Here is a 262761-nt window from a genome sequence, read left to right as displayed (position 1 = left end):
GAAATAAACAAGTTATTATTATTATTATTATTATTATTATTATTATTATTATTATTATTATTATTATTATTATTATTATTATTATTATTATTATTTATGGCTTCCGTAAGGACCAAAACATCTCGAAAGCTGAGGACAAGGTTCTCCTTACCTTACAGATATTAATAGCTTGAAGGTTGGCGTAAGTGGTTCGTTCTACGACTGAAAAACAAGCCTGACTACCTTTGGCAAAGACACTCCATAAAATCGCTCAAGAATTAAGGGCATACTAATATTTCAAAAGCGTTTTTCTCTAAGAAGAACAAGCACCGAACAGGCCACCATTGCTCTCAGTGATACTTCTATGGCCACCTTTTCTCGATGAAGTTGTGAGAGTAGTTTTTCGACCTTTAAAAATAAATGGTGAAAACGCTAATATGTGTGTATTTCCTGTGCCCAAGCGCTTAGTTACATCTGTAAATGTAAGCTGTTATTGTAGCGTCGCTAACACATCTGGTATAGCAGCAAGCCCCGTAGGTGTCTTGGGGGCGTGTCTCCATATATTTTCCTCTCCCTTTGGCCCTCATCGTGACTGAACAGAACCCCGTCTTTTGTCCTCTCTGTTTCCCCCATGCAGAACAGCAGGTCAGTGAATTACAGGTCTGCTGCAATGAATTGCAGTGAATCAAACTTACGCCTCCGTCATTTTCTTAAATGAGCCTTTTACCAGGAAGTGTGTACTTGTTTACGTGTAGTCTCTATGGCCCATGTAACTACTGCGGATTTAAAAAAATTTGCATATAATTTTACAGATAACAACCATCATAGAATGTTATTTCAGCAAATTCTGCAACAACCAGCAACACAAAAGAATTCTTTCATCAACCTTAGGTTTTATTTCTGCTAGCAGTTCACATGGGAACACCGAGCAGCTCATAACAAAACTGCTTCTTTGCATAAAGCGTTGCGTTTGTTTGCCTATCCTACATAAATTCCTGCGTACCATTAGAGCAGTTTCTGTCTGCAGGCGATAATTATTTTTACACCGTACTACATCCTCACTTGATATGTAAGCAACCAAAAAACATGGGCCATTTGCTATAGACGCCGTGATTGCTGCACCCCCGTTTTGGTTTAAAACATGACCTGAGCACGTACAAATACATATGACAGACGGCACAAGACGAGGAAGTATTGAAGCCACCACACTGCACAGCGTCCGCGCTCTCCACGTAAAGTTGAATTTACAGCTTTTAACACAAAATTGCTCAAATTGTGCACCTAGTATAGTCCAAGACTGTCCTAAGATCGCGTGTGAATTGCTTTTCAGCAATTCTCAGGCGATCGTAGGGAACTCTTGGACGATACTGTGTGGACAGTTTAGCCAAATGTAAGGTGTATCTGATGTGGACACAAAAAGGTTCGTTATATACAAAGTCAACACGCTAAGTAAGTTCAGTATCGGTCCAGACACGAAAATTCATTGGATCAGACGTGGCACACTTGCGTTCGATATATTGTTAACCAACTAAAGTTCGTTATAACCGATGTGACACACTAAGGTTCGTTATATCAAAGGAAGTATACTAAACTCGTGCAGGTAGCATACTATGGGCGTTCGTTGCCCAAGGGCAGGTTACCACCTGCCCGCTGTGGCAGGTTACCACCTGCCCACTGTGGCAGGTCAGCAACCCGCCACTGGGTAGTGACAGACGGCGGTCGCCATATCTGCTTGCACTGATCTTTCTGATCGTCAGAAGCTCTGTGAGTGCTAGAATGCAGTCACACAGAGTTCTCGCAAGATTTATTAAAGAGACAGTCTTTGGATCTTCGTGAAGGTACCTAAAAGTTTTTTTTTATGTATCACAACCTCTTTCTTAAAGCGAAGAGGTGCACCCTTCGTTCATTGGAGTGCATGTAGTGAAGAGGATTTCTTGGACATTAAAAATGACACCGCAGATACAAGCTGATGGAGAACGATGGAGAAGCGTCGAAAAGAATCTGCCAGCTGTTTTTTTTTTTATGCAGCGGCTTCAACACGGCCGCTATGCCAGATCCTGTACTGGGACAGAAATGAAATGTTTTAGCTTATATAAAACCCTTTTTAAAACTATTAACCGTGGTAACTTCAGTTATTCTTGCCTCGCAGAGAGCTCATAGCGGCGGCAGGGTCGCCAGTAGCTCAGTCGGCTAGAATATCGGCAGTTGCTGCGCTGCGGCGTTCTCCTTTCGGGGCTGTGTGGAACGTCGCGCTCCACTTGCGAGCATCGATGCAGGCTTGCAGGTACAGCACAAACGCGGCTAGAAGGCTCAGCACACCGCAAAAGCGATAGAGCCCGTCGTACGAGCCTTTCTCGTCCCTGAACACACCTGTGCAAAGCAAACAACAAAACAGGCCACACGGAGTCATTTCGAGAAAAATATACAGACCTGTTTGCCTCTATTTAGGCGAATAAAGGCATTGAAGGCTTTATTTAGGAAAAACTAAGTTTTCTCCTAATACCGGAAAGAAATTTCGCCAATGCATCCTTTTTTGGTGGCAAAAGAATGTAATTTGGAAAGAGGCTGAAGAGCTTGATTGTGGATGACGGTAGTTGTGTACAAGCGGAAGCGACGCCATGTCCTTTTCTTCTATTCTATATTTATGACTGTATCTTAAAACATGTTTTTCAAGCCTCTCTTGCAAATAAGGCTTAGTAGAGGCGGCCTTCAGCTGGAGGCAGCATGTTCTGCTTTCAAAAAGTAACGCCTTAAAAATTCAAAAAGTGTTAATGCACGCAAACCACCCAGCCTTAGCGTTCTACCAGCTTCGATTTCTCTAAGAAAATCATGAAAATTTTCGTTGTTGGCAGGGATTTTTTCTAAAGTGAGCAAAAGTCTTTGTACTTTCCAACAAATTTATTCTCAACCAGATTCAATTTATCTACCAAATGATGAAAATTTTCATGGCTGGTAGCAATTTTTTTCAATTGAGCAAATTTAATAGTGTTTTCCGATATATGGACTTAAAATAATTCCTTACATTATTTCAAAATAAAAACGACAGAAAAATACTCAGGCATGGTTGCTTAATTTTTTAAAAACTTTTCCTTACCCACAGAAGCTATTAAATCTATTTTTCATGTTCCGCACAAGGCAGAGAAGCCGTAAAAATCTTTTTGAACTCAACAAATGCACAACAAATTCGAAAAAAAGTTCGTGAATTTTTCAAAAATGACTTTTTGCGGCGTAATTAACCAAAAGTTACATAATGTGCTGTGGTACTTATTTCGGAAAGTTTCATCGAAACACTTTTAGATTTACGCAACAAAACATTTTCTTTTATTTCAGAAGGCGCGCCCTATTTCGATGATCCAGTGCTGTCACTCTTCATTGCAGTACACGCGCAGCTGCCGTGGTTAAGGCAACAGAAAACTAACCCGCAGCTGACCGAATCAACTAAGTTTTTCTGCCCACAATCAAGAAATTCGAAGCACACGGTTTCTACGGCGAAAAAGACGGCCGTCGTGATGCCTGGAGGAGCAAACGAATTCCCCCTCTTATTACAACTGCCACACATCTTGCAAACAACAACACGAAAAAATTGGAGAGTTAAGGAGAGCCAGCTGACACGCATAATAGAGGCTTTAGCATACTGCCGAATCCTGTACCAGTATTAGTAGTCCGCCTCAACACCACCCACCTAAACAAGAGCTCCTAGCTCAATCCACTCAATAATCACACGATTCACACTTGGTGTCCTTGACTTCACTCCCGATGACGTTGCAGAAGCTACCTGACTCTCTACCGCAATACGCAGCACGATGGCTAGAAATACGCAGAAAAGCTGCCTTACTCTCTCACGACTAGATAGGAACCTCCGCCGCCAAATAAATGACGCTACTGCGCATTACCCCCCCCACCTCTCCCTCCCACGCCACCAAATTCACCCTCTCGATTGGAACACAACCCCGATGTCGCAGTGACGCCCATATCTGTAGGCCCGAACATCGACAGCCACAAAAAACGAAGAAAGGCGTACTGCTACAGCGAGCTGCCTCAATACCCAGACACACGGGCGTCCGGAAGTAGGTGGCAAGAAGGCGGTTGCCCTCCCCCCCCCCCCCCCCCCCTGGAATTATGCTCTAGCAGAAAACTACACAGCTTGATTAGCACGCTTAGGTGACATTAACTTATAGGATCTTGCTTATTGGGTTCAATTCTTTGTTCATTAATAAAATCCATTGTATGTTCTCCAAGCCTAGCACTAATTTGCTGTTTCTAATTTTTGTTTCATGTGGGTAGTTTAGACCACAGATAGTTCCTTTTTGGTGCTAATCTAACGTCTCTCCCATCCCCGGCCATCGTGTGCCGCCTCCCCCCCCCACCCCCCTGGGAAAAGTTCTGCAGACGTCCTTGCCCAGACACCTGCATTTATTGCACGGAAGCCGGCCGCAGAAGTGAATTAACACTCACGTCCGATGTATTGTGAAACTGATATAACACCAATCTATATCGGGGGATGTGCCCTGTACTGCAGATGATGAATTAATGGCCATCATGGACGCCATTAAACTCCCATTGCGCTTAAGTGACAGTGTCCTAAAACGGACGGACAGTCGCAACGCATGACGAGCCTTCCAGCTAACAGAGCATACAAATTCACATACACCACTATACTCCCTCCTTCCGAACAGTGAATGCAGCATCCCGAAATGTTCATTCATTCGTCTCTTTCTGTCCAAGGAGTACCGGGGAACGAGGACGCGCGCAGTCGCATCCCCGACTGCAATTATTAAGGCTCCCCCTGCCCATGGCAAGACTTACAATCACAAGCACTGCACAAAAGATCATGCTAAAGAAAGCACGCTTTACTGTAAGACCTTGAACACAACAGAATAGCTCTTCCTCCACAAGCACTTTATATTCTTGGCAAAGAAGCGTGTATATGAAGGAGAGCACATGCCCATTCTCTGAGAACCTACACAAAATCGGTTAGCCATCTCTTTTACTGAATAAAACATTCTGGAAGTAGAAATTCAGCTTACTAGGCGGTTTAAAAGGGTCGCACTTTGGAAGAAGCATGGCCGTTTCGTCACATCGAGCCTTTATCGCTTTCATCTATGCAAGCGGCACTTACGCCGTACACTGCAACTCCGGAGTTTCAAGTGTTTAAAATTAGGTGAGCGAGACCAGCGGCCTTTGAGCACCGAAATAACCGCAGCATTCACTTGGAGCACCCTGGAGATGCTTCTCTTTCTTAGCTTCTGTGGCTGGGTGCAATGTAGTGAATAGTGAGCATGGAATATCACCGGAGTAGAGCGCTGCTTCTGAACTTTTCTTGTATATAACAAAAACAGTTTGTATTAAGCTACGTAAAACACATGTCATATAATGGTTCTATGTAATGTGCTACCTTTCAAATTTTGGACCATCTCATTAGGCAACAGGCTGTTAATTGTGCCGCGGAAAGGAATTTAATAACCTTGCGCACATGGAGTACATTCTTCATTTGGTTCCGAAACATTTTTATCTTCTTCCTTGCCTTCTCCACAATTTGAGGAAATAGTCGTAATTCAAATTCTTTATTTCTGCCTTGTAAAGATACAGACAGCGGAGGCGCAGAAAAAGCTGTGAGAGACAGCTTGACTAAGCCGCAGCCCCCTTTCGCTTGGCAGCAGCTTGACAGCAAGGCTTTTATTACAAAAGGCAGTTGCAAAGCGTGATAACAAGTATACAATAATGAGCAGGTACAAGAGAAAGCGAAAGAACATTATACAATACTGACACAATATTCACATTGGGTAGACTCAGGTAATGGCAGCAAAGAAAAAAAAAGAGAAAGAAAAAAAAACACACAAAACAAAAATTCTACATGCTAGCATACAAAGCACGCAAAGACCTGTGTGACGAACTGAAAAGGTCAAAATTATTATATATATACGCGTTTAGCAGGGACGGAAGAGTGAACTGCAGGCGTTCTCTACCCGAGTTTAACCGAGTTTAATGAATATTTTGACAACGTAAAAATAATAAAAATCAGTACAGAGTCATTTTGTAGATTTTGTGGCGTTTGATATTTGCCAAAAGAAAACAATTTTTAAGAATGTCTATACAAAAGCAAAAGTAATTCAGTTCAACTAAAAAACATTTCTCACTAAACCATGAAAAATGTCAATTTACTTATTTTTCTTTCTTAGACGATGTTCCGCTATCGCTGCCAAATTAAATACCAACCATGACACGAAAAAAAGAAGCTTTTTTCCAAACAACAGGCGCGAGGATTTACCGCCCGAACACGATATACCAGAGTGGAAGCTTGGTCGAGTTGGTGGCGGTTCACTTGCCACGTAGCGCTAAACAGACACGGACACAGAGAGCGCCCGTCCTGTGTGTCTCCCTGTGTCCGTGCATGTCTAGCGCTATGTGGAAAGTGCTCCATATACCGTGATTTTTGAAACAAACCAAAGAGTGTAGTGCGCGAACGAGGGTTCATTTCGCTTCTAGGTAGGCAGTAGTAAATATGCTATCTGGTAGTAGCTAGGAAAAGAGTGCTTTGCCCTTGAACAGCCGTATCACAACACTGGAGCAGATGTTTCCCATTTTTCTTTTAAGAGGAAACGCGGCTTTCATCAAAATTTTTTTTCTTTCTCTGTGCATTTACAAGAAAATACCTAGAGCATATTGCCCGTAGTGGTGGCGACTGTCCACCAGTCAAAAAGACAGCGAAGACGGCTTCCAAAAGAACAACATTATGTACAGCGCGAAAAACTAAGACAGGGGAAGAAACACGCAAACAAACAAGCGCTGACTATCAACTGAAAATTTTATTAGGAAACTCGTGGTTATAAAGGCTTCAACCCTGCACGCGCAGGCGCACAAAGCCTGAAACAACAAAACAACAAAAACAGCAAAACCGAAACAGCAAACCAAACCACACGTGTGCATTAGCCTCATTGCACTGCCGCAGTACTATCAATATATTCCAGTTCTACCTGGTGTAACGCCACCGAAGGTTTTGCAACGCATGGAATGCGCGATGTGGCGATCAGATACGCCTCTACTATTTCCCGGCCACATCGCGCATTCCATGCGTTGCAAAACCTTCGGTGGCGTTACACCAGGTAGAACTGGAATATATTGATAGTACTGCGGCAGTGCAATGAGGCTAATGCACACGTGTGGTTTGGTTTGCTGTTTCGGTTTTGCTGTTTTTGTTGTTTTGTTGTTTCAGGCTTTGTGCGCCTGCGCGTGCAGGGTTGAAGCCTTTATAACCACGAGTTTCCTAATAAAATTTTCAGTTGATAGTCAGCGCTTGTTTTGTTTGCGTGTTTCTTCCCCTGTCTTAGTTTTTCGCGCTGTACATAATGTTGAACCTTCACCAACTCGCCCAGTTTTCTGTTCTACTTAAGTTCCAAAAGAAACTGTCTATCAGACGAACCTGCCCCCACGAAGAACTGAATGACAAGGCCGCGGCCTAGCAACAAGCGTGCTCAGAGGTCGTAGAATAGAATGGTCGCCATTCTCGGCCATGATCAATTTAAAGCCAACAATGAACTTTCGACGTACGGCATTCAAAGTAATGACAAATCTCTGGAAAAACGTAGGATTGGTTCCACTTGAATGCGATTAATCGAGATAAATCGGTTCGCGTCTCGCACCACAAACAACGCGATAAAACCGCGCGCCATAGCTTAGACGAATGAAGAAACCACAATTAAAAAGCTTTCCCTCAGCATTAGAAATTCCTCTCACAAAACGCTACTGTTGTGTCTTCAGAATATCGTTGTCTAATATACATATTTTTCTCTGAAACGTTGCGAAATTGCTTTAGAGTTAAGAAAATGTGACAGGAAGATGCTTCAACATTCATTGCTTTCTTAAAGGCGTGCTAGGGCTCAAGATATCATCGGAACGCGTAGAAATTCTGGACCAGTGCATTTTTAACGGGAAATTGTTAATGAACGAAATTGTTTTCGCATATCCAAAGAATTTACAATAACCCTCAATATATCCGCAGATGTGCCCTCGGCTAGCTTGGCTTTTTTTACTGTTAACGATTAGGATTTAGAAGATGATGATGACAGTGAATTTTTTATGGCGCAAATTTTTCTTTCCCAACCATTTCACCCTGATTAGGCCTAGCACCAGGCCAGGTTAAGTTTTTTACTCATCCTGTCACCGGTGAGTATCCAGCTGCACTGGAGATCGAATCCCTCATCTCCGGCATGCCAGGGAGATCCTCAACCCCTTTGCTACCGCTGCGGTCGATTATGATATTGTCAAAAGCCTTCCCAATTCGTTTTCTAAGGCAGTGTTAACAACTTAATACCAGCGATGAACAAACTTCAAAAGAAATATTTTTATACGCATCTAAGGTATGATTCATTTTTTGCAATATTTTCACAATAGTAATTTACTATTTTCCACTGTTACCACACAATTAAGCTTGACCTCCAAGATTCTTTGCCTCGTGTCCAGCACTTTATCCGGTCCTGATTGGCACGGGCTGGGAAATTTTATTTTTTAAACATTTTCCTGTCCCAACATAGCTTTTGTTCTGAGCTACATCCGCAGATAATTAGTAATAATCGTAAGCATTTTACGAATAGAACCTGCATGTCTTTTATTCGGCTGAGGCATCGAGTTGCGTGTAATACGGTGTTTTTTATCACAAGCGAGTGTACCAGAATTGACAGACTTAGACTTCAACGCACATGCAACGAGACCGACCTAAGCGACACCAGCAGATAAGTTGGCATCTACAGATCAGTGCCTCATAATGAGAATACAAATTAATCGAAAGACAAGATCACTTACCTACAATAAGAGGCTCGCAAAAGGTGAGGGGCAGCGACACCAGGCCCATGAGGCCCCAGGAAACGGCGATGGTATGAACACCCAAGTAGTCGGCAACCAGGACAGGCTTGAGAGTGGTCAAGTAGCCCAGCTGAACGCCACTTAACAAAGTTATCGCTGCAGTACAAGCAAAGCTACGCACGTGGGGCATTAGGCAGAAACAAATCGACAGCAAAGTGGAGCTAAGCGCTGCAATAAGACAACGCTTGCGTGAAAACTTGTCAGACGCGAGTGGAATGAGCACGTAACCACATAATGAACCCAAGGACAGGTATGTCAAAAGCTGCGAGGAGTCCTTTGGCGGCAGCTGTTTGTCCCTACCGTAGTCGACGACGGTCGTACCTAGTAGAGGAAGCGTGAAATCTGCAGCCACCATGGCAACAAGGATAACATAGAAGCTTGGTTTTGTGAGAACAAACGCAAGTTGAGCAATGATCGTGTTCATGTCTTCACCATGTGCAAAGAAGTCCGACTGCTGATCGCGCTGGTGTAATGATGCAGGCACTCCCGGCTCTTTGTACGGATCTTCTTTCTCTCTGATCGCAGTATCCCTCGTTGCTTTGTCGTCAGGACTTCTGGACATGCCATACTGTTCACCTTGAGCAGGTTCAATGACCTCATTTTGCTTGCTCTGAATGCCTTCCATTGCTGTTGCGCAAGATATAGTCACGCTTGCTTTATTTTTTGCCAGGCTACTCCTCCACTGACGGAAAAACTGAGGCCACCTGAGCGGCCGAGGGTTTCGAAGCATGATTGCCAAGGGAATTAGGTTTAACATTAGGGCCCCGGTCACTAGCAAGCAATTCTGCACGCCGTAAGTGGACGCTAGATGCGACAACAGCGAAGGCCCGATGACTCCGGTGAGGAAGACCCCAAGAAACCTGATTCCGGTCGCCGTGTTCTTGTAGGTTTCGAAGTATGCGATGATGTAAATTGATGTTCCGATCATTAGAAGTCCAAATGATATTCCTGCAAAGCAAATAATCCAGAGGATGATAAGCTGCTAACCCGTCCTGATATCTGATATCCAGAACACCTAGCGCGACACAACTGGAACAGCCTCTCGCATATAATCTGTACAGTAGCTTAGCTGTACTAATACGGCTATATATCCTCTATTAATTTTGCCTTCCAATTATTTCATTTTTTTCGTAGAAATAAGTGCCCAACGACGAGGGACAGTATTCTACAAGTACAGATTATCCATTTGCATTCCTCTGGTGTAATGATCGTGTGACGGCAGCATCCGACGAAAGACACAAGTAGCCAGTCACAAGAATCACAGATAGCGGGTCCCCAAGTTAACGATGGCCTTACCATTAGCTGCACGCACACGCTGATCATTCGCTGTGATATGCAACCAAAGGTAAGTTCCGGTCGCCAATGGATCAATGGTCCGGTCGCTTTCCAGGTACGCTTGAAAGCCGCGGGAATGACAGCTTTGACCGGCCTATGCTAGAGAACCAAATGCATTTGAAAAGAAAAGTGGATAATGGATTCTAGTGGAATACAGCCACTGGTGATATACTGAACGCTGTCTGTTTGCTATACGAATGCCTTCGTTTGCGAATCCTCGTCTGAGAGTTCTTGACGCGACACATCTTTTCACATAGTTCTGTCGGCTGTGTAGACTGGCACAGACATGTGACCTAGCAAGATGCTATGGCACTGCTGTCGCTTAGGGCGCGCGTGGTGGTGGTGGTGGTGGGGGGGGGGGGGGGGGGGGGGGAGTTAACAGTTGGGGTACGGCCCATAGGAATGCTTGTAAACAAAATTTTTTAAAGCACTTTTTAGATTCTGCAATACACCTGTCCGGTCAACACGTTGTCAACAAAATCCGAGTACACCGAGAACACAATGTGTATAAATGAAACGTCGGTCTAGAGGTGACGTATTTTTAAACAACATCATACACCTGTGCGGGAGCCACCACCTAGTTGGGGCACCGGGCGGTGCCGCTGCCCAAGGCAACATATAAACAAAACATACCGAAATAATTCTCTGGTTTAACAGAGCTCACCCATGGAAGACGGCGCTCGTTTACTGCTGGCTGGTACTTTTTAAAGTAGCATAAAGATTACGGATTAAGATTTAGGAGCTGACATCAGTTTAAAACTTCAAGATAAACATGTGGTGTTAGAACGGACGTATCTAACGCAACATCCGGGTGCTAAATCAGCTGGGTCTCTCTCCCCGAATTGCGCATGATTTTCATGCTATGTGTCAAGCTATCGTATCCGCTTCATTTGCTCGCAAGTGCAGTCCTTCGTATTAGACAGCCTCGGCAGCTCTACATGGAAGCCAGAATTAAAACGCAACGTTAAGCAAATCGTGTACTGTAGGAGACAACGGCGGAGAGTGAAATCCCATCCGCCTCCTGAGTGATATGTCCGGTGTTTGTAAACCCGGTGCTGGTCTATATGTAATACAGTGAAGTAGATAAAGTACATGAATAATTATCTTTTCTCATGGGCCGAATAATTACTACGTAAAAAATACACCATCAGGTGGGCAAGATTCTTTACCAGGAGTTGTCGAGAACCCTAATGGTTAAAATGCACGAATGCTCCAGGGGAGGTTTAGTAGGAAAAATTTTTAAGTGCACAGTTATGACCGACCTTTTGGTATATACGTAAAAAAAAAATAAATGCGCGCCGGATTCCATGCGGTCTCGTGAAAATTCTCAATAAGAAGGACTTTTGTGGAATTTCTTGGGGAAATATATAGAACAAGGGCTTTGTAATTCATCATCTATTACGAAGTTCGGAATTGCTTTTCATGTTTCGGCAGATTTGTGGACAGGATAAAAACACACTTTCTGCATTATGTATGCAAGCGATCACGCTGATGGTGCAGCGAGGTCGGCGCATGGCGACACTCACTTCCTTCTACCTATACCATTTTCTCATAGTGATGGCGAGATACTTCTTGCTACTCAATCTTGGCAGACGCAACGCTGTTTGTGGTGTGATCCGTAGCATCATTATAGACCCCTCTTCGTGTGGACTGCCCTCGTGACTTTCGCATGCCATAATTCCGCAGTTAAAATAGAAGTGATCGTAATTGTCTGCACCAAGTTCGCCAGGCCGTTGCCTTCACTAATTTCTAGGTTCATAAAATTGGGGCATCAATTAAGCCCTTTGTGCCTCACATGTGGTGTACGCGAGGATATTCAACACTTGATCTGCTGCTGCCAAATCTTTAATAGCCCTCGCAAGGCACTGTTAAGTGCTTTAGGACTCCGCCAGGACGGCCCCGTGCACCTGGAGCATGTCCTTAGACCTTGACGTGATGCAGCTTCCGCTGCACGATGGCCAAAAGCGTTATTAGGGACACGGGTTTGGCGGACACCCTTTCATAATTATGCGTGTTTGTGAGTGCGCGAGTGTTGTGTATGCTTGATGTCACCTTTCACCCTTTCTTTTTTCCTTTTTCTTTCTTTTTCACCCTCTTCTTCTTTTATCTTCTTCTCTTCTTTCACCCTCACCTGGAGTAGCAGGCTAGGCTAACAACCTGGCAGACTTGTCCTGTATACGGGAAAGCCTCTTTCTCTCTTGGACCTTGGGATTCTCACAGCATTACTGCGTTCGCTTCGATTTAACACTTCATGAAACCACTGTGGTAGGAAAACATCGTCGTCAACCTCCGAAATGCACTTACATGCTAGGACAAATGATAAACTTTCTAAAGAGACAACAATAGAAGAGGTCACTTAAGGTCAGCCTTAAGGGCATGATACGATAGCGTAAGGGTTAATTCTCATATAAGCGGGCCATTCTCTACTTTACTGTCATATATCCCTGGGAGCCTTCATACCCATCCTAGAGCAGTGGTGCAGCGGCTCAGCGATGCGCCACTGCCCTGAGGGGGACCTTGTGTGACCGAGGTTGCTCCTCCCGAGCTACCAATCGTTAGTTTAACTGTCGTGGTGGGCAGTTTGCTCACTATCCAGTGGGCAGGTTGTGATGACCCCACAAGGTCACGCGACCTAGGTGGCCCTTCCTGCCTCCAAGGTTGCTCTCTGGGGACCACCTGCCAGGTCCATGCCCATGATTTTTCGATCAGAACGCCGATGCTGAGAACGCCGACACCTAATGTTCCGGAGAACAAGGGCTTTAGCTCTATCGCGTGAAAACAATATCGCACATAAGCATAAAACTCAAGCTTCATGCGATCAGTGGCAGTTTCGCTGATACGCACAGGAACATCCCCCGCTTCATGGCACGCAAGGCTTCTTTTTTCTTGATGGTTATTTTTGCGAGGGTTAACTGCTGCTCGCTGATTAACGCTATTTAACTTCACGAAAAATTTTACTAGACAGGTCCGTCATCACAAATGTAGGATAGCTGTGTAATCCCCGGTTCAGGCTTTTGTAATCGTTTTCGTTGATTGCGTTTTTAAATGCTGAACACATGCCCGGCATACAGCTCTTGCATGCAAGATAGCGTCATCAAAACGTTGCTTGTATTCACAAGACAGGCTACAATAAATCTGATCTCCAAAATGTGAAGTACTATTAGTACTATTATAGTACTAAAGCTATTAAAGTACTAATAAAATATAGTACTATTAGTTGAGGGAGACGACGATGAGCAATGGGCAGCGCAAGAGAGGGTTGCAGTTTAACACGAAGCATGGTCGGCTGAGGCGATAGCATCGTGCTCTCGTGCAGCGGCGAGCACAGCTGAACTGTGCGCGCCGCGCCGATTTGGAATCCCAGAATTGGCAGTATTACTTTTATTTGCTTATTTATTTATTGTCTTGCCTTGGCCACCCTCAAGTTCAAGCTTCACATAAACTCGCACTAAAAAGGTTCGCTCCCGAGAATATTTTTTCATACTTGCCATATACGAAACCAAGGGTGACCGACATCCACGTCATACTCGGAGCAAAGGCTGAAGCGATGATGGCGACTGGACAGAGAACTGCACCTCCTGTGATTACACTGTACACTGATAATCGTTGTTGAGCAGCACCGATGGCAAATCCTGTACCAATGAAAAAAGAAAAAAAGATTTCGGCGGAGTGTGCGCTTGCGTATCTTGGTGTTAAGGGCGACAAAATAAAAACATACCCGAAAGACTACGCCAGTATTTCAGAAGCAAGCAAAGCTTATATGATACTATTGAAAATGTTCCCGATGACAACAATTACGGCGAGGACCTGAAAGCGGAAGCTGATCATTTCAATAACTCTTTAGAATTTGTATTCTCATTGTCCAACCCCAAAGTCAGTGGCATACAAACTGGCAAGCATTTTTCACAAATGAGCTATACTATATCCTCTTTACAGCAAGGATTAGAAACACTACTTGGGAAATTGAAGGTAAACTCCGCTGTTTCTTTCTTCCTTTCTTCCTTTCTTCCTTCCTTTCTTTCTTCCTTTCTTCCTTCCTTCCTTTCTTCCTTCCTTCCTTTCTTCCTTTCTTCCTTTCTTTCTTCCTTCCTTTCTTTCTTCCTTTCTTCCTTTCTTCCTTTCTTTCTTTCTTTCTTTCTTTCTTCCTTTCTTTCTTCCTTTCTTCCTTTCTTTCTTTCTTTCTTTCTTTCTTCCTTCCTTTCTTTCTTCCTTTCTTCCTTTCTTTCTTCCTTTCTTTCTTCCTTCCTTTCTTTCTTCCTTTCTTCCTTTCTTCCTTTCTTCCTTTCTTTCTTTCTTTCTTCCTTTCTTTCTTCCTTTCTTTCTTCCTTTATTTCTTTCTTTCTTCCTTTCTTTCTTTCTTCCTTTCTTCCTTCCTTTCTTCCTTTCTTTCTTTCTTCCTTCCTTTCTTTCTTTCTTTCTTTCTTTCTTCCTTTCTTCCTTTCTTCCTTTCCTTCTTCCTTCCTTTCTTTCTTCCTTTCTTCCTTTCCTTCTTTCTTCCATTCTTTCTTCCTTTCTTCCTTCCTTTCTTTCTTCTTTTCTTTCTTTCTTTCTTTCTTTCTTCCTTTCTTCCTTTCTTTCTTCCTTTCTTCCTTCCTTTCTTTCTGCCTTTCTTCCTTTCTTTCTTTCTTTCTTTCTTCCTTCCTTTCTTTCTTTCTTCCTTTCTTCCTTCCTTTCTTTCTTCCTTTCTTCCTTTCTTTCTTTCTTCCTTTCTTCCTTTCTTCCTTTCTTCCTTTCTTCCTTTCTTCCTTTCTTTCTTTCTTTCTTCCTTTCTTTCTTTCTTTCTTTCTTCCTTTCTTCCTTTCTTCCTTTCTTCCTTCCTTTCTTTCTTCCTTTCTTCCTTCCTTCCTTCCTTTCTTTCTTTCTTTCTTTCTTTCTTTTCTCCTTTCTTTCTTTCTTTCTTCCTTTCGTTATTTCTTTTCTTTCTTTCTTTCCTTCTTTCCGTCTTTCTTTCCTTCTTTCTTTCTTCCTTTCTTTCCTTCTTTCTTTCTTTCTTTCTTTCTTTCTTCCCCTTTCTTCTTTCTTTCCTTCTTTCTTTCTTTCTTTCTTTCTTCCTTTCCTTCTTTCTTCCATTTTTTCTTCCTTTCTTCCTTTCTTCCTTTCTTCCTTCCTTTCTTTCTTCCTTTCTTCCTTCCTTTCTTTCTTTCTTTCTTTCTTTCTTTGTGTGTTAGGTTTTTTGTTCTTTCGAGTGAAATTTCTTTTTAACGCTCACGAAGGTTGCCTACCTGCTCATCTCTAAGTCAGCTTAATCAGGCAGCCGGACATCGGTGAAACTAACGTTGCTTGAGAATTGATTCAGCCCTAGCAGCGTGTCGGATGCCGTGAGAGCCTGGCGCTCTTTAAGAATCTATTCTGCTTCAGTTACATTTTTATTCCCTGTGGGCTTCGCCATGAGCTGGGACGAATCTAACGAGTCCGCCAGCGACTTCTGCCACTTGGAGGGCGGGGCGACAAGACCTATATGGAATACAAGAGAAAGCATACCTAAGTTACGCCGCATTTAGACCAAGGACAGGTCCAACTGATTTTTCTCAGAGGACAGGTATCAACACTCGCGCTCACAAGGTTGGTGACCGGCGGCCGGTATCACTGGCTGGACAAGTGGGGCTGTGCAGATAGGCGCAGTATTTCACGTAAACATACCCAACAATTCTGGACAAAAGCATTTTTCAACAGGAAAGAGTTTATGAGCACCATTTTTCATTAATTTAAAGGTTTCACCATAAGAATCAATATTTGCTGATATTCCCTCTCTGCAGGCTTGCGTTTTCTTGCTCTCAACGTTTCTGTTATCGGCCAAAACGTTCCTTATTGGTTTTAAATGGCAAAGTTAACTATTCTATGCGAGTGACTGAAAAGCTTTAAAAGAAAGGTTCGTGGAACGCATCAGAGGAATGGGCAGTTCCCTCTAATATTTCTATGCGAGTACCTTAGAACATTTTAATATACTAAATTTATTATAACTGTGCACCAAAGACATTCAGTTGTTTCACTGCGAGCGGAAATATATTAAGATGCACAAACCCCTCGACTCTATAATGCTGACTTTAACTTAATAATCTTTACCCAAAAGAAGTTCGCCACAACTGTTTTAGCCAGAATTGTACGGAACATTGTTTGACACGGTTAGGATTTACCGACGGCTACATAGCGATACTGTGGTTGACTATCCCTCTGTTTTTAATTCGCACTTCATTTAGAGCCCTCTTGCTGCTAAGTATTTACATCTGGGGGTCTGGGCTGCAGCGCGTTTCGTTTTTCGTTCATTTGTACGTCCTGATTGTTAATTTTACAACACCCCGGCAACACACGATGCACCGTTAAAGGTTAGCGCACTACCCGAATCGCTTCTAATGAGATAAGCTGAACGATAGCGTTGGCGCGGGTTCATGTCACGTAGATTATCCTTGAAGCCTACAAGGGACTGCAGCCGCAGCATCGCCACTTCGACTTCAGCCCGCATTTTGTGCGCACATTGCAGGCTGATTAGTTGTCACAAAATTCGGCACCACCCTCTTTCTATTTCTGCAACCAGGGTTCTTGATATAGGAGGGACAAATAATTATAGCACATTTGGCTGGGCTACCGCACAAAGCACTTCTGTGTGGTACTTATACCGATCCCTTCTTCCGCATGTGGAACGATTAATCCCTTCGTTCTGAGCAGGACTGCAGTCCCGCTAAGCACAAAGCGATTAACCGTTCTATTCGAAATTTCCGTGGTTAATGAATACGTCACCAGATCATGCAAATCCGCGTTTCCTATAAAAACTGCTATGTTGATTTCTTGATTGAAGATCGGGCGAGCCTTCAGCTAGGAGCGCCTCATTCACGGCAACCTTTACATCATGAACTGGGAAACTTTCTCCATGATCAGTGCGTCGAAAAAGCAGAGCTTTACTTGATATTTGTCAAGAAATCTAGAAAAAACTCTGCCTCTCCCGTAAACGAGAGTAGAGTAAGCATGAAATGTTTACGGGCCTAATGTCATCTCGGCGGACACCCGAACCGCACCGTACAGGAAGGGAGGAACGCCACCACCCGTTCAGCGCGATGCCTTGCCATTTGAACGCAAGGTTTTTTGAGGAAAGGAAATGGCGCAGTAATTCTCTGCCATCTCGGTGGACACCCGAACCGCACCGTAAAGGAAGGGAGGAACGCCACCACCCGTTCGGCGCGATGCCTTGCCCTTTGAACGCAGCGCTTCTCCCCCGGGCCCCTGTGCGCCTGCGCGGCTTTGCTTCGATGCGCGAAGCCCCTAAGAGATCACGTATGAGAACGAAGTGTAACGTGGCACTTATGTGCTTTCTGCACGCGTTATTCTGAAATCGGAAATTATAATTCCGTGCATTATCAAACCCCCAGCTCCACTGATATCTTGATAAACATTGAGAAGGCACTGGCAGCAGTTATTTTTTGCCTCGTTTGGAGACCAACCGGCGCTTGCATGCCGGTCGCGTAGGAGGGCTTAGAGAGTCTCGTTAAATCTCGTTAAGTCTCGTACGGTGCCCGGATGTTCTCGTTTCAGAGCCCGGATGACTGGAATTCAGTGCCCGGATGAGTGGATTTCAGTGCCCGGATGACTGGATTTCAGTGCCCGGATGACTGGATTTCAGTGCCCGGATGACTGGAATTCAGTGCCCGGATGAGTGGATTTCAGTGCCCGGATGAGTGGATTTCAGTGCCCGGATGATGGCTCTCGGTCTCGGCGTGACGTCACCACACTGCCGACAACGGGGGCTAAAAGCATTCCATGCTTAAAAATAAACAGTCTAATGATGTGCTGGACGGTATTGTGTGCAGCTGAGTGCGTTACCCATAAAATTGCTTGCGGCCGATTCTATTGTCTTTGGCCAGCAGGCGGTCTCCCGGCTAACTCCAAAGTGGTCTACAAAGAGCACGAACAGGATGCCACCGTTGGTCTTTGGAAACGAAAACAGGAAGATGGCGCATGCGGTCAGAAACGGCACGGCCCAGCAGACATCGATGAGGTCAGGTGTGGGGCTCATGTCGCTTGTAGAACGATGAAAATTCTGCGGGTCTTTTCTACAGCCTCTGTGATGTAAAAAAAGTGTCCAAAGGCTCAATGTTACTGTTACTGCAATAAATTTTCTTTCCCTATTAAAAAATTTATTTAGATTGTCTATAGGCCGTCCAATAATTTTTGTGATTAGTTTATAGATTTTATATAAATTTCACAGGCTGCTCTGTAGACAATACAAATACTATACACAGCTTATGAGCACACTATAGATTTGTGGGACATACTTTTAGTAGATATACTATGAATACAGGTATAAAAATATCTACAAGAAAACAACACAGGTTGTCAGAATTCTAGAGACCACGTTATAAAATCTGATTTCCTGCAAAGCCCGTCTATCACTGAAGCTATTCGTTTTCAGTTACTGCTTTTCCCTCTGCTTCATCCCTCTGTTCTTTCCAGCTGGCCTGAATAGCAGAGAAAACCTACCTACATCGTCACGCATGCAGCGTAGAAAGGATGAGGCAGTGTATACACTGCACGTTTTTGAAGAAGTCAGTGGTGTTCAATGTTATTCCGTTTCCAGACTAAATCGGCTCCCCAAGTAAGCTCTACAGTGAGGATGAGAGGGCATCACTATGAAATTGAAAGTGTTTCCGCAAATTGCGCACGCTAAACTGGATGAAAAAGCGGCCAGAATTTTGGCGTTAATCGCGGCTATCTTTCCTTTCTTGTGCTACCGCTGCTGGAGTCTCGCTGCTTAGGAGCTTAACTTTCAAAACGCTCTCAAGCGGTGGCAGCGTTATGCTTCCGAAGACTGTTTGAACAAAAGCTGTGACAAGTTCCCGGACACTCGGTATTTGTGCCGTAACACTGTCAAGTGGCAGTAAAGGTTGCTCAGATATTCAGAAAAAAGAATAAGAAAAGAACCTATGCTTTTCTTTGTAGCTGTACGCCGGCGCTGAGGAAGATTATTATGTATTTATTCATTTTGTTATAGATACGGCTAGAGTTTACAGGCTCACACAGGAGTGGGCCACAAGGCAAACAGTGCACTGTAAAAGAACTACATCACATGTAACACATGCCAGTAATGATGTTCGAGTAAACATAACAAAAAGCGAGGACAACAAAAAGCGCAAAGGGCAACTGGGGAGAAAAAAATCCAATTGAATTGATAATGCGCAGCAACGAAGCAAAAGCAAGCAGAATAACATCTCGAAGACGGCAGTGCGAAGGAGATAATACGAACAGCTGATTCGACTGCGACGAAAAAACAGTCGAACGCGCAGATGCAAGGAAGACAAAAAAATCACACGTATACTTACTCATGACAAAGTGAACTAATTTTAGTTTCAAACAAATCCACGAAGTTGACATTCACAAATTCTTCTGGCAGGTGGTTACATGATTGAATAGAGAAAGGAAAGAAATGAATATTTAAATAATTCCCATCGTGAAGAAAAATGTGTGATGCACTTATCATGATTTGTTTGGTTAGAGTGCTGTAAATGTGGCATGATATACTACGCCTTATCCATGTTTATGTGACCGTGATAAAGCGGAAAAATTAACTCCATGGCTCCGACACGTCGTCTTGATATTAGGGTCGGAATATTAGCTTCTTTTCGCAGAGCTGTGACAGAGTCGTGCGGCGAGTATCTCGAATAAATAAAACGGAGCGCCGTGCGCTGTATTCTATCTACTTTGCCGATTTTATAACCCTGGTGCGAGGACAACACGATACTGGAATACTCAAGTATCTGCTGAACGAGGGTTTTATATGCTGTTACTTTTACATGACATGGGGAGTAGCCAGTTTCCGACGAAAGAAATAAAGGTTCCGGAATGTCTTTGCACATGTCTGATCAATAAGAGGATTCCATTTTAGCATGCACAAGAAGGTCACATCTAAATATTTTACTGTGTCGGAAGGTGTTACAGCTGTGAGCCTTAGATTGTATCTGAATATCTCTGGTATCTTCTTATCGTAAAGCTGATGCATGTGGTTTTGCTGATACTGAACGTCATTCCCATTTTTCCTACCAATTTGAAATGTTCGTTAGTGACAGTTTTAGTCTAATTTCATCATCGAGATATCAGAGGGCTTTTTGAGGTTAGAAGCACAGATGAAGCGTGTACAGTGCTAAATGGCAGAGACGCGTACTAGGTGTGGCACTGTGATTTAGGATGTAGATGGCAACAAAGAGGAATTCTTTAGTATTAACGAGAGAGTGGCAGTTATCGTAATTAGGCGTATTGAGAGGTTAAAACTGCAAGAGGTACAGGCCAACACGCATACATTCAGCCATGAAGACGAGGTCGTCGTAAGTTTTTATGAAGACATAGAATCGGCAATGAGGAAAGTAAAAAGAGTGTACTACACTATCGACGACCTCAATACCAAAGTACGCAATGTGCAGACTGAAGACCACGTGGGAGACGACTATGGCATAGGCTCTAGGAACAGCAGGGGGAGTGATCAGTAGGGTTCGCAGAGATAAATAAAATTAAGTACCATTAATTCTTTCTTCCGAAAGCGAAAGTGCAGAAAGTGGACTTGGAAGAGCCCCAACGGTGAGACTGAAAATGAAATAGACTGCGCACCATGCGCTCACCCTGGTATGGAGCTCGATGTGGAGGTCCTTGGAAAGGGGCGTTGTAGTGACCACAGAATCGTAAGGTATTGAATTAGCTGACATCTCAGCAGGGGAACATAAAAAATTAGTGAGCGGAAGCCCATTAACGAGTTAGCGTAAGAGGGAAAGGAGATAAATTCATGATATCGCTGGACAACAGATATTCGGCTCTAACTCAGGAAGACGATCTTAATGTTCAAAATGTTCAAACAATGAAGGTAAACCTTACACCTAGAATTATCGCGTGTGTAGTAGAAGTAGGCCGTATGATATTTTGCCAGGATACCGGCAAGCTATCTCAGGAGACGAAAAATCTGATCAGGAAACGCGAAAGTATGAAAGTGCCTAACCCTAAGGAGAAAAAAAAACTGCCACAGCTATCAAAGTTAATAAACAAGCTCAAGGTAGCCCACACAAGGAAGTTTAATACGGAGAAAATCGATCATGCTCTAAAGAACGGAGATAACCTACAAGCAGTGAAGAGGAAACTACGCGTAGGTAAAAACCAAATATTTCTAGCTTTCAAGATTTCCTTTATTTCATCGTTTTCAAGAAAGAGGGAGCTGAGGCAAAAGGTTGTAGTGCCTGACGAGGCCTCAGCTTCCATGTACAGTTTGCAGTACAGTGCAACGGCAGAAAAAATGAACACGTTACAAATCAAACAAACATTCAATGCATTACAGAGCAAAAAAGAGAAGCGGGCTCACACATTCCATAAAACGGGATCATAGCCGAGCAACAAAAATGACAAAGGATGACTTCGCTTGCGCACCGAAAATACAGATGAAACATACAAGAATTTTTAGCGTTTATATTAGTGCTCGGACACAAAAAGGGGCTGTACTTATCAGGTAAAAACACTGTGTCAGAAGGACAGCTGCTGAAGGATTTGACATATCTTTTTGCATTAAGTGGCGTTTGATTAATTTATTAAACTGTTTGAGAGAAACCTTAAAATCAAGATCACCCGAGAAATCATTTAGGGCGGTAGATGCTTGATAGTTTATTGTCTGTTTCCCGTAGTTGGTGCGTGTCCTAGGGACTAGTTTTCTATGTGCTCGGAGGCTATACTGTGGTGGGGAATTGTCTGGAATGGTATTATACAGCCGGGTTTTGTAGATATGTAGGAAGAAACGATAAAAATATACCTGATTTGCTTTAAGCAAACTGTGTTTGAGATAGAGAGGTGCTGTAGCCAAATATTGAGGATGACCGTGATACCCTTCGATTGCTCGTAATGCCTTCTTTTGCACAAGTATCAATTTGTTGTAATTGCATTTAAGCGTAGTGCCCCAGACGTGGCAGCAATAAGACAATTTATAATAAAAAGTGCATAGTACATAAATAACTTCAACCATTTAGGTATCAGATGGGCTATTCTATAAAGGCAACCAACTGTTTTAGACAGAGCGGATGTAAGATCAGTAACATGAATATTCCAAGAAAGAGTTTCGGAAAACCAGACACCGAGGAATTTGAGACTGCTGACTCTATCTATTATTATGTTCTCGTACTAAATATTGACTGCGTAGCGTTCGAAAATGTTGATGGGTCTAAAGTAGGTAGTTTTCTTCAAGTTTAGGGTGAGACTATTTGCCTGCAACCACATATGTAATCGAGTTAGGTAAATATTAGTCATACTTTCCAGGGCAGACAGTGAAGGGGCAGTGAAGAAAAGGTTCGTGTCATCTGCGTACATTACAAGATCAAGTGAGTCTAATATTCGTGATATATCTTTAATGTAAACTAAGAATAATAGAGGTCCTAGTATAGAACGTTGCAGAACTCCCTGGGTTATGGCAAGCCTGTCGGAAGAATTCTCATTTATTCGAACATATTGTAAGCGGTTTTTTAAATAACTAGTCAGAAGATCCAAGGTTATTCCGCGCACCCCGTAGTCATGTAACTTGGTGAGGTGCATTGTATGCTGCACGCAGTCAAATGCCTTGCGAAAATCAAGAAACAAATCCAAGGTGTACCTTTGTTCCTCTATATTGTAGATAATTTTGCCTTTGATCCTGAGCAGTGTTTGTTCGGTGGACCTGTTTTTTAAGAATCCGTACTGTGTAGAAGCTATAAGTCTATGTTTGTCAGAAAGGTTTTGCAATCTGCAGGTAATCGCACCCTCGAATACTTTAGATAACACAGGTAGTACTGAAATAGGCCTATAGTTGGTGATTTCATTCCTGTCACCACCTTTATAGATTGGACACACGCGAGCAATCTTTAAGTCGTCTGGGAACACTCCCGTTTCAAATATAAGATAGATAATGCGAGCCCACGCGCCAGATATAGATGAAGAAACATACTTTAACGGCAAAGCTGTTACTTGGTCATACCCAGGTGATAAGTTATTCCTAATGTTATTGATTAATGCATTCACTTCATTGGGAGTTGTTGGTGCAAACAATACGGAATTAGGTAATGGTGTAATGGGAATCAAGTAGTCACTGCTAAGTTCGGGTTAACCATTTGCTGGGGTGCCTACTGTCACGAAAAACTCGTTCATTGCGTTTGCCAAGCTAAAACCAGTGAGTGTACCTTCTGAAGTTATAATTTCATTCAACTCGTGAACTATGGTTTTATTGCATAGTTTATTTGTTTCTTTCTAGACTTTTCCCTGATCATTGTGGACTTTCGAAAACCGCTGGATGTAGTAGTTAGTCTTAGCGACTTTAAGGCCGGTATTTAGTGCATTTCTAAACTTCTTATATTCGTTTAATAGGGCTACGTCACGGCTCTTAATAAACGTATAGTACATTTTATTACGTGTCCGAATGCGTTGGTACAGTGATTTTGTCATTCAGGGCTTTATATACTTCGTTCGATTAAACGTTCTTACACGAAGAGGGAAGGCATCGTGATAACACGCCAGAAGGAGCTTGAGAAATGCGGCATAGGCCTCATTTACATCATAAATTGTGTTGATATGCCAAGTTGTACTATCAATTAGAGTTTTGAATCTAAGAAGGCTAGATTAATTTATGTCTCTGTAATTGTATGCAGCTTTCTTAAGTGTTCTTTTGTTTAGAATAACGGGAAGGAAACAGGATACAGGCAGATGGCCGCTAATGTCCGCAGTTAGCACGCCCGATAGGTGTTCGGGGGATATATGATTGGTTATGCATACATCTAGCAGAGTGGCTGTTTCCGTAGTCACCCTTGTAGGCAAAGCTATGTAGTTGAAGCAAGCATACGATGACAAAATGTTCTTAAATTCGCATGCATAGGGATCTGTGGCCATTATATTTATATTCACATCGCCCATAAGTATAAAAGAAAGTTTAATAGAAGCTAGATAGTCGAGCAGGCACTCCAGAAAATGACAAAAAGTCTGCGTATTACCCTTGGGTGGTCGGTACATTGCAACAATAATAAAGTGTGGCAAAGATATAGAAAGGAGCTCATAATCGGGAGTTATGATGGAAAACTCTTCAATTAGAGTAGGTGTGTAGCAGTCTTTTAAATAAATTGCAAGACCACCGCCTGTTCCATGAGGCCTTGTCAAACCATTGTGCTTATAACCATCAAGGTAAAGAGGTTCATCCTGTGCGGACAACCAGATTTCAGTGAACAGAACAGCATCAAACTTAGTGTGCAGTGACGAGAGTAGGAGGGTGATAGAGTCGCCTTTGTTTCGCATGCTCCGAACATTTACATGCATAGCCGAAAAAAGTTTCAGTTAATCTCATTCGAGAATTCAAATCGTCACAGCTGTAGTAATCGCACCCTGAGTGAGACTGCATGACAAGATTGGAGCAGATATAAGAGTGGGTACACAGCAAAGTTCACTTAGGTCATTTTGCTTAAATCGTCATGTGCGAGGAAGCTGATGATATCGGTGCCTTCAGACTGCCTTGCAAAAAGTTTTCCACCATTTGTCCACACAAATTTTCACTTCATTTGCTTTTTTCGCGCAACAGCCGCGCCAAGCAACTTCTTGTTTGCTGGAGTCAAGTGTTCATTCACATAGACTGCATCATCATCCGAAAAGTCGAGCGTTTTGTTTGTCAACTTGTGCTTCCTAGCTTTTGCCAGTAGCGCATGCCGCTTATCACGACGGACAAAACGAACTACAATGTTTTGCTCACCCGAGTTTTGCGTGTTAACAGTGTGGAATATGTCGATATCTGAGTCAGTGACCGGTTCACCAACTGTATCGCCGATTTTCTTAACGATGACAGCAGGATCATCAATGCGCTGCATGCAAATTCATGCACTATCCTGCAAAAGGGCAAAGAGAAAAATGTCATTAGCAATATGACTAACATAGTTAAATTGCACTAGAAATATGGGATGCGCACATGGAACAATCACAAGAAAGAAGACGGGACGGGCGCAAACTAGCAACTGAGGTTTATTCAAGGAATCGACATTTACACATATGCACGTAAGCACTGGCAACAAAGGGCATCAAAGGCAGATAGGGTGGATAAAAAATGAGATAAAAACACTAGGTGAATTCAGGGCATCATGCTTTCGAGGAAACCTGCCTCTCTATTATAAAGTTTGATTGACGTGTCAATGATGCAATCTTTTCCTATCTTTCTAATGCGATATGAACCAACTTGCCCAACAACGCATCCTGCCGAGATAGTTAAAATAGCCGAAGGGTTCCACACAGATCTACACAGTAGCCAATGTAATCAGAACGTTAATGAGAGAGGCTGTAGCACATAGCAATGGCGACATTACGCCAGTAACGAAAAAAGAAATAAAGAAAGCCTTATAAGGAATTCAAAGGAGGAAGGCAACTGGTGAGGACCAGGTAACGGCGGATCTCTTGGAGGACGGTGGGGAGATTGTACTAGAAAAACTAGCCACCTTGTGTACGGAATGCCTTATAACCTATAGCATAGCAGAAGCTTGGAAAAACGCTTACATTATCTTAACTCAAAAGACAGGAGACGTCAGGGGCTTGAAAAAATATATACCGATCAGGTTACTCTCTGTTGTCTCCAAGGTATTTACTAAGGTAATCGCAAATTGAATCAGGACAACCTTACACTTCAGTATGATCAGGTAGGCTTTCGTAAAAGATACTCGGGAATATACCTTATCCACACTATCAATCAGGTGATAGAGAAATGCGCATAATATAACCAACCCTTATACATAGCGTTCATTGATAACCTGAAAGCATTAGATTCAGTAGAAACCTCAACAGTCATGTAGCCTTTGCGGAACTATGGTCTGGAAGAGGCTTAACGGTGACGGAGTGCATATCAAGAGAAGGCAAGCGTAGCAGGGGGTGGCGGAAAGTTAGGTGGGTGGAAGATATTAAGAAGCTTGCGAGTATACGTTGGCCGCAGCTGGGAAAGGACAGGGTTAATTGGAGAGATATGGGTGAAGCCTTTGCCCTGCAATGGGCGTAGGAAGTAGGACTGTACAGCTACCATAGTCCTTGATAAAGTCACCAATAATATTCCAATAAGGAACGGTGTCCAGCAAGGAGACATGATCTCGCCAATGCTATTAACCGGCTCTTGACAGGCGATGTTCAGACGCCTGGCATGGGAACAGCTGGGAATGAGAGCTTGTTGAAATACCTAAGTAATTTGCGGTTTGCTGATGACATTGACTTCCTAAGTCACTCAGGACATGAACTGCAAAGCATGATCAATGACTTAGACAGGCAGAGCAGAATTTTAGTTCTTGTAATTAACGTGAAAAAACTAAACTAATCTCCAAAAGTTTCGCAAAGAAACAGCAGTTCACAATCGGGAGCGAAGTCCTGGAAGTGGAAAGGGATTACGTCTACTGAGGGCAGATAGTGGCTGCTGATCCGGGACATGAGAGGGCAATAACTAGAACAGTAAGAATTAGGTGAATCGCATATGACAGGCTATCTCAGATCATGAATGGCCGTTTACCAATATCCCAAGTGAAAAATATACAGCAGCTGTATCTCACCCTTACCAACTCACGGGGCAGAAACGTGGAGGCTAACGAAAAGGGTTGAGATTAACTTGAAGACAACGCAGTGAACTGTGGGAAAAAAAATTGTAGGTGTAACGTTCAGAGACTGAAAGCGGGCAGAGTGGGTGAGGGAACAAACGCAGGTTAATGACGTCCTAGTCGTTACAAATCGAGAGGGAGAAATCGGCTTGGGCAGAGCATGTAATGCGAAGACAAGATAACCACTGGTCCTTAAGGGTGACGGAGTGGATTCCAAGAGAAGGCAAGCGTAGCTGGGGGCGGCAGAAAATTAATCTTGCGGACGAGGTAAAGCAGTTTGTGGGGCTGTGGTGGGCACAGCTGGCACAGGACAGGGTTACTTGGAGAGACGTGGGAGGGGCCTTTGCCTTGCAGTGAGTGTAGTCAGGTTGATGATGATGAAACACACATTGATAAACTGGATGTGAAAACGCGGTTGCTCTTAGGTTGTCGCGACATGCACACGGAAGTAATTCGAGCGATTTCGGGCTTTTTATACCAATACCACCTCTGTGTTGTTTCCAATCGTGCCCTCTAGTTCGTGGAATCTTTATATGATCTATATGTTACATAGCATACTGAAAGCAAGCGCCTTATGCTTCCCGCGTTTTCTTTTTCCGTCACGAAATAGTTGATAGGCTCACTGGTCAGTGACAAAATTAGTGTTCTCATGGGCATTCACATTTATTTGCGTCGGACAGCGACTACCCCTAGCGAAGAAAGAGCGTCCCTTCTGTGTAAAAGCCGTTATTAGCGGTCATGAAAGAAAAGTGCCGATGAGACAAAAATTAGTTCGGCAATCATTATTTTGCAACAAAGAGGCTCCAAGCATACTTCGCCGTTGAGACTCCTCAAGCGCTTTGCGGGCGCAGTGAACTAAAATTCATTGGTCCTAGTGCAAGAAAACTGCTGTTCCTCAAAGAGCCGTTCACAGTTCTCGTCAGATAGGATCGGCTATGAATACACGGTTGCAAGTTTCTCACGTCTCGTCTTTCTCGCTTTTGAGCTTTGTGTTTTGAGCTTCGATTTTTAAGAAACTACTCATCCGTGTTTTGCACATGATAGGCATAATTGCTTTTGTGCATGTTTAGAAAATTCAGTTCGAAACAAGATGACGACGAAGTTGAGTTGAGTTGAGATGCGGTAAGCTACAGGTGGGGCAGCCTTGCGGTTTCTGTCGGCAATTGCTCCGCCGTAGCGACACCTTCAGTAACTAAATCACGTAATCCGGCACCGAAGTCAGAAACACCAATAATAGACACTCCTGCTGTCACCATGTGGAGACTAGGGTCGTGTCCAGTAAGTAATTTAAAAGAAGACGTGAAGCCTCCTTTCTACAGAATTGGTTCCCGTGCGGGAAAGCAATGTCCTGAAGGGAGCTGTCAGGGAGAAAAGCAAACAATACCCACACGAGCGCTGTCACACAACTGAAATTTTATTAGAAAGGAGACTTCAACTATCATAAGCCTATCATCATCTTTCTCAATTTACTTATCTCTCCTAAAAATCCTCTGTTCATAATCCTTACGTCAGCTGCCAGGCGTGAAGCACGGGGCAAAAAATGTGCGTTTCTTGTCTTATTGTTTTATTACGTTAGCCAGCTTGTGAAAAAGGTGGCAGAGAGTGTCACATCTTAGAGAAAGTAATTGGTAAAGATAGGACACTAGCATAGGGCGCAGCGGCCCACTTGATAGCAGCGCATCAAGGCGTACGAGGCGGTTCTTCGTGGATTGAGGGGGCTACTTCTGATTTAGGTTTTAAGCACGAGCAGTTTGAATGCGCGAGTTTTCGAGTGCTCTTTATCAGCGTGATGCACAATATTGCAAGAATACCATACAAACTGTACTGAGCGTTGAGAACATCGCCCTCAAATTTTCTAGCATTCCTCTTTTCCCCGACGTTATCATCAGCACCAAAAGGCCCCAGCACAAGTCCGACAACATGCTTTATTCGAAAAATATAGCCAGAACACGGGCTTCGAGCCTAACGCTCATAGAATGTCTTCTAGGCACACTGAGAACGAATATGTGAGTGTAATGCGTGCTTTCAGTAGTACACACGACGGAATTTTCGACGGACAAGCTCCTGGTTTTGGTTTTGAAAGAAGTTGTGTATTGTTGGTCGCCAGAAAAAACTTTATGTCCCCACAAGAGTCGACGTGAAACTAGCCGGGCCACCACTTCCGGCACGGTGTCCATCGATAACTGTGCATTTCATGACATCGGCCGGCCTTCTCTATGAAAACTGCTTGAAATGCAGCGTATTTGGCAAATAACCATTTATCACATTGTTGTTGCTAAACAACGCAGGACTGCACCGCCGAACAGCAGCAGGCCCGCAAAAACATTTAGAGACAAATTTTGTGGAAACTCAAAACGAAACGTGGGGAACGCCGAGCGTTTCATACGTGCAGGTGTCCATGGTCGCCGCGGTCTGTATTCGGTGAGGTGCGGGGGTGGTGCCATCTCTGGCTAGGAGGATTCCCTAGCTGCCTAGACCATGTGATGAATTTTCCGAGTCCGCACTTCACCAGGTGTCCCCTATTTACCAATTTCTTTCCTTATGGCTGTAGTGTTGTGCACACCATCTGCCACCTTCTACGGTTGGCAGGTAGAAAGTGGACAGAGGTAAATTTTTCTCTCTACTTGTAGGGGAGAAGAGGCAGAGGCCAGAAGGTGAGTGACACGAGAGCGAAACGAGTGACTACAATAGATAAAGGAGATTCTGACGCGGCAGGAGGAATGCGCAACGTGATGGTGGTTGCCAAGGGAACAATGCGGCGAGTGGGAACCATGGAAGGCTGAGGACCAATCACGCAACGCCAAACAGCTCCTGCTGATTAAATCACGGCGCCGAAAACCTTAGCGCTTCAAACAATAAGGCCTGATGGTAACGCGATGTGATCGCACAAAGATAATTGAGCGCCGTCGCAATTTTTGTCCTTCCTCTCTCTTATTTATTAAATTAACAGAGGTGGTGGGTACAAATGACTGAATGCATTGTGCAATCTTAGCCAAAGAGGTTCGGACGAGCCCATCGAGTTGCTTTTTTTCGTAGCATCATTGAAACGCGCGAAGCGCCAGCAGTGATCTTCATAATTTTTTTTTGTTCAGTATGTTGTCGCTAGTGCCCAAGTGAATCCAACGCTCTATACCACGCAGTCCGCTAAGGAGCACATCCGTGTACAACGCACGGTATCACTAATTTTGTTGGGCGGGCAAAGATTTAATTTCAGGCTTATTTCGGGTTTAACGAACCAAATTGTACGAGACTATAGACTGCAACGGAATAATTGCGGGGTAATAATTGGTTTGTAAAATTATCTCAGCGGGAGTTTTTTCTCGTGTTTCCACTCATCAGCAAGCAGGCCTTCGCAGCTCAGACTGCTCTCCTGTCGAGCGTGAAGCTTGAACAGGAGTGTGAATGCCACCAGTAACGTACGCGATGCGACCTCTTCTCAACCATGTCGGTTGGCTGAATCATGCTTAGGTAGCTGCCTAGGGAGCGCCGAAGCATGCCACGACTGCAGCTATCCAGGCGCTTGCTGTCTAACATCCGGACAAAAAAATCTCTGCCTCTCCCGTAACCGAGAGTAGAGTAAGCATGAGATGTTTACGGGCATAACACATTGGTTGTAGATTGTACTACTCAAAATTTTGAAATGGGTCTACTGTTAAACGCACCACACCACACTCTTCTTGTTGCGCCGAAGCGATCGCCTGCAATAGAGCGGGCTTAGGTACGCAGCGGCGAACCGTGGCGGCCTTGACGCTTTCGGGAGCGGCCGCATAATCATGGCGTTGTCGGCAGGGGCGAGCAGTCTTCCGCTGTGGCGTATCACTCGCAAAGCGATCGCTTTCCGCAAGACGTTTCCTACCTCTCCTTTCATCAGGCTCCATTGCTCTGCTTAAGCAAGGAGCTGTGACGGTGATGGTACTGGAATGCAGGACGATGCAGAAGCGTACGCGGACACGATGAGACGCAGGCCTGACAATTATGTATATGGAGCGCGTCTGAAAGCCAAGCGGCCTTTTACATGCGTGAGTGTGGGACCGCAGCGCCATCCTTGGGGATGGCGCGGAAGCAGTTTTTCAGTCAAAAGCCCTTCTCGCCCTGGAGCTCCCCTCTTGCTCTGGTCTTGTCTCGTTAAATCTCGTACGGTGCCCGGATGTTCTCGTTTCAGTGCCCGGATGAGTGGAATTCAGTTCCCGGATGTTGGCCCTCGGTCTCGGCGTGACGTCACCACACTGCCGACAACGGGAGCTAAAAGCATTTCATGCTTAACAAGAGCATCGGATCATGCCCCTGTGCGGCTGCCGAGCCCGGCTAGCCAGTCAAGGTCAGGCAAAGAAACGCTCGCCGCGCGTCCCCTCCACCCGCTTCAACCCATTCGGCAATCGCTGATTTCCAACTGTCCAACGCACTGGGGGGGGGGGGGGGGGGAAATCCGACTGTGCGGCCTGCCCGTGCCCCCCCCCCCCCCAACCCCGCCACCAAATACGGACCGGTGCAAGTTTCGGCTGCTTGGTTTTGTTTTGGTGCAACGCACAGCGGCGAGTGGAGCCGCCGGAACCCACTCTTGGGGTTGCGAATCCCCAGGAAAGGTTCAGCAGACTTTCTGCGACATTGTGAGCGTGTCGCGCCCGCGATGCCCGTTGCCCAAAGTGGGAGGGCAGGTCCGAGATGGGAGACGGACTGGGCACGTGGAATCCGGCTCAAAAGCAGAACTGGTGACCACAACGGCTTGTTTGCTTTTGGCGTGGTCGCCCCGGTAGACGCGGTCGGGACTTAGTCGTTTTGCCGTTGGTGTTCGCGCCTCGGTAGACAAGGTTCTGACTTAGTCGTTTTGCCGAGCGACGAGATCGCCCGGGGAGACGCGGTCGTTCCAAATTCGCAAAAACGAAAGTCACACGGTTCCCTCTCGGTACGAGGGTGTACCACCCAGCCGCGGACGCGTTGGTTTCCGATTCCGAAGAGCTCGGTGCCTCGCGGGGTCATGCGGCTGGGCGAACCAAGCCTAGGTTTTGGGGATGGCGCCTTTGGCCTGAAAACACGAAAAGTGATGGAGTAAGTAGCAGTAAGCTCTGAGGCCAGTAAGCTCCGAAACGCGGGAAAGCCGGGCGGTTATCTGAGTAACGGTTAGTAGACCTGGCGAAATCGCAGGGAAGCATCAAGCTCCTAAATACCTCGACGGGCTCAGTAAAGCCTGCTTCGCATTGGGTTGATGGGGCCCGTGCAGATATACCTCGTGGTAGCACGTGATGATAACTGCGGACATCAATTGAGACTTCAACCATGAAAGCGTGGGAGAATGGATTGGAGTTTCACATACTATGCCAGGGGCGATAGTTGGAGGGCACGAACGCGGCGAAAACCGTGAAAGGATAACTGTTCCGTGTGCGAGTACCGGTGGAGTAAGAGCCGAAGCACCGAACGAGTGATGTGAAATATCCGTCATCTTAGTACTGTGGTACGGTCGGGGTGGCGGAACCTGGCTTGGGGGAGGGGATCCTAGTCGAGCTCCTGTAGGTTTTTTCCCTGTCTCAGACGGTCGCAGATCACCGGCAAAACGTTCTCTATGGTGTGGGAGTACGCTCGACGCCGAGGGCCCACTATTGGTGGACTGAGTGCTCGCCCTCCAAGCAGGCCTGCAAAGGAACTCAGGATCAAATCAAATCTGGTCAAAATCCCTGCTGTCCCCAATCCCACCTAATTCCCATAACTCAAACCGATTTCCAATTTCCCACTCCCACAGCCCATCCCAGCCCTCTACTTCCCAGGGGAGACATGGTGAGTCTCCCCGGGCCCGCTCCCCCGGCTGTGGGTCGCTACAGTAGAGCTCCCCTATTGATTTCTTTCTACCCTACGGGTGGCAAATCAATTGCCCTCGGGCCAAATCTTTTATATTACTATTGGGCTTACACCCGCGATACATCAGTGGTGCGGGAGAGGCAAATTTTCTTATTCATTTTTTACGCCTCGAAATATATTCTGTCCAACGCACCCGTACTGTTGAGGCGACACTGTTGTGGCGCATAGCCGTGGATAATCACTGCCAAGCCAAGCAGGCAAGCTCTGAATCCGCGATGTCTTGCGTGAGTGCACGCCAACACTTCTGCTTGAAACGTCGGGCTCATTTAGTCCGGAACTAGCAGAAAATCTAGTTTTCTCAGTGAGGGACTCAGAATGACAAGCGCTGTGTAGCGAGGTGAAAAACAGTCGGATGGCGCGAGATCAATGAGTCGCTACAATCAATTTGTTTACACAGTCGCGAATAACAAAATAAATGTAAACAAGCAATTTACAGCGGACAGTCATGGTAGACAGTTTCGACTCCCTGAGGGAAGCTATCCAGTGCAGCTGCTCTTTTGTGGAGGCTGTGTGACGCACGAGCGTGTGACAGCCTGTAAATAGGCCTATCCTAGAATAAAGTGCCAAAGAACACGCTCTGATCTTTCTCGACATCGCCAAGATTATTGTCTTTGAGCCAAACTGGGGGAAATGAACGTGTTACGCAGACTGAGTCGTCTACGAGCGGCAGAAGAAGGTGCTGCTATCTATCTCTCCTGGGGAAATACGAACACAATATCGGTGCTGACGAAAAGGAACTCTTATTGAAAACTGAACTGGGTAAAATAAATTTTGTTGTGCTACAAGTGTCAAGGCGAGCAGCGCTCAAAAGAACGCTCAACGGTATTTTCTTGTTGAGCGTGAACATCTCTGGAAAACAAAAATAAAAATAGGTATCTTAACAGAGTGGAAGATTGGGCTTGTTGTTATAGCCTATACACATCAGATTATCTTGAATTAAACAACTGAATTGATTTTCGCCGAAGAGCGAGTGACGTATCGCTGATGCACGTGTCCTTACCAAAGTTGTAAGTCACTGGCGCCTCAGGAGTTTCTCTTGCCGACTTATCTTTAGAACGACCGAAGACCACGGCATGCCGCTACAGAGGATGCTTTAGCATGTGCCTGCCACTGGGACCCTTGAGGAAATTAGAATGTTCTCTTAATCGGTAGTTTAGGCATGGGCCAGTTTGCCCTATCTATACACGCCTGCTGCAGAGTGGGATTTTGTAAACATCGTTCACTGCAAAAAATTAAGAAAGAGTTGCAGGAAAGTTCGAGGCAGACGTGGCCTTCACTGCACCTCGCGAGCTGTCAGGTCTTTGCGCTCCGGCCAGTAGAAGTTTGGCTGAAATTCCGTTTGCAACATCAAGCACACCACCCAGTTCGTTGAGTGTACAGTGAACGTCGCTTACAAAATCCCACTAAGCTGCAGGCATGTATACATACAGCAAACCGGCCGATATCTAAACGACCGATTAAGACAATGCTCTAATTCCCTTCAGGGTTGCAGTGGCAAGCAGATGCAAAGCACTGCAGCGACTGTGATAGTCATCCTTTCTTGTAGCATGCTATGGTGGTCGGTTGTTCCAAAGATAAATTCGCAAGAGAAGTTTTTCGAGGAGTCATTGATTTACTAATTTGTAAAGACACGTGCATCAGTGATGCGTAATTCGCTGTTGGGCAAAAAATTCAGTGTTCTAAACCAGTACAAACTTGTCTGATTTGCCCTCTGCTGTTTGCAAGGCTTAATGTTCTACCTTAGGACGGCTGTTTGTTTGAATGGGTTCTACTACTGTATGGGGTATTGCTGTTTTGCTTTTTGTATTCACAAAATCTATGCTTACGTTCTTCGCAGTGTGGTGGGGCATGCGCTTCGCTGTTTTTTTTTTTCAGCGGTTTCTTGGAATAAACCTTCTGTTGTCAGTTAGCGCTCGTCCTGTGTGTTCCTTTTCTTTGTTCCGTTGTGATGCGCTATGCCTAATTCTAATCTAAAAAATAGTGGCTGTCAATGTGATTGATGCGGACGAAAAGCGATTGCATCTTTCTTTAAATCGGCACTCGATTCCAGTTCTGACCCTATTGCAATTCTGTATTCATTGCCTTTCACTCATAAGTATATTTCAATTCCGATTCTGCTTGAGCTTCGGCTACGCAACTGGGCAAAATCTGTCAGATTCATAGATCGTGGCGAGTGCCCACACAGGTGCTAGAGCAGTTGCGCAGCGGTTTATTTATTTATTTACTCTCAGGGCCGAAGCATTACAGAGAGGAGTGGGTAATACACTACAAAGGTAAGTCGTTAATATAAATTAGAAAGAGCAACGACCACAGCACTGATCCCTGTGGAACACCAGAGGCTACACTGCAAGGATCAGAGCTATGGCCGTTAGCAGTTACAAATTGTGTGCGGTTAGACAAGAAGCATTCAATCCATTTTAACACGTTCGGATAAATGTTAAGTCTGCTTAGTTTCAGAAGTAGTAAACTATGGCAAACAGTATCGAAAGCCTTGGCGAAATCAATGAAAATGCAGTCAGTAACTAAGTTAGAATCAAGAGCTGAAAACAAGTCGTGTGTAAAGGCTAAAAGTAGAGTTTCACATGAATAGTTCTTTCGAAAACCGTGTTGATGAATACTGAAAAAAAAGTTACTCTCAAGAAAAGTTATTATATGGCTATAAATTACATGTTCCAGTAACTTGCAGGGAATGCTTCTTAGTGAGATCGGTCTGTAATTCGTAGGGGAATGAACGTCACCTGACTTGTGCAAAGCAACCACCTTCCCTACTTTCCAGTCCTCCGGAAGTTCACCACATTGCAAGGACTGCGAAAAAAGTTTTGTTAACAATACTGCAGAATACGCTTCAGTGTTTTTCAGGAATTTCGGTCTAATATCATCGATGCCTGGTGAGGAAGAAAGCTTAATTCCAGATATTAATTTGCATATACCGGTCCAATCTAAAATGACAGGATCCATACATAGGTGATCGATCTGAAACACAATAGGAAGGCTACAGGGAACGTTTTTCAAAAAGGATGCTGAAAACACTTCATTCAAAACAGTACAACAGCTTTCTGGAGGAACGACAGATTTCCTTTCTTGACTAGTGATTCAATCTGCGTAGTGTCATCACCGCGGACAACATTCCAAAATTTGCGCGGATTTTAGGCAAGCATCGATGGCAATGTGCGTTCGAAAAATGTGCGTTTGGCGATTGAAAGTGCATTTGTGTACGCAGCTGCCACGCGATGATAAGCCTCCCATCTTTCTTCGCACGTGGATAACTTGGCCTTCCGGAAGATACGCTTTTTTTGTTCAGTAATCGCTTCAGTGACGCTGTAAACCAAGGTGCATTAGAGCTGTTTTTATTCTACGTAGGGGAATAAATCGGTTAGTAAGCTCCAGTATTTTCAATTTTAAAGCAAGCCAGTTTTCTTCTACTGATCTGTCAGAAAACCTAGAAAAGTAATCACTTGTAAATTCTGCAAGTCCTGCGTTAATAGACGCATAGTCCGCTCTTCCGTAGTCCCTAATAAATTTTGTGCTTACTTGCTTGCGAGGGGAACTATTCCGCATATTAAAATGTATGACGGAATGATCACTCAAGCCAGGCAGCTGAGAAAGTGACTGAACGAGGTCCGGATGTGTGGTAAGTACTAGATCAAGGATACTAGCGCTAGACTGAGTAATACGTGTTGGACTAGTAACTAGCTGACACAAGTTAAAGTAGCCGCCGCGGTGGCTCAGTGGCTATGGTGCTCGGCTGCTGGCCCGAAAGACGCGGGTTCGATTCCAGCCGCGGCGGCTGAATTTCTTTGGAGGAGAAATTCGAGGCCCATGTACTGTGCGATGTCAGTGCACGTTAAAGAACCCCAGGTGGTCGAAATTTCCGGAGCCCTCCACTACGGCGTCTCTCATAGCCTCAGTCGCTTTGGGACGTTAAACCCCATAAACCAACCAACCAACCAACCAACAAGTTAAAGTCGGAGCATACTTCAAGAAAGGAAATGCATTCAGCGGAGTTGTCATTTGCAAACGGCAAAGGTACAGCTGCAACGGAAAAAGATTAGCACAAGTTACTCATGACCGGAGCGGAAAAATTGCGAGACGCGGCGCTATTGTAGCCGTATGCGCAGATAGCGAGAGTGCCTGGCACATTCCACTTTCCAAAGTAGGGGTGGCCGACAGAAAGCAGCCCATCCGAAAGCAGGCATTGCCACACGTTAGTTTTTACAGTGCATCCCCAGCACATTTTTAAAGGAAAACGGTGATAAAGATAACGTTGTTCGCCACGCTAGCGCAAAAGAAAAAATAAAACGAGATTATGTGCTTAGTCGCCTTAGCACATGGTTTGGCAGATAAGATATCTACAGGCGTTCGTTTAAGATGTTGCATCTCTGATGGGCGAATGTCTAGGTGGGCTGCTTTCTGCCGGCCATCCCCGCTTTAGGAAATGGAATGTTCCTGGCACTCTCGCTATCGGCGTACTCGGCAACAATAGCGCCGCGTGTCGCGATTTTTTCGCTCCGGTCATGATTCACTTGTGCCATTCTTTTTCCGTTGCAGCTGTACGTTCCAAGTGATGTTAGGAAAGTTGATGTCGCCTAAAACGAAAGTGGGTGATGAGGGAAACCTGGTGTGAAATTTACTTAAAACATCATGCAAGTAAGATGAAAACCTACTACATGAATTGGGAGGACGATAACACGCGACAAAAATAATATCTTTGTAGTTGAGGCGGGTGTTCACACAAACCAATTCAAGCGAACAAAGAATAAGAACATTAAAGGAAACCAAGCCGTCCGCAACTGCTATCAAAACGCCACCTCCAGGTCGAGTTCAACGGTCACACCTGCAGAATTTGTATTTACGTGCGCAATTCAAAATTTCTTAATCATTGATTTTAGCAGAGAGCCAAGTTTCTGTCAGGATCGCCACGTCCGCTGTGCATGTCGATCAGACTGGAAAGGGCGTTGCGTTTATTGCTAACGCTCTTTATGTTGCAAAAAAGAAAAGAAAAGCTGCGTGCAACGGGTCGGCTTTCGATATTATCTAGTTATGGTGACAGCGGGGAGGCGCTTGCGCCGGGATTATCGAAGCTAGCCGTGACTGGGGGGAGTGCGCTATCAACATGTACCTCGCAAACGCTGTCCGTGACGGGGCAGTAGATGTAACTTTTCTTGTCGATGACCACTTTGTTGTATTTCATGGAGTAATACAGCCCAGTACTTTTCGCGAAATCAATCAGCTTTTTGGTACTAGCTCGCGTGCCCTAAAAAAGTATTCGCTCAGGCTGAATCCCGACCCATTCAGCTAAGATCTATGGGCGAATATTGCATCTTTCGTTTTGAATGCTGAAAAGCGGACTATAATTGGTCTACTTTTGTCCGAAGCGAACGAGCCTAGCCGATGCGCGCGAGAAATTCCATCTTCTGGTAACTGGAACTTGAATTATCTGATACAACTTGCCGTATTTTTTCTTCCGATTGCGCCCATGTTTCATCAGCACAATCAGAAATGCCATAAAAGACTAAATTATCTCTCCGCGAGCGATCCTCGTAACCGATGCAATAAGCGAGCAAATTACTCATTGGCACTCAACCAAGCGCACCCATACGGCTACAAAGGAAAGCTATACATCTTCCACAGAAATTTCGTAGTTTAAGAAAAATCCGCCCTGGTCTGGGGTTTAAACGCGGAACCACCGGTTCATCCGCGGAACCACTGGTGTACCAACTGAGCTAAACCGGCACAGCCAGCACATAGTAGGGCGAGGGTGAATTGACCAATAACTCGAAACGGAAACAGTGTTTGTCAAATTTTTATGGGCGGTTGGACGATGCACCACTGCACTGGCAAGGCGGCTCATTCAAATACAGCCACCGGTATGGCTTGTGAGACACAGGTTACGCATCCCGAGCTATGCTTGAAGGAGTAGCTCCCGCAAGATTTATTTCTGCACAGATAGTTCTTAACCATAGCCAATCACAAGACACAATAACCTGGAGACCTCGGTTCCAAAATTGGGCCACGTTGGCATTTATAGCGGGCACAAGTCTACAGGTCTACGGTTCCCGAAACTGCGGCAGACTATTGACCAAAGTATGTACACGGAGTTAAAACCACCGAAAGAATAAGGCTAACGAAGCCCGTACAATTTCACAGGAAGCACGATCAGGAGAATAACATTGATGCCGCTTTCGCCGCGGAAGTGTTTTCAGGAGCTTGGGAACTACTTAGGAGCGACGGGATTAGCAACTGTTTGAGGGCAAGTGGAGTCCGCGAGACGATAAGTACTCCAGATGTGGCGCCAGGCGGGAATGCAGTCTTGCCTGATGTATCGTTCAAAGTGAGGGGAATCTGATTACGAGGATTGATTGATTTTTATGTCGGATGGGCAACGGTGGCAAAAGAGCGCCATGGCAGAGGTTTCTTTTTTACCCTCAAAGTGTGATCGGAGACCCATTTCCCAAGCATTATGCCTTAAAGAAGCCGATCACCAGGAAGGAGAAAAATTGTATCCATTGTATCACCGCTGGGTACTCGTCAGCGCTGAAGATCAACCCCGCGCGTCCCGCATGCTAGGCGGATGCTGAAATCACTAGGACACCGCTGCGGTGGCCTAGCGATTTTTCTGAAACTGGAACTTTTGACGACAGTGCTGTGGACTACGAAAATCTCACCGACCAGGACATTGTGACAATAATCACAAGCTTTTCAGTGCTTGTATTAGATGAGGAGAGTACACAAATGAAAGTGACACTTGACAGGGCGATCCCGAAGTAAACTACGCTCGGACAACAAGACTGAGCACATCGAAGCTATGAAGAAATAGTTCCTACAGCAGCCCGACGACTCCTCTCCTCAAGTTTTACAGCCAGTATAAATGTACACAATATTTACTGCAGGTTCGTTTAAACGGCTGAAGCAACACTAAATCACTAAGTTGGTTTCAAAATAAAAAATTCGCTCTGGCTTAGCTTGGTTACGCCCGGTAATTGCGAAAGCAATATCCGTACCTACGCTATGGTTCAGCTGGTAGTGTAGCTGGTGGTGGTGCTTGTGGTTAGACTTGTGGCAATGCATCTGTTATACAATCCAATCCAATCCAATGTAATCTAATCTATTCTAATCCAATCCAATCCAGTCCAGTACAATCCAGTCCAGTCAGGCCGCCATTCATGTGCACCGCCGTCGCACACGAACGGCGCGAGATCGCGAAGCAATGTTAAGACGCTTGTGGTAGGCACAGCTACTGCTTTCTAGCGACGTGAGTCGAGCCTAATCTCTTCAGCCTAACGCCACAATCGCGCTCCTAGCGGAGAGCGCAGGAGTTAAGCGCCGTAAAGCCCCTCGATAATTTGAAAGTAGCGTCTTTCTGTGAACTATGCCACCGCGCCGCGCACCCTCGCCGATCCTCCTCTCTCACCTTTCCCATCGGCGCTTTTCTCAACGGTGATTGGCTCCGCGGGTGGTCTCCGGGATAAGCGCGCGGAACGATCGCTCTTTTTGTGTTTTCATTTTTCGTCGGCGCCATTTTTTTGCCAGCCGCCGCTGCTACGACCGAGCTCCCTGGCATTGCGCGCTTGCACTTCGCGTTATTCGCGCTCTTTTAGTGCAGCACTGTGCCGAGTTGCTGCGCATTTCAGTGCACAAGCCGGCGTGAAAAAGCCTTTGTTCTTTTCGCTATTCCGAGCGGCAAAAAAGACAGCATTAGAAGAAAAAAGCGGCTGCACAACATCGGCCTCAAGAACTTTACCCGGACGGAGACTGCCCACCTCTGCGAGCAACTGTGCATTTCTTCCAAGCGACTGTGTATACTGAAACTGCATGCATGCGCATCACAAAGCCAACAACCTCACTTAATTCACGGATCATTTTGCGTCGTTATGCGTGTTATTGTTATCACTTCATGGTTCCGCTCAACGTGCTATAATAGCGGCGGCTGATGCATACAATGTGTGTGCATGTGTTAGCAAGTGTGGAAGCAAAAGTGTTGGTATGCGTGCAGCGGTATCCGCGGTGCGGTAAATTTTTCGAACCTCTGGTAATGGTGCACATCGCAGTAATGCGGCGCATGTCCCGAGCGAGATTTAACCTAGATTTTTTTTTATTAATGCAACTTGTCTAACGATCTACGCTTATCTGTTGTTTTGCTGAATCGTAACGCTTCTACCAGGGGAGATTATCAATGCCACATTCTCGGAAAAGACCTCATATTGCATTCACATAAATAATTCGTTTTATAATCACTTCAGTGCTTTCCATTGTTGCCTGAATGTACTCCAGTGTTGTAAATATCCAATGCATGCCTTTTTGTATATTCATTGCTACAGTTTGTGATCATTTGCTTTAGTTGAGCATGGTCGCGTAGCCTTTTGTTGAATACATCATCCGCTCAAAGACTATAGGCCTACATCTGCGCTGTTTCATTTCCTTAAGTATGTTTTTGTTTTCTGTGTTTTGTTTTGAGGACTGCACCCAACGGGTGACAAATGTCCACAGCTGGCTTACTCGTGGTTTCTATGTATATTTTCGGTGTAAAACTACATGACTCATCTGTAATAAACATTGCATCTGAAAAACTGTGTGTCATATTGTGACTGTATATTGTGACTGTATATAGGATAGCCTTGACTGTGGCTGACCAAATTGCTAAGACCCTATAACTTTCTCTTGGGTTTTGTCACGGTCGTTGCTATCAGTTTTTTCTTTCCTAACGTAACATCTCTTTAAGCGGATTTAAAAAGGAATAGAACGTGGGCGGAAAATGCCCAATTGTGTCAAACTTTGGGGGTGGTCTACCTAAATTTGGAAGCCAACACTGAGTTTCCCATAGTCAAATTAGGTTGGACCCTAATGTTGGTCAAATATGGACGACGTCAAATTAATGGGTACCAGAGAGAGAAATTTTGGGGATAGCCCACCTAATTTTGGAGCTCACCATTGAATTGGTCATATTAAAATTAGGCTTGACACCAATTTTGATGAAATTCGGACAAAGTCAAATTTCGGTGGATGAGAGGGCCAAATTTTGGGGTGCGGACACTTTCCTTGGATGACGGAAAAACGGTGCGCGGATATTTGGCTCTCGGCTTCGGCTCGACATCACCTCAAGGTCGCCGACAGCGGGTGCTGAAGTCGTTTCATGCTTATTAGAAAAAAAGTTCATATTTGTTTTCAAGCCGCCGCGAAAATTCTCAACTACAAAAACGATTAAGCCCTTGCATGTGCACTGCGCGGTGCCGAATCTCAGACTGAAACTTAATGAAAAATTTTAGGACGGCCATAGAAGCAAATGCCCCAGCTTGTTCCCAGCAACCTTCGCACTTCTGAAACTCCACTCGTGAACAACTTCGCGATAATTTATTCGAAGTGAATCTACATTTAACTAAACATTGGTATGATGAAAATATTCAGGAATGTTCAAATCTATTGTAGATATTATGCTTTATGTACTATGCCGTGTTGAGACAGACGGTATTGAAAGGTCAAAAAGAATGTGAGAGGTATGCAGCAAGTGGTTTTATTCGTGCCGCAAGCGCTCGTAATTGGCACTTTCATTGCGCGAACGAGACGCTAATTTACGTGGCTCGTGGTAGTCACGCGTGTCGCATGTCTTTCTCGTGTTTTTATTCAATAACAGAGAGTGTAAAAAAGCGCGAACTTAAGAGCGCGCGCATGTGTCGGCCAAGTGCCCGGACGGCGAGCGAGCGATGGCCAAAAAAGCGTGCCGTGTGCAGCGCGCGCAGCCGGCGGGCGAGAATATTCGAGGAGGGAAACGCTGGACTTGAGGAGAGTGTCGCTACTTTCAAATTATCGAGGGGCTTTAAGGCACCGGTGGTGGCACCGCCGCGGCTTGCGACGGCGCGAGTCGGTCGCCCTTCTCTTCGGCGTGACGTCACAAAGCACCTGTTGCGCTCCTAGCGGAGAGCGCAGGAGTTAGGCGCCGGTGGTGGCACCGCCGCGGCTTGCGAGGGCTCGAGTCGGTAGCCCTTCTCTTCGGCGTGATGTCAGACATGACGCCACACAGAGGTAAACTAAAGGTCAATGGTGGCACCGCCGCGCCACGACAAAGGCTGAAAGTGCAAGTAGTAAAGCTTTCGCTTTAATAAAATTTCGTGAAGTTGCGCTGTAAGTGTTCGTTACTTTGTGTGCCCCACCTTTATTTCGCTTTGAGCGCGCACCAGGTACAATACTCGTTTTTCTCTGCATAATGCATGGTTGTAACGAGCTCTGGATGTATTTTAGAGCGCAGCTCTTTGGCGTCCGTTCCTGGGTTTCGCGTCGTCGTCGGCGTCGGCGTTGTCGTCGGCCTCGTAACCAGCTCCGCCCCCCTTTCATCCCCCCAGTGCTATCGGCGTCAGCGGCATCAGTCAGTCGCTGCTATCTCTTCCCTCCTCCCTTTATCGTGTTGTCCGCTTGCTGCGCGCGCTTCTGCCCCCATCGTTTGCCGCTGGGTGTACACGCCACCCCCCTCCCCCCTCTTCCTGCGAGTCTCCGGTTGTCAAAGCGCCGGCTCGAACTTAATTCCTTTCTTCGCTCCTCCTCCAATGCAACCCCTGTGCGGTGGCAATCAGAGAGCCAGATCGGTGGCGGCGGATCTGTATATGTGCACCGCCCGAGCCGAAATTCCGAATACGTGTGAAAAATAAAAAAATCTCTACCTCTCCCGTAAACGAGAGTAGAGTAAGCATGAAATGTTTACGGGCCTAATGTCATCTCGGTAGACACCCGAACCGCACCGTAAAGGAAGGGAGGAACGCCACCACCCGTTCGGCGCGATGCCTTGCCCTTTGAACGCAGCGCTTCTCCCCCGGATCACGTATGACAACGAAGTGTAACGTGGCATTTATGTGCTTTTTGCACGCGTTATTAGAAATCGGAAATTATAATTCCGTGCATTATCAAACCCACAGCTCCACTGATATCTTGATAAACATTGAGAAGGCACTGGCAGCAGTTAGTTTTTGTCTCGTTTGGAGACCAACCGGCGCTTGCATGCCGGTCGCGTAGGAGGGCTTAGAGAGTCTCGTTAAATCTCGTTAAGTCTCGTACGGTGCCCGGATGTTCTCGTTTCAGAGCCCGGATGACTGGAATTCAGTGGCCGGATGAGTGGATTTCAGTGCCCGGATGAGTGGATTTCAGTGCCCGGATGATGGCTCTCGGTCTCGGCGTGACGTCACCACACTGCCGACAACGGGAGCTAAAAGCATTTCATGCTTAAAAAAAATTCTGTGATAGCGCATACATGTGTTGCTCGATTTCTTTGCCTCAATCTATCGAAAAGGTCAAACAGCTTATTTGCTGCGCTCAAATTTCGCATTACGAAGTAAAGTAATCGTCGGTAATTTTTTATTCTGCGAATGGAAGCTTCGGTTTCAGCCCAGTACAATGTTCTGCGTCGGATCGGGTATCACGTGTCACGCTCACTTCGCTTTGGATCCCGTGCTAACTAGCTCGACTGTGCTAGCAAAGGCGTCTTCACAATCAGTTCCCAAGGTGTGTACCTTTATTTGTGCTCGTTGCTGTGAGTAAGAGGATAGAGTTTCATAGTTTACTCACCGCTTTCCGGGTCCTCGGCAATGCTGGCTTACATGACTAGCCAAAATGGCAAGAAAACTAATTGCACCTAAAGGAGGTTATTTACATGTAGCAAGGTAAAGGAGTTCAAAAGACTATCTAGAAGGTCGCGCTTGGAAGAAAACTGAACTTGTATGAGCTGCAGCGATGGCGCCATACAACATATGACAGCTAAACCCAGGCCAAACATTGCGAACATAGCTGGGACACAGCTGTACAGGTAATGAAGGAATTCCGAGAGATATGTTTCAAGGATATTCTTTCGTGCAATTTTTATTCGTCCTTTCATTTCATGTAAGCAAGGTCATGGCTGGCTGTCTCTAACGTCGCTCATGGCGCACACATTCCTTTTTTCTAGTACTGCAAGTAGTTTCGCGCAGGTTTCAGCACTACGACATGAAGCACCCTTCCTAGTTGTCTGAAAGCATATATTTATTCCGGGAAGCGAAGAGGGCAGAAATATGATATTTATAGCAGAGTATTTCTAACGTCTACTACACCTTGGCCTCATTCATATTTTGAACTGTTCTACAAGTGCCAGATCGCAAGGCGAAAATGAGAAGTTTGGGATATCTTAAATAAGGACAAAACCGAGTAGTTAATTTCAGCAGCTGACACTTGATAGGGCGCTGATTCAGCACATGTCAGACCATATACACACCGTAATGTTTCTTTACGACAAACTTATCAAAATAACGTGTGTCCACCCTTCCAGGTGCAGTGTGCAGCAATGTCCAGGGGGAGTCATTACTGTGTACATCTTGGGTAAAACAAGAATGCAAAAAAATCTCTGCCTCTCCCGTAACCGAGAGTAGAGTAAGCATGAAATGTTTACGGGCCTAATGTCATCTCGGTGGACACCCGAACCACACCGTAATGGAAGGGAGGAACGCCACCACCAGTTCGGCGCGATGCCTTGCCCTTTGAACGCAGCGCTTCTTCCCCGGGCCCCTGTGCGCCTGCGCGGCTTTGCTTCGATGCGCGAAGCCCCTAAGAGATCACGTATGACAACGAAGTGTATCGTGGCATTGATGTGCTTTTTGCACGCGTTATTAGAAATCAGAAATTATAATTCCGTGCATTATCAAAGGCACAGCGACTGATATCTTGATAAACATTGAGAAGGCACTGGCAGCAGTTTTTTGTGACTCCTTTGGAGACCAACCGGCGCGTGCATGCCGGTCGCGTAGGAGGGCTTACAGAGTCTCGTTAAATCTCGTTAAGTCTCGTACGGTGCCCGGATGTTCTCGTTTCAGAGCCCGGATGACTGGAATTCAGTGCCCGGATGAGTGGATTTCAGTGCCCGGATGATGGCTCTCGGTCTCGGCGTGACGTCACCACACTGCCGACAACGGGGGCTAAAAGCATTTCATGCTTAAAATATCTGCCTCTCCCGTAACCGAGAGTAGAGTAAGCATGAAATGTTTACGGGCCTAATGTCATCTCAGTGGACACCCGAACCGCACCGTACAAGAAGGGAGGAACGCCACCACCCGTTCAGCGCGATGCCTTGCCATTTGAACGCAAGGTTTTTTGAGGAAAGGAAATGGCGCAGTAATTCTCTGCCATCTCGGTGGACACCCGAACCACACCGTAATGGAAGGGAGGAACGCCACCACCCGTTCGGCGCGATGCCTTGCCCTTTGAACGCAGCGCTTCTTCCCTGGGCCCCTGTGCGCCTGCGCGGCTTTGCTTCGATGCGCGAAGCCCCTAAGAGATCACGTATGACAACGAAGTGTATCGTGGCATTGATGTGCTTTTTGCACGCGTTATTAGAAATCAGAAATTATAATTCCGTGCATTATCAAAGGCACAGCGACTGATATCTTGATAAACATTGAGAAGGCACTGGCAGCAGTTTTTTGTGACTCCTTTGGAGACCAACCGGCGCGTGCATGCCGGTCGCGTAGGAGGGCTTACAGAGTCTCGTTAAATCTCGTTAAGTCTCGTACGGTGCCCGGATGTTCTCGTTTCAGAGCCCGGATGACTGGAATTCAGTGCCCGGATGAGTGGATTTCAGTGCCCGGATGATGGCTCTCGGTCTCGGCGTGACGTCACCACACTGCCGACAACGGGGGCTAAAAGCATTTCATGCTTAAAATCTCTGCCTCTCCCGTAACCGAGAGTAGAGTAAGCATGAAATGTTTACGGGCCTAATGTCATCTCGGTCGACACCCGAACCGCACCGTACAAGAAGGGAGGAACGCCACCACCCGTTCAGCGCGATGCCTTGCCCTTTGAACGCAACGCTTCTTCCCCGGGCCCCTGTGCGCCTGCGCGGCTTTGCTTCGATGCGCGAAGCCCCTAAGAGATCACGTATGACAACGAAGTGTATCGTGGCATTGATGTGCTTTTTGCACGCGTTATTAGAAATCAGAAATTATAATTCCGTCCATTATCAAACGCACAGCGACTGATATCTTGATAAACATTGAGAAGGCACTGGCAGCAGTTTTTTGTGACTCCTTTGGAGACCAACCGGCGCGTGCATGCCGGTCGCGTAGGAGGGCTTACAGAGTCTCGTTAAATCTCGTTAAGTCTCGTACGGTGCCCGGATGTTCTTGTTTCAGAGCCCGGATGACTGGAATTCAGTGCCCGGATGACTGGATTTCAGTGCCCGGATGATGGCTCTCGGTCTCGGCGTGACGTCACCACACTGTCGACAACGGGGGCTAAAAGCATTTCATGCTTAAAATCTCTGCCTCTCCCGTAACCGAGAGTAGAGTAAGCTTGAAATGTTTACGGGCCTAATGTCATCTCGGTGGACACCCGAACCACACCGTAATGGAAGGGAGGAACGCCACCACCCGTTCGGCGCGATGCCTTGCCCTTTGAACGCAGCGCTTCTTCCCCGGGCCCCTGTGCGCCTGCGCGGCTTTGCTTCGATGCGCGAAGCCCCTAAGGGATCACGTATGACAGCGAAGTGTACCGTGGCATTTATGTGCTTTTTGCACGCGTTATTAGAAATCAGAAATTATAATTCCGTGCATTATCAAACGCACAGCGACTGATATCTTGATAAACATTGAGAAGGCACTGGCAGCAGTTATTTTTCTTGACTCCTTTGGAGACCAACCGGCGCTTGCATGCCGGTCGCGCAGGAGGGCTTAGGGAGTCTCGTTAAATCTCGTTAAGTCTCGTACGGTGCCCGGATGCCGTTACGCTGCCCGTCGAGCCAGCGGATCATCGAGCTTTTCCTGTCCAGGCGGGCGCCCGGATCCAGCGTCCCGGAGGTCCTGCCTGCCGTCCTGCTGCCCGGCGCCGCGCTCCTGCCATGGTGACCCGGGCCCCGTCGCGATGGAGAGACCCTGTCCTGCAGTGCGCCCCACAAAGGCGCAATGCTTTTTGTTTACTGTGCCGGAACCTGTTCCGGCCGATCGCCTCATCGACCTGCTCGAGGAGGTGCTCGGAGTCGGGGAGCTGACATATTTGCAGCACCTTGGTGGTTTACGTTTCCTGGCGGCCGTGGCTTCCATGGCGCAGGCAGCGAAAATGGTGGCGTTGGGCTCGCTGCTCATCGCCGGAAAGGAGGTGCCACTGGAGCAGATGGGGGTTCCAGTGGTGCACGTGACGGTTTTCCGTCTCCCCCCGTGCGTCAGCGACGAGGACCTCGCCGCGGCGTTCCAACCGTACGGGAAGGTGCGCGCCATCACCGAGGTCGCCTTCCAGTCCAGGAACCGCATCGGGAACGGGACGCGCCTGGTGAAGCTCGAGATGACCCGGGCTCCGCCGAACTTCCTGACGGTGGTCGGTGTTCGAGCCATGATTGAATACCGAGGCATGAAACGCGTCTGTTCCCGGTGCGGCGCCGAGGGCCACTTCAGCGCTACGTGTAAGGCGGTGCGCTGCGGCCGGTGCGGCGCGTACGGACACATCGGCGCCAACTGCAAGCCGGTATGCAAGAGGTGCGGAGGCGACAACCCGTCCTCCGACTGCGTCGTGCCGCGGTCCTACGCGGCGGCCGCGGCTGCTGCGGCAGCCAGACCTTCCCAGGAGCCTGGTGTGCAACCCGGGCCGAAGGCGACACCTGAGGGGGCTGGCGCCGGTTCGAGCGGCGCGGCACAGGAGGCGGCGGCGAGCCCTCTCGAGGGGGCTGACGTGCGGGACGACGCCGCGACCAAGCCCGATGACGACCAGGCGGGCACGGAGACGGCGGGCACCTCGTCCGGCCAATCCGCGACGGAGCTGTCCACGGGCAACTCCGAAGTCGCGGAATCGACCTCGTCCGAGTCTGACGACTCGCAGGGCGAGTCCTCTTTTGTGGAACCTCCGAGTTTGGAGGTTTCGCTGCTTGACGCGCCCACAGCGGCGCAGCACGAAGGCACGGGCACGGACACCACGTCGCCTGGCTCGCCCTCCCCCAGTGACGCCCTGCACACACCCGTGAAGGACGCCCCGAGCAGCGACGGCTCAAGCGAGTCGCGACCGAAGCCGCCGCACATCCCGGTCGCCCTGCCGCCGCAGGGCCCGTGCGCAGCCAAGTTGGTGCGGGGGCCGCGCAAGGCTCTCGAGCTCGACGACCCCAAGCGCCAGCTCTCCTCGTCGTCGGACGGCGGCGCGACCTGCTCTTCGGCCACCCAGGCGCCGAAGAAGAAACCGAGGACGGCAGACGACGACGGCGATGGCGTCCACATGGACGTCGAGGGAAACGAATAGTTTCCGCCATGGCGCCTCCTCGCCGGACTTCAGGCCCTGCTGGGCCTTTTCCTCCTCCCCTCCCTGCTCGGCGGCCGCCCGAGCGCCGTTCTTTCGACGCTCTACGGCGCCGTTATCTTTTCGGCGCGCTGGCTCCGTCGGCGCGTTTGGCGAACGATGGACGGTGTTTGCGCGGTGGAGTGTGTTGGTGCGTGTGTGACTGTGTGTTGCTGCCGCAGCCGCGCGCATCAGCCGGACCTTTCCACCGCGCAACCATTAGCATCGCTTGGCATCGTCGTCCCGCCGCCGCGGGGCCGCCAGCCAGGACGCCAGCAGGGACCCGGGACGCCTCCCAAGCGCCTCGACGCCCCACCAGCGCCGGTGTATCAACGCACTCGCAGACTCTATCCGCAGAACTGTACTGTGAGTCCGTCAGCGTTTTGTTTTGTTTACTTGTTTCGTTGTTAATTTTTGTTACATTGCTTCCTTTATTTTCATGATGGCTGTTTTTCGTTTCGCCTCCTTTAACGCGCAGGGTTTTCGCTCTCCCGATAAGCAACGGGAGGTGCTTCACCTTGCGCGTTCGTACCAAATTGATGTTTTGTTTTTGCAGGAGTGTAATTTTCGCACCCCTGCAGACGTTATTTCTTTCCGTTCACGCTTTCATGTCGATGCTTTCTTTTCCTTGACGGACTCGCGGTCTTGCGGTGTGGGCGTTGTTTTCCTCACGCCGGCTTTCCGCGCAGGTGCGCATTGTACCTTTGGTTACGATGGTCGAGTACTGGTGGTGGACATTTTCCTCGACGGGCGGAGGACTCGCTTTGTAAACCTGTACGCGCCCGTCACGCGATCTCTGACAGGCGAGTTTTTCCGCTCTCTTACATCCCACCTGCTTGAATCCGTGTCATATGTCCTGCTGGGGGATTTTAATTGCGTCCTAGACTCGTGGCGTGACATTCAGGGCCCCGGTCAAGGTGCGTCCAATTATTACGCCAAGGAGCTAGGCAAACTGGTTCGCCAGCTGCACCTTACGGACGCGTGGGTCGAACTGCACGGGAACCTTTTCGTGGCCACACGTGCTAGGGGCCGTAGCGCCAGTCGAATCGACCGGGTGTACCTACCTCCAGCCCTCGTGCCGCAAGTAGTATCCTGCGAGGTAGTGCCATTTCCACTAGGCGCCCGAGCACTCAGCGACCACTTACCTGTCGCGGTATCCTTGAGGTGCGCTTCGGGCCGAATTGCGACGTTCTCTACTTGGAGAATGGACATCTCACTCTTGGTGGACGACCAGAGCATTCGCGACATCCGTGCAGATTTGGTGGACTCTGTTGCCCTCTTTGAGTTCAGTCCCTTGATTTGGGACGCCCTGAAAACACGATGGCGAGAATTTCTCATTCGGGCTGGCAGAGCAAAGCACGCGCGGAAGACTGCGGCGCTCAACGACGTGCTACGCCGCATGCGTATCGTGAAGCAAGGGGGTGAGCTCACCTTTGCGATGCGAGAGTACCTGGACACTCTTCGCGTCCGGTACCACCGCATCCTGGAAGAGGGGTCCCAGGCCTCCTGTACCGCAGCGAATCTCCGCATGCCGTCGCAGGAACGCGCTGACCTCTTTCACGCGAACAGCTGCCGCCACAAGAGCGACCGACCGGCCCGTATTGGAAGCGTAACTATGCCAGATGGCACGATTTCCGAGCAGGTCCAAGACATCGAGCACGTCTTCCGTGATCACTTTGCCCATCTCTTTGCGTCGCAAGGCCTGTGCGAGTGGGATGGGTTTGACGCTGCTGTAGACGCCTTTTGCGCCGCCCTTCCCCACGCGGCCGACTACGCGGAATCGGCTCTTTGCGCTCGCGCCACGCGGGAGGAGGTCTACGCAGTCTTAAGCAACATGAATCGCGCCTCCGCACCCGGACCAGATGGTCTAGTCTCCGGGTTTTACTACACCTTCTTTGATGTGCTCGGGGACTTCCTCACGCATTTGGTGAACGCCTTCCTCGAGGAAGGAGCTAAGCCACCGTCTTTCGGTGCGGGCCGAATCGTGTTGATACCAAAGCAGGGAACAACGTCGTCATGCCCGGCGGCGTGGCGGCCGATAACCCTGCTCAATACTGACTACAAACTGGTCGCCTCGATTCTCGTCGCTCGCTTGCGTCTTCTTTTGCCAAACCTCGTTAGCCCCTTCCAGGCTTGCGCTGTTCCTGGCCGTTCGGTCTTTGCGTCGCTCACGCTCACGCGCGTCGCTCACGCACACGCGAAAGGGACTAGCGGGGTTTTTGTTTCCTTAGACCAAGCTAAGGCCTTTGATAGAGTAGAGCATCGCTACTTATACTCCGTTTTGCGGTGCTTTGGGCTGCCTGCCAGCTTCATTGAGCGCATCAAATCGTTGTACTCGGGCCTCACGGCCGAACTCTTGGTGAACGGGTCAGTCACCGCTCCTTTCCCCGTAACACGTGGCGTGCGCCAGGGATGCCCTCTTTCTCCAGCTCTGTTCGTCCTGTCTTTGGACCCCCTGCTGCGCAGCGTCGCCTCCAACGGACGCATCCGCGGCTTTCCATTGACAGGACAGGAAACAATCGTCGTCTCGGCCTATGCCGACGATATTTCAATCTTCGTCCGAGACACCCGGAGTTTTGAGGCCTTCCTGGCCGTATTTACTACTTACGCGGCGCTGTCTGGTGCCGAGCTCAACGCCAGCAAGAGCAGGGCGCTTCGTTTTGGGACCTTCAGCGATCCCCTCCCGGTGCCCATTCCTTTCGTGGACGGGGTCCGAGTGCTAGGAGTCCTTTTTGAGCAGAGCGGTGTGTCGTCCCGGACATGGGATGAAGTTGTTGCGCGCACGACGAGCGCGCTAAGGATGGCAGCACAGTTCGGCCTCTCCATGGAGGCCAGGGTGAGCGTCATCAAGGGCCGCGCGTGCGCCTTTGCCCACTATGTGGCCCGCGTAGCAGTGATGCCGCGTCGTACGGCGGGTCGGCTCGCGTCCCTTGTGGGCGCCTTTGTCTGGGACGGTGGCACGGCGCAGGTCGCTCGACGCCTTTGCCAGCTGCCGCCTTCTAGAGGAGGACTCGGGCTGCCCTGTGAAGCCACCATGGCGCGTGCGCTCAGCGCCAAGCTCGTAACCACGCTGGTGGAGAGCGACGCATACCTTGGGCGTTCGCTCATGTTTTATTGGATGAGCACAGTGCGGCGCTTCTTCACCACTGAGCGCCATATAGGTCCACAGGCCGAGGGGCCCCTGCGCTTCTATAGAGCGGCTGCTGGTTTTAAGCAGTCTGTTTGTACTGACTTGCAAGGAGTCGACCTGACTGAGACGCCCGCGTCTCGGCTGAGCGAGATGATCGCGTGCGTGCGCCTTGGCGCCGACGACCAGCGGCGCACCGCGGTACGCAAGTGGCGCACGTGGTGCACAAGTCGTCTCCCTCCGCAGGTCCGCGACTTTGAGTGGAGGAGGAGATGGAGAGTCCTCCCCACGCGCGAACGCCTCTTATCATGGGGCCTTGTGCCCAACGCCCAGTGCGCGCAATGTGGAGCGCGAGAGACAGCGCGACACACTTTCTTGGAGTGCCGTGTTGCCCGGATAATGTGGTGGCAGGTGTATCGGATGTTTTCAGTTCGTGCCGGGCCAGGCATCCGGCAACCACGGGATTATTTTGGCAAACTAGTGTTTATGTCCGCTATGTTTGTTTTGTGGCGTCGCCGCTGTCTGGCCGAAGCCCGGCGTCAACCGGCGACGGCTATGTACCCCGCGTTGCAGAGCCTGCGTCTCCTTATCTGGCAATACCTGTCTGAAAGGCTTGCAGCGGATGGGGAGGCGCGGTTTCTGCGACGGTGGCACACACGCTTCTTTGTCGTGCACGAAGGTCGGCTGGTTATGCCGGCGCTGCGGTATTAGCCGGGCCGAACCCCCCCCCCCTCTCTTTACCGACTATGCTGGTTTGTTCGAGGATGGTGGTGTATAATTTTGAAAGGGCCAATCACCCTGAGAAAGATCCTTCCCCCCCCCCCCCCCCCCCCCTGTGCTTCGTTGCTACGGGAGGCTGATTCTTCTTTGTCCAGTGTTCGTTCTATGCACTATAGGCTGTAATTTGTGATATGTACGGTGTGTTAAAATAAGGTCATGGTGTTTCTGGGTGGCCACCCACTTTGTATACATTTGGTTTGCCCTCAGTCATGAGTGTGTTTCCAATGTTTTGTTTGTTTGCACTGTTGAATAAACTTCCCTTTTATTCAGTGCCCGGATGAATGGATTTCGGTGCCCGGATGATGGCTCTCGGTCTCGGCGTGACATCACCACACTGCCGACAACGGGGGCTAAAAGCATTTCATGCTTAAAAGAATGCAGTCGCAGCGCTTGTTGTCCATGTGTCGTTACAGCCTCGGGTTCAACGACTAATGCGGCGGTAGACTAAACCACCTATCTTCTCTTGATGGGGAGCAACTAGCAAGGGGTTACATACCGTGCACAAAATAAAAAATGGCGTCAAGGCAAAGGTGTAGGCTTCGAGCATGAAGAGAGTCGCGGCTGGATGATGCTTGAAATTTTCTCTCTTCTACAGGTGTTTGAATTACTCCGCACAGGTTTTCATTTAAAAAGTCGTGAAATATACTTGGGTGCGTTGTCTGCAGTTTTAGTTTACGCAAAAGAAGAGATTATTTATGTGATACAGCACGATAGAAAGACAAGTAATCAACTAAATTAACTAAATTATCTGATCGTCTTTTTTAGCATTACTTTTAGGACGAAAGGTTATATTTTGATATTGAAGGCAGCCAAAATCGAAAGCAAACGCAGTTTTTAAATTTCAGAACCGGCATCATGCTTAGAGATAAGCAATATGAAAAAAACACTTTTGAGGTCCCTCCAAGTTGGCTTTCGCGCGTTGCATATTGATAAAATGGCCGTTCCTTGAATCAAATGAAGCCGTAGATTACATTTTTTATGATGTAGACGATGTTGACTTCATTCCCGTGATGGCACCAAGTGCAGCTACATCAGTTTACAAAGGAAAGCCAACTTAAAGAGCTGTCAAATGCGTATTTTATACGCTCCACAACATGGAGCGCGATGCAGAATCAGAAATCTTATAAACTGGGCTCCCTTGTGTGTCGAAGGCATTAAATTTCTCGATATAACCTTGTGTCCTGAAGCCGAAAATTGAAACGTTGATTAGTCTGCTTAGTTAATTACTTGTTTTTCGTTCCACTCTCTTACGTAAGTAATTATTTATTTATTATTTAGAAATAGCCGCCGCGGTGGCTCAGTGGCTATGGTGCTCGGCTGCTGTCCCGAAAGACGCGGGTTCGATCCCGGCCGCGGCGGCTGAATTTCTTTGGAGGAGAAATTCGAGGCCCGTGTACTGTGCGATGTCAGTGCATGTTAAAGAACCCCAGGTGGTCGAAATTTCCGGAGCCCTCCACTACGGCGTCTCTCATAGCCTCAGTCGCTTTGGGACGTTAAACCTCATAAAACCATAAACCATTATTTAGAAATACTATAAGCGTCTACAGGCTCATACAGGAGTGAGTCACCATACAAACGAACAAACAAAAAACATAACGGCCCAAAAAACAGTAGGAAGCATACCAAAATTTGATAAATCTGGAGCAAGAAAGAAAAAACAAGCAAAAAAACAAAATACAGCAGCAGCAGCAGCATTTCAAAGTCGGTAACGCAGTAAATGGCGAGCCACTGCGAACAGTGTACACGTGCTGGTTAACAGCTAAAGTGAAGTCACTAAAAGCGGCACTGCCACAAAGCACTGCGCATTCATAGGCAGATCTATTCACAGCAAAGTTCGCGCATTTTGTTTCCAAACAGTTCTATGCAGTCAACATGCACAACATCCTCTGGCAGACTGTTCCACTCTTGAATTGCAAAAGGAAAAAACGAGTACTTAAACGTATTGCAACGCGCAGGGAAATGCCTTATACACTTAGAATGATTTGTTCTTCCTGAATGGTGGAAGGGCCGCTTGATGTACTTTGTTTTATCTATGTTTATACGATCGTGATAAAGAAGGAAAAGAAACTTCATGGAAGCGACACGCCGTCCTGATATGAGAGTCGGGATGTTTGCTTGTTTGCGTAGAGCAGTGACGCTGTCGTACGGCGAGTATCTGGAATAGAGGAAGCGGAGTGCAATGCATTGTATTTTGTCTAGTTTGTCAATTAGATAAGACTGGAGTGGGGACCATACGATACTGGCATACTCAAGTATCGGCTGAACAAGAGTTTTATATGCTGCTAGCTTGACAGCAGATGGTGCTCTAGCCAGTTTCCGACGCAAAAAATTCAGGTGCCTTGACGCCTTTGCACACGTGTTTTCAGTGTGGGTCTCCCATTTGAGCGTGCTCGAGAATGTCACACCCAAGTATTTTACAGTATCTGATCTTGTTGTAGCTGTGCCTTTTATATTATAAATGAATATGTCCGGTATCTTTTTATGGGTGAAGCTGTTGGATGTTGGTTTGCTGACATTGAACTTCAGTCCCCATTTTCACACCAATTTGCAATGTTGTTTAATGAGATGTTTAATCTAATTTAATCGTCCACGGACCTAATGGTTGTGTAGACAACACAGTCGCCTGCGAAAAGTCGTACGGCTACATTAGGTTCAACGCATGATGGGATGTCATTGATGTACAGCCGGCCAAATCTTTAGCTGGCGTGCGTGACGGCCGCTTTTTCCGTGCTCCTGCTCTTTCGGACGAAGCAAACTTGCGGAAAGCTCAATATTAAGTACGGGTTTAGTGAGCCCGTGCTTAAAGTTGATATTTTCGCAAGTTTACTCCATCATAATCCGCAGGAGCACGGAAAACGCGGCCGTCACGCACGCCAGCTAAAGATTTGGCCGCCTGTACACGAGAAAGAGCAATGAACCCAACACAGACCCCTGTGGCACACCAGAAAACACATCAAGACTCTCCGAGTTAGCATTGCTTACCGTTACGTATTGGGTTTGGTTTAGGTTTATGGGGTTTAACGTCCCAAAGCGACTGAGGCTATGAGAGACGCCGTAGTGAAGGGCAACGGAAATTTGGACCACCTGGGGTTCTTTAGCGTGCACTGACATCGCACAGCACACGGGCCTCTAGAATTTCTCCTCCAAAGAAATTCTAGCCGCCGCGGCTGGGATCGAACCCGCGTCTTTTGGGTCAGCAGCCGAGCACCATAACCACTGAGCCACCGCGGCGGCTTTACGAATTGGGAGCGCAGTGAAAGGTAAGATGATATCCATGCCACAATTTGCGATTCGATGCCAATAAGTGTAAGGTTTTCAACCGATTGAGGATGAGGCACACGATCAAACGCTTTGGAAAAATCTACGAATATCGCGTCACCTTGAAGTCCGCAAGTGATTATTTCCGCGAAGCCATAGGGAATTTCTAAAAGCTGTGTCACCGTGGAAAGACCCTTCCTGAAGCCATGCTGTCTAGGGTAAATTAAGTTATTGCTTTCTAAGTAACTAATGGTGGTTTTGTTAAAGATGTGATCATGTCCGCCAAGCCGTATAATCAACTAGCACAGATCGCACAGAAGTATCCACAAGGGGAAGCTCTGGGCCAGTTGGTCTGACATGTCGCAGAGGAGGAATAACCGCGAACTTGGACGAGACTTAAGAATGAGAAGAGGACAGGACGAGCGCTAAGTAGCAACTGAAGTTTATTGGGAAAAAAAAGATGTCCAGGCTTAGCTTCGTTAAGCCAAGAATGCGTTGCATATTGCGCGGTCTTTTTTGCGCGAGGTATTGCTTGGCGGCACTCGATTTTCTCAGCAGCTTTTCCTCCGTGACGTATGGATGGATGGATGGATGGATAGGAGCGCCCCCTTTGAAACGGGGCGGTGGCAACCGCCACCATGCTCAGCCGTTTTTTTTTCTTTTTTTTCTGTGTCTTCTTGGTTTTTTCTTCTCTTTTTTGTTTTTTTTTTCTTTTTTGTTTACTATGATGCAATTCTCACCAAGAATCGCCATCATCTTTACCTACGGTTTTTCCTCCGGCTGTCGTGACGTCACGTCACGTGGTTTGGTGGCTGCCCGGCCGCGCCCAAGGGCGGAACTGAGTGATTGCAATATGCTACACATAAAAGTCATATTGCAGCAAAGGTTGCATCTGCGCATAGCGTACGTAACACCATTACTAAGACAAGGACACATGGAACACGCGAGATGGCTAAGGAAACAAATCGAAACAAACACAAAAAACGAAGGAGTTGCCTTTCACAGGTTTAACAGAAACCGGGTCTCTTTATCTAAGTAAGACATGGTGTTGGGCTAGTCGGTTCATGGTTAGAGAGAAACAACTGCGCGAAGACGACGGGACAAAAGAAAGGCACGAATACACACACACAAAGCGCAGTGTGTGTGTGTGTGTGTGTGTGTGTGTGTGTGTGTGTGTGTGTGTGTGTGTGTGTGTTCACACTGCGCTTTGTGTGTGTGTATTCGTGCCTTTCTTTTGTCCCGTCGTCTCCGCGCAGTTTTGTTTCGCTCTTTATCTAACAGCGCCACAGAAGGCTCACTAACACACATATCGAGCCCAAGTTTGCGCATGTGTGCCGCTTCTAAAAGCTCCCTTTCCAGCCTCGACCTGCCCCTTCCGATGATAGTGGATTTGTTCGACTGTTGAAAGCAGCCATCGCATTCCCTGCAGTGTCTCGGTAGATTGGCGCCGTTATCGGGTTTGAAGGACCGGTAGTGGTGTCGCAGCCTATCGTTAACACATTGACCCGTCTGGCCCACGTGTAGTCTGCCGCATCGCAGCGGGAACTGGTATACCGCATCAGTGGCACAGTTAACATATCGGTGTTCATGATTGGTCGTGCACGCGACATTGCGCCCACCTTCCGCCACGCGCCTGCAGAGTGGAGATAGCTTGCAAGGGGCTGAAAACACAATTTGAATACCTTGCCTACCCGCCACCCTATTAAGGTGATGGGCCACCTTGTGCACATAGGGCACAACTTCAAGCGGGCCTTTGTCCAGAGGGATCGCCTCCTCTTTGCCAAGCACTTTGTTCCGCAGATTCCACATCCGAGATTCCGCCACTGCTTGGAGAACGGGTGGTGGAAAGCCTGACTGCAGTAACTTATCCAACTACCAGCAGCAGCAAACTACCAGCAGCTTTACGCTGGCAAGTCTCGTCCAAATTCGCGGTTATTCCTCCTTTCCAGCACAGAAGTATCTTTCACAGCTTATAAATGAAAAACCCGCACTGAACTATTTGAAACACCCTGAATAGCAGCAAGTGTAGCGCTGACGCTACCGACTTTGGCAAGTTTTCTGTATGGGTTAGTCTTCGATATGTTGCGTTGAGCTTGTTAGAATATCGTTTTAAAATATTTGCTTTGAAAGCCTCACTGTTTCTGCCTATTAGACTAGACGACGCGAATTCTTATTCTCTTCTTGCATCCTTTAGGCGTTATGTAGACGTTACAATTAGCACTGCAAGCCTGTTGAAAAATTATTAAAGCCTAACGATCACCGTCTTGCCAAAGGCTATCGCAGAAGGGATTAAAAAAGCTGAGCAAGACTTCACTGTCCTGAAGCGAACAGATAGTGAACTGTAGTGTAGATGCATCTTGCGCAAGGTTCTCGGAAAACACAAAAATAAATACTTGACGACGCTTACGCTATACTGTGTAAGTCGCGAAAACAATCCTCTTTAACTGCTTTCATCACAAGAACTCCCCAGACGACCGCGTACTAATACGAAATGCTTTCGCGCCTTTCCAGAACACCACATACGACTCCTACGCAAATGAGCACAGCGTCAGAGGGGTGTTACGACTGCAAGTCTCGCACGATGAAGTGAAGAACGCAAAGTGTGGCCGCTGTTCGGCGACACCCTCGGGCTCAGCGCCTAGTGTCATCAGCTGCATCGCGTAGGGCACGCTATTCAGCGGCGGTCGATCACAATAACAACAACGAAATAAATTTCCGCAGAGCAACTGTTTCGAATATTTCGATCTTGAAACCATGCAGCATTGTTGCTAGGTATCGGAGTGTTATTAAAGATCGAAATTTTAAAGGGAAGCTGGCATTGAGTCACCCCAGGAGGTGCAAAGAGTTGCGTGATATTTAGAATTCATACGCGAACACAGAGAGTGTGATAGGGAGGGCTAGAATGCTTATCTTCATTAAAATAGCAGGTAAAAACAATAGCCTCGTGTCGCACTGAGCAGGCAGAAAAGAACGAGCGATAATGTTCCCAAGATAGTCCCCCACCAGTCTGCTGAGCTGCCGACCACTCTATCCAGCATTGCTGTCGGCGGTATAATGCGATGCAATGGCTACTCAGATGCATGCAGCGCATCTCTATGGTGCCGGAATCTGTGCGGTCGGAATCAAGGGTATTTGGCTTTAACGGGCATGAATGCTATTGGCTTCTCGGAAGTAAGCGTATAAAAAAAATAGCCATTTCTCCAGGTTGGAGATTTGGACTGCTGACAGAGGTCGCAAATTTTGCGCACAGATGTTGAGGAACGCTAAGAAAGTCAACGCAGAATGGAATTTTGGAGCACTGCATGACCGGGTAAGCTAAATTATGAGTCTAGACTTGAGCACCTTTGAGCAGCTACTAAAGGTGCTAAAATCGCAATAATGGTTGAAATATTTGGTTTGGTAAAATCAGAACTAACAAAAGATAAGGCCGGGTTACCCGCTCATAATTTTGAATAATGACCTCGTCTGTGAGTAGCTGCGAAGTTCGGCGACTCTGGAAGGGCAGCGAAAGCTGATTGACAGCGCCAATGTCGCCACAGGAGCCGCAGAGACACTGGAGTAAGTGCTCCACTCATGCGCGACCAAATTTTCCAAGCAACATAAAAGTTTAGAGCCAAGAGCTGTAACCCTCCCATGCGGAGCCTGAATGTCGTCAGAACACAGATTTGTCCTCTAACGGGATGCGCGCCGCATGTGCAAAATCGCGCTGGCAGGTGTCTCGTTCATCGTCATCTCCTCGCGTTTTTGGCAGTCACGTCCGCCGCTGCGCTAGCTGCCGCTCGGCCGCTCCTAGCCATTTGCGGCATGCGGTGTGTCACGTGACTGACTCTTGCGCTTGAGAGTAACGTTCGCCGCTGCGCCCACCGCCGCTCTGGACGATCGCTGTTGCACTTCTGACACATGATGCGTCACGTGATTTGCTCTCGCTGAAACAATTCGCTCTCGCTGAAGTCTTGGCACGGTAAAGATGAACCGCCGCTAAACCGTGTCTAAGCATGCTTAACAGAGCTTTTGCTCTTTATATCGTGGCTCAGCTGAGTTAAGCCACCGCCACTTTCTCTCTTTCTCTGTCTCTCGCGGGGTCAAATTAAAAGGGGTGTAACCTGTAGGCAACTACATTTATAAATGTTTATTAGTGATTTTGTAGTGCACCCGATGTCCAAAAATTAAAAGATCCTTTTTTCTTGGTTGTTTATTTTGTTTTGTTTTTTCTTTCAGTTTATTGAACGGGATTTTGAGCGTTGATTACACGGCCCCACTGGCCACGTTTCGATGGAGACGAAAATCAAAAGCTCCTCTTTATTACGTGCTAAGTGCCAAAGACAAGAAGTGGCCTGAACTCTTCTCCAATGGCGTCTATGGAAGGGGACAGATGTGTCTCTCGGAGACGAAGCTGCATGATCTGGAATGATCTTAGAAGAATCCACTGCCTCTCGAGGAAGCGAATGAACGTCCTTCTTCAGCGGTTTCTGTGAGGCTTCAACTGCCAATTATGCTGTAGTAACAGCAAACAGATCATATCCGGAGCGCCTTTTGGTAGAACAGATGGCGTGAGCTCGTTGATAGCTTAACCTAAGCCAGGCGTGTTCGGTACTTTATTAGGCGAAAGCTTTCGCGAGAGTGAGCCGTGTGTCAGATGTTACAAGGCTCCACTAACAACGCCGCAGTAGCTCAGTCCTTTGCTGGATTTTGCGGTTTACAACCTGCGAGAGCGTGCTGTCGCTGCCGCTCTCTAATCAGTTTAAATCGCCTTTTTAGAATCTCCGCTACTATTGTTGAACGTGGACGAGCGCGCGAAATTATTTGAACATTGCACTGTGAGTGACGTTGATGAAACTCGGTGTATAAATGCCGCCGTTCAGCTCTCTTTTATTCTGCGTGCTTAGTGCTAAAGACCCGAAGCGGCCTGAGCTCTTCATCAATGGCGTTTCTCGTAGTGCACACATGTGTCTTTGGGAGACGAAGCTGCGTGACCTGGATTAATCTTAGAAGAATCCACTGGGTCTCGAGGAATCGAATCAACTTCCTTCTTCAGCGGTTTCTGTGAGGCTTCAAGTGTCCATTAGGGAGCAGTAAAAGAAAATAGAGCATATCCGGCATTTTAAAGCCGAATTTCATTAATTTCTTAGACGTACCGGCCATTATGCCTAGCAAAAACCCGTATCGTTGGTAACTTTTTGTTCGTGTGAAAAATTCGGACACTAAATACACGTAAAAAAGCGCTGGTGAATCTTTTTTGTCGGCCTAAATTAGGGCACTGTTTCACCCCTCTCGCTTCTAGAACGGCCGAACTGCAGCCTGAAATAATGGAGGTGAAGCTAGACACAGATCCTTTATGTGCGGGCCCGAGCTCAGCCCTGGTTTCCGACTTCAAAACTATTCCGGCACAGGCCCGGCGAAAGAACGCATTTTCCGGCCTGGCCTGTCCTGCGGACTCATCCGGGCCCGGGCTTTCGGGTCGGCCAGAGCTCGTTCTGTTATCTAAGCAGAACATCCTGAGCGCATCGCTTCCCCCTGTAGTTGCGGCGATTTTCTCATCTGGTGTCTCGAAGTGACCCATATCGCTCACCAGAACATGGCCGCGCTTTCAGAGCTCTTTTCTTCCGGCGTGCTTAGGGCACCGGAAGATGCTCTCGAAAAGCGAACGCAGCGTAGGTAGCAGCCGATGCAGGTTACTCTGCTCTCCATAATATCTAATAAGATAAAAAAGCTTCTGTTACATAACACATTAAAACCTTGCTTCACCAGTTTAAGGATCTGAAATGTTTTTAGCCGCTTGGTAGCGCTTCGAGCCAATAAATGCAAAGCTCACTGCAGGTAAAAACCAGCTGAAATGAAGAACGCTGCTGCATTCTTAAATAGAGGGACCTTAGGAATTATCTAGTCAGTCGCCGGCCACAGCGAAACGGTGTCAGGTGAATTGCGAGTGCGTACGATCGGGGGTGCTTTTTGTAAAGGACACTAAAGTGGAATAATAAGTGCATTGGTAAACTAACGTAGCGTGATAGCAACTATGTGACCGCTATCGAAAACAGACCCCTGAGAGCCAGAAAATTTGGTAAAATCACTTCAAAGTGTAGTACATGTTGCGCCACCACCCACGTATTCTTTCAACTGTGCTTGGCCTCGATTGGATCATCGCTTTCTCGTGTCAGCGCTGTTTTGACGGCAGGGGCAAAATGCCACCGGTGAACCGTCTACGTCTTATTGGCAGTGAGCTTGGAGAAATGTTGGTTAAGGCTGGCATGGAAGTAAAACACTCCAGGTGCAGAATGTAGACGAGCGTTTTCTGTCCCACGGAAATAAGGTTCTGCCGAAGTAAATGACAGTACGATGAAGAGGTATCTTGTCTTCAAAAAGGACCCAATATCCGAAAGGAGAGGGCTCGGGGTGCGAATGAGGATAAAATATTACTATTGCTACACGAATTCAGAAACTGCTGCATTTCACTCCCATTTTGCGCTTACAGGCAGCACCCGTTAATATCAATAAGAACATTTTCATGATGGTCTAGTCGTGCAAAAAACTAGCATGTCCACAGAAAAAAACGAAACCATTGATAAAACTCAGTAAAACTGACGCGGATGCAAAGTAGTCAACACCAATGAATACATCGGTCGCAGTGCAAGCTGCGACGAAATTTATTTTAGTTTCCCAACTCTAAGAGGACGAAATATTCTTTAATATTCAGGAAACTTTGAGCGAACTTTCCGCCCGCGATGGACGAATGAGCATGGCTTACGTATCTTGTACCTCTCTGTATGATTACATATAATCTCAGCTGGCTTTAACAACGACAAGCAGACGACTGAATTCACTCGGACGGGTTATGTACATGGGGCCATTCCCAACTTCGGTATTTGTGGATATTGCTATAGCACATTACTAATGAAGGACGGGTGAGACACGGGCTGTCTCAAACGCAACGACGCCGACAGGCCGCAGTTGTTTTTCCTCGCAGCTTCATTTATTTCACGATAGTTACTTCCCTGGCTCTAGAATTTCTTTTATCGGCACTTCAGATGCAGGCTTCGCGTCGGGGCACATTCTCCATTCCTGTTTATGACTGCACCAATGACTGACGCTTTCGAACACTGAACTGCTTGGACTAAAATTCAAAACATGTATAACAAATCACCTCACTCGCTCGCTCGGCGATGTTCCTTACTTAGAACAGCAACCAGCGTGAATTCAAATACGTATGGTACACAAATACATCGTTTTAAAAGACCGCATTCTCGGTGAATTACGCTTCACGATGAAGAAAGAAACTTAAGCAACACTTAAGCTTCTCCTTTATGAGTATAACGTGATAGCGTTATCAGGTCTAGTTCGCATCGTCTACTTAGCTCTCCCACAAAGACGTAATTCCTATTTACAGTGCTCTTATTTATTCCTAAACGAATTAGCACAAGTCTCTATGACACTTCAGAAGTCGAAGTGCGCCGCTGCAGTGGCTCAGTGTTTATGATGCTCGGCTGCTGACCCGAAAGACGTGGGTTTGATCCCAGCGTTCGCATTTCGATAAAGCCGAAACGCTAGAGGCCCATGAATTGTCGCGCGATGTCAGCACATGTTAAAGAATCACAGGTGGTCATTATCCGGAGACCGGCACTACAGCGCCCTACGATTGAGTCGTTTTAGTATGTTTAAGCCCCTAAACTGAAACACTAAGTCAAACAGCACAGAGCATTTACTAGGTTAAACATTATTCAGCTTGAACCAAGGAATCCTTCGTGTCCTGTGCGGGAGAAGAACATGGAGTTCTGAACGGCCGCTTTTTCCATGTACTGCGACAAGGATCGATCGGCCTTGGGCCGAGGTACAGCTACGACGTCGGCCAGCAGTAGCACCAATTGAAAGTTTGGTTTGGTTTGGTTTACGGGGTTTTAACGTCCCAAAGCGACTAAGGCTATGAGAGACGCCGTAGTGGAGGGGTCCGGAAATTTCGACCACCTGGGGTTCTTTAACGTGCACTGACATCGCACAGTACACGGGCCTCTAGAATTTCTCCTCCAAAGAAATTCTAGCCGCCGCGGCCGGGATCGAACCCGCGTCTTTTGGGTCAGCAGCCGAGCACCATAACCGCTGAACCACCGCGGCGGCCCAATTGAAAGTCCTTTCCTCTCTGTTGCAGGTAAGCTCGTCTTGAGTTCTGTGTTTCTGCGAGAGGATCTTGCGGCACGTCCCTACCATGCACAAAAGCGCAGGGCACGATGCTTGAAAACAAAACAAAAAAGGTATCATCGATACCGATACCCGACACCCTCGAAAAGTGTATTCCGGATACCGATACAAGATACAAAATCAAAATTCATTTCCAATACAGATAAGCAATAGTGTTTCGTCGATACTTCAATAGATAACTTAAATGATCAGCATTAATAAAGCTGGTGATATGACTGGCTACGTTAAAAAATTTCTTCGCGGTTTTAAGAATGTTTAGTGGATTTGATACATCACACTATTTTTGAGAGTTTACACCAATCTGGCGCACGGATTTCTTTGAACTCCACTGTCGGCACAGCTGGTTTTCGGAAAGTTATACAATTGAATTAAAGCCATGGTTGCATTGATGTGATAGCTTCGCTAAGTAGCCTATAAAAATCTTTTTAAGCGACCGTTCTTCATTACCAGCATGTGTGCGAGCACTCGACTACATATGAGTTGATGTTAAACTTTTTCTGAAATTTGTCGTTTGTTACTTCAGCATTTGACGAACTGTCTCTGTCGTTGTCCTGAGCTAAAAGGTGCAAGCTTAGTACGCTTTGGAAAACCGAACAGTTATTTGCGCACCACAGTGTTTAACAAACGTTTGATGTTGAACACTGTGCGTGAAAACCTTCAAGGCAAACAGCAAAAATAAAAGGGCTTAATGTTTTTATCAGGCAGAGTATATTTTCTTAATCCCTGTTATTTAGATGTTATTTTTAGTTAAAGGGATTAAGTAACAGCACATCTGCGAATATGCCTTGGCCTCCCAAAGGGTTCCTCTGCATCAGGAACAGTAGCGGAGGCAGGATGTCTGCCACTAGAGGTGATCGCCGCCCAGGAAACTATGCGTACCCATCTCCGCCATGTCCTGCAAGGGAAGAATCACTTCCTGCACCGTGTCCACCTAACTAACAGCAACTCTAGTTTTGGCCAGGCAGTGCAGCTCCTGCCCCTCCCTACTATTAATCAGCCACAGAAACTACTACCTCTGGCCTTTCCTCCATGGACACTCTCTCCTCTAAAGGTGAAGAAGTTTATTCCAGATGTGAATGCAAAGAGCCGCATGCCACAGGCAGCGCATCTGCAAGCTACACTCGCCTACTTAACCGAGGAATATACGCAGCACACCCATATCTTCACCGATGGTTCAACTACTAAAGAAACCTCTTCATGTGGCCTTTATGTGCCCTCAACAGGCCATGCCCTTTCTTACTGGCTGCAGCGGAGGACATCCTCTACGACAGCTGAGCTTCACGGCATTTAGGAAGCTGTTTCTTACCTCCTGCGCCGAAACGGGTTATCTTCACCCCGGTTGGGTTATCTTTAAGATAACCCAACCTTATCTTAAGATAAGATAACAGGGTTGGCTTATCTTCACCGATTCAAAAGCATCTCTGCAGATCCTGGCCAACTTGCTGAAGAAAACGAATCAGCAGCCAATTTCCCTGGACATCGGGTATATACCAGGGTGTCGAACCGGAATTTTTTCGGGTTCGGTTCAGGTTCGGGTTCACACCTTTCGAGTTCAGTTCCGGGTTCGGCTCCAGAGCGACATTCCGTTCCGGTTCGAACCGGTTCGGACCATACTGAACCGGTTCAAACGGGTTCAAACGGGTTCGGGATAAAAAGAAATTAGAACGTAGATGAGTTTTAATCAACCTTTTTATGCTGTTTAGTTTTTTTTCTAGTGCATCGATATATAAAATAAAAAATGCAAAAATTTGTTATGCGATATGTTCTCATTTTACCCACTTTGTTTATTGTCCGTGGCAAAAAGACGTATTTACGGCAAGAGCCGCAAAATGCAATGAAATCGAAATTAACATATATCGGCTGTGTACGCTGTAATCCGTCTGATTAGGTATAAGGCGAAAAGCCGGTGATATTTGCATCTACAAAACCCACCAGCTTGAGCAGTTTCGGAGACCCCGTCGCGCGAGTAATTGGTCATTCTGAAGCAGGAGTCCGTCAGGAATTTCTCGTGCGCAGTGCACTTACGCGGGCGCCGACATGACCCCCGCACGCGGCCTCTACGTTCCCGCGCACTATTGAGAAACGAAGGTGTCATGTATCGGCACCTGTTATTAGGATCGGGTGAGCGTGGCCGATCCGGAGAAGGGACGAGGAAGGCGGGAGAAGGGGTTACGAAGATAAAACAAGGAAGGAGAACTTTATACAGGAATATTTACATTATTTACAACAAGGGTAACTGAGAATGACTCTCAGTGAAAGGGAACTTCTTCAGGAGTCAACAGGAGTGCACTGCAGTCCACAAAACAGCACCCGTTAAATATCGCACGGATTCCCCAGATCCCTGTCTTGGGAAATGGTTCGAAGAATGTCGTCCAATAGACGGACAGTTGTGGATACTGTTGATGCCACCCACGGCAAGGGCGGTGCTGGCTGTCCGGCTCCCTCGCAGCTCGGTCGATGGGAAAGGGTAGAATCTGGAAATTAACCTCCCGCAGTCTACCACAGGTGAACGACCTTCCTCGTGCACATGTTTGACGCTTCCCTGCCGGATGTCCAAAACACAAGCCGTCGAGGACACAGCCGTCTTTCAATTAGCACATCACCACTCTGTCCGTCGACCCGAGGGTCGACTCGGCCACCTCACACCGCCACCACGTCGCCGCTGTTTCTGCCGCTGCTGCCGTCTTTGCCAGCCCCCGCCGCATCTTCGGCCTTCGCCGGTCATGGTCCGCTGCCTTAATCCACTTAGGCAGGAGGGGAGCGCGAGCTGCTTTAATCCACCCTGGCAGGAGGGGGGGGGGGGGGGGCATACCAAACAAAACACTGTATACAGACACCTTTTCCGTAACCCCGAAACCGACTTGCCAGTCGCCCCCCACCCCTTCGTTCCCTACATGGTACGAGAATATGCGAGAACCCTTCAACCGCTCATCCCCCACCCAACGAGAGCTTTTTGGGACCACTGGCTCTCCCTATTCAGAGCTTACCAAGCATATTTTATTTAAATCATCTCTTCGATATCGCCTTTGTGACTCGTGTTATATATCTCCAGCCCCTATAGCTCAGTATCTTCAAAAACACACCTAATCTTGGCTTCTCACCAGTACAGAGACAAATTACAACTTTAGCTTATTATGATGATTTCGACGTCTTTTGATGTGATAAAAAGAGTGTGATAAAAAAAACACTCTTGGATGAGTTGAGAACGCTTCTTTTCTGCACGGATGCAAATTGGCAACATCTTCGTTGGGATGTTGCGTTGCATCATTCTTGTAAATGCAGCATTCTGCTTGGAAGAAGTTGTGCTTGCACTACATAAAATTTTTTTAACTTTTTCTGCGGCGCTATCAAAGAGAGCCTGTGCGTTTACAGATTTTTAGGCCTTTGATAGAGTCTGATGAATCAGCCATGCTCCATATGTCCACCAACTTGTTTCAGGGGATTTATTTTCAAAACTACAAAACAACCCCTTTCCTGCCTCTGTACTTAAAAGGCGTCTGAGTGCTCGTCTGTCTTTTCTGGACATGGTCGTGAGAGAACGTTGTGCTAATACATTCGGATTTCTCACTATTCACTTTTCCTTCGGATACCTGTACGACCTCTCCACAAGGCAAATGACTAAGGTTGTGATCGGTCATTGCTTCCATTAACCATATACCTGCAGCCTTACCTAGCCTTTTTCATACCTGTGTATCAAAACGAATGCAGCGGATGCAGTCGAGCCCACTTATAACGCCCGCAGATATACGCATGCTTATTACGAACGGGCACGGTGCTACCGTCTAAATATGCATAAGGGCAATGGAAATTCGTCGCAGATAGAACCAAACACTTTGGCCGCACCACTCGGTTATAGCGAACGAGGAGGCGCCGTGAGCTACGCCCGCAGCTGAAGACCTTGTGCTTCCAGTAAGCGCGGATATGAGAGAGCGCCTCTCAACCTTCCCGACATCGCCCAGGAAAGAATATGTCGACCCAAAAATGCAATAAAAGGGGGCACTATAGTGCGGAGCACTAACCGGAAAGTTCGGCGTCTGGAAACACTGTAAATGTAGCGTAAACACGGTAACGGTGTAGTATAACTCTATTGAAGCAGTAAGTAACCGCCGGCCAAGCCCGCGTCGATGGCCTACGAGGGCAATCATTTCCTGCGTATTTGCTTGCTGGCCAAAGCATCCCAGGTGGAAGAAGCGCGGTGCGCGTGGTAAAGGGACATCGCCGAAAGCGAAGCTACTGACCATGGTCATGGATCAACTAACAGCAGTGATTTGACAATTTTGAAAGCCTTACTAGCCATGCTGGTCGCGTGGTATGCATTGCCTGCCCAGTCGGCTCCATCTTTTGCGCTGCTACCAAGTGCAGGCAGCGTCATAGAGCGGGCGCTGCAACTGATGCACTCGGTGCCACGAGCGCTGCGCTACTTTCTTCGCTGCATGAGCCAAGAAACGAAACGAGAAGCTCGAAACACACGTGACCCGACGCATGTAGATTTGTGAAGACGCTTCGTTGACCCATAGCTGGCCAGATGTCTCCTCGGATAACTACGTTCCTGCGGACCACAAAACCGCAGAAGCGCGTGCTCTGATGAAGACGTTAAACACCAAGTACGAGCCCTCCCGTACTGCCAGGAATTTTATTTATGTGGCCGGCGTCCCTAAATTTTATAGTTGGCAGCAAGGGTCTCGACGAGGATTAAATGACTGCCCTAGACAGCTTGCAAAGAGCCGCTGCAGGCTGTGCTTTGAACAAGCAGGCGCGCATAACGCAGTTCTATAAGAAGTAAACGCCACTTTTAGCGGTCTTAGTATGTCTGCTTGTTATAAGGAGAGTCAACTTACTACGAGCATCGGATATAACGAACGGAATCCCCGTGACCGTCAGGTTCGTTATAAATGGGCCCGACTGTAGTTTCAAACGGCCGGTAAAACCTTTTTCACGCTTCAAACATGGACATTGCGCGCGTTAGGCTGTACCTTCGCGCCAAGGAGGCGTCTGTGCCGTGGTCAGTGAACTGCTACCTGCGCGAGCAACGAGAAATCATTGAGCCACAAAATGATTTTTTTTTTCGGGATGCTGTGTTTTTTTTTTCACATAATTCAGAAATCTGTTAAAAAATGCATTGCGATCATGCACTTCACTACAACATTTCTGTCTGCGATGAAAGACTGCGGAATTCCGTGCGAACTCTTCGTGTTTAAGGGCCACTTAGCGTGTGGAAAACCCGCATGATGGATGAACGCGCAATACTGCCGCGTTCAACGAAGTCACTGTTCAGAGTACAGTGCTCTTTATCGCAGGAGGAATATGCTGTGCAAGTTCAGCCTCTTGAGTGGTTATGGAATTTTTATGTGCCGGTGGAGTAAGGGAGTCTTGGCGGCGTAAGGACTTCTACCGAGATCTTTGAATTCGGCGAGATCAAGCAAGGCACAAGGAGGTTCAGAAAGGTTTCTAATATGCCATGCAACCAAGATAACAAGAAGCTAGGACATCGCCGAGTAGCCTAAGGCATCTCTAAACGGAACTTTTCTGTTGCGCCGCCACTAGTACGAATCCAACTCGGAGTATAAATACTGTTTTAGTTGTTTTTTTTCACTGCGTTAGCATTATAGCCTCCTTTGCCAAAAATAACCACACTGTGTTTTTTTGTTTTTTTTTTTGGGGGGGGGGGGCGTGCGTGCGCGTGTGCGTGTGCGTGCGTGCAGCCTCCACCCTTGATGCACACCCCACCCCGGTGGGCGCACATCCGGGCACTGAATGGTAAAAATGCACTTTCAACAACCTTCAACCCCCCCCCCCCCCCCCCCCCCCCCCCCATCGCCCGCCTGTGAGGCGGATTGTTGGGACTTACTTTCTGCCGCCCTAGTCGGTCGTCAGCTGTCGGAGACAACGAGCGCTTAAAAAGTAAATATTTCACTACCTACTGCGGTGGCTCAGACTTTAGGGCACTCGGCTACTTATTCGATGTATCCGGGTTCGAAACCGGCGGCGTTTCGAAGGAGGCGAAACGCAAAAGGCACCCGTGTGCTGTGGGGTGTCAGTGCACGTTAAAGGTCTCCAGTTGGTCCAAATTATTCCGGAGCTCTCCACTGCGGCCCCCTATTCTCTCTTTCTTCTTTGACTCCCACCTTCCTCCCTTCCTTTATGGCGCAGTTGAGGTGTCAATCGAGAAGTGAGACTATTACTGCGCCATTTCCTTTCCTCAAAATCCGTCACCACAACGTTGTTGGGTCTTTGAGCTAATGTTTCATAAATTTGTGGCAAAATGACGCAACGAACTGGAAGGTATTCTCAATAGGTGTTTAAAGTACCATGCACAACTAAGTTTATTGTATGTTTTATTCTTGCAAATGATGCATTAGATAATTGAATACCTGTATCACCGTGTGGTATTCGCCTACGGCCGTTGAATAATTCAGAAAAGAATTTATTTTCCCGTGCTGTTTCGATCTCGGTTTCATCAACCGAACGATGATATAACGTGTAGTTCAACTTTAGGTCACGTGAGGCGCAGAAAAACTGCGATATGAACGCTCATACGTTGTGTTGAGCGTGCTTCCATAGGCTAGTATTAAAACAAACTACATATTAGCAGTTATATTGCAGTTATTTTTCGTGCCTAATATAAACTGAATTCAACTACACGTCAGAGCCATCGCTGTGTTGATAAAATCAGAACAGCGTCAAGAAGAAATTCAAATATAATTTATTTGTTGGTCGTAGGCGAATACCACGGGGTGCTCTATGACCACCAATGTCGAAAGTATCGTTTAAAAGAATGAAACACGCAAGTGAAAAATTGGTGTCTATAGACATTTATTGAGTTAGATCAGTGCTAACAATTTGATTACATCCATACACCAACATGTAAAGGGGGAGAAGCAACAACTAAAGATTTCATATAAACCTGACGTACAATGTCTGTTTATGTATATATCTATATATGTTTATGTTTACGTCTGTTTCACAAAATCTACTTTTATAACCTTCACCTCAGAGACTGGCTACTTCTGCCTCCTTCACATATTTCTTCCCTCAGTGACCATCAGTTCACGGTTGAAGTGCCGAGCAGTCCCACCAACTTTCATTCTTTCTCATTCATTCCCAAGACAGATAAGGAATGTAACCACCCTCCCGCTTCCATCGCATGCGTTAGAAACTCCCGAGTTAGTTAAAATGTTTTTCGCGATTATATAATCTCATTCTGCTTTACCAGTACTGTTACTGTATATTTCTTATTACTACCCACTCCTCTCTGTCATGCTTCGGCCCTGCGAATAAATAAATAAATAAATAAATAAATAAATAAATAAATAAATAAATAAATAAATAAATAAATAAATAAATAAATAAATAAATAAATGCTTTAGAATTGGTACCAGTACATTACAGAAGCGCCAATTACGTTTCTTTCCAGACAACACACTTCATTCAATTCTGTAGTCGCATATACTGGGTGCCATTTTCGCACTTTCTAGCGTAGACAGCATCGGATGGGTACACCTACGTGCTAGACTATCTCTTTTTGTCTGAAAAAAAAAAGTGCGCCGGGTTGAAAAAAAGTGGGGCTGACCCCAGCCCGAACCGGTTCGGAGCGGTTCCTTTGAATCGTTCCGGTTCGGGTTCAGTTCCAAGATGGCGAAAAAAATATGGGTTCGGTTCGGATCCGGTTCCGGGTGAAAATTCGGGTTCGGTTCCGGTTTCGGGTTCAGGTTCGGTTCCGGTTCGACACCTTGGTATATACATCATTTAGCTATTGCCGCAGACCTGCTCACTGTGGCATTCTGGCTAATGAAAAAGCAGGTGAAGCGGCCCGTAAGGGCCATCAACATCGGAGATACATTCGAACTTTTTTCACAAAATCTGATGCGTCCCAAATGGCTAAAAGTTTTGCTTCCGAAGAAACGTATTGGCTTTAGAGTTCGCCAACACATCAGTACCAATTTTTTTCGCTCAGTCGACCCACATCTTAGATCAAGACTCTCTCCCAAAATTCCTCGACATCTGCAAACACTTTATCACCGACTTCGTCTGAATGCTGCATATAAAAACGGCTTGCGATACCGTTTTGGACAAATGAACACTCCGCATTGTAACAACTGTGCCTCGATAGAAACTGTGGAACATATCCTGCTTAAGTGCCCTGCGTATGCTAACGAGCGTGCGTACTATGAACATTGCATGCAGAAGCTCTGCCCAGTGCCCCTACCTATGGACAAAGTTTTAGGTCCCTTAGCCAGCCTTAGGCAACAGAGACTTGCAATGAACTTTCTATTTACATATTTAAAAGACATTGGACGTCTCGATAAACTTTAAACTCACCTGCACGTTACCTTCATGCATTCTTCATGCAGTGAACTTCGTCTGCCCATTTGTCGGACTATGCAATCCATCATTCCATAAGTTACGTCAATACGCCGTCGCATCCTTAGTACCCATTTCATGGCCACATTTTATCTTCATTTACCTCTTCCACACTGCTCTCCTTCTGTCTTTATCTCCCAAATTCCCCTCCCTACGCAGAGTAGCATGCCAGCGATTTTTAATCGCTGGCTAAATTCTCTGTATTTCATTAAATAGTCGCTCTCTCTCTCTCTCGAACATTGAATCGGGATAATGCGCTGACGGAAGCTGATTGTGTCACATTTAGTGATTCTCCCCGTATTTAGACTGTTTATTGATTTCAGTGCCACGCTTCAATTCCCCGAAGCCCTCTTTGCGTCTACAGGGCCACAAATTGGGTCATAGCCGTCGGCACTACCGTACTCCGCACTGATTATTGTCGGCCCTTTTGGCCACAATACTGGAGTGTGTCATTTCCTACGTGGACAAGCTTCGGGGAAGCATCCATTTTACGATTGAAGCACTACAGGAGCATTTCATTGGCGCTACTGATGTTTAGCGGTTGCGACTGGTGGCATAGCAGAAGCAGCACCTACCGGATTACGCGTTGCGTAATATTACCTCGAAAAAAGATGAAGACGGGGTCTCTGGAGCGGTAGTTGCCTCAGACGTGGTCTTAGGATCCCAGCCTTCTCTGGAAGGGCAACTGCCTCCTACACCAGCAGCGGAAATGCCTGTCACGTGCATCAGTGTTTAGAAAGCCGCCAAGTTTTCCAGTTGTGTAGCTGGGAATGCTTCGAAATCGCCGAGTCTGTGTCCTGAAGTGTAATCGGGTGGAGTGAACGGGTGTACCATGCAATAGGCTGAAAATCAGTGCGGTGTTCGACCGCCTGGCGAATTCTCGAAGCTAGGCCCATGCTATGAACATTTGGCTGCGAATCCGCGCGCGTCGTCAGCATCCTAATATTCTGAGAAGATTTACGACCTTCTTTTTCCAGGCATAAGCCCCGCCGATAATCTTCCAAGAAGAAGGCATCGCGTTGCTCGAGATCAAGGAGAGAGGGCGCTGCCTCAAGAGAGGTCTCGCCCTCTCACTCGTAGCCTTACCTCATAGATGCACGCTCTCAGCGACAGTAGTCTTTCCGGGCAACCATCCATCAAGGGAACTTCGCAACTCTGCATGTCTGTAGACTTTGTAATTGGCTTAAACAGGAACAACTGAGTGAAGTTCGCGGTGCTGTATTTTGTTCGACGGATCCGGTCGCGTTATTGGAATGCCCATTACGTTCTCTCTCGGGCCCTCTGCACAACCGCCGAGAAAGGGATGAGCTCCACGCAGCGGGATGCGGGGGGGAAGGGGGGCGCCGTTACGAGAAAGGTCAAACTCCCCTCATGGACGGAGTCGTTAGGTCGCATCCTATGTGCACGTGTTTACGGCGAGGCCGACCCGGCTTTTGTGTCAAGTCTGCAGCGGTGTGCTTTGACATATTGTCACGCTAGCTTCAGGAATGAGGAGCGATGATGAGAAACAGATGGGTTGAAGTGGCTTTCCTGGAACTTGGGTCAACCGGACGTTGAAGTAATGTGCATCATGGGAAAGTGAGAGTCTGCGCGAAGCTCGCAGCAGGAAAGCAAAATCGTGATGGTGGGAAGTGTACATACGATATGTGTACGGTGTCGCGATGAGCTACCTTCTTTCCCCAATCATTGATTGGTTGTGTTTTCCTTTCCCCAATAAGTTATTGGGTGGATGTTTGTACAGTGCCTGATTGGTTATTCCTCCCACCGAGGGCGGGGACATAGGGTTTAAAACCCGCTGTTTTGGCAGGACCGAGGGCTGGTTTAGTCACGTAGAAGTACGAGCCAGTCAAGTGTACATATGTTTTCTCCTTGCTTGTATCTTCCTTTGTGCTTTTAATTGTTATAAAAACGTTAACCTCTCCAGAAGTGTCCTCTTGCAATGTGATTGAGTAATTCTAATCTGCAAGACGTCAAGAATCCTGCAATTATCATCTTCAACAGCAATTCCCCTCTACGTAAGAGAGGATTTGAACTGGCGCAGCCGTAAGAGGGGACATTTTAACTAACTGCATTGTCGTTTTCCAGCAGCTGACTCGACTTTGTCGCTAAACAGGCGAGCAAAATAGAGAGTGATGATGGGATGGAAAGAGCCCTGCGGTCTTTTCTACCAGATTACAACGCTTGCGTTTAAAACTATGGGGTTCTTTCAGAGGGTTGGGTGCTGTTCTTGAATAAGAGCATACCCTTATCTGAGCTTGTGCGCCAAGTAGATACGTAGAAGTGGTTCATATATAAAGACCTTCTGATGTGTGGCGAGTTGTGGCGATTGATCAAATTTATGCTTTCAGTGATAGGACAACGAGATTAGCTCTCTTAGAAAACCTAGGTGTTCTTAAATCTCATCGTCATGTTATTTTGATGGGGGGCTTTCACTGCGTGGGTAACCCTAATGACCATTCTGGAGAGAGCAGAAGTAGCGATAGAAGTTCTATAGTACTATCTAGCATGACACAAAAAGTAGGCTTTAAAGATAGTTGCCTATCTGAGCCGTCGTTCTGTTGATACACGCGTCCAAGGAAATTCGCATACCCGTTTAGAACGGATCTACGTATCTTCGGCTCCCCCTTCCCGAAGCATCTCGCGAGCGTAATGTCTGTGAGTTTTGGTGATCACAGCATGATCAATGCGTCTTGCATCGCTTTACAGTTAAGCCACCCAGCTGAACGTGCAATTTATGACAACCTTCACTCCAAAAAGAGCGCTGACTGTTCGCTCTGGGAGTGCCGCTTCGCCTAGGTTGGGATCTCAGTAGCATTGCTAACTCTGCGATGTGCTTTCAACCAGGGCTCTTACTTAGGATGGAATCTCTCGTTAGGATATTGGTCAACATGTTTGGTGGCGATAAATAGAACATCTGGCTGTCATCTTGCCTAATCTTGTTTTCTAGTAAAATCAGTGAGAAATAAATCTGCGCTATTATTTTGTTTCGTTCGACTATTTTTCCACTTCCAGACCTTACGAAAAGCGCAGCGTTGTTGACAAAAATTCTGCTGCAGTCCGCAACCGATAGCGCCTCTATGACTAGGGCTATCATGGCGTCTGAACTGGTGCACGTTCGGCCAAAAATGCGGATGCCAGAAACAGCAAGATTCGAGCAAAATGCATGCGCTTTGCCTACATAAGAGCACGTAAGCCATATATGCGCATATTCTCTTCGTCTCGACTGCATTAAGACTGGATAGAATTCAGGAAAACGACAAAGAATTTCAGTTGGTTTTTTGTACCAGTACGCGCTGTGCACTTCCGTTTCAGAAATAAAAGTCGAACACGAGATCGAAAAAAACACCGGATGTAGGGATTGACCTAGAGAGTATTTCGTCCTATTTTTCATGAATAGACAGCAGATAGGTCATGCTCTCTTTATGACGGTAAGTAGAATTAGAATGAATAAAATGCCCGACGCTCTTGACGACCAGCGCACTGGCTTTTTAGGAATGTCGAGGAACTATGATAAAATACACAGGGAAGAATACGGATTGGAAATTTGAGAATGCGTTTCTTGGAGGAGGTGGTAGCAATGGGAATTCCGCTAGGTAAACTAAGGTTCCACATGGTTATGGTTTATTGGGGTTTAACGTTTCAAAGCGATTGAGGCTATTAGAGATGCCGTAGTGAAGGGCTCCGGAATTTTCCACCACTTGGGGTTTCCTTAACATGCACTACATCGCGCAGTACACGAGGCTCTAGAATTTCACCTCTACCGAAATTCGACCGCCGCGGCCAGCATCGGACCAACGTCTTTTGGGTCAACTGCCGGGTGTCATAACCACTGAGCCACCGCTGCGGCTGAAGTTCTACATCCGTCGACTTGCGTTAATGGATGTAGAACTTCAGCCACCGTTGTGATTCAGTAGTTATGAATCCGTCGACTTCCGTTTTCCATTTTATTGCAAGGTTACACTGTATAACTATGCTCTCGAACTTGGTTTGTACCGTATTTATTCGGAAGATATGGAGGTAACAACTCATTATATTGTAAACCACAGTAACCTAGGTTTCAAGGACTTGGAGGCGATTTTGAATGAGATGATCGTAACAAAGATATACATTTTTTTCGAATTGAAATTTAGAAGCAATATTCTCCCTGTGCAATCTGGATGGTTCTATATATAGTTCTGTTTCCTAAAATCCGCTTGTCTAAACCAAGCTATTCACGTTATTCAGTTCTCAATACGAGCGTACGCCCGAATCCGCTGCTAGTCGTGTTTAATAAACAACAGCGCAAGCAGAAGTGATAATTTGCAACAGAAGACGAATAAGCGAAGAAGTTTCCTGGGGAAGGTAACTAATACGCTTAAATAGTGGAGCATTGTATTGGTTTACCTCATAACCTGAACAATTTCAATCCTCATGTGCACAGCTATGAGGGGAAATGATATTTTGCATTGATGGAGTGGTTGACGTGAGGGAACAATCACTAATCTTCTGTGGGCTGGAGGTGATTCGGATTAATGTAGATCTCTGTTGCGAACAGATTTTTCGGCAGAACACTGGCGAGAAAAGATTTCTAGCTTTTTGCTGCTGCTTTTTGCGAAAAGTCTTTTCGTTTGCTTGATTGCGTCCCTATTGCAGGACCTCAAACCTTGGCACGCTTCCTATACACGCAAAAAATGCATTTGCCCCAAAGGAAAAGACCCTGGCAGAGATATTAGGAAGTGGACGTGGAAGATCTCCGAAGGTGAGACTTAAAATGAAATAGGCATGAATACTGTGCGCTCACCCTGGCATCGTAGAGGATGTGGAGGTCCTCTCAGAGGTCCGTTGTAGCGACCACAGAATGGTAAGGTCTCGTATTAGACTTGATTTGAAGCGTGAACAGAGGAAAGTAGTGAAGCTTAAGGATTATATCGAGTTAGCGGTAAGAGAGAAAGTAGAGGAATTCTGTATTTCGCTCTCTACTTCGAGCAGGTAGTGACCGCTAATCCGGATCATGAGAGGGAAATAAGTACAAGAATCACAATGGGATGGAGCGTATATGGCAGGTTTTCTGAGATCATGAATGACAGTTTACCAGTATCCCCCAAAAGAAAAGCAGAATACAGCTGGATCATACCGGTGCTGACCTGTGGGGCGGAAGCGAAGAGGCTAACGAGAAGGTTTCAGCATAAGTTAAGGTAAACGCATTGAGCTATGCTAAGAAAAATGATAGGCGTAACGTTAAGAGGTCGGAATCGGGCGGAGGGAATAAACGCGGGTTAATGACTTCCTAGTCAAAATCAACAGAAAGAAATGGGCTTGGGCAGGGCGTGTAATGCGAAGGAAGATAACCGCTGGTCCTTAAGTGCAACGTAGTGGATTCAAAGAGAAGGCAAGCATAGCAGGGAGTGCCAGAAAGTTAGGTGGGCGGATGAAATTCAGAAGTTTGCGGGGATACGGTGGCCGCAACTGGTGAGGGACAGGGTTAATTGGACAAACATGGGAGAGGCCTTTGCCCTGCAGTGGGCGCAGTCAGGCTGCTGCTGATGATGATGATACCACTGCTACCCGATCTGCTCCATGGTGTGAAAGGCCATGAATTGAACGCAGCAAGAACATAACCGCTGGACACAGTGATCCGAACGTTCCCTAGTGAGTCTGACAGAACATGCTTGGCTCAAGGAATTCCAAGGCTGTTGAAAATGCCAGGGGTGCATCCGAATTGAGCTGGTCAGTCAGCCCACTGGCCAAGCAGCGCTGCCGGGCTAAAAGCGCTGCCGAGGATAACATCACTTAGCGATAAAAAGGAAAACTAAATGTTTCGCCAGTCTAAACAACATCAGTCTTCAAGCTGCTTTGTACAGAGCTACGTTTTATGCAATCTCCCTCGTTAATACAAGTAGTCATCTGTCGAATCCAACCACCAGACTTTCTCATTTTTTCTCAGGTGTCGTGATGAGAAAAAACAACTTGATCACAGAGGTATATAACTTCAAAGCGCAGCAAAAAATATAACGCTATTGCTAAAACTGCCAGTGCCATTACAGCTAAATGTCTATTTTCTATGCCCTTCAGGCGCTTCTTTCATAGTTGTGTGTGCATCTTGAACGCTATCAAACCCTCGTATGGAGGCGCAATGTGAATAATTGCTGAGGGGTTCAAAGGACTAAAGTCGAAGAACATTTTATAGAAAACTATATAGTGGTCAATATAAAATGGAAGCAAATTTTTGCTTTTAACAAGAATGCGTTGTTTTCTTACGGTGACTCTGCCAAGATTTTCGTTTCCTTGTTTATTAAGCATGATCGTTTTGAATTGCTTACGCACCGTCTTCTTTCATAAATAATGGGTAAAAAATATTGGGACGGTGACCTTGATTTCAGTGTCAAGTAAGAGGTGAAAGGGGAAGGACAATAAAAAAAAAAACTGGTAACTGCATATTAAGTCATCTGTGAAGTTCGTAAATATTTTTGTGCAATCCTAGTAGGTTCTTCCCAAATATGTTTTAAAAGGATGCTATGCTTCTTCCTACTGGCTATTATTAAATGACTGAGGGGCTGATAACGAAAAATAGTTTTGTGTAGTGAAAGAATATCCTTTCTCGCGTTTTCTTAAGACTTCTGGTGTTGTCTGGCGTTTACTGTTCTTTGCACTGCAGTTTGTGTTTGAGAGGTTTGAGAGCAACATTGGAGCTCAATTTACAGCTGCAAGCATGCGGAACACAATCAATCACAATCACAACAATTTTATTTAACATCATCACGGTGTTGAGAGCGCCGACAAAAAGGCAATCGAAAGGCTTGACGAGGCCGACGGACCCCACAGAGGCATTGCAGTGGTACATAACATGTCACTTTTGGAAAACAAAAGAAACAAAAAACCAATCTGGTATTAGATGTTAATCCTTGCGGACTCCTTATTTAAATGTCATGGCAGAGTGTAGCCCAACATTTGGCAACCATAATTTGTTCGTATCCTTGGTACATACCATTTTAATGTCGCTCGCATAGGGTATTTTGGTTCTCTGCATTGCAAGACTGACAGCTTTATCATTGAACATATAGTTTTATCAACACAGGCTTTATACCGCCGTATTAGTAATGTTTCGTACAGCTGTGGGAAAGGGATAAGTCGACGTTCACTTAAAATCGGTTCGGAGTGTTCTAGTCGACAAGCATTCATTACACATTTCGAACAGCTTTCTTTTGAAGGAGATACAAGCGGTTAATATTCGTAAAAGACGTGGCACCCCATACGAAAAAGCAATAATTTACGACAGAAGAAAACAGTGCACTATACAACACTTTCTTAATAGTTTTCGGCATGAAATATTTCAATAGACACAAAATACCGACAACTTTGGAAAGCCTGTCCACCACCATGCCAACGTAATCGCTCTAGTTCAAGTTTTCATTAAAAATAACATCTAAGCTTTTTACCGCTCGCACCATTTGGGTAAGTGACTTACCGGTCCTTAAACAGAGTGGTGGCATATTTGTAAATTTATTACGAGCCCTGAAAACCACAGCCTTCTTTTTGGCAGTGTTTATGTATAAAAAATTATTTTAGTACCATTCTTGGAGCAACGGTTAACATTTTCTGGCTTGTTTTTCAAGATCTGGCAACTGTGCAGCTCTAAAGAATAAAGTGGTGCCGTCCGTGTAAAATGGCGAAAGTTGGGTGTTCACTAATACAGACAATATCATAAAGAAGAAACAGCAATGACCCCAAGATACTACATACCTGAAACGATGTGCCTAATATCAGATAAGTCATTGTTTATTTTTACTTGTAACGATCGAGAACTTAAGTAAGACTGAATACTGCACCCTTCGCCCTCTGCAAACCCTAGGCTCCGTTTCCAATCAAGCCCTCCTGCATTATGAAAGAAAAAGGCGCCGTTGCCAACGGTGATTCAGGATATGTTCACCCAGTCGCTCCTAAAAAGCGCACCCACAAATGGGCTCCCAGGTGTGATGGGACGAACATGGCTTCGCATAGTTTATACCCATTCAGTAAAGTTCTATTTGACAATCACTGCAGCGTGACGGCCAACACGCTCACTTTTTTTCCCGTCGTTCACAGGTACATTCTTTCTGCGCCTGTTGTCTCAGAATCTCTATTCATATGATAATATCGCTGTATTCGGCCGCATGTTGTTTACTTGTTATTTATCGGCGCTTCTTTTACGTTTGCCGCCTGTAAAGAGATAGTGGGATTTTGCTCGCCTTGTGTTTGCTCATACGACATGTGGGCGCTAGTCACACAGCACAGGTTTCTCGAACTCATCTTGCGTCGCACACCGTATTGATGTACTTCTGTCTTCCAGGGGCCAGCAAACGCAAGAAGAAAACTCTTTTCTATTCTAGCAGGTTCATATTAGCGCTTGGGTTGTTTGGTAGCCGTCTTTGCATACTGTGTGGATTTTAGAACAGTTAATTAGTTAATTAACACAGGGTTGCTCATAAAATATACGCAACACCTGCCCTTTAAACACCTATTGAGTAGCCAGGCTGCGGCAAATGTAAAAATATTGCTTTGAAGGAGCGCTTTACTGAGCTCGCTTTAGCACCACCAATGCTGATTGCATTGCGAATATGTGTTCAATATATAAGATGACATATCCAAGGCTTGCACTGAATACTACCATGTCTTCTGATTTTAATGGCCCAGCAAAAGTTCCTAAAACTGCACTGTAGCAGAGTGCCATTAGCCATTCAAAATCTTCAGTCACAGGCAGCCTTGCTGCGGTTAAATTCCCCGCTCTCTTCATACACCACCAGAAGATAATTTTGCATAGCTAGGATTTTTTTTTTACGCCAGCTACTCAAACTGTTGCGTTATCGCAAAGCAGGAGCTGGCAAGGCTACCTGATAAACCGAAGCAAGCATGCAACGTGACTAACAGCGTTCTTCGGTCATAGGGCCACAGCACAAGCAAAAGTAAGACTTCTCCTTAGCGTTAATAACAGAAAATGCGGAGAACAATTTTTCGTCGTTAACCAAGATGTTGTAGTCACGCTCATCAGGACAGTCGCAGAACGACTGGGATTGATATACCGCATACAGAAAGTTGGTTGGTTGGTTGGTTGGTTTATGGGGTTTAACGTCCCAAAGCGACTAAGGCTATGAGAGACGCCGTAGTGGAGGGCTCCGGAAATTTCGACCACCTGGGGTTCTTTAACGTGCACTGACATCGCACAGTACACGGGCCTCTTGAATTTCTCCTCCAAAGAAATTCCAGCCGCCGCGGCCGGGATCGAACCCGCGTCTTTCGGGTTAGCAGCCGAGCACCATGACCGCTTAGCCACCGCGGCGGCAGCATACAGAAAGTGGAAACTGAAGAACTATATCCCCCAGCCCAACGTTTAGCAGATATTTTCAGTGGACTCGGACAACTGAAAGGCGTGGAATACTCAATGAAGCTGAAACCAGGCAGCGTGGGAACCGTCGTGCCAGCTAGGGGGGTTTCCGTGGCGCTGCAAGACAAAGTACTCATGGAACTAGAGCACATGGAGCAGCAGGCCGTCATTACAAAGATAACTCAGCCCACCGAATGGTCTAGCCACATGGTGACCGTGGTAAAAAAAGATAAAGTGCGCATTTGCCTTGACCCGACGGCCCTAAACAGAGAGTTGCTTCGAGAAAACTATCCCATGCCAACTTTAGATGACATTGTTCCACGGCTCTCTGCTGCAAAATTTTTTTCCACCCTTGATGCAGCCTCAGGATTTTGGCAAATAAAGCAAACTGAAGGAAGTTCCGAAATCCACACTATGAGTACGCCGTAAGGCAGATATCACTTCCTCCGAATGCCTTTTGGAATATCATCGGCTCCGGAAATTTTTCAAGCTGCAATGCACCGCTTGTTAGATGGCCTGGCCGGTGTCGCGGTTGTAATAGATGATATATACTGGTCTGGGAAAAGACAAGCGATGAACAAGACTGCAATCTGACGCTCTTGCTGACACGCTGCCGTGAGCACAACCTGCGACTTAACCTCAAAAAATGCACTTTCCTACAGACTGAGGTTCGTTACTTGGGACACATCCTCACGACCCAAAGTCTGCGCATCTACCCAGAGCGTGTGCAGGCCATCCTGGAAATACCGGAGCCTAAAACCATTAAGCAACTGCAAATTTTTCTCGGCACAGTCAAATTTGTGAAAGACATGAGAGCGCAAAACGGGGACACGGACGAGGAAGGGAACAGGACGAGCGCTGCACTTTCAACAGGATTTATTCAGGGAAGAACGTTTAAATAGCCTTTGCTCTTATCCATGCTCTTGATCGCAGACAATCGCCTCTCACAGATCCTGTTGAAAGTGCAGCGCTCGTCCTGTTCCCTTCCTTGTCCGTGTCCCCGTTTTGCGCTCTCATGTCTTTCACGAATATGCACCAACAAGCCCAGTTTCAAGTACTTCACAGTCAAATTTGTACAGCGTTTCATTCCCAACATGTCTGTCTTGACCGAACCGCTTAGAAAACTACTGCGAAGAGATAACGCATGGGTTTGGACTGAAAAACAGCAGGCCAGTTTGGAAGCACTGCGACAGATACTAATAACAGCCCCAGTTCTCTCCTACTTCGACCCAAAGAAGGCAATCACGCTTTCTGTTGACGCCAGCCAGTCGGGCGTATGGGCCGTTTTGATGCAAGTTGACCACCCCGTAGCTTTCTCGTCGAAATCGCTCACAGAAGCGCTGCAACGCTATGCGCAGATAGAGAAACGAACGCTTTCAATTGTACATGGATGCACAAAATTCCATGATTACATTTTTGGTGAGGCAGACGTAGTCGTCGAAACAGATCCCCGGCCTTTGATACCCATATTCAGTAAACCCCTACATCAGTGTCCGCTCCGTTTGCAGCGCATGCGGCTCTGCTTCCAACGCTACGCAGTAACTTACAAACCGGGTAAAGAGCTATTTCTAGCGGACGCCTTACCGCGGTTTTCTGGCAAGATTGCACTGGAAGAAGAAACTGAGCAGTTTCAGGTGAATGTTTTTGATTATGTTGCAGCGTCAGAAAAACGCTTGAAAACCCTGCGTGTCGCTACAAAGGAGGATCGCACACTTGTGATTGTCCGTGAATACGCAGGAACGGCATGGCCGGACAACAAACAGGCAATCCCCGAGCCGGCAAGACCGTACTGAACCTACAAGGAAGAAGTTCACGCACAAGACGGGCCAGTCTTCCTAAGCAACAAGGTAATTATACCAAAGTCGAAGCGAGCAGAGGTGATGCAGCTCTTTCACGCAGCGCATGCTAGTGCAGAAACGACGAAGGCAAGGGCCTGCTGCATAATTTTTTGGCCCAGCATGTCCGCAGATATCAAGCAGTTTTGCAAAACCTGCCAGGTATGCCAAACGCACCAGGCCCGAAACCAGAAAATGCCCCTTTTCAGCCATGACGTTCCGAACCCAGCATGGGAAACGGTAAGTGCGGATCTGTTTCACTACGGTGGGCGGGAATTTCCCGTTATGGTTGACTTCTATTCTTCCTTCTTCGAAGTCCGAGAGCTTCGCCACACCACAGATAATGGGCTCAAGACTTGGTGTGCGCAGGTTTTTTCTGTGCATAGGCTGCCACAGAATCTGCACAGTGACAAAGGACGACCCTTCAGTAGCACAGAGTTCAAAGAATTTTTGACAAATCTAGACATTGTGCATATCACGTGAAGCCCGAACCACCCGCGTTCCAATGGCATGACAGAAAGAGGAGTGCAGGAGGCAAAGAAGCTGTTAAAGAAGTGCTCCCTCCGTACACCAGATTTTGAAATTGTCTTGCTTGAGTGGCTTAATACTTCCCGGGATCCTGTTCTCAGGTCTCCTGCGCAGAGGCTTGTGGGATGGCAGACACGAACCCTGCTGCCGGTATCTGCAAAGCACCTGGAACCGGAAGCTATCCCCAGCAAGGCCGTTCACGACCGCTTTCGGCAATCCACAAGCAACAAAAGAGATACTACGACCGCGGAGCCAGGAACCTGTCCCCACTGACGCCCGGACAACATGTCACAACACAAGACACTCTCCAGAGAACCTGGACACCAGGTATGGTTCTAAGACCAGCAGAGGCGCCCAGGTCTATGATCGTGAAGACTGAAGACGGCCGTGAGATCCGTCGAATACGAGAGCACCCGCGGGAGGCAGCACCCGAATCTGAGCCGGAATCAACCTCATCGCGCACTTCCGAAGTCGACGACCTCCAGACTGGGCAACAGTTACGCAGAAGTACAAGACCACGTCGCGAACCCTGTCGATACCCGTTGCCAGATGAAACTTTAAGACATTCTCAACAGTAAGGGGGAGATGTGGCCAGATTGCGCTGTCATCCTGAGAGCCCTCCGAACTGAGACACGTGGCGTTGACGTCACCTTTCCAAGTGTACTTAGCGCCCTTCTTTGAATAAACTCTTTTCGTTACCAGACCGCCGCCCTGCTTATAGTTATGAAAAACTTGGTACAAGTGGGTTTAGTTTCCTTGACTGCCACTACGTGGCGCATGACTTTAAAGATTAAAATATAGCCTAGCAACAGAATCAGTGGCTTAAAAAAAATGAAAGAGTGGATGCAGAACGAAACGTGATAGGCCGCTATGCTGAGTGGCACTGGCTCAGCGTTGTACCGAACCATGGTAATACTTATGTTTAGCTACGGAAGAAGTTTAGTGATTATAAACTTTGTGCGCACACACGCTTCCATCACCACATACCCGCAGATCATTTTACACGCAGCAGACCTCATCGCCTAAGTAAAGCATGTAAATGGGTTTTTGCTTCTAATCTCCTTTTAGGCCTATCTTGGCACTGAGCATTGTAATTAGCCCGTTCTCCAATGCTGGTGGGTGGCTTACCGACACACCATTCCTGTGGAGAACAGAAAACTGAAATTTATAAAAGCTGTGACTACGCTCCAGACGAACAAGTGCGCAGCGAACCAGCAAACCGTATGCGCGATTTCAACCAAATGCTACAGCTGAGAAAGCTCACAGGCGTCCACTGAGACTTTGTTGTACAGAGGGATAACTAAGCCGGGGCTGGCCTAGGTACTCGAGGGAATCCCGTGCGGATCCGATATCTGAATTCGCTTGGGGCTGCCTTTTATACCCACAGTACTCACGTGCTTCACGAACTTTACGCTTGCTGCATCCCTGAAACTGCTGTACCGGTATCCATGTACAAGCTTTTAAGTGGAAAGATTGCGGGCCGTGCAGATGGCTGGGCGCGTGCAGTGAAGGGACCAGCTGTTTCTCGACTCGTCGAGGGCGTTGGCGCCGTAGAGGTAGCTGAGAGAGGAGAACGGGCCACGACGTAGCAGCGGCTGCAATTGCCTACGGATGTCCCATGGCTGTTTTTGCGAAGCGTTTTTTCCGGCGGAAGCCCTGAAAACGCTGTACGTTCACTCGAGTAGCCCAGCAGTCATAAGGCCTTTGTTTGTTCGGTTTACATTCAAAGCGACTTGGTGGGAATTTCGCTATCCTGCATGTGAGTATTGCAAAGAGATTATATATTGGACTTCTGGTTTACCTGTGTATCTGAAGAAGTGTGGGAATGTATACTGCGTGCTTCCATGCTGTTAGTTGAAAGAGCTAATAGCATCTGTCAAAGTGTTTTCACGGCTTACTGCCACACCATCTTCCTAAAAAAAAAAATCTAAACGATTACACAGTGCGATAGCCCAATTGGTCATGGGGAGCTACCGAGGTCTCCCTTCTCTCTGATGCCGGCGCCGAAGACACTATTCCAGGGAGCGGACGGGGTTAGCCGCATATTGGTTGTGTCGTAAAAGACTGCGCCTGTGTCACATAGCCTAAGCAAAATAAAAACAAAAAAAGAAAAGTTGAGAGGGCACTGAAGCTCCGTCTTAAGAGCATGACGCGATAACGTTATCGGGTTCATTCACTGGCGTGGGGTCCTCACTGCCTACCCTTTCGCATATACGGATACTCTTATTTCTGTCACCAGCACATACCGCTTAGCTTGGCCTTAAAGGTGCACTCAAGACGATTCTGAACATGTCTTTTTGCCTCGGGAACTCGATCCACACGTTCCTAGCATTCTTAGAAACAGTGACTTATTGCCCTGTGTGGCCGTTTTCTCCAATTAAAACGAATTAACGTCCGGCTCCCGCCTTTTTTTTTGAATTCTGCCTCGTACGGTGGGCGGAGTCGACCAACGCGTGGAGCGCCTTTCACCCAGTCCCGTGGAGGCTTTGCTTTCGCTTTATTTTGTTTTTTAGGTTTCCATGAGTAAATAGTTTCATTCGCAGATAATATAGCCGCAAAATAAGCCCGAATAAATAAAAATACGCGCGCACTATTTCCTACTACGGACTACTGCGTATTACTCCGCCGATGGCAGAGCGGCAAGCCGCCACATGACTGGGTGAAAGGCGCTCCACGCGCTGGTCGACTCCGCCCACCGTACGAGGCAGAATTAAAAAAAAAAAGGCGGGAGCCGGACGTTAATTCGATTTAATTGGAGAAATCGGCCACACAGGGCAGTAAATCGCGGTTTCTAAGAAAGCTCGGAACGTGTAGATCGAGTTCCCGCGGCAAAAAGACAAGTTCACATTCCTCTTCAGTGCACCTTTAAGAGTACAATGCAGTAGCATCAAAGATCGCTCCGGCCCAAGTGGTCCTTTGTCGCCTAGATTCTGCCTACAAGGACATATATGCGGATTGGGTCATTCTATAACATGACATAGAACGCAGAGAGTTCTCATGCCCCTCCTGGCGCAGTAGTGCAGCGTTTGAGCGATGTGCCACTGTCCAGCCTAGAAGTGAAACTAATCATTGGTCACGAGAGATAGATTGAGAAGAGCAATCTGGGTCTGACAAACCCCAGCGTTGGATGCGTATGAAACTGTCACCTGCCGGAGCAGTGACGCATCGCTCAAACGCTGCACCACTGCGCCGGCAAGTGGCAGCTTCGAACGCATCCAAAGCGTCCAACCTGCGAAATTTTATCTCAGTAATGTAAATAATGTAAAATCTTGATCTCTCTTTCCAATAATGAAATCCTTATCTCTTGCCTTGTTAAAATAAAATGAAAGTTTCATAATTTCCTTTTAAAGACTTCTTTATTGTCATACTGACAGAAACCCGGCAAAACTATGGACTAGAGATGTATGCGTTAAAAGCTAGGCTGCTGCCTAATTTCTGTTACTCGAAACGCTATGCGAGGCTCTGGTGTGACCGTACTTATGCGAAAGAATTGAATTTAAAATATTGCAATGGACGATTGTGAAGCCGCAGAGGTACACTGCTATGATTACTTGTTCATTGACCCACATAGACCCCTCAATGCGTGTTTCGACATAGTATGCGTCTTTTTTAGACAAAAATCTTCCTTTTGTTGCAGAAAATGGGCTGGAACTTCTTATTGTTGCAGTGTTAATTTGTTTGAATGTTCCTGGTGTCAAATCATCTTATATCTTTTATGATGATCTTATATCACTAGCATGAATTATTAATTGTCCGCACATACCACACAATCTTTGCAGATCATCAAACATGTATTTGTAATACACCAATCACTCATGACCCTTAAAGGGCCCCTGCCCACCCCATCGTCCCAAACACTCTCTACCTCACTTTGAGCGAGCCTCCTCTCCTTCCATTCCCTCCTCGAAATTTTTCTCTCCCGCTCCTCGTCGAGTAGGCTCGGCAAGGCAAAATCACCCCTTCGGCGTGGTGTCTGTGGAGTGCGTCACAGGGCGACGTCATGGCCCCGCCTTCAATAGAATTCTTTTCTTGGTTTTTGCATTTTCTCCGCACACTGAACGATCGAGAGGCGCGATCGGCTCGACCACCTAGACTTGTTAGCGAGCGCATCCTTTCATACATCTGTTTGTCATTCCCAGTTAACGAGCCACCTTTTCATTTTCTTTTAGGCCTCCCCACCGTTTCACGAGCGGAGGGGCGGAAGTGGTTGTGTTCGAAACACACGGCGAAGCGCGGACCCGGCAACCGCCCGTTTGCTTTTCTCCATGCGTGTTTGTGTTCTGTGTGTTTGTGTCTTTTCTCCGCTCCAAAGCATATGTCATTCATTGGAGTCAAGGCGTACGCAAGATGCACGAAAGATAAGCGGTGTGTGCGGAGCGGTCAAGTGGGCGAGCGAGGGAAAGGCTCTGCTGCACTAGTAATTAAAACCTTGTTTTAGGGGGCTTGCATAGAAGAAAAAAATCTGAGAAGGGAGCGCGTACGCAGAGCGTCTCGTGAGGTGATCACGGCGGGGGGAGGGGGGGGGGGCGAACCAACTCCCTCAGTTTTACTATTTTTTACTTCTTATGGCAAGGGTTCAAGGCTGTCGCCGCACGCTCCCTCCGCAGTTTTTTTTTTGTTCCTTCATGCGGGTTTGTAGGCATGAGCCAGAACAGAAGGCGCTGCGGAAAGCGTTGTGCAGACGACGCGACGCCAAGGCTACGCCCAACCTTCTCCCGTCAGTCAGAACGATGCACCAATGGAGTGCCTTTAGCGAAAGTAGCCCCCCATGACGTCAGCGGGGTTCAGAGTAGTGGGCCGGGCCCGTTTTTGTTGAAGGAAAGAACGAGCGGGCTTTGATTTGAATTTTCGCAGCTTTTCGGGGCGCGCATGGCTCTAGTATTTTGCAGAGGTTATCTTCGATGCGTCATCTATGCAGTGGGCTTGTTTTTCAAAAATGTCCGGACCCTGGGCAGTGGCCCTTTAAATAACCACTGATAGTGTAGAGACTAGTTTGGTTTGGTTGGTTTATGACATTTAACGTCTCAAAGCGACTCGGGCTCTGAGGGACGCGGTAGTGAAGGGCTCTGGAAATTTTGACCACCTGGGGTTCTGTAAAGTGCACTGAAATCGCACAGTACACGGGCCTTTAGAATTTCACCTCCATCGGAATTCGACCGCCGCGGCCGGGATCGAACCTACGTCTTTCGGGTCAGCAGCCGAGCGCCATAACTGAAATAAGTGATCCTGTGTTTTATATGTAGGTGATGACTGCGAGTTTGTTGAAGAAAAAGGACAGATTTTTGTAGAAGTTTCGGTGAATCCGTGTCGCACTTAAGGTAGCGTGTACACGGTATCTCACGTAACTTAAGCCAAGTCTTGAGAACAAACGATCATACCACAGGTGCGTGAAAGATTCCCCATGTCGGCATCCACACGTGCTAACATTCTCACACTGCTAACAAAATACTAGTTGTTCGTCGTCATGTCTACGCCTGATTAGTTATCACATATAATTAAATTTATAAGCAGCGGAGTCAGTTTCATGTAGTAGCGTCCGTCTTTCCAGGTCATTTTTTTCCCAACACATAGAGTAAGCCAAAAACAAACCATGGGGCCGCTTTCTTGCGCAAGTGTATCGTAGCTCACGTCAGTCGCCACCACTCACTTAGACAGAGAGTGTTATACAAAAAAAAAAGAGGTACCTTGAACTACGCGGTTTCCCTGCTTTCCTTTCCGTTTTGTGTTCTCTGTGTCTCTGTATAATAGTTTTGCCTCAGATGTCTTTCGACTACCTTCATGTCTCTTATCGGAGATTGCGGCGTGCACTTTCTGCGTTCGTGACACGTTTTCAGGCCGATCCTGTCAGCAGCTTTGGCCGCTTACTTCGACTAGATAAGCACGGTCACCATTTTCGTTGAAAACACGGTTCAAAATACGGCAGCACATGAGAGCAGCTGCGTGGTTTATTATTTCGCATGGATGTTGTTGTTATGCCGGAAAAAAGCACTACGCAGCAGGCACTTTGCTACAGAAACATCTGATACGGCTTTTTAAGAGCCCCTATAAAACTTAACGGAACGCGTTTGTTCCTGAAATCAATATTTCACTATGTGCGTAATTAACCTGACGTAATAATTAATTAACCGGGATTGAAAAGATATCACTTACAGGTGGGTCGCACGCAGCAAACAATAGGCTTTTTGTTTCACGCACTTCCGATGTGTTATTTTCTAGACTTAGGCTAAAGTTACGGGAACACCCTGCAAATGCTGCCTATAGTTGACTATGAGGACGCGATTTCTGACGAGCCTCACTTGGCCCTGGAGGGCCATTATCTTCGACTGCATCTTTCCTTTGTGGGCCCTCGAAAGCACGTGAGCACGAAAGGTTGATAAACAGCGAGAGTACTTCGTATGACACCATACACCCGTCCGTGCACTCGGCTCTTCTAGCTATTTACTACGTTCGTGCGCTCAGCGCCGTCGCCACAGTGAAACAAGTCTTATAGGCAGACGCTGACCGAGGCACTAGAGCAAGTCTGTCCTCGGAAGAACTTTGCCGGCTCTTGCAGTTTTTGTTTGAACACCAAGCCTTTTTTTCATTTAAAGGAGAATTCTCTGTGCAAACCAGCGGCAGTGCCATAGGCGCTGCGTTCTCGGTGCCTGCAGCCAACTTGACGATAGAGGCCGCTGGAGAAAAAGCACTGCATCCATTTCAGGAAAAATCAAGAGTACTCACTATAGACATCGCTGACTGCTTCTGCATCCTAATGATATGAGAGGTGGAAACCTTATTTGCACATCTGAACTCGGTCGAGCCCTCTAAACAATTAAGAATGGAACGTGAAAAGAACAACGCATTGCCATCTTTCTCATAAGAAAGCAAAGGGGAGACCTAAAGTTCATTGTGCATAGGAAGCCGTATCATACCGGCCGCTACTTAACTTGTAATTTAAATCATCCCATTAACTACAAAGCATCAGTCAACTTCACTATTCTAATGAGAGCCAAGTCCGTTTGCTCCCCAGAACTCCCTTTATGCCCTTAACCAATAAATAAAATTATCATAAAAGCCATCAAGTTCGCCCGTCTGCAGAAGAATGGCAACATACAAAAAGCTTTATTCAACGTGTTTCCCGCCGTGCATTCCGGAGGATAGGAAGGACAGTCATCACAGAAGCAACGAAACGCACTCGCATGTGCATCCTTAGGTGACGGGTGCCGGGTAGGCGCTGTCACGGATCCTACGAAAACATCTGCGTGGCTCACAAATCCGGCTCATCGATGAGCTGCTTTCTACCATGGCCCAAAGACCGTATCCACAGATAGAAGCAGCTGGGCTTTCTCTACAAAATTCCGTGCTCCGAGTGCCCGGCCTCATAAATCGGTGAGACAAAAAGATCCCAGTCACAGAACCGGGCAATACAAAAATGACACCCCGTAAATGAAAGACCTGCAGAGTACAGCGAGAAGGTAAATAAATTGGTAAATTGGTTTTTGGGGAAAGGAAATGGCGCTGTATCTGTCTCACATATATCGGCGGACACCTGAACCGCGCCGTAAGGGAGGGCAGGAAAGTGAAAGTGAAAGAAGAAAGCGAGAAAGGGGTGCCGTAGTGGAGGTCTGCGGAAAAAATTCGACCACCTGGGGATCTTTAACGTGAACTGACATCGCACAGCACACGGACGCCTCTTGCGTTTCGACTCCATCGAAACGCGGCCGCCGCGGTCGGGTTCGAACCCGGGTACTGCGGCCCGGTAGACGAGCGCCTTACCACTCAGCCACCACGGCGAGTCGAGAGGTCCGACCACAAAATAGTTTTTTGGCAAAATGAGTGTGTTGGCCTTGGAGCGTATCCGTTCAATAGGCGTCAGATCGAGTCATGAAACATCCGGCTTACAAAGGCTACGATAAACAGGACTCCGGGAACGCTTTTCTCAGCGTATGTTAACGGCCTTCGCCACGTAATAACAAAGAGAAAGTGAAGGTCTCTCCCTGCTGCTGCTTGCTCGCCTCTCATTCACCTCTGATGAAGGAACCGAGTTGGTCCGGAAATGATGGGCAGAAACTGAATAATTAACCAGGTGCGAGCATTTCTCAACGTTTGCTTCGAACCCAACCAGATGGACTTCAAGAAGTTTTCTTGGAAATCGTCCGAGTTGTCCAAGCGAAATGCATTCAGGAAGAGGCGGGGAGAAAGGGCGGTCAACACTTTGAAACAGACTGCCCCATACAGTGAGTTTGCAGGGAAATCCCCAAATGCATATAAGACTTAAGCCCCAGTCTTCGTGCAGTAACCTTGCATATAGCTATTGAGTACATGTATTTTGTTGAAGCTGTGTTTTACGGTGTCTCGTTGCCTGTCTCTCCTGCATCAACGCAAGAAGTATGTAGGGTCGTCACATTGTGGAAGTTTCCTAGGTAAAGGCTGCTGCTGATACCGAACTGTTTTCCCTTAAAGGTGGTGTGAAGAGGAATCTGAACTCGCCTTTGTGCCGCGGGAACTCAATCTACACGTTCCGAGCATTCTTAGAAACTTCGACTTATTGCCCTGTGCGGTTGATTTCTCTCAGTAAATCGAATTAACGTCCGGCTCCCGCCTTTATTTTTTGAATTCTCCCCGTACGGTGGGCGGAGTCGACCAACGCGTGGAGTGCCTTTCAGCCAGCTCCGTAGAGGCCTTGCTTTATTTTGTTTTTTAGGTTTCCGTGAATAAATAGTTTCATTCGAAGATAATATAGCTGCAAAATAAGCCCGCAGAAATAAAAATACGCGTGGACTATTTGCTACTACGGATTACTACGTATTATTCCGCCGATGGCAGAGCGGCAAGCAGCCACGGGACTGGGTGAAAGGCACTCCACGCGTTGGTCGACTCCCCCCACCGTACGGGGAGAATTAAAAAAAAAAAGGCGGGCTGCCGGACGTTAATTCGATTTAGTTAGGGAAATCGGCCGCACAGGGCAATAAATTGAAGTTTCTAAGAATGCTCGGAATGTGTAGATCGAGTCACCGCGGCATGGTCTACAGGAACTAGAGATAGAGTCCCGAACGGGACGAACCGCCATCAAGTGCTCTGATAGCGTGGGTTGATGAAAGGACACTTACCTCATAATCACTACCCCCCCCCCCCCCCCCGGCCCCACCCTCCCCCGGATTTCGCCGAAAGAAAACCACATTTTATGGAATTCCTGCCTTCCTCCACGCCAGCCAAAGCTATACATTCACGCTACAAGCTAGTAACTTTCCTATGCGTGTTTCTTTCTTATTGTTTTTGTACTGTGCAGTGAACGATGGTTACGCCTCCGATATCGTCTGCGAAAACCGGCCTACAGCCACCAGCTGGGTTCGTCGACAGTTGCTGGACGGTTCCGTTCATCGCGGCATGTATGAGTCTCCTCGTGTCCATCCCACAGACCAACAGCGGTCTGTTCTTCGTCCTCTTCATGGACCACTTCGGCGTACCAAGAAGCACTGCCTCGTGGCCAAAGACAGTCGATTTGGCGACGACCAATTTGATGGGTAAAGTTACACTTCCGAATACACTTCCGATTGTTGCAGTTTAACACCAGGCGTGATCGGCTGCTGCAATATCTATGTGCACTCCTCCAGTGGTCAGCGCAGCTGATCGTGGCAATATATTCATTTATTTATTACAATACCCTCAGGGCCCGCAGGGCGTTATGGAGAGGGTGGGTGAAAAAAGAAAAAAAAAATACGTCGTAAAAAGTATAGGCAAACGGCAAAAAATCATGATGACGACGCTTGTTCGATGATATCCTTGGTGATAAGTGGCTTGAAAGAGTACGCGTCTTCAATGCAGGCGATATGGGGTGGAAGATGGTTTCACTCAGTACTAGTCTTTGGTAAGAAAGAATTAAAAAGAACATTCGTTTTACAAGTTGGGATGAAAACTTTAGGCGGATGATCAACACGTAATGACAGGTATGATGGCACAGAAGAAAAAAATTCCTGTTTTAGTGTCTTGTTATGAATGAAAATGTTGTTGAAAAAACTGAGGCGTGAAATATTTCTGCGAACTGCGAGATTAGTCAGACCAAGTTTAGTTTTCATCAAAGAAGCACTAGCCGTGCGAGAATAATTGGAAAGGATGAAGCGAGCTGACCGATTCTGAACAGATTATCTAGCATCGATTAAAGTGAGTTGTGCGGGGTCCCATATTGATGATGCGTATTCTAGCTTTGGCCGTATTAGTGTCTGATATAAATGTAACTTGAAACGGTATGGAGCCTGAGAGAAGTTTCTGCGTATGAACCAAGGGCACGGTTTGCATTGTTAATAACATATTCCATGTGCATGCGCCAGGATAGGTTGTTAGTGATGTGAACACCCAGATAATTATAAGATGAAAAGTTCTGTAATGAAACTGCATTAATATTGTAATCGAATGCTTTAGACGGAATAGATTGGTGTGAGATGGACATAATTTTGCGCTTTTATGGACTGAGAACAATAGACCATCTCTGACACCAAATTAAGACTTTATCAAGAGCGGACTGAAGGAGGGAACTGTCGTTAATTTTATGTATTGCACGAAAAAGAACACAGTCATCAACAAAAAGCTTAACGGAAGAGTTAATGCCAATCGGAACATCATACCTTAGCCTTGACAGAACAGAGCCTTGGGGAACACCAGATGTCACAGCACATGGGGATGATAGAGAGTCGTTAGCTGATACAAACTGGGTGTGGTTAGTCAGGAAACATTCAATCTATTTAAGAAGATTTGGGTCAATATTCAGGGAACTCATTTTAAGAAGGAGTAAGTGATGAGATACCTTATCAAAAGCCTTGTGAAATCAAGAAATATGCAGTCGGTTAGTAAACCAGTATCTAAAGACGACGCTAGGACATTAGTGAAAGATAAGAGTTGAGTCATGCAAGCAAAATTTTTTCGGAACCCGTTCTGAAAGGAGCCTAAGAAAGTGTTACGTTCCAAAAAAAGAAGCGAGGTTAGAATGTATAATGTGCTCTAGAAGTTTCCAAGGAATGCTTGTAAATTAACTTGGTCTAGTTAAGGGGAGAATTCGTATTACCTTTCCTGAAGAGTGGAACCAGCCTATTTTATTTATTTACGGTTTGGCCAAAGTCACCCTTCAGGTGCTTAGCCGGCGACGTATTCGGCGGCTTGAGCACACTCCGACCTCAGTGGGCCAAGTGCGCCAGCCGCCGCACCGGCACCCCTGATATCCACTAGGGGCTGAATGGAGTATCGGGCGCCCTGAAGTGAAGCCACCCGAAGTGAGCATCCTTGTCCTGAAAGTCAGGCTTTGGAAATGCAAAAAATTAGGCGTCAGCACAGTTTTCAGTTTTGGTTTTCACCTTGGTTCTCGTTATTTCGTCCTTCTCGTCTTTATCCACTATAATGGCTGCCTGTTCCGCCGTCACCTGCACGAGAAGACAACCAGAGAGAGAGAAGAACTTTATTGTGAGAGGAATTCGGGGCAAGCCCCAGGGTAACCGCATTACCCCACTGCACTCAAGTGAAGTCTTCGGAAAAGACGTTTAAAAAAGAAGGGCCTTTCGCATTGTAATGGGACGATACTGGGAGATGACAGGACTTGGCTACTAACAACATGTATGTACGCAGCCTCTTCTGCTCAGCTCTGTGTCGTGCCGTTGGGCTAGCGTCTCCAACGCTGCGCTTTATTGTGATGCACGTTGCCGCGCTCTAAGCCCAAATTGTAGTATCAGTTGAGATAAATTTAAGGAAGAATGGGTGGAAACTTACATCAGGCAGTCGACGTTACACTGACCTCTTTACTGAATTATGTTTCTATAGGACCGGAGCGAGGGCGCGGCTAATATCTGCTGAGGTGGTGACGGTGTTTTGGTTCACATGAGTGCTTCCATAAGGTATGGCAAGCCTTTTAAAATTACTACATCGTGTTCTACTAAATTATGCCTGATTAGGCTTTCTTTCTTGACCTTTGGTGCAGTTGACTCCTAATAACGCTTGCCCTCCGTTCCTCTTTCTCGTCCACAATCTCTCTCACATCGAAAAAGGCACGCGCTGCAGCATTCGTTCTGCTCGTCAGTCGCTCTCGCGCTGTGCATCTTTAAATATATGTGCTAACGGCTAGACAGACAATTTTTTTACGCGCTTCTTGTTGGTGTAGCTGTACAAATGCGGCTGTAATATGAAGTTAGGTTCAAAGCACGTCGGGTAGGTAACAGACGTCCTGAAGCGATAAACATCAGCCGTGATCTATGAGATGAAACATCGGCTGCCTGCAACTCGAAACTGAAACCGGCTCTTCGAGGGGCCGGTTTAAGTATGACTTTAGCCTCATCATGTTTCCGCTTGTGCCCCTTTACGCTCGGAAGACAAGAACGACGCCTTTACTGCGGGAGGGTGAAACCTACATGTCCGTTTTGATTGGTTTCTCTCAAATTACAGGGCTCTCGAAATGATACTGTCATTTCTTTAGTTCAGTTTGCGTATTCCTTTGATATGAGAGCAGATATCACGCGAAAAAAGCGCAAAAATTACGAGCGAAAAGACCAAAAACGAGGGCGAGGGTGAGAGAGAAAAGACATAATTGGATGAGCCCGAGGGATGGCAAGATAATGGTCTGAAGGTGAGGAAGGAGGCCCGAACCGTACTCCTGGCTAACGTTTCTTGCCTGGTTACAGATTCCTGTTTTAGAGCGCTAGTTCTTAAGGGGAAGGTTCCCGTGGAAGACGTTCTTTCTGCGATGCACACGAGGCGAATATGAAAGGCGGGAAGCCGCACTTCTCCGTCGACTCGCCGGTGTTATAAATAAAATAGAGGAAGCAGGCACGAACAGCCACTGCTAAGTTCTGCAAGGAAAGGAAAAAACGCAAGAAATGGTGAAGAAGCGGAAACAGAAGTCATAAAGCAGTTGGCCGACTTGGTGAGCGAAGGCTTGCGCAGTGAGGAATAAACCAGCGAGCGGAGTGAAGAATACCGTGTTGATGAGTAAATGTGTGCCGTCGCGTGGCGATCATTGCAACATCGTGACGATCAATTTGGCCATGTCTGCTGGAACCGACACACTTAAGAAGAAAGTAAATCATTGTGTGGCTATATTGAGTTCGACCCACCGCTGCGCGGATGGAGCATCTAGCATTGAAGTTTCATGTATTGCAGGTCACAAGTCACAAAAACGCTGAAATAATGTTAATTTTTGCACCACGGTGACGCCGTAGCTTTTTACGCAGTAATTCTTCCCATTCGGTCTCTTGAATGGAGGAGGAGGAGGAAAAATTTTATTCCGTCAAAAGCGCGTGTAGAAGGGTTTGCGCTAGATGGCGATCAGTCCTCGACTGACGGCGACCTGGGCGGCCCAGTCCGCGGTCCGGACCTGGACGGCCGTGTCTGAGCTGGCTAACACGGCCTCCCACTGCTCAAGAGGACACTGCAAGAGAGCCACTTTGAGGAGGCTGTTTCTTGCATTCCCACAGGATATGATCCTATGTCGCCGAGTCCCTACACCATTTACACTCCGGCTTCACCTCTCGTGGCTACAGTCTGCTGAGTATACAGGGACTCAGGAAATATCTTGTTTGCAGTCTTTTCCGAACACACTCGTGCTCTTTGATCAATGTCTTATCTGGCGGCCGGAAAAGCCTCCGGCTCACTTTGTAGTGATTTGTGATGTCATGGAAGGACCTCAGCCCATCTCTCATGTACCCTTCCGGAACAGGCGGCTCACCGACTCGGTTGACGAAACCTAGAGCTTATGCGTGAGCGGCCTCGCTCCCAGGTTTTTTGGAATGCGCCGGTACCATACCACCTCAACCTTTCACATAACCCCACGTCTTACTCGGCTCAAAAGCCGAGATGCCGCCGTCAATATCCTGCCCCTCGCGAAATTGCAGAGGGCCGTTTTCGAGTCACTGAAAATTAGATCAGTTTCTGTGCTAGCTATCGCTAGGGCGATTGCTGTCTCCTCCGCCGTCTGGCAGGGATTGGTTCTGACCGTCTTGGATGCGATCGAGTGTCCCCGCGGGTCAACTACCACTCTCCCAAATGCTTGCCTGTTTCTATACTCATCAGCGTCCAAATAGGCAGCTCCTTCATATTTCCCATACATTGTGTACAGCGTTCGCCCTCGCCCTTCTTCTGTCTTGATGATGCACCGGGAGCATGTTTTTCAGTAAAGGCTTAATGTAAAACTCCTTGCGTACCGGCTTCAGTAACAGTGTTTCCTAAATACCGGTGGAGCTTCCACCCCTATGCCGATCTTCTCTAGACTGTTTCTCTCAGCCCCTAGCCATCGGTATTGTTAGAAGCGCCTCATTTAACTCATCCAAGGTGTTATGCACCCCCAAACCCAATAAACGACCGATGGATGCATTGCTTGGTAAGCCCAAAACAGCCTTGTACGCGTTGCTGATCATAGCTGCTGCCTTACCCCTCTCCGTGACATCCAGCTTAAGGTATGGAAGCGCACACACCACCCTGGAATGCCTGCACCAGCTTACACATGTCTCTTTACTTCGTCCTCGTCTTCCGGTTGGCTATTCTCCTAATCAGACACCGCAGCAATTACCGTGTTCTCGAACGGCTTTAAGTGTTCCTTATTCTTTCCGTTCGCCTGCAAGTACAACACCAAGACCTCGGCGACCAGTAGCCCCCCCCCCCCTTTCACTTACAGCGGAGGCGGTGGGACGGTAGCGCCTCACGTGCACTAGTCTGGGTCTGTCTCGCACCACAAGCTTAGTCCAGCCTCCCCAGCGAGCTCCTCTGTTACATTTACTGTTCGCTGCAACGTCTTCCAGCTGGTCATCATTGCCTCTGGTAACCCATAACATAATATCGTCCACGTAAAACGTGAGTTTTGGCCTCGGAAGCTCCTCCAGCCTCGGCGTCAACTTAACTAAAGCAAGATTAAATAGGAACGGCGCAAGCACCGAACCCTGCGGCGTCCCTCTTCTACCCAGAGGTAGGGAGTCAGACTTAATTTCCCCCACCCAAATTTCAGCAGTTCCACTGTTAAAGAAATATTTAATATACTGGAAGGTCCCGCCTCCTGTGTTTATGTCCGAATGGTTGTTTAAAATGGTCTCGTGGGTCACCTTATCGAAAGCATTATTCAGGTCAAGTTCCAAAACGGCTTTAGTCCCTGTACCATACTCTGGGTCCACTATGTCCCTGTTAAGCAATATCATAATGTCTTACGCTGACAAGTAGAACCTAAAGTCAATCATTGTGTGCGGTAGCAGCTCACGATCCTCGACATAGTCCTGAAGCCTGTTGAGAACCACATGCTCCATCACCTTGCCCACGCAAGAGGTCACCGATATAGGGTGTAGATTTTCTATGCCCACGACCTTGTGGCAAAGAGCCAGGTTGTTCTGACTGTAGGGCACTTAACTTTCCGTCGGAGACTGTTCTCGAGACACAAGCTATTTTTTTTTGGCGCCGAACTGCCGATTATCAGGCTTACCGAACAGGGCTCTTAACTTCTCTTTGAAGTTGTCCCGGCTTGTTAGGTCCTCTTCGGGTTTCACACCACACTCGTGCCGTACTATTGAGGTAATATTGACACGAGGATTTGACGTAGAAGAGGAAAAAGATCGCAGCCGCAAGAAGTAGACGACGCTGAAGTGGAGGTCCGTTTCTCTGGTGCCCTCGTTCAGCCGCTGCAGTTACTTTTCAGTGTAGCAACTGTTACACATCTGGTGGAGGTGCTGGGTACGCTTCCCGACCTGCGTACACCTACGAGATAAAGACGGAACTCACACCGGTCCATCAGCGCCCAAGCCGCCGCCTCCGCGGTGAGTCGCCTGAGTTCGGGCCTCTTGCCAACCCGACGAGGATGACGCAGCCTCGACCGGCGGTCCCACCGGAAATGGCCACAGACAGTAGGTCCCCGGCGCCCATCCTCTACCACACGCCGCGAACACCGCCATCTTTTCACGGTGACGTGTACGAAGATGCGGAAGACTGGCTAGACACCTTCGATCGAGTCGCCCGCTACAACGGCTGGAGCGACGACCGTAAGCTGCATAACGTGTATTTTGCGCTCGAGGACTCCGCTAGGACATGGTACGAGAACCGCGAGAGCAACCTGTCCACCTGGGAGGCATTTCGCCAAAATCTCCTAGCTACATTCCCCAACGCAGACCGCCGGGAGAAAGCTGAAGCTGCGCTTCGCTCCCGTAAAGGCCGATTCACACGACGGACCGTTCGCCCGCGGCCCGCGCACTACGTGTGCATACGTCAGCACTTTGAGAGGCGCGCTGGATGCATGGATGGATGGCGGCCGACAGCGCGCCCCTCAAAGTGCTGACGTATGCACACGTAGTGCGCGGGCCGCGGGCGAACGGTCCGTCGTGTGAATCGGCCTTAACCAGCGGACTAACGAAAGCGTCCGCATGTATGTGGAGGACATGACACGCCTCTTCAAGCGTGCTGACCCATCCATGGCGGAGGAGACGAAGCTTCGCCACCTCATGCGCGGGGTCAAGCAGGAGCTTTTCGCCGGTCTTGTGCGCAGTCCACCGCGTACTGTTGCCGAATTCCTCACGGAAGCGACTACAATGGAGACGACGCTCCTGCAACGAGCCCGGCAGTACAATCGGGATGTAAGCACGCTTGGGCCCGCTGTTTCTTCGATGCCGCTAGGGAGTGATGCGGCCGTTTTACGGGACCTAATCAGGTCGATCGTCAGGGAGGAATTACAAGCCCTCCAGCTGCCTCCCAGCGCGCCGTCTGTTACATCGCTGTCTGAAGTCGTCCGGGACGAGGTGCGCCTAGCAGCACAGCAGCAACAACTGCCTGAGATCCCAAGACAGACTGAGGTCAGACCTACCTATGCGTCTGTCCTCTGCCGGGCCCCAACGTCAGGCTACGACGTGAATACCGCGACTCACGCAGCGCAGCCGTCTGGTCTTTCCCGTGTGCCTGATCGACCAGCTTACCAGCGGCCACGGAAGTGTGATGTGTGGCGTGCACCGGACCGGCGGCCCCTTTGCTACCACTGTGGTGAGGCGGGACATCTTTACAGGGCCTGCCCGTACCGCCGAGTGGGTCTGCGTGGTTTCGCGCCCGACGACCCTTGCCCCCGGAATGGCGAACGACCATTCGAAATTGAAGCTCATCTGTCGGCCCGTCAGAGGCCTGGGACATACGGTCGCTACGATCCTAGGTCGTCACCTCGCTGCGTTACCGTTCCCCATGCCCTCGCCGAGACGCCTGAGCGGCGTTCCCCCAGTCCACATCGGGAAAACTAATTCCAGCGGTCTCCGGAGGCAAGGCCGCTGCTGTCGGGAAAACTGAAGATCCTCCGCCGCCGATATACCGATACGCTGATTCCTCACCGGGGCAGGGTAGCGACAGCATCCGACGCGCTACTTCTGATTTGTGTGTGACGATTGACGGAACTGACACCATCGCTTTACTTGATACTGGTGCTGACTATTCAGTGATGAGCCACACCCTCGCCCAGGAATTGAGCAAAGTTTTGATGACATTGGCGAACATTAATATAGGGTGCCACCTGTTATAGGTGCTGGCGCGTTCATGGAGTCTAAGCCAGTATTCCACATCTGAGCCATCAGTGCCGGAAAAAGTTCCGAGGCAGCGAGGAGAAGCCATGACGACGGAAGTAGCGGTAGTGGCGCTCCTTGACTCGTCGGGTTGAGCCATGGTGGTAGAGTCCGTCGGACGACCACTCCGAAGGTCCGTGGTGGGCTGAGTGTAAAATCCGCACCTCCACCTAAGAAGTTACGTTGACAAAGGCGAGAACGATGGAAGAACGACCCTGGCAGAGCGCACAGGCCGAGAGCACAGGGCCTGCACAGAGCACAGGGTACAGGGCTCCCAAACCCAGAACAATCGCACCACCGAGACACTTCGTTCACCTCGTCGTCACTCACAATATTAGATGCAGTATTATTCAATAGATGTTCCTTATAGATGTTCCTGCTCCTTAACAAAACTAACAGTGTTACACTGCATGATAACATAACAGGTAATTAAATTTGCTTTCGAAGGAGTAGCGCTTCGCAACTTGACATGCGTTGCCAGTGCATTCTATGTGCATCTAGGCATCAAAAAATGGTTTCTTCTGACCAAATAAAACTTTTGACGCGAAAATGCTAAAACTCCAGAGGTAAATTTATTTCTTTTCAGTAGTATATCTCTATAGCGCTCAATAATGATCCGCAAAGAAACAACGTACTCCGTTTTGTTTAAAATAGCCTAAATATGGTGAATCAAAAGCTAACCACATAAATAATGAGAATAGGCAGCTTGGTAAAAGAGCCTGTTAGCTTGTGACACGTTGTGAGAAAACTTCTAAACATATGCAAAAACGACATAAAAAACCGTCCCTAATTTCTTTTTTTTTCGGAAATTCAGTGTTTGCTGGAAGTGCGTCATGCCAGGAATGTGGGTTGCTGAAAAATATCGAGCGTCGAACAATATTGCTAAAATAACATGCATTTCGACCCCACTATGTGGGCCTGGTTCACAATGTGGAATTTTTCTGGAATTGAAATTTTCTTAAGCCTTATTTTTTTGCTAACTCCAATACTTAAATGGAGCATAAACACGTAGTTTGTATTTGCTACAAATATTTCACCAGACCTCATGATCTTGCAAAATAATGAAAGTGCGTGAATTTTCCTCACACAGATACGTTGTGGGTTATAGCCCTACATCAGACGTTTGATATGGAGTGACCGAATGGGTTTCTTAGCACAATATTCTGAGTTCAGTGCGCACTTTGTTATCCGCCACCTTTTCTTTTGCTACAATTTCTGCGAAACTGGACCTGCCGGTGAGCTTATGATTTCGGCGGCATATTGCTTCGAGGCTCAAACAAGATTGGTACGGAGCTTTCCATGTGACATTGTTCTCTTCGCGACGTGTGTCTTTCTTTTCGAGGTTTCGCACTCGGAGCCGTTCAGGACAGAGTGTCCATTCACAACACGATCCTGGCTGGAGCCATCATGTGTCCCGTGGCTCTCGTTGCGTCTGCGTTTGTCTCAAATATGACCTGGATGACTGTAACCTTGGGATTCTTGTACGGTATGTGCTCTTAGTATACTGAGAACATGTAGAGGTGTGCTCGCCACGCCATGCTGGTGTTTTTATGTAAGCTGAATTAACCTTTCCTCTCAGAAAAGAAAAAAAACCTAGAGGGGCTTTCAGTAGAGCAATCAAATCTACCGTGTGCATATGAAAGTGGCGGAGCAGTAGTAGTCGTTACTGACGTAAGCAGGAACGTAATGGAGAAAGGGCACAAATACACGACAAGATTCGAAATGAACACGGCGCTGATGCTGTGGCAGTTCGTGTGGTGTTCCATCTAGGCAAGCTGGAACGTGACACAGTATCTTACAGCAGTCGCATCGTGTATGACTTCCCATCCGTTACCAGAAATTCCGGAGAAGCGCTTCTAGTTCCCTTGCCGATCACCACGTGGCGCATGGCTCTGAACATTAAAATTGGCGCATTAAGATTATCCATGACTATGGAATAGCGGTAATGACCGAGTGGCTGCCGCTAAAGAGCTACAGACACCTGGGCTTAAAGGCCCGGCTCGGCGCAGTCCAGTGATCCTAGTAATGAGCAACTGCGAAACAAAAGCAATCTTACGCTATTTCGTTAAGTACTTTAATAGAATGACGTACTTTACAGGCCGCCAAGTTTGCAGCCAGTTTGTGCGATGGCCGAGTTTTCTGGGCTCCTGCGCTTTACGACAAAAAAAAAAAACTTGCAAACTTGCGGAAAGCTCAATATTAAGCACGGGCTTAGTGGGCCTGTGTTTAGATTTGATATTTTCGTAAGCTTGCTCCGTCATAAGCTGCAGGAGCACGAAAAACACGGCCGTCACCCACGCCATCAATAGCCTCAGTCGGCTGTATATTTGTTGTGAATTATAGTGTCGTCATCGCAGATCGTGCAGTGTATGATGCAAACACCTCTTTCGTTATAAGCTAAAAGTGAGTTTCATACATTTCATGGCGTCAGCATATGGCGTCGGTTACGTGAACGAAATTCAAAGTTGCGTGTAACTAGAGGAAAGCGAAAGAAGGAGAGCAAGCCGCTCGGCGAAGCGAATATGTAGGAAGATTTGTTACTTGCCCACATAGTCGCTCCTTGGAGCTTAGGGCTTACATACTTGCAGCCACCCGATGAACGTAAGTGTTGCTACATAAGATTTATCATTTGTCTCCAATGGTCACTCTCTCTTAGTGTAACTAGAGTTGCTCCCCAAGCCTCTACTGTGCACTCAGGAACTCATCCTCGGCAGTGCTCAGTGCTTGGCAAAAAATGCGCCTTTCCTGATTTATGAGATGGCAGAAAAAAAAACTCTTGAATAAAACTCGCTCGCTGTAGACGTATGCACACATTTGTTCTTTTTCTTTATTCTTGACAGGAGCATCCGTGGGCATCACCGTGATTGGAACATCCGTCTACATCGTGTCACGCTTCGACCAGTACAGAGGAGCAGCGACAGGCTTGAAATATCTGGGAGTCTCGCTCTCAGGCATCGTCGGCCCATCGCTGCTGTCGTACCTAGCGTTCGAGTATGGCCTAGGAGGCACCCTCCTTTTGACCGGAGGCATAGTGCTGAATATGATTCCGTTGTCTCTACTCCTGCAATACGCCCGTCCTACAACGTGCTTCTTGCGCACATGCGGGAGAGCTCCTGCCCAACTAATGAAGGAAGGTGAAGTTACAACGTACGGGGGCAGCGCGCAGACAGACATGTCTAACAGTTCTCGCGATGCCATCATGCAACCACAGTGCGCACGTCAAAAACAGTTTGAAAACAGCAGTAACCACGTAACCACAAGCGCTGACGTCTTCGGAACAGAAGATCTCCCACCAACACCTCTAGCATGCTCGCAACAGCCACAAGACAGTCTGCAACGAAGCTTCATTGCTCTTGGTTTTATGTCACAGGCTCTAAGGGTATTGAGATCACCGTGCTTTTACGTGCTCTTAGTGGCAATGGCTGCTACCGATTTCACACTCCCTATATTGAGCTCCACGATCGTCGACTACGCCAGGGACAAAGGCGTTTCGCTCACCGCCGCAGCTCAACTTGTGACATTTCAGTGCCTGGGCGGGTTTCTCGGGCGCCTTGCGATTCCGATTATAGCTGACAAAGTGGCCCATAGCCGGAGCCCAATCGCTGCCCTCAGCTTGACTCTCTTGTCCCTCTGCTTCTGGCTGATGCCGCACGTTGGCGGCGTGTGGGCCGTAGGCGCGGTGACCTTCGTGGCTGGCATTCAGCAGGGTTACCTCAACGCCTTCAAGCCCGTTCTTGTGGCCGACTCTCTAGGGGTTGAAAGCGTCGCAGTGTCATGGGGTCTCATGGGTCTTGCAACTCTTCCGCTGCTTTTCTGTGAACCTTCTATTGTGGGTGAGTCATCATCAAGGCTTCCTCATTGAAACTTAGTGTAATGCTTTCGGTGATGATAATAATAAGCGTACTGGGTACAGAACGCTTTGAGTAGAGTACTTGCGCTGAAAAGTTTGGGTAGAACATTTCTAACAGGCTCTGCTTCGGTGACTGTGGGTACTACAAACAAACATATCTCGACTCGAAAATGACCGGTGCGAAAATAACCGATCTCTTCATGCAGTACGACGTGGTTTCGACTTCACGTGAACCCCAGAGTGACAACACTGAGTTAAACGAGAGGTTATAAATAACTTGCAGTGACGTGTTTACTCCGAGCGGCAATACGTGACGCAGTGTTAGATTAGCGTATGAACAACGTCATCTTGATCACAAGAAACACCTTAAGCCAGCCCTATTGCGAATGATGTATGCAGTAAAAACTTTTCTCCGAAGATCTCGAACGGAGCGAATTAACTGAATGTGCAAAGTAATGCTTTTGTAGTAATTGATGCTAGCTCCTGGAGCACTATTGCTTTCTCTATAGCAACGCCATAACTGCTTACTCGTGCTGTTTGGCAGCCCAGTCATGATGTCTTGAGGACCATTCTTCTAAACATATGATAATTATTGCATGTCCTGGTGGCTTCTTGGTCACACGCGCCAAAATTGAATTTAAGCTCAACTCTGAAGCAAGGCAATTCTGCACCACGCCTGTTTGAAACTGCAAGTGACGGGTTCGCTGTAGAGCAGCAACAGCAGAGGCGGAGCTTTTAAGAGTGGGCCAGTTCTAGCACAGTGTAAAAAATAAAACACCTTTAAATACGATTCCAGGTGTCTGTAAGTCGCAGCCTTGCACCCGGCCCTTGATGTTAGTCTTGTGCTTTCAAACACCTTTCACGCGGAGTGTTCCGCAAAAGAACCAGCCCGTAAATTAAAAAAAAAACTTTACCGAAAGATGATGGGGCGAACCATATTGCCACGTATCATTGTAGTGTTTGTTCGTTCACGCTCAAGGCTGCAGGAAAGGGCTGTTATCATTTTTGTTCGTGACGCGAGAAGCGACCAGTCTAATCTCGATTGATCGCAGCCATGGAAGGCTGCATCTAGGTTTTTCCAGATTACTGTAGATGATCTTGTCCTGCTATCTGGAAGTTTCTTTGCCGGCTTTAAATTGAGCGATGCCGCGAGCGGCTGGCATTCGTGGTTCGACGATTGACGAGCACGCTTGTTGCTTACGCCGCCACCGAGTGAGTCAGTTCTTTTGCGGGCGCAAGTCAGCCCAAATAAAGAGCTTCGTTTGCAAGTAAAAAAAAATGATAACAGCCCTTTCCTGCAGCCTTGAGCGTGAACGAACAAACACTACAATGATACGTGGCAATATTCTATTACCACCGAGCCATTGAATTTTAGGGCTTCTTTGGCCCTCACACCCTTCAGGAAAAATGCATGCAGTAGGTTCATAGTTTGTTGTCACTTTTAGTACTTTGCTTAAGTGTGCTTTAAATTTACCAATATAATGCCTAAATGATGTATTATACCTGTACTACCGAAGCTCTTCATAGCATTAGATATGCTTTGTGCACCTACGGAAAACATTTATTGATACACAAATCACAACAGTGCCGCATTGTATAAAACATTTTATTATCTGAACAAAACACATCCATAAACAAAGCTCTTGAAGCTTTGCCAATGGATTCCTTACTGCCATCCTTCGTAATTTCAAGGCATAACTTCACCATACCTGCTTTTATTGTCCTTATGGTGCTGCAACAATAAGATTCGGCTGCACTTACATCTACCTCCTAATTTTTGGGAGCAAACAAAGTAAAAAAATCATGCTTGTGCAGAATTATAAAAAAGCTTGAGTAAGGCTTGAACTGTGGCGCTAGCTCCCAGGAATAAGTGTTCAGATGCATAATAGCTTGGGCGCAAACTTAAGGTAGCTTATGCTGAACGTCCACAATACTGACATTATGGCAGCCATGGGGGGAAAAGCAGCGGTGAGCCTGCTGAGTAGTCATCAAGTCTCGACGAACAAGTTCTTAGCCACCTCAGCATTTTCTTCGGCGAACGGCATGCATGGTGCCCGACACCATCTTACACAAAAACAGTAGAAATTTCATATTACTTTACATTGCTGAATTATCTTTATAAGATGCGAAAGCGCTGCTCATTAACGATGTGTATATTACGCATGCTACAGCTAACAGAAATAATAAAATCTGCCCATATGGCGAGCAAGCACCAGCTGTTATTCCCGTAACCATTCCAAAGGCCGTTGCGGTTTTAGAGAAAATAGCTTTAAACGGCGTTATAAAACCGTATTTTAGCTAAAGGCTACCGATTAGGAAATTGAATGAAGGTGGTCAGACAATGCAATTAATTCTGCAGGAACTGCTACAACCTATTCCAAAGCACAGGCTTGGCCGGAGAGTGAACTGACTACAAATGACACAGAAGAGCACGACAACCAAGACGAAAATAATAGCGCACTTTGTAATGCTTTAAAATAACGCCAACGGCAAGTAAGGGTGTAACATTCACTGTGACAGCAGAAAAGTTGGTGTCAGTGTCAGAGTCAGCGACGCAACCCCTTCCATTACTGTGGTCCGCTGCAACAACACAAAACATGAATTCATTATATACCAAGTATGTTAAATCTCGAAAGACAGTCATCAATGCTAAGTTAACGTATCTCCAGTATCTGCAGCCAGTAAACACAACAATCCAGCAAAAAAAATTTGCACGAGGTCACTTCACTATTTCACAGAAAGCAGCCGGGCCAGGTTGTGCACGAATCTTGACAAAACCACACAGGGTAGCAGGACATAGATAAAAAGACACAGATACATCACAGAAGACACACATACAAGTGAGAAATTAATTGCTTTGCTGGAAATAAATACAGGAAGCATCATCCGAAATACAGAGAAAAAAATTCATGGAGTCGTCATTTGTCACAGCTGTCGTGATTATTTATCCAGTTTGTGAATTTATTTTTACGTTAACTTTAGTGATGACATGCTTACGCAGGTTGAACAATAGTTATGTATGATGTACGCTTCGTATATCTTGGGCAGGAGCTGTTGGTTATATTTCCTTAGGATGTTTACATTGTAGAAAGTGTCTCGCTAGGTTGCTCGCTAGGTTGCTGCCATATCCTGTCGTAGTGTTGCCGATATGCTCCTATAAACGAATGTTGACACGCCAACCTTCTTTTCAAACGTATGACGCCCCGCATGACCGAGGGATCTTGTAAACCAAGTCACTGTCGCATGCAATGCATTTTTCTCTGTGCTTTGTCTAACACAGCGCTGTCTTTGAAGCACCTTTGCTGGGCGCGTTGCATACTAAGTTCATACCAGCGCGCTCATCCACTTTCTTTAGCGCGAGGCTGACACCGTGCACATATGCCATGACAGCTAACTTACGTCCTTCTCTCGGAAGCCTCGTTGTGGTAGATCGGCAAATTTCTTCCATTACCTCGAGGCCAAGGCGGCGGATGAGCTCATCTGGGAAACCAGCCTCACGCAACCGTGTCAGTTGGGCCTCGGCGCTGTCCTCCTGACGGTGAATACAAGATTTGTTTAGGGCATTGTTCAGTGCGGCTTCAGCAAGAGCCTATTTTTCTACCGTGGAACGTGACGCCAGAACGTATGATCCTCTCCGATGTGGGCCTTTCGACTTACGCACTGCACTGGTAACCCGGGCAATCTTCGTTTCACCAACAAGCGACGCATTCGAAAGCTTTCATGGGGACGGTGCCAGGGCATTCGTAGTGGGGTGGCTCAGAGAGGAAGCAAAGAGGCGGGAGGGTGCGGTGTTGTATGTCGGATAGGCACGATGCCCCTAGGCCTGCGGCGCTGGTTCGTATAAACTTAAATGAATCAACAAAACGGAGCGGTGATTGAGAGAAACGCATACCGAAGAGGAGGCGAAATGCGGACTGGAGGGTCTGATCGAAACGCTCGACAGATATTTCTGCTGTCCAGTAGACCTTCCGCTCACCTTGGCATTCTCAAAGGCTCGCACAGCGTGCTTCCACTATTTCAATTGCAATTTCAATTTATTTCCCATGTACACATGGTGAGGGCCGAGGGAAAAAAAGCCAGAAATTGTGGCTTGGCGTGCCCCTCGGCCATTACATTGTAGGGCAGCAGGTAACATATAAATGTTTTACACAAGTAGCATCTCAAAATGCAAACAATAGTTATCAAAAATGGTTTTGCGTATTATTAGAAAAAATGACAAGGAATAAAGTGTACAACAAAAAATGGTAACAAAAAAAGGAAACAGAAAAGTACACGTCATCGAACAACAGGATTTCGGTTGCTCAAATCAGGTCAACACTATACGGAAACGAAAGAGATAAAGAAGCAGTGAAGAGATAAAGAAGCAATGAATCTATAAAGTAGCACATACATCGTGTATAACTTGGCGGCATGCACGTTAAAGATCAACTTCTGCAGTTGGAAACTTATTTAAAAGACGGGGCAACGTGTTTGCTAGACTATGTGTACCATATATTGTGCGGCAGGTTGGAATATGCCACAGTTCGCTGCGTCTGCTAGGATAAACTTGTACATTTAGTGAAAGGTGTGCCGTGTCACGCAAGTAATTCATATCTTGTTTTATGTCTTTCTGGTATCTTTCAGCTAGCCTAACATTATACATTTCAGATACTTTTATGGCATTGAACTGGTGGAATAAATCGCATGTGTTTCTAGGAGAACCGACATTAAGTACTGCACGCAGAGCCTTCTTCTGTAAAACATAAATCTTATTTTTATAGGTACCTGTGGTTGTTCCCCGAACTAAGTGCCCATAGTTCACTTGGGACATAAAGAGCGATTTATATAGGAGAAGTTTAAATTTGCATGGAAGTATGTGACGATGCCGGTTAATGATCACGAGAAAGCTTACTGATTACAGCGTTAACATGATTGCCCAGCGTAGCTGGCTGTTGAAATGAACCCTTAATATCTTAATATTATCTACAACCTCTATCGTTTCCAAACCTAGCTTAAGATCGCATGGTAGAATAACGTTTTTATTTTTTTTGGTTTCAACATAATTGCCTTAGTTTTATTCACATTAATTTTCAACAGATTATCAAGGGACCATTGATGGAGTGTACTTAGTGTCCTATTGGCCTCGTTTATCACATCTTAACATGCGCTTGATGAGAAAAACAGAGGGACGTCATCTGCACACATAACGCACTTCACATGCAGGCATTGATTAACGATATCATTGATATACACGTTAGAAAGAAGTGGTCCAAGCATACTTTCCTGAGGTACGCCAGCAGGTACTTTTTTTACTGATGATCGACAGCTATTAATATCAACAAACTGAAAGCGATGTGCAAGATATGACGTAAGAAGCGTGTGGACACGACCCTTGAAGCAGTAGTCGAACATTTTTGTCAAAATGACAGAAGCCAACAGCCACAGAAACCAAGGGACACGAGGGAGTTTTAGTTAATTTATTTATTTTGTGCTGTTGTTCGTTTTATAATATTACTGAATATGTTATCGCTTAAAGCTAATTGATTAGAAAAGCAGAAGAAAAAACAACCACATGCCGCCGGTGGGATCCTAACCCACGACCTCCGAATAACGCGTCCGGTGACGCTGAGCTACGGTGACGGCTGTAAAATTTTTCTGCTTTCGGGGGTATTTATGTTTTACAAATAACCTATCCTTCAGAGTGTTCAGCAGCGCCACCCACGCTTTTAAGCGGCTGACGTAGCACGTCCTGAGTAAACGCTGATGTGACGTAGAACGTCATCGAACGGCGAGAGTGGAAGCTGTGTGAGAACCCTCTTATGCTTCCTATGGCGTCAAGGCTGCCAGAACCGAGGCCCTCGCTAAGCAAATAAGCAAACAAGAGAACGGGGATGAGGGGCTCGTTATAAATATGAGGGAAGCCAACAGGCACAGAAACCAAGGGACACCAGGGATTTTTAGTTCATTTATTTATTTTGTGCTGTTGTTCGATTTAGAATATAACTGAATATGTTATCTCTTAAAGCTAATTGATTAGAAAAGCAGAAGAAAAAAACAACCACATGCCGCCGGTGGGATCCGAACCCACGACCTCCGAATAACGCGCCCGGTGCTCTACCGCTGAGCTACGGCGACGGCTGTCAATTCTTCAGATTTCGGGGGTATTTATGTTTCACAAATCACCTAACCTTCAGAGTGTTCAGCAGCGCCACCCACGCTCTTAAGCGGTGGATGTAGCAGGTCCTGAGTAACCGCTGATGTGACGGAGAACGTCATCAAACGGCGAGAGTGGAAGCTATGTGAGAACTCTCTTATGCTTCCTATGGCGTCAAGGTTGCCAGAACCGAGGCCCTCGCTAAGCAATTAAACAAACAAGAGAAGCGGGATGAGGGGCTCGTTATAAATATGAGAGAAGCGAACAGCCACAGAAACCAAGGGACACGAGGGATTTTTAGTTAATTTATTTATTTTGTGCTGTTGTTCGATATAGAATATTACTGAATATGTTATCGCTTAAAGCTAATTGATTAGAAAAGCAGAAGAAAAAACAACCACATGCCGCCGGTCGGATCCGAACCCACAACCTCCGAATTACGCGTCCGGTGCTCTACCGCTGAGCTACGGCGACGGCTGTCAATTTTTCAGCTTTCGGGGGTATTTATGTTTTACAAATCACCTAACCTTCAGAGTGTTCAACAGCGCCACCCACGCTCTTAAGCGGCGGACGTAGCACGTCAATTTTTCAGCTTTCTGGGGTATTTATGTTTTACAAATCACCTAACCTTCAGAGTGTTCAACAGCGCCACCCACGCTCTTAAGCGGCGGACGTAGCACGTCCTGAGTAACCTGGCTTCTCTCATATTTATAACGAGCCCCTCATCCCCCTTCTCTTGTTTGCTTAATTGCTTAGGAAGGGCCTCGGTTCTGGCAGCCTTTACGCCATAGGAAGCATAAGGGGGTTCTCACACAGCTTCCACTCTCGCCGTTCGATGACGTTCTACGTCACATCAGCGGTTACTCAGGACGTGTTACGTCCGCCGCTTAAGAGCGTGGGTGGCGCTTTTGAACACTCTGAAGGTCAGGTTATTTGTAAAACATAAACACCCCCGAAAGCAGAAGAATTGACAGCCGTCGCCGTAGCTCAGCGGTAGAGCACAGGACGCGTAATTTGGAGGTCGTGGGTTCGGATCCCACCGGCGGCATATGGTTGTTTTTTCTTCTGCTTTTCTAATCCATTAGCTTTAAGCGATAACATAGTCAGTAATATTCTAAATCGTAGAACAGCACAAAATAAATAAATTAACTAAAAATCCCTCGTGTCCCTTGGTTTCTGTGGCTGATGGCATCTCTCATATTTATAACGAGCCCCTCATCCCCTTTCTCTTGTTTGCTTAATTTTTGTCAAAAGTATATTGTGACTGCTGTAGCCGAAAGCCTGCGAAAAATCTATAAAAACGCCAATGGCAAGTTTATTTTCCTCGGAACACTGTAAGAGGTACTCTTTTTGGCTTAGTAATGCTGTCTCGGTAGATTTATGTTTGATAAAACCAAACTGCGAATCTGTTATTATTTGGTGTTTGTCAGAAAAGCACGATATTCGCGTGTGGATAATTTTTTCCAGTCCTGTAGAAAAGATTGGCAGCACAGAAACTGGCCTATGATTTTAAACGCAAAGCTTGTCACCTTTCTTATACAAAACTGTCACCTTAGCAATTTGCATGCGCTGTGGGAACACTCCGTATTCCAAACTTAAATTAGATATATGTGCTAAAATTGGGGCTAGAATATCTAACACATGCTTCACAGGCCGTATCTGCAAATGATCCGCATCGTGGCATCTGTTGTTCTTCATGTTCATGAATGCAGTGAATACTTCGGAAGATGTAGTTGGACTTAGATACATAGAATCGCTACTTTGACATGTGCGGGCATCATATGGCTCGTTTGACGAACTTTGGTATTCTCGGGTGATGAAATATTGATTAAACGCCTCTGCTAGCTCCTGCCCATTTACACTTCGTCCTTGAATAAGTACTTCTTGAGGAGAGCTGGTCTGGGGTGTGCGTAAAACAACGTTGTTAATCTGGTTCCACAAATTTCGAGGATCACCGTGGTATGATTCGAATTTGCCGTAGTAATACGAATCCCTAGCACGCCTTAACTTTTTGTTTAGCTTATTTCTGAGGACTTTGCATCTTGCTAATAGTTTGGGGTCGCGTGTATTAATGAAGTCTTGGTACATTTTTTCTTTAGATTGTATCTCCTTGAGCAATTGTGACGTCATCCACTCCTTGCGCCCTTTGCGAGGTCTTGCGTGCGCCTTGTACGGAAAATGTGCGGTGTAAAGTGCTTTAAATTTATCAATAAAGCTATCATAAGTGGCTTCCACGTCTGTCATAGACAGCACGTCAGACCAGGCTACATCTGAAACAGCCTGTCTGAAAGAAGCAAGGTTTTTCTCAGTTATAGCTTCATGAAAGCAAGCACGCGCTGGTTTGTTCTTCATACCTGGTTTCACCCCTACCAATATTGGGAAATGGTCATTAAGGTCATAATGAAAGACAGCGGACACAACGCTCTTTTCATCAAAATTAGTAATAAAATGGTAAATGAGTGATTTTGTATGCATAGTAACTCTTGTAGGTGTACCAATTGTGCTAATGCAGCCGTTTGCGGAGAGCAGCAAAATAAAATCTTTTGCTGTGTTGCTATCGGAAAGCAGGTTTACATTAAAATCGCCGCCTACAATGACATAGAAGTTGTTAGAGTTCACAAAATTCAAAAATACGTAAACGAAAAAAAAAGAATTCTGCAGTGCGGCCATCAGGACGCCGGTAAAAAACCGCAGTAATAGTACGGTCAAAATTTAAGCAAACCATTTCGTAGTCAGAAGTGACACAAGAAAATCTTGGCACTAGGTCACAATTTATACACTTTTTTTACTAAAGCACAAACACCGCCACCACTATTTAATGATCTGTTCTTGAAGAACGAGTTGTACCCGGGTATATTAATGACTTCTTCATCACAAGAGTACCAGGTTTCCGTAATCATAAACACTTCAAACTTGTCTGGTTTATTAAACAGGTACTCAAGTTCAGCAGTTTTATTCACGGCAGACCGCGCATTTACATGGAGACAACGAAAAGACGTGTTTGTTAATATTTCGTTACATTTTACTTCATTCATCATGACTTGATTGCAAGCTTCTGGACCGTCGTATTCGTTAAGAATGCGCACGTCCAGATTGATCAACGTTTGCGGCCCCTTGACCGAGTGACCCGTGGTTCCATGCTGTGCTCTACTTCGCTTTCTTCGTTTTTTGGTTCTAGTTCAACGATGTCGTTGCTATCGTTGTCCCAGGCGAAAAGACAACCATTAATTAGAACTTTATCATACGTCAACCTCACTTTTTCTTTCCTGTCACGATTTTCTATCGTTCGATTCCACAACTTTTTCCTTACCTCTCGGACACTTTGTGAAGAGAGAGAGAGAGAGAGAAAAAACTTTATTTACAAAGGAATTCGGGGCACGCCCCAGGGTCCCCGCACGACCCCACTGCACTCAAGTGTTTATATATGTTCCTGAGGTCCATAACACTGGCAGCACGGCCGGTGGCGATGGTCTGCACGGCCGGGTCCTCCGAGTGCAGCAGGGTCTCCCAGTCCTCCCAGGTCTTGAGGTTTTCTAGGTCCCGCGGGGGAGGGTCCGCCGGGCAGAGGGAAAGGATGTGGAGGGAAGAAGCGAAGGGTTCTGGGCATAGGGCGCAAGCAGGAGTGGGGAAGGAGGGATGATAGTGGGTTAGGGTAAGGGGCGAGGGGAGAGTATGTGTTTGTAATCTGAGCCAGAGTGTTGCGTGTCTGTTATCTAGGGAGGGGTGGGGCGGGGGGTAGAGCTGGCGAGAGGCTCTGTATGCCTGGGTCAGCTCACTGAATGAGTGCATGCGATCCTCCGTGAATCCCCGATCCGAGGCCACCTGAGCCCGGTTTAAAGAACCTCGGGCTAAAAGGTTGGCGGCCTCGTTTCCGGGATTTCCGGAGTGCGCAGGCACCCATATCAGCTCCACTTGGCGGGGTGGGGGTGCATCGGGCGAGTCCAGTATGCCAAAAGCAGGGACATGAACTCGGCCTCGAGCAAAATTTGTGAAAAATCTTCACTAACCGAATAGGTAGATCCTTTGAGTTTAGAACACTGCTTTAAAATGTTCACTTTATCACGGTAGTCTAGTAACCTAAAGATCGCCGGTCTATCTTTGCCTTCATTGTCTGCCTTTCGTCTACCGAGTCGATGTATTCTTTCAATACCTGATACCGTCACGTTTAGCTTATCTTCAAGAATATCTTTTGTTACTATTGTCTGGAGTTGTTCGTCAAACTCTTCTTCTTGCTCCTTGATGCCAAAAACAATCAGATTTGATCGTCGGCTTCTATTCTGTAAATCATCAATTTTTTTTGTCATTACTGACAGCTGCTGCTCCAATTCAGTTACTTTTTCTGGACATTCGATGAATTTTTCCTGAAGGCTTCCTATCTGTTCCAGCTTCTTCTCAGCAACGTTGAGCTTCTGGTTTGTTGCATTTTTTCCCTTCTTTATTTCTTGTATGTCTGCCGCAATCAACTTCAATTGCTCCGAAATCAAACTATCTGGTCCGGGGTTCGCCTCGATGTCGCCCCCCAGGAGCAACAAGAATCGCAGTGAAACACATAAACTACACATCAAATCAAGCACGGGCCGTGGGCACGGCAGCAAAAGAAGGCAAACATTGTTGCTACGCAGGCATTTTCCGTAGTGTCTGCTCACCTGGAGCGCCGCTCCCGAATTCAACTGGCAGACAGAAATGTTCGCTTCAGGTTCTAGCTCATGTTCTCTGCCCGGTGCACTGCGGTGCATAGACCATGTTTTGCTAGTTTGCCCAGAACGGAAGCTGAACAAACTACGTGCCTAAAACGCCCCAATGTTGTGCGATGTCATTGCACGTTAAAGAACCCCGGATTGCAGTAAATGGTACGGAGCCCTCCACTATGACGTCGCCGATAGCTCAGGTGTAGCTTTCGGACATAAAACATCGCATAACACAACATTTATCTTTTTGGAATGGGCTGCAATGGCACTTTCTTCAATTTGTTCAGTTTTGTGGAGGTCGAGTTCTTCTGGAGACGTAATTAACTTCACTTCTCCACAGTTACCTTTCGTCCAGTTGATACAGTGGTTGCTTCAAGAAATAGCTAATTTTGGTCGTGTTTCTTGCGCGTGATTTGGTGTTTAAAGCAGAATTATTTCGCGCAGACAGTATTCCGTTTGCAAATTACTGTCGCAAGACTTCAAGGTAATAATTTTCTCTGCTTTACCTTGATATGGATGCAGTACAGGAGCACGTTATTATAAAAAAAAACCAATAAACACCCATATTCAAGGCTTAGGTATTATTCAAACAGTTTTGTTGGCATTTTTAAAGAAATCAATAATTCGCTTTTTTTTTTACCTGCCAGTCAGCCAACATTTTTGTCTCCGCTGCATGTATATTCTCGGCTCCGAAAAATTTAAACCATGCATAGAAGTGGAAACCTCAAGAGCGCATACTATCGGCACCGTCACAGCGCTTGTCCTGTTTTCATAATTAAGTTGGGATCGCCATGTGGAATGCTGCCTTAAAAATCGCGTCAATGCATCAGTAAAACGTGGATAAAATGCCCAAAATGCATGTTACTGCTTCACACGTGCACGTGATGTCACAGGAAGTACGCTAACGCATTTAGTTCCGTAAAATACATGTGATAGGGCTATATTTTCTGTTTTTTTTTACACCATCTCAATCTCAATTTGTCAGCCATCCAGCACTGAGGTGAAGCAAGGTTTACATTTTCGAAAGGAACGCCCTTGCTAATGGCGGATATTTGGCATAAGCACCTCTCCCCAAAAACCCTATGATGCAGGACGACTTCACGTATAACAGAAGCTACTATTGTGTAGGGTGTGAGGGTAAGTTAGTGTGTTTCCTTTAAAGATGTAAAATTTTTTAGATTGCAGGGGACAGCTGGTTTCGGCGAAAACCTGGCACTGAACTAACTAACAGTGACCTGATATTGCTTGTATCGGTGAACTAGGTGTGATATATTATTGCAGTACGAAATCATAGCGCCCTTAAGCACATTTTTGTCCGTCACTGCGCGGCGCTAAGCAGATTTGTGCTGATAATAATTCGGCCACGACGTCCGCGCCTGCTTTGTGACCGTATTAGGCAGACAGAAACGCACGCTTTACGACACGATGAGGTGCTTAATTTGTGCCCTGCCTGCGAGATCCATGTTCATATTGCACAGACGAAAATAAAGCTGGCTCTTTATTGCGAATTGCAGACCCGCATATTTAAAACTTGACATAAAGGACTGGCTCGTCTAGCACTCCAAGAGATAAAAATGAGAATCGACGCAACTAATTCCAGTCTAGTGCGCTCTTAGCAACACTAAGAACAATATGAAACCACGAGAAATCCAAGTATATCGCCTATCAATGTTAGGACGAAGACCACAGCGAAAACAAAAAGGAAATGATAGTGCCATGGGTTCCTTCAAAATAGAAAGTCAGTATTTGCTTTTTTAGGAAAACTTCCGGTCAGGGTGGCTTGAGGGAAAAAACGTGGCCTTGTTAGCGCTATACGTGGTATCAAATAATTTCTGGTCTGAGAACAGAGAACAGACCTGGTGCTCTTTGTGAGCGCGCACTTTTGAAGCGCAGGAATAGGAATGCCTGCTTTCAAGGGCTGGACGTGAAATCTAATCAACTAACTCTTTTTAGCTAACACACACGTTCAGAAAGGTTTACGCTGACGGCTTTAAACAGCTTGTTCTAACGAAAAGCTATTTGCGGTAGGAATATCACATCCTGTACGAGGTCACCATATTCAACGTTCACTGTAGTGTTCTTGGGCAACGGTAACGAAGAAGCGGCAAGAATGATGTGGAGTAAGTAAATGCAAGGCAGCGAAAACCCGCTTCTCGTTCGTGTGAGTTAGGGCACAGGGTAAGGTAAAATAAAAAAAAATCTTTTTTTTTCTTTTGCAATTTGAGAAGTTCAGTTCTTTCTACACATGTTCCATAATCGCACTTTACTCAGAAAGCCATATTTTGGGCTGAAAAATGCTTTTTCCGAAACCAACTAGTGAGCGACCACGCCCCTTCTCCGGATACCCTCCGCGTTTATCGTCAATTTTTTTCAAGCAAAAAGTCCACTACCTGATTTCAATGCTTTTCTGAAATCAGCTACATATAAAAAAATTGTCTGGCAACTATTATACAGCTGTCTTTTTTAGCCAAGACAATCCTGAGACGCTGCGCACGTTTTTTCCATGTTTCTGCAACCTTCATGCAGCTGCGTCGGAGTGCTTTCCCTTTTGATGAGTATTGTACTTTCTGCCGGTGTTGGTTGTTGTTGATAAGTTGAAATGCCCAGGGCAAGCAAGGCCTTCGTGAGGCGTGAATTTCTCGGCAACCCTCATCGTTGAAAAGCAAAAGGAAGTCTACGACCTAATGAGACGCCGAATGCGCGAGCTCCTCGACATCATCGGAGATTCCAAGATTTTGTGTGTGCTTCCAGGAAGAGGATGTGCTACAGAGCGGCAGTGAATATGCCTTAATGGATATGCATGGCATTTGTGCCACAATTACACAGAGTTGTGTGTGCAGACAGTGCGGTGCAAGTGTTGAGCTCATCGAAATTGTGACAAAGCGCGCGTTTGTTAGGCTTCGGACCCTAAGGATGGCAGCAGTGGACGCTGTTCTTTCATTTAATGAAGGTAGCATCGCAGGGGCCAACGTTTTGAAGGCCTGTGGATTGAACCCAGGGCGCAACACCATCAAGTGGCTGAGGGAACCTGACCACATGCGCATGCACTTTGTGGACCGAGCAACACGACAGCTCACAAAAGAGGCCTGGCAAACAAAAAGACAAGCCCAAAAGTGAAAAAATGTGTGCGACCGTGACTACAAAGCAGGGGGCTATTAAACCGATGACTATGAATGTGTTTGTGCGAGTAAAAATTTATTTTTGACATCTTTTTTCACTTTAGGCTCAATTACCTCAAAATCGTGTTTTTTCTTACAAAGGTACCATTATTTCCAATGTCTTTCAAGACAGACAGCTGATTTTCTTTTGCAACCATCTACATAAATGTAGGCAACTACTGAACTAGAACTAAGCATTTTCACTCAGCAGTTTTTCTGTTATGAATTTTCAAATGTGCAAAGAAAGCCGAAATTTATGTACTATTGATAGAAATTAAATCAAAAATCAAATTTTCAACACATTTGAATTATTCTAGTTCAATAAATAGCGCACAAAATTTGGAAAAAATTATATATATATTACCAGGGTACTCCTATTAGTTGGTGAGAAACATGTACCTCAACATGGCCTAAAATGCATGGGAAGTATAGGGCTTACCCTGTGCCCTTAAGTAATTATACGGAGGAAGAAAAGAAAAATTAATGGGCCGTTCGAATGCCAAAAAAACGAGCCACTATCACCGGCTTGTGACTGGAGAAGAGAGCTGAAGAAGTAAAAAAAAAAAGAAAGAGAAGAAATGGCAGTGGCTTAGTCCAGCTAGGCCAGGATATACATAGCGAAAGCAGTTTCGTCTACTGTCATTTCGGTAGCGACACCCCGTCGTTGTCGTTGAGCAGCTTGGCGGCGACTCTTCGCGAGACGTTCCTCTCGTTCTTCGGGCATCTCGGCCTCGCGCTTAGCCTTTCTCGCCTCGTTTTCACGCTGTCGGCCGGCCTTGTACCATGCGACGACTTATGGGTAGGAAGAGTCAATTTAAGCAGCCTGTACTGCTGCCGGGATGAGCACGCCCGCTCTCCTTCTTGCGTGGTGCGCGTCTGAGGAGTGAGCGCGTCGATTCCGGCTTATATGGTTGGTTGGTTGGTTGGTTGGTTCGCTTCAAATATAATGGCAAATACCTTCTTACGGGGGATGGCCAAGGCACAGGCGGTGAACTCGTGGAAATAGGAGCATTTCTAGAGGAAAGGGAGTAGTAATTGAGTTTATGCTGACAGATTGGACGACGCAATGAAAGGGGACCTTTTAGCTTATGTCCGGCTTATATCCAAACTGCGAGGTGGCACTCTGCGCATCTGCGCATGCGCAATGCGGCGCAGCGGCTGCGGTGCCACGGTTTCCATGGTAACGGCGCATGCGCATTAGTGGACTTTGGCAGGCACCGCGAAATGCGTTTCTGGTTGCTTAGTGTAGCTTTCGCTACAAAAACGAGCGCCGCAGCCATCTGCACCGACGCGATGACGACGGCTGCGGCTGAACCCATGTGGTCACTTTTAAATAGAGATCGCCTGCTGACGTCATTTGCCACGCCACTAAAGGACAGATGACACATTTGTTTGACCGAGCTTCCAAAGACGCTGAGCCGCTCGCTTGATGGGCGTCGTGTCGCCATTTGGCATGCGCCACATCTCGCGATACTTCTTCAGGTACAGCGCAAGTTCGATGTTATAGCAACACCTATATTCCATCTCTCAAGTCGTTTGCAGCGCTGTGAAGCCTACTGAGATCTCAGCCAATCAGAATGATTGTACAATGAAAAAACGTGTTTCTCACCGCCCCTCACCTTGTGATTGGTGGTTCTATCCCTGGGAAGGAAAGTCACCAGTGTTCAACTGCTGGGCGCAGGGGCTCGGCCGACTCGGCGGACGCCATGTTTACAAACTTCGGCGAACCACCTCCAAGCAAGCTTCCGCACTGCTGAGTTCGCGCGGTCTTTCATTGTTATTTTTACTTGCGAATGAAACGTTCGCTGCACTTTCAAAACACCATCCTGAACTCCATTTTCAGTTTCAGCAATAACTATTTAGAAAATGGTCACATCAGTGCTGAAATGTTTGAGACCGTTTTTATTGTCTTCCTTTCACCCAGATTAGACGAGAGAATTCTACGTTTTACAGTGCTGTAAATAATTTGTGAGACTAAATACAGCGTCTTCGTGTGCCCCGTGATGTACGGCTTGAGTTCTGCTTTCGCCGGATTTGGGATGCTGACTTCGGCTGATACGACGGCCGAGCTCGCGCCATGGCGGAGGAACTTCGCGCCATGCGTTTCGCTGCTACCCGAACAGACTAAGCAGCCATGGCCCGTGAGGAGCGCTCCTGCTGCGTCGTAGCCGTTCTTGTAGAATCCTGATGAAAGCCATCGCCGAGGAGCTCCCTATAATGGCTTTTCGCGGTAAAAAGCCGAATATCGCTACGACAGGTTGTCGAACCTTTTGGTATCTTGGGCCTCTGACAAATCAGTGCTTTTTTTGGCTGAATCCTCCATAGGAAAACCTTCAGGCTTTTTTAATGTAGAAAGTTTCGATTCTAATTGTCGACTTACCCCTTCTCAATCCACTTCCTCCAAGTTTCAATCACAACCTTTGCCTTTTTTATGCAGGAGCTTTTCGCGATGAGACCGGTTCATACGACAACCTGTACCGGCTGTGTGCTGGCGTGGACCTCCTAGCCGCCGCCTTGCTCTCTGCGCAGGCATTGTTTGACGCCAAGAAGAGAAGGTCCGTTGTAAAGATATCTCGTACGAAATAAATGAAAAGTTCTTTGTGTATACATCTAATGGAGCCAAACACGCTGTTGGCCAACTGCGCGCGGAATACTTTCCTTCGTTTTTTACTTGTGTGGATTGTGTGGCTTATTCGTGCCTTGGGATGCTTCTGACATATATGCATCAGTCTGCAGCAGTACACAGAGACCAAGTACGACGGAATACCGCCAGTTCTTCATTTGAATAAAAGTGGAAGAATAGGGTGTCTGGGATTTCGCCCTCCGTTAGTCCGAAGGATATGGAAACCTAATTGAGCACCCTCACTTTCCCTTTGCTCCTCCCCAGAGCTCTCTGAACATAATGGTTGGCAAATGGTTTGAAGTCCACACATTCACCAAGGCCCCTTTGCAAAGAATAGCAGTGCGTGGCACCATCTGTGAGCAGGGAAGGCAGCTAGGGATGGGAATATGGCACATTTGTTTGTACACTATATTACAGTTTTGGACAGCGCTGAGCAGTTCCTCTGAGTGCCGCACGTTGCGTGAGAGTCCTTCAATCTGCGATGTTTCTCGAACACTCTATGCTGCGGTGTGTGCGCGCTTCCTTCGCGCCCAGCCGGCAGAAGAAAAATGTGCGCTGATTTTCGTGACTCACGAGCAGCCCAGTGCGTTTGAGTATACTGCAATGCTGCCTACCGGAGGGCAAGGGAATGTGCCTTTTTTTCAGATTTTAAAACTGCATAACGTCATAACACAGATTGACATCGAAAGTCATTTCCAGTTTTAGGCACCCTAAATACGATGTTTAAGATACTGTGTGCTGATCTGGCATAGTTGATATTGCCTAACATATGTGAAGATGGCGCCTGGTAGCCAGTTACTCTGGAGAAATGGATAGGGGGATTTCAAGTAAGATCAAAGAAAGCGTGGCTCCTCGTAAACTTAAATTTATTTCAATTTTTTATATATTGTTGCTTGATGACTGTAAAAAAGAGGTCTGCCCTAAAAGAGGTTTGACCCTAATTTCTTTCTGAGGGCACGAATTAACAATTGCGAAGTGGTGTAGTTCCGCGCTCACGTGCTCTGCTGTTTTGACCAACGTCGCATTTTTATTTATCCATTTTCTAAACCCCCCGTCGCCGAAGCATTATAGAGGGCATTGGGTTTACATAAATCGTAGAAAACAAACAGCGGGAATTTTAGCGAACAAACACAATACGATAAAAAAATTTACGAGCAGTGAACTAGAAAACAATACAAACATTCGCAAAGCTGGTCATAGCGCGGTGAAAGTAGTTCAAATTTCTTATGAATAAAGTACGAGACCCCACAAACATGAGGAACTAATATCTTGAGAAACAAATAAGAATAAAACGGGCTACTTGCGATGAAAACTTATATCAAATTACGAAACAGAGATGCAGACAGTGACTGGAGAAAAACAAACAAAATCGTTTATTTACACAGTGCCTACGGGAAGGTGGCTAACGTACGTGGCATGATCGAATAAAAAAAGTGTTTGTGTGGCAGTGACTCTGGTGAAATTTGTGTTCAAGATGGACAAGTGACGAACGATACGTTGTCACTGATACAAAATGGCTGACGGGACGAGTTTGTTTATTTCACTTTGCTGCGCGCTTTTTTTCGCTCAAGTGTACTTCACTGTTCCTGTCTTGAAGCGTGCAGCTGCTAACAGTGACATCGCTCTCAGTGATTCCTCGTCGCCCGTGTGAATGCGTCAGTCCGTATCAGAAGATATGCTACCCCCTGACACCATCTCTCAGTTTCCGGGGGAAGGGGGGGGGGCGGGGGTCGAACCATCCAGCTCCCTCGCAATCGGCGCCTGTGCTGCTTATTAGTGCTGCGGTTAAGCGATGCGCAACTGGCCTGCGATGGCAGGTGGTTCCCAACGGTGTTCTTTGTGCGACCAAGGTTGCTCTTCCGGAGCGACCAGTCATTCATTTAACTGCAACCTGCCACGGTTGGTGGTTGGCGCCGCAAAGTCACGTGACCCAGTAGGCCTCACCTGCCTTCCAGGTTGCTCTCTGGGGACTGCCTTCCAGATCCATGTCCGTGATTTTTAGCTCACAACGATGACCCTGACAACGCCGACCCTGACAACGCCGACACCGGATTTTCTTCTTGTGTTGTTTTGTGTGTTGTGTCGTGTTTTATGGCACATAGGCGACTAAGCCCATCATGCGCCAAACGCAAGGTATAGAAAATTGTCTTCTGCAGAATTTTATATAAAAAAACAAAAGGGGAGTGTAAAGGACCTAAATGTTATTTCATACCACCTAATTAAGGTAAAGGGCAGAAAAATTTTCTAGGTGGCTAATGGTAAAAGCTTTAAAAAAGGTCAGGTAACCTCAGAGGCTATCTTCTGCAGGGCAAGGATGTCGAGGACCCCAACCAATGAAATAGCCACCTCAGCTTTCTTCTCAGGAATGAGAAAGTGGCTGAAGTTTATCAAAGAAAAGTGAGGCATTCACAGTTTATTAAGACAACCGCCCTCTCGTAAAATGTTAAAAACATGAGAAATGTAAACAATTGCATTATCGCTAAAGAGTAGAGCTCGGTGAAATAGAATGTATTGTTTATAAAATTGACTAAAATACTTCTTTCTTAGTTTTTCTAGGTTTCAACATACAAATAAGAGATGGTTCAGTGTGAGCTCGTCTCCGCATCTTTCACAAACAGGTTTGTCTTCTTTTGCAACTAAGTAGCTGTGTGTCAGGTGTGTGGGTCCTATGCGAAGGCGACATAAGATTAATTCAGTGAAACGTTCCTAGTGCCTGCATGACTTTCATTCCCCCAAGATGGGAATTATGAAGTGTAGTTTTTTGTTCAGTTCGTTAGACCACTCCTTCTGCCATTTGTTCTTTAATTTGTTAGGTATCATCTTCATGCAGTCTTTAAAAGGTATGTTCCCAATTTTTATTTCGCCATTTTGAGCTCATACTGCTGTTGAGTCTGCTCTCTCGTTACCCTCTATGCCGACGTGGCTCGGGACCCAGCAGAACCTTATCATATGTCCTTGTGTTGTGACTTTTTCTATATTATGTATTATGCTGCCTAGTAAGGGTTCAACTGCATTTCTTGACTGCAGCGCTGTGAGTAGGCTCAGAGAGTCGGTGTATATTATACTGTTTTCTATGTTCTCATCTGCTATTTTCTCCACAGCCATACACACTGCATAACATTCGGCAGTAAAAACTGATACATAACTTGGCAATCTTACTATTTTTCCCATTTGTCCTGTACTACGGCACTTCCAACGTACATCGCTGTTTTCGAGCCGTCCGTGTAAATCTCTATGTAGCTTGAATATTTCTCTTTCAAAGCCAAGTATTCTAATAGTAGATGTTCATGTGGTGTTTGTTTCTTACGAAAATTTGTTAGCGTGAGGTCGCGCGCAGCAGGAAGGCAGTACCATGGTGGCAATGGATCGTGTCTCGAGGCAATTTTAGGTAGATCATCTAGTATTGCCATTTCGTGACATGCATCTTAAAAGCTGAATAACAAAGGTCTGATTGATTGTAGTTTATTACTGAACAGTCTTCTAGATGTACACTTGGTAACTATGGGGTAACAAAGGTGTTTTGATAGGGATCTTATTTTCAGTACATATGCACAGGTAGGCATTGCTCTTCTGTTTTCAAGAGATGGTTCATTTGTTTCTACATATAGACTGTTTATGGGGGATGTTTTGTATGAAATAGTTGATAGACGGAGACATAGGTTTTGTACAGGATCTAGTTTTTTGAGGTATTATGGCCTCGGAGACCCATCCACAATGCATCCATAGTCCAAAGTGGACCGTACTACGGAGCGGTAGGTCTGTATAAGGCGTAACCTATCAGACCACCAGTGTTTCCGTGAGAGTACCTTCAGTATATTTAGAGATCGGGAAACTTTCTTTTTGGGGGTGTTTATGTGGTGTAGGAATATGAGCTTTTTGGCAGAAGTTATGCCTAGGAATTTATGCTATTGTTTCACTTGTAGAACAATCTCATTCAAATGCACAGTGGGATGAATCTGCACGCCTCGTTTCAGTGAGAAAAGGATGGCAACTGTTTTTTCGCGGAGAGAGCTGAAATCAATTTTCGTCTGCCCAAGTTGCTAGTTGGTTCAGTGTAAGCTGTATCTGTCTTTCGCATGTCGATAACCTGGAGGATGTGCATGAAATTTCCAGGTCGTCAGCATATACGGAGTGCATGGCAGACTTTGAGATTATTTGCGGTATTGAGTTCATTTTTCGAATAAAGAGTGTGGTAATGATAATACACCCGTGCGCTACGCCATTTTATTGGATGAATTTTTTTGAAAGCGTGCAACCTAGACGCACACGAAATGAATGGTCAGAAAGAAAGCCTTTTAAACAGTTCAGCATCCTGCCACGGATACCTAGATCTGCGAGGTCGCGAAGAGTCCCAAACCTCCAGGTAGTATCATAAGCCTTTCCCAAGTCAAAAAATACTGCCAGACAGTGTTGTGTGTGTATGAATGCTTCACGGACAGTATATTCAAGACGGACGAGATGGTCATTTGTACAGCATGCTTCTTTAAATCCACATTGATGGATATCAAGAAGTTGGCGCGATTCAAGGATCAGCATTAAACTAATATTTAACACACTTTCAAAACATTTAGCAAGACAACTCCTAAGTGATATTGGCCTTTAACTAATAGCCGGAGTTGGTGGCTTCCCAGGTTTGAGGAATGGCGCAACCACGGCCTTTTTGCACGCCTCTGGCGTTTTTCCAGACTGCAATATTTTTTTAAAGAATTTCAGAAGAGCTTCTACAGCACCTTCAGAGAGGTGAGCAGGCATTTCATAATGGATTTCATCTGGGCCTGGCGCTGCCTTTTTGCCGGCTGAGAGTTATCTATGGATTTCCTTTAGTGTAATTAAAGTATTGTAATGTTCATTTGTGCCGCCTCTTATCGGTAGTCTTTGTTTTTCGGCTGCATTTTTATATTTTAAGATGTGTGTAATGTGAGGAACTGGAAATTGTACAGTAATGTTCTTCTAGTATGTCTGCCTGTTCCTCAATACTTGTTTGTGTATCCGGAGCTGTTAAATAAGGAATTGTGAACGAAGAAAAGCCTCCATTAGGTTTGCGGACTTGTTTCCACATTTATTTCGATGTAACTGAACTCTTTATAGATGATAAGTAGTTTCTCCAAGATGATTTTTCAGCATTGCGATGGATGTACCGTGCTTTTGCTCTCGCCTTTTTAATATTTATGAGGTTGTCGTGTTTGGGGTATCTACGGAAAGTTCCCCAGGTTCTGCAATCTTGGTTATACCAAACCTTGTGGTTTTCGCGCACTACTGCTGACGACTGCAGAATAGCTAGACGTGCAGCCACAATGATGCATGTAAAAATTTCATTTAGTTCGTAAACGCTAAGATTATCACAAAATATTTTCTGCATGCAGACAGGCCTTTTCTTGAAATAGTGGCCAGTCCGCTAAGTGTATCTTCCAACGGCGTGGTTTAGTTGGAATGATCGGTGGTGGTAATGAAAAGTTAATTAATACTGGAAAGTGATCACTTCCGTACGGATCATTAAGAACATCCCACTTAAAATCGGTAAAAATGGATGGAGAGCTAAAAGACAAGTCTTGCAACTCATCTTTCCTGAGGATGGGGTGCAATATGTGGGTTTGCCCGTATTGAAGAGAAAAAAAATTGTTGCATAGAATAAAATATTCTAAAACGTCCTCAGTGTCTGTCTGTTCACTACCCGAAAACAGCTGCCAGATATGGCTCTGGTAACTGATTGAAAGGTGCTTCTAGGTCATGGAGTGTTACTGTGAGGTCTGGTTGAAGATACACTGTGCATATGGTAATTGTTTTAAAGCTAATGACGGTGACTGTAACGGCTTCGTAATTGGTCTGGAGCTTTGTTTCATGGGTTGCAACAGCGGTCTAAACTACAACAGCAACGCCTCCAGAGAGCCTGTTTGCCTGTTCATGGTCATGGCGAAAGAGTTTACAATTTTTAAAAACTTTTTATGAGAATGTACCAAGTTGGTCTCCTGCAGACACAGTGCTACAGGAGATATAGAATTTAAGGGATCTGTTGCATCACTACAGTTATTTAGGATTCCACGGAAGTTCCAGTGCATAACGAACACCATGATGATTTCGGAAGGCAATGTACTGAGACCTTAGGTCCCTCCTTGTTGAGGGGCTATTATTACGCTTTTTTTCTTTCTTGGGATCAAGAAAGCTCCGTCTCTGCAGCGGCGGAGGCGAGCTCTGACTTGTGTCCGTCGCCTCAGTGGAGGCGGTGGAGTTCCGCGGACAACCCGCGGGCAGAGGGGTTGCGGGCTTTTCCCGAAAGGGGGAAGCCTTGCGGGCTGCAGACTTGGTCCGGCGCGCCCTTTTTCGGGGGTGGCATAGCAGCTCTCGCTGAATCTGCCGGTGGAGCGGATGGCCCTGCCTCAGCATCACTATGTGTGAGCTGGGCAGGTGCCTGTGACCAGTGTGGTGCGCCGTGTCCGTGCACCACATCGGCGAAGTTTGTGTAAGGTGTGAAGGAGAAGGTGCCTTGTGACATTGCATAACGCCTCCTTGCCTCTTTAAATGTGATAATCTCTTTTGTCTTTGTTGTAATTATTTATTTTTTTTTCTTTTCCAGCCAAGACAAGATCTTGAATAAGTGGCGTGGTCGCCTTCGCAGTTTGCACAGCGTGGCGTGGCATCACAGTCGTCTGATTGGTGGTCATTTGAGGCACATTTAGCACAGGTGTTACGGCCGCGGCAGCTTTGTGACCCGTGGCCGAACTTCTGGCATTTGAAACATCGTCTAGGGTTGGGAATATACGGCGAACTGAGATTTTCGCATAGCCTACCTCGATTGACTGGGGTAGAATGCAGGAGGCAAATATCAAGACTGGGTGTTTTTTCGGGATTTCTTTGTTGTCTTTGCGGATTGTAATTATATGGACGCAAGTTACATTTTGAGGAGGTAGTCCTTAAAGCATTACTTCTTCTGTTAGGTGAAGAAATTCATTGTCTGAGATGACACACGTACTGTGTTTAATGATCTTTGGTGTGACAGAAACAGGAATATTGCGAAAACTTCCAATGTTTGCAAGCTTTGAAATCTGAGTTATGTCGAGCAGTTCGAGCAGAAGCTCACCACTAGCCAATTTTGTGATTTTCTGCTTAGGGCCCAAGTAATCGGTAAGAACTCTTGAAATAAAGAACGGGGATATTTGTCTAGCTGGCTTCTCTGTTTCTTTACTGTGCACGATGTCGTACTTCGAAAAAGTTGTCTTCTTTTTGCTGAAGAACTGAGATGTGACATCGGTCCCCCCTTTTCAGAGAGCGATGATTTGAAAGCAGTGAGGAAGCCATAAAAAAGTATGTTCTTCGGCCTTGGTGCCAGCCACCCACCATGAAGTCCAACAAGGGGACGGGACAGGAACTTGAAAAGCAATCCCTGCCCACGCCAGCTGTCCACCACTGCTATAACCAAATACGACGAAACCCAGGGTACTTCGCCACACAAGGTTAACCCTAGCCGCCTATGAAAAGTGAAAAAAAAAAATACGAGAAAAGCGGAGGAGACAGGGTAGTTGTGAGAAAGAGATAGGAAAGGGAAGCATAGAGGGGATGATAGGAAAGGGACTGCCGATTTCCCAAAGTCGGGTCAAGCCAGAGGTACCGTCTACAGGAAGCTGGGGCCAAAGTGGTGTTTTGCCTCCGCCGAGGGGCCTTAGGGGCCCAAACTCTCGGCATCGGCTCAACCAGCAGGATCCCCTTTTCCCCCGGACACGCCAATGCCACGCACGGCTAAGCGCGGGTGCTTGGGTTCGTGATGGCGCACTGCTTATCGTCTTCGCCCTGCGGGGATGTCCCTGCGGATTCTCAATAACCCGTGGTGTCGCAGCTCACCAACGTCTGCATGAATCAGACGCCCCTGCGGGGAAGAGTTTCTTCTTAATAGGGCCTTTAAAGGGCCCCTGCCCACCTCATAATCCCAAACACTCTCTACCTCACTTTGAGCGAGCCTCCTCTCCTTTCATTCCCTCCTCGAAATTTTTCTCTCCCGCTCCTCGTCGAGTAGGCTCGGCAAGGCAAAATCCCCCCTTCCTTCTCCGGTGTAAGCCGGAGGCGTGGTGTCTGTGGAGTGCGTCACAGGGCGACGTCATGGCCCCGCCTTCAATAGAATTCTTTTCTTGGTTTTTGCATTTTCTCCGCACACTGAACGATCGAGAGGCGCGATCGGCTCGACCACCTAGACTTGTTAGCGAGCGCATCCTTTCATACATCTGTTTGTCATTCCCAGTTAACGAGCCACCTTTTCATTTTCTTTTAGGCCTCCCCACCGTTTTACGAGCGGAGGGGCGGAAGTCGGTTGTGTTCGAAACACACGGCGAAGCGCGGACCCGGCAACCGCCCGTTTGCTTTTCTCCATGCGTGTTTGTGTTCTGTGTGTTTGTGTCTTTTCTCCGCTCCAAAGCATATGTCATTCATTGGAGTCAAGGCGTACGCAAGATGCACGAAAGATAAGCGGTGTGTGTGCGGAGCGGTCAAGTGGGCGAGCGAGGGAAAGGCTCTGCTGCACTAGTAATTAAAACCTTGTTTTGGAGGGCTTGCATAGAAGAAAAAAATCTGAGAAGGGAGCGCGTACGCAGAGCGTCTCGTGAGGTGATCACGAGATCAGTTTTACTATTTTACTCAGTTTTACTATTTTTTTACTTTTTATGGCTAGGGTTCAAGGCTGTCGCCGCACGCTCCCTCCGCAGTTTTTTTTTTTTGTTCCTTCATGCGGGTTTGTAGGCATGAGCCAGAACAGAAGGCGCTGCGGAAAGCCTTGTGCAGACGACGCGACGCCAAGGCTACGCCCAACCTTCTCCCGTCAGTCAGAACGATGCACCAATGGAGTGCCTTTAGCGAAAGTAGCCCCCCTTGACGTCAGCGGGGTTCAGAGTAGTGGGCCGGGCCCCTTTTTGTTGAAGGAAAGAACGAGCGGGCTTTGATTTGAATTTTCGCAGCTTTTCGGGGCGCGCATGGCTCTAGTATTTTGCAGAGGTTATCTTCGATGCCTCATCTATGCAGTAGGCTTGTTTTTCAAAAATGTCCGGACCCTGGGCAGTGGCCCTTTAATGCTATCTCGTTGAAGTGACCGCCTTAGCCATTGTAAAGGAAAACGTCGGATACACCAGTGCTGTACACGTGCATATGGGACCTGCACTGGCATGTGCAACATTGGGTAAATAGGTCAGTAAGCCGGGGTTACGAACTTATCTACGCAGAAGTGACTCACACGGCAGGGAGCGATAGCCAGAAGAAGAACCCTGATAATATGAAAAAGGAGGTCAGTGCCAGAGTCTGGAGGGGCGCAGCAGAAAACCAAAGTCCTAGAGATGTCAGCAAGGAGGAGGAGGAAAGCCGGAGAGAAGGAAAGGTAAACTGATGCTTATCACTGATAACTGCAACACAACGAGGTTGGCCGGAAACGTAGTGTAGCGGGGAAAGGGAAGTGGGCGAGCATTTTCCCGGGAAGGACAATAAACGCGGTGCCACAAAAAAACAAAAAGCAAATACATAAATTGAATTCAGCCCCAGGATGAGGTGCATAAACATGCCAGCCAGTAGGAGAAGAGCGAAATAACTGAACTAGGCAACAGCCGGTTCGAAAATTGGCCTGAGCCGACCGCTGCGGTGGCTCCTTTGCGCTGGCGCTTCCTGCTCTAGGTAAGCGCAGCACTCCTTGCACGAAGGTTCGCCCTCTACGCACTTTCACTGGCGGCAGTCTATCTTCCGCACGCTCTTCGCCGCCCGCCCTTCCTCCGTCTGGCTACTCCGCCCATCGGCTTCTCGCTCGGCCAGCAGTACAACTGGGGCTTGACGGCGGGGAGCATCGACAGCAAAGCATGATGAATGCCTCTTTAATTTATGTTGCATCGGCTTTCAGCTGGGCAAATCTCTCCTTTTTCTGGGACGCTTTTCCTTTCATTTATCTTGAAATTACTAATAAAATCCTAATAAAATGGCAGCTCTGCGCCGTCGGAGTGTGCTTTGCTTTTGGTTTGCTGCAAATGCGAAAGCATCGTATGCCAGATGACGCCACGTGCTATCGCAGGAAAATGAAATTTCTTCCGAAGGCGCGATGAATTGAGTCCAGGGCTTTCAAACAGCGGTGCGAGCACGCAACCCATAGCCACAAAACCACGTTACTTCTTGGCGAAAACAAAGTGAACCTAGTGTGGCCATTGTCTTAGGACTGCACGCTAATGAGTAGATGTGTCATTAGAAAGAAAAAGCAAAGGGAACAAAAGAAACAATGCTTCAAATGACATCAAAAGTCTTATGTGCCCACCGTAAGTTTTGTGTTTCCAGGGCCAACAACAGAAGCAAAATTGGCTGAGCTCCCTAACGCCGAACACTTCGTTTCGGAGCTGCAGCCGCTCAGTAAGAGCGGTCGCGGCCTTGAGTGCACGGCCTGCACAGCGGTCGGGTGGCATCGCGCGCGTGGAAGTTTCCACAGCCGAGTAGCTTGACATTTCGATCTTTCTATTTCTCTTTCCGCAACAGCGTTCCTTCATTTCCTCCCCGTTCTTTTCTTCTGTTTCACTCGACCGCCTATCTATCTTGGTTTCCTGTTGCTCTTTTCTTCTTTCCCTGGCAGGTTTTATCTGCTATTTCAATGCCTCTGCCAGTAACACCATTTCCTCTATTTTCTACGCCTACTTCCTGCCTTCTTTCACCCGTGGCGGCCCCTCCATTCCTTATAAGATCTTCATCTTCCGGCTGCTCCGATCGATGGGGATTATCCAGCGACTACTCGAGGAGGGCTGCGAATAACGGCTCACGCTCTAAAGCATTAGAGTATTTAATAGCAGAGGAAATAGGTGTACCTCAAGGATCTAGAAAACAAGCCATTTATCCATGTTTGTGTCTGGGTCCTGCGCAACCGAGCAGCAAGGGAGAAGAAACGGAAGCGGGGTGCGGTCGGTATACTGATGCATCAAGAAAAAGATGGGCAGAGAATAAAAGCAACTTGCACAGAAAATGTCTGGGTACAAGGAATAATTGCAGACAAATGATCATATGTAGGCGTATTCTATTTATGGACTAGCTACTGCTGTAGAGAAGAAAACGAGCATTCAATAAAATCTCTCAATGATGATATCAAGCAGTTGGGAGACGGTGGCGAGATTATTCTATTGCTGGATATGAACGACCATATCGAGGATCTTAATCGATATGCACAGAGTAACGGGGAGGTAATGCTAGAACTCTTCGAAGAGCAAAGCAGTTGTTGCAAACAGAGAACCTAAATGTTAAGGACCCACAATTGTAAAGAGTGAATTAAGGTGAGTTAAGGTAGAGTAATTGTGAATAAAGATGATTGAAAGATGAATTAGGGTGAATAATGAGATTAAAATGTAATGAATTGTACATTAAGGTGAATTAAAGGCAATTAAGCGAATAATTGCGAATTAATTTGAATTAAAGAGAATTGAAAGGGGGAAAATATGAATGAAATTGGTAATTAAGGAACCAAATAGAAACAAAAAGCATCTTGAAATGAGGAGGTGTCGTTGCTTTCGCGTTACCCAAATGCGGGTTACCGCAGTGATCTCGAATTTTTCTACTGCGGGATATGAACGACCACGCAGAGCATCTGGATCCGTACGCAGATAGTAACGGGGAGATAATGCTGGAACACTGCGAAGAACAAAGTATATAGAGAACCTAACTGCTAAGGACGCATCACATGGCAATTGTGGAACAGGCATTCGACCATTAAGTACTGCCTAGTGTCACAGGGAATGTACAGGAAGCTCAATCAAAAGAATGTAGACAAACAGGGAAGCACAGTTTGGGAACAAATCTCAAACATACGGGCCTGCTGATGGGACATTTGCTCAAAAGAAATATGCAAGAAACAAAATTCAACTTAGATTAAATGGCGAGCAACTAGGGCTAATATCAGCAGGCGTTCTGGAACAAGTAGAGGAGTGCCCCATGAAAAGTGGGTCTATAATTAGTTGGAACGACTCATCCGTGTGAAAACATAGCTGGTAAAAGTGGCAAACCACTCCGAAAAAAAAGCACGAAAGCTGGTGGAATAGGGAAATAGAGTAACGCTTTAAAAAATTGGCTATGGTTGAGCTCTGGTTAAACCTGGAGTGACGCGATAGGTGTAGCTGGTCGAGCGGAACTCGTTCAGTCGAATATCAATCAGTCTGTCGCCGCTCCGTTTCACAGGGCGATCCTTCATCTTCGTCCCTGGACGTGGATTCACTCTCTCTCCCCCAAGTGGTAACGTAACGTAGGCAGGCGTCTCGCACACCAGCTGCGTGCTCTGACGTCACTCCGCGCAAGCGCACAACTGACGAGGCGGGCGGCGTCTGCTCCGCCGACGGCGCTGCGGCGAGACGCGCGGCGCGCACACTAGCTGCGGGATATGACGTCACTGCGTGCATGCGCACAGCTGGCGGAGCGGTGATGCTATGGCCCAGCGCGCAGCCCAGCTGACCTCGCGAAGCGGCTGGCGTAGTGTAGCTATCGCTACAAAAACTGAATAATGAAATTGAGTGGGCGAGTTGGTTTTCCATCTTGACAGTGAAAGCGCTCAAAAGGACAAGGACGACAGAAAAGGAGACATACAAAAACGCTAAGCTACAAAAACGACGGATAACTTCATAAGAACATAGAGACGCAAAGAAGCCGCAGCTTTCACAGAATGAAATAGACTTAAAGTCGGATTAATATCCACAAAAGAAGTTGGAAGTGCAGGCTAAGATAAAGCGTTCACTTAGAACTCGACGGCTGAGTTTCGCGATGGAATTAAATGGGCTTACGAAATTCTGGACCCATATAAGGAGTCTGGATACAAAAAGTAAAAGAAAACAGCAAATGTTTCAAGTTGCTGATAGAAACTGTTTATAGGGAGATAACGCAGTGAATTACAGGACAAAAAATACAACTGAGTCATTCAGGCGTAGTTGATGTTCCCTCTGTGGATCTTGTAGAGGGAAATTGGGTTGATGATAATGATTGCCGAAGGATGCTTGACGTCTTGCAGATTCGAATTGCTCAATCACATTGCAAGAGGACACTTCTGGAGAGGTTAACTTTTTATAACAATTAAAAGCACAAAGGAAGATACAAGCAAGTAGAAAACATATTTACACTTGACTGACTCGACATGACGAAACGAGGCCTCGGTCCTGCCGAAACAGCTGGTTTTAAAACCTATGTCCCCGCCCTCGATGGGGAGAATAACCAATCAGGTAACTGCACAAACCTCTACCCAATAAATTATTCATGAAAGGAAAACGTCATCAATCGGCAATTTGGAAAGGACAACCCAACCAATCAATGATTAGGGAAAGAAGGTTACTCATCGCGACAAACACTGTACACATATGTACACTTTGTACCATCACAATTTTGGAGAGTTATGCTTTGATGCTGCGAGCATCGCGAACACTCTCACTTTCCCAACGTCCAATTGACCCAAGTTCAAGGAAAGTCACTTCAACGCATCTGTTCAGCATCGTCCCTCTTCGTGCGTGCAGGTAGCGTGGAAATATCCTGTTGACGGCGCTTCAAGTTCTCAACGCACGCCACTGCAAACATGGGACAAAAGCCACGCACTGTGACGCGGCTCCGACTCGCCGCAAGCGCATGCACGACAGGATGCGACCTTATGAATCCGTCCATGGGGGAGGAAGTTTGACCTTTCCCGTAATCCTCCGCTATCCAGCGCCCTTTATCCCACTTGGTAGTGAGTGTGACTGACCCCCTTCTCTGCACTTGTGCGGAGGGCACATGACAAAGAACGTAATGAGGGTTCCACTGACGCGAACCGGATGTGGCAAACAAAGTACAGCACCGCGAACTTCACTGGCGTGGCGATAATGTAATCTGCTTGAGTGGAGACGCAGCTCCTGACAGCATAAAGGAAAGTTGTTTAGAATTGCGCAATCTGAACTTGCAAAATGCGGAGGCAAATATTTATAAAAGCACGGCGGCAGGGATAGAGGACACTGCAATGAAGCTAATTGATGAACTTAGTCCTAAAAGCGCAGAAACACTGTTAGAGGCACTGGAGAGTGTCATTTATAATGAGCAAATTCCTATTGCTGGCGATAGAGTGGAATGAAATTCAACTATTAAGGACAACGGGACAAGACCAACATAAACGCCGACGAATTGACTGCGATAAAGTCGTTTACATACAGGCTGGCATTGAAGGCTGTCAAGTTAGAGATGCATACGTGGGTAGAAAATAATGAGGTACCGGGAGAACTTCCGAGCGGGTTAAGAAGCGGTATGCGCTTAGATGATAGTTAATTCGTTCTAGTCCAATGTATAGAAATAGCTGGGCGAAGAAGAGATATTTATCCTGTAGGTCATGAGTGGCATAGTTGACCATGTAAATATTGACGTCCGGTGGAACATGCTCGTAGATGAAGATATTGGTCTAAATGTAATATAGTTTTTAAATGAAATATACGGAGATAATAAAGTTGAAAGTGCACAGGAAGGTATGAGGTGCACAAAGGATTAAGGCATTGTTCTTCATAATCAACACTGCTGTTCACGATTCATACAATAAATATGAAAATATGGTTATAAAAAGTAATCTAGGTTATTAGAGTAGAGTAGTGGCTTCCCGGTTTAATGTATGCTGACGATACTGTAAAATTCGCAGATAGGCAAGATAATTTAAACACTCTTGTTAATATTTGCGAAGGCGAAGCAGCTGCTCTATGCTTTACGCTTAGTGAAATTAAATCAAGTTTGCTGATATTGAACGCTACCTCACATTAGGCGTTTGCAATACAAGGCCATGGGACTTTCAGGTTGGGAGAATACAAATGTCCCAAGTTATGGGTGCATGAAGAACAGATACTCATGAAAAAAATTCCCAAAGGCTACAAGGGCTAACTGCCGAAGAGATGCAGCTATAATGAAGTACAGGGCATTATGGGGGTTCAACAGTTCTGCCAGGAATTCGTGACAAGTGATTTGAGCTCTCTTGGCTTTCGCCACGTGGTGTCTAACTTGGATGGTCAAAAATAGCTCACTGACATCATCAGTGACGTAAGAAAGAGAGGGACTGAGTCTCTTCAGAACAAACCATAACAGGCCGCTAGGCTCTGCGGCAATGGCTGGAAGCTATCCCGAGTACCTGGCAATGGTTTTAGTACTAAGAGGCATTTGGAAAGGGGCTTTGGGCGCTGGGCTCCGTAGGAAGCGCGGGAAGTGCAAAGTTATTGAAGGTGTAAGAAAATTGGACAATAACAGTTGGGCAGCTAAGATATTTACATACTAGGACAGAGAATGTGGTTGGCTCAGCGAGGCGGAAAAAATCTTGAAATCTAAGGAGTATGTATAAAAGGAACCAGGAGGGAGACAAAAATAGCTTGTAATGCTGGTTCAAACACGGGCAGAGTAAGAGCTGGGTTAATTCAATGAAGAGAAGCAGACTCCCAAGCTGGTGTAGAAAATGTAATAGGCAAACCGAAGAGGAACCGCTTATGATAGTTCAACAGGCAGCCCCGTATATGTTTGAGCTAGGTCGGGGTGTCTTAGAATGCGAAGGAACATAAATAGCCGAAACTCGTGACAGGGTTTAAACGAGGAACATCAATTAGGAGTAATTCTAGTGAAGAACCTTGCAGCACTTCATATATTCTTACAGTGATATTGCAAAAATATGGTAGAATTTCGGCTGCTTTCATGACAACTTTTAAATCAATTTTCAGCAAGAATTTCTAGGACATTGGAATCATAAAATTTCAAGCATATGCAACATTAGGTCTTTGTGGCTAGGACCATGACTAAGTGCTTTTCGAACGCAAATAGAAGCCAATACAATCTTAAAAAATTTTTACGTGCATAAAATAGAAATGTTCTCAAGTTCTCGAGCAGAGTAATGGATTTTGTCCTATTGGGAATCCACATTGTGTTAAGGAGAACAGCTAGCGGTTATTGCAAACACCGGTGATTACTTTTTATAGATACTTCTGCAAGCGTGCGAATGTGCGCCGTGCTGTCAATATTTATCGGGTGAAAATTTTGCATGCTAAATCTTTCTTGCACATAAAAGGATGCTACTACCTTCCTTTAGCGGATCTTGCGTGACACCCACAAAAAGTTCGCTCTGAATAGCCACTATATTTACTTTCTGACTTCCTAGGTATATAAATATATATCTGCCACATGTAGCTTTAAATACCATATCATCATGTATCCGCATGCAGCAGGATTATGTAGAGTGTCTACCTCAGGGCACAGGATCATCGACCATGCGACTTCAGGGGACAGCCACACCACCTATTTTCACGGACTATTATCTTTTCTTGCTCCAAGTTCTTTTATTCATTTATTTATTCAAGGCACCTACAGCGCCTTGAGAGACATTATTGTAGGAGGGGGGGAGGTACTTTAACAGTAAAATTCAATACAGCACAAGATAACAAAACAGAAAGAAAAGTTACAGAAGAATGTTAAGAACTTCCAAAAAGATAAAAGCATTCTGATTGCACCCGAGACGCAGAACCAACACTGATAACAGCATAATCTGAATGTTGCATGGTCAATTGCGGCCTGGAAATTCTTGCTCTCAAACACTTCATTAGGCAGCAGGTTCCAGTCACTTATTGTATTGGGAAAAAATGAATGTTTAAATGTATTAATCGGGCAGTTATACCCTCTAATTTTCATGGTATTCTCCCTTCTATTCGAAACGTAGTGAGGTTGCCTTAAATAGAGGCTTTTAATAATTCCTGTTTTATTATTGTAAATGTCGTACAAAAACTTTACTCTAAAAACTTTTCTTCGGTGGGATAGTACCTTCCAACCAAGAGCTTCGCGAAGTTCAGAACTTCTAACCTTAAAGTTGTAATTCCCAGTTACGAACCTTGCTGCCCGCTTCTGAACTCGTTCTAGCTTGTCTTTTAAAATATTTGTGAAAAGGTCCCAACATACGCATTCATATTCGAGAATTGGCCTGGCATTCGCAAAGTACAATGTTTCTTTTAGGCGTGGAGTTGTATGTTTAAAGTTTCTTTTAAAAAGGTTGAGAACGCGGGATGCTTTGGCAGTTATCGCATCGACGTGTGCGGTCCGATCCAACTTCGCTGTAAATGTGATACCGAGATACTTTACTCTTTCCTTGTCTGTACAACAGATTGATTTAGATTATAGTTGCCCCATATCTTCTTTTTTGTTTGTGAACTGCATGAGGTAACATTTACTGGTGTTGAGAGTCAACTTCCATTTCTCACACCACGCACATACCTTGTCAAGGTCAGACTGCAACAGAATGGTATCATTTGCGCACGTGACAGAACGGTAAACAACACAGTCATCGGCGTACAGCCTAACACGGGAGCACAGTTCACTCGGCAAATCATTTACAAAAACATGAAATAACAAAGGCCCAAGTACCGAGCCTTGCGGCACACCCGATGAAACCTGAACAGACTGCGAAGTGACACCGTTTATAAGTACCCGCTGTTGCCGTGCATACAAATAATCTTGAATCCATCCAAGAAGTCTAGAAGGTATACCAAAATATGATATATTTGTTAAGAGCAGAGAATGCGAAACTACGTCAAAAGCCTTGCGGAAATCAAGAAAAACTGCGTCTATTTGAACACCCCTATCTATACCTTCCGCGACATCATGGATGAACTCAGTGAGCTGAGTTGTACACGATAGGCCCGAACTGAAACCATGTTGAGCGGTAGTGAAGAAATCATTACCATTAAGGTGCTTCATAAGACCACAATATATTATATGCTCCAGTGTTTTACAAGAAACAGAGGTTTTAAATGTTGGTTTGAAATGTTTGCAAGGTTGGCTTCAAAGAGCCCTAATCGGTAATCACACTACTTTTCAGACTCAAGCTGTTTATTACATGCTGTTTACTATATATCTCAGAATAACCGGACGAAATGAGGTAGTTTATTGCAGCAAGTAATTTGTAATTGAATTTTTAAAATATCTCCTGAACCATGTTTTAGTCAAGCAACACTGGCGCGCTCGCGGTTTCTTAATGACATAGACTGAGAGCCACGTGCTTGTTCACGACTTACGGCTGAACTGTGCGCAGTGAGCATAAGGGAGTGAGTTGTTCGTTGTTGAGGCTTGGGTTGCGGTTGGGCAAAGGGGGGCGGGGGCGGGGGGGGTGGAGTAGGATCGGAACTCGGCGACTTCATCGGCGACTCTCGGCGACTTCATCGCAATGTACGATGGCCACGCTCTGATAGGCGCGCGATCGGCTCCGCACCGACCATATGCGGGGCTGTTTTGCAGCAGACGAGGGCGCTATCAGTTTATAACGCCACTAAGGTTGCTTCAATATGGCCGTTGCTGCAAGGGGGAATAGCTTAGGGTTCATAACTTCAAATTACAATTTTTAGCTCAAATGCGCGCTTAGAGCCCTACCTGCTTTAGGTAGGCATTATAACGTCGTGGCCAGTAGCTGCAACGTGAAAGCACGACTTCTTGATAGACCTTCTCATCACCCATTTAAGGTTTGCGAATCTACATAGTACAGTGTATGAATGTGCGCGGCGATAATAATTGGGAAGGAAATGTAAATCCACTTTTTGACGTGTTGAGTTTTTGTCTGACTAGTTGCTAGGTGAGGATATTACAATGTTCACAGATTCAATGACTGGTCTTACCACAGCCCTCTAAACGAGGAGAGTACAATAAGGGTTTTAATACGGATCTATTTATTGATTTATTTATACATACTGCAGCGCAATTATATGCGCTATGGCACGAGTAGAAAAAACACAAACAACACAACGGCTTAGTCTTCAAGTCAGAATTAAATATCGAAGCGAAGATAACTGTGCTGCCGAATTCTGTATATTTGCCCAGCTGCACATAAGTAACAATAATTCAAAACATATGTCTTTCTAGTCACTCACATAATGAGAGCATGTCCGAGTTCAGCATCATTCAGTACCTCATGCTCCCATTTTTGGCTCCTTGAAAGCTAGGTATTAGTATTGCCTCGCCAATTGGGGTCTTGATTGATTTGTGTACAGCACATTCATCAGAGATGAATGGTAGCGCAAATTTGATAGATTTTGACAGAAAATGATGGCAAATAGATACTCATGGGAACCCAAGGCAGTTTATTGTAGTGTACCAGAAGTCGTTGGTAAAGCGCTGGGTACAATGTTGAAGAGCTGCTTGGAAGAGGACGGGTGCAAAAAAAAAGAATGTTTTGATAATTTTCTGTATCTTAAAAAAACCTTAACTTTGGAACCAATTTACGCCTCCTGCGACTCGATGAACGTAAATTGAGCACGAAATGCCCCAGCCAAATTTTACAAGGAATAAGTTGGAATGAATTTCTCAGTGTCCTGTTCAATATTTGCCTACGGCCACCTATTTGAACACTTTTAGACCACTAACGATGATTGGGGACGTCAATTCAAAACGCTTTTAATTAGTCCTCAAACATTCCTTGCCACATGCTCTGAAGCTAGAAAATTACAGTTTAATGTTGTTCTTCAACTTGTCATTTTTCCGCATGCCGAAGGCTTCTGCACTGCTTGTGAAAACCGTGAAGAACACATGTTGAAAATAGCCCCCCAACGCCAGCATGCAGCACGCCCCAAAACACGGCAAATCTCGAAATTCACCGCCGTTCACGGTTAATATTTGCGACAATTTAAGAAGCAGTGACTCTCAAGATGCTCGCTTACAATCCGATTTTTTTTTCAGTGGGCGAGATATCACAGGAACGGGCAGACAATATCGGTGGCAGCACCGTGGTTAGATTCTTCCGTGCGTTTGACTTGATCGACTTAGCGGTGGTTCTGAAAACGGTAGTTTCATTACCAATGTTACTGGCTTCTTTGTTCGGTTTGACATCATTTGGGCAATATTTAATACCGTCTCCATTGTGAAGGGTATGCCCGTGTATATCGCCAAAGGGAGTGAAAAACAAAGGGGCCTGCCTATGTGAGAGTTTTATTGCGGAGATATTGTAGGAACTACCATTTGAATTTTTATATTAGATACGCGGTCATTTTGTACATTATAAAAGTCTCTTGAAACTATTGTCGCTTTAAATACAAGCTTATCATGCAAGTTTTGTTCAAAGTTAAACTAAAAAAATAAATTTCGCCCACTTTTCACAAAGAGACATAAAACACTTTAACAAAGCTCGCGTTATTAAAGAATGAGTAGAATAGGCTTTATTTGAATGTATTGTATTACATTTTAAAGGTAATTGTTCTTCGAGAGAGAACAGAAACCCACAAAACAAAGCAACTGTTCCCAAGATGTGCAAAAAGTACACCCTGAATTTGTCAAGTGTAGAGCGACCAATGAGATGCGCAGTGCAGCACAAAGAAAACTGCATTGCACTCGGTGACAGTGCTCAGTGCGCCAAATTTTTTTTCTCGGAAGCAGGGCTCGGAGCAGAAATACGCTCCAAGGAGTAGAGGAGCAAAATATTCGTCAATTTTGCTGTTCGCCTCTAGATAGACGATCGTGAAGGTCTTGAGGATACCTTATTGCTTCACAGTTTTGCACATCCCCTACCATGCCGAGACGAAGTCATGAAAATTAATTGTGAAATGCTTGGTTAAGTCACTAAGAGCTGATCACCGCCTACAAATGAAAGAACGAATAGATTCTAACGGTTACTCGCCCTGCTAGCAGTCTATGACATTTGAAAAACGGCACCACACACGATGGGCTGACGAAGATGGAGCAGCCAATATAATCGTCCAACTAGCAGTGAACTGAGCTCAGTAAGACGTTTTCACGAAATGTACTGAATCACGCATGCGCATGGATTACATCGCTGCCACTCAATGCGGGCGGTCCTTCATTGTGAGCAATGCTAATCTTACTCGATAGTGAGGCGTTCCTTACGAAAACAGGATTGATGTAGGAACTGGGTATTTTAGTTTAATTTCCTCATGGATACAGGATGGTTGTAACAACTGAACATTTTTACTTGATATGATTTGGTAAAAACGGCCGCTTTGTGTCGTTAGATTCGGACCCTAAGAAATTCTTTTGAACCAATAGGCTTCAAGGACGATTTGGCAGCGCTTACATTGAGGACAATGATGGCACAGTGCACTACGAGGGTTCCTTTTTTTTTTGCTCACCACAACCGCCGAAGAATGGCCATTGTATTGTGCTCAAATATCGCTCTTTGGAGCCTCATCAACACGTTTGTCTTCTTTCCTGCCGGTCCTTTGTCAGCAGCGTGTTTTCTTTGGCAGTCACTGATACATTCCATTCTTTTGAGGACTTATCAGTTCCTACTGCTTTCCTGTGTTTATTATGGTCTCCTGTGCTCTACTGGCCCCATTTCCAGTCACCTCTGGATTGGAAGAGACAGCTTTCTGCCACTTGCAGAGGTAAGTTTTGGTTGGTTTTCATTCTCACTTTCCTTGTAATCTCATAGTGGCGGACAATTGATTCATGCGCTGGCAAGCTGAGGAAGATATAGTGCGAGGCAGTCTGTTCTCGACGATATAGACTAGTGTGGAAAAAGCTTCAGTACTAGGAAGGTGCATTTCTCCTTACAGGAAAAGATGCGTGAAGAAAATAGGTCTTATGAAGCTGCTGATACACAGGTGGCACGCGCGAATTGCCACCGTAAGGAGCGGCGGTTACAGAAAAAATCAAGCACAAAAAACAAAATCTCACCCACGATGCTATTAATTCTCACAAGGGGCGGTTTACAATGCAGCCCACGACTCGCTACCGGCCAACCAACTTGGATCAACCACTTATCGATAAAAAATAGCTATATTCAGCGCGGATCTCTATCCAGTCCTTCGAAGGTCTCAAGTATTAGAATTCTATATGCAGGAACCACCTCTTTATCTGGCGGATCGCTGTATAGTAGACTGCCGGGTGAGTAAATAGCTTCCCTTTAGACCCTGTAATTAAAACATTTCGTCGGAGAGTGCTTATTCGAGGAGTAGATGCATCAATATATGCCAGCATTTAACTGCTCACTTTCCTGTTGTTGATAGGTCATAATGACGAAGAAAAGTTTAGAGACCGCCCAGTGGCCTATTGTTCTGCAATGGAAGAAAACAGAAAGAGAAGAAAGAGTAGAGATGACGGGTGGAGGTAAAAATGGAAGCGATGTGAAGCTCCGTGTAGAACAATAACAACAGCGGCGAACTTAATAACTGTGCACGGGGGGGTTCACAGCTGGCATGAAACACCGCACTTGTATGTGTTTTGGATTTGCGTTCTGCGCGCCATTTCTGGTAGAGCGGATACTGCCAAGGCTACGCGTGGCCCTCGACGGAAAACTCTTCATAGCTGGAGTCACTCCAAAATGCTTGCCACTCGATAGCGACGGGAAGTTGTCGGTCGCAACTACTGGGGCAGCTATCGCAGGGTTTGCTTTTCTTTTTGGCTGCCCGATAATGGAAGACGGCTGAAGTGCAACGACAGTAAACGGATGGCTGCCTATAGGATACTTGAGCGGCGAACGCACGGGGGACACCGATAGGAATAACGTGAGTAATGCAAATGCTTCTCCAGTATATAAGATCACTCTTTTTCTTCATCTGAATTTTAAATATAAATGGGATGCGCTGCAGGCTTTCAATAGGGCGTGTATGGTTGGCTCTTTTGAGACACATGTGCAAACGTGTATTGAATATACATTCCTGATGCAACTGCCACATGAATAGTTTGCTATAGAGCAAAGAAAACTCCTAAATACCGCCCATTTTTGTTCATTGAATATTTACCGTTTTAAATCAAAACAAAAGTCAAATAACCAAGAGTTATACAATAGGAAGTATAAGGCGGTCTTCGATCGCCTTTCTGTGTGCGGGCGTCGTCTTCCCTGTGTTTAGAACCTTTATTCTTCACAACACGATTTTGCACGATCATAAAGGTTGCCTTCGTGGTGCGAGTAACTACAGCACGGCGGTTGGTATCCAGAAGTCGGGAACAATGCCTGACATCAAATGGTGCGCCTCCAGTCAAAACGCTTCAGGTTTACGTGTTCTGCTCCGCTCGACATTTCTCTGCGCGAACTTGTGTTAAATTTTTCAAATCAATTACTTTTGTCGGAAAGAAAAAAATATCGCAAACCTTGTTCTATCCAGCCGTGCTACTAAAAGAGTAATTTGTGTGGCCGGAAAAGTTTGTAACTCAATGAATACGGTTCACGGCTGATTTCATTCACACTTTTTTTTATGTACCTCGGTTCTCTAAAGGTTATCAATGGAGTGAACCGGTACACCAGGCAAGAAGTGAAGCGGAAATTAGGAGCTGTGCCTAATTTGAGAACCGCTAAAGACTACAGGTAAAGTTGTTATGAATCAGATCCTTTGCGAGGGGCTAACTTGTATTTAGATTTTGTGAAAGATGATTTGATTATGATGCATTGAATGAGGATCGGGAGGTGGTTGCAAACTTTTTAGAGCCTGTGACAGAAAGAAAGTCAGAAAATAAACTAGTTTGCATCGGGGAGGGTGATATTTTATAGGGATAATCAAAGCGAGAGATTACTTTTAAGCTTTGAAAAAATGTACAGCTATAACATTAACTGCAATGACAGAAAAGAAAGCCTGACAGTGTTCGAGTTTCCAGGTTAGTATGTTAAATTTAAATTTCACTCAAGAGTGGTTGTATTTGCGAGATCCGTATTTGCAATATAAAAACAAGCTGATCGGCTTTTAGTAATCCGATCATGGTTTGCTTACAATCCCTTGTATAAGAGCCGCCGCGGTGGCTCAGTAGCTATGGTGCTCGGCTGCTGGCCCGAAGGACGCGGGTTCGATCCCGGCCGCGGCGGCTGAATTTTTTTGGAGGAGAAATTCGAGGCCCGTGTACTGTGCGATGTCAGTGCACGTTAAAGAACCCCAGGTGGTCGAAATTTCCGGAGCCCTCCACTACGGCGTCTCTCATAGCCTTAGTCGCTTTGGGACGTTAAACCCATAAACCAACCAGCCAACCTTGTATAAGACTCATAACAATGCTGAGATGAGACTACTTTATGATATAGAAAATTTTCAATTAGGCACACACGTTAAGAAACTTTTAATCTTCTATCAGGCAGCCATTTGATCTCTTAGTAATAATGTGCGCCAGCGTTAAGTTACTTGTGATAGAAATGCCATTTTAGGACGCTGTATGCTGCAGAGAAAGGCAAGTAGTTTTGTAACTTATAGTCATAGCAACGTTGGATAGGCGAGAGAAAGTAATGGCTGAGGGTATAGATGAGTTAAGGAACTAGACCATGGTTGACCCTCATAAGAATTACTGGGAAAATCACATGGAGGTAAGAACCTGTAATGGAGGTTCAATTTCAGAAATAAAACTGTCGAAAGCAGTCCGCACAGGGCTTCACAGAGAAAATTAACACCAACATCACGAACGCTGTTACCTCTTAACGAAACTACTCTATCTAAGCGAAGGCAGGCGGAACGTACGCCTTGCCTGTGTTGTTGCCAGAAAATAAAATGATTTCTCATTGGCTGTTAGGCTGAGGGCAACTAGGTCAGAAATCGGAGCTACGTTGGGCTTGCTGGCGATTGTATTTAGACCACCGAATAAAAAAGGAGCAATTCACGCGGCGCTTTCTGGAATGTAGTGGAGAACCCAATAGAATCTTCTAATGTTCCACTGTCTAAAATAAAGGCAGTTCTATGAGTAAAAGCCAATGTTGAATAACAATGTAAATGTTATTTCAAAAAGCCATGTTGAATGCAGCCTGACAAGAAGTTAAATTCCTGTTCCCATTCTGTGTTGTTGTTTTCACCTGAAAAGTTCACGTTCCTTTCATACTTCAGAAGAGAAATCTGTAGGAATGGCGTAATCATTATCTGCCAAAACACTTCCACTCCTTTCCCCGTAAAAAGAACGTTCTTTGTTCCATATGGCGATGCTTTTTTCTGCGGCTCTAGAGAGCTGTAACGTTTAGACGGTCAGAAACCGGCGAAAGAAAGCTCGCACTCCGGTTTTCATCGAGATTTTAGTGAACTTAGATTCCCCCATGGATTTTGCAACGGCCAGCGCTAGCAGCTCTTATTTTAGAACGACAACCGGCAACATGGAAAAGGAGTTGGAAGCGCTTAGTCTTTCGTGTGGCTATTATTTTCTGTTCCATGGTGGGTTGGAGACTTTGGGCTAGAAACAGAGCATTTCGACGTGTGCCTTTCGAATTAGCGGCCATATGCCTGACTGCTGGTTTATGCAGGATTGAAATGCCTGTGGCGAGAAGAGATGTATAACCGGTGTCTATAAATGATAAGACTTTGAGGCAGTGGCTATCATAAGGCTACCGATGTACTGAGACCTGCACTGGTATTTCCGTAAGCGCTATCACAGCTGTGCGAGGGTGCGTAGTGATAGGAAGACTCCGCTCCACTCTTGTGTGCAATTTTGCATCGCAGGTGAGTTCCGGGGCCGCTCCCAGCTGAATTAAAAATGTCTGAAAACTGGCCACGCAAGAATCACGTACGTTAAACGCTGGCGTCATCTGGAAAACGCATCAGGTTCCATATATATAAGCTGCATTTCAAAAGAGGTGATGCAAAAAAGCGAGTGCTCAGAAATGCCCCCATGAATAAAATAGAGCATTCAATGAATGGCATATTCCATGGGCTTGAAAGAATTTACCGGGTGCGATTGTTTATACCCAGTGTTTTTTTTTTCAGACCTATGAAAAGCGTCATACGGCATTCATTGACGCACTATTTTGCTCAGATCTGAAATAATTCATCTGAATGTTGTATGAAAAATCGGTCGATAGGTAGTTTTTTTTCTCATATGACAGGAAACATTAACAGAAAGCAAGTAAAACCACTGACACTCTTAAGGGCTGCTTTTAATAGCACTTTACTGGTCCTTCGAGTTAAAGAGAAAAGTACCTGCTGGCCATGATAAAAAGATCGAAAAGTGAATTGGAATCGATGGTGGAAAATAGTGTTTCTCCGAGTAGGTGATAGCTGCGTCTATACGATAAGGCAAATTAGCACTTTTTATCGCCTAGGTTCAAGTTTACGCAGTATTTAAAAGCCTTTTGTACACTTCGGATAACTATAATATAAAAGGCACTGAATTGAATATAATCCAGTTATTCTTGTATTTCAAGGTCACTGGAGTGCATAAGAAATAGTAGAAATTGCGGAACCTGAAGGTACATTTGCTTCGAAGATAAGTGTTTGGCTATATTGTTTGCAACGCCCGCGTGAATAAAAAGCGCACTTTAGTTGCGAAAGCGACACTCCGACAGCCAAAGCAAACCTCGGGTGGCCGCCGTCGCGCCGTAGCTACGCTGACCTTGTTTCGATTGGTCGAAATGGTCGTGACGTCACAGCACGCGAATTTCAAACGGGGTCTATTGTACTTTGGCTAGTAACCATTCAACTAATTAAAGGGATCGTATAGTGAAGCTCCTCGTAAGTGGGACTGAGTTTAGTTAATTCCTTAATTAGCCAGTTAGCCTAATTAGCCTTTCTAGTCAGACCAGATAAAGAAATAAAACCGAGTAGGAAATTGGTCGAGTTGGGGTACCGAACCAGGGTCTCCGGAGTGCGAGACGAGCACGCTAAAAACTCCGCCATGCTAGCCCGATGGTTTGGAATGATCAAAGGCGCGTCTACTGAATACCCGCCGCGGTGGCTCAGTGGTAAGGCGCTCGTCTACCGAGCCGGAGTACCCGGGTTCGAACCCGACCGCGGCGGCCGCGTTTCGATGGAGGCGAAATGCAAGAGGCGCCCATGTGCTGTGCAATGTCAGTGCACGTTAAAGGTCCCGTTAAAAATTGCACGTTAAAAATTGCTAAAGTAACGCCCGTGTATAAAGGTGGTTGTGCATTAGATATCAATAACTATCGGCCAATTTCCGTCCTCCCAGTTTTTTTCGAAGATATTTGAAAGAGCTATAAGTGATCGGCTTGTGTCCTTTTTTTGAAAAGAATCAGATTATTACCTCTGCCCAATACGGGTTCCAAAAGAGAAAATCAACGGAAATGGCTTTGATTCATATTAAAGAAAAGATAGTGGAAAACGTTGAACACAAACTATTGACCTTAGGGTTATATTTGGACTTAAAGAAAGCATTTGACACTGTACAGCACGACATTCTGATAAAAAAGCTTGATATGTATGGTGTATGAGGAACAGCACTCAATTTAATTAAAAGTTATTTATGTGATCGCTACCAGTATGTTGACATTTATGGAATAACATCCAGTAAAATGCGAATTCTGTATGGTGTGCCCCAAGGATCCATTCTAGGACCGTTTTTATTCCTGGTGTACATCAATGATATTACCGACATATGCGGATGACACCAATGTCTTCTTCGCTGGAGCAAGCAAAGCAAGCTTGGAAAAAGCTGCTAATGAATACTTGCTTAAATTATCAGGATGGCTTTTAAATAACAAATTAAGTCTAAATACAAGTAAGACAAAGTACATTATATTCAAGCCCATAAATAGCAGAGACTATTCAACCATAAATGTAACCTATGATGGAACTCTGATAGAACAGGTAAAAGAACAAAAATTTTTGGGTGTTTGGTTCAGTGAAGAGCTTTCCTGGACTACGCATGTTAATAAATTAAAAGCAGCTGATTTGGCGCTAATAACTGGGAGCATCTACACGATCAGGAATCTGATACCCACGTCTTTAAAACAGGTGTTATATTCTTCTCTTTTTTACTCTAGATTAAGTTATAGAATATTGGTCTCGGGGACGATGACAGCCTATAATTCTAATAAATTATTTGTTGCACAAAAGAACGTACTACGCTTGTGTGAGAATTATAAAGGCGATAGGCACAACTTACGGACCGGGCCGCTTTTTGTTAAGTACAACATGCTAAAAGCAAACCAGGTCTATTACTTTGAACTGCTGCAGTGGGTCCATCGAAACAAAGTACATATCCATCTAGGACAATATAGCAGTACATACCTGATCCGCGAGCCTAAACGAAGAGTGTCTATGATACGAACTGGTTATGGTAGCCAAACGCTAACTTTTCAGTCTACTAAACTGTTAAACAGCTTTGGGATGCACATGGATTTCAACAAACCTTTTACTGTTTTTAAATGTGAATGCAGACACTTCTTGGTTAATTCAGCAATTTCATACACAACTTAATGATATGTGTTTCTACTAGATCCTCATCAAATCGATTTAATCGTCAATACGTGTTCCGCGGTTTGCACATGGAATATGGTACCTAACGCTTGCCATTGGGTACAATATTGTTTTGGTGTCCTATTTTTCTTTCCTTTTGTTCATGATGGGGAGATGGCGCGATGGGGAGCACGAGGAACGGAAAGGGAACGTCACATGTTCCTTCTGCGCTATCTTTTCGTCATGAACGTTATCTAATTCGCTCAACTCTCGGCTTTGCTTTTCTTGTGTATTGGTTTTGATGTTTGTAGTGCCGGTTTCGCACTTGATGTTTCCTATTGCCTGTTCCCTTTGTATGGAAACCTGGATATGTTTAGAGAATCCGCGTTTTCTTACAACTTTGGATCGTTTCAGACTGATGTACAGGACTGTAAAATTTTGCCTTTTAAAGAATTGTTTACATTTTTTCCCTGCTACTGGCTGAAGTATTATGCCCGAGTTCTGTTCGTTGCTGCAAAAATTTGTACAAGGGGCCAAGGCCTCGTCAGGCTCCTAGCCTTTAGCCTTGGCCTCCTCTTAGACACTGTCTGAGGAACAAATAAAGAAAAAAAAAACTCTTCCGGAGACCCGCATTACGGCACCTCTTTCTTTCTTTTTCACTCCTACCTTCCTCCCTTCCCTTATGGCGCGGTTCAGGTGTCCGCCGAGATATGTCAGACATATACTGCGCCGTTTCCTGTCCTCAAAACCATTTTACCAATTTTTTATGTAGTGAATACAGTGTCTTCGTTCACTTTCATCTTCCTCCCTTCCCGTTCCAGCGAGGTTCAGGTGTTCACCGAGATATGCGAAATACACGCATTTCCTTTCCTCAAAAACCAATTTACTGACGAGCAAGGCGTAGAGCCGGACGGGCGATGGCGTTCTGTGGACTCCCTGGAAGCGTTGCAAGACGCTGTCACGGTCCACTCTTAGAGGCCAAGCTTAACATCTTAACCACACATCAGTGACACAAGCAGCAAAACCGCGCTTAAGGCTTTTGCCTCACCGCACTTTAGGTAAACAAAATACCCTCTTGAATTTTAAGGCGACAGCCTTTAATGCCTCATACTGCCGTGAACAAGGAATGTTAGCAAATGCGTCCGCGTTTCGGCATCATTACTTAAAAACTAACTCTCTCGAGTCTGGGAATCGAACCAGGGCCTTTAGCATTTCAAGCGGAGGTGGCACCACTCCGCCAAAGGCGCATGTAGTGAATGAATGGGTTTCATGAATAAAACAAACAAAAAATAATAAGAAACAATGAAATAGAAAAGAAACAAAAATGAAAAAAGAAATCAAATAGGAAGTATGAAAAGGAAAAAAAAAACAATGCGCCTGGAAACGCTTTCGCCTTGCAACACTTTAGACAGCCAAAGTGGCCCCTGAATTTTTTTTTAAATAGTACATCAACAAGAGCCTAGCTATTCATTATTTTGGTCTCCTATGTGGCCTGTTCAGACATTTCGAGGTCATGAAGAGGGATGCTGAGTGCAGTTGTGATCAGTAGATAAGCACATATATAAGGCACAAACAAGAACACGTAGCTTGTCGTTTGCTTAGAAGCCTTAAAAACAGGCAAAATTTCGCCACCTTCCATCCTGCGGAGACCTGACCAGTCATACAAGAAGGATTGTAATATTCCAGAAGTCGAAGACGGGGGTTGTGGGGTAGCTTTGCGATGGCATCATTGGTCACTTCATCGAGACCCGGAAAGGTTCATCTGTTTGATTCTGTTTGCCTTCCTATGCTTCTTTTTGACCGCAGCTGCGTGTGTGTTGTCAGCTGTTTTTTTTTTTCGCGTTGCGGTGACTGCTTCTGGGAAAGATCTGATGTGTTCATGAAAACCACGTCGGGGTTAGGTTTTCTATCATTGCACTTGAATGGTTTCTTGTGCTTCCTCCACCGTGCGAGCAAGTGTAGCAGTTTTCTTTTGCAACACACTCCGCATGAAGCAGGGTTGGGGCCACTGAAGTTGGCGCATTTAGGGTGCTCTCTCGAGGTGTATTCTTTGTAAGAATGGGGCCAGCACACTGTTTGCAAGCGCACGGGACCGGTACATTGCCTTGATATGTGGCCATGGCTCTGGAATTTGTAACATTGTGCTGCTGCTCCGACGCATTCAGTTACAGGGTAACTACAGAACCTAAGCGTAACTCGGTTGGGCAGTGGTTGATCTTCGGCGAATTCCAAAATTACAGAGCGACGACATACCTCTTTGACCTTGCCACCGTCCTCTGGGGTGTGTGAGGTTAGACTCCTTGCTGAGAAGACGCCTTGTTCACGTAGATATTTCTGCAGACCTCCATCTGAGTAGGTGAAAGGTACATCTTGAATTTTGCCTCCACTGCCCGTGGAAGAATATGGGACTGGGGCCTCTACCGCCACCCAAGCAAGCTTAGCTACTGTGAGCAGACGGTTGGCAGCGGGAACTGGTAGTGCGTCTGCGAGCACATGTGTGTCTGTGTGCATCTCTCAGTGTGAGTGCGTGCGTGCGCGTTTGCTGATACGCCCATGACTCTGTTTTCGCACGAGTCCATGTACTATCAGCGGCAATTGAAACGCGAACAAGCCAATTGAAAAACGAACAGCAAAACTCGCAGATATTACACTAGGGAGGCAAAATACTGGAGCAGTTGATTTTTCCATCGACGCCGAAAAGACCGCTCTTCTGAAATGTTAATAGCCCACGCCTGTATTTCATCTCCAGCCTCTAATGTGCTTGATTTTTTGGGCTCGCGTCTCAGGTGTTTTGTTCGCGTTTCATTTGACGCTGATAGTACTTGATGTTTATGCGTGTATGCGAATATCTATGCTTCCATGTGTCTGCATGCGTGGTATTTACGCGATATTTATGCCTGTGCGCACGTATATGTGAGCTCCCATGCGTGTGTGCATGAGTATGTGCACAGGCTCAGTTGCATGTAGTGATATCTATGCGTATACCTTCGCTCACGCGCCTGTGCATGCATTTGTGCGCATGAACTGGTGTGTGTACGTGAAAATTATAAATCTGTGCGTGTATATGGGTGTCCCAATACGTGTATACGTGAGTGTGTACCTGCGTGTGTATACTAGAGAAGTGAGCGCCTGTAAGAAAACTTGAAAAATTGCGCTAAAAACGTTTTCTTTGGCACTTTCGTGGCCCAGAAAAAAAAAACCGCCAAAATTTCCCAACAAAATTATATTCAGAGTCTCAGCTCTCTACCCGCAGTAAAAGATGGTCGCAGTTAGCTGCTTCGGGGTGTAGCAAGCACTCTAATCTGTCGACATGATGGTAAGGTCTTTGTAGCGACGAACCACTGACGTCAGTCGCATGCCGGTGATTCCGAATTCCCCTAAAGTTTTGTTGCGTGATAGAAACCGGTCATAATTCGGTAAGGCGCAACGAAAGCTGTGCAATAGGCTTGCGGGAGAGCGCGTACAAAATCTTGAGCACATGCATTTGAATATCAACGTGTGAAAATGCCCGCAGGCAAGCATTTTTACACCCGATAGTGATGAGCAAGACTGATGCAATGATGAGCGTAGATTGCAGTGTATGCAATACGTCAGCATCGTTTCTTGAAAAATTATTTGCAGCATCTTTGTTTTGGTTAAAAAATATAATGCTTTACTGAATTGTTAGTAACAAAATGAGCTAAATGAGCTGCGTTCTCATATTTTTCCAGAACTCAGTACTTTCTTAAATATACATTTGTCAGCATACAAACTTTCATGAAATTTTGCACGTCTAGTGTACATACGCTCCGACGCAGGTGCCTGATGTTGATGTAAGTGTGCGTGTATATATGTGAGCCCATGCGCCTGTTTGTACCTACCTGAGTACACACACTCTGGGCATCAGCGTAGATGCTCGTGTATTTGTGTATCCCTTGCTTATGACTGTGTGAATCCGTGTCTACACATGCCACTGCGCATGTGTGGGGATGCCCGTGCTTGCAAGAGCCTATATTACTGCTATATGCATCTGTGCATTCGTGTGAAAACACGTTCCTCTATATGTGCGGGAACGCTTGCATGAGTGTGGTCACATATTTTTGTGCATATGCGTCTTTGCATGCGTACGTACGCAGGTCCCCGTGTATGTCCGGGGGTATCTATGTGTGTGTACACGCATAATGGTGCGTCACGCATCTGTTTAAATTTGCGAACACACGTTCCTGTGTATATGCGGGGCTCTATATGTTTGTGTGCGTGTATATCTCTGCGTCTGCGCGTCTGTGCATGCGCCTGTACACACGCTCCGTTGCATTTCTGGGGTTTTTCATGCATGTGTGCATGTACTAATGTGCCTCATGCATCTGTGTATTCATGTGCCCACACGTTCATGTCTATTGGGGGATATTTATGCTTGTGTATGTGTATATCTTTGCGCCTATGCGTATGTGCATCGATGTACGCACGCACCGGTGTATATGTGGGGTTGTTTATGCATATGTGCGTGCATATTTTTTGCGTCATGCATTTGTGCTTGACTGTGCACACACATTCCTCTATGTGTGCCGGCATGTTTGCTTGCGCGCGCGAGCACCTGTGTGTTCGTGCGTCTGTGCAGGCGTGTGTACACAGAATCCTATTTTTGCGCGAGTATGTGTATCTCTGCTCCCATGCGTCTCTGCACGAGTGCGCACATATGCTGCTATGTATATGTTGGGATATTTGGGCTTGTGTGCCCGTATACCTGGGCACCCATCCATTTGCATCCGTGTGCACACACGTCCCTGTATATGTGCAGGGGTATTTATGGGTGTTTGCTCCAGCACCTGCGTGTCTGTGCATCTGCGCGTTCGTGTGCAAACGCGTTCCTCTTTTCGTACAAGGATGTCTATACTGGTGTGAGTGTTTGTCTCTGCCCCTATGCGACTGTGTATGTGTGTGCACTCAAGCTTCGGAGTATATTCGTGGATGTTTATGTTTGTGTGCGGGCATATTTGTGCCCCATGCACCTGTTAAAACCTGTGCACACACGTTGAAGTGTATGCGCAGAGATATTTATGCTTATTTGAGCGTGCACCTGTGTGTCCATACATGTGTGCATGAGGGTGTACACGCCTTCCTCTTTTCGTGCGTCCATGTTCATGCTTGTGTGAGTGTGTACCTCTGTGCCTAGACGTCTGTGCATGCCTATGCACACATGCCGCTGTTTATATGCCAGGACGTTTATGCTTGTATGCGCGTATACCTGGACATGCATGCATCTCTATGCGTGTGCGTTATGCGCGTATACCTGGACATGCATGCATCTCTATGCGTGTGCACACACGTTTATGTGTTTCTGCGTGGATGTTTATGCGTGTGTACGCGTATACCAGTGCGCCGGTGCGTCTTCTTGATGCTTGGTCTCTACACACGCTGCAGTATTTTTGCGTGTTTGTTCACGTGCATGCGCACGTGCGTGGCGTGTTGCAATGTGTTGTTTTGCGCGCTTGTTGTGCGCGGATTTGTGGTGTCACTTCATCTATGTATTCGTGGGCGTGCACGTGTTTCATATCTGTGCGCGGATATTTGCTCGCGCATACGTCTGTGGGAGTGAAAATGTGGAAATATGCATTAATGAGGGGGCGTGTGTATGCAATTGTGCGTGCTGGCGCGCGGCTTGATGTACTAGTGACAGGCTTACAAAAACAAATTACGTTTGGAGATGCACTCTACCTTAGAGCTGTAGGAACTTCATTTGTTTGCACCTAGAGAAAATTTATTTACCGGTTGAACGTAACCACAGCGGGTAAGCATGGGGGTAACCGGGTAAGCAAGGGAAGCACGGTGGTTGGAATGTTATGAAGTCCTGGTTTCCAGTCAAACTAATCACAGCCAGTTAAAAAATTTGCTACAGCGACGAATGCGCTTACTCCCTAGATACCAAGTATGACCCGAGTTGGCATCATGATTGGGCGATACCTCACAAAGGCAAAAAGAAGCTCGGACGATTACAAGGAGGCAAACACTTTCGAAACAGGCGTTGCTCTTGCGCGAGTAGAACTGTGAAAAGTTTTTTAAAAGTTTCTTCGCTACTTTCTAGACAAAAAAACTTCACAAGGTCGAAATGAAGTGCGGCTGAGATGGGCCAAGAGAAGATTCCACTTGTCAAGCGCATTCAATGACGAGGATTAACCTAATTACTTAAAAAAAGCAATAAGTGATTTGTTTGCACCCAGTGAGGTGTTACCTTGTGGAATGGCAACGTTTATTGTTTCGTTCAAGGCGTTGGTACAAGCTACTGAAGGAATTTTTTCATGCAAACAGGGACGTTTTTAATGTAGGCTCTCTGAAATAAGTTTACCACCATACAAGGCCTTAAGCCGCCAAATCAGCTCAGTGGTTAAGGGGTTGGGCTGTTATCGTGAAAGAAGCACGTTCAATCGCTGGCATGGCAGCCGCATTTCAATGGAGGCGAAATGCTAGAGTCGTGTACAGTGGGATGTCAGTGCACGTTAGAAAAACCTCAGGAGGTCTAAACTAACCGCAGGCCTGCAATGCGGCGTCCCTCACAGCCTCAGTTGCACTGGGACATTAAACCCCATAAATCATGTCATAAACTCTGTAAGAACTTTATGGTAAAACCAGGGGAGACCATTTGACTAATTCAGGGTGGTATCTTTTAGCAGGACTCGGCACTATACTTACTACTAGTAGTGTTTTTCTTAAATTAGCAATAACAGGAAGGAAAACAATTTTGCTAGCCCCGGCATCGGCCATCGCTACGGGAAGCGCCTGAGGTGGAACAGCGGAAATAAAGGGACAGAAGGCAGCAGGTAGAAATGAAATGAAAGAGCTGAGGGGTAGTTAGGAAAGGATACGGGGAGGGGTACAATGTCGCACTATACGTTCCCAGCACTATACTTGGAATAAGTATCTACGACATCGACACCAGTTCTCATCAAAAATTTTATTTTCGATGCCGATACAAAGTCCCGAACCAATATTAAATTCCGATACAGATACTTGGCACTGCATCAGCGATACTTCCACAAAGCGCGGCAATCGCCAGTAAAAAGGCTAGTAAAAGCTAGTACTTGGTTAAGTAATTCCCGCGTGATTTCTGAACCTTTTTGTGTGCAATATAGCGTACTATATATGAAAGGGCTTAAATAATTTCGGCTGCAACGGTTTCCTTAAGCTCCAATTTCTTTAGCTTGTAATGTCGGTGCAGCTGCTTTCGTTAAAACTTCATTACTGAAATAAAGGCATGCTGCCGTTGAAACGTTTGTTTGTTTGTTTATGGGGTTTAACGTCCCATAGCGACTAAGGCTATAAGAGACGCCGTAGTGGAGGGCTCTGGAAATTTCGACCACCTGGGGTTCTTTAACGTGCAGTGACATCGCACGTGAGTACACGGGCCTCTAGAATTTCTCCTCCAAAGAAATTCAACCGCCGCGGCCGTGATTGAACCCGCGTCGGTCGGGTCAGCAGCCGAGCACCATAACCACTGAGCCACCGAGGCAGCCGTTAAAATGATCACTGCCTTAAGCAGCTTGGCAAATTTCTTTAAACCTAATGTTGTTCATGCGATCCGGTCCCTGAGCATTGGACTATATACGAATAAACTTTAATCTGTTTAACATGTCCTTTTGTTACTGCAGTATTTACCGTTCCCCTCTGCCTTCTACATGTGCTACAAGGTAGTAGCTCCGTGTACTTTGGAAAGGCGAATAGTTATTTCCCAGGTGTCATGTTTGCACTGTAAACACTGATTAGCCTAGTGAGTAAAAAAAAATGGCAGTGGCTTAGCTCTGCTGTGCCAGGATATACGTAGCGTGAGGTGAGGGCGAGGTGTCCACATCTCGGCGACGCCGCTTTGCTAGACGTTCCTCTCGTTTCTCTGGCGTCTCCGCGGCGTGTAGTCTATTAAGTGCCATTGCCTTTCACACACGTCGCACACATACCAAACCGAAGTGTTCAAAAAGTCGGCCTGAAAGGCCCGAGTCAAACAGGCACTTTCACTGAGTTTCACCGTAAATTCCGTCCATCGACGAGTCTTTACATCGTCTTGAAGCTTAGCTCTGCTATGCCAGGATATGCGTAGCTTGAGGTGAGGGCGAGGTTTCCACATCTCGGCGACGCTCCTTTGCTAGGCGTTCCACGCGTTGCTCTGCTGTCTCGGCGCCGTCAAGCCTTTTAAGTGTTACAGTCTTTCACACGCGTCGCACACATACCGAAACGGATTGTTCACAAAGTCGGCCTGAAAGGCACGAGTCGCACTGGCCCTTTCATTTAGTTGAACCGTATAGTCTGTCGATCGGTGAGTCTTGACATCTTGAGGCTGCTGCTGAGAGTCCCCGGCACGCCGCTAAGCCTCCTGGCGACGTAGCTTTACTAGGCGTTCCTCTCTTTGCTCTGGCGTCTCCGCTGCGCGCTTGGCCTTAGCCTGTTCGTTCTTCCTCTGGTTAACCGCTATCTGCCAGGCAAATACTTCGGGATCCGAAGAATTCAACTTTTTCGCTCTGCACCGGCTTTGCTTTCCTTCTCCATGGCTTTAGCCTGGCTGTCGTTCCTCACCATCTTCTTTTCGGCTCCGGAGCACCAGCTACGCAGCTGTGACGTCAGTCGCTCCTCGCGCATGCCCAGCGCGGCTCTCCAGGAGCCACGAGAAGCTGCTCAACCTCGGCCAGTGGAGCTCACGCTACAAAAGGAGTAGCCTCCGGCCTAGCGCACTCTCTCTTAGTATCAGGGTATTCCGCCCACGCCCTGGGGTGGATTTCTACTAGTAAAAATACGGAATACTTATGTTGGCAGAGGAAACGAATTACCTCTTCAAAGCATGCCATGTTTAGTAAATCGAGCAGTTTCGAAGATCATAACGGAGGTATCGATCTCTTTTACTTGCATACATTAAGGCCTCTGGTGCCATTGAAAGAGTCCTCCCATCGATAACTATATCAAGATGCGACGCATTGCGGAGGAAATATGCCTCAGTTACCAGGAATTAGTAACCCATATATTTAACAATAAAAATCTATCTCGGCACTTGGGTAGCATACCCTGCCCCTAAAAGAGAATGCGCTAGAGGGAAGCCTACTCTCTTGTTCCTCACATATACGCTTCATTTCAGTTGTTAGTGGCAGAGTACTAACGGAGGTTCGAAGTTGAACAATCTTCGTTAAAGGCTGAAAAAAAACAACAAACAATAAATGTGCTAAAAGTGTCTATGTGGCAAGAGATATCTTGCTAATCGCTGTCATTTATATTATTTTAATGAACGGTAGAAAACCTGTTTAGCTGAAACGCCTGTTCGAAAGAGCTCACTGATGCAGCAGTGCTTTAAGCGATACCAATGAAAAAAGCTTGTCTTCAGGACCATACCAGCACGTTACTTTGTTGTATTTGATAAAGGTGGCTTTTATCAACGAATAAGAGTAAAACATAGCCTAGTCGACTCGGGGATCCTGGAGGTATAGCTATAAAACTTAAGTTTCACTAGCGCCTCCTGAGAACTACGGCCTGCATCGTTGCTCCTCCAAGCGAGAGGAATATACGTGAGCTCATGCATTTGACGCTTCAAGTGCTGATGAGTCCTTTCACGTCCGTACGAAAGTGTGTGTAACCTTTATTGTGCTTAGAATGTAAAGAACAAATATCGTGTAAGCTCATGAGCATGAAGGAGAAAGTTTTCCATTTGTGTTGGCAACCACCGCAACTTGATATAGGGTGAAGCAGAGTTAATTGTGTCATAACGGTTAGCCTTGCTCCTCACCTCTTTTGTCTACGAGTGTGCAAAAGGTCAAATACGTCGCCTGTCTGCCAAATAAAAAATGCAGATAGAAAGACGTCTGACAGTGCCAGAAGAATTGGCATCGTCTCTTCCTCATTCTGCCTTTTTCTGAGTGCGCTACCGCCTGAACGAGCGCCAGAGGCCGAAGGTCTGACTCAAAATAGGCTAACAATCTGCAGCACACTTTCTTTGAGTATGGAGTATCGTTAAATTGCATGGTACACTGCCTTGTTGATACCGGTGCTGCCGTGCCTGTGTTGATTGGGCAGCTATACGATACCACTACACGGTGTTTGGCGTCCTGCCGCTAATTCGCAACTAATCGAGCGTTTGGCCTCCTGTACGGCCAGGGTCAGTACTGAGGTTCCCAGTGTACATCATTGAATTAATCGCCTTTTTGTCTTCCCCTTGGCAAGTTATTATTAATGTGCAATGACCCGCCACATCTCCAATACAATTCGATTCAGGGTGGACAAGATTTAGCGCCCCTAAGCATGGCTAAAATTTACGAAGCGGGCCTTTGTAAAGGGGAAAGCGGCAGAAAATGAGCGAACATCTTCACTTCAGATTTTTCCAAGCTGTCTACCTGAATGAGCTCATGAATTTTTCCTCCTCGGTTTATTAAGATAGTATTTTAACAGGAATCTGTATGTTGGGCACAGCGCGACATTGAGATATTCTGGTGCGACTACAGCAAATCTAATGAATTTACAGTTTAAAATCAAGCCCAACCTGCGTTGTCCAGCTCTCTAGGATAGTTTGATAGTGGCACAGGAAAAAAAGTTAGTGGTGAATTTAGGGCAGAAAACATGAGGAAAGCTCCGGAGATGCCCGAGCAGGACCGGAGCCATGAAGAACTTTATTTTTTCAAAGGCGCCCATCGCAAAGCAGTAAATAAAATGGCAGAAAATGAAATGCAGAGGCCGTACAGAAAGTCTTGCGAAGCTCTGCAACGCACGCTTTACTGTGAGCATGAACAGCTACGCGTACAACACATTATGACAATGAAGCCAACTCTGCTCAGTTGGACCTATAGATACATTAAAAAGATCGTGTTCACGAGCAACAAAGAGAACCAAATCGCACGTTAAGTCAGCGCGACTGAATGAAACAGCAAGGATTGCCGCAGAAAAACAGAGAAATGGTGCGGTGAAGCGAGGAAACTTCATGATGATGATCAATTATTATAGCGTAAGGGCATCAGCGACCAAAGAGCACCATGACACAAGGCGTTCTCTTCTACTCTAGGTGTGGTCAAAGACACATTTTTCTGAAAAAAAAAAACAAGCAATGGTTTTGGTTGCTGAACGCTCGCAGAAAAACAGGATCCTCCATGGAAAGTTGCTACAAATGGTGCGTTTTAGCAATAACATGAAGACGCGCAATTTCTGAACATGGTGCACGGGGCAGATATCGACTGTCATTGAATTTTGTGGAAATTCTAGTGCTGTCAAAAACCACGGCAGTGGACAAAGGTTTTGGACGCCGAGCCAAAAAGGAAGACATCATAAGTCGAAGTATCTGTGCGCACTTCATTGGAACCCTGAAATCGTTTTGAAGACATTGCTTAATATTTTCATCGGGGCATGCGGGGAGCGCACAATATGATCATTTTTTTCGTGACTTTTTTTCATGTGATAAAGGCAAGGATGGTTACACCTGTGATCGCGCCCTCCAGAACGGGTCTGCACCCTTCTGCCCGGTTTGTGGACAGCTGCTGGACGGTTCCGTTCATCGCGGCATGTATGAGTCTCCTCGTGTCCATTCCACAGACCAACAGCGGTCTGTTGTTCGTCCTCTTCATGGACCATTTCGGCGTACCAAGAAGCACTGCTTCGTGGCCCAAGATTGTGGATGTGGCGACGACAAATTTAATGGGTAAATGTGCCGTACTTTAATACTTTTTGTCACAACCTCATCATCACCATCATCATCAGCCTGACTACCCCCCCCCCCCCCCGCCCTGCTGGGCAAATGAATCTCCCACGTCTTTCCAATTAAGCCTGTCCTTCGCCAGTTGCGGCCACCGTATTCCCGCAAACTTCTTAATCTCATCCACCCACATAACTTTCTGTCGCCCCCCGCTATGTTTGCCTTCTCTTGGATCCACTCCGTTACCCTCAAGGACCAGCGGTTACCTTGCATTTGCATTACATGCCCTGCCCAAGCCCTCTTCTTCCTCTTGATTTCAACTAGGATGTCATTAACCCGCGTTTCTTCCCTCACCCACTCCACCCGCTTCCGGTCTCTTAAGGCTACACCTATCATTTTTCTTTCCATAGCTCGCTGCGTTGTCCTTAACTTAAGCTGAATTCTCTTTGTTAGCATCCGCGTTTCTGCCCCATAGGTGAGTACCGGTAAGATAAAGCTGCTGTATACTTTCCTCTTGAGGGATATTGGTAAACTGCCATTCATGATCTGAGATAACCTGCCATATGCGCTCCACCCAATTCTTATTCTTCTAGTTATTTCCCTCTCATGATCTTGATCAGCCGTCACTACCTGCCCTAAATAGACATATTCTCTTACTACTTCCAGCACCTGGCTACCAACTGCGAACTGCTGTTCCCTTGCTAGGCTGTTGAACATTACTTTGGTTTTCTGCATGTTAATTTTTAGCCCCATCGTTCTGCTCTGCCTGTCTAATTCATTGATCATGCTTTGCAGTTCATGTCCTGAGTGACCTAGCCAGGCAATGCAATCAACGAATCGCAGATTACATCGGTATTTTCCACCAACTATTATTCCCAACTGTTCCCATTTCATGTCCCGGAATACCTCCTGTAAACATGCAGTGAATAGCATAGGCGAGATCGTGTCTCCCTGCCGGACATCTTTCCTTATTGGAATTTCATTTCTCATTTAATGGCGAACAATCGTAGCTGTGCAATCATTATAAATATCTTCCTATATTTTTATATAACTCTCTTCTCCATCCCGATTCCGAATGCCTGAATGACTGCGGAGGTTTCTACTGAGTAGAATGCTTTCTCGTAATAAATGAACGCTATATATAGGGGTGGTTATATTCTGCGCATTTCTCTATCACCTTAATGATAGCGTGAATATGGTCTATTGGCGAGTATTCGTTATGAAAGCCTGCTGGATCATTTGGTTCATTGAAGTGTGAGGTTGTCCTGACCCTATTACCGATTACCTTAGTGAATACCTAGTAGGCGACAGACAATAAGCTGATCGGTCTGTAATTCTTCAGGTCCTTGACGTCTCCTTTACTATGAATTAAGATAATGTTAGCGTTTTTCCAAGCTCTTGGTACGCTCGAGGTCACAAGGGATTGCATATACAGGGTGGCTAGATTTTCGAACACAATCTCTCCTCCACCCTTCAACAAATCTGCTGTTATCTGATCCTCATCAAGTGCTTTTTGCTTTTGAATTGCCCCTAAGGCTTTCTTTACTTCCTCGTTCGTTACTGGCGGGATGTCCCAGTGCTGTGCCCTACTGCTTCTCTCAGTAACATTCTGATTGCAATCCCTACTGTCTAGATTTGTGTAAAACTCTGCGGCTACTTTATCTATATTAACCATATTGCTAATGACATTGACCTCTTTGTCTCTTATCGCATACATCTGGTTTTTACCTATGCCTAGTTCTCCCTTTACTACTTTTAGGCTACCTCCGCTCTTTAGAGCATGCTCGATTTTCTCCATGTTAAACTTCCTGATGTCGTCTACCTTGCTTTTATTTATTAACTTCGACAGCTCTACGAGTTCTATTCTGTTTATCTAGTTAGACGTCTTCATGGTTTGTCCTTTCTTAATCAGATCTTTTGTCTCCTGATATAGCTTCCCGGTATCCTGTAGAACCACCCTACCGCCTACTTTACGGCACTCTCCGTAATGATATCTGTGACACGAACATTCAATGTTTCAACATTACGGTCGTCGACTTCAGTTAAAGCGGAAAATCTGTTCTTCAGCAAAATCCTGAATTCCTCTACTTTCCTTCTTAATGCTCACTCCTTAATAGACTTCCGCTTCACTAATTTCTTCCGTTGATTTTTCAAATCTAAGCTAATACGAGACCTTACAATTCTGTGGTCGCTACAACGGACCTTTCCGAGGACATCCACATCCTCTACGATGCCAGGGTCAGCGCACAGTATGAAGCCTATTTCATTTTTAGTCTCACCATTAGGGCTCTTCCACGTCTACTTTCTGTGGTTCGTTTGCGGAAGAAGGTGTTAATGATCTGTAAATTATTTCTATTTGCGAAATATACTTATAACTCTCCCCTGCTGTTCGTAGAACCTATGTCATAGTCACCTACCGCTTCGTCTCCAGCTTGCTTTTTGCCTACCTTCGCATTGAAGTCGCGTATCAGTACAGTGTACTGTGATTTTACTTTGGTCACCGCCGATTCCACGACTTCATAGAAGGTTTCAACGATCTGGTCATCATGGCTTAATGTTGGCGCATAATCCTGCACCACCTTGAGCTTATAGCTCTTATTAAACCTAATTACGATAGCTTCCACCCTCTTGTTATAACTGTAAAACTTCTCTATGTTGCCAGCCTGAATGATGTGGAATCCCACGCCTAGTTCTCCTCTGTCTGGAAATGCATGGTAGCACAGTACATGCCCACTCTTTAGTACTGTATACGCCTCATCTGTCCTCCTAACCTCACTAAGCCATTTGACGTCCCAATTAATACCCACTAATTCCTCCAACAGGACTGGTAAACTAGCCTCACCAGATAAGGTCCTTGCGTTAAACGTTGCTAGGTTCAGTTTCCAAATGGAGTCAATGATTATTAGCACCCTTCGCTCCATCGCAAGTCTGACCGCCGCCCCGGTCAGCCTATATAGCCAGAACTCTGCGTAGAATCCACAAGGCTAAACATTAGCTAAAATGAAAGAAAGCAAATTTCGAAGTGTACTATAGGCCACACAGACGAGGTCTGTGCGGATTAAAGGTTAAATAAAGGCCACGAGCTTTTAATAAAATCTTTTTTTTTTCTCTAAACATGCTAGTGAGTAGTGCTTTAATCGTTCGGAGAACGCTATGCTCGGAGGACAACACTCACGGCTCTCATCATTTTCATATTGCAGAGTTAAGTTGTACTGCCAAAACGCCTTCAAGTAACTTTAGTGATCCGTATAACTTTGCGCACACTATCTGCTCATAAACGATGTGTACACCCCCCGTCAAAAGTATACAGCCCAAGGGGTTTGCTTGTGAGGCCAGCGCTCAGCCTCGTTATGCATCCTCAGCGACCGTAATCCCTCGAAAGAGGAACGGCTATGCGTCCTTAATTTTCCGAAGCTTTGGACTGTTAGACGTGCTAGGAGGCCCCGCTAAACAGCTTAGAAGCAAACCCCTTGGGCTGTATACTTTTGACGGGGGCTGTGCGTTCGGTCACGGCCTTAGGTGCATGCTAGAAACATAAAATGCGTCTTCTCATTAGATATTATGGTCACCATTCACAAAATTAGTGTCGGTGTCAGTGGCATCTGTGAGTTTCAAAATCTGGCTTAACCAGTACTGTCCCTATAGTGTAGGAGAAAAAATAAATAAAGGTGATTTTTTTCTACAGTGTAAAAAAGACCGGTTGTCGGCTTTCGTGGAATGGCAGAAAAGGGCGTGCGATCTGTTATAGAACTGTAACAGCAGGTAATGCGAGGAACAACATAAACACTTAGGATGCTTGTTACCGATAGAGGAGGCTCATTGCAAATATGACTGTAAAAGTTTTGTGACTGAAAGCTATGGGGCACGAGAAATATCATTTTTAATGACAATGTTTTGAGTAAAATTTAGTAAGCGTTTTGACCCACTCGTCAAAAAATTTTCGATACCAACAACAAACCGGCTTAGGCCCCTCATGCCCTCAGGCTGATTAGTAATAATGATACTAATAAAAAGTTCCAGTGCTCCACTGTTGGCCGGCAAATCAACGAGGCAAAGACGAGGCATTCTGGAAGAGTTCCTGATAAGTCCTTCGAAGATTTTCGAAACTGTATCTTAGTTAACGTAATTGTAATATCCACACTTTTCGTTTGATAGAATTGCACTGATAAATAAAGATGATCCCTTTTTGTCTATCTTCTTGTGTGAACAAGTTATGGTTGCCGCACCAACCAAGTTCTATGCTTGCTGACCAAGAATTCATTGACATGTTGTTTGGTGCTTTGCGCTACTGTAGTGGTGGTGATTTTTAGCCGCCATTGTCTTATCCGTTTCCATGACGTCATTCTTATTCTTTGCAGGTTTCGCACTCGGAGCCATTCAGCATAGAGTGTCCATTCACAGCACGATCCTGGCAGGTGCCTTCATTTGTCCAATAGCGGTCGTCGCATCGGCATTCGTTCCGAATATGGCCTGGATGTCGGTAACTTTGGGATTCCTGTACGGCAAGTAGTTTTAGTCTGTGCTGCGAACACGTGTAGTGGAAATGTGCATATAATTGTGCAATGCACTCTGCTTTCTAAAAACTGCGTATATATAAGTTAGACCGTCACAAATATTCGGCTTAATCTGGCAAATAAAAGTAAAGTGAAAAAATATTTAAACTTCAGAAAGAAAGTCACTGCGGTGACTGAGTGGTTAGGTGGTCGGCTTTTGACCCGAAACACACGTGTTCAATTTCTGCCGCGGCGGTCGCATTTCTTTGGGTGAAAAATGCTAGAGGCTCCTGTACTGTGACGTATCAGTGAACGTTAGGAAGCCCAGGTGGGGGAATTTGTCCGGAGCCCTCTACTACGTAGTCCTCATAGCCTCAGTCGCTTTGGCACTTGGAACCCCATAAAACCAAACCTTCGGAAAAATTCCTTCAGGTGGCTCGAAGAGCGGAATCACAGTTACAGTTGAAAGATTAAATTGGGTTATTGGCAACAATTTTCCAATATTCGCATGAAATTGACGGCGGTGAATATCGCCCACCAAGAGAGTCACACACCACCAGCGGTCTGGCACTTGTCTTCGTGACTGCGTTAGTAACACCGTAGAAATTTGTAGTAAATTATCCTCCTGGCCCATGGCCAATAAATGGGCGTCTAAATTCGTCCATCATTAAGAGGCAAATATGACCTCCGTTAACTTCGAATTATTTATGCGGTCACAGATTAGTAAGATCACTAATGCCACGTTGGAAAAAGAAAGCAGTGTCACTTGAGGGCATGTGCCTGTTTTTGTGCAACTGACAAAGCGTTCCCGTACATCCCGACCACGCAAGCAGTCTCCGCTCTTAATTAAAAAAAACAGCACCGAGAAGTGACCGAGGCTCCTATTGTACGGATAGTTGCATCATAGCGCTGGTGTGCTAATCCACGCTCGAAAGCGCATCCGTCGAGTCCCTAGGCATGGAGAATCGCTGCAGCATTGCGTGGTCATCGCCGCTGGCATTGCTCAGTAAAGCAGCATGGACCCGAGGTGCTTCACTGTTGACCTGCACCCTTCAGTGAGATATCCCAAACGGCATCTTATTTCACGTGATCATTTTTACTGTGCCTTAATATTGATCACCGAACACGGCTTTTTACCGCCATGAACGGACGGGCACCCGTGAAGGGAAGGCACCCCCCCCATGAAGGCACCCCTCAAAAAACGTGGAACTAGAGTGAGTTGCGCGCAGGGGCATAGGTATCGCTTTATCTGATTCAAAGAAAAATGGCTGCCTACGTTCCGCACGGTGACGCAAAAAATAGCCGTAGTTGATCTGTGAGTCCTCACTCATATTCTGACTTTGACTGCAATTATTTCTAGAAAAGTGGCGCTAAGGGGCACAAAGTACACCATAGCTGCTACTTCCCGTGGGCCTTTCGGCTAAGCAGAAAGCTGCTTCGTCCCAGACTAAGTTTTCGAAATAAATGTTTAGGCTACAAAAAGAACGAAAAGATTGCAGCGGTTGCACGCTGCAAACGGTGTTTATTATTTCTCGAAGTTCTTGTGGTAAATAGCGGGAGTTTGTTACCGCTCAAAGAAGTGAAGACACGAATGACTCGGCATCGGATGTTCAGCCTCTGCCGTTGAGTGAGCGCAAAATGGCGGCTGCGAATCTAGCCTCGTCGAATCGCGGAAGTACCTGAGACGTAGGACGACAATAGAAGTGACACTTGCTGACAGCTGCAGCGACAACGTTCCAACCGTGTCGCGAATGCGTTACAATGTGTAACGCCTAAAAAGGTTATTTTTGCACCAATATGCGCGGTTTTGCCTTGTCGTGGCAGGGAGCGTCAAACGCGTCTACTCTGACCGCCGCGCTGGCCGCACTTTGCAAGCGCGCTCACCGCACAGGATGCTGGGAAGGTAAACGACCCGTTCACGTGATACACCTTTGCCCCCTCGAGGCTGCTCTAGGAGAGCAAGGAATGTTTCAATGGAAGAGGACTCAGTTTTACTCTAACTATGCTACTGCTCTGCCCCTCACTGCTAGTTGCCTCTGCTGCTGCTGCTCTGTCAGTAGAATGCGCCATAAGTCAATCGTACAGCTCTGAGTATCTATACCACATAACAGACGTCACAACAGTGAATTGAATATTGTGACACAACGTGCTTACCACGTGGCTTCCTTACTGCTCAATAAAGCAGAGAGTTTGGCTAGTTGGTAATGGCCCATCTAAAAACGGCGCACAGAAATACACGCAAAACACAGGGAGAACGGACAGGACAAGAGCGCACTAGCAACTGTAAGCTTGGTCGAAAAATCTCTTCTCACCGAGTGAGAAGTGTTTTTCGACCAAGCTACAAGCCCATCTACAAGCCCGGGTGGTAGCGCTACAGGTCCATACTGACATTGAGTGGAAGAAGTTCACCCTTGAGACACACCAAAAAAGGCTTTTCCCATGGTCTGCGACCTTCCAGGATTTCGTGGGAGTGGTAGAGCGCACAGAATACGAACCTAGATCGCCTGGTCTGCCAGTGGAAGCTAGCAAAAAGTGGCGCTACAGCTGAGGATATGGGGACTGAAAGTGAGGAGCTCTTACGTTTCTATCCAGAGCTCAGCAATATTATTTATTTTAGTCCCGCACGGCCTCAGTGGCTATACGCTTGGCTGCTGTTCCTAATGGGTTCTATACCGGCCGCGGCGGTCGAATTTCAATGAAGGCGAAATTCTAGACGCCTGTGTACAGTGCAATGTCAGCGGACGTTAACGAACCAAAGAAAGGCGACCAAAGCCCCCATAGTAACCAAATGGCAGGCAACGGAGAACACAGAGAACCCCAAATACACTAAGGACATGAATTTCTTAATTTGAAGATTTCCTGTATCCAATCTTTATTGCGGTATACCCAGTGTGTGCAGAGGCACAGCAAGTGCATGGTAACTTTTTGAGGAAATGTGAGTTATCTTCCCTTAGCACAAAAACAGCCACGAAATACGTTTACTACATGCCATGAATAAAGCTTTTGTCTAATATGATTCTGGTCAGAAGCGGCTCTAAAATCCGCTTGCGCTTCATGTTTCGACTTTACTGTACGTGAGCGTAATAGAACTGGACAAGGAAAATGAAAAGATATACCGAAAGTTCCTAGAACCAGCCGAGCTCATGCTTCTGACGCACTTTCTTGTTTACATTTATTGACAGACATTTGACGCGAACCATCCGAGCAAACTGTATACCACTAACTTGTCTGATCTGCCAACCACACATGGCTCGAGTTTATAATCCTCAGAAGCACAAACAATGAAAAGCTACTCTGCACATAGTGGGTTTTGTCAGATGGAGGCCAATAACACGCCTAGGAATAAGAGAAAAACCGTAAATGGCATTCCGTGAAACATACCAGGTTCTTACATTCTCTTTATTTATTCCAAACAGGAGCATCGTTCGGTATCATTGTGATCGGAACCTCCGTGCACATCGTGGCGTACTTCGACAAATATCGAGGTGCCGCGACAGGCTTGAAGTTTCTGGGAGTCTCGCTGTCAGGCATTGTTGGCCCTTCGCTGCTGTCATACTTGGCGCTGAAGTACGGTCTAGAAGGCACCCTTATTTTGACTGGAGGCATGGCCCTCAACCTGATTCCTCTGTCACTGCTACTGCGGTACGCCCGTCCCACGACGTGCCTTTCACGAAGAGTCCGGAGTGCTCGCGGCCAACTAGTCAAAGAAGGGAACGGCACTGTGTACGGAACTACAGAACGAAATCCTGCGTCCAACGGTTGTCGCAATGACATCAAGCCACCTCATTGTGCACGTCAAAATGTGCTTGAACAAACCAGTGACAATACAAGGAGAAGCGCCGACGTCTTGGGAACCCCAGTGACAGCAGAGCTCGCGCCTAAGCTCGCGCCTAAGCCTCAGGAGTGTTCGGGAGAGCAACCAGTCAGTCTGCAGCGAAGTGTCGCCGCTGGAGGCATTGTGTCACAAGTTGCAAGGGTCTTGAGATCGCCATGTTTTTATGTTCTTTTAGTGGCAATGGTTTCTGCGGATTTCACACTACCGCTGTTCACCTCTACTATTGTCGACTACGCCAGGGACAAAGGTGTCCCGCTTGCCACCGGAGCACAACTTGTGACATTTCAATGCTTGGGCGGGTTTCTCGGACGCCTTGTGATTCCTATTATAGCCGACAAGGTGGCACATAGCCGCAGCCCAATAGCAGCGCTTAGCCTGGCTCTGCTCTCTCTCGCTTTCTGGCTGATGCCGCATGTTGGCGGCATGTGGGCTGTTGGCGTCATTACCTTCGTGGCTGGAATCCAACAGGGTTACTTAAACGCCTTCAAGCCCGTTCTTGTAGCGGACTCTCTAGGGGTGGAAAGCGTCGCAGCGTCCTGGGGTCTCATGGGCCTTGCCACAGTTCCGCTGCTTTTCTGCGAACCTTCTATTGTGGGTGAGTAACCATTAGAGAATTCTAATTAAACGTTGTTTTAATGCTGCCGCTTCACATTTTGCACCTGTTTAAAAAGTCAATCATTTGCCGAAGAACGTCTATTCAGTCCTTTGAAATATGAAATAGTGTCCATTTAAGCACGTAAGAAGAACAGGCGAATAAAGCGACAAGTTACAAGTCATGTACTCTCCAAGCACGAATCGGTCTACCTAGGAATAAAAAGGGAATAAGCTATTTTCTATCGCACTCTCTTTTAGGTGCAGGTTGTGCTGTTCATGCCCCGGCGTAAGCAAGGATCATTAAATCTGCATAATGCCTCGCTTGGCAGCAGAGACATATTCCCAGCAACAGGCATAATAATTTGATGCAGTCAGCAATGGAGGAGACATTTAAAAGGGGCACCAGAGGTGCTGAGGTTAGAATTTCGAGGAGATTTAAATCCCTGCTAAAATCACCGTAAGTACTTGAACTTAGCGTGAGTTGAATAAACATTTTGTTTCAGTTGCCAATAGTCAGTGTTTGATAATTTTAGCGATGCAAATCTACCTCAGAGATTGGGCAGAATAACCTGCGCCTAAAATTAAACGCGCTAAAGGGCAGCTTATTTCCTTTTTGCTCCTATGTATGATAATTGTTCCTTACAGTGTAGAATGACGTTTGTGGTTTTGGGCATTAATTAGCGCATACTTTAACTTCGGGCTTCATGTAGGTAAGTGAAGAGTTCTGCAGGATGCTTTGCTAATAATGCCGGCCCGAAAGAACTTCTTTCACGATTATGCGACAGTGGGTAACAAATAGCATGTCTACATTAGACAACTATTGTCTCCCGAAATCGAAGTCAGCTCCAAGGCGGTGCTTTCTCTTGTATTGCCGTCGCTTGTCGCCCTTCTTGATGATAGCATTTTTATCGTAAATATCTGCAGAGACCTACGAAGATTTCGCAGTTGTTACCGCATGCCCAGTTATTTAAGCACTGATAATGAGGATGGGTTCCCATTTAATCTCATAATACTCTTCGGCCTCCACTGTATATGGCGCTCATGAATGACAAGCTATCATTGTGATACAGATGGATGACCTGCCTGAATTTACTTTTGAGATAGAATGGACTGGTTTCTAGCCATCCAGAAAGCCGCTGCGGAACCTTCGGATGGATCTCAAGACTAGAGCCATTGTGTATGTTGCAGGAATTTTAATCTATCGAAGCCGACTCGTGCTGACTGACCACGGTATTGTCGTATGTGCATAGCGTTTTGTGTTTTTTGTTAAGTGTTTTTTGGTTAAATGGTATGTGCCAAAGGCAGGCAATAAATAAAAGAACCAAAAGTGATTTGTGGGCATAATCATTACTTAAGAGAACTGTGAAGCACGTGTACTTCCGATCGCAGGAGATCGGGCAACGGCAGCAGCATAGAAAAGGAAAAGAGGCGGCCAGTTCTAAGAAGTTTAAGCGTACAGCTTCTTTTAGCGGAAAACGTGTAGTTATCAAAGTGCTTGGATGCCTGCAGTCCATTTTCCGATAAATTTTATTTTGCTATGACACAGCACTAAGAAATTATTGTTAATTTCGTCAGATTTTCTCAGGTCATCAGTTAGTGCTATGTGCATATGTCGCCAACATTATCCATGCGACCAAACAGCGAGAAACATTGCAGCACCATGATAAGTCCTGCGGCTATGTTCCAACCGTATGAAGCGCGCGAAAGTATAGCGATGTAATAAACAAAGCGCCGCTCAATTTGCTCTCTGCCTGCAAAGGGGATGCTCCGTTTAGCACAGGGCTTATTCGGCGCGCCTATAACGACAGCGTGCTGCCCGGCTAGTTCTACATTTGAGAACTGCTTCATAGTTTTCTGAAACGGAATAAAAGAGGAAAGAATCAGGACAACTTAATATGAATTAGTGGCAGCTTTACGGGACGGGTTGAAAGGAACCGCGAAGTATAAATGCATCTCACTAAGCTGGTTTTAAAGCAAAATAATACCGCTGCCTTTTACAGGACCAACAGAAATGAAAGAATTCTGTATTTTTTTCTCGCACAAACCGTTCATGTGACAGTGGCCTATAGATGAAAGAATAGGGCACTGCTAGCACAAAACTGGCTATGAAATAATTGATTGTTCGCAAAAGATCACGTATTAGGGCAGGTACAAACTGCAGTGCCTTGTAGTCTTGGTGAATGTCGAGTTTTTAAACGCCAGGACATCTGTGCTTTTTTTCATTGCCTAGAGGTAAAGGTGAACCGGTTAATGGAAGACATAAAAATACCGAGCCTCCTTCGACAAGGTTTCGTAGGCAGCTTATGAATGCTGGGTTTCCGTCAAACTTAGATGTAGAAACCTAGACAGGTAGACATTCAGTGTCGTTTTCATGCCGTTCACTACTGCTTCCATTTCTCGGCTACCAACCTGTGCTGTTGTTTAATATTTTATGACTTCTTTACAGGTGCTTTCCGTGACACGAGTGGCTCATACGACAACCTTTACCGACTATGCGGAGCCTTGAACCTCTTCGCCGCCATCTTGCTCTCTGCGCAGGCATGCCTGGATGCCAAAAAGAGAAGCTCCGTTGTGAAAATATTGTGTACAAAATAAATAGGAACATTTTAAAATACATGTTTTATACGGGGCACAAGTCTGGTTACCATCACACTGAAAATTAGATGCCATCGATTTTGAGTAGTTTGATTTATTCATGGTTTTAAGAAATGCGAATTGCGTTGTTCAGATCTATCTTTCAGCACTTCTGAAACGAAGTGAGCCAGTCTCCTGCGGTACACAGAGATGAAGTAAGAATAAATTCATGCAGTTACTAAGAAAAAAAAGAGATTAACAAATTACTGCGACTGCTTCCCAGTTCCCCAGTACTAAGAATTGGAAGCGATAGCCATGCTCTCCCTCCAATCTGCCTTCCTTCATCCGAAGAGGTTTTTAATTGCACGAGTGGAGAATCTGTGCTTCAAAACTGGGATATTCTTCGTAGATACTTCTCTGAGGTTAGCTCATGGCGGCGACACTTATGAGTTGAGGTGTCAGCTATCGATGGCGCGCTACAGCTTTTGCTTCTCTATACTGGTATTTTGAGCAGCGGCGACCAGCTCGTCTCAGAGACGTGAGTTGCATAAACATTTCTTGCTTAGAGACTTCGGCTCAATCCGAGCACCAAATTTAGATACATGAGCCCCATGATGAGTTTCTCGACTGGTCACTTTCAAAGCGCTTAAGTTTCTTAAATAAATGACTTCATCCTAAATGGGGCATAGTCTAGAATTCGCCCTAATCGGAGGACAGCGGCGGGTGTTGGGATGGTTACGAAGAAAATAACCACCAAGCAATTTTCTCAGTGCTTGTGCTCTTCTGAGCAGCTTCATGAGTCAAGGTATGCATGGGGGTGAAAGGAGGTAATAGCGAAGTCGTTCCGAAGTGTAGCCGGGTTAGCACGTGCTCGGCAGCTTCCTTGGGTAAAACTGTTATTATCATTCTTAACGGCTGTGGTCATGTAAAATTGAAGAGGATTTAAGCTCGCCCGTACAGCATGAAGGCAATGGGCACATTTACGAAAGCGGAGTCTACTTTGTAATGTTTGTATAAAAGTAACTTAGCCGGAGTGAAGAGTTGGTACTCATTCTAAATACATGACTGTGAAACCGGTCGATCCAAGGGGTCATTGTTATACACAAGGCACCAGAGCTTAGACACCGTAATCTTTAGCCGCATGGCCACGCCACAGATGCTCTCCTGGTCTTCTTATTTGGAGATCCGTCGACGCGCTGGCACAATTTCTCAGTGCGATATTGCGCCTATCGGAATGTGTAACTAGCTGACAGGCTGCACAACAGTCTTGTCCGATCGCATTTAAGATGCATTAAAGAGGTAAGACATTTTCGTACTTCAAGATGACGCCGAGTTCATCGACAAGTCGTTAAAACTGTAGCGCGTATGTTTTTTGTTTACTTTCTCAATTGAACAGGCAATGATTTCTGCTGGAGCAAAGAAATTGCTAAGCTCCGTTGAATACAAATGCAGCGCAGCCTAGCAGCTTGCTTTTCATTCCTCTATAAAACAGGAACATTTATTGATACTGATAAGAATCCTATCATCGCTCAGCATTGTACAGAATTTAAAACTTATTTCACATGCGAGCTCCTGCGAGCTCCCATTGTAAGCAGCGATGTTTTCCTGGAGTCAACGAAACACATCAACATATAAACATTAATGAAGAACACCTTAGTAACTTCAGATTAGCCGATGAAAGCATTCTGCTCATTAATGTTTAGATGCACTCACATGATATTATTCAGAACCTGCAGCTCAAAGCAGAACAGTGGGTTTAAAAATCGATATGAACAAAGCTGATGCTGCATTTACCTGTTTTGGAAGCGAACTGCAGTTTAGGACAAGAGGTGAAGTATTCAGAGTGGAAAGGAATCCACGCATCTAGGGCAAGTTGCGGCACTGATCAGAAAAGAAAAGCAGCTTGGAGAGTAAGAATAGGACAGATGTACTTTCCAGGTGCTGCTAAGTTAATAGCCGCTTGCGCCCGAGATTGTGGTACCTCTGCGAATTACGGAAGAGCGTTTGAGGAATGACATTTCATGTGGAGAGCAGATAACTAATGGTCCCGCGAGATAACAGAATAGGTTCCAGGACAAGGTAAACTAGTAGGGGGGGGGGGGGGGGGGGGCAAGGAGTGAGATAGGCGGATGGATGAGAGTTGAAATTTTAGTGAGCATAGGATCGCCTCAGCTGCCGCAAGGGAAGGTTAACTAGAAATCAATGAGAGGTGTATTTGCCCTCTGGTGGGGCTGGTGATGACAACCGAAAATTCACCGTGCAGAGGGGAGCTGGACATTTCGCAAAGAACTTTTCAGTTTTTCCTTTTGGCGTTGACCATTATAGCTGTTGCGAAAGTGCGAGGGAAAGGTTGGGTGCGAGACACTTATTCCGAATAATCGACTGATTCTGTCTTGGACAGCTGAAATTCTGTGCTTTGTGCACTCAAGCGCTAATCGGTTCAAGTGTACATAATCATATTATGCATGATTTCACGGTCCTATGGATACGCCTGATTCTACACACGTCAGGGATGTAACGGACCCTTCGCCGAAAGTAACTGAGGTTGATAACAAGCAAAGAGCGGCCATGTCTTTGGATAATTTCATTTCTCAGGCTGTAGATTCAACCTACATTGCAGGTCTAGCTATTAGCTGAACAATATGAAAGAAAAGTGCACATGAAAAAGCGGACAGGAAAAGGACACCATCCAGTTTTGTTTTGCGGTGCTTGCATTTAGATTTCTACAATCTTCCAGAGAAAGTATGTTCTTTCTGCAAAAAAATTGCGTACGATCCTGTGGCGCGAAAAGGCCTAGCAATACAGCTCTGAAGGCTGCCAGCCGTTTGCCGCAGCTATAGAACGTGCGGAGGGAAATCGATGATTCGGCTTTAAACGTAATAATTGCTCTCTCTTCAACAAAATTTCTGTTATCTCCCACATACGGCAGCTTTCACAAGATGGCCGCCAGCGATATGAACGACTGTCACAAAATCGGGATAGACGAAATGAGCCTATAGAGGTAAAACAATTGCGCCGCGTATGACGTCGAACTTTCTTGCATGACAATAAAAATTCTACAAGTTATACCGGCAATGGCACGAAGGACTGCTGTGCCGTGGTGCCAAGCTCTCCACATCACTGATGAGCTATAACGCTTGCTGGCGTGGCGGTTTTGGGGTGGAAGGAGGGAAAGAATGGTGCACTAACTGTCTCGTTATCAATGCCTTAAGAAAACCATTTGGGAGCAATCGTTGATGAAGGAGGGAGAAAGATTAGCTGTGGTGGGGAAGGGTGGATTGATTTCAACCACCATAAGACTGATTCATTTCTCTGCCGTCCAAAAGCAGTAAAAGCGCTGAAGAGAAAAGGAGGGATCGTACGCAATTTTTAGGTTTTGTTTGTGTGTTTATGAGCTTGGTGTGAAGTACGAAACCAAGAGGTCACACCTGGAAATAAAGGCCGAGTGTTATATAGCAGTCAGTGCCACGAAACATTCTTCTGCGTATGTGCTAATGAACAGTTGGACACAGAACCCGGCTCAGCAAACCAGCGCGGAGTATGCGCAACGCTGCAAGGGAACACCTTCGGGTGAGTCACCCAGCGCCTTTCTCAGTTTTCTGAGAATACTTCAAGCGTTAATATATGCATCTCTGTTGCAGCCTTCATTTGTGGACAGCGGGGACACACACCTGACCGCCGCACGCTTTAGAGTGTCTAACGAGACAATAACATTGACTCATGCCTAATCATTTTCCTCACGTTGCCTCGAGCGCAACATGACCAAGTTTTTGTACAACTGTAGCTTTTGTACGGTATAAGTGGTTTGTTAGCGCGAGGTGAACACTTCGAACTTCTTTTCGGGCTAGGTGGAGCATGATTTTGGTAATAAGAAAGCGCAACACAAAACGGACACAAGAGACAGGACGACGCCACACATAGGATGAAGGGACAACAACAGAGGAGTTGCCAAGGGCTTAAGTATCATTGTTGTCATCAGTCGTTCCTTAGTTCCGCACTAACAAATGCCGGGCGACAGCATTCCTGCGACCTTGGTAGTGCAAGTCAGCATGCTGATTAAAGAGGTTGCAAGGCTGGCTAATGTGTTAAACATCAACATGTGCATAAGAAGATGAGAAGGTGACGAAGGTGGCTTGAACGCTGCAATAATGCCTGAGAAGAGCGGGCGAGAGCTACGAAGCGTCCAGCGCCGATAGCAACGAGGGACGTTGAACGAGTTTTCTGCCTTAAAAATTAGCGGCTAAAATCCGCTGCATGTAAATCGTGAAGGCCTTGAGAGACGCCGTGTGCATTGCGCAGCTTGAAGAGAATTGGCTGATGGTGGCGGCTCGACAAGCCGAGAAAGCAGCCAGGAAAAGAAAGACGGCACCCAGCTAGTAGAACACTATCGAGCGAACGTGCCTGCTGCGCCGGGACCCAGCCCAGGCCGATTCAAATTGTGTGGCCATCAGCCTGTATAAGACGCCCATAAATGTGCTGCACCAAACGGCCAGGTCACTTGAAATTTAAAGGCATTCTTGGAAACGAGAGACTCTAGAGTTATTTTTTTCAGACAGCGATAGAGATACCACACTGAACTCTCATTAGAAAACTAACGTCTGCAGCCTACGAAGCTGTTCTCTCAATACTGTGTTTTCAGGATTGCGAGAGAAACGGCTAGGAAAAACTTCGCTTGTGTGGTGCGACAAGGATGACGGTTCAGGTCACCTTGTGGCTTTTGTTTTCCACCCGAACGACTTCGATGTTACCCATGGTATCTTAATGCCCACTCGATATCGACCCCAGCAGACTTGGTTTTTGGAAACATGGTCTGTTCCTTTCACAGTGATTTTAGAGCACTAACACCTGGAGAGAGATGGTGTTTAGTTAAGGTTGGACGTAGCAGAAGCAGTTTGCGCAGGTGACAGCAAAGTAATTGATAGTCTCCGAGAAAAAAAAGTACCTTGGATGGGCAGTCATATTAAAAGCCAGGGCCTTTGGAGTTTTTTTTCTTTTGTCCTGGCTAGAAACCTGGTCTCGTGAAATTTCGGACAACAATCTTTACACCTGCTACAATGTAAAGCTAGGTTGCTTCCCGTCTTGCTTTTTAGGGTCACATTGTGCTGTCGGGCACGCTCATTGAAACATTGTCCCATTTGCCTCCTTCAAAAAATGAAGAAACCGGGCTACAAGCGTGACGTTAGAAACAAACCTGTGCAGGTCATACCTGACCTGCATGGGTTTTTGCACAATTTGAAAAAAGTGGCTTCCAGGCACGGAGTGCAGCTGGTTTTTTCAGCCCCCTGCAAACTGGCAAGCATATGTCCGATGGTGTCAGGAAAGCGGGTCAAAAAGGCCTGTACTGTCAAACATCAAACAGTGTTCACAAAATGCACCACTAATGTGGTATACGAGATCCCTTTGACGTGTGGCAAAGTATATGTGGGGCAAACGGGACAGTGTTTCAATGAGCGTACCCGACAGCACAATGTGACCCTAAAAAGCAAGACGGCAAGCAACCTAGCTTTACATTGTAGCAGGTGTAAAGACTGTTGTCCGAAATTTCACGAGACCAGGTTTCTAGCCAGGGCAAAAGAGAAAGTCGAAAAAGAAGTCATTGAGGCTTTTTATATTCATCAAAGAAACGATCTTTGAAGTTGTGCGGAAAAAAACCTTCTCACATACTAAAAATATCATCTTAGAACTTGAACGCACCTTTTACTTGCTCTCACTAATTGCGTCAGTGGTACTGTGGCGTTATCGATCCTCGTGTGATAGTATCTATCGTAGCAAGTGCACGTGTACTCTTGTGATGCTCGGCGCATGCGTGACGTACTCAGTGTCTGTATATATACTTGCCAGGTTGCAATAAACGAGGCTTTTTCCTTTGGGCGTGGGCCTGGGGGCCACGCACTAGTCTTCATCGATGTGTCGTCCTGCGAAACACTACAGGTACCACAAAATATTTACATAGATGCTGGTGATCACTGCTGACCTGCAGTAGCCTGGAGTCTTCATGATGCAATTCTCATTTTTATTTCTAAAATTGCATGCCATTATTAACTGCTGCGCTGTAATCTGGTGATTAAGCTCTGTACAGCCACATGATCCATTATGTAGTTATTTGGTCTAAGGCACAGCATTAAGTCTGCCAGCAATGCCGTGACCGTTGCATGGGACTGAAATAAACGCAATAACATGAGAAATATATTTACACAAACGATTACATTCTAAACGGATTACTGATTTTTTTTTCAATATTGAATGCGTTACTGCCTTTGAGACGCAATGATGAGCGAGATTTGTCTTTTTTCCGCGCTCGTAGTGGTGGCAACTGACCCACCAGTTTTCTCTGATTGAATGCGTATGAAAGGACCATGATTCTCTGGTAGTGGCGTAGGCGCCTTTATGTATCGATATGCCGTGTACCATGCCTAATCGTTGCACTTGCCTTAATTCATCACTCGGCCTGTGGAGGTACTGCTGTAGTGTACACGGAAAGCATCTAATGGAAAAAAAGGAAAGCGTGCCAGAAAGAACGGAACTCAAAAATAGAAATGCACATTGCTTCTAATGAGGTGCCATTAATTATTGGCGTTTCTTGGCCACGTCTTGAAAGCAACAGATATTTGATGCTACCGTTGAAAAGTCCGTCAATGTGGTATGATTCAGTAAAGCGAGCGATGAGTACTCAGACTTAAAAAGAGTTGCAATATCGTTGAGTTAAAGTAGCGCTGTTGGCCAAGGTTTTCTCTAGGCGGCGCCTATGCTTAAAACATACGCGACACACACGGGTCTGGACAACGAGCTCGCGACGATGAGCTGCAAGAACTCACAACGACCCCAGAACTTTACCGTTCCCTCCCACACCTCCCTCGGTTTCGGTGCTTTCGTTTCACTGGAGGGGACTAGAGTACGACGAGTATTAACTCGTTAATAAGATCGCGTCATACTCTTAACTAGGCCTTAAGAGTATGGCTCGATAATGGTAACTAGTTAATGCCTATATAGGCGAAATTGCTTACTCTGTACTCTACATTCATATACCTGGGAGTCCCCCCTCGTGTAGTGGTGCAGCGGTTAAGCCATGCTCTACTGCCCAACCATGGCAGGTGCTGCCCCTGGTGGGGCTTGTGAGACCCAGGTTGCTCTTCTTGAGCTACCTCTGTTCGCCTGTGCTTAACAGAACTGCTAACTTGAAGGCGGGAAGTTTACTCACCGTCCGATGGATGGCGTCACAAGGTTACGTGAGCTATGTCCCCCCCCCCCCCGCTCGAATATAGGGACCACTTTGTGGAAGGTGGCCAGCAGGTACGCTCCAGGTCAGCGCAGGCAAGTATACGATACCGCCCGCTGCAGTTGCTGTTGTGCGAACTCGTTTCCTTTAAAGCCCACGTTCGCTATTTCACCCTCTCCATCGCCCGGATTTCGTACTCCTTAGCTGGCGTATTTGTTTACATATTTTTGCAGGTAAACCGGTTAATCCTCTTAAGCAGCAAGGAGGCATGTGCAACACTCACGGCTCCCATCCTAGCACAGTTCTCACCTCAGGTCGTCCTTCCCCTCACGGAGCCTTCTTCCACGGTGTGAAGGCCCTATTTAAACCCCGCCAATGGTGAACGCTTCGCCAAGATGCAGACAAGCCCTATTTTTAAGAAGCATAGACAAGAAGACAAGCATAATCTTTTCAAGAATTATTTTCACAAGCAAAGTTTGAATTAATGCTGTACAAATAAAGCTCTCAGAGCAATACTGGCAGATGAACCGTTTCGCACCGCAAAGTGCAAAGTCCGATGTTTGCATGCTGATAAGGACTAGACTATTTTTATTAAGTTCCTCTATACTGTGGTGCAGAGTTTCTGCAGCTTATATATGATGCCTATGATATAACAGCTTGGATAGCACTAGGATTATGCAGATAAGAAACTTTCGTGTTTTTCTCAGTTCCTGTTTACCTTGATACGGCTGATACAGAGACAAGACTACTCTAGTTATCTCTTTCAGCATTCACTACGAAAGCGAACGTGATGTGCGTGATGCCACCGTGCATTTTCTCTGTAATATTTTTTGCATCCGAGCTCTGTCATCTATTTCCGGTGTTTAAAGACAATAATGTGTCGCCAAATACGACGCTTCCGAAAACGACACAACTTAGAGCACGGGTCCTGTTCCCAAGCTTGGTGAGCTTCGCAAAATAGAATGTGATCTCTGTTCTTGGCAAACGATTTACTGTTACAAACATGTACAGAACTTCTGAGTGTAATGTAAACTGAGGTAAGGTCCTCAAAGTCCCCCGAAATGGAATTTGGAAAGATTACATCGAAATTCTTTTGCTTGTAAGTCACAATAATGCCGCACGTGCAATGTGGAAAGATTACATCGAAATTATTTTGCTTCCAAGTCACAATAATGTTCATCTATCTCCCACATTGCACGTGCGGCTTTTCTTCTGAGGCAAACGGCCCACGTTAGGAGAAAGAGAGATACAGAGAGGGGGAAAGGCAGGGATGTTAACCAGAAATATTTCTGGTTGGCTACTCTGCACTGGGGTACGGAATGAGGGGATTAAAAAGGGAAGAAAGAAGGAACGAGAAAAACAGTCACAATATGTCAATCAAGGCAGTCTCTCGTAAAAAATTGGCAGAGGCTCAGCTTGGTTAAGCCCGGAAATTGCGGAAGCAACTTTCTTCGTTTCTTTTTTATTTTTGTTTATTTCTTTTTCACTTCTTTTTTATTTTACATTATTTTTGTTTTGTTTTTTGTCATTCTTTTATTTTATGTTCTCCTTTAATTTTTAATTTTTTTAATTTTTATTTTTTACTATCTTTTCATTTATTTTTTTGTTCGCGGCAGCTGCGCGCAGCTGCTGCGCGTCGCGGCGTTGATCCGCTGGGACAGCAGCGACGAGCTGATTTGGGCGCGCAGCTGCTGCTCGGCGCACCGTGGCTACGCTGGGACGACCGCGACCATACGAGTTGGGGCTCTCTCTCTCCGTCTGGCGTGACGTCACAGCGGAGCTCATGCTAAAGGTCAAACGTGGTTACACCGACGGGACGACACTGAAGGGCTCAAACTGCGAGCAGGATTGCTTTCGCAATAAAAACAAAACAATACCTTCTAAGCCTTGATGGTAGTCGACTGTTGTAGCCACGGACCGAGGATGTTGGCCTCTGTGAAAGGGCGAGGATCAAGGCGGCCCAGAACACAACGCAGCTTACGTCTTTCGTCAACGAAGACAGGGTACTCACGCAAGATATGATTGATTGTCTCTTCACAGGCACAGTTTACACACGGGCTGTCGGCCATCGCGATCCGGAAAGCATATACAGGCACAGTTTACACACGGGCTGTCGGCCATCGCGATCCGGAAAGCATACTGATACGTGAAGGCAACGCCGAGCCATAGACGGCACAGTAATGTTGCTTCGCGACGTGCTACATCACATGGAAGACGGAGGCGCAGTACAGAGTCCCATGCCTTTAGGCGACGGTTGAAGAATTCTCCCGTATTCCACGCTGAAAGTGTGAGCTCCAGCCTCAAGGCACGAAGCCCACACGCTGCGTCAGCCCTCGTTACAGGGATAGTGACAGGGATTCCGTCACTGTGGGCGGAACGGGCAGCTTCGTCGGCCTGGTGATTGCCATGAATACCGCAGTGGCCTGGCAGCCACTGAAAAATTATGTCATGTCCTTTCAATGTGGCGTCATGGTATAGCTTGCGGATTTCTGCATGAGCTGTTCGTGTGACCCGCGGTGTAGTGCAGCTTGCAGGCCTTGAAGGGCTGCTTAGAGTCGGTGAAAACTACCCAGTCATGTGGAGATTCCTTTCTGATGAATTGAACTCCAGCCCGTAGGGCAACTAGTTCTGCACCAGTTGAAGAGGTGAGGTAGGTAGTCCTCACCTTCATTAAAATTGACCTGGCAGTTATCACCACAGACCTCAGCAGAACTTGATGAGTAACTGAGGCATTTGTGCAGACATGTATACGGTGTTTATGGTTAAAATGCAGATGATGCAGTGTCCTTTGTTTGAGAGCAGGCATTGGTAAACCAGATTTCTTAGTAATTCCCAGGATAGAGACGTGTACCCGAGATTCATGAAGACTCCATATGGGTGAGCATGGTCTTGAAGCATGGGCGAACGGCGAAGGAAGATGGGCACGATGAGCATGAATTAATTTGGCACATGCAGTATGTGGTCCGAGTACGGGAAGAGCTGCAAGATGATGACTCGGCACTCGTGTGAGGTGCCGAATGTGTGTTCTAATGGTTTCAACAGCAATGTATGTAGTAACAGGATGCTCCCCAGCGACAAGAATAGTGGCTGCCGTTGAGGCACATTTAGGTAGTCCAAGGCTGATTCGTACAGCTTGCGCTTGAATACTTTAAAGTGTCTGAAGGTTTGTCTTTCTAATACTGTTTAAAATGGGAAGGCTATACCACGTGTATCCCAGGAACAGCTAACGGCACAGTGGAAGCATCGAGTGCACAGATGCGCCGCCCCAAGACTTTCCAGCGAGGAAAGAGAGAAACTGGACGATCGTTGTCAGTCTCTTTCCCATGTCGTAAATATGGGGACTCAACGAGGGGTTCCTATCGATAATAATGCCAAGGAAGCGGTGGCTTCTCTCATAGGGAGTGACGTTGCCATTAATATATATGGGGTGACTGGCCTTTTTTTTCGTGTGAACGCGACGAGGGGACATTTTTCTGGAGAAATATTTAGGGCCTGCTGACGAAGGTATAATCGTCAATATCGTTGCCGCCTTTTGTAGTCTCGCACGAACTTGGGGACGGGTCACGCTCGATGCCCATATAGAGATATCATCGACATATATTGAGATCTGAACAGATTGTGGCAATGAGTCAACCAGGCCGATGACAGCAAGGTTAAAAAGAGTTGGGCTCAGCACTCCACCCTTCGAGACACCACGCCAATTTAGATGCAAAGAGGTTGGTCCGTCTTCAGTCTGGACAAAACACGACATCTCTACCAGATAGCTGCGTATCCAGCTTAACATGCGGCCTCCAATCTCAGCAGCTTCTAATGCGTCCAAGATGGCCTGACGTATTACATTGTCGTAGGCGCCCTTGATGTCCAAGAACAGTGCCATGGTCAGTCTTTTCAAATTTTTTGGGGGGCTGGACGGATTTTACAAGGTCCACCATATTGTCAATAGAAGAGCGGCCACGTAAAAACCCAGACATAAATCCAGGGTAGATTTCGTATCGCTCCACATACCATTCCACGCGTGTTAACAACATTTTTTCCATGAATTTCCCGACACTGCTGGAGAGTGAAATTGGGCGGTGTGTTGAAATGTCGAGTGGTGATTTTCCTGGTGTAAGCAGTGGAACAAGACGACTGATCTTCCATGCATTAGGAACTATGCCGTCATACCATGACTTGTTGTATGTATCCAGAAGAACCCGTCGATCCTCTTGGCCAAGGTTGGCGAGTGCGGAGTATGTCACGCCATTGGGCCCCGGCAATGATGACCTTCTACAACAAGCCAGCGCGGCGTCAAGTTCCTCCATGGAGAACACGTGCTCCATTCGTGAATCCCGCGGGGGTGGAACACCATGGCGAGGTGGAGCTATCGCTGGCTCACCGCCTAATCTACAGGGCAAAAGCGTAGTGATACCGCGGAAAGCTCAGGAACGTATGTTACAGCTGCTACATGAAACACACAAGGGTTCCTTGGCAGTGAAATCTGTCGCAGGGTCATTGTTTTGTTGGCCGGGGCTGGACAGGGATATTCAAGACTTGTGGGTGCAATGCGCAAGTTGCGTGGAAATCCTGCCCATGCCCACTGCAGCCCCACCAGTGATTGTCCTTACCGCTGTGCCTTAACAAATTTGGGCCATTTCTCGCTCTTTTTGAAAACTGCGCGCCTGCGTGGAGCGCAAAGCGACATGCGTAAAATCGCGGCTCCCCATGGCGACACGCCACGCGACAGTCGCTGCCCATGTCGGTGCTTCGGTGCTCCTCACCACTTCGTTGCTACAGCACGGACATGGGCAGCGGTTGTCACGGGGTACGTCGCCACGGGGAGTCGCGATTTGATGGACATCACTTCGCGCTATCGGCAAGCGCTCGCTTTTCATATAGGTGCGAAAAATGGTCCAAATTTTTTAAGCAGCCGCGGCGAGGGTAATAGCTTCTTCGAAATCGGTTATGGATATTATTATCACCTCACTAACAGCAATAGTTAAAAGCTAACTATGAAAATTTAGACAGTTCCTTTACACTTGACATGATTCCCCCGTTTTTGAAGTCCACCAGCACAGGTTTTACTATGTCCAAAAATCTTCTCTTTACCCAAATTAGACTATTTTCAAATACTAGTACCTTACATATAATCAAAAAGAAGATCAACGTGTGAAGCCACTTTTTGGCGTTTCGGCCTGAAAGCCGGCCTTCTTCAGAACGTCTCAATCGATGCTTTGACGAAGGAAAGAGGCCGCAACAATATCTATAATGTCAAGCTCTCACTGCCAAGCTTTCGTTATTTATTTATTTACATGAAGAAGAAAGCAGTGACGGGTGCCGCATAGCGGCTCCGGCTACTCCTTTTCATCAATTCCTAGAAACCATTTGGTCTGACGGTTAACAGTTCAACATAACACAACGCAATCCGTACATTTAACACATTTAAAATAAACATTAAAAATAAAGTACAAGCGTCAGGACAAGTAATAATAATGGACGAACATAAAGGTTGCGAATCTTAACAGAACAGTTTACAATAAAATATACACATAAGAGATACGAATAACTGAGGACAGAAAAAACAAAAAATAACCTTATTTGCAGTATGCGCAAAGCTACAGAAGTACTCACACAAAAAGCAATAAAATAAATTTAAGCTTGTGGCAGCAAACACAGCAAAAGCAAGCAAGAAATATATTGAAGCACTCTTTCACAGAGAGGTAAGAGCTCTAACAATGACTGATTCAATCCAACTAACCTAGTATTTCCAAGGAATGCCGCTTTACTGAAGGAATGATATCAACGCCACAAGCGCTCGCGTTTGCAGTACTCAAGTCCGCCACAAGCCGCATATCTCATGTAGACATAAGGGTCTTTTTTCAAGAGCGCTCATGTCTCTCTTCAATCGTGACTTGAAGTTTTATGCACTCGGCAACCCAATAATAGGCGAGCCTCATCCTCATTTTCTGGTCCACAAGCACACCGTGGGCTGTCTGCGCGGCTAATAGTATGAACAAAGTGTTTCGTGTAAGCCGTTCCTAACGCAAGCGTTGAAGGAGCGTTACTAAAGTTCTCCTGATAGACAATGCTATGTTAAACAGCAGCAACGTATCGATGAAATGTAGACCAGAACCTCTATGGTTTGGCTCAAACCACATCTGTTCGTTCATATTATTACACATGAACCTCAAGAAACGGCGCAATCGGCGTTTCGGCAAGAATTATACGCGCTTTTAAACTTCGACGACGCTGCACTATTTTGCGAAACAAGAGAGGCTAACCTGCGTCACTTTCACGTCATATCTACCCGACTACTAGAGGCGAGTTTGACTGTTCTTGCCGAGGTGTGCAACGTTTGGAAGGCTGAGGTTGGAAATCTTGGTAATGTTATATGTAGGGGCCGCTGTCAGCTGATCGAGGCCAAGGTGGCAGCCGTACGCGATTGTCCTAGACCATCCACAGAGACAGACAGACGCGGCTTTCGAAGTATCGGCCGGCTACTATAGGTACATATTTCAGGCTATTCAGAGATCGCGAGTTCTTTCGCGTACAGCTTGAGGAAGGGAGAGCCTGTTAAGGTCAACTGGAACGCCAAAGGAAGAGGTATTGCTCGCATTAAAAAATGCGCGTACCAACCGGCTTGTCCTCACAGCATCTGCGTACAACTGTTTCTTCATTATTCAATGCGACGCGAGTGAGAGCGGCACGGGCGCGGTTTTGAGATGGCACAGCATGGCCTGAATGGAGACGAACCCTTCATGTTATTCGTAATCAGGAAACTCACGACTCGTGAAGAAGAATAGAGTCCAGCCGCCGCGGTGGCTCAGTGTTTATGGTGCTCGGCTGCTGACCCAAAACACGCGGGTTCGATCCCGGCCGCGGCGGCTAGAATCTGTTTGGAGGAGAAATTCTAGAGGCCCGTGTACTGTGCGATGTCAGTGCACGTTAAAGAACCCCAGGTGGTCGAAATTTCCGGAGCCCTCAACTACGGTGTCTCTCATAGCCTTAGTCGCTTTGGGACGTTAAACCCCATAAACCATAAACCAACCAGAGCTTATTTAGTGTGGGCCACTAAAAAACAAATGTTACGTGGCCGGCTCATCATTTGTGATCACGACAGATTACTGTCCATTGACATAGTTTTAATAAAGGGTGGGGGGGGGGCGTGCAGGCTTGCAGAACAGCTCGAGTCATCGTTCGTTAATTTCCTTGCACAACTCAGGAGAAGGCGGTGCTCTTGAGTTACAGGGGTGTGAGAATTGGTCAGACATGATCACTACCAATGCCTTCGCCCCGGACTTGAGACCCTGTCCTGTAGACTCCCGATGTTTTGATCACCCAGCAAACAAGGGACCTGCCCAGCTGATGCGGCTGCTTCATTGGGCACCGAGAAGCTGTAACTCCTTCCGAGGCTAGTACCTAGCGGAGGACGAGACCCTTGGCGTGTAGCCACTAAGCCTCTGGAACACTCAGCAAAGAAGGGACCTGCCCAGCTGATTCGGTTGCTTCATAGGGCTCCGAGGAGCTGTCACTCCTTCCGAGGCTGGTACCTAGGGGAGGACGAGACCTTTGGCGTGTAGCCACTAAGCCTCTGGAACACCCAGCAAACAAGGGACTTGCCCAGCTCGTGCGGCGGCTTCATTGGGCAGCGAGGAGCTGTAACGCTTTCCGAGGCCGGTACCTAGCGCAGGACGAGACCCTTGGCGTTGTAGTGCCGGAGCTCCCATTTCGCTGGCTAGCTTCTCTGAAAACAAGCGCTGCGCGCCCGCCGGCGCTCAAAGCAGGCCCTGACTCTCGGACAAGTCGCGACATGCAGCGTGACTCATCCCGCCGCCGCGGCGCCGACACGGACCCTTCCTCCTCTCCGTCGGTGCGAACTCCTCCGACGCTGGCCGGCTCTTGACCATTGGTCTAATTTGAACGGTGGCCAGTGATTGGAGGATTTGAACGGCTGGCTGCCGTAACCGTTACCAGCGGCTATAAAAACGGCGCCGCGCTGAACCCGAGCAGCAGACGGGCAGCAGAAGAGCCATCACGCCGGAGCTACGCTCGCCGCCGGGGCCGCTCTTCTTCTTTGTGCTAGCCCGTGGTGCTCTTGGCCCTTGTATCATGTAAAAGCCCTTGTACATACTGTACATAAAGTTCATTTGACTCACCGTCGCCTCGACCGTTTCATGGCTCGGACTCCCAGTTCCATCAGCGTGTAGCCACTAAGCCTCTGGAACACCCAGCAAACAAGGGACCTGCCAAGCTGATGCGGCTGCTTCATAGGGCACTGAGGAGCTGTCACTCCTTCCGAGGCCGGTACCGAGCGGAGGACGAGACCCTTGGCCAGTAGACACTAAGCCTCTGGATCACCCAGCAAACAAGGGACCTGCCCAGCTGATGTGGCTGCCTCCTTCCGAGGCCGGTACCTAGCGGAGGACGATACCTTTGGCCTGTAGACACTAAGCCTCTGGATCACCCTGCAAACAAGGGTCGTGCCCAGCTGATGCGGCTGCTTCATGGGGCACCGAGGAGCTGTAACCCATTCCGAACCCGGTACCTAGAGGAGGACGAGACCCTTTGCCTGTAGATACTAAGCCTCTGGGACACCCAGCAAACGAGGGGCCTGCCCAACGGATGCGGCTGCTCTAAAGGACACCAAGGAGCTGTTACCCCTTCTGAGGCCTCTATGTATTGGCAGGCGAGGAGCTGTGCTATTCTTACCGGAAACAACACCGGCCAGAGCAAGGAAAACCTGTGGCTGGTATGACCACTAAGCGTTTGGCACGAGTTCTTGGAATCCAGGCGTAGTGCGTAGTACAATCATGCCCGCTATGGGCGAGGCTGCGTGGTACCCCCTTTCATGGGAGGAATACACCTTAACACCTTTTTCACTGGGCGGCCTTGAGGCTGTATCCAGGGCCTCTCGCCCACACCGCATGACGCATGAGAGTTTGCCATTGATCAGATGAAGGCGTAGTCGCGCCGAGTCCGCGCTGAGCGGCATCGGCGCGGGGGTGAGAGGAACCACGCGGCGTTACTGCGGTGTTATTCCGGGACGGGTTGAGCGAGCGACCGTCGGATACCGCCAGCTCGCCGTTCTCGGAATCGGTTTATTACTTTGCAGGAATTGGTTGTAGCTTTCAAATCGGCAGCTGGGGCACTGGCACCTGCTGCGAACCAGTGTTGACTGACTGGCAGGGTGATGGCCCTGCTTGACCGGCTGCGAGGCGGAGACCACGGCCGCCCGAGTACCGTGCGGAGATCAAGGAATGTGTGACTTTCGCTGACGGAAAGCATTCCTTTTATCGGTCTCTGACTGCCTCATCTTATTTCGCATCAACTGTGCTGCATATACAACTTTTTGGCTATGTTCACCTTAAACCCGTTTCTAGCCTCCTCATTCGCGACCCGATCCAACCATGCTAACGAGGTAACGACAGGCGTGAGAACGATGTCTGGCCAAGCCTGACCTTCCTCTCATTAAGCTGCTTTATTTTAATGAAACACTTGAAGGTCATAGGAGCGAACAGGGAGTAACAAACTGCCAAGGAACACTGCTCACTGCATGTCATGGGTTGGAAAGAGCCGCTGGGAAGCCATCGAGATACCAACTTTATAAAAAGCACTACGGTAATACTTTCATTGTGAGTAAATCAGTCGTTTGGGTTTCCTCCTCTGTAATGTGCTTTCATGTTGAACACTGCAATAATAACTCTAAAAACAGCGTGGAATCTCTTTTCGTTTCACTACTGCCAAACGCGAAGGAAACGTTGTGCACAGGTGTCGTTGAAACACAATCACAGGCTGACGCTGTTCTCTAACTTCTGAGATTGAGAAATGATGAACGGTTAAAAGAAAATCAGCTACGTGAAAGCGTCTTGAGGTTCAGCTGTACCGGCTTAAATAATTAGTCTTTTGGGACTCTACTCAAGACTAAATCTGTGGAAACCGTTTGGACGAATTGAGAGTTGAGTTGAACATTTTTTTTATTCTTTCATGATTAGGTAAACGTCTCTGGTTTAAAGAACTTTCTAATAGCATAATTTTCCTTTCCTCTTTATTACCGTCCCTAGAAATTCACATAAGATATTGAATTTTTTTTCTAACAATGAAGATAACATGATGAATCCAAATTTGTACACCACAGACAAAAAACATTGTGGAACCAACCAAACATTTCATTTTTTTTCAGACAGCATTAACCTTAGGCTCCATATTCAGCAACGGGAAGCACTGTTAACCAGTCAGTAAATTATCTCGTTCGACGCAACGCGTTCCTCTTCACTGGCTCATATCTTTCTGGATACTTTGCAAGGAAACCAAGTACGCCTCTACCACCCGGCAGGAAATGTGCTACAGGAGACGCAGGGCTCTCTCTCGAAGGCGGTGTCATCAGGTGGCGCGCCTTGCTCCTCTGGTTCGACGCATGGTGCGGCAAGGCGGTTCTCCTGGAAGTTGTGCGTGAGACATCACTCGAACTCACACACACATGAATATTCTACAGGGATCTCTTAGCGCTGCTAAAACATTCTTTTATGAACGCGCAGCGTCTTCTCGTTGTTTAGCTCCAAGCTGCTCCGCACGCCTTCTCACGCTGCCATTGGCGCGCGCTCTCCTTGTGCCGTGGCTTTGCCGCGATGAGATCGATGGGGCTACGGCGCTTAAAAGGCAATCAGATGAATGTCATTTGACACCTTCGAAGGTCCGCCTAATGTGCGCCCGCACGCGGCACGCTGATTTCTCTAGCGAACGGACGAAAACTTCACATAGCTCGCTTCAAGACCTAGGTGATGTTCTTACTGCTGCTCGTCATGGTTGCCTGACAATGTTCGTTGGAGTTTGCGACAACTGGAGCTAAAAATATTTCGTGCTTAAAACGAACGCACTGTTGTGCAGCTTGAGGTAGTTCGAGACAGAAGAGCGTAGAAAGCCTCTGTAACTACCCCACGGGAGCCTCTGTTTGTTGTTTGGCGACCCCTCACAAGTCATCGATTACAATAAAACAAGTGTCTTATTCCAAATTCATAGCGCGTCTAACGCAAGTATTCACGCAACAAATCTGGATACAATAATTGCTCTATCTTGGCAAATTTGGCTTCGGCTAATTCTCGAGAACACACTGGACTAACGTATAAAGATTCTTTCACTTTATGGCAATTCTTCTTGGCCAAGCTGAAGTTAGTTTCAGATATTTTTTTTACCTGATTGTCGTCATTTTATTCATGAAGTGACTTTTTATTTTGTTTACGAAGCAATAGCTTGCTTGACAAATTTTGACAAATCTTTGGGTAGAATAGGTGGCTCGGGATATAACTAGTATTTATTCATATAAACTATATTTATTCACGCTGGTTATTTATTCCTAATTCCAGTTAGGTTTATAGCACCAAAGCCGCACGTGGATTAGTAGCTATGTCGTAGGTGAATGCTCCTAAGCTGTTTCCACCAGCCACATTGTTTCCTTACGTCCTGTTACATAGCACTGTTCAAAAATTACTTTTAATTTGCCTGCATTGAAATTCACCCCCCCCCCCACCCCCCAAATCCAGCCAGGAACTCCTCCCGTGAGATTGGTGCGAGCAGCCGAACATTGAAGCCAAAAAGGCATGAAGACGGCAGACCACGAAAACTGTTTGTGTTCCAATCAAGAAAAATGGCACAGATAATCCTCTGAGAAGCAGTTGTTGGATGTTTCTGTAAACTAAGCGCACCCTCACTTAGTGAAGTTGATAAACTTTCTGAGGTTTATCAGGGCGCGGAGTGATATAAACTGTGATTGTAGATGAGCGTAAAGCCACTGGTGAGAAGACACGCCCTTTATAAATACAAAATAGCCCTGAGAACTGCAGTAGGCTGGATACACGACGTCATGCCGCTTTGAAGCGCCTTTCCTGTCCTGGCCTAGTCCTCTCTATAGTTACTGCGCTATGCTTTGTATGCGACGATGAACCAACACGCCCAGACTCCCTCCTGAAGTTGAAATATGCAACGGATGTATTGTAATAGGCTCTTTAACAAGCGCTGTAGTATTAGTTATGAAAATACGACTACTTTGTATAGAGACAGGTTTTTTTTACTACTGAGGTAGCAAATCTGTGGAAGAAATAAATGTGAAAAAATCTACTCTGACACAATACAACGGTGTCTTCTGGAAAGCAGAGAGAAAAACTTTATCATGCCAAGTATGTTTAGACCCCCTTTGGGTCCCTGGACCACCGCACGGTCCCACTCTACGTCGGCCTCACAATAACCACTGAGCCGCCGCGGTGGCTCAGTGATTATGGTGCTCGGCTAGTGACCCGAAAGATGCGGGTTCAATCCCGGCCGTGGCGGTAGACTTTCTTTGGAGGAGAAATTCTAGAGACCTGTGTACTGCATGATGTCGGTGCACGTGAAAGAACCCCAGGTGGTCTAAATTTCCGGAGCCCTCCACTATGGCGTCTCTAATAGCCTTAGTCGCTTTGGGACGTTACACCCCATAAACCAAACCAACCAGTTTATTTATTTATTTATTTACAGTACCTCTAAGGGCTGTCGCACGAGGGCTCATAGGGGTATTGTAGTCGAAGTTGAAGGAATGTTACCCAGGGGAAAAAATGTAATGGCCGTTACACTTGCGGTAATGTGGAGAGCTAGCTACTTCTTCGTGTGATTTAAAATTGTGGCATTTGACGTACATAAGTGGGACGGTTTGTTTGGGAATGAGAGCGCGTTGTGCGAGGCACAGACTGTGTGCACGGGTAGACCACGTGTACGGGCTCGAGGGTGGTGGCAGCCCGTTCGGGATGCCGGTTAATGTGGTAATCTGTCAGCACCAGAGCTAACACACTACAGCACGCAACGAATTACAAATTATTGATCACTAATTATCGAATATTTTTCAAACAGTAATGGTCCAGGTAATTCAATGGCGTTTTTTGTAGTTGATTACCATTCTCAACTGCGTCCCAGTTGCGTCCCAGTCTCTCTGCACAAGACATGCTCCTATCCATGAAGGAAACCTTATTGCACACCAAGAACAGCACGGCCAAAACACGCCGAATCCTAGCCCTGGACGTTTTAAAAACATTAGACAATATTAGCCGGGAACATATCATTCGCACCATGGCCACCACGGGCTGTACTCCGAGCATATGACGCTTCAAGCAAGCCTTTTTAACACAGAGAACGGCCCAGATCGAGCTCGGCACTATATCATCGTCTAAAGTCTCCCTCGAAACAGGGCCCTCCACATGGAGCCGTTCTCTCCCCCTCCTAATTAATGCAGCACTAGCCCGCTGGAGCTACATTGTGGCCATAACCTTAGCTACCCCACATTTAGAGCATAGTGGGAGGGTCAAAATAAGTGGTAGTCAATACAGAGCTAGGTGTCGTGAAATGTGAGAAGTATGTCTGCAGTTGCCGTAAGACCGCAATCTATTTTCAATCTAGTGCATGGCGAAGTGGTAAGAAGCTGAAGCGGCTGAGCTTGTTTTGTGTAGTTATCTGGCAGTATGTGAGTACCGCCCACGAGATGTTCCGCGTTGGTTTAAGTGTCCGATCTTCCGGGGACCGGAGCGATATTATTGAGCCCTATCTGAGGAAATGCCCCCAGCCCGTACTCAACCCTTCGCCCTCCTCATGGGTGGCCGCTCTGCGAGTTGCTCAACCAGCTGGCCAAACGTGTCTAGTGCTCAGAGGTCTCTGAGAAGCGAAGGCCGAAAAGTAGGAGGATCCCTTGGGGACCTTTAGTTGTGTTGTTAAAATAATGCCCCCCCCCCCCCCCCCCCCCCCGTTTCCATTCGTGACAGAGCGCCAACGGACCGGTTCCGGAGAAGCGTTGCGCGGGATCACGCTTTGATCACAGACGGGTCACCGCTGTCTTCAACAGCAGTTCTAGCAACGAGAAATATCACGTTACTGCTCTGTAGGGACACTCGTTCATCCAGATGGCGCCGCATCTTCGAAACCTGAAGCGGGCGGGCATCCAGGCGCCCTATCTCCCACGACATCCCACACAGAGGCTTCCACACAGAGCATGGAGCAGCAACGAAGGCCGCCGCTGCACTGAGGCCACTAGCACAGAAGCAGTGCGTAAATACGAGTTGGTGCGCAAGGTTTTCTTAAGTTATAATACTGGTTTTCCCTCCAGAGCATGCACAGAGTTGTCAGTGCAGCTGCCGAGCTCTTCGCGACGAACTGTGGGAAAACTAACGTTTGAAAAATAACTCCCCTTGAAAAGTGGCGAAATGTAAGAAAACATCAAGAAGCCGGTGTAGAGAATTGTGGTCGGGGCAAATATATTTTATGAAAATAAAAGCAGGAAGGAAAATAACGCAGTAGTCATCGATTAAACTTATGTAATTGTTCAGTTATTTTCTGGGTTCCAATTAGCCACTGCAGTTACATTTCAGATAGAGTAATTGGAATTTAATTCAGTTATTTACTTTCTCTAAATTGTACAAAACTGATCACCACAGGCGAGCTTCAGTTTTTTTTATACTGTTCAATAGCTAATGGAAACCCAAACACTGAAACACAGGCACAAAACGATGTCACTTTTTCTGTCCATAGCAGAAATAAGTCAATAATATTCGGGCTTTTTAAGTGAAACATTTACACAGCGTAGCAACAATTTCACATATTAAGTTCAGACAAGTTCGTAATATAAAGGTTTTCAAGCCCATATGACAAGTTGGGCGACTTAAAAGCAAAGTTGCGTAGTTAATACCACGACAGAACTACCAGTTCCATGCTTTGTGTGTCATAATGCGCTTTGTAATGTTCATGATAACATGTTGCATGTCTCACTACCTCATGATAAATACATCACTTCTGGTTCTGTTCGCCATGTTTAGAATTCCATGTACTCTATTCAAAAATAAACCATAAGCTGTGGACTTAGAAATAAACAAGGGAAAAATATGGCTGAAGTTTAAATGGCTTATTGTCCGCATAAATCCGCATAAGGATGTTCAGCATAGCTTGAAAGAATATTAATCAATTCTTTGGGGTGGCGGACGCAGAAACAATGGGTGAACGTTCTGTCGTAGACTTGGGTTCCATTTTCTTTTCCCCGGAACGCTTCGGCGTGCCCGTTGGACGCCCCCGGTCCCGGCGCCGGCGGTTTTGCTTTTTTGGGCTCGGCGTGGCCGCCAAGGATGCTTTCAGGGCTTTCTTCTGCTCTTCTGGACTCAGCACAGCAGGCGACGAAGGCTTGGCTGTTTTTGTGTTGAGGAACACTTCTGGGAGCCATTGAACCGCCACAGCGGTAAGAAGCATAAGCGCCGCCAAGGCGGCTTCCATGGCGACAGAGTCGGAGACTCCTTTGAATAAGGACAGGAAGGAACTTAGCAGGGCTCCCAGGCGCCCAACGGTGTAGGAGACACAAATGCCCGTGCTGCGAATTGAAATGGGGAACACTTCTGCCGTGTAGCCGTAGCAGATGGCAAGAGCACCGGTGCACAAGCACAGGACAAGGCTGCGCAGTGAGGGAATCAGTGCTGAAAGGGCTAAGAAACTGGCGGCGAAGTATGCTGCGGCGCTAACAGCGACGGAGGAAAGGACAGCAGTTAGCGTTTCGCGTTGACCTTTCTTGGAAAGCAACCAGCATATGCCAAAGAAGATGAGCGCTTGCATGCCGAAGTGAGCAGCTTTGTTGTGGCCACCTTTCCTCATCGCCATAATTACAAGGTTGTAGTAGACGAAGGTGAGGTTGAACCATGCGATGGCGACGGAGAGCGCCCGGCGGTGAAAGACAGCGGCCTGAAGAGCTCCTTCCGTCGTAGTGCTTGTAGAAGAGGCGGAAATTGAGGAGGAATGTGCCTGGTCCTTCGGCCTGACCTGCTGCCTGAGTCGCAGGAATGTTTGCCTGGTTTTAATGACGTCAAGGCCATTCATTTTCGCTGCACTGAGGACAACTTGTTGGGCCATGCGTAACTGCGACGTGGCTATCAGCCAGCTTGGCGACTCTTCTATCAAACTGCACCAAATCAACAGCAGCATCGGTGGTAGCAGTAAAAGTGCCTGTGCCAGTTCCCATGATGGCCGCAATAAGCTCACCAGCTCTAGTACCATCAAAGGAACTGTGCCTCCGATGGATGTCGCCCCCAAGCTGTACAGGGCACGCCGCTCGTTTTTGGTCACTTCAAAAATCAGGGTGAACAACATGAGGGCAGTTGCACTGGCAGATCCGGCGACCACGAAGCGAGCCATCAGAAAAAGTGGGAATGACTGCGAGCCGGCGGCGCACAAGCTGGCGCCGAAGAGTGTTCCAGCGGCCGCCAAGAGGACCGGTTTTCGGCCAAATTGATCCGACATGGCGCCTGCGACCGGGGCGAAGACCGCAGGGCCAAGCATGAATACGGAAGAGGACAGGCTTAGGAGCCACTGGCGGTCACACACCAAGTCCCAGCTGCTGATGATGCTGTCCTTGGCGTAGCCGATGTCGTATTCCCAAGTTTGACAGCGTACCACGTGGCGTTCTTCATCGGGGTCCTCCTGTGTGACGAAAACAGTACAAAAAGGTTTGGCCTTGTTCAGGGTTCGTCTACAACGGCCTATATTCATTTCAGAACAGGGTGTGCTGGTTTCTCTTTGGCCTGTGTTTCACCGTTCATAGCCGGATAACTCGACTCATTAAAAAAAGTAATATATAAGCTGATATATTCTAAACTCGTTAACCCTATTTAGCTTAAATGAGTTTGGAATATATCAGCCTAATTACCGCTGTCTCTTTAGTTCCCTCGATAACTGCTTCTGGAAAAAGAGCATGCGCATTTTTTTTTCTTTTGGCCCTGGGCTTCAGGCCTTCCAATATCCTTTAGTAAAGTTGCTTAAAGATGTGCCTCACATGCTAAGTGCGCTACTGTCCCCAGAGAACTCTAGCACAAAGCAAAGGAAGCACTGAAATTGCTCGTGTTATCAAGTCTGGCCATATTCTAGGATGCTCCGATGGATGCCAAACACGGCATTGTATAAATTCGTTGAGATGAGTTCATTATCAAGCATGACGGAGGACAGTGGCATTCTTTCCAAGAATTGTTTTGGCCACTGAGTATGCGGGAATAGCTCTTGGCGAATTTGAATGAGTTAGAGAATGCTTATAGTGCTGATGATGCTCAGACAATTAAAATAACACACACTGACATGTTATGAGTCGATGAACTGCCTAGTCAGTATGCGCTTTTATACCCTCTAATTATCTTATGCCTAGGGAAGAGGGAGAGGATAGAAAATCACACAGAAAGAGCGAGGAGTCCCGAGTGCTGAGAGTGTCCATAATGTTTATTCTTTAGCAAACCCTGGGCTCGTGGTTGTGCCCAGGATTCATGGTCCGTTGCTACTATAGAGCTTTACTATTTAGGGAAGACTAGTGTGGGCCTTCAAACATAACAGCCCTAACTTCTTTATTTGTGAAACATATAAAAATGGCAGAATAAGCATTAGACAGTAGTCTTGCGCAGCCTAGCTAAGGCTCGGAGCTTGGCACGTACAAAAAGAGTACCTGGGCCTTAACCTTTCGTCGTTAAGTAAGGTCTTCGATTGTTATCTCTGCGTGAAATCGCTTCATTTGTTACAGTAGTTGAATTTTTCTTTGTGACTTCTTTTCTGTAACTTGCAGTTCTCACTGTTGCAAATTTCTCTAAATATATTTGCTCCTCTTCACCATCTCTATCACAGAACGTCTCCTCCTTCATCACCGCCGTATAACCAGGTTTGGAGACGCCTGGGCACCTCCGAAGAAAGAATGCAACGAGCCACCTCTAATTTACTGTCACCATCTTGGGGCAAGTCGCATTCCGTGGCATTGCTGCGGAATGTGCAATAAACTGTGATATCGCAAAAACTAGCATGCCAGGATGTTGTGTTCTATTGAGTGCCGGCTCAGCACCCGATGTCTTCGTTTTGAATAGGATGAGACAAGTACGAAAGTGCGGCACTCAAATGTGAAACGCGAAAACTGGAAAACGAATGCGAAGGTCTGCGATGTAATCAAGCCACAGTATCTCTGCAGATTTTTATACACGGTGTTTCAGCTAAGATTTTACAAAATTTTTAAAAGTAAGCTTTTTGATTTGCAAGAGCGCTTTTTTTGGCATAGCATTGTTGGCGGTGTAGTACATCAGAATACAGCTAAGACTTGGTAACTAGCAGGCTGGTCAACTAATAATGAATTCTTACCTGTTTACTATTGCAGCTAGGCCACTTAATTACTGAGAGGCGTGTAGCCCACCGTAAGTAATGTCCATATCAGTTTTTGAATTTCGGATAGTCCGTTACCCTCGGCGCTGCGGCCCAACAAATTTTGGCTATTTCGAATAGTTACGTGCACTGGAGGTTGCTTTGCCTACAAGCTTCTAAAAAACGCATCTATTTTGGTGCGATGTAGGCAAAATTTGTTCGGGCACAGCGCAGAATGTTTTGTGTTTTCGATATTCTAAAAACTGATATGGGTGTTACTTACGGTGGGCTAGATGCTTCTGAATGACTGAAGCGCCTAAAAGTAATAGTTAAGAAGTTGCCTATTCAATATAGATAACCACACTGCTATTTAGCAGGTCTTAGCTTTATTGTGGTGAACTACATCACTGACAATAATATGCCAAAATCACTCTTCAAAGTCAAAAAGCCAAAGGTGAAACACAGTGTACACAGAATAGACATTTGTAATAAGGGAGTAATTACTCACTGGCATCCACCCAAGCGCAGCCAAACGGCTACATAGGAAAGCTATACAGCTTTCGCAGAAACTTCGTAGTTAAAGAAAAATTCGTCCGGGTCCGGGGTTCGAACCCGGGACCGTCGCTAGACCGGAGCAGTCGCTCTATCACCTGAGCTAACCGGCACGGCAAGCTTATGGTAGGGCGAGAGCGAATTGATCAATAATTCGAAGTGAGAACAGTGTTGGTCAAATGTTTAGGGGAATCTCCCAGGGCCGAGTAAATTTGTAATGAGGGAGTAATTACTCATTAATTACTCATGAGGGAGTTGTTGATTTGTAGCAAGAGACGCATTTGAAACCTTCTCATGTTATGCACCTTATAAACCCATTCATGCCCGGCAGTACCGAAACACATTCTTTATGCTGAACATGCTGATCATTGCTTTATGCTTATTGCTGACCTAGCTGCACAACACGCATTATATTCAAGAGCTATACGTGCAAGCATATGCTAGTTATTTTCTCTTTTACATCTGTCAGCAAAAAGTGGCCAGAATGGCGCATATATGTACAAAAATATTGTACATATTGTACACATACTCAACAAGAATACTGGCAAACGCTCCATACCACGGCGTCTCATCTCTTTGGGCACAAGACGGCGGCTGCGAAGTACGTGTTACAACCTGTACTGCGGTGCGCTACATCGAAGCACCATAGGATCACAGGATAAAATTATAAAGCGCGCCCCTGGAGATTTCCCTCTCTCAGCTCCCGCCGTTCGCTATGGGCGTCGCTGCGCCCACGGTTTGAGCCTCTCCCGATGTATAGTTTTGTCTGTCGCTCGGGTGCGGTTCTCGCACTCGAAGGCCCCAGAGACACCCTCGACGAAACTATTGGCTTGTGGCAATAAGCGCGTACGCAGTAAAATAAAACATCGCGGAAAATTGTGCTTCGTTGAATAGAGGGGTTTTCGGGCAGTTGATGCATTCGTTCCAGAGTGCTGAAAACAAAACTAGAAGCGGCACTTGCGCTACGCCTTAACGTTATAATGAAATGGCCTTAATGGTTGACTGCGGCGGCGTGGGGTACTCTTTGCGCATCACTTCGCAGTCATGCAGAAAATGTGCTTTACATTCATACCTAGCGGGGAGTCCTCATACCTCTGCGGACGCTGGGTTGTACCGCTGAATCAATGCGCCACTCCCCTAGCTAGTGGCTGCTCCAAACACAGTCACCGCTGTTAAACCAGTCGCGGCGGGGCTTATGAGACCAAGGTTGCTCTACATGAGCAGACTCCTCGAACCTATAAGTATTTTAACTTCCACCTGCGATGGTGACGAGCTTGCCGAAAATTCAACGGGTAGGTTGTGATAACGAAACAAGGCCGCGTGACATAAGTGGCATGTGGGTTACCTCCTTTTTAGCTTACAATTTTAGCTTACAACCTTTTTAGCGTCATTAAGGGTAACGGAGTGGATTCCAAGAGAACGCAAACGTAGCAGGGGACGGCAGAAAGTTAGGTGGGCGGATGAGATTAGGAAGTTTGCGGGCAACTGAATGAAGTGAATGAAGAGATTAAGAAGTGACGGCAACTGGCAAAGGACAGGGTTAATTGGAGAGACATGGGTGATGCCATTGCCCTGCAGTGGGTGTAGTCAGGCTGATGACGATGATGATGAGCTTACAATGCCGACGCCGGTATTCTTGCAAAATGGCAGCCTGAGAGCTATTGTGTTAAAAACAACGAAAACGTAGTGCCTAGCCAGAATGGCCGCCTTCTTAGAACACACTGAACGCAAATTTCGTTCGGTAAAAATTCCGGCGTCGGCCGTCTAAGCTAAACTGAGGTAACCCTTCAATAGGACATAGGGTGATTAAACTCTCATGCTCAAAATACGATATCGCTTAGATAGGAATACATCTCGAACATGATGTCATCAATTTGATGTCATCAGTGATGTCATACACTACAACACCTGGTTTCATTCCGTTTGTAAACCGTAGTATATTTTGCCTCACCCCGTGGGAGTTCATTCAATAAAGCTCGTAAGGCTCATCTATTTGAAGCAATTTCCATACTATTTACGCGTAAATGTGAAAGGACTGGGAGCAAGCTTCACTGTACGCTGATTCATATACCTCAGGGCGCTATCACAGTCTTGACAATCGTTCTCATGCAGTTTGAGAAGTCCGTTCATAACCATGCCTTTCCTCCCGCAGCACAAAATAGCTTGAAGACCTTGGGCACCACTGACCGGATTTGACTGCTGCCCTCGTTGAGCTCGGAACGCGCTTGCGATATCTGAAACCGGATCTATTGAGCAGTTCGCTTCATTTTCTCAGTGCTGACCACCCACTCACGGTTGTCACTGTATCGTTGTGCTTTGTAAAAGCGCATCACGGCCCGTGTTTCTTCGGTGTTCTGCGTTCCCCTTTCCCCAAAACGAAAAGAGATAGGTTTGTATCTGAGACACGGCCAGAAGCAGGTCAGCTGCGTAAAGAAAGTTTCTTCCTTTTCGCATTCAGGTTGTGCTGAAACGTGGAAAAAATGGGCACATGCTTAAGCGATATGTCGCATGAGCATCGGTACTAGTCTGAACATGAGCCTTCGGGCCAAATAAGTGTTCACTGTAAGGCTCATGAGTGTGCACTCAACTTTGCCACGAATCGTGTTGTGGACAAGCCGAAGATAACCAGAGCAATACTGAAAGCGCTTCACATCAAGAAGTGTGATGAATCATGTGTCGGTGATCCCTCAGTGTGTTTATTGGCATGGGGCTCGCATATTTGGGCGTGGTGCGTAAAAGAAAAAAAATGGACGGTATTGTGCCCACTATTTTTTTCGAGAAGTTTATGAAACTACTTTTTTTTCTATGTTTATCACTCGGTCGGAGTTATTAATTCTGCGCTACAGGCATAAACTATCAGTCTTTAGTGGACCTACGGGTGACTCGTGTCTTCTCGACAGCAGTGTATTTTTTGGCGCTTTTAGTAACAATGTGGAACCAACTCGCCCACCAGTACGTGCCTAGCATCTCCTGCCTTTGTTTTTTTATTCTTCTTTCATCCCCCTAGGCGTGGAAATGTGTTACTGTACTGTTTTACTGTAACGCCTGCTGCAGTAGTTACTTTACAATTCTTCATGTCCACTGTAACAAAATAATTTCTTAGCTTCACTTCCCCTCTTGTTTAAAGGCTTCCAGACTGCAGCAAGTTCAAGAAAAGCCCCAAAGAGCACCGATGAGGCAGATATATAAGTTACTATGTTATGATGCAGCTTAAAACAACCGCACTTGCTAACACTGGGCCATGGACTGCGGCGTCCTATCGCAACAATAAACGAAGTCAGCTTATTGATATTTGACTGCCTCAAACAAGCCAGCCGTCAAAACTCGAAAGGTTATTTTTTTCTTGTGATAAGCTCCGTGGTTAGGTGCAGAAGAAAAGTTTCAACAACACACTACTTTTTCGTTGTGGCGGAATTCAGCGCGGCGGTCCTAATGAGAGCGGAACTTTACTGACAAACTAAGTTTTATCCGAGTATAAATGAAACAAATTACAATATTTGCTTGAAAAGACAAAGGCTGTTAATGTTTTCCCCACTGGTTCGTTTAAAACCTCCACGTGGACATAAAAAAATTTACTCATGATTACAATAGCTGTTAATGCAAAATTTTAGCGCTGCTCTTCAAGGCTTGTTTGTGCCATGTTACGTTGCTACCTACTCTCTCGGATGCTCTCGCGGCATCCACTTTCCGTGTGGCGTTTCATTATGATACTTGGTAGAGTTCAACCGGTCACGCCGACTCCGAGGACTTAGATGAGAATGCCGCCTACTGGAGCGCGGAAGCCAGGAACGGCCGTCTGAGAGCTGCGCTCTAAAAGAGCGCCTTAGCACCCCGTAGCCATTCCTTGAAGGCAGTAATCAATATTCCCATCGCGAAAAGAAACACAACACCGGCCGGGCATAAATAATAAATACCATTCTGACGGAAGAAAGTGAACTCCCAAACCTGAATGCGCTAGAGGACAAGATACTTTGTGCACTTCCAGGCATCTTTTCGGTAGGTTCATGTTCAGTGTGTACGGCAGGAATAAAGAAATCCTCTCGGTAATTGATTCTCTGCTCTAAATACTATACCCGTATTAAAAACACCTAAACCTGCACTGAAAACACTATCGAAACGTCTCTTCAGAAAATTCTTTGTGATGAAACAATTTCCGTTTACTCACCGAAATCGCCGGATCATATACGGTGCACCGGCTAAACTGCCCGTCTGCCTCGATGGGAATGGCCGCGTTCCTCCATGTGTCCAAGGAGAGGTGCCGTAGCTCCTCAGGGCGGCGGCACCAGTGATCCACGGGTCGGCCGATGATGATATAGGCGAACGCGTGCAGCATATAAACAATCATAGCGAGTGCGGCGCAGGAGACGACGAGGCGCTGGAAGTTCCCATGGCCCAAGATGGCGTAAAGGCTGTTTTGAATGGCCGCTGCAGAGTCTGTCGCCGGTGTGCCATCAAGAGGGCCGAGCTTCAGTTCGTGGCTGCCCACTTCTGGTGAACGTTCTTCTCCTGGGACACTGGCCTTGTCGCTCGGACTCTGGGCTCCAGGAGACGAAGTTGGGAAAGCAGCAGTCGGTGTAGGAGAAATATTTGACCGCGTAGGAGACTTAGGGGACGCAGCCATCCTTATGGGTCATCCTCTTCTTCTTCGTTGATCGCTATGGGTCAGGCATATGCAGAGTTCCAGCACTGAAGCCAGTGAAGTGATGATTTTAGGGATGTTTCAACAACCTACGTATATCCTTCACATATAAGAAGGAATATAAATCAGAATGGTTGCAGAAATCTGAATAATTTATCATTATTTCTAGATAACTTAGTTCGCTTACACATTTAATAATCTTAATATATTTCGGTTTATGAAATACAGAAACCGAAGACGTACAGGCTAAAAGTGTTGCGAGCATACTCTTTTCTGGGTCCGCCAAATACAAGCTCCGTCCGTTGCTGCTGTTAGAAAGGCGTGCACTGCGCCTCTGCCTTGGTCTCCCTCAGTCAGTTTCCACCGCAGTTCTGTACCTGGAGGCTAGTATTCCCGACCTTAACTCTCGTTTTCAGCTATTAACTGTCAGGACTTTCTTACGGGCATTCGAGTTTGCTTCTGGTGTGGCTACACCTATTTTTGTTTCCCACCCGGCTCTCTTTTTTAGTCATCATTGGCCAAGGTTCCGCCTCCCTCAGGTCGTTTTTACTCAAAACCTTTTATCGATCATTGGTATAGATCTCAGTTTTGTGTGTAGAGTAGGTTCTGCAACGTCCCCTGTGGATATTGCTTTTGATTATATTTTCCCACCTAATTAAAGCATCTCCCGTCCAGGACACTACTTAGTCTCCTCTCAGAACACCTTGACTCTTTCCCCCACCACAGTGTGATTGCTACAGATGCGTCCGGGGCTGGCTAGAACGCAGCCGTTGGCATTTTTTCTGAGGATCTCTCTTGGAGTTATTCGCTTCGAGTTCCGGATTACAGTCCCATATTTCTTGCGGAGTTTATGGCTCTTGGGCTGGCTGCTTTAAAGATTCCCCCCAGTGTCTTCCAGGTGATATGCCTGTCAGATTGCCTCTCAGTGTTGTTGGCACTGGATTCTAAACGGGACGATCTATTGAGCCGCTCATTAAAGTATTTCATTCCTGGATGGGTGAAGGAGGTGCGCTTCGTTTGGATCCCAGGTCACGGCGGTATTTATCAAAACGATGAAGCAGACGTTTTAGCAAAATCTGCTCTCAATACACCAGTCGCCTGTAGCGTCCCTAATCTGATTTTTTTCGGAATGTCTCGCTTTCAGCGCTTTCAGTATATTACCACTCTGTGCAACGATCCCTTGCTCGCTACTGTTGACTACCACCATCTCCCGTACCCATGGAAGGTTCGTGCATGTAAATCCCGGCAGTGTGAGGTTGCAATGACACTCCTGCGGTGCAGAATTCCCCGCTTAAATCTTTATTTATGCAGAAGCGGGTTCAGTCCCTCAAACTTTTGTGCGACTTGTGGAGAGGTGGAAACACTGGAGAATTTCCTACTCTAATGCCGGAGCTTTGCACTTCAGAGAAGGACGTATCTCGAAATCCCAATTTCTCGAAGGGGACTCACTTTGTCGGTTCCGCTTCTTCTGTCCTTCGGTGCTAGCGCAAGAGGTTTTGCATTGCATCAAATTTGCGATTTCCTCCACAATTACATAATTGCTACCGGCAGGTTTCCTTGCTAATGGTACCCAAAATGTCCGCATTGCAAAATCATACAGAATTTTTCTTGTATTCAATTTCTAATCTTTATGCCCGTTGTTTTTTTTTTGCGCATTCATTTGTTCCCATAATTTCTTTCTATCTATAATTACATCTTTAATTCTTCGGAATACGTACCCAAAGTTAAATCATTAGCTTGGCACCAAAAGGTAATCCATTAGCTTGGCACCAAAAGGTAATCCATTAGCTTGGCACCAATTTACCTTCTTTGGGCTCTCCTGACTGAACCCTGGCCAATCCCCCGTCGTGGGTATGTGCCATGCCACCAAGGCAACAACAACAACAACAACAAACACCTGACGAGGGCCTGTCGTCCTCGTCAAAGGCATTCAACAGTAGCATCAAACAGCATTCATTCAACAATTCTGAGCAGAAGTCATGTGCAGTGAACAAGCTCAAAGCCTTGAAGGAAACTCAAAACCAACATACGATCGTATGAAACGAAGGAGATATTGTCACGTTGTAGTGACGGCAGTCCAGCGGTCAGGAATACAGCGACAAGGCTTGCAAACGAAGCTCTTTATTTGGGCTGACGTGAGCCCGCAAAGGAACTGAATCCACTCGGCGGCAGCATAAGCAACAAACGTGCTCGTCAGTCGTCGAACCACGAATGCCCGCTGTTCGTGGCATAGCTCAATTTAAAGCCGGCGAGGAAACTTCGAGATAACAGGTCAAGATCATCTACAGTAATCTGGAAAAACGTAGATGCAGCTCTTCTTGCCTGCGATGAATCGAGATTAGTCCAGTTGCTTCTCGTGCGACAAACAAAAATGATAACACCCCTTTCCTGCGGCCTTGAGCGCGAACGAACGGCCACCATAGTGATAAGTGGCATTACCTCCCTCTCAAAGAAGCATCGCCTCGATGCTTTAATATAGAAAAAAAAACACGGAGAATGCTAACTTCGAGTCCTTTAGCGTTCATAATAAGGTTGAAGGGCAGCGGTAAAAGCTTCAAGTCTGGCCGTGTCGTCGTCGTCGTAGTTGCCGTCGCCGTAGTTGTCGTCATCGTAGTTGTCGTCGTCGTAGTTGTCGTCATCGTAGTTGTCGTCGTCGTAGTTGTCGTCATCGTCGTAGTTGTCGTCATCGTCGTAGTTGTCGTCATCGTCGTAGTTGTCGTCATCGTCGTAGTTGTCGTCATCGTCGTAGTTGTCGTCGTCGTCGTAGTTGTCGTCGTCGTCGTAGTTGTCGTCGTCGTCGTAGTTGTTGTCGTCGTCGTAGTTGTTGTCGTCGTAGTTGTTGTCGTCGTCGTAGTTGTCGTCGTCGTCGTCGTCGTAGTTGTCGTCGTCGTCGTCGTAGTTGTCGTCGTCGCCGTCGTAGTTGTCGTCGTCGCCGTCGTAGTTGTCGTCGTCGCCGTCGTAGTTGTCGTCGTCGTCGTCGTAGTTGTCGTCGTCGTCGTCGTAGTTGTCGTCGTCGTCGTCGTAGTTGTCGTCGTCGTAGTTGTCGTCGTCGTCGTAGTGGTCGTCGTAGTTGAGGCATAGACTTGTGTTTTCGTCGATGGAGGATCTTAGCTCTTCCGCTCAGAAGCAACAGCACCTCCAGAGGCTGCTTTATTTAGTTCAACCTTCGGGGGCTTGGGGAGCGTCCACGCACGGCGTAACCTCGGCTAGGAGATACTAAGCGCGGGGACGATGGGGACGGGGAACGTGATAGGTCGCTGGGCGGTGAGCATTCTTCCCGAAGCAAAAACACTTCGATTTCGGCTGGTCGCTGGCCGGGTCGGGGTCGCGGGGCGTCGTAAGAGAACCCTCGGATGCCCATTCCCCTATATGGACAGTACCGGAGAATGTGACCGGCTTCGCCGCAGTGGGAGCATAGTGGGCGGCGCTGGTCGGGTGTTCGCCACTCGTCGCATTTCCTCGGCCCTGTGCGACGCTCGTAGGACGGGTGGGTTGGGGCGAGAGGGCGGCGGTCCAGCGGAGATGACTGAGGGCGATAGGGGCTTGGGTCCCGTCGTCGAGGTGCAGGACGGCGCACTGCTGCGGCGTGATACATGGCTGGGGGCTCTGTAGGCTGCGTGGTAGTCGGCGTCACACCCAAGTCCTGTTGAACTTCGTCCCGGATGACGTCTGTGAGCGATGAAAGCTTTGGCTGCGTTCCTGTTGGCAGCAATCGTCGGAGCTCCTCTCGCACAACTTCACGAATAACCTCCCGCACGTTATCGTTGTTAGCGGTGTCCAGGCAGTTTGCTGAGAAAACGCGCTGCTGGCGGTCATACTGGCGGGCTCGGGCATCAAGGGTTTTATCCATAATGAATGCCTCTCCTACGAATTCCGCGACGGTTTTCGGTGGGCTGCGGACGAGGCCGCCAAAGTGCAGACGCAACTTCACCTTATCTTCTTCCTTCTTATTTGCGTCGGCCCGCCGGAAGAGACGCTTCATCTCCTCAGTGTAAACTACAACGGTCTCGTTTAGGTGTTGAATGCGAGACTATAGCAGCTGCTGGGCTCTCTCCTTTCTCACGACGTTTGTGAGAGTCTTGAGAAACCGCTCCTTGAAGGTTTCCCAGTTCGCAAGGCTGACTTCTTCATTCTCAAACCACACTCTTGCTGGTCCTTCCAGGGCGAAGAAGACGTACCTATATTTCATGGCATCGTCCCAGTTGTTAAAGACAGCCACCAGTTCGAACTGTTCCAGCCATTCTTCGGAGTCGGTGAAAGGCGAAGCGTCGAAGGTTGGTGGCACCCAGGGGTGCTGAAGAATGATTGGAGCCATCGTCTGGGGCAAGCTCATGGTAGACGTTGCTCCTGGCGTTCACTTCCGGGTAGGGTCCGGCAGAATACCGAACTCAGGTGCGTCCCCTTTGCAGGCGTCGGCTTGCGCGGTGGACTGGACTCTGGTCCTGGGGTAGATGACTCAGAGGGCTGGCGTCACGACTTGTAGGGGGTGTCCGGAACATGAAAGGCTACCCAGTACCTACACCAAATGTCGCGGTGTAGTGACGGCAGTCCAGCGGTCAGGAATACTGCAACAAGGCTTGCAAACGAAGCTCTTTATCTGGGCTGACTTGCGCCCGCAAAAGAATTGAATCACTCGGCGGCGGCGTGAGCAACAAACGTGCTCGTCAGTTGTCGAACTACGAATTCCCGCCGCTCGTGGCATCGCTCAATTTAAAGCCGGCGAGGAAACTTCGAGATAACACGTCAAGATCATCTACAGTAATCTGGAAAAACGTAGATAGAGCTCTTCTTGCCTGGGATGCATCCAGATTAGTCCATTCGCTTCTCGCGTCACAAACAAAAATGATAACACCCCCTTCCTGCGGCCTTAAGCGCGAACGAACGGCCACCATAGTGATACGTGGCAATATAGAGCACGAGAAGACAACACAGATGCTAAAACTCACACAAGGGGGATTGTGAGCAGTTTGCCTACAGGAAGCCAGCTTTGCAAGAACTTCATTTAATGATGTTTGGTGTATGGTTTTCAAGGGCGAAATCTAGAATTTCGCGGTGTATGTTTAATAAGCCTGGTATCCGTGAGTTTAGCTTCTGAATATTGCAATTTGTGCGGGGCTTATAGGCTTGATTATTGCGGCGTCGGAAATAATTATAGGCGGAACTTTAAATTAGATAATCTTGCTCAAAATCATGTTTTTCTGCTGTAACTATATTTTTAATGTACACTTCCAGTTTCTTCTAGTAGCTTTGCAGTATGGTTAACATGTGATATCTTTAAGAAATTTCGAATGAGCCCTTCATAAAAGGAAGATTTCCAATCGCATGAAAAGCTCTCCTCTGCAAGGTGAAAATTTTCTTCTGGTTTGTGGAGATAGTTGTACCCATGCAGGTAAGCCATAATTTATGTGTGAATGAAAAAGGAATAATGTATTTGCAATTTTACCTTATGTGGTAACAGGTTTCTAAATTTGGTTAGTACACCCACAGATCGAGCGACCCTTGGGCGTATATATTCCTTATGGGTAGTCCAAGCAAGATGCTCTTGAAATATGACGCCTAAAAATTTTATCGAGGCTTCTTGGGTGAGACGACTGTCTTCAAATGTCCGCGCACACCGCCGCAATACGCACGCCCGGCTGCGGATAATGCTGCACACGCTAAGCTGCATGGTGGCGATCGCTTCAAAGAACCATATGCCTGTCAGCTTCATATCGAAAATCGCAGCGCAATGCTCAGTCGCTACTCATTCAGGGGGTCTGGGCTTTCACTCGCATTTCTTGTCCAAGAGCGTAGGGTTGTTGTTGGGACTGGAGGGTGCTGTTTCTTCACCATGTCTTGCACCAAACTTAAGGTCGATCACCTTGAACATACTTGAATAAAAAAGGTAGCGCAAAAAAAAAGACCATCACAGGAGGCTGACACCAGAAACACGAACGCTACTAACAACTGGCTTTATTCCTCAGAGCAGTTAACAATATATAGGAGTACAATCACATGCGCACACCACACTAGAGCGGCGCACGCCTTTTTGACTGGAAAAGAAAAAAAGAAGTCTCATTACATATCTCCAGTCGCAGAAACAACAGGTATTAAGTGTATCAGCAGCGAAAGAAAAAGTCAAGAACCAACAAATATTGAAGAACAACTAAATAAAACTAAAGAGAAAACAGGCACGCAAGTAGAAGGCGCTGTTCTAGAAAAGCGCGCTCGGAGGAGCACCAGGTCCCCCCTGAAGCAGGCCACTTCGTGGAACAAGCAGGGTAAGCCGAGTGACTAAAGGAAGTTTTTCCCTTAACCCAAGCGCGAACTCGACTCCTCCCGCGTCTCAACTAGCGCAGATTGTGTAGTTCACCTCACTCCTAGATTCTTTTTTTTCTTCCTTTTTATCTCCCTGTACATATCCAGTTCCACATAGAGACGATGTTTGCTTTCGCGGTGGGATATAATGCCATGTGCCTAACGCTCCGCACGGCCTCTACGCCGAGTCGAAAACGACAGCGAAGCGGTGGTTGGATCTTGAGGAGTGCTGGCTCTGTGACCTGGGACCTTGCTCTCTAATTAAAAAAAAGGCTCTCAGTCTTGGGTTGTCCCCGACACGGCCTGCACGGCTCGTCAGGTCGTGAAATTTTTAACTCTGCTTGCAGGGGTTCACAGCTGGTGTGAACATCGCACTTGTATATGTTCGGAATTTGCGTTCCGCGCACCATTTCTGATATGACGGGTACTGACAAGGCTCCACTGGACAGAGAATTCTTCATAGCTGCAGTCACGCCAAATTGTTTTCGAATTGACAGCGACCGGCTGTTGTGTGTCGCTGCTACGGTACGGTTATCAGAGCGTTCATCTTTTTTCTCTGCCCGATGTTGGAAGGCGGCTGCCATGCAACGACTGGAAACGGGTGGTTGCTTCTACAGTACTTGAGCTGCGAATGTAAGCGAAACGCTGAGAAGCACTACGTGAGTGACGCAAAGACTCCATAAGTATACAAGATAATGGATCTCAGAACGCTGGCATATGGATTTTACATGTCAACTGCGAAGCACAACTTGTCTTGAAACGCGTGGGTGGTGATTTTGTTATGCATTGGTAAATAATTATTCATAACGTTCCCTGGCGCAATTGGTACATGAATAGTTTGGCAATCGCAAAAAATGTTGCTAGAAACTTCCCGTTTTTCCTGTAGGAAATTTTTTATTGGTTAGTTTAAACATAATGCCATAATTAACTTTTCGACAATGAAAGGAGCAATGTGCTCTAGTATCAGGTTTCTATGTGAAGGCATCATCTGCTCTGTGTTTAGAACGGTTTTCCTTCGAACAAAACGGTTGCATGATCGTAAATGCAGCCGTCCTCTTTGCGAATAAAAACGGCACAGAAAGATTAGGAACTGATGACAGAATTCAAGAGATTCGACTCCAATTAACGCGCCTCACCTTTAGAGTTGCGCTTCCGTCACCATTTCTGTGCTCTGACTAATGCTAGGTCTTTCATATCACTCATAGTTTTTCAAAAGAAAAATTCTTTTTATTTCGTGCGCCTTGTTTCATCCCGCTGAACTAAAGAAATTAAACCTTGGGCCGGAATAAGGTTTACGACTTATTTAATTTACTTCTTTTTACTTTATCTTTTTGCTCTAAAGGTTATCACTAGAGCGGACGGATGCACCTGGCAAAAAAGTCAAGGGAAATTTTAGTACTGTGTTTATTTTTGAAAGCAGCGAAAAAGTATAGGTAACGTTGTTAGTAATCACATACTTCCCCAGGGGTAAACATGTACTTGGCTGCTTTAAAAGATCACTTGATTGTGATGCATCTAAATAGGAGCGGAAGGTAGTTGTAACCTGTTTCTGCTCTGTGGCAAGAAAAATAATAAATCAGAGTTGTTCTGGATAGGGAGATGATAGTAATAATTGTGATCAATGCGCTACGGTACTTATTAGACCCATGAAAAATATCCTCTCATGGCACTAGGTGTAATAACCGAAAAGAAAGCTGGAAGCTGTTCGAACAGCCAGGACAGTATGCTAAATTTTGATTTAATGCATGTGTAGTGTGCCAACTGTGACAGGTTCCGCTACCGCCATGCGCCGACACTGCGCTGCGCCTGACGACGACGAAGTTATGCGCCGACACTACGCTGCGCCTGACGACGACGAAGTTGCCCCGCTCTCTTGGTGCTGGCTACGCCCGTCTACGCTGCCAGATCCTGCACGGCGGTTCGGTCTCTTGAGGACGCCTAATAAACGCACCCCTACAATTGGTGGAGGTGCTGAGTTCGTCCCCGACCAACCTGGAACTCCGGAGCCGTACGCTGCCGCCTGTGTCAACCATGCCAGATGAGACTGCCCCAACACCGGCGGCCAGTTCAACCACCGTCGTTTGTTCTGGCGCCATCCGGCAGCGTGACCCTGCCCTCTTCAGTGGGACTGCCGACCAAGATGTTGACGACTGGTTGTCATCGTATGAGCGAGTGAGCAGCTATAACAAGTGGGATGACACTGTCAAGCTGAGTAACGTCATCTTTTATCTCACGGACGTGGCGAACCTCTGGTTTCGAAATCATGAGGCGGACCTACCCACTTGGCCCATATTTAAGAAGAGCTTTGCGGAAGTGTTCGGCCGCCCTGCGGTGCGCAAGTTCCGTGCCGAACAGCGCTTACGGGACCGCGCTCAACGCACCGACGAGACCTTCACAAGTTACATTGAGGACATCGTTGACCTCTGCAAACGTGTCAACGCCGCCATGCCAGAAGCGGACAAGATTCACCATATCCTCAAAGGCATCGCTGACGTACGCCCAAGCGGTGGCCAGGCCACGCCATACGCCGGCAACCGATTCCTACCAGGCTCTTGTGTGGCTCTGGGTGCCTCCCACAACTCCCGGCCTTTCGCGGAAACTGCTGCATCGGTATCATGGTCCCTACCGGGTTCTCAAGCAAACATCTCCGGTCAATTATATTGTTGAGCCTGTTGCACCCGCTGCGGACTTGCGTCGCCGTGGCCGCGAAACCGTCCACGTCGACTGACTGAAGCCGTACTACGACCCCTCTGTTCTTCCTTCCCCTTAAGACGCCAGGATGGCTCCTTGTCACCGGGGGGAAACTGTAGTGTGCCAACTGTGACAGGTTCCGCTACCGCCATGCGCCGACACTGCGCTGCGCCTGACGACGACGAAGTTATGCGCCGACACTACGCTGCGCCTGACGACGACGAAGTTGCCCCGCTCTCTTGGTGCTGGCTACGCCCGTCTACGCTGCCAGATCCTGCACGGCGGTTCGGTCTCTTGAGGACGCCTAATAAACGCACCCCTACACATGAAACATTCTGCTTGCGAGATTCGCCTTTGCAACAGCAAAGCAAGCTGATCGGTTTTGAGTAATGTAATCATAGCTCTATTATGAAGCCTGTTCATAATCCGATGTCTATGACATATAACATTGTTGAGATTTGAAAACCTCATTAGCTAGAAGTGTATTTTTGTAGACATTCACATAAAGGAGCCCCCAACCTTGGATCCAGGCGCCGTTTGTGTTTGGTAATAATGTGCGCATGCACCGATAAGTTAATTCTAATATGCATGTTAATTAGGGCCCTGCATGCTGTAGCTATTGACCAGTATTTTTGCTATTTATAATCATAGTCTTCTTGAAGAGGAGGGAGAAAGTAAGAGCTGTGGATAAAGACGAGTCAAGCAAATGCACCACGTTTCACAACTGTCACCATTATTATTATAACCACATGGAGGCACGGAACTGTAAAGCAGGTTCCGTTTCAGAAATAGAATGGCGAACACAGCCACCCGCAAAGGGCTTCACCGAACAAATTATGTCCGACAGCACGAACGCTGCTCCCTCTTAACAATAATAATACTGTATCTAAGTGTAAGCAGGTGGAACGCAAGATTTCAGGCCAAAAAATAAAAAGAAATGTCGCGTTAGCAGACAGAGTCTGAGTGGAGCTAGCTAGGAATCTCGCGATACGTTGGCCTTAATTTGGTTTCTGTTTATACAACTGAATGCAAAAAGGAGCAATTGACGCTGCACCATCCAGAAAGTTGTGGCAAAGCCCAAAGAATCGTAAGCTTCTAATACACCACTCTGTAAAATAAAGGCTCTTCCATTAAAAAAATACGAATATTCAATAACACTGTGAACGTTATTTACAAAAGCCACACTGAATTCAGCTCGGCAACAAGTTAAATTCCAGTTTACACTCGGCGGAGTCGTTTTTGCCAGAACACTGGAAATACCTTTCATACTTCAGGACAGAAATGCGTAGGAATGGCACTTATTTTCTGCCAAAATACTTTTCTTCCTTATCCCGCAAAAAGGGCCTTGGTCGTTTCGTATGGCGATGGTTTCTGTTTTTCCTCCGACTGCAGAGAATTTTGACATTTTGACGGGGAGCAAAGAAGAGAGAAATGTTTGGAACTCCGGGCCTTTTCGGGATAGTAGTGACACTAAACTCCGCCTTGGGTTTTGCAACGGCCAGTGATAACAGCTGTTAATATATATACATATTAATGTCGAGTTGTCGCTGTCACTGCTTGATGACAGTGAGAAAAAATCACCGATTTTCTTTGCTCCGTTCGATGTGATACTCTCACGGCGATTCGCTTTTCTCGCAGCGCGGAAGAGCAGCAGCAGATGCATGCGGCTCAGTTCGAAATGAGTATCGTAATCACTGATGTCACACAAAGCAGCTGGGTCGGCTTGGCGTGGAGTTTCGATTCGATTCAAGATTTTTGCTTATTGAAAATTATTGAGTGCGTGCTCTAAACAAATGGAGTCGCGGACTGTGTTGAGAAAGGCGTCAGCAATATTAGTCAGCCATTAACTCAGTAGGGGCAGAAAATCGCTGGAGTTGCTCTTGAAGCAATGCCAATAAAAATAAGCGTCTCTTCAGGAGCGCATGCGCATGTTACTATTCTATTTGATAAAGTTGCCTTTTATCAACGGATAAGAGTGAAGCATCGCCATATTGACTCGAAAACCTTAGAGGTCAAATTAGGGAACTCAAGATTCACTAGGCCGCCGCGGTGGCTCAGCGGTTATGGTGCTCGGCTGCTGACCCGAAAGACGCGGGTTCGATCCCGGCCGCGGCGGCTGGAATTTCTTTGGAGGAGAAATTCTAGAGGCCCGTGTACTGTGCGATGTCAGTGCACGTTAAAGAACCCCAGATGGTGGAAATATCCGGAGCCCTCCACTACGGCGTCTCTCATAGCCTTAGTCGCTTTGGGACGTTAAACCCCATAAACTAAACTAAACTAAACTAAAATAAGATTCACTAGCTCCTCTTAAGAACTATGGCTTTTAGCGTTGTTCCTCAAACGAAAGGATTGCGTCAGCTGATGCATTTGACGCTGCCAGCGCTGTGACCCCATTGACCATAGTGTGAAAAAGTGCGTGACCTTTGCCGTGCTTTGAATGTAAATAATAAATATGCTTTAAGCTACTGAACATGAAGCCGAAAGTTTTACGTTATTGTTGGCAACCACCACCAATTCGAATATGTGTGAAGGAGTGTTATTTCTACTGTCATAGTGGACCTTTCTCCTTGTCCCTTCTTTCAAGGAATGTGCGCAAGCACAAAAAATGTGTCATCTATCGGCCAAACAACGAACGTATGTAGAAAGATGGCTGACCGATTCAACATAATTGGCATATTATCTTCCTACTTCTCCCCTTTTTTTAAGCTTGGTACCGCCCGAACGAGTGCCGCAGTCGCGAAGCAGCCTAAAAATGTGAGGCACACTTCTTTAAATATCTAGTATTGTTGAAATGCACGATACACTGAAAGAGCATTTTCGGTACCGATAATTGGATACCTTCACTTTCTGTAAGCAATACCTAATACAGTTACATGAAATATGTATCTTCGATACTGTGCATGTATCATGGATACCGCGGATGTTTGTCTTTTACGGGCCTTTCTCCTTGTCTTTTCCGAAAACAGGAAAAATGGCTGCGAGCGAAAAACAGATCCCAGATAATCTATTACGTTGTCCACATGGTCACGGCAGCAATGAGGCATTCATGTTCGCGGTAGCATCTTATGGCTACAAACGTTGTCACGACCTTACATCCCATGCCAAAATTCTTTAACCAGGCAACGGCATAGATAAAGTGATGACAGCCATTCAGCAGAAGGCGCTACTTTAGTAGACGGAGCTGGAGGAGGCTGTGGGGTCGGTCGAACTGGACTACTTATTTCCGGTTGTCTCACAAGCGCACCTGGCTTACATCAGAGTGGGGCGAAACGCCACATGAGGTAGAAGGCGACTGTTTACCGCTCAACGTGCCCTAACTTTAAATGAGCAAACATTACCTTTGTTCTCAGCCTCCCGTTTCTGCGCCGCTTACCTACGCCGAAGCCTCTAAGCAGTCCAGACGTGTAGCATTTATTTCGTGTCGACCTCCCCCAAGGTTGAACCCATTTCTTCCTATTAGGCAAACAACCAAACGTGCCCTCCGAAGGCGCACACCGGACAACCTGCCTATTTGCTTTTCTGCGGCATGGCCACATGCGGGATTGAAGGCCACGTGATATGTCACTGACACCAGTGAATCCCGCCTTTGGAGACGATGCCGACCCTCGCATATGTCTACCTACGCCCCTCCCTCGCACTTTCACTCCACTTCACCGGCCAAGACACTCGACTCCTCCCATCGCCACCCGTCTTGTCGCAACCGCGTTCCCTGTCTCCACCTCAGCGATCGGTTTCCCCGCTGGGCCGTCGTCAAACTGCGCTGCCTGAAATAAAGTGAACCGCAGTTCAGGAAGCAGCAATTGGTACTACTCGTGTTTTGATGCCTGCGAATAAAAAAAATCGAGAGGAATGGCAAATGTTTGTCACGTTTTGGCCAACGCTCTCCTAAATCTTTGTTCTGTTCTATTGAACTTGTAATAACTCTCTGCAACTATCTCTATGGAGGTCTCTTGCAACTCTGCAATGATCGTGACCTTGCGCTGCATCTTGTAAGAAGCTCGGCATTCTTCATTAGCGCAACATAAACGCATGAAAGGAAGAGAGGATGACGCGATACTGAGTTGTCAGTAGCGCGTCGTCGTTGTCGTGTCTTCTTTTCACTTGTTTGATGTTGCAGTAATGTTTACCGAAGAATGTGCACCAACTCACACAGCGAAAAGTTTGACATGAGTTTCTCTAAATGCGGAGCGGCAAAACGTTATTCGCAATCTGAATTCGACGGTCATCGAGGGATATTTATTTATTTATTTATTTATTTATTTATTTATTGCTGGTATCGCCACTGCTGAACTGTTTTTGTTTGCGAGCTCGACTTCTGCCTAATTAACTGCTCAAGTTCTGCAAAAGCCTGCCCGCCTATAATGTATACGGTCACTGTCATAACCTCTGGACAATTTGAACCTGGTCAGAAAAAAAGAAACAGTGGGTTTCGTTACTGAACGTCCGCAGAAAAACAATTTCCATGGAAAAGTTGCTGGAAATGGTGTTTACAGCATTTTGTATACGTGCATAATCGCTGAAATAGGGGCGCGAGACATTAAATAACTGTTTTCTTTTCATAAGAACTTGAATGGTTAATAATGGAAGAGGATTACTTCACTCCTAGAGCGAAAAACTCACCGTCATCAAAAGCCCGTGGAAGAAACGCGGCACGCAAATGACGTCATCCCTCCTCCTGCAGCAATAGGCCGCTGGCGTCCCCACCGCTACTTACCTCTATGCGTGACTGAGGTGTCGAATCACCCAGGGAGTCGGTGAGCCTCCTTTACTTTCCTCAAAATGAGGGGAACCAAAACCTTGCGCTGGTATTGAGAAAAGGGAAGGCGCATAACTGCCTGAATTTCTGCGTGCAGGGCAACATCGACTCACAACGCGACTGAGGTATCCTCTGATCCAGTAAGGCAGTTAAGTATGAGCTAGCATTTACACATCACCAGAACTGATAGGTGTCATCACAATTTTAACTTCTGAGAAAGTTCCAATTCTGCCAGAGAGCACACCGGTGGGTAAAGCTTTTTGAAGCAGAATCAAAAATGTCGGTCAAAGTAACTGTGCAATCTTCGCGGGACGCCGCAATTGTTTTAAAGATATAGCATGATATTGTTACTGTGGCATGCAGGATGCGTGCAACATGCTTGCTTTTTTTTCTTTGTCTTTTTCATGTGGCAGAGTGAGCGATGGTTACACCCGTGACCGCGTCCACGAGAACGGGTCTGCACCCTTCTACCCTATTTGTGGACAGTTGCTGGACGGTTCCGTTCATCGCGGGATGTATGAGTCTCCTCGTGTCCATTCCACAGACCAACAGCGGTCTGTTGTTCGTCCTCTTCATGGACCATTTCGGCGTCCCCAGAAGCACCGCCTCGTGGGCCAAAACTGTCACTCTGGCAACGACAAACTTAATGGGTAAATATGCCACACTTCAAAATGCCGTAATTTACCGTTCACAGGTGTACCGTCTGTACAATTCGCAAGGCTAAATCTCGGCTGAAAGGAAGAGGAAAAGAAGTTTCCGCACAGTAATATATACCGCAGAGGCGAGGTTTGTACGGCTGACAGCTTAAAAAAAGACACCACGTATGTTGATTAGAAGTTTTATTTGCCGAAACATGGCATATGAGTAGTGGCTCAATCATTCAAAGAACGCCACACTCGGCAGACAACGCTCGTCGCATTTATCAATTTCTGATTGCAGACCTCTTTCTTTATTTGATTTTTGTTTCTTCAGCGAGTAGGAGGTAAAGGCTCAGGGCCTGACAGACACCACTGCCGAGGTACCAAGTACAGCCTAAAGTGGACAAAGTGCATAACAGAAGTACTGTACAGCAGAAATGTTCTGATCACTTCGATCGCAGTCCTGTCGATAAGAAAGCACATCTTATACATGCATAATATTTACACACACACACACACACACACACACACGCGCGCGCGCGCGCACGCACGCACGCACGCACGCACGCACACACACACACACACACACACACACACACACACACACACACACACACACACACACACACACACACACACACACACACACGCGCGCGCACGCACGCGCTCACACCGCGCACGCCGCGGTAATATGCGAAAAATGAAGCTATACTGCCAACGCGAAAAATCCTGAAGGCACTGAAGGGAGCCCTAAAAAGAAATTTGAACTCGGTTTTTTACCGTAGGGACTCGATGTACCGGTACCAAGCTTCTTAGATACTTGAAATTGTTGTCCTGTGCTGCTGATTCCCCTAATTTAAATCGGTTCAAACCTCCCGGCCAGTGAGTGCCCGGATGGGGGCCCACCGGAGTGTGCATCAAGGGTGGAGGCTGCACACGCACATGAATGCACAGGCACCAGGCGCACGCACATACGCACGCATGCCCCCCGCCCTCCCGCAAATATATATATATATATATATATATATATATATATATATATATATATATATATATATATATATATATATGCATATCGGTCTTCCGATCGAAACGTAGAGTCGAATAAATATGTTTCCTTTAACGAAGCGTATACTTCGCTATATATTCTTGTCAGCAGTCAAGTACTTTATGATTATATATATATATATATATATATATATATATGAAAGAAGCCAAGAGCCACAGAAACCAAGGGGCACAGGGGATTATTTTTTAATTCATTTATTCATTTTGTGTTGTTGATCAATTTATATTATTACTGAATATGTTATCGCTTAAAGCTAATTGATTAGAAAAGCAGCAGAAGAAACAACCACATGCCGCCGGTGGGATCCGAACCCACGACCTCCGAACTACGCGTCCGGTGCTCTACCACTGAGCTACGGTGACGGCTGTCAAATTTTCTGCTTTCGGAGGTATTTATGTTTACAAATAATCTAACCTTGAGAGTGTTCATCAGCGCCAACCACGTTCTTAAGCGGCGGAGTTACCATCCTGACGCCCTGAGTTACCGCTCATGAGACGTAGAACGTCATCGAACGGCGAGGGTGGAAGCTGTGTGAGAACCCTCTTATGCTTCTTATGGCGTCAAGGCTGCCAGAACCGAGGCCCTCGCTAAGCAGTTAAGCAAACAAAGGAAGGGGTTGAGGGGCTCGTTATAATTATGAGAGAAGCCAACAGCCCCTCATCCCCTTCCCTTGTTTGCTTAACTGCTTAGCGAGGGCCTCGTTATAAATTTGGGTGGCGCTCGTTATACCGTATTTGCCAGTGTATAAGACCCGGCTTTTTTTCAAAAATCTTGCTGGTGCGTCCTATACAAGGGTGCGTCTTATATGCAAATTTTTCGTCTTTTTTTGCGAGTTCACAGATTACTCAGGCTCATGCTCCAGATTTTTTCACCTAAAAAATATCACTACCAATAACGCGGTTGTAACACGGTTAATACTTCAATACCGGTTAATACCGGTTAATACTTCAATACTCTTTCACGTAATCTTTATCATGAAATGGCGGGGATGACGACTTCACGGGATCACAAACGCGCGGCCGTTTCGGAGGCCCCAAGCAAAAGTAATGAGAAACGCCAAAAGATGGCGACAATCGCGCTTCTCGCCATTGTCAAGACAAGCCAAGACAAGCCGGCGTTCGTTTTTAGTCACCCTTTGCAACTTTGCTCCGTGTACGTAGTGCGTGTTTCAGCCGAGTTGCCTCCAGAAATGGGTGAACCTTTTGATAGCGCATCTGAAGATGAAGACTTCGAAGGTTTCAAGTAGAAATAAAATGTTGTTATGGACATATGGGGATCTCTTTCCTGTTTTCTTTCTTTTTGTCTAAAACATCGGCGGGTATGACGTGAGTGTTGCCTTTTTCGTTCACTTAGCGTTGCTTAAAAATTTCTCAAAGGTACGGTGCATTTCGCGATAATCGCGCAAGCGTTTTTAATTAAGCCTCACTAGCCTAACTGGGGAAACTGTGGTGCGTCTTATACATGGGTGCGACTTATATATGAACTTTTTCAATGACAGCTTGCATATATGGTGGGTGCGTCTTATACAAGGGTGCGTCTTATACACCGGAAAATACGGTAAATATCAGAGAAGCCAACAGTCCGAGCGCCGTAACCACTCAGTCACCACGGCGTAAAGTGACTGCCGTTATTCGCATAATCTTCCATGCATAAACGCCTTGTATGTGCGGTTATTACCTGAGATGCTTTAGAGGAACAAAATACGCGTGTTATCATTACACAATATGATCGCCATTTACAAAATTTTTTTTCAGCATCAGTGCCCTTTGCGAGATTCAAAAGCTGCCATGATCAGTATTCTCCCCAGTTTCGGAGAAAATTGTGTACAGGCTGTTTGTGTCTAAAGAGAAAAAAATACACGCTCAGCGCTTTCATAAAATGGCAAAAACAGTGAGCGATCTGGTTCAAAACCGAAACACTAGATAACGCCACGAAGCACGCAGAACGGAAGCTGATTGGAAGTATGCGAGCAAAATTTTCGTGACTTGAAGAGTAGCACAGCAGACGCGTGCTTAATGACGATTTTGGGAAAAAAACACCGCACAGCCTGCATATGTAAATAATGCTAACATCATCATATTTTCCTAAAAAATATGCCTAAAAAATATGCACAGGCTGCTGTCTCAGCAGCGGAGAGTGTGGTAGGCGTCTCGATTAACCCACGTCCAAATATCTCATAGTAAGCAATCCGGCATGGGTAGTTGATGTCCTGAGGCTGCTTGGTAAGGACGATATTAATAAAACGCCCTAATAAAACGCCTATATTACGAGTTCCTGGTGAACCCATCCAATAATTTCAGGCACATTTGTTCAGATGCTTGTAATATCAGTACATTGGATCATTTACAAGGAAATATTCATATAATTGCACTGATGAATGATGATACGCCGCACACTGTGTTCTTCTTTGGCAATTTTCTTCTCTGAAACATGTGTCGATTACCACGTCTCCTCAAGCTCTATTTGCGAGCTGATCAAGAATTCATCGAAATACTGTGCGGGGGGGGGGGGGGGGGGCTGTTGCTGCACTGGTGACAGTAACTCAGGCTCCATTCTTTTTTCCATTACCAGTGACGTCGCTGTTTTTTTTTTTTCGCAGGTTTCGCACTGGGAGCCATTCAGCATAGAGTGTCCATTCACAGCACGATCCTGGCAGGTGCCTTCATTTGTCCCGTAGCTGTCGTTGCATCTGCTTTTGTCCCAAATATGACCTGGATGTCGGTAACAGTGGGATTCCTTTACGGCAACTACCCTTATATGTGCTGTGAATAAGTATTCTGGGAATAATATTTTCGTTTTAGTGCGCGTGCTAAATGATGCGTAAGCAAACTTTGATCAGTGTTAAACTTTCAGCTCACGTTACCAAATAAAAGTGAAGTAGTAGTTGACCTGCACAAAATAGGTATAAACTGTCAATGCGAGAGATGAGGCTGAGTATGCATTAGCATTAATGTCCATCGACAACCGCGTGACACGCCTCAAACCCGCTCCATTCTCCCGATTTAATCCAGTAATAGTGTGACACGGCATCCCCCCCCAAGTGTCGCTTCTCGCTTTATCTTTGCTTCCCTCTGAATTTCTCTCTTCCCTCTCCCTTGAAAGTGAAGAGGGGGATTTCTCTTTAAATCGCCAGCTGCACTTGTTGCCTACCACCGTCCCTTCCCCTTCCCCCTGCCACTTTCCCTCACCGTCTGCCTCCCCTCTGTAGCAGAGAGGGGATTTCTCTCTGCCCTTTTCCATCTGCAGACCCAGGCTTCAAAGGACGGATGGACGGACACGTTTCCTACACGGTGGTTCTAATACTCACGAAATAAAGGCTTGAGCTAGTCTCCAGGGACGAAGTCACAGTAGTAGTTAACCGATTTGATTGCATTATTATGCTACGGCGTTAGAGCTCGTTCGAAAAGCCGTCGGCGAAGTAGTAGTCGGCACCGCGTGTCGGGAATTAACGGGGGCTGCGTAAAAAAAATTGTATACGGGTAACTTTGGTTGTACTGACTGGCTGTTGACTGGTGTGTGATAGGTGGCGACAAATTAATGAAATAATTGTAATTATTTGAATAATAAATAACTAAGAAATGAAAAAAAATGAAGAATGGTTGGTTTATGGGGTTTAACGTCCCAAAGCGACTAAGGCTATGAGAGACGCCGTAGTGGAGGGCTCCGGAAATTTCGGCCACCTGGGGTTCTTTAACGTGCACTGACATCGCACAGTGCACGGGCCTCTAGAATGAAAAAAGAAGTTTGAAGGCGTCAAAACGCTAAGAATCAAAAGCCACTGCTCGATGATGGTATTTAAGAAAATTTAGATTGTGGAAGAAATCAAATAATTAGTTTAATCAATAGAATAAATGAAAAATTTGTTCATTTTACACCTTCACTACAAGCAACACGCTGTCGCAATCCACTCTAAGGCGAAGGTAAAGCGTCGTCTAATTTTATTGATAGGGATTTCGGACATTGGCGCGAAGCTAGCAACGGTGAACAACGTGCACGAAGAGGGTTGCAGTACACCAATGACCTGGCTTTTATTTTGGTCACAAACTTACTAGCACAATAGGAATTTCTTGTGAATTCCTAGTCAGTAGACAAACAGAGGGAGACCAAATTCCTGAATCATTCATTGGCAAAAGTGACATCTGTTGACCTCACTTTACTTGTGCGGCCTCAGAGCCATTAGTCGGGTTCCTGCTGCCGCGTAGCGAGAGACGGCAACGGCATTCAAGAGGACGTAATAGACTTTGGCGGAAGTCACAAAATGCTCCTGCACATACCAACCGCGCAAGCAGCCACGGCTCTTACTTTCAACAAAACAGCACCGAGAAGTGATCAAGGCTTGTATTAGAGACATACTTAAATTCTCGCGTTAGTAGGCGGGCGCATGCACAAAAACGCACCCCTCGACTGCCTCAGCATGCAGCATCGCGGCAGATTTGTGCGCGCAGCGTCCCTGGCATCCCTCGGAAAAGCACCATGGTCTAGCGGTGTTTTAATGTTGAGCTCCCAGTTTAGAGAGATTACAGCTACAAGATTGTATTTGATGGGCTTAATTTTGCGTTTCTGTAATTTTTTTCCGATATGCCACTCTTTCGGCTGTCTGGGCTGTAGGAGTGTCTCTTATAGCAGTCAGTCATGAGAACTTATTCCAAGAAGATATTTAGCCGCTTCGCATTATATATGTTAAAGCACGCATAGAGAAAGAGCATAGTGTATCCTAAATCGACACTCACCGCCCCTCCCCCCCCCCCCACTCCCCCCCGAAAACCGCGATGTCATAAAGGGACCCGTCACGAAGCACGGAATGAGCACCCGCTATGAGCATATACCTATCGGCTCCGCTCATTGAAGCAAAAATAACAGAAGTTGGGAAATTAATCTTTTTTTTGTTATTTGAGATACACAGTCACTGTTTTGACGAGCAGCAGGTGGAGGGTAAGGAAAAGAGAGAGCAGAGTTTAAAGCCAATTTCTTAGACCGAAAAGCATTGACTATGAAGTTAAGCTCTCTGCGATGAATCAAAAAGAATCAGAATGTATCTGTGACTTCTGTGACTTCTCCCTCACTTATATTATGAGATTTACTTCAACTGGTGTCCTAAAAAGGTGCCTGAGTGGGCGTTAAGTTCACCATGGCTGAGTCTCTCGCTGCACTAAAGCTCTGTCGTTTTAGACAGGAAGTAGTAAAGGGGTACAGGAAAGCCGCTTGACCAGTCCCTGTCGACTTGCCGCCTCTGTTGTGCGTTATGTCCGTTCCGAAAAGCAAACATGAAGCTCTAAACCGGGCTGATAGCGTTGGTAATTGCACAATCAGTTGTACTGCGTTCACCAACAGCGCCACCTTTGCAGACTGTCTGCACCTTCAATACTTTTACCGCAGGGAAGTGCCGGAGTGCCCATAATTTGAAGTAGCATTTTGCAAGTGGGCAGATCGACAACGGCGCACTTGGTCTGACGATGGGAGCTGGCTGCGAAGGGAAGCTTTAGCAGAGATTATGCGGGGCATAAACGTCATCTCTTGGAAGCGCAGATTTGTTTGCTGGTAGATAAAAATTGAGCAGGACCTACTAAGTTGGTACTTAGTGCTCCCTAATATTATTGATGCGTTACATTTGGAGGGGTGAGTGCAAGCGGAAATGGCGACCGCCGTCCGTCAGTAGCCAGTGGCAGCTGTGTTAACCGGCCTACTGCGCTATGAACTTTGTATACTACCCATACGAGCTTAGTATACTGTATCGGATATAATGAACATCAGTATTTCAACTCGCATATAACAAAACTTGGTGTGTTAACCTCGGAAAGTTCGAACCTAAATATACCACCTCAAATATAAGAAACTTGCATCTGCTAACCTCGGATACAACAAAGTTTTCTGTGTTACCTCGCATATAACGAACTTACACTAAAACAAGAATCGGCCCACACGAAAATAAAAAAGGGGTAAGCTGCCCTCTCAAAGCCATCAAAGATGCTGCATTTACTAGTATTTAGATGGATACCTGGGCGTTGCTTTATCCAAGGAAGCACTGAAGCAGATGGAGCGGCAAGGGAAGCACATGCTAATGCTTCAACTTCTGGCCTGTCTTTGACAGGGTGTGGAATCTGTCGTCTTTTAAAAGACATGCCAGTCAGGATGGGCAGGAAATTGTCCTTCCAGCGAAATTACATAATTTCAAACCTTTTATCGGATTAACTCCCTCCCCCTCACGGCGTAGAACACCATTATCGCTCAGAAAAAGTGTAGAAATTCTGAATTACAACTGATGATTTGAAACAGCCTACAGGAAACACTTTTTACATAGATTTGGGCGTACAGACAATCCGCGATGCGCATGCGGTAACGAGGATGAGGACGTTTCTCATCTGCTATTGCATTGCACAGGCCATGACAGTTTTAGGACACAGCAGAAGTAGGAGTTAACCTTTCTTGAATAAAGGCATTTCAGTCTTCAAAAGGTATTATGTCTATGGTCGACACTAAAGAAACGGGCGATCAATAGTACTGAAATCTTTCCTCGGGGACAGTTACATTCTTGGGAAGTACTCAATATATCTTGTGTAAACACTGTGACTGTTCGCCTCGGCACCTGCTGTCCTGGCAGCCATTTGTATTTGTTTGTATTATGAATCTGACGTGAAGTCGTTATTTGTGGTTTTGTATCGTTTACTGTGGTTTCCATATATCATTACTTTAGTATGCACTCATTTGTGTGCCTAGGCGATAACATTGCCTGTCGTTTGAAAATATGTTTGAAAAAACGAGCTTTCTGTCCCGAGGAGAGAAACAGCCACGAAATATGATTCTCACATAGGATCATTACAGCCTTTGTCCGCTACTTCCTGGCCATAAGCGACGCTAAAAACTAAGCGGAGTGCATGCTTCCACTCTATTGTACGCGAGCGTAATGAAGGTTAATAAGGCAAATGAAATTATTATCCCGTAATTTCCAACAACTCCTCGTGCCTTTTTTGTGGCATTAATTTACACACTTTCATCATGTGACGCTAATAATGAGAGCAAACTTTAGGCACACCGACTTGTGTGATCTATAAGACACTCATGGTTAATGATGATAGCGAGAATAAATAATAAAAAGCTTCATAGCACTTCGTAGGTTTGAGAAGTTCGAGGTGGTTAACCTCATGGGAAATAAGCGTGAAACATGGCAGACTCTTACGCTAACTTTATTTGTTCCAAACAGGAGCATCGTTCGGCACCATTGTGATTGGAACCTCTGTGTACATGGTGGCTTACTTCGACCAGTACCGAGGCGTCGCGACTGGCCTGAATTTTCTGGGAGTGTCGCTGTCAGGTATCGTTGGCCCTTCACTGCTGTCGTACTTGGCGTTTAAGTACGGTCTAGGAGGTACCCTTATTTTGATCGGAGGCATGGCCTTCAACCTGATTCCGTTATCATTGCTGCTTCGGTACGCCCGTCCCACAATGTGCCTTCCGCGCACAGTCCGGAATGCTACGGGCAACCTAGAGAAAGAACTTGACAGAAGCGCGTGCGGAACTGCAGAGCAAACAGATGCGTGGAATGGTTATCGTGATGTCATCAAGGCACCTCAGTGCGCACTTGAAGATGTGCTTGAAAAAAGCAGTGAGAATGAGAGTGATAGCACCGACGTCTTTGGAACCAAATTGACAGCAGAGCATGCGCCGAAGCCTGCTGATGAAGAGTGTTTGGGAGAGCCAACAGACAGCCTGCAGCGAAGTGGTGCCACTCCTGGAATTATGTCACAGCTGGCAAAGGTGTTGAGATTCCCTTGTTTTTATGTACTTTTGGTGTCAATGCTTTCTGCAGATTTCACACTAGTGCTGTTGACCTCCACAATAGTCGACTATGATCGGGACAAAGGTGTCCGGCTCACCACCGCGGCACAACTTGCGAGATTTCAATGTTTGGGCGGCTTTATCGGACGCCTTGCGATTCCTATCATAGCCGACAAGGTGGAAAGTAGCCGGAGCCCGATAGCAGCGCTCAGCCTGGCTCTGCTCTCTCTCGCTTCCTGGCTGATGCCGCATGTTGGCGGCATGTGGGCTGTTGGCGCCATCACCTTCGTCGCTGGAATTCAGCAGGGTTGCCTAAGTGTCTTTAAGCCCGTTCTTGTAGCAGACTATCTGGGGGTGGAAAGCGTCGCAGCGTCCTGGGGTCTCATCGGGCTTGCCACACTTCCACTGCATTTCTGCGAACCTTATATTCTGGGTGAGTGATCATCACTGAACGTTAGGTTAATACTGTCGCATAAAATGCTTGCACCTCTTTAAAAACTCACTCACTTGCCGACGACTATCTATTCTGTTATTTGAAAGAAGCCAACAGCCACAGAAACCAAGGGGCACAAGGGATTTTTAATTTATTTATTTATATTGTGGTGTTGATCAATTTAGAATATTACTGAACATGTTATCGCTTAAAGCTAATCGATTAGAAAAGCAGAAGAAAAAACAACCACTGCCGCCGGTGGAATCCGAACCCACGACCTCCGAATTACGCGTCCGGTGCTCTACCTCTGAGCTACGGCGACGGCTGTCAAATCTTCTGCTTTCGGGGGTATTTATGTTTACAAGTAACCTAACCTTGACAGTGTTCATCAGCGCCACCCACGTTCATAAGCGGCGGACGTAGAACGTCCTGAGTTCGGATCCCACCGGCGGCAGTGGTTGTTTTTTCTTCTGCTTTTCTAATCAATTAGCTTTAAGCGATAACATGTTCAGTAATATTCTAAATTGATCAACACCACAATATAAATAAATAAATTAAAAATCGCCTGTGCCCCTTGGTTTCTGTGGCTGTTGGCTTCTTTCATATTTATAACGAGCCCCTCATTCCCCTTCGCTTGTTTGCTTTATTCTGTTATTTGAAATATAAAACAGTGCTCATTTAAGCCTGAAACGAGAGAACGCGAATGAAGCGAGAAGGTAGGTGTGGTCTACACTCTAAGCACGAAGTACTGTATATAGGATTGAAAAGAGAGCAAGCTGTCCTCTATCGCACTTTCTATAAGGTGCGGGGTATGCTGCATATGCGCCACGTAGATTGCAATCACTAAATATGCAGAATGCTCGCGCTTGGGAAAGAAGCCAAATGCCCGCTACATATAAAAATATTTTGATCCATTCAGCAATGGCAGGAGACTGCTAAAAGGGTAGAGGAGGGGTTCAAGTTAGAAGTGATTCGAGCCTTTGTTAAAATGTTCGTAACTTCTCGATCTTCGCGTGTGTTGAACAGAGAATTTGTTTCAGTTGGAAAACCGAAGTATTCCATTCTTAAGCGACGAAAATATACATCAGAAATTGGACAGAATAGCCGAGATCTAAAATCGAGTGCGCTAGTGGACAGCATACTGGGTTTGTACACTTATCTATGGTAAATGTTACTTAGAGTATACAGTAACTGTTTTTGTGGTTTATGACAGTAGGCAGAGCATACTTTAAGTCAAGCCTTCATGCTGAAAACTGAAGAGTTCTGCGTGGTACAATGCTGACAAAGACGGCCTAAAGAACTTTTATCCTGATATGTGAGAGTAAGAAAAAATTGAAGGTTTACAGTGGACGTTCTCTTGTCTTCCGAAACCTGCGTTCCCTTCTCAGTGTTTTCGGCACAATATCCTACATTGGCGCCTCTAATCGACATTCCTCATGGTACTATCTTTACTGCCACTATCTTGAGCCACGTTTCAAGATCTTGCAGTTATTGTACGCCTGGTGCGTGCCTCAACGCCAGGGCAAAAGTTTTCTGGGACGTAACCATTACCCAAGAGAAGTGTACAGCCCGAACGTGTGCAGTCGTAGGAGATGGGGAAACGACTGTAGAAGTGACAAGGAGAAGGACGGCAAGTTACAATAAGCTTATGCTTTTAGCTGATCTCTTCTGAAAACCCCTTAGTTTTCAGCATACTTTGCTTCGAGCTTTTGTCAAGTAAAGAATCCAGTTTTCGATATATTCATTTTTATATAATTAAGAAACGGCAAGACATAGCTCACTTCAGCATATTTTCGCGGTACACAAGAGAGTGCTATGCAGATATTGGGATTAATATCCATACGACCAAAAAGCGAAAAACATTAGCGCCCCGTTATGACATCTGCAGCTACATCCCGACTGTATTAAGAGCAAGGAAATGCAGCGCTGTAAGAAAACAAAACCGCAGCTTAATTTGCCCGCTCCTTCCAACGGCATCCTCCCCTTAGCACTGTGCTAATTGCGTGAGACATTCGTGCAAGCGTACTGCACCAGTTAGTTCAGCAGCATTGGAGAACTGCCTCATGAATCTCTGAAGCGGAATAAAACAACAAAAAATGGGAGGAACTTATTATTACCAAGGGTAGCTCTACGAGAGTGTTTGAAACGAACCACGAAACATGAAAGTATTTCAATAAGCTGGCTTCATAGCAATGAAATGTAACTTTATTTTAGAGGCCCAATGAAAATGAGAGAACTGTGTTTTTGCAGAAATTGTTGTTGTTAGACTGGCCTAATCAAAAGCGCAATAATTGTTTGCACTAAGCTGGCTGTGAAATGTTTCTTATTCGCTGAAGGCAATATGTGCAGGTCGGTAGAAATTACAGCGACCGTACTCGTTTTAAACCGAATTAAGAAGACCTGTGCTTTCGTTGAAGGGCTAGGGGTAAAAGTAAAGCAACTGATTGAAGAGGAATAAGGGGAAAGGCAGGCAGGTTAACAGGAAGAATAATCGGTTTGCTACAGCTAATGGAAAACACACAGAATAGAGGCCTTTCTTTCAGGTGAGCTAGCTAGCTTATGATTGCTGAGTCTTTATGAAACTTAGGCGCAGAAACTTAAATGCATACACTTTCAGGACCATTTTCGGCCAACTTCATTTGCCTAAGAAAAAAACTAGCCAAAAAGAACGGGACAAAGGAGAGACGAGGCACACACAACGACTGGACTATCAACTGTGCTTTATTGAAAAGCAGCCAGTCTCCCAGGAAACCTAACAGAGCATGCGCAGCTCAACGGCAACGCAAAACCAGCACAAAAGACCGCGATGCTTGTGAGATAGTCAAGCTGCAGTGTCAACGGGACAGGTAACCCATTTCCTTCTGCATCAACATGATAGACGCCGTGCTAATACAGTTATCTCCCTGATTACTGATGTGAAATGCTTCGAGGATTTCCCGCTCAACCTTACCATTGCCTCTACCGGGAAAAGTGACATTGTAAAACAACGGGTAGCATCCGCAATCGCGGGAATGGCGAGGCGAGTTTGCTCCGTCAGCCGGAGTCAGAGAGTTATGGTGCTCTCGTAGCCTTTCATTTATACACCGGCCAGTTTCGCCGTTGTAATCTTTTTCGCATGTCAGTGGAATCTTATAAACCACCCGTGTCGCACAAAGAACATAGCAGTTTTGATGCCGCGTCGAACAAACAGGGGGTCTACTCGTAGTTCTGGCACGCGCGACACGTGAACAAAGGCTTGAAACTTTGCAAGGAGCAGAAAAGACAACATTAACACCTTGTCTTGCAACAACTTTTTTGATGTTATGGGAAGCCCCATGCACATAAGGCATCCCCTCAAATTTTCTTCTTTTAGCCCCAGTAGGGTCAGCCACCTTTTCGTCACGACTCTTAATTATTTGCAGCAACGACTCTGCCACAGCATTTAAAAGCGGTTTTGGGAAACCGGCCTCTTGCAAACGCTTAACCTGGTTATCGAAAATTGACGCCATGCTGTGGTGGCAACTCTTCTGCAGAGCATTGCGAAAGCAGCTCATGGCAATCCCTCTCTTGACAATTTTTGAGTGTGCAGACGAGTACGGTAACAATGCCTTGTTACTCCTAGGTAAAAAACACCAGCATACATGGCCATCGTCACGAAAAGTTAGTTAAAGTTCTAAAAAACGAATCGACTGGTTAGCGGGTAGTTCAACGGTAAAAGAAATGGAGCTCGAGCAAGCTTTAAAACCTTCTAAGACATTTTCTAAAACCTCATGCAAGGAGTCAGTCGGTGAAAGATTTAAAATTATCAAGAAATCGTCAACACATCTAAAAACTTTGTACACTCGTTTGTCAAGAAGAGAGCCTAGAAGTGTGTCAAACTTCGCTAAAAAAATCTGGCACAAGATAGGAACTACGCTAGCACCAATACAGATTCCTTTTTTTCTGTATGAACAGACCGCCCTTAAAATCTTCAAGGGTAGACGAAAGATAAGTTATTAACAGTTCAAACAACGCATCGATAGAGATGCCACAAGCATTTTGGAAGCAACTAGGCCGTTCTGTTCAATCACTTCACGCACTGCAACAAATAGTTCGTCATGAGGGATGCTGTAAAACTAGTCTTCGATTTCAATAGAAAACCCAGTCTAGTCGTTGTGTAAGCCTCGTCTCTGCTTTGTCCCCGTCTTTTTGGCTGGTTTTTTGTTAAGTATAATGTACCAACTAACCCAGATTTCAAGTCTCCTGCAAAACTTCATTTGGCTCAACCTTGGTTCCATTTCTAGGCAACCGTACTAAAGAGTTTTTAACCGCTCTTCTTCCTTTTATACAGGTATTTTCCGCGACACGCGGGGCTCATACGACAACCTGTACCGACTGTGCGGAGCCTTGAACCTCTTAGCCGCCTTAGCGCTTTCTGCGCAGGCATGCCTTGATGCCAAGAAATGTAGCTCCGCTGTGAAAACAACTCGTGCGGAATAAATGGGAAGCTCTTTGGAGTAAATACTTTTGCGAGCGTTTCTTTCCTCCACTCTGCAAATTTTTTCTCATCAATTTTAACCAGTGAGGCTTACACCTTTTGATTCAGCCATAGTTTCGAGCAATGGGTGCCGGAGTGTACCTTGCAGCACTTCTCAAACAAACTGCGCAAGTTACCTGCTCTACGCATTAAAGAAGCACGGCAGAATACTTGCGCTTCAAAAAAAAAGATTAACAAAGGAGTATCAGCGATTTCCATTCCTCCAGTGCGAAGAATTGGAAGCGATAACCATGTTCACCTCCCCATTTTGCCTTTCGTCTTCTGATCTTTTGATTATATCATTGGGGAACCTTAACTTCTAAACCGGGATATTCTTCGCGGCTACTTCAGTGGGGTTAACTAATGGTGGTGCCACTTGTGAGCAGAGGCGTTAGCTATCGATGGCATCCGGAGGCTTCCACTTCTCCACAATAGTGATGTTTTGAGCAGCGGTTATCAGCACTTTTTAATTTCGAAGTTTGCGTGATTCTTGGCTACCCACGTAGCTTTGACTCAGCGCGAGCGCCAGGCTTAAATACAGCAGCCCCATGAGGACTTCCTCAAGTGGTAACATTAAAAGCGCTTTTTTTGGGCCTGAAAGCATAACATTTCAAGGGTCACGCGATACAATAACCAGAATCACTAAACCCCGCAGTGAGCGGTAGTGTGGGTATGAACAAATGAATCACCAGGTTACTGTCTCAGTCATTGTGCACACCGGTACACCCTGATCAGGCAAGGATTGCATGGGGTAAAAAGAGAGAGAGAGAGAGAGAGAGAGAAAAGGACGGAAAGGCAGGGAGGTTAACCAGGCGATGCCCAGTTGGCTACCCTACACTGGGGGAGGGGAACAAAGGGGAAAAAAGGAAAAAGAGCGGCAAAGAAGTGAGTCTGTCAAGTGTCCATCGACCACTATGTCACAGGGACAGAGGGCGCGCACAGAAAACTTAGAAAGGAACTAATAACGCAGTAGGGAAAGTCATTCAGGAACATAAGTGGATTGAGCGCCCGCTCGACCGCCCACTCGAGTAATATTATTATTGTCATTCTCCTCCTTCCAGACAGCGCTCTTGCAAAAGGGAGCAGTGGTTATGCTGTCCCTTATAGCATCACCACAGAGGGCGTATTTGCGAGTGATTCCCCCCCCCCCCCCCCCCCGAAACATCTCCATAACAGCATCGTAAGTGGAGTAAAGAGTTAGTCCTGATATCAGATACACGACTGTTGAACCGGTTGATCCAAATACTCATTCTCATGGAGAAGACCACAGAGCACACGCACCGTAATCTTTGGCTGCTTGGGCATGCCGTAGCTGCTGCCTTCGTTTTGTCATTTAGAACGTTGCTGGTGCGCTAGCGCACTCCACAAATGCGATATTCCTCTTATCACAGTGTATACCTTGCTGACAGGCGGCACAGCAGCGTTATTCGAATTTTTTTAAGATGCGTTAATATGGCAACAGGTTTTTTATCTAAAAGATAAAGGTGTTTTCGACTACAAACTGGTGAACCTATTGCGCACGTTTTTTTTTCAGCTTCTGGGAGAGGATAAAATGTTTTTGGTGCCCCTGTTCTGAGCTGCGTTGATTAAGAGTGCTCTGTAGACTGATAGCTGGCTTTTTTTGGCTGAATGCAGATAGGCAGAACATGCATCAACAAATATATAAGAATGCTCTCCTCGGTTAGCGTCGCAAAAAATTTTAAACAGAATTCACATGCACGCTCTTCTGAGGGCCCATTCCTAGCTACGATATGTTTCTTCAACTAAGAAGACCCAGCTACGCGTTAAGTGGGAATTGTGCATGACCCGTGGAGTACGCCTCCAAGCTGCTCTACTACATACTGCCTTCCGAGGAGCGGCGCGACCACAGGACACTGCGGCACCATCGACATGCACGGCTCCATTCCACTTCTGTTTATCCCAAACGTGAGAAAACGTTACGGAATATGTATACGCTCTAATGACCCCTTCTTAATTGCACTGACATGCCCTCACCTGCGTTCTCAATTGCTTTAGGTTGCTGTGTTCCTCAGTAACCTGTTGTTACTTTTCGGAGATGTGGAAGGGAATGCAGGCCCTGACAAGTCACAGATTACAAAGCAGTTGAACAACATTGCAGCTGATATCAAAGAGATAAAATAGAAGTGACTTACTGCCACAGGGGGCAGATTACATGCCACATCGGCCTTGGAAACTATGGGGTCACTCCGTGTCCAGCCGGCCGGAAAGGCGAGCTTCCGTGCCGGCTTCATGCAGGCGCTTACTCGTAAGCGACACGTTCCCCAACCCGTGGCGCAGAGTCGCAGCCACGGCAGGTTTGGGCGAAATAGGCAACGGCAGACGACGCTAGGAAACAGTTTATTAATCTAACGCGAGGTAAAGCACACTACGGAACAATGTTCTATCCAAAAAAAATAAAAGTTCAGCAGCTCATTCGCCCCCGCTCTGTCATGGTACCCGTGTAGGTAGGTAAGGCTATCTTAACACGTGGGCCTTGGGCCGGGGCTTGCAAAATGTTTTGCAACCTACCGGCTAGGCTCTCCATTACTTGCATCGCGTTCTGCAAGAGCACCTCGAATGACAGCAGACTAACGCCGCCGGAGTTGGGCGCAGCCACTGATGGCGTCGAGTGATGAGGCCTAGGTGACTCATTGTTCGCGCCGCGGAGCGGCGAGGTGCCCGATGTGGAGCCCCCCGTACCAGGCCTAAGTCCTGCCGTCGCACCCGGGGATGCAACTCGGCTCTTCCGCGTGGAACACTCAAGATTTACACCATCCAAAGGCAAGTCAAGTATGGGGCCCTGGTTCTGTGCCTCTAGCTCTGACAGCATGAACAAAGACTAGAAGTTAGGCTTATCAGCTGGCATCCTTTGTTAGGGCGACGACACTCGTTCGCTCAACAAAGTACACTACTCGGTTGCCTAGTTCGCCCCATGTTCGGGCGCCATGATATGGGGCCACTCCGCGTCCAGCCGGCCGGGAAGGCGACCTTCCGTGCCGGCTACACGCCGGCGTTTACTCGTACGCGACACGTTTCCCTAACCCGTGGCGCAGAGTCGCAGCCACGGCAGGTTCGGACGAAATAGGCAACGGCAGAGCATACTAGTAAACAGTTTATTAACCTAACGTGAGGTAAAGCACATTACAGATGCATGTTCTATCCGATAACATAGAAGTTCAGCAGCTCACCAAGACGTCGTCGACAGGCGTTGGGTCGTCCGGGAGTCGCGGGAAAAAGGTGTCCTTCGGGGCAGTTCGGCAGAAGGACCGTGGCAAGAGAGAGCGCTCCCTCCACGAGCACCTCCTTTTAACCCCCCCCCCCCCCCCCCCCGGCATTCCTCTCTTTGGACAACCGGTTATCTCAAGGTAAGGCGTTCACCCCTTTCCCTACGGGGCCAGTACGTCGTCGTCTCGTCACGCCAGAGTTGGTAACGAGAAGAGTGGCCGTAGTGCCTTCTCTCCACATGCTCGGCGGCGCGCGCGCTCGTCTCCTGGCTCCGGCGCGGGGGGCGATGAAGGATAGTAGTGTATTCCACGTCACCAAGGCCGCTTCCTGCTATGATGAGCTTGATTTTTTGAAATACCTTATTCAAACAATATGATTGACGACTTACGAAAGCGTAGCAGGCAGCCGAACTTGATTGTTTATGGCCTACCGGAAGAACAGGAAAAAACTAGAGAAACACTGGCAAAGCGCTGCCTGTGAAAAAATTCATTAATAAAAGTGTTGGGCACAGCAAAGTATATATAAAACATATTCACCACTCGGGAAAACCAGAAAAAGAAAAAGTTAGGCCAGTTATATACAAGGTAATGGATTCACGACAGAGGAAAGATATACGACGGAAACGATTTAAACTGTAAAAGAGCTCGTTCTCCGTTGCTGAAGACTTTTGCCGCAAAACCAGAGCTATAAGAAAAAGCTATGGGGCAGTGCTAAGCAAAACCGTGATCAGGCTGACAATGTTTCGATGGCCTCTATTAAGCTATGCATTAGCAGTAAACCATACATATTGGATGCCGAATTGAACGATAAGGTAGGACTTGAAAAAGAGGCGAGGAAACCATTCACACCTCAGGACACACCTAAAAAAGCAGGCAAATGCAAATTATCGTTGATCTCAAAATACTTGACAGCCCTATCTTTCAGGGGCCTAGTTTCACTGAATAAGTTGACCCTAGGCAGTTAACCAGCTCTAGTAAAAAAAAAGACACGTGATAATAATTGCTTTTAAAATCGAAAGCATTATAAAAAATGATGAACTTGAAATAGTATTGCTTGAATGCGATGCTCACATATCCATTATAACTTATATTTGACTACACACAAAGCCACAAGCGATGATGTTTATTTTTCCGCCCTCCTTTAACGCGTTCAGAAAGGACAGGCCTTCAAGAGGTGGAGGCGCTGCCGTTATAATAAAAATAAACAAACAATTCAAGCCACCTTAGCCGAAGATGTTCCTGATCTTAAAGGGGCACCGCGATGATTTCCTCAGTACCAGTTAATATCATTAAATAGATTCGCCATGCTTTCCAGAGACCACAGCAAAAAGAATTATTGAAATCGGAGCACGCAAACGAAAGTTATTCCACTCTGAAGATTCAAAATGAAAAGTTCAGGCGAAAACGCATTTCACTTGCCCATTTTACTCACCCAGTACCGAGATTGGGCGCTACCAATCAGAACCGCGCCTTGCGCACACGCATCGGAAGCCATCGAGTAATGGCTACCGCCTCTCATCCCTTTTTGATGTTACTTCAGGTGTCCTCCAGGGCGCCGGCTTATCCCCGCTACTCTTCCTCATTTACATCAATATTCTCCCAGCTAATATAGATTCTAAACTGAGACTATTTGCGGGCGACTGTGTCATCTACAGTCCCATTCGTCATCTCACCGATAGCCACCTACTACAAAAAAAATTGATGCAATAGCCACATGGTGTGACACTTGGCTCATGCCTTTGAACCTGGACAAATGCCAACTCTTATCGTCCTCCCGCAAACGAACGATAACTCAGCATTCATACATCATCAACGCTATAGTGGTTGCCAAAACATCATCCTACAAGTACCTTGGATTACATCTATCATCTTCATTATCTTGGATCAATCACGTCCAAATAATAGGTTCTGGTGCCTCACGTGTTCTAGGTTATTTACGGCGAAACCTCTAATCACCATCCGCGCAAGTGAAAAAACTGGCTTATCAAACTTTCGTCCGTCCCAGACTAGAATTTGCATCATCAATCTGGCACCCATCTCAAGCCTACCTCACCGCCAAACTCGAAGCCATCCAAAAACGTGCAACCCGATTCATCACTTCTGAATACTCCAAAGAAATCAGCATAACTGCACTTAAACGTTCTATCTCCCTGCCCACTCTAAAGTCGCGCCACATCATCTCCTGTCTTTGCCTACTGCACAGCTTCTTTTACTACCCTGCTTCCAGACACCCTTTGCTGCAACCACCGCTCAGAACATCCAATCGCCCAAGCCACAGCCTCCCCATAGCAGGTATCAGGAGCCGTACTTCAGCTATGAACAGTTCATTTTTCCCCGACGCGATTACTCTCTGGAATGCCCTACCTAACGACATAATTTTATGCAACGATCGCAAATCATTTCGCACAAAATTCTGCAGTCATTTCCAAGATGTGTAAGCATTTCATCGGTGTTATCATCAATCATTCATTGGCTTTCAACTCTGCTTGCCGCCGCACGTGCATTTCTTAATTTTTCCGCACCATCCCACGGATACCTTGATGCTCCTTATTTCTTTATTTTTCTTGTCTTTCATAATTTGTAGTGTTTGTGTTAATTGTGTCTGCCTTCATCATGCTTGTATTTACCCCAAGTGTAGCCCCTCCTTATGTAATGCCCTCGGGCCCTTAAGAATGAAATAAATGAAAATAAACGACCTCGAAATGATCTCGCATTGGTGCCCTCTAACGCCTGGTGGGAAGAATCGTGTACACAGAATGTGTTTGCAAAGAAAACGTTGCCATTTTCTGCATGTATTACGCTTTCTCCAAGTGGCATTGAGACAAGACTTTGAGAAGCTACGGGATGCTACCGTCTCCTGTAGCCAAGCCCAGTGAATGGCAGAGTTTTTGAAGAACAAATCACTGCCACCGACTACGAACCACCTCCATTTCGAATGATGCGAATGAAACCTGTGCCTCTTTGATAACTATTTCAAGATACAGTGAGATCCCAATGGGCCAAGAGTCGTCCGCATTGTGGGATATGCATATATATTAGATGGCTCTTTATGTTAAAACATTGCATTGCGATAACTGTATTCGGCACACGTTTGTACCGACAGGCTGCTTTACGCCCCGGATAATAATTTCATTGGTATGCCCAAGGTGAGTGTCATTTCTTTCCTGTTTTCTGTGTCTCATTTTGTAAATTTGCTCTCCTATTTCTAGGGGTATTTGGCACAATCATTCCATGAGGTTTGACCCGAGTCACTGCGAAGCAGAACGGCGTTTCTCGTCTGCGCACTGAACTAACTATCGCTACTCACTGAGAACTCACGTTGATATTCGCCGCAGTGGAACGTGAATCGTTAAAAGGCTCACATTGCTGCAATAGGGTGAAATCTTGATTGTTTTAACTAGATAGTGCTAATGACCCTGACAACAAGAAAATCTGCCGTTGGTGTCGTCGGCGTTGTGAGCAAAAAATAGTGTGGCGTAGGTCGGCCCAGTTGGCCCAGCTATTTTTTGGGCCAGCAATGTCACGTTATCTTGCGACGTGATCTCAACATCTACAGTCGCAACCTCTACAGTAGTCACTCTACATGCCGTAAGTACAGATTTGTTAAACAGCATACTTTTATGTGCCCTCCGCAAACACCACAGCCGTCCTCCTGTGGATCGTCCACTTCTGCATATCCGGCTAGTGTAAACATAGCAAACTCTAGTTCTATATGGGCGCGACAAAGAGAAAACCTTTTTTTTGGCGCGAAATTTATGCCAGAAATCAAAAACAGGTAGAAAGTAACATCGATAAATTCAACTTAAATAGGCGCCAACTATGACGCTTCTTTCGACCAAAACGATCGCCATTATGCTATTGTCTTCGTAAATGGCAACAATTAAAATTCTACATGCACCATAAATGTTTAATGCCATTATTAATCTCGTACCAAAATCTCCGGCGCTACCTGCTAAAATTGGAGATCGCACATCAGAAACATGATTCCCAAATGATGCAACGTGACTAGCTTGCGGTGTCGCAGAATTACCCAATTAATTCCTTTTTCAGCTGACGGCATTTCTAGACGAACACCGGAAGACCACACGAGCTATCCACCCCGCATACTTCTTCGATCGGGCATCGAAGCTGCGAAGATTTCACAGCGCTTGCGGGCACTGCTGCTTGCACGCCGGTTAGTGACGATGCCCCAGAGCGCAGCGATAGAGTGCTACACTGATCAGCTACGTGTCCATTCTCTCGTAGCCATGAAAGAGCTATAGCCATGTCCCTCCTGTCTGTGTGCAGCGTGCTTCCGTAGCGGCCTCATTCTTTGTACTTTGATTATTTGCGAATGACCAACAACCAAAAGAGCAACAATACGCCGAATCGCTGCTTGATAGCCTAAAATTAAGGCGAGGAATTAAATCAGCTATCTTGTAACGCCTCAATTCAGTAAAACTGCATGAAAATGTGCAGAAGAGTTTCATTTACAACAAACCAACACTAAAAAGTCGTGCTTTGGCACTGCATTCAATTTTACTTTCCGATGGTGTTTTTCTAGGGGACTCCCCGCGATGTCTTTATGGTTTTGGTGCTCGGCTGCTGACCCGAAAGACGCGGGTGCGATCTTGACTGCGGCGGTCAATTTTGGATGCAGGAGAAATTCTAGAGGCCCGTGTACTGTACGAAGTCAGTGTGCGTTAAAGACTACTTTGTTGAAACTTCTGAAGACCTTAGCTACGGCGCCCTTCATAGCCTCAGTCGCTCTGGGACGTTCAACCACCTTAAACCATGAATAATAAATCAACCTTCTGTAGTGAGGGGCAGCAAGCCAGCGTCACCGTACCGCCGGCCGGCCTCTCCACCTTTTGTTCTATATTATTTCTCTCAATGAGAAACTTCACAGAATTCTTAATTTTTTATTATAAGTGGTATAACACTTTTAACATTATAACAGCTTTTATAGTATAAGTTTAAATTAAAAGAGAAGAAATGAGGGTTTGAGAGCAAATGATAAAATAATGAGGTTTGTACAACAATACTGTTTTTGTTTCCTTCTGGAATATTGTCACGTAGTGGGGACTGCAGTACGGCGAACAGGAAAACAGCGAGAACGTCTTCGAAACGAAACTCTTTATTCGGGCTGACTTGCGCCCGCAAAGAACTGAATCACTCGGCGGCAGCGTAGCAACAAGTGTGCTCGGCGATCGTCGAACAGAATGACCGCCGCTGTCGGCCGTGCTCCTTTTAAAGCTGATAGCGAACCTTCCTGATAGCGAAGGCTTCAGAAGTTACTGGAACATTCTGGCGCAAACTAGAATCGGCTCCGTCCGGATGCGGTCAATCGAGATAATTCTAGGCCCGTCTTGCGTCACAAACGAAGTGATAAAGCGGCGTGCCGGCAGCCTTGAAGCATGAACAAATAAACATAACAAACAAACGCTACAAAGATTCGCGGCATATGAAGGGTTTGTAAGTCATAAAAAAAGTCACCACTGGCTACAATGCTCGCGCTATGCGGATGCATCAAGAGAACAGATGAAGGAAGAAGAAGAAGAGTGCCCAGAACGATGGCCGCGTCTCCCAAGTCTCCTCAGACATCGAATGTTTCTCCGGCAGCGACAATTGCTCTCGCTCCTTCTCCTGGAGCCCAGAGTCCGAGCGACAAGACCACTGTTCGAGGCGAAGAACGTTCACCAGAAGCGGGCAGCGACGAACTAAAGCTCGGTCCTCTTCAAGGGGCCCTGGCAGTAGACTCTGCTGCGGCCATTCAAAACAGCCTTTACGCCATCTTGGGCCATGGGAACTTCCAGCGCCTCGTCGCCTGCTGCGCCGCGCTCGGTATGGTTGTTTTTATTGTGCACGCGTTCGCCTATATCATCATCGGCCGACCCGTGGATCACTGGTGCCGCCGCCCTGAGGAGCTACGGCACCTCTCCTTGGACACTTGGAGGAACGCGGCCATTCCCATCGAGGCAGACGGGCAGTTCAGCCGGTGCACCGTATATGATCCGGCGATTTCGGTGAGTAAACGGAAATTTGTTTCATTAAAATGACTTTCCAAAGTCAGGTGTTCGATAGTTTTGCCGGTGCAGGTTTTTTTTAATTTTAATGTGGTTACAGGATTTGAAGCTGATCAAGTATCAAGAGAATTTCCTCACTCCTGCCATAAACACTAAATATTATCCTACAGAAAACATGCCTAGAATACCATAAAATCGCTTGGAAACGCCGCCTGCAGGTTGGCTGCCATGGAGATACCCCGGTAGGTGGCTAGCAGCGCAATATGCCACATGGCAGCTGTCACCAGCTGCGCTCAAATTTCATAATACCGGCTATCGTAATCGTCTGGAAATTTTTGTCATGCGCACAAGAATTTTAAAGGTAGCATCTAAGAACTTATTTAACAAGATCTAATTCTAACGAGTAAATTTTGTGATTTTTTTTCACTTAGCAACCTATATTTCGAACTCCCTTAAGCTCTTTGGAGGTTTTCTTGAACCTGCTGCGGTCTTGGAGCTTTTTAACAACAGCCGAACTGATACTATGCAAATAATTTGTTACAGTGCGCATGATGAATTGTACAGTAACTACAGTAACATAGCACACAAGCGCATTGCCGGAGCTCAGGGGAATGGATAATAATAAAACCAGGTGGAGATGCTAAGCCCATATTGGTGGTTGAGCTGGTTCGACATTGTATGCTAAAGGCGCCAAAACATAGACTGCAGACGGAGAAAACGCCAGACACACAGTTAGACTCACTAGAAGCTGGTAGTTTATACTTCTAGCACCGAATGAATAACTGTGGTCAAGTGATAAATATCCAGAAAATAAGCGCCGTGATGCATATCCTGCAAAAAAGTATGGTACAGTACCATTCTTTTTCTTTACGCACTACAGCCAGCGTGTACGTGCGCTCCGCATATAAACACATTCAGGCATCGTTGACACATGATTTCCCAACGCAACAAGGGTAACTGACTGACCGTGAAATTGACTGACCTTCACCCTTGTACAGAACACGGATCTTGTTGAAGTCCGGTGCCTACTCATCAGCCTCACAAAGACGGCGGTGCTTGCAAGGCACTAGGTTTTCGTTGCTTGTAACGTGATATCTTTAAGGCTCCCTTTTTGCAGAAAATCTGGCGTCGGCATTGCGAGCAAAAAGCGGGTAGCCGACCTGCCAGATACGCCACGTGATCTTGTGATGTCATCACAGCCTGCCCCCCCGATTTTCAGCAAGCTTCCCACTGTGGCAGATCGAAGAATAATAAATTATCGGCTCAGATAGGTTGCGCGGGGAGAGCAACCTGATTCTGATAAGCCCCACCGCGACTGTGCTTGGCTGCATGTGTTTGAAGTGGCAACCGGCTTAGGCAATGGCGCGTCGCTTAACCGCTACACCACTGCGGCAGGAGTAATATGGGGTCTCGCCGTGATCTATGAATGTAAAAAAAAAGAGTATGAAAATGACTGCGAAGTGTTACCAAAAGTACCCCGCATCATGAACCCATCAATGCTATTGCCTCATATCGTTGAGGCGCAGCTGTAGTGTCCCCTCTAGTTTGTTTTTCCTCGGCGCTCTTACGTGTGCATGCACTACCCATAAAATGGCAGGGCACACTTGAAGGAATTCTCAGCGGCTTTCGGACCAGCTAGCCCTCTAATGTTGTGAATTAGACTCGTTTTTGAATATGTCTGTGAAATTTTGTTTTCGGTTCAGGGTGAAACGCTAGCGAAATTACATAATTCAAAGCGCGGAAAATCTTCCGCGTTCAGCGAAGCGCAGGACAGGAGAACAACATAGAGCGATGCCTCATCCATGTCGGCCAAGGTGACGTCACATTTAGGAGCCGGGCATACTTCGAGGCACACTAGCGAGCTTTCAGCGAGGGTTGCCTCTCGCGCTGTGTGGGTTTTTCTTCTTGTTGCGTGCGTTGTGGACATAGACAACGTGTAAGCTGAGCTTGAACACCAGGTTAAACACGAGGTACTGCTGTACGTTCAGGTACACCAACTACAGCGGTAGTTGATGTCTGCACGGCGCGAAAGGAACAAGGATGAGAGAGGCACAAGAACACAAAAGGACAGGCGCCAACTTCGCCCAAAATCCTTACATTTTAGGAAGCACCCAAGTCGTCTCACAGTAGCATGTCACAAAAAATAATACGAAGAATAACAAATTGTCAACAATAGTCAGAAATGAGAAAGTAGCGCTACTTCTAACAGGTTCATCCCTACACATCGGATAATAGAAAACTTGTTGGGCTAAGTCCCATGATTTCTGAGCGCGAAACCTGAAAGGAACGCAATTCATTCTCACAACAGAGACGCACACTTGGTCAAGGCAAACAAAGCGCATTCCCAAAATTTCTGCTTTGATACATCGCGTGACAATGAATGAATGACAAACAAAAAACTCGGCAAAATTGGTGGACACGAAAACTTAAAACCCTCGAGAGATCATCTGAACGTCAAGGAACCAAACGTATTGACTTGTGCACAGTTCTTTTTTAGCCGATAAAACACATCCAGGTAAACAAAGTATGCAAATAACACTAACTTCGAAATATTAAAACCTAAAGACACCTTTCAAGAAAAGCCACCTCAGCGTCACTGATAGTAATGGACGATTTACTAACGCTCACGCTTCCCGCTTTCTAGATACAATATGCCTCAACAACTACTCGGTCCAATTTGTCTTTTCCGCTTTGAAAAAAAAAATTGTTTTAATTCTGGACGACACTCTTGCAGGTTTTTTAGTGGTCTGCAAGGAAGCTTCCGCGTCGGTTGCCCACATTCCGAAAATGTTCACTCGCACGCTCATTGAAACATCGACCGGTTAGCCCTATGTAAATGAGACCACAGCTTAGCGGAATCTGGTGTCCAACACGCGACCTGCATTTGGTGAACTGTTTTTGATGTTTAGTAGTGCAAACCGATCGTTTATTCTCCGGCTTAGTCATAGAGCAAATCTTTGAGAGTTTGGACGGGGCAGGAAACAAAACTTGAAGGTGATGTTGACTTTCGACCTGTTTTTTTCTGCCATTTGAAACCTTATCAATGCAAGGAATGACAGGCACAGGTTTCTTTCGTACTTCCGAATGTCTGTTATCATGAGGCCGCTTCAATTTCCGGAGTAAATTTCAGACACAGCCAAAATCAAAAGCGGCGGGTAACCGGCTTCATTCAGCCTCTGAAGATAGGCGCCAAAAGCCCAACGACATCAAGTGATGGCACGACTTTCCCAAAGCATTCATGAATGCATAACTTAGCAATTCTTGCTATTTTGACGAGTTTTGAATGACACTGTCAAACGGTATGAGTCCTATCTTAGATCTGGGATTGTACGACCAGCATGGCTGATCCTTAATAAATGCCAACCTTATGTCTAAAAACTGCAGTTCGCGATTCACTGTTAACTCCCGCGTAAACTTGAGGCCCTAGCTGTTAATGGTTAAAACGAATATTACCCTTGCTGCTGCCTCAGCTGCAGCAGACTCGGGGACATTCTTCACAACAGCCTAAAAAGTCGTCTACATATCTAAAAATGGATTCAACATGTGGCTCACTCAGTGGAATTTTGATGCGGTTCCTTTTTTTGGACAAAGAAGCCTCCTTCGAGAGATATGGGGATTGAGCCGAAGTAGAATTCTAATAAAACTACGAAGCTTTCACTCTCAATCCCAGCTGTACTTTGAAAGCGAACTTCACCTGTTGCGATGATCTTTTGTCTGACTGCGCTTGTTCTTTGCGATGATCTTTTGTCTGAGAGAATAATATAAATCTTCAATATGGATGGAGAAACCGTTGTACTCGAGGGACGGCAAAACGTCCAGCTGCTGCTCGACGTACGAGGAACAATGAACCCGGAAGAGATCATCTTCCACCAATGAACCAAGGTGCTTTTGGAGGTAGCAACTGACGACGCGTTGCCATGTCCCTCTTTCCGACGTGATGGATCGTAGTGGCATTCCAAGCTTGCGGGTTTTATCCTTAAAAATATTTCAAGGATGCACGTTTCTTTCTCTTTTGCACGCTTCTCGATGGCATCCAGGTGCAAGTTATTCAAGGTTTTTGGTGCTTCGGAGTTTTTGTTGATGGCCCCAAACACCTTTTCTCGGAACAATCCTATGGGTAGAAGAGCACAACCACCATGCTTCTCAGGTTGGAACGACAGAAGTCCGTTTCCTTTTATAGCATTGGACACCTTTTCAAGTGGCGGGGTTTTCGTGGGGTTAGCCCCGACGCACCTCGTCACCCAGGCGACACCGTCTTCTATGATTCGCTCTTTTTCACGCTCCGTCGCACGGCCAGCCACCCTTCTAACCATGGCCAGGAACTCCTGCCGCCTGTCGTACGTTGGGAAAGTTAACTGTGGGCCTTTCTCCAGCACTTCCTTCACTTTGTCTAGAAAAGCCGCCTCTCCAAGAACGACAAGTTTGCTGGAGCGATCTCCAGAAGGCTCCTTAGGCCGGGAAGTCAGGCTCGCCAACGCACGTTGCCAGAGAAAATCTGGTCTTTGCCGCCAGTCTTTTCATTTTCACTTTGTATAGAAAAAGTTTGGTAGCTTTGTAAAAATTTTACTTCGGCTCGACCGCCATATCTTTCGAAGGAAGATATTTCTTCAGAAAAAAGGTGTGCGCATAGTGTATTTTCGGGTCCTGTACTGTGTGATATTTCTTTCTCAGCCGTTGTCAATCAAATAAAAATTCAGCTAAGTGACCCACATCTTCTATCCATTTTTAGACATGCAGACGATTTTCTGGTTATTCTGAAGAATTTTCCCTAGTGTGATGTAGCTGCGGCAGCAACAAGGGTAATATCCGTCTTCACCAAAAACATCCAGGGCCTCACGTTTATTTGGGAGTTACCAGTGGATTGCGAACTGCAGTTTTAGACACAAGATTAGTTTATATTGCGACCTAGTATTGCCAGGTGGCGCACAGCTGACGACGACAAAGTAGGGCTCGCGCCGTGAGGAATCTGTCGTCTGTGCTGTCCCAGCTTGCCTGGCCTTGTCTGTCTTCGTGCCTGGTATTAAAGCCCCCTTTCTTCAACAAGTACGCTACAGTCTGGTGGAGTGTGAGGGGTGCCCGTCAGCCCATGCAAGAGACACCTCCAGGCAGCCGTCGCGCAAGCCCTGTACCGCTTGGCACCTCAGTACATCGCTTCAGTCGGAGAATCCAGGGACTGCCTTCGAAGGTTGGACCATTAGCGAGCGACGCCATGGCGAGAGCCGCTCCTCCTCCTCTGCAAACCGCCGCTGCCGCGCCATCCCACTCCACCTTGAAGACTCCGCGGATTCCCAAGACGTTCTGTGGGGAACTTTTTGAGGATGTGGAGGACTGGCTCCTTCACTTTTAACGCGTAGCTGCGTTTAACCAATGGGACGACGCAGCCAAACTGCGGAACGTTTACTTCAGCCTCGAGGATGGTGCTCGCACCTGGTTTGAAAACCGAGAGATTTTAATATCGTGGCATGAGTTCCGTCGTCGGGTGCTGTATGCGTGGATTTTCGCGAACGAGCTGAGCGTGCACTACAATCTCGCATCCAGCTGCCAAACAAAAGTGTTCAGATGTACGTGGAGGACATGACGCGCCTCTTCAGGAGAGCTGACCCGGCCATGCCCGACGAAAAGAAACTCCGGCATTTGATGCGGGGCGTCAAAGAACCGCTTTTCGCAGGCCTCGTGCGCAGCCCACCATGGACCTTTGCTGCATTCCTTACAAAGGCCACAACGATGCAAAAGGTGCTGCAGCAACGTTCTGCGAATTACAGCCCGCCCGTGCGTGCTGCTGCTGTCACCGCATGGTTAGCTACCTCCGAGAGCCACCCTGACGATCGGTACGAACTCATTCGCACCATCGTGCGTGAAGAGCTCCTGAAATTTTGCAGCCCTTGCCAGCCTGCGCTAGTTTCGATTTCTGCTCGTGTTCGCGAGGAGGTACAACAGGCGTTCAGGGCTCCTGTTGCCGAAACACCTCCTTTTCCAGGAGACTACCATCGCCCCACCTATACTGAAATTGCGAGACGCCCGGCTGCCGTTTCGCCACCGCCATTTCCGGTAACGCCTCCTGTGCCGCTGTCCTCAGGGCCACCAGTGCAGTGTTTCGGCGATCGCCGAGCGCCCATGCGGAAGGCCGATGTCTGGCGCACACCTGACAACCGGCCACTCTGCTTTCACTGTGGAGAACCAGGTCATCTCTACCGTCATTGCTGACAGCTCCTCGCGAGCAGCACAGGGTCGCTCGCCCAGCCCTCGCCGGGAAAACTTAGACGAGCGACCTTCGGGGGCGAGGTCGCTGGGAGTCGCTGCGCTGAAGGCCTCCCGTCTTCGCTGCTATGCTCCGAACAGATGGCACCGTCCTCCTACCTATACTCCGTTTCATACATAGGAGTCAACGCTGCCTAAGGTATGAAAGTAGTCCGCTGTAAACAACAAGCGAAATGTATCCGTCGGCCTCGCGTCGTGGCTGAGTGGCACGAAGCGCGCGCCAGTCTGTTCATTTTATAAGGGGTCAAGGTTCGACTTCTGGCTTGGCTGTTTTTTTTTTAAATATTTTTCTTCAAAGATTCATTAGATAGAAACTCGAAACTGTCAAACTCTAATACCTACTTTGAAAAACACAGCGCTGTTTACTCGTTTCGAAGGGAGAAGGCAGTGTAGTGTACGGCATACATACGATGTAACTTGAGTCAGATGGCGTTGAGTGCAAAGTTGTTATATTTAACACGGCGAGAGGTAGATATTGCCGCCGTGCTAGGTCGTTTTTGCGGTGATCTTATTCCAGTAGAGATACCTTCTTTCTTGAACCTCGCAACTGTCCGAGGGCTCACCCCGGTCATCTCGCCCACAGTTTCGAGAACTTCACGCACAGCCTTCTCGGAGAAGCGCTTCCTTACGCTAGAGTAAATGTTGACAATCACCTGCTTGCAATCTTTCGAAATTTTCGGAGACTTCAGCTTGGAGAATAGGCGAGCAGGAGATGTTTTTGAAGCCGGAGTGGGCGAAGAAAACAAGCGAGTAGGAAATAGCGGTGCCATTTTCGCAGACTCAAACCGAAAGACGAAAGCAGACGACATCACCGGCCGGTCTAGGTGCGAAAACCTGATACAGGAGGAGCCGGAAAAAAACCAGAAAACTAAGGCACTCTGTTCTGAAGAACATAAAAGAAAAAACATTTTTTTTTTGCAAACGAAAACACTTTTGTTATTATACTACAATATCGACCAACATTTACTTTTTTTAAGTTCATTACTTTTTTCACTTTCGACGCACTACATTACGATGCGGACGAGGAGCGCGAACAGGCGCCGCAGCCTTCGCTGCGTTGACTGCGATGTATGAAACGGAGTAAAGACAGCCCCGTTTCTTTGGATATACCTGTTCTTCTCGACTGTGGCAGAGTCAGTGCATTAGTGGACACCGGGGCCGATTATTCAATTACGAGTGATAAATTGGCGACTCTTCTGAAAAAAGAGCTTATGACTTGTTCTGTGGTGCATCTTCGTACAGCCGTTGGTCATCTCGTGACGCCAAAAGGTATATGTACGGTGCGCGTTCAGATTCACGGATCTACGTTCGTCGTCAGTTGTGTAGTTCTGTGCAATTGCTCCCGCGATCTCATTATCGGCATTGACTTTCTGCGGGAGTATGGTGCTGTCATCGACCTCCGTCAACGAATCATCACTTTTTCGACAAGTAAAGCCACCCACCTCGCCGACTCTTGGCACTGCAGTGCCGCCCTTCGTGTTTCTGCTCACAGTGTCACGTGGCCGCTACGGAGCAGTGTTTGGTTGAAGTCACCTGCAACGACTTGCATGACGCAGAAGCAGTCGCCGAGGCTAACCGTTCACTCCTGCTTACTCAAGACATCTGTGCCGCTCATAGTCTACTGACGCTTCTTGGTGGCCGGTCTGCGGTCCTGGTCACAAATGTTTCTAGTGAATACCGGCACCTTTTTGCAGGAACTGCTATTGCTTCTGCCGAAGCTGTTATCGATATTTATGTTTATTTTGCGTCCGCGGCAGCCGGCACTGAGGAGCCCTCCATTGAAAACGTCGACGTAAACTGCCACCTGCCTCGGGAGCAACGACTGGCTTTGGAGCAGCTGCTGAAGGAATACAAGTCGTGCTTCGCTTCCTCCTCGAAGGTTCGTCAAACACCCATCACGCAGCACCGCATCATCACCTATGACGATGCTAGCCCTATACGTCAGCAACCTTATCGTGTTTCTGCTAAAGAACGGGCAGTTATCCAAACTCAGGTTCAGGAAATGCTTGAAGATGGCATTGTTCAACCTTCCAAAACCGCTGGTCTTCGCCTGTAGTCCTGGTTAGGAACAAAGGACGGCACTCTCCGGTTGTGTGTCGACTATCGTAAACTGAACAGTGTGACCAAAAAGGACGTCTACCCGTTGCCGCGCATTGGTGACTCTTCGTGCCTGGTATTAACCCCCTTCGTCAACAAGTACGCTGCAATATGAAGGATCACCTGTGTTGGTCGTACAATCCCAGATATAAGACAGGACTCTTGGCGTTATACAGTGCTCATTAAAATCTCTTCAATCGAGCGATAATCGCTGATTCCGTTCAGAAAGCTTTGGGAAAGTGTTGCCATCACTTGATGTCGTTTAGCTTTGGCGGCCAAATTCCGAGGTTGATTGAAGCCGGTTTCCCGCAGCTTTAGATTTCGGCTGTCTCTGAAATGTTACCTCTGCCAGTCATTCCTTATGTTCATAAAGTTTCACCATGGCATGAAGAAAGTAGCAAGTAAACATAAGGTTCAAGTTGTTTTCTTTCTGCCCCGTTAAAACTCTCATTTTCACCTATGACTAAGTCTTAGAATAAACGAACGGTTTGCTCTACCAAATATCGAAAACAGTTCATCAAATGCACGCCACGAGTTGGATAACAGATTTCTTCAAGCTAACCTTATTGCATTTTTTTTTCAATTTATCGAGTTATCTGGCCCTTCTCAGGGACTATGAGGGATAAAAAAAACAGCATGCCTATTGAGAAAAAACTTAAACCGTAATACACGAACAATAGACAAAGACCATATTTGTGTGCCTATTTTCATCCCAACAGGAAGATCCCGAAGAAGAACGCAACGTGGTACGCTGTCAAGCTTGGGAATACGACATCGGCTACGCCAAGGACAGCATCGTCAGCAGCTGGGACTTGGTGTGCGACCGCCAGTGGCTCTTCAGCCTGTCCTCTTCCGTATTCATGCTTGGCCCCGCGGTCTTCGCCCCAGTCGCAGGCGCCATGTCGGATCGATTTGGCCGAAAACCGGTCCTCATGGCGGCCGCTGGAACACTCCTCGGTGCCAGCCTGTGCGCCGCCGGTTCCCAGTCATTCCCACTGTTTCTGATGGCTCGATTCGTGGTAGCCGGATCTGCCAGTGCAAGTTCTCTCATATTGTTCACCCTTGTTTTCGAGGTAACCAAAAACGAGCGGCGTGCCCTGTACAGCTTGGGGGCAACATCCATAGGGGGCACAGTTCCTTTGACGCTACTAGATCTTGTGAGCTTATTGCGCCCGTCGTGGGAACTGGCGCAAGCAGTTCTCCTGCTACCAACGGTGCTGCTGCTGATGTGGTGCAGTTTACTGGAAGAGTCGCCCAGCTGGTTGATAGCCACGTCGCAGTTACGCATGGCCCAACAAGTTTTCCTCCGAGCGGCAAAATTAAATGGACTTGACGTTACGAAGACCAAGCAAGCATTCCTGCGACTCAGGCAGCAGATCACGCCGAAGGACCAAGCGCATTCCACCGCAGTTTCCGCCTCTTCTACCAGCACTTCGACGGAAGGAGCTCTGCAGGCCGCTGTCTTTCACCGCCGGGTGCTCTCCGTCGCCATCGCATGGTTCAACCTTACCTTCGTTTATTACAACCTTGCAATTATGGCGTTGAGGAAAGGTGGCCACAACAAAGCAGCCCACTTTGGCATGCAGGTTCTCATCTTCATTGGCATAGGCTGGCTGCTTTCCAAGAAAGGCCAACGTGAAACGCTAACCGCTGCACTCTCCACCGTCGCTGTTGGCGCCGCCGCTTACTTCGCCGCCAGTTTCCTAGCCCTTTCTGCACTGATTCCCTCTCTCCGCAGTCTTGTCTTGTGCCTCTGCACTGGTGCCTTTGCCATCTGCTACGGCTACACAGCAGAAGTGTTCCCTATTTCCATTCGGAGCACCGGCCTTTGTGTCTCCTACACAGTCGGGCGCCTGGGGGCACTCCTGAGTTCCTTCCTGTCCGCGTTCAAGGGCGTGCCTGACTCTGCCGCCATGGAAGCAGCCTTGGCGGCTCTTATGCTTCTTACCGCTGTGTCGGTTCAATGGCTCCCAGAAGTGTTCCTCAACACAAAAACAACTAAGCCTCGATCGCCCGTTGTGCTGAGTCCAGAAGAGCAGAAAAAAGCTCTGAAAGCATCGTTGGCGGCCACGCCGAGCCCTACGAAGCAAAACCGCCGTCGCCCGGACCGCGGACGTCCAACGGGCACGCCGAAGCGCTCCGGGGCAAAGAAAATGGAACCCAAGTCTGTGACGGAACGTTCGCCCATTGTTTCTGCGTCCGCCACCCCCAAAAATTATTAATCGGCTCTTAAGCTATTCTGAGCATCCTTAATATGCCTATCATGTCGGTTGGGATAGTATATGCCGAGGACTCTTAAGTGAAGCCTAATTTTCTGCTCTATTAGTTTCTAAGTGAGCAGCTTCGCGTTTATATCTAAATACAGTACGCGAAACTCTACATAATGCGAAGAACACTGGAAGTCGTGATGTGTTTATCAAAAGGCAGTGAATGGAACTTTTTATGATAAACATTTAATGTGCTTTATGGGATACAAAAGCCAGGAACTCTCAGTTCTGCTTAGGTTTTAACAGTGGAACGTGCAAAGCGGTGTATTACGTGCTGGTCTGCACTTTCATATCTCAGAGTACTACATAGTGTGTAATTGTTTCACCTAAACAGTGTTACTATCATTGACTGATTTCTTTGTTTCCCTGCTATGCAGAGAAAAACTGTTATCATTTTGCGCCTTTGGTTTGTTAGCGGATATCCCCAATGCTATTAACACGACACTCATGACAAATTGAAGCAAGACTGTACTCATAGATTAGCGCGTTTTAATTGGCCCCCCGAAATGAGTGGCCGCTTCAACGGTGTCCGAACACGTGACCCCCCCTTGCACATAGTCCGCATTTCGCACTAGGTGCTTACTTTCCCAACCCACCAGAATCGTCGCTCACTCATGCACTTTAAATGCAACAATTTTGAAACACAAGTACAAAGAGCTAGCTGTGACCATCTTCGTTACCACATGTGTACAGCCATTAATTTTGTTTCTTCAGAGTAATTTTTTTGAAGTGAGGTCTCCTTTACAGTAGACACCGTTCCACTGTGTCAAATTATAATTTTCACGTTTAGTTCTTGGCCCTGTTTGCGGAGCCTGCGGACATGATCAGAAGAAAAAAAAACCCTGGCTCTATACGAAGTCTTCATATTTTCGAAACCGCTATTGGCATGCTTGAACAGCGCTTAATAAATGAGGTCTTACAATTCCTGCGTTGTGGTCTACAAACCAGTATAACATCGTGTATCCAGCCAAGTTCAGTTCTCAGAAGCTAGCTTGTGTTGATCGCGTACTGTTTTAGTTATTTTAGTCCCGCATAAACGGTCGCTTCTCCTTAATGGTAAATTTTCTGTAAATCATGAAGAAATATACATATCTGCTCTAACCTGCGGCGCTACCTACGTTCTTTTATATTCACAGTTTATTTCACTTCGATTTTAGATAAACCACAGAAAGTGTATAATCTTAAGCTAATCAGGGTGCGCAAAGATTACAGAAACACCCAACTGATGGGTTGCAGAATATGTATCATTTTTCTTAACTGGAACTCAGTTTTTGTGCTCTGCCGTTCTTGTTTAGCTTCAACATTCGGCTGCTGAGGCCAAATTGACTCGAGGCGAACTGAAAAGCTACTCGTGTGCAGTGCGTTGCAAGAGGACGTAAGAAAGCAAACTGGGTGGCGGAAACAAATGAACATTTTTTTACCACGGTATCTCACGTACCTACGTGTGGCTTTGGGGCATTAAATGGTTTATTCATACGAGTTTATTTTTTTTACCATAAATTCCACCCACAGCTCTTTTCACAGAAAATTAATCCCGCACAAAAAAAATAAAAATCTCTTCATAAACATAATGACGACATTCACGTTAAGCAAAAATAAACCAACGTCAGCTTTGACAATAAGAATTGCAGCAAAATGAAACAATTTCTGATTATTAGTCAAGTTTGTTCTCGAGAATTGCCCAAGGTGAATTTATCAAGGTGTAACGTTTATTGCGGCCAGTTTCTTTGCTAGAAAACCTCCTGAGACGCACTATGAAGCTAGAATTAGAGACTTCTTTAATTATAGTCTACGACTTGCGATGAGTCCGCTTACGACCATCAAGACTCCCGCGGGGTAATTGCCGTGGTTTTTATGCACTTCTGTCTCGCGCAACTGCAGAGCTGCATAACATTGCGTTCGTATTAAGCACAAAATGTTCTTAGCTCAAGCTGTTGGGAAATCAGGCGAACATTGCCGGGGAACCATTGCGAACAGAAAGAACATCACTCGAACGTGAAGCGAACTAAGCGAAGTTTTGTGTCCATTGGCTAAAGCCACCGGCACGCCGCTGGTCAAACAACTCTGTGCGGGCCTTCGAAGTTTCCAAATGACATCCTTCGGGTTACCGGCTAAGGGCCGTCACCCGATCACTCATTTTTCTTATGCCGCGGCGCAAGGATGACGCGCGCGCCGATGGCAGCGTAAGAAGGCGTGCGCCCCACCTTTGAGCTAAACACCGAACAGACGCTGCGCGTCCGTAAAAAGGTACTTAGCAGCGCTAAACAATATCTGTAGTAGACACACCTGGTGTGTTTTGAACGCCAGCGCCAGAACTTTCAGGTCGACCGCCTTCCGGCACCACGCGCCCAACCAGCGGAGCAAAGCGCGCCACCTGATGACACCGCCTTCGAGAGGGAGTGGCGCCTCACCTGCAGTACAGTTCTCCTGGGTGGTACGACCGTACCTGGCTCTGCTGCAGAGTATCTAGAAAAATACGAACCACTGAAGCGGAATGCATTATGTTGAACTATACAAAGATATGTTAACACTGTTTCTTGTTGCTTAATATGGAGACTAATTTTAAAGCTGTCCTAGAAAAATAGCTAAAATGTATGAGTGCTTTCTAGAACGTTTTCCATGTGGGGTAGAAATTGTGATTACCGATATTATTGTCGTTGTTAGAAAAAACTGTTTACGGCACATGAAGTTCCAGAAACAGCTAGAAAGCGAAGACAAAACCTACGTGAAAGGAAGTTGTTTATACCTCCGGTGCTGGCGCAATCACGAAAGACTTAAAAAAGTTATTTGTTCAAAGCAGCCTTGAATTCCATCCAAGGCTTGCAATAATTTTTTTTAACACAGTCGCAAACAGTTCCTTCAGCGATTAGAACCTCATGATGCTTTTATGTAGATGATTCAGTTAACTGGCTTCATTATTTCTCAGCCGGAAATGTTTGCCAGCAGCCTCAGTCAGCTTGAGATTCTGCTTTAACGAGACTTGAGCGCAGTATTTCCTTCGCGTTTCGCAGTAATCAAACGAACAGTAATTCCGCACTAGTTTGAGAGTTCATTCGACTGGGTTCCACAGGAAAGCAGGAAAGAGAGGAGAAAGCCCGACATAGTGACTTACTCGTAATGCAAGTACAAGGTCAGTACTTTTTGTAGAGCCACTATCTAGTTGGCATTGAAACAGCTCTTAGCTGCGCATGACGTGCAATGAGGAGCGCTCTTTGGCACAATGCAGACTTACGGAAAATCTGGTATGACATAGAAGGCAAGGAGGCATAATGAGAGGGCGATAAAACGTGGTTAGATATCGTTATCACAGCTGTCGCGACCCCATTTGCGTGGTCTGGGTCGGATTAGGGAAGAAGCGGCTGGGTACGCGCTTAAAGTTAAGACCGCCGGAAACCATATAACTTCATTCCGCATATACGGTGCACATGCTAACACGCTTTTTGCTTTGCAGCGGTGCGCACAAAAGAATACTCGTTACGCGGGCTCCGCAATGCAAATGCAAGTGGGAAAAGATGGCGGCAGCGAGAAAACAGCCGACCCGGCTTCCCCGGCTTCCGTTTTGTCGGGAGGCGTCGCATGGCGGGAAAAGCACGCAGTGGCCTTGAAAAGGAAACAAGGTTTATTTTTTTTTTCGTTTCAACGGGACCGCTACGCCGATTATAGGTTACCGTAATCTGAGAGGTGCGTTTTATCGGTTGCAATAACAAAAAAAAAACCGGTTTTGGGCATTTTTTTTCTATGGGTTACAAGGCAGCTCCTTCAGCAGTAACTTGTAAAACGCACCTCTTGAGTCGTTGTAACCTATACACCGGTCAAGAATAATCAAAACATCAAAAACACTCGTGCTGTAACGCTTAATTTAGACGCATTTATTGTGTGTAACTTTTACATAGGTAGCTTTATGGGTTACCGGGATTAGAGTGCACTTTGGGTGAATTAATTTCATATTTCCGAAAATACACTTTAATACACTGACAAGATGCTAAAACTTCATACATATTTTTTACCTATTTGAAAAGTGCTCGAAGTATGCTTTAAGTGAGGTATTTTGGACATATTTTAAGAATATATTTGGAATACCAAGCATGACATTTAAGGAACGCATTTCCTACATATTTTTAGTGCATTTATGAATACAAAATATGTTTTGAAATACAATTCAAATAGCCGGTCGTATATTCCAAACGTATTAGTTTTTGCTAAGGGAATGACCCTTCGGATCAACAGTTTAAACAGTCGTGTATTTAGAATGAGGACCAGCTCTTCACTCCGGCTGCGACACTTTATCCTTACATTACTACAGAGGCACCGCTTTCGCAAATGTGCCCATCACCGTCATGGTGTACGGGCGTGCTTAAATCCTTCTCACTTTCACATGACCACAGTCGTTAAGAAAGCTGAATAACAATATTACCCAAATGAGCTGCCGAGTACGCGCTAATCCAGCTACACTCCGGAACGACTTCGCTATTACCTCATTTTATCCCCCCGTATAACTTGCCTTATGAGGCTCTTTAGGTGTGCACAACCACTGAGAGGGTTATTATATGTTTACTTTTTTCGTAACAACCCTAACGGCAACCACTGTCCAGCGATTGGGGAAAAATCTAGACCATGCCCCCTTTAATTTGTAGTCCTCTAATCAGTAAAACGTAGCGCTTTGAGCATAACCTGTGCAGAGACTCATCATGGGGCTCGTATATCTAAATTTGGCGCTCTTTTTGAGTTGAAGGGCTGTAGGTAAGGATGTTTTATGCGACTGGCTGGTAGTTGAACTCCTAAGTGTCGGCGCAATGAGTTAACCTCAGTGAAAAATCCACGAAAAATATCCCAGTTTCGAAGCGCAGATTCTCCACTAGTGTAATCAAAACGCTCTTCGAAAGAGGAAAGGCGGATTGGCGGGGGAGAGAATGGCTATCGCTTCCAATTCTTAGTAATTTAGGAATGGAAAGCAGTCGCAGTAATTTGTTAATATTTCTGTTTCTGAGCAACTTCGTGTATTTCAATACCAAAGCATTTCTAAGGCTACGTCGGCGGGGTAGCGTCACTGAAACGTGTCCGCAAAACGTGTCCGCAAAACGTGGCTGCAAAATGTGTCCGCAGCAATTGCGACGTTCTCACGAAAGACAATATCAAACGAAGAGCTGTGATCCATAGGAGATGGTGTGGGGATGCTCCGGAAAAAAAAATTGTCGATAGAATGGGTAGTTAAATATTTAGGGCCACAAATGCTGAAAAAAGCCTTGAAATAGCGCGGATGTTAATATATTGAGTGAACGGGGAAACAGCCATGGACAGCACAATAGTGAACAAATAGGCAAAGGAGTGAAAATAAGCTTTGAAATGAAGTGAAATCTATTTGGCAAGGGATAATTAATCAAACAAAAAGTTTAATTTGCATACATTAACTAGTTAATTAATTATCTGCAAAAGCCATTGTGCGGTTTGATAGGATGGATGGGAGTAAAGTAAGTGGACGGCAAAGCAACTATGGCGCCAATTCTGACGAACCAAAATGGTTGATTAAGATAAAGGAAGGTATAATGAGGGTAAATAAATCGATCTTTAATTTAAGCTTAAGATAATTTCACTAATTTCGTAGTTAAATTATTTAACAAACAAAAAGAAAATTATAAAGAGAGGCGACGAGTGCGGACGAGGCGTCGATGCTTTGGCATGCTCCCAATGCGGGTAGCCTCAGTGATCTCTAATTCATTCGTACTTTATCTCTGTGTATAGCAGGAGACTGGCTCACTTCGTTTCAGGAGTGTTGAAACCATGAATAAAACAAAAGGTGCTAGCCTCACTACCCAAAACTGCTGGGATCTATTTTTCAGTGCTACGGAAACCACACTTGTGCCCCGTATAAAACATTTATTTTGTAAAACGTTCCTGTTTATTTTGTACAAGATATTTTCACAGCGGAGCTTCTCTTTTTGGTCTCCAGAAATGCCTGCGCAGAGAGCAAGATGGCGGCCAAGAGGTTCAAGGCTCCACATAGTCGGTAAAGGTTGTCGTATGAGCCCCCCGTATCGCGGAAAGCACCTGTAAAGAAGTAATAAAATATTGAACAACAGCATAGGTTGGTAGCCGAGAAATGGAAGCAGTAGTGAACGGCATGAAAGTGACACTGAATGTCGACCTGTGTAGGTTTCTACATCTAAGTTTGGCACAAACCAAGCATTTATAAGCAACCTAAGAAGTCCTGTCGAAGGAGGTTCGGTATTTTTATATCGTCCATTAACCGGTTCACCTTTACCCCGAGGCAATGAAAGGAAGCACAGATGTCCTGGTGTTTAAAAACCCGACTTTCGCAAAGACTAGAACGCGCTGCAGTTTGTACCGGCCCAAACACGTCAGCTTTTACGAATAAGCAATTATTTCATTGTCAGTTTTGTGCTAGCAGTGCCATATTCTTTCAATTACACCAATTTCACATGGACGGTTTGTGCAAAAAAAAAAGAACTGAATTTTTCTAATTTTGCCGGTCCTGTAGAAGACAGCGATATTATTTTGCTTTAATATCAGGTCAGTGAGATGCATTGTTACTTCGCGGTTCGTTTCAACCTGTCCCGGAAAGCTGCTACTGATTCATATTAAGTTGTCCTGAATCTTTCCTCCTTTATTTCATTTCAGAAACCGATGAGGCATTTCTCAAAGATTCAACTAGCCGGGGCAGTACGACGCCGCAAAAGACGCACCGAATAAGCCCTGTGCTAAACGGAGCACCCCCTTTGCAGGCAGAGAGCAAATTGAGCTGCGCTTTGTTCATTACATCGCTATATTTTGCGCTATATTTTATATAATGCGGTTACAACATAACCGCAGGACTTATGAAGGTGCTGTAATGTCTCTCGCTGTTTGGTCGCATGGATAACGCCAGCACAATATCCACATAGCTCTAACTGTTGTCCTGAGGAAATCTGCCAAAATCGGCAACAATTTCTCATTGCTATGTGATAGCAAAACAAAATTTATCAAAAAGTGGACTGCAGGCATCCGAGTACTTCGACAACTAGGCGTTTTTAGCTGTGAGCTAGCTGAATGATTGAACTCCTTGGAACTTGCCGGCGATTCCCTTTGTCGCTTCTGCTACCGTTGCCCGATCTAATGCGATCGGCAATACACGTGGTACACAGTTCGCTAAGGTAATGGTTATGCCCGCAAATAACTTTTCCTTCGGCGATGAGACAGTCACCGTGCGTGCCGTAACAACGGCGAAATTTCAGAAGATGCCACCAGACAGTCGCGGTACAAATACTATCATGAGGAAGGGCGACAAGCGATGGGAATGCAACAGAAAGCGCCGCGTTGGAGGTCCCATCGATTGCGGGAGACCAGAGATATCGCCTGTCAACATTTCATTTGCTACCTGCTATCGAATGATGATGAAGGAAGTACTTTCGGGCCGACAACATTAGCAAGGCACCCTGCAAAGATCTTCTCTTATCAGTATGAAGGCTGAAGTTAAAAATGCGTTACCGACTGCCGTAAACCACAAACGTTGTCCTACACTGTGAGCAGCAATTAGCCTACAGAGGGGTAAAATGGAATAAGCTGTCTTCTAACGCGTTCCATTTCAGAGACTGGATACTCTGCCCGATGCTTGGGGATAGCGTTTCATCGCTAAAAATATGAAATATTTACTGTTGGCAACTGAAACAAATTTCTTCATCACGAGTGAAGTTCAAGCAGTTATGCTGATTTTTGCATGCAGTTTAAATCTGCTCTGTATTCTAGCCTCAGCACCTGTAGTGTTAATTTTAAAAGGCTCCTCCATTGTTGAGTGCAACAAATTATTATGCTCTTTGGTGGGCATATGTCTCCGTTGTCAAGCGCAAGCATTATACCTATTTAATCATCACTGCCTACCCCGGGACATGAGCCGCGCACCCTGTACCTGAAAGAGAGTGCGATAGACAATAGCTTACTCCGTTTTTTGATGCTATACGGACCGATTCGTGCTTACAGAGCACATGATTTGCAACTTATCGCTTCAATCGCATGCTCTTCTTACAGGCTTAAATGAGCGCTATTTGAAATTGCCGCAATTGTTTGTGGTGTTTGTTTCTCATATTTCAAAGCTGCCGACACGCCGCTTTTATCGCTTTGTTTGTGATGCAAGAGGTGCATAGATTTATCTGGATTGATCGCATCCAGGCGGAGCCGAGTCTACGTTGTTCCAGAGTGTTCTAGTAACTTTTCAAGCTTTATCTCGAAAGTTCGCTATCAGCTTTAAAAATAGCACTGCCGAGCGCGGCGGGCATTCTCTTCGAGGACCGCAGAACACGCTTGTCGCTACGCCACGGCCGAGTCATTAACTTCTTTGCGGGCGCAAGTCAGCCCAAATGAAGTGTTTCGTATACAAGCTTTTCTCGCAGTTTTCCTGTTCGCCGGACTGCAGACACAACTACGTGACAATATTTTAAAGAACCGAACAGACGTTCTTCGGCAAATGATTTGTGTGTAACGAGGTGCAAAAATGTGATGCAGCAGCGATAACATAACATTTCATAAGACGTTTTGATGGTCACTCACCCACAATAGATGGCTCACAAAAAAGCAGCGGAACTGTGGCAAGGCCCATGAGACCCCAGGACGCTGCGACGCTTTCCACCCCAAGACAGTCTGCTATAAGAACGGGCTTGAAGGCGTTCAGGTAACCCTGTTGGATTCCAGCCACGAATGAAACGGCGCCCATTGCCCACATGCCACCAACATGCGGCATCAGCCAGAAAGCGAGAGAGAGCAGAGCCAGGCTGAGCGCTGCTATCGGGCTCCGGCTATGTGCCACCTTGTCTGCTATAATAGAAATCACAAGGCGTCCTAGAAACCCGCCCAAGCCCTGAAATGTCACAAGTTGTGCTCCGGTGGCGAGCGGGACACCTTTGTCCCTGGCGTAGTCGACGATCGTAGAGGTGAACACCGGTAGTGTGAAATCTGCAGAAACCATTGCGACTAAAAGCCCATAAAAGCATGGCGATCTCAAGACCCTTGCAACTTGTAACACTATGCCTGCAGCGGCGACACTTTGTTCTAGCCTGTCTGATGGCTCATCGACACATTCCTGAAGCTTCGGCGCGAGCTCTGCTTTCACTGTGATTCCAAAGACGTCGGCGCTTGTGCTAATATTGTCACTGCTTTTTTCAAGCACATTCTCATGTGCACACCTAGGCGGCTTGACGCTATTGCGACAACCGTTCGACGCATGATTTCGTTCGTGAGTTTCGTACTCAGTGCCGTTCCCTTCTTTCATTTGTTGGCTGGGAGCTCTCCGGACTCTGCGCGAAAGGCACGGGGTGGGACGGGCGTACCGCAGTAGCAGTGACAACGGAATCAGGTTGAGGGCCATGCCTCCAGTCAAAATAAGGGTGCCTTGTAGACCGTACTTCAGCGCCAAGTACGACAGGAGTGAAGGGCCAACGATGCGTGGCAGCGAGATTCCCAGAGACTTCAAGCCTGTCGCGGCGCCTCGATATTGGTCGAAATACGCCACGATGTGCACGGAGGTTCCGATCACAATGATGCCGAACGATGCTCCTGTTTGAATAAATAAAAAGAATGTTAGAACCTGTCACGTTTCACGGCCTGCTTATTTGGGCTATTTCTCTTATTCCTGACTAGGTTATTGGCATCCAGCTAGCAACCCCGCTAAGTGCAATGTAGCTTTTCACTGTTTATAGTACTGAGAATTATAAACTTGAACTATGCGTCGCTGACAGATCAGACTAGTTGGTGTGCATATAGTTTTTTTTTCAGATGGAGCGTGACATGAATAAAGTGCGTCGTTGAATGTGAAGAAAAAGTGCGCCAGAGGCATGAACCCGGCTGGCTCTTCGAACTTTCGCGATATATTTTCATTTCCCCTATTGAGTTCTACTACGGTCACATACACTTGAGTGGAAGCATGCAGTCCACTCGCATTTTAGAGCCACTTCTGATCAGAATGATATAAGGCAAGAGCTCTAATGGTTGCATGTAGCGAATATATTTCGCGGGTGTTTTTGTCCTCAATGCAGATAGCTCAAGTTTCTTCAAAAAGTTTTCATGCACCACGCGATTCGAATCCGTATGTCCTTGGTAACATGTCGAAATCAACCCCTTTGGGCCCTCTGCAATATAAGCTAGTAATTGATCCCTCTTTGAAAGCGCGGACCGTTGTTTAAATATCTAAGGGTCGACATAGCCGCCAGTCACTCGTGCAATGTGATATGATGAGAATAACTAAATTTATAGTTAAGCTTTTCCCTGCTTTGGTGAAAACATATTTTCAAAACGCAACACGAATTCGCACCGTTACTAAACGTGCCAAAAGCAGGCTTGAGTTTTTAAGCCGTCACATGCAACTACACCTCCAACTGCAAAAGTTATTACTTAGTTAACACGCGCTCGTGTCGAACTGCATTACCCTTGTGCACTTTCGGACCCTCATCATTCAAAGCATTATTTCGCCCTAGAATCATTAAGATTTGTGCACCAATGCTCATTCTACATGATTACTGTTTTCATTGAAGTGTCACCAAACTGAACTCCATGTATAATCCTCCATCTCTTAGTCCACGCCGAAAAATAGCCGTATTTATTTCTGATTACTTTTTTCACTGAAGTATCTGAAAAATGAAGTCAGAATGCAATATTCCATCCCATGGCTTACATCGTAGAACAGCTAGACAATATTTTTTATGAATTGTACCACTCACCACTTCAAGATTGCACCATCATACCCGACGACCGCGTTTCTCAAACACTATTCAAAGCACAAAAAAGGGCCAAGAAGTATACCTTAAAATTTGCCTTAAAGTTTATTGCTCGACACGGCAGAGGTGTGTCCCTGGGG

At 46.4% G+C, this 262761-nt stretch overlaps 6 protein-coding genes and 2 pseudogenes across 6 annotated transcripts; 6 read left to right on the top strand and 2 right to left on the bottom strand.

The window, feature by feature from the left end:
* Nucleotides 1-2161: 2161 nt before the first annotated feature.
* Nucleotides 2162-18178, bottom strand: LOC149361802 (monocarboxylate transporter 9-like). The gene is made up of 4 exons (XM_089568157.1): nucleotides 17986-18178; nucleotides 13662-13805; nucleotides 8779-9786; nucleotides 2162-2349 (listed from the first exon to the last, which is right to left on the bottom strand). Exons 1-4 carry the CDS (start codon nucleotides 18176-18178, stop codon nucleotides 2162-2164), a joined length of 1533 nt encoding a protein of 510 aa, XP_089424283.1.
* Nucleotides 18179-49273: 31095 nt separating this feature from the next.
* Nucleotides 49274-50346, top strand: LOC149361801 (uncharacterized; annotated as a pseudogene).
* Nucleotides 50296-84848, top strand: LOC149361800 (uncharacterized; annotated as a pseudogene).
* A 1021-nt stretch (nucleotides 84849-85869) lies between these two features.
* Nucleotides 85870-122313, top strand: LOC149361799 (monocarboxylate transporter 12-B-like). The gene is made up of 5 exons (XM_089572825.1): nucleotides 85870-86029; nucleotides 93539-93773; nucleotides 103135-103278; nucleotides 104633-105625; nucleotides 122059-122313. The coding sequence occupies exons 2-5, from the start codon at nucleotides 93545-93547 to the stop codon at nucleotides 122205-122207; spliced, it is 1515 nt and encodes a 504-aa protein (XP_089428951.1). The 5' UTR covers nucleotides 85870-86029; nucleotides 93539-93544; the 3' UTR covers nucleotides 122208-122313.
* Nucleotides 122314-144436: 22123 nt separating this feature from the next.
* LOC149361798 (monocarboxylate transporter 14-like) lies at nucleotides 144437-173409 on the top strand. Its single transcript, XM_089569589.1, has 5 exons — nucleotides 144437-144683; nucleotides 161664-161898; nucleotides 166251-166394; nucleotides 169802-170815; nucleotides 173261-173409. The coding sequence occupies exons 2-5, from the start codon at nucleotides 161670-161672 to the stop codon at nucleotides 173407-173409; spliced, it is 1536 nt and encodes a 511-aa protein (XP_089425715.1). The 5' UTR covers nucleotides 144437-144683; nucleotides 161664-161669.
* Nucleotides 173410-195184: 21775 nt separating this feature from the next.
* Nucleotides 195185-236792, bottom strand: LOC149361796 (organic cation/carnitine transporter 2-like). The gene is made up of 3 exons (XM_089568156.1): nucleotides 236730-236792; nucleotides 235262-235315; nucleotides 195185-197047 (listed from the first exon to the last, which is right to left on the bottom strand). Exons 1-3 carry the CDS (start codon nucleotides 236790-236792, stop codon nucleotides 195548-195550), a joined length of 1617 nt encoding a protein of 538 aa, XP_089424282.1. The 3' UTR covers nucleotides 195185-195547.
* LOC149361797 (monocarboxylate transporter 9-like) lies at nucleotides 218085-232036 on the top strand. Its single transcript, XM_089567470.1, has 4 exons — nucleotides 218085-218315; nucleotides 221972-222115; nucleotides 226571-227578; nucleotides 231888-232036. The coding sequence occupies exons 1-4, from the start codon at nucleotides 218087-218089 to the stop codon at nucleotides 232034-232036; spliced, it is 1530 nt and encodes a 509-aa protein (XP_089423596.1). The 5' UTR covers nucleotides 218085-218086.
* A 4057-nt stretch (nucleotides 236793-240849) lies between the features above and the next one.
* On the top strand, nucleotides 240850-251879 carry LOC149361795 (solute carrier family 22 member 7-like). Its single transcript, XM_089568155.1, has 2 exons — nucleotides 240850-241302; nucleotides 250377-251879. Exons 1-2 carry the CDS (start codon nucleotides 240850-240852, stop codon nucleotides 251877-251879), a joined length of 1956 nt encoding a protein of 651 aa, XP_089424281.1.
* Nucleotides 251880-262761: the final 10882 nt, after the last annotated feature.

This window comes from Amblyomma mixtum, chromosome 2 (assembly GCF_055824585.1).
Source record: "Amblyomma mixtum isolate Tamu chromosome 2, ASM5582458v1, whole genome shotgun sequence".
Taxonomy (NCBI): Eukaryota; Metazoa; Arthropoda; class Arachnida; order Ixodida; family Ixodidae; genus Amblyomma; species Amblyomma mixtum.
Note: the sequence above shows the minus strand (reverse complement) of the source record. Positions and strands in the feature narration are given on the sequence as shown.

Excerpts from the sequence above, each read along its gene's own strand:
- LOC149361795 (XM_089568155.1), top strand. The coding sequence starts at position 240,850 with ATGGCCGCGTCTCCCAAGTCTCCTCAGACATCGAATGTTTCTCCGGCA. Across the intron at positions 241,303-250,376 it reads TATATGATCCGGCGATTTCG|GAAGATCCCGAAGAAGAACG; the intron begins GTGAGTAAACGG and ends TCATCCCAACAG.
- LOC149361802 (XM_089568157.1), bottom strand. The coding sequence starts at position 18,178 with ATGAGCCCCACACCTGACCTCATCGATGTCTGCTGGGCCGTGCCGTTT. Across the intron at positions 13,806-17,985 it reads GGCCGCAAGCAATTTTATGG|GATTTGCCATCGGTGCTGCT; the intron begins GTAACGCACTCA and ends TCATTGGTACAG. Across the intron at positions 2,350-8,778 it reads TTGCGAGCCTCTTATTGTAG|GTGTGTTCAGGGACGAGAAA; the intron begins GTAAGTGATCTT and ends TGCTTTGCACAG.
- LOC149361799 (XM_089572825.1), top strand. The coding sequence starts at position 93,545 with ATGGTTACGCCTCCGATATCGTCTGCGAAAACCGGCCTACAGCCACCA. Across the intron at positions 93,774-103,134 it reads GGCGACGACCAATTTGATGG|GTTTCGCACTCGGAGCCGTT; the intron begins GTAAAGTTACAC and ends TTTCTTTTCGAG. Across the intron at positions 105,626-122,058 it reads CTGTGAACCTTCTATTGTGG|GAGCTTTTCGCGATGAGACC; the intron begins GTGAGTCATCAT and ends TTTTTTATGCAG.
- LOC149361797 (XM_089567470.1), top strand. The coding sequence starts at position 218,087 with ATGGTTACACCCGTGACCGCGTCCACGAGAACGGGTCTGCACCCTTCT. Across the intron at positions 218,316-221,971 it reads GGCAACGACAAACTTAATGG|GTTTCGCACTGGGAGCCATT; the intron begins GTAAATATGCCA and ends TTTTTTTCGCAG. Across the intron at positions 227,579-231,887 it reads CTGCGAACCTTATATTCTGG|GTATTTTCCGCGACACGCGG; the intron begins GTGAGTGATCAT and ends CCTTTTATACAG.
- LOC149361798 (XM_089569589.1), top strand. The coding sequence starts at position 161,670 with ATGGTTACACCTGTGATCGCGCCCTCCAGAACGGGTCTGCACCCTTCT. Across the intron at positions 166,395-169,801 it reads AACTTTGGGATTCCTGTACG|GAGCATCGTTCGGTATCATT; the intron begins GCAAGTAGTTTT and ends TATTCCAAACAG. Across the intron at positions 170,816-173,260 it reads CTGCGAACCTTCTATTGTGG|GTGCTTTCCGTGACACGAGT; the intron begins GTGAGTAACCAT and ends ACTTCTTTACAG.
- LOC149361796 (XM_089568156.1), bottom strand. The coding sequence starts at position 236,792 with ATGGCTTCCGATGCGTGTGCGCAAGGCGCGGTTCTGATTGGTAGCGCC. Across the intron at positions 235,316-236,729 it reads GCGCCCAATCTCGGTACTGG|GACACCTTTTTCCCGCGACT; the intron begins GTGAGTAAAATG and ends ACTGCCCCGAAG. Across the intron at positions 197,048-235,261 it reads CGCCTGTCGACGACGTCTTG|GAGGACCCCGATGAAGAACG; the intron begins GTGAGCTGCTGA and ends TTCGTCACACAG.